The sequence below is a fragment of the Semicossyphus pulcher genome, unplaced genomic scaffold (genome assembly GCF_022749685.1).
Source record: "Semicossyphus pulcher isolate SPU_LCO1_2020_fin unplaced genomic scaffold, fSemPul1.0.p SCAF_2, whole genome shotgun sequence".
In the NCBI taxonomy this organism is placed as follows: domain Eukaryota; kingdom Metazoa; phylum Chordata; class Actinopteri; order Labriformes; family Labridae; genus Semicossyphus; species Semicossyphus pulcher.
In genome coordinates, this window is record NW_027211693.1 from 14,123,914 (window position 1) to 14,349,122 (window position 225,209).

Genomic DNA, 225,209 nt, shown 5'->3' on the forward strand with positions numbered 1-225,209 from the left:
GGCCAAATCCTCTAATGTATCAGTGTCTTTATTCCAGTATTTACACCGAAAACTTGCTCTCTCAGACTGAATAATAAAGTTATCATGTTGGCGAATGTGTCCCCTGTTTTATTAGTGCCACTATATGATCATAGGGCTTAATAAATGAGAGAGGGGTTTATCTGTAATCCAGAGGCAATGATTGTGAGATTACATTGTTTATTCAGTCTTACAGCGCTGGCTTGGATTCTGGTTTTGCAGTGAGAGTGGTTTTTGTAACTGCTTTAAAAAGGAATTTGTTGGGGAAAAGATAAGATATCAGCAGTACTGGAGGGTTTTATTATCAGTTGAATAAAAAGCTAAGCAACTCTATAGAATTACTGCTAGTAGGAGCGATTTCTATATGTGCTGTGAACTTTTAAACCCATACAAGCAATCTTTTACAACTGACTTGTATTATTTAACCCTTTGAGGCAACTTTGCAGGCCTTTACCCTTTATCTTAAGACAAACAAATGCATCTCCAGTTTCTAAATCCTGCTTACACGTTGTCAATACAAAGGCAGATCAGGTGACACTGACATGGATGCAGGTCTCACTGTGCAATGCAAGGTCAGGGCAGCATATATGCGAATCAATCAGAGAGATTAATGAACCACGGGCCTGCTGACGTGACAGATTTGGACACTAGTACTACATCAACATCCTGCGATCACTACCTGTATACACATCCAATCATTTATGGTAAAGATAAATGTATCAGCAACTAAACAACCCACACGACTTTAAACTTTTCAAGGTCTGTAAAATTCAGAGTCGGTGCAAAAAATTGGACTAATTTCTTATACCTTTAATCAAATACAAAGACTAAAGTCTAACCCTGAAATCCTGCTGCTGTTGCTGTTCGTTGATACACGGTGAAACACAGTAACCCTGTCTTTTAGATCTTAGATGTCGATATGTATCAACTACAGATGTTTTTTGCCAATGAAGTTTTGTGGATAACCAAGTTGCCTGTGTCCACTAACGCCGCTTTTTGTGCTGGCAGCGCCCACGATCTCAATTTCAGAGCACTTCTCATTGGCGCTTACTGTTGCTAGGTATCGAGCGTTGCCTGGCACTTCCGCTTCCTTTGTGTGGTTAGTTTTGGTAGCTAAAACACTTAGTTAAAGGTACTGAAGTGATTGTGGTAAAATGGCATTGAATTAAACATGTAGTAGTGTATCGTGCTCAATGTTGACTTTTTTTCCTAACCTGAAATGTGCCTGGTGGACTTTTCTTATTAACCAAAATGTTAAGTCAAATCCACTAGTCTTCTGCTTTCTTGCATTTGATTGACACATTTCTGCATTTCTTAGCTTGTTAGCGCCACCTGTACTTCGAATAGAATAGTGTAAAACCATTGGTAAGATTGTGGGTCCCTCATAAGCTTGTGCACATGGCTTTTGAATTATTCCACCTCTAAAAAAAGGAGGGTGCCACTCACAAAAACATTACCTCTTAGCGCTAAAAACTCAAAAGCTCCACAGGATTCTTTAACCAAGCTCTTAAAGTTCCTGAACGTTGCTCTAAATAATCAGAGCAGAAATTGTAGGGAAATGCCAATGCTGCCAAAAGTTTCACTACAAACATCAGCTTCATCAGAAATGTGTCGTTATATTAAATGTGTTTCTGTGGCCAAGATGTTTTGCACTGAATGTTTCATACTGTAACACACCCAGAAAATTAGTTTACCAGTGTCTTCTGTTCTACACACATATCCAATAGAGAGTTTGATACAGGATGCGATGACCTGATTTGTCAGTCAGGAATAAACGCATTTCTCATTCAGTTATTTCTGAGAGGAAGTGTTCATTCGCTGCTGCATCCTGTAAAACAAATCTCCCGGTGGTTGATTTTCAGTGACAGTTATTTTTTGTTGGAGTGTGTTTGTTTGTTCACAGAGCGGATGTGGCCCCGAGGCAACGGAGGAACAAAACTATCTGAATTGAAGAATTTTACACGGTCTGAGATAAATTAACACCTCTGTGCTTTGTTAGTTTGTTATCAGATGCCGCTGCAGAGCTTTACATGAGAATAATTGAGAGCCAATAAAACAGAGCTTCTGCTTTTGGAATGTTTTATAGCCTGTATCTTATTATCCCCTCTACATTTTATAGTTAACTTTAAAACACAATGCCTGCTGGGAAGTAACCACGTAGATTTGAGTATTCTTATTTATCATTAGCCCCGGAACAAGACGAATGCAAACAGATTTCCAGCTGACCTGGCCATGGTCAGGCGAATCACAACTCTTCATTTTATATGGGGCAGATTGAAGCATTTTGTTTAACAAAAAAGATATATATGTGAACATTCTCAGTGCCCAATCAGACAGAACGTGTTTGGCAGGCTGTAAAAATTTATTTTCTGCTTTGAGTTGAATTTTTTTCAACTCAAGGCGCTCAGAGCATTTCCTTAAAAACACGAGACGCACAGAGCGAAAAAACACAAGGCGGTCTGCAACGCAAAAGCAGCCGCCAAAAAGCTTCACTCTCATTGAAAACAGCTACAAAAAAGCCGCCCCCAGCTGCTAAAACACGTTCATGTAATCTATAAGAAATTGGCGACAAACCAGGTTGCGCCAAACGTCTGTGTATTATGTCAAGCTACGGAAGCCACATGACTCCAGTGTTGGAGCTAGCTACCTAGCCTAGCAACCCACACTATGTCACAAGTTTATTGCTCTGATTGGTTGTAGCTAGTTTGGTCTGCACACAGAAGATCCAACCAGTGGTTCCCAAACATTTTGATGTTCTCGGATGGCGTCCTTTATTAACTGCGTGAGCCTCGAAGCGATACAATATAATAGTTTGTATTGCACGGTGGTGCGCTGGTAAGCACTGTTGCCCACAGCTAGGAGGCTCCTGGTTTGAATCCTGGGGGCCTTTCTGTGTGGAGTTTGCATGTTCTCCCCGTGCATGCGTTGGTTCCCTCCGGCTTCCTCCCACAGTCCACAGACATGCTCGTTAGGTTCATTGCCTGTTGGTGCGAATGTGAAAAGGTTGTCTGTCTCTATGTGTCAGCCCTGTGACTGACCGGTGATCAGTCCAGGGTGTACCCTGCCTCTCGCCCAATGACAGCTGGGATAGGCTGCAACCCCCTGGGACCCTGAAAAGGACAAACAGTATAGATAATGGATGGATGGGTGTCTAGATGGACTTCTTTTCTTCTTTTCTACTTCATGAATCATATCAATTTGTGGAGGACAGGGCGCCCAAATTGGATACAAAGAAGTCCAAACTAGTTCAGTCACATCAATCACAGGGACAATTTTTCCACAGAAACAGCAGATTTGCTGATAATAGTTCTGTTCTGAATTCAGGACTGTAAAAGATTTAGTTTTTTATTGTTGAAATGGTATTTTTTCTCGAGAAAGTATCTGAATTCTCCAACACTACTTGGTGGAATTTTTTTTGTCCTCTTTCACTGAATAATTTCTAATCTTTTCAATATTTCATCTGCTCCCATATATTTCTCAACACCAGCTCTCCTGGCTTAATCTCCCCATCCATTATAATAACAAAACTGATAAAACCTACAGCACTGGATTCATTTTCGCAGACACGTGCGCCAGCAAATATTCCACCAAACTTTCAGCCCTAATAAACCAGCATTACCAGAAATCTCTTCAAAGCGAGCCTGCTGTAGGTGGAACTCACCTCATCATGAGCCCACGTGCGGGTAAACGTGGGGGCTGCATAGGTAATGAGCTGTCGTTTTTGTCTAGGTGCGAGCGCTCGGCTTTGGTGTCCTCATCAAAGACTTTTCCTCCAGGCATGAGGGGAAGTTACATGTTGAAAGCTCTCTGCTCTCAGATTCTCACATTCCCATGCTTAGCATCAGCACATTATCCACGATTTGTCACACTGCTTAAGGACCCAGATGGATTTACAATTCCATGCTCTGGAAATTTTCAACACTGTATTTCTTATCGCTAATTTTACAATATTGCTGTATATGTCTGTATCATCTTGCATGATAAATACAAAGCACCTCAAATACACTACACAGTACATTAAAGCCTTTTACAGCAATGACACAGGTGTTAGTTGTGTGCAATCCAACATAATCACAGAAATGTTTCTATTTAAATTCGACTCTAAACGCTTTTATATAGAGCGTTAGCGCATGAAAAATCGAGCACAATGGATGCAACTGATTATCACATCAGCAGTGAAGAAACAGGATTTTCTGCAGGGTATAAAAGGGTTAAGAAATACCTCTTTGCTGTTGTATGTAACCTAAACTATATAATATTTCAAGTTAAATGTCGTAATGTTGCATAAATCATTATATGTAATTGTTTTAATTCAATAAATGAACACAACAAATTACTCCCTAATCACGTTCAACCTGTTTGATCTCCAATTATAATCATTACAGGCTAAAATTCAACACACTTCATGCATTACAAATACAAAGAGAAATCTTAATGTGTCTTGATAACCAATTATTCAATGAGCAGAATTACAAGTGATACTTTACGATGTGTTTGGTCACTCGGAAGTTATTGCATCCAGGGTGGCAAATTACTGCTCCGTGGTTTTAAGTCACCCACCGGAACAGACGCTTTTCTTCCAGTTTGTCAAATCTGTAAAGCAAAGTAGGGTGTGAAATCCACCGAGAGCTGAATATCATAAAAATTCATTAAAAAAAAAAAAAAGAAGAAAGAAAAATGTGAAATTTTATGTAATAGTCTTGAATAATTCCCTTTGATGGAGACAGAGCAGCACAAACTGGCTTTGCATAGGCCTGTGTTTTCTTTTGTTCTTCAAAGTTCTGATTCAAATGACTTCCAGAAGAGAGAAAGCAATGGTCATTATATTGTGAAAAAAACATACAATTCAGATAGATGAATCGAGTATTTTTAAAGCACTTCAGTTCTTACTGTGCTGAATTTGCAGCGTCATTATCTCTGAAGTGTTCTGACCTTCAAACAAATGTGTCACAGAAAGTGACGCGTGTGTGTAAACATCCATTTATATTTAAAGCTTCAGCTTAGTTACGCAAAGAAATGGACTGAGGAAAATATATAATACAATTTAAAAGATAGAGGGAAATTTAGGACCACTACTACAGTGTAGTAGTACTGTTATACTTACAGTGTACCTTGATCTGGAAAATACCCTATTAATTTACTTGAAAAATAAGAATTCACTTTTCAGCCTTTCTCTCTTATTTTGAAAATGTCATGAATAGCAGGTGTGTCCATCTGCATCAGTTAGCATAATGTTGTCTTTGTTAGATAGAACATCAATACGCATCAATACTCAGAGCTCTCAGTGTCGTGTAAACAGCTTCAGATCTTCAAAGGCTTTTAAACCTTTGTTCAGAGAAGGTTTTTATTTGTTGTTGGTGAACGCTTCTTTAAGAAAAGAGACGTTTGATTATTTGTTTTTGTGAAGTCTAAACAAATTGTTGTGAAGTGTTTCTCATGGATTGTTGCCTTTGATCAAGATTTCAATTCTAAATCAACAAAAAGCCAGAGAGAATCTGAATTTGTTACACTTTTAGAGCTTGAGAAATGTTCACTTAATGTGTTTTATTTATTATTGTCTTTGGTATATTTCTCTCTGTTTCGTACTTTTTACTTTATAGGTGGTCCCTTTGTAAAGCTCTCCGGTCCACTTGAGCTGTGTTTAAATGTACTCATAAACATAAACTCAAACATTTTGGACTTTCTACTCTACTATTATTAACAAAGAAGTGACAGTGGACATGAAACTGCTGATTTTGTAACGTGTAATTTGGAGAGCTCAAATTGTCTAAGCCATTTAGTCATGTAAGCAACAAGAGTCGTATACCAGTGTTAGCGTTGGGGAAAAAAACAGCTTAAGCTGTGCCCATCAGCTATATATGATATTGCCTCTGGGGATACAGGTGTATGCCTTTCGTGACACCGCGTCAAGGAAATATATCTCAAGTAAAATTTTAGAACGGATTGTGAGCTGCATGCAGATGTCTGTTTATAGAGATTAATAAGAAGCTAAATCGGCGTCAGATCACGCTGATTGGAGCCGGGATGGATTACGTTCCGCCTGCTTTTGCTCTCCTCACGGACAGTTTTTCCGGCATACACTGCAGACTGCTAATACATGATTGGTCAATATTACTCGGACCACAAGTTCAAACCGAAACTAGAACACTTGCATTCCCAAAAATCCACGTCCCTGCCTACAGATTCTACGATGTACTACTTTGTAGAATCTGTAAATAGAGATTAGACCTAACCTAACTCCGGAGTACCCACATGCACAGGGAGAACTTGCAAGCTCTTCGAACTAGGAACCTTCGAGTTGTGAAGGCAGCCTGTATTGGCACTAAAATTATATCATTTGAAATCAAATATTATCAAAAGCTCAACTGAAGTATAGACACTCCTGGGTAACAGTGGGTAACTTTGGCATTGCACGCCTAAACGGACAGTGAAACCTACATTTTACATAAATAACTAAATTAAGTTTTGTGACCACAAAATCTACAAAGTACATTTTTACTGAACCAGCTGGTCTGAGGTGGCTGTTTTACCTGAGAGGACCAGGGGAAAGAGATTAAAGTCGAGAGTATCTAGCTTCCGTATCGTGGCGTATTTCCGAGTGAAACAGGACGTGCAGGCGGGACATATCATTAGAGGGATTTGATTTGATCGTTGAGAAGTGGGCGTAGACAGACGTTCTCCACAGCGCAGTAGCTAGCTAACTGACCGAGCGTTCTTGGTGCTCTGCGGCTAAATGTTGCAGATTGATTGGTTGAAATTGGTTGGTCCTAGCTTACGTAGGCACACGTGATATTTTGTTGAAAAAAAAAAAAGATCTGATTTTGATATAAGAACACGAAGAAAGGCCTACATTGTCAAATAGATGCACAATATTACTGGGGATGTGATCTAAAATAATTAAAATGATATGATATGATTATATTTCACCTCGACTTTAAACATTTTGCAGGTCAAATGTTTTCCTGCTTTTTTGATGTGACCATGAAGTAAACTTTCTTGTTTTATCAGAAGGTTACTTGTTTTCCATATATCACAGCAGAATTTAATTTGGGCACACATGGTGAGCCTTGAGGGTTTAAGATAGACTTTTGGGACGCTTTTCTTTCCAGCATAACACCTTGAGAGTTGAGCTGAGAAGACAAGTTTAATTTTATCTAAAGAATCACACCTGCTGCAGCTTCAAGGTAGAGCCAACTTTAATGTGTAACAAACTTATTCTCACTTTCTGTCTCTGTGGCACAGTGCAGGTCTCGGGGCCCACACGTCTCTCTGTTAAAGTTTTTGCCTCATTACAAATTAAACATGTAAACATGATACAAATGGAAACTAAAGTGGTAAAATATAAATTCAGCATGAAAGAGTTTTTGGGGGTGAGTTTAGTAGTCCAGACAGTGTGATAAATCCACAATGAGACTTCAGATTTGCCATGAAATCTTTCCAACACTCGCAATCAAGGCACAATCAGACGCAGTGACACGCACACACCCACAGTGAAACCTACTCCGGAGTGTGACCCTCGAGTGTGAAAGACATCCGGATGGTTTAATTCAGCAATCACCCCCTCCCTGCTCAAACACCTGATTGGGCCCATTTTGTCAGCGCTCGTGTAAAAATCAACCGTTTGGTAAGAAGGGATTACATGCACTTCAGCTCACACTCAAGACAAGAAAAACCCATTATTCTGTGGTTTAACACAAGCCGGTGTGAATGATTAAACCAACCTTTGATTGCTTGTAAACACTTTCCCAACAGCTCGTAGAGAGGCCGCCCTGTTGACTCTTAAAAATCAAGGGGCGGGCGTGATTGGCTGTTTCTAGGACACCAAACTTTCCATACGTGAATCAAGCCTGACGTGATGAGATTTGCGCGGGCTCGGCACTTGAACGCATTGCATCATTCCACACACTATGCACTTCAAAAATACTCGGGATGCATAAGAGAGGGAAATCTAATGAGAAAAGTTGAACAGCCTGGCGGTGGGAAAGGCAGAAGCAGCTTGGAAGGAGATTGGATGCCTGCAGGAGGGCTGATATTGAATGCTCTCACATACACTGGTGATGAAAAACGACATGTTTTCTCTGGTCAACAGCAACTTACACTGTGGAGGTAATCTCTTTTTTCATGTCACCGCCGGGATATTTTACCATCAAAGCCCCGTGGCTGACAGAAAAATCTATTTAACAACGATTTGAATGCAGACTGTCCATCATTAGCTTAAATCGGTGTCCTGAAAGTACCCCTGCGGTTTGGGGTAAACAGTTTCTTCTACTTTCATTCCCTCAATGCAGAGGGAGACATATAACCACTCACAACCCGCTGGAACAATATCCTCTCAAATGTGTGAGCAGAGTTATTTCTCATGAAGCCAGGGTGCTACATGTATTTCGGTAAATACTCACATTTACAACCCAGCTTCAGATGGGATAAAGCAGGAGTATAAGTTTATATTACCTCAAGTCATCCCTGCCTCGACCACACACAGCTTCCTCTCGATCCTCCACCCTGTATGCTGCCTTGGAAAGCATGTTTAAGACGGATGAGAAGGACAAACAAAACCGGGGTAGATACAAAGCATAAAAAGATCGATGGCAGAGCAGAACCTTGAGAGACAGTGTACAAGAAGACATTGTGAGTGTTAAGGTCAATCCTCGTCCACATAACACTTTATGGTGGGGTACTGAATTCTAGTACACATAAAGTCAGATTCATGTTTAATTGCCTTCTATAGAGGAAATTGGTTTTCACAGTCGATTTACACAAAGAAACGTTTGAAACAAAGCAATAACAGACAGTGATATAACAAGAACGAGTGTACCCAGGCTATTTAAGGCAGTCATGGTTCAAGGCACTTGCTTTTGTGAAGATTAGTTTTTTTTGTTGTCTGTGGCCAAAGGCGTGAGGAGGAGGCAGGAGGCCTCTGCTATGGTTAATGCCTTGTGAGTAAGGGCCCAACCAATTGACTCTAGGTTAGCTTTGGCCTTAAGGCTAATTCATAACCAATGAAATGCAGATTAATATAAGTTAGGTAAAAAATGTCAGTATTAGTCATATCAATCAGTTAACATCTCAGTGAACATGATTAAATTATACTGGATTAAATTATCCAGTCTTTGCTCAAGGCTAGCTCATTAGATCGCTAATTAGATAGATACAGTGCTTTCAACAGAATGAGGTTTCTATTTGTGGTGGACACTGAACACACTTGTGTATTTATCAGACTGAAACAGCTAAGAGAGATGTGGAACAAGTCGCTGCTTGTCCACGCACCTCTTCAGTAGACCGAGCGGCGGCGGAATGAAGATGTCGGGAAAAGCCAACAACACTGAGCGAGCTAACAAGCTAGGTGGAGGGGGGAGACACAGCTACCTACTTTTTGTGCTAATATATGAATTAGATTTTTCTAGAATTTCAAAAAAAATGAGCACAGACTTCTTGGACAGTTTGTTAGTACAATCAACAGCAAGTCAAATGTCTGATATCTGGAGCCGTCAAGTTTAATGACTGGAATTAGCTGGGGGGACACCTAGCATACTGCTAGCATCCCCCACCTGTCACTCAACTGGGCCACACCCCTAATTATGCATTATGTGTAGCCACAATATTATTTTAATGTGAAAGTTACATAAACAGTTGTGAGGAAGGCGGAAATGAGCTATAGAGACCAAGTATTTTAATATGGGGCTCTATAGGGATTGACTCGCTTTTGGAGCCTGCCTCAAGTGGCCACTCAAGGAACTGCAGTTTTTGCCACTTCCACATTACAGAGCTCAACACTTATACTGTGCAGCTGAGGATGTGTAGATGTCTAACTGAGGCAACCTGCTGTGAGCCAGGTAACGGTACATCTTCCAGCTGGGAGAGACATGTTAACTGGGATTACTGCTCATGTGGGAATATTAATGGCTCATTAGGCATTAGTAGATGTCTCTGATCAGCATTTACACTGAACCAGTTTCCCCCTTTTAGCTGGAGCATACACAAGAGCTGTAATAGGTGCTGATGTTTAGTCACACAGAAGAAACAGATGATGCTTACCAGGTAGTCTAATCCAATGTAATCAAACCGAGGCAGATAAATTCATGCTGAGTTGTCAAGATATGTCAAATATCAACACGGGCCTGAGGGAGAGGGTGGGCGCTGAAAAAGCATTAGCAATGCTGTAATTGTCTGTAAATGGTCCAAAACACTTAATGATGTGGGAGTGGAATGCATGCTGGCACATATGATAATCCCCTTGTAATGAGAATTCACTAGATATTACTGGCTTTGTTCATGGCCCCGCATCTGAAAGAGCTTAGCCACCAGAACAGTAACAATAAGCCAAAGAGCAGGAGATGGCAGGAGAAAAGTGAAATCACGCATAGTTTGAAATAACTTGGTTCATAAGAAATAAACGTGACATTAGAGAAATGACGTCTTTTTATTTCTCTGCTTTTGGACGATTGAATCAAGATATCTCTGGCAGTAAAGACTTTAATCTCTCAACAAGGTGTATTTAAGTGGTGGGAGAGCGAGAAGAATCAGCTTTGAGCTATTTTAGCAGTTAAAGATTAGGATGCAGACAAACTAAGCCTCACAAATCCCGGGCCTCAGGTGCAACAAAAACAAAATGAAGAATGAGGAGTGGGGATAAACATGTCACAAAAACACAGAGGTTTGGAGTCGGCTTCATATCTCAGATCTTATTCATGAAATTGGCATCAGTGGGGGAAGACAGTATTGAAATCCTTCACTCAAGAAAATATACAGTATTTAAAAATACTGTAATCCAGAAGTCCTCTGTTATATATATGTGTAAATATATATAATTTTACTGTATCAGACATTATTAGATTGCCAATGCAGAAGCTTCAAAGCACAAACAGCATTTCACTGTAGGAGCTGGATGAGGTGGGTTTAGCTTTGCCAGTCAGTCTGACTCACTTCAAATGCTCATTAAAAGGCCATTTTCAGTTGTTATCACTTCCATTTAAATGCTTCAGACAGGGCTAACTGGGAAGAAGGTGCCTTTCATTTATTGATATCATTATTTAACAGGAGGTGACCCAGATACACTCCCACTGCTAGATTCAAGGTCTGATATCTATAGTGTCATGAGACGACTCATAGCAATGTGTTTTCAATTTATAGGCCTGTTTTCCACAATATTTGATATTTTTGGAAACATTTCAAAATGTGTTTCCTCTTTGAACCCTTTTTCAAATGAAACAATCTGAGAAACTTACAGAGAAAATCGCGTTTTTGGAAGAACTACCAACGTACTGACAGAACTAACTTATTTACTATCTAATACACAACATCCCAAACATGATAAGGAGCCCAAGATGTGAAAAAAAAGGTTGGGAAGCACTGATATAATCTTTAACAACACACTGTATTTTACAAGGTTGTCATCTGTTTTCCTATATATATATGGTTATATGGTTTTATGTAAGTATTATAAAATGGAAGCACTCCCATAATGTATGTGTACTTACATTATTGTTGTTTCCACCACTGTCTCCACTGTACATTTAGTTTCACTTTAACTTTTTTAGACACTTGTGAAACATTTGAGTACACTTCATATATTCTGTCAAATTCTTTCTTGTGGAATTAAAGTGAATTAAATCCCACTGTGGTGACAAGTCATGCAACTTTCATCAAACCATCTACATAATGGTCCTGTATTCATTTAAATAGCAATTTGCTGGAAATCCATTAAATAACAGCGAGAGAATAATGACAACTGTGAGAGAGGATAACGACTTCAGATAAATGCAGCAGAAGGACAGAAATTAGTCTTTTGAGTCTTTAATAACGGCTACAGTTAAAACTCAAATGAAAGATTTGAGCCGCGAAATGGTGACAATTATAATTTTCTTAATCGCTAATAAATGAAAGCAATCCAATGTCTTTAAAATGAAACTGGATGAGGAATGAAATCGAAATGTATCCATCAGAGTTTGTCTGGCGTTTCAGGAACATACTATGACCTAAATGTATGCACAAATAGCCCAGAGTTGACATTATACTCTTAATTTCATGTATCTGACAGCTGGTTATCTTATAAAAGCAATGTTATAGATTAAATTTGCCATGAAGAAAATAAATTAGTCTATATTAGCTCCACAATATCGTTTTGAAGTTACATTTTGAATGCTTATACAGGAGCATTTTACATTGTGGTACTGATCCCCACTGAAAATGGGTGCAGCCAGGGTTTTAGAAGTACTGTGGTCCAAACAAAAACAAAAAGCAAAAGACAATCCTTCAAACTAAAACTCCAAAAATAAATCTGTCTAAAACAATCAAACAAACAAAAACAACAATATTTCAAGTTTCGATTCCCAATATTATGGTCTGAATGTATAATCTAATCTGTTTTGAAGCCTCCTCTACACTGTTACATGTAATTGTTGCACTGAACTAGGCCAATATTTAATCAAAACCATGTATTAATCTTCCGTTAAATTGTGTGATAAATGTCTAATATACTATTGGTACACTTTAATTATACTGGCCATTACTATCAAAACGAAACCATTCTAAACAGTTCGCCTTTCGTGGCTGGCTAAAACGTCAACAAAAAGCACGTGTCGCCCTCTGGCTTGCCGTACTTGGCTCCGCCATTGTTTGACAGGTCTGGTTGCTAACCAGGCGCTTTCATGGTTACCCGCTTAACAAGAACAACTGAGAGAGTACTTCCAAGTTTCGTAAGGATTTAAAGGACTAGTTCCACCGACACAGAGAGCATGAAAGAAGACGGACGTCATAAGCAGGTACTTCTACACTTCCTCTTCGCTTTCTTCTTTCACTTTACCGGGCTAACTTCCGACAACGGTAGTTAGCATTAGCTTCTCCCACAGTGTCGACGCTACGGGAAGTGAGGCAGAATATGGAAAAAGTTGACTTTATATTACATATTTATACAACTTAATGAGCGCTTTATGAAGTGTCGTCTGGGTTGTGATGTTCCGACGAAGTAGGTTTAACTGACCCTTTTAAAAAAATACATTGAATTGGCTGATTTTACAACTTATTAATCTGACATTCACTTAATAGAACAGGTTGACAACATTGCATTTAATAGCGTTAGCATTTCCTTTAAACGCGTAAACTAGTCACACTGCTGGTTATTATTGATCTGGATGTGTGCTGTGAAAATATCCCTCTCTATGCCATGTGAATGCCTAATGAAGAGCAAGTTCCTGTAACAGCTAGAACTATGTTTTGGTTTAGAGCAGCTTTCAGAAAGTACAGAGCACAGAGATTAGTTGAATAAACCCACCACTGCAGATTTCATAGCTGCATTTGAAATGTTTGAATATCAAAGAGGCCTCCTGGAGTGAACCCAGAATGGTTATCTACTGTTCAGTAACTTGCATTAAATTAGCCTAATTATCGAACAATATAAATAATAAATAGCGGAGTCAATGTTTTGAAAGACCATCATTTTTGAAGCTGCTGTAATCTTATTAAAGGTTGACATGTTACTTGTGGGTCAAAGGCTGACATCTGGTTACAGTGCTGACCCTCTTCTATCCTTTTCTGTAGTAATCGTGTGGAACTTAAATGGTTCTACTTTGGACCACCAGGAATTCATTGTTGTATATGGCTTGACTTAAAGTAGCGTGGTTGGGCCGCTTGATGCTGAAACGAAAGAAAAAGAATTGCATTGCTTGGCTTGAGTATAAAACTAAAGCACATGCTAAGCACTTTGAGCTAACATTGTTGGCCATCTTTTAGATGTAGTAGCTTCTTCTGCAAAAGTTTCAAACAGTTGAAAATAGCTAGAGGTGATGTCTTTTAATCCCTTTTTGTTCAGCCAACAGTGCAACACCAAAAGATATTGATGCAATGATACAAAACTCACAGTTGAGAAGCTGGAATCAGAGAATATTTTGTCTTTTCTTTTGAAAAATGACCCCAATAGTCTTTTTGCACGCTGTCAACATTTTAATTTTATTTATTTATTTATAATTTTTTCCTGCCCTCTACTTTCTTGTATTGTTTCTCTCTGTTTCTCACTGAGTCCCATATAAATAAAGATGAATTTAGTTAAGTGATTAAATGACGAGCAGATTTGTTTTTAATTAGATAATTAACTAAATCATTAAGTCTTAACAGAGGCTCAAGTTGTAAATAGTTTGTGGCTGTCTTATTTAAAAAAAATGGAGAAGTTATCTCGGTGCAGTTTGAATGTTTAATGAGCGCTGTGTGATTGATATGGAAATAACAAGAATCACTGTTGTGGTATTTATCTAACTGTTCAGAGGACCGGCCTTTGATGAGGGCACAGAGGTTGAGAGCTCGCCTCTGAAAATATGACGGATCATTACCGAAGACACCTCTGCAAATTCATTATTTCCATGAAGCCTCATGATGAGGTTCATTTCTTCGGAGAGATCTGAAGGATTACTGAGTCATTAATGGTAACCTAATGCCAGGGATATGTACGGTGGCCTACAGGTCTGACAATCTAAGTCCAATAATGAGCTAAACCATGTCTTCAAAGGTAAAATCCCAAATCTTTACTGCACATTTTGCTAAGAGAGGCGTTGCTGATGGCAAAGGTTAATCCTCCTATTTATTAAAAATGGAGGATGTCATTTGTTCGGGTCGTTGGTGTCAGAAATAAAACCAGACTCAGGCACAATGTTTGAGATGCTTAAGCTTTGCGGCAACTGCAGAGATTTTTTATCTGCTGCTGAGCTGCCGGCAAATATTCATGACGTTTTATTCTGTTTTTGAAATCTTTTTATTACATCTATATAAAGAAGCGAGGAGGTGTTTTATTTTTATGATTGAGCCATGGATGTACTACCCGATTTCTTCATCAAAATGATGCATGCAGTTGTATAAATCTTTGGTTTAATCCGTAGATCAAGACTTGGCTCAGGGCTCAACGATTATGAAAAAATATCTAATCATTTTGACTTATATTGCAATTTCGATGTGATTTGCGATTTTTAGGGGAATAATAATTTTTACACTATTATACTCATTTTCATTGAGAAACATGTTAAAATTATTATGTTGTCTGTTTTGTGGGGATCTGTTCCAAATGAAGATATTTGATACTTGCGTCTGTGTGCGATGTGTAGCACATATGTGCAGCACAATATTTAATATTGAATTTTACAGGACTTATTGCGAATTCATTAAAATTTAGATTAGTTGTTCAGCCCTACCTTGGCTCCAGTTTGCGGAAAAGAGTAGTCAATTTATGTATAGAAATCTGCAAAAGTTTGATTATAAAAAAGTAACTTTAAAGCAAAAACTGCCAAACATTTGCTGCAGGGCTGCAGAACTGCACAATTACTTTAATTAGTGATTATTCTGCCATATTCCTAATAATAGTACATATTCTCAGAGGCCAGTGATGAGTTAAATTTGATCAATTTGTCCACCAAAAAAGTCCAAAACTTTAAGATATTTATGTTGTTGTCATCTATTACAAAAAAGACAACAAAAAGAGATTAGATTTTTATATTTGAGAGACTATTTTTTTGGGACATTTGTGCTTGAAAAATTACCTAAATGATGAATCAATTACCAAAATAATTTTTCTTTAATTGTCTGTCTATTAACAACTGAATTTATTGGCCAATCATTGTGGCTCTAATTTGCTGCTTCCATAATCTCAGATAGGAAGGTTTGCTGCTTACATATTTTCTCTGGGGTTTTTGTCCCAATTATTACACCATGCATCAAAAAATCAATCAACAGAATGATCCATATTGAATAATCAGGCTGGTCTTCGCTAACTAGCTAACTGTTTATAGTTGCAGCTCTACCTCACATTGTGTGGAACTCTTCAAAATATATAAGAAGTCTAATATTAAGCAGGGTTTAGAGCTCAGACAAAATGTATTGCATCCCCAGCTTCCAAAGTGATGTTTAATTCTGTGACATTCTGGAGTTCACTTCCAGGGAAAGCCTGTCTCTGCTATATTCAAGCTCCTCTTGTATTCTGTTTATGCTGTGAAGGATTAGGTTCAGAAGTTTACCTGCCTCCTTCTACTTGGACCTGATTTATTTAAGCAGTGTTGAGGACCGCACGACGGAGACGTAATAGGGGTGTCAATATTCGTCATGTCAGCAGGTTGTGCTTCATTAATCTGTCTGATTGATCCAGCATCCATGTGGTTGTGTGACCTTGCTTTGCACAAATAAGAACTGCAGCCATGCCAGTGTTACCTGATCTACTGCCTGGTTGATGGATCGGTGCTTGACTTATTGAAGGCTCGGGACAGAGACGAATGGACACCGAAGCCTTGAGTGCTGAGGGGATTCTACATGTGGAACAGAATACAGGGTTATTGTTTTACTTTATGATGTCAGTCATGATAGGGCCAGCAGGATCACGTCACTGTGCTCCGTTACATTGCTTAAAGGGCTGTCCACATCAACAGCAATAACTATACCTAATAGGGATGCACGATATTAGATTTTTTGCCGATATCAGATATGCCGATATTTTACAACTCATTTAGCCGATTACCGGTACCGATATTTTTTTTCCCGCACACCTAATTGCAGAGATCATCAACTCTCTTCTGTATTGGAATTAGCGTACAGTATAATTGTGATAGTCTTATCACATTTGTTACAACGGTCGGGGGGTTTGTATCTATTTCGGACACTTCGAAAAACTTCCACAGAACGGACATTTTGACTTCTAACTCTCTCATGCTGCAGGTAGACACACGTGACATCATCATGCTGCGCTGCGCCGCGCAGGTCTTCTTCGCGCCGGGGACATTGCGCCGAGGTCGGGCATTTAATCAAGTATGCAGCAGCCCATTATTTTATGGGTTAATTATATCGGCGGATATCGGCGTGTTGGCCGATATCCGATAGTTAATTTTTAAGCCGTTATCGGCCAATACCGATAACATGCCGATAATATCGTGCATCCCTAATACCTAACTATAAGAGTGTGATGTGAGTTTACACATTGATGAATAGTATTTTTCTTTTAACAGTGCAGTACAGCAAATACAGGCTGTTCGCAGTTGTATTTAATTTCCACGTCTGTGATTTGAGTGGACCATCAAAAAATGTGTTTCCTTAATTTATTTAGATAACTTAAGAGGCATGCTTTGCATTTTACGTAGTCTGGTGGAGGTCTTCCAGGGCCCATTGGAGAAGCGGATGGCGTCCTTCAAAGGCACAGAGCACAGATCATAATGGCATTATAATAGCATGATAGGACTGAGGGAATCAGTAAATCAGCAAACTGGCCCTTTAAACCGGAGAGAACTGCTGTCTTTCTCCAACTTTTTACTCTCCAATTTCGAGCTCTGTGGGTTTTTTGTCAGGCTGAAATTTTTTGCAGGAATTCCCCAAGTACAATAATATGATATAATGTAATAAAATATAATATAATCTATGGTAATATAATATAATATGATATCAAAATGTGTGGGGGGGGGGGGGGGGGGGGGGGGGTTGGATTGAATTGAATTTCAGGCCCTGCAATATGCTACTGCGGCAAACTGCTCCTGCAATCATCATTTCTGTAAAACAGCATTTGTCTGCACTTCACTTCAGATCTGTCAGTTCAGTTAAATCTGGGTGTTCGGTAAGGTGACCCTGGCTGCTTGGAACAGAACTAAAGCTTGAATGAAATTGCAAAAACCTTACATTTGAAGCAAAACTTCGGCCTTGCATACATATTTTGGTGACTTTCCAGTCTTAAGATTGCCGTTTCATAGTTTGATGTTTTACTGTGAGAAGAGATGGTGGCTGGAGCTGGTGAAAGCATGACTTACACCTGCACCTCAGTCGTCTTTTGTAGTTGTTTCAGGATTAAACGCTTCTCTTATTCAGGAGCAGAGTTGGCTTTGTATAATTACAAGAAAAACTGTATAAAGGAAAATTATTCACATGCTCAGTCAAAAAATTTGGTGTGATTTAAAGTTGACATACACTAATACAGATGCACGGAAAAGTTGTGTGTGTATAAGCACATATTCATTAGTCACTATCTCGTTTATATTGTGGTGGATGGCACATTTATGCTCATGCCTCTAAGGGCTGAGCAGCAGTTGGAGTTATTAATGATATATGTAAAATAACTCTGCCTCCATACGTCCCATATTCATGCACACAAGGAGAATTATGTGTTGTCCCTCTGTAATCCTAAGCCAGTTCATTAAAATGCATTAGCATAACAGCACACCCACCTCCGCCACCATATGGTCAATATTTTTGCGACTTGATATTGCTGTGAGTGGTGGGCAGTCCCGTCTGCTTTCAGAGCCCACATGTACAGTGTTTGTCATGTCCTTGATTATCAGTGTGCAATGTTAGAGCGGCTGAAAGCTTGTGTAGGGATATTAATGTGGTATACAGGTTAAGGAACACAAAGGCCTCGATTGACAGCGGAGTAAAAACAAAACATGTAAATGATGTTTTGAATAGCACATCAATCATTATTAAGGCATTTCGCAGGTGTGCCACAGCACTGGGGGTGCTGCTGTTGTAAAAACCACAACTGAAATTTTTTGTTTATGCTTGGAGAAAAGAGGAGGCTGTATGAATTTTTCCCAGCTGATGTTGATGACTGATAAATACCTGCTTCTCAAGGCCGATATCGAAATGATAACTGACTATTTCAAATTGTAGTAAGTCTTAATGTAGAACGTCTACCTGACCGTTAGAAAGGCTTACTTGTTGTGAGCTAAGATGGAAATTCAAACATTCCTTAGGTCTTGGGACCTTTGAGGAATGTGTAGCGCAAATTTCAAATGATTGTCTTTTTCTGAAGCTGTAAAGAAACTGTGACACTGGCGACATTATGTTGACAGTGCCGTTAACAATGATGTCATTGTGCACCTTTGAGGACATATTATCTGACGGTTTGATTTATTATGTACTCCAGCCTTCAATCCTTTTCTGCACTGTGGTACAGGAAAATTTAAAGTTACATAGGTGGATATCAGACGCCAATACCTATAACCAATATAACTAGGGATGCACGATATTATCGGCACGTTATCGGTATCGGCCAACACGCCGATATCCGCCGATATAATTAACCGATAAAATAATGGGCTGCTGCATACTTGATTAAATGCCCGACCTTGGCGCAATGTCCCCGGAGCAAAGAAGACCTGCGCGGCGCAGCGTGATGACGTCACGTGTGTCTACCTGCAGCATGAGAGAGTTAGAAGCCAAAATGTCCGTGGTGTGGAAGTTTTTCAAAGTGTCCGAAATAGATCGCAAAACTGCTATTTGCAATGACTGCTCAGCTTCGGTGATGCGAGGAGGAGCCAAGGCAAAGTCTTTCAACACTACAAACTTGATTAACCATCTCAAGACCCGTCACCCCGACCGTTGTGAACAAATGTGATAAGAGTATCACCATTATACTGTACGCTAATTCCAATACAGAAGAGAGTTGATGATCTCTGCAATTAGGTGTGCGGGAAAAAAATATCGGTATCAGAAATCGGCTAAATGAGTTGTAAAATATCGGCATATTGGATATCGGCAAAAAATCCAATATCGTGCATCCCTAAATATAACTGATGGCTAACACTGGGCTGATAACTTGTCATCCTGATTTATATCTTGTATCCCTTAAAATGTATCATTAGTTTCAGGCTTACTGTCAGTCTATCGTGTGCTATATAGGAAAGTTTTAATGTTGGATTGTAGCTTCAGACAAAGTAGATCCAGACCTGTGCAAAAAAAACACTAAATCAGGATGTGGTTACATCTCTGAGTACACTAAGTCCAACAAGGAGTTTTTAAGGAGCTGAAGTTGTTAACATGATGTTCAGCACCATTTTTGCTGACATGCTCTTATCCTACAGAAAGTTAATGCCTATATTACATCATCAGCCTAATTAATGCCACCATGTAATTAGCTGCACTCACTGCTCTTAACAACATCACGTAAACAACTTCAGGTCCTTAGAAGCTTTCAAACGACCTCTCAAGGAAGGTTTATATGTGCAAATACATCATTAATAAGTAGGATGTCCCAGTATTATGCGTTGGTCAATAACAAGCACTTACTGACCAAGCAGTGTAGGCCTGTGACATCATCAGCCTGAGTCATCAGCTAACCCACCTTCAGTTATAAGCTGCTGTTTCCTGCTCTAATTATAGTTTTAAAGTAAATCTAAAAGCTTAAAACAGACAAAATTCATCCGTTCTTTTTCAGGCTAATTTTCCTGATGTGTGTTAAATCTCATCCGGATATCACGCTTAATATTTACATATGATTACCCACGTTATTACCATCATTAATGCGAATGTAAACACTTGTCAGTCTGTTTCAGCCCTTTACTGACCCTGAGCTTATTAATATTACTGTCACGTCTCTTGCTTCACTGTTTTTCTGCTTGATTGTTATTCATTTAATCCTGCGTCCTTAATGTCTGTCGTGTGTGGTGTAAAAGTACCCCAGCTCTATTTTGATTTCATCGGCTAAATCTGTCTGACTAGACTCACCTGCCAGAGGCCATCGTACTAAACTTAGCTCGGCGGATGGCACCACGTTGAGAACATTTCCCTTGTTCTGAACCGAATTGTTTTTGTCCCATGTCAGGTGAGGAAAGGTGACGTTTCTCATTATGAGATGTTTTTATCGGCCCTCGAGGGAATTTGGGAGCCGGATAAGACGAGGCAGGTGGAGGGAGGGAGGGTGCCGTGTCAGGGAATCAATAAGCTAAGGTTGTTTTTGGGGTCCGCTCATAGAGTACATACCTGCTGCAAGACAACAAAAGTGAGGGAATAGAATAGTTTAAAACAGTTTGAAGTAATATACTTGAATCAGTACATGGGAAGTATATTTAATTCGTTCAATGTTTTGAGTAGTGCTTACTTCTTTTATTTTACTCCAATGTACTTTCCTTAAAGGGGCCCATACCTTTTCAATGGATATGCTCATATTTTGCATGGGTCTCACATTTTTGTATATCGTTCACAGTGAAAAAGGAATTCAGTGTTTTGCCAGAATGACATATTTAAAAAGGTCGCCTCTGAAATGGGCCGTTCAGAACAGCTGCAGGTTTCTATGTAGAACCTTGCTTTCTCTGAAATCGACCAATCGTCATTCACCGTCATTCACCTCAGGCTGCCTTCTTACACTAGTCGTTGTCAAGATTTCATCTCACCATTCCGATACCTCCTGGTGATTCTGGCACGTACATACAAGGCCGAATAACCGATCCTAGAGCAGCCATGTTTTCTACAACTTTGCAGCGCGGCCGCTCCCCCACGTGGGATCGCCCACGTGGGGGAGGGGCTACGGTCACTCCAAATACTGTCAGCCAATCGTCGCTAAGGTCTAACCTTTGAATGTCAAAACAGCTTGTTCGTTTCAGGAGGAAGGAGAGGCCCCGACAAAATAATTAAATTAAAATATGTGTACAAAAACTAAACAAACTTTACCAACGTGCTTCTAAAACACATTAGAATTATAATCTAAAATATGCCCCCTTTAAACAGAGACCTTTCCCAAGAACACACATTTTTGTGGCTATAGTAACGAAAAACATTCTTTAATCCTGAACACCTGTCTGCACAGAAGATATCATATTTGCCTTCAAACTGTATGACGGAGGCCTTTAATTGCCTTAATTGCATTTAATTATATCTAATTGAATCCTTCTTTAAGTGTCATGTAAAGCTCAATCAACCAGATATGTATTTCATACTAAGCCTCAACGATGCCTTGATTTAAATAAAAAGGAAGGCACCTTTTGACATGAAAATCTGTGGGTGCAGCTTCCCTGTAACTAATTCCAATAATATAGGATAGAGTGTCATATCACTTTGTATAACAACCTTGTAGGTGTGTCGGTTTGTGGCCTCTTTGGAAAGATGTTTGAAAAGATGCAGGTTTCAGGATGCAGCAGGAGAATTTGAAAGGCATGTTATATATACATGCAATGTATAACTGACACGCTAAATGACCCATTGTATAGCCTAAGGATCGGGTTAACTTAATTTCCTATAAATAACACATTACAAGACAAAGAGGAGGAGGAATATGTTTTCTTTTCTGTGGTGATGAAAGGTAATGTAAGCCAGGGAGGGTCTGGATTTTGCTACATCAATCCAACATCACCTGAGTGTAGTCACTCTCACAATTATTCTGATTTCCATGTTATTGTAGCAGAAACCAGGACAAAGCGAGCGTGCAGATGAAGACATTTAGCTGGCATAGTAACTTAATTATAGTAACCTCCCATGTAGAGGTCTCTTGTTACCTTCTGTTCCACTTCACTCAAGCTGCTGTTAAAAATAAATCTATTTCATAAGTTTTAACATCACCTACCTTTCTGGTACGAAAATAAACTAGCTTAAATGACAGTATGGGAGCATACGCTGTACGCTTCCCAGGAGGCTGGAAAAATAGAGCGGCGGTCTCACTCATACTCCAAGTGCCACATGGGATACGCTGAAGGCCTAAATCCTGAATGTAACATAGAAGATGAATGAAAATTTCAACATGACCTTGCAAGGACACACCCAGGGTAAACATTAGCGCACTGGTTTGACTTTCAGGGCATAACACATGCTTGATAGCAGGTTTATTTTCATCATAAACACTGACCTTATATATAAAACCCTATATTTTCCTCAGGCAGACTGAATTGCTACCGAAACCACCTCCCAACAATTTCCTCTATCACCCCTGCGGACGGTCATTTATTCTCTGTGGCTTTCAGCTTGTGGGTAAATCTCCTCGTCTGATCTGAATGGATGCTGATCTAATGTGAATTCCTCAAAAGGTGTGAAGTCAATTAATTTCATACCCCAGTAAGTCTGGAAGCTGCAGTGACATTGACAAGCAGAGGGGCGGTGGATGTACTTTAATATCATCTAGAGCAATAGTGCTGCGCTTGTAACACCAAATCATTGATCAGCCGTTAAACAAGCATTCGTAAGCGGCAACAACAATGTGGGCTGAATTCTGCTTTTCTTTCTTTTGCTCTCTGATCTTCTGAGGATGACATTGCAACAACTTTCACCAATGCTGTGTGTGTTTTTTCCTGGAGATGAAAGCCACGCTTTTTAATCGGGCTGTGCCGATGATTGTTTTTTTAATTTCAGGGATTGAACTAAATCTTCTGTTTTAGGGATGAGCTGTGAGGACTTTGTTTACGCTTTACCCTTGGCTTTCTTGTCCCATGAATGACATCTAAATATTTCAAACTAATGGGGACAGGAATTAGAATTTGCGCTAGATTTCAAAGCCCCTGCAACCCAGGTTTCTCAGGATTTTGCAAGTTGCCATCTGTCCGTCCTACTTTCCTGGTTTTATGTGACTTTGCTTTATTTGTAGGATTACAGAAGGAGTACCATGCAGGAAGAAACTGTTTGTTTACCCATGTTACATCCAGTAAGGGATCTGTTGCAGCCCTGTGGTCAGACGCACACTGGATTTGTCAGTGAATGAATGAACAACTGAAACACAATCCTACACTGGGAGGTTGTGTAAAGAGAGGCCTGGCCCCGTGTCTGTGACTTTTTGATGAAAGATAGCAGCTGATTAGCTGCCAAGACATTTGAAATAACTCTTAAGCCAGGATACAATTCTGACAGAGCTCTCTGTCTGAAGCAGCCAGACATCTGGATTAATGTGTGAAAGGATTTGACCGGTTTTCCTCCCTCAGAGAAGTGCTGGAATCAGACGCAGTTGGACTGAACCTACAATTTTTAACCTCTTCCGGCTTGTGAAAGTTTCACTTGTTCCATCGATATGTTTCATTTGCCAGGTGAATGGAAAATAACTAGCTTTAAAATACAGTATAACGCTGAAATGTTATAATAGACAGAATATTGGTTATGTAATTCTGTCACAAAAGTGAGAATGGCTGCCTTTTATGAGCCTTTAGAAGTGACTGGTTTCCCTGTGATTCATAAGATTAGAGGGGAGGGCCGGGCAAGTCTGTATTCATCTTTCAATACAGTAATTAGACCTAATGAGGGATCACATTCATCTGCTGTGCCAGCATACTGCACATAGAGGCGAGCTGCTGCTGGATCTCATTTCAAGCGCTGACTGTGTTTGTGTTAACTGTTGCCTCTTACTGCTGGTAACCTGTACTTCAGCTTTTCGACAGTTCATGCAAACAGTAAAAGATTTATCACATATTGGAAGTCCCTCTCCTTCAGGTGAACCACAACAATTCCAGAAAAGTTTATATAATTGTATTGTTGTATATAATTGGGGCTGCACGGTGGTGCAGTGGCTAGTGCTGTTGCCTCACAGCTAGAAGGTCACCTGTTCAAACCCTGGTTTGGGCAAGGTGGGCCTTTCTGTGTGTAGCTTGCATGTTCTCCTCGTGTATGCGTGGGTTCCCCCCAGGGTCTCCGGCTTCCTCCCACAGTCCAAAGACATGCTTGTAAGGTTAATTGGTGACTCTAAATTGCCCATAGGTGTGGGTGTGAGTGCGAAAGGTTGTCTTTCTCTATGTGTTAGCCCTGCGATTGAAAGGTGACCAGTCCAGGGTGGACCCCGCCCTTCGCCCAATGACAGCTGGGATAGGCTCCAGCCCCTGCGACCCTGAACAGGATAAGCGGTATAGATAATGGATGGATGGATGGATATACAACAATTGGTCAAGTTAATGGAAATACAATTTTTTGATAAATCTATACATTGAAAATTGTTGAACTTTTTCTGGTTCCAGCTTCCTAAATGTAAGGATTTGCTTCTGTTTTTGGCCATCTATGATAGTCTTTGGGATTTTGACATTTCCATAGTAAACAATGAAATTTGCACATGAAAACCAGATTATTTCCCATCCATTTACCAATGTAGGTAAATGGATGGGAAGAGTCTGTAGGGTTGTTTTTTGTTGGACGAGCCAAACAAAAGAGCCAATTGGACGATGTTGCATTTTTAGACTAATCAGTTCAAAATCATTGTTACTGGCAGATTAATTTGTGTCAATTTAAAAGATAGATTTTTTTTGTTATGTCAGGAAAGATGCAGTTAGTTGTATAAACATGGAAGTCTTTAAAATACATAAATAGAAAGACTAATCAACGGGCAACAGTTTGGACACGACTTCATCACTCACAGAAACCATGTAGAGCCAGTCTGGCATACGAGCCCTCCCGGAACCGACTTACTCTCCTTTCCTCAAAGCTGCAGCTCTCAACATGGTCAGACTTGTAGTGATTTTCACCTCATTTAATACTTGGTGAATTGTGGCGAGTTGGCAGCCATGCTGGTGTTGTAGTGACTTACACTGTGCAAGACAGGATATGTGGTTCACTGAGCCATTTAACACGAAACTAAACGGTGCTCAAAAGGTGATAAAAAAAAAAAAACCTCCCTGTGTAATTCATGGAAGGAGTCAGAGGGGGTTGCCGTTGACTACGGTCAAGGTTTTTCAGATGTTATGCTACAGTTTCCAGTGAAAGGGTTAAGGGCGTTGCTAGTGTTCTCCACAGATCTAGCCTACATGTTAAAGTGTTGTTATTCACGCTATAGCATTTTGGAGATAAAGTAAATAACATTTCATCACTGCTTTAATGGGCAGTATGTTTTATATAATCTTATGTATGTTTGTGCATGGTTCAGTGGCTAATTTTAATTGGCAAACAAAGTAGTTAATGTTACTTTAAATGGGATTCAGACAGTTGGGGAGAGAAGTGCTTAGTAATGTGATCCATGAGCAGGCTTTAAGCACTGTAAAGAGTCTGGATTTCTCCGTGGAAGCGTTCAGTCTTTGTGAGTGGCAGCCATATTTAAGAAATTCAGAAGGCAAATACACCAAAGAGCGGATTTAAAAAGGGGGCTGGATTTGCTGAGAGAAACCAGAAGTGTGTGGTTTCTGTCAAGTAATCGAGCTGCAAAATCCACTCTGATTTTAATATGTACTGCCTGTATGTTGTTCTGTCTCTGAGCCTTAACCTCGGTGTGTTCGCGGCCTCGGTTTACCTGGGAGTCGACTGACAGCTGTTGGAATGAGAATGAGGAGTGACACAGACAATTAAAGGGCGAGATTCAGCCCGGCCTGCCCTTCTGATCAATGCTCTCCTATTTGGAGCTGGCAGGCTCGAGACCAGCACTCTTTTTCCAGACTAATAAAGACGGCACAGAAAAGCAGCTCCTGGGCTGGACTGCCAATACTTTTAACACCCCCATCGATTCTCATTACTGTTAATGCTTTCTTTTCTGGTGGGAGCCGGATACTGAGGAGGGTGAGGGTGGGCATGGGTGCAGTCAGAGATTTGGCGAGGGACAGAGTCAACAAATGATGTTCTTAGGAGGTGTCTCTGTCTTTATTAATGTTACATAAATATTGATCGATATTCCACTCAATGATCAATGATGCAATTTCATCAATACAAACTGAAAACAATGAACCATGATGTCTATATTTTTTCTTTATATTAAAAAGATTTGATTGTTTTTCATGAAGTGCTTTGAAGGGTTCATGGGCCTCGAATATTGGAGGCCCTTAAATTGAATGGAGATCCAAAGATCTGGTGTAATTAAGGATGCACGATATTATCGGCACGTTATCGGTATCAGCCGATATTGGCTTAAAAATGATCGGATATCGGTCAACACGCTGATACAATTAACCGATAAAATAATGGGCTGCTGCATACTTGATTAAATGCCCGACCTCGGCGCATTGTCCCCGGTGCGAAGAAGACCTGCGCGGCGCAGCGTGATGACGTCACGTGTGTCTACCTGCAGCATGAGAGAGTTAGAAGCCAAAATGTCCGTGGTGTGGACGTTTTTCAAAGTGTCTGAAATAGATAGCAAAACTGTTATTTGCAATGACTGCTCAGCTTCGGTGATGCAAGAGGGAGCCAAGGCAAAGTCTTTCAACACTACAAACTTGATTAACCATCTCAAGACCCGTCACCCCGCCCGTTGTAACAAATGTGATAAGAGTATCACCATTATACCGTACGCTAATTCCAATACAGAAGAGAGCTGATGATCTCTGCAATTACGTGTGCGGGAAAAAAATATCGGTATCGATAATCGGCTAAATGAGTTGTAAAATATCGGCATATCAGATATCGGCAAAAAATCCAATATCGTGCATCCCTAGATATAATATAGTTTTGTAATGAAACTTCTAACCATGTTTTTCTTCGACTATATTGAGTAAACGTTGGCATTCAGATGACCACAAGCACCTCTGAAACTTAATAGGAAGCAGGTGAATTTAAAACACAAATTTTGCAATAATCCTCATTAGCTTTGTTCTGAATTGCTGCCCACATCTCCAATTTGTTCAGGTCTACTGTTCTGGCCTTTAATAGCTTGTGTCAACCAGCTGAATGAACAGTCAACCAATTACATCTTTGTAGGCGTCATTAAGAATGGGAATGTCATTTTCTTGCATGGCTCGGGAGAATTTTTACGACAGACAAAAATGGGCCAAATATGGATGAGGTCGCAGCTGGTCAAGTTGTTTTCCTACCTCATACAAAGCTGATAACCCGAAATGAACATATGTCTTTGATAAAGATGAAAAATAATCAGCTGGGCCTTTAAAAGAACACCACAAAGTCTGGTTTCTTTCAACAAAACAAGCACACAAATGCTTCCACTCATTGTTTCATTTGCCAGCTGAATTCCTGACATCCAGAAGGCTGTCCCTTCATCAACACAACATGAATTTTGAATACAGAATTTGATCTGAAAAAGCAGCTTTTATGCTCGTGTGATTGTACAAAGCTCATGTTAGTCTTTGGAGATGCAACCACTGTAACGGGACACAAAGGAGGGAGATGAAAAATACATTGCAGTGTTTTGAATCCTCTAAAAATATCCACTTCCTGCTTATGCAGTAAATAACACTAATTTTAGTGTCCTATAGCGCTGTGCGTTATATTCATTGTTTGGCTCTAATTAGTGAGCTGTCTCGATTGTAATGTATCTTCCGGCTTCTCTTTTCGCTTATCTTAGGACGCTCCTCCGTTCAGTCGTCTGCTGTGGGAGGCTGCCTTTGAGTTTCTCTTCCTCTCTCAAATGTTCTGGGATTACAGAATCATTGTCTGCTCATCATTTCAGCATTCAGTGCTGCATTAGAGGCCCTCACACCAACAATAGCACAATGGGAAAACAAAGCAAGGTGTTGTGTAAGCGTTGGCTCTGTGCCACAGGGTGCAGGTAAAGAAGATGAAATACATACCAACAAGCCCAGGATGAAGGCTGTTAATGCGAACACAGCGCTTTATGTCCTCGTACTCCTCTGAGGTTTGATCGTACAGCCCCAGAAAGTTAATTATGGCGGTAATAACTTTCTCCTCCATCTTCATGCTGGCCAGGTAGGCAGCCAATTAATGCAAGGCAAACAAGGCCCATGCCACAAGGTGTTTTACCTCATATGTGTGCTTGCACATATTTATTGGCCGATGTGTTAAACACTTAATGACTAAACATTGTGTAGTTGGACTGAAAGGGGAATATGCAGATGTTTTGTCAATCCCCCTGTGATAATATCCCCAATTTAGCTGCATCAGTGGACTCATTAAAGTAATTGGAGAAGCATTTGCTTTTCAGCACATTGACATCCGCCCTAAGGTGAGTTGAATCTACGAACGCCTACAGCCTATGCGAGGTGGCTTTGACGCTGGTGTGTCCGTGCAGCTTGGCAATTACACTCGAGCACTAATTGCCCATGGGCTTCTCATGCCACAATGGTTGCTTCCCAAGTCTCTTAATTTGCATCCATGCTTCCTTCACTTGCGTCTTTCACTTGCGTCTTAGTCCCTCCCACCAGAGATGCATGGAGAGACGCGAGGAAACCAAGAGAGGAGAGAGGAAACGAGGGAATGGTTTTTAAGAGACATGAGACGTCCTTTCCGATGAAGCGTCACGTGCTGCGACGTCCGTTTGTGATGATCGCGTCAGCTGATCACCGCTGGATCAGCTGTCAGTCTGCTTTAACAGCTGTTTGTGTCTGCACACATGTGCTCTGTATTAATTCTAATTAAACACACAGTGACAGTGTTTTCTCTCTGTAACCTCTTACCTGTTTAACAAACACCTGCACATGAAGAACAGGCTGCAGTCTGTGTTCCTGCTGCAGAGCTATACGGACATTTCTTACCGGCACTTTGCCTTTATATTATTTGCTCATTATTTACATTTTTGATCACAGATCATCTGATCTGAATTAATTATTTAAAAAGCCCAAATACTGTCTGTTCATGAACTATGAAAATGATTTATTAGTATTTATTATTATATCTAATAAGGGGGCGTGTCAGCCAGTAAAAGACTTCCGTGGAGGCTGCTCTCGTGTATCCTCGCTTATCGCTCCTCGGAACTCCCTCCTCTCTCCTCGCTCCTCGCTCCTCCGAGCAGCGATAATAGCTTTGAGACGGTCCTCAATATGGCGGCTCCGGAACTACTTCCGGTTCGGGCGAGGAGTGAGGAGCGAGGAGCGAGGAGCTATCAAATAAGAGACTTGGGAAGCAGCCAATGTCGAGCTTTGTCTGGCTACTTCCGTCTACTTCCTGAAAGCTCTATATATATGTGTTGGAGTATAAATGTGACTTGGGGCTGTGCTGTAGCATCTAAAACCGAGTATTTAGTATCATAGCTCTAAATCTACCTGAGAAGCATAGTGGTAGAGGCGTACTGAGGTTTTTTCACATTGTGGGCTTCATTTTTATGTTTTTTTATGTGTGTGTTCTGCAGGCTCAAGGATGAAGCCAAAGTGCTGCACAGTCGTCTCTGCCGGAGAACAGTGGCCTGGAGCTAAGGGGAATCTGTTTGCTGAATGTAACAACACACCAGGTACGATCTCAATGTAATGCAAGATCGATGCTGTTCAAATTTTAATAAGACGCTGGTCCTCCGCTGCCTCGTTTATCCTTGTTTTTCCTTTGACCCTTCGGGTTTGATCAATTCGTCTCTAAGGGGATTTTATTGTTATTAATTAAACATTTTCAATTAAGCAGAATTTACTAGCTAACCAATTTAAAATCATTGATTTGCAGTATTTTTCGCCTCCTCTTATTCTCAAATAGTAATTAGCAGATATAACGCCTTCCTGAAGCACAGAGTTAATTAGCCTTGCAACATTAGCAGGAAACCAGTTGTGGGATAACAAGCCCTCAACCCTGCCTGACAGGATTTCCTACACAAACACCTGTCATGCACTTATGGTTTTATGTCTTTATGATCTGTAAAAGATTTGAAGGGGCTCAACGTAAGTCGAGATGTCCTTCGCGAGAGAGGAGTGCTTAAAGTATTTTGCTTTGTTGTCCCACGGGCTCAGGGGGCTGCTCGCCTCTCAGGCTGTTAATAATGGAATCTGCCTTCAGATTTAGCAGCAGATAACAGCAGCGGTACCTCCTCTAATTGCCTAGTTGCCTAAGAACGACTAACTATTTGAGATGTTGGCTGCATGGCAAATGATTTTCCCAGCAAATGAGAGTCCTGCTCGTTCGCCGAAGTGTAACCTCTCTTTTCATTTAGGAATTGAAAGCATATCTCCATAATATTATTGTTACAATTATAACCCTTATTAATAAAAATGCATGGTCAGGATGCTTTAATAACAATCCACACTGAGTAGAGGGACACTTTGGGATTTAAATTACCTTTTCAATAAAGTTGTAACCGAGCAGGCATTACTGTTTTCTTGTGTAGTCAGCACATACAGCCCAGTTTTCTCCAAACCATTTCCACCTGAAGTGCATTCCAGTGCATGTAGTCCATATGGATTTCCTTTGCATATTGATTGTACAGACTGTACTACAGTACATGGGCTGCAGTGCAAATGAGGCCCATATGACATTTAGCTGCATCCTCTGCTCATTTTTCATAGTTTAGCCTTCGAGACTTGTCCAGTAAGCACCACACATTTCTGTTATTTTTCTAATTAATCAATCATGAAACACTTTTTCCTCTGTGTCTGACCATTATCTAACAAAACAAAACCAGGGAGGTTAGCAGAAAGAAAAAATTTTGGAAGCATCGCAGTGTTAATGACCACGCATCGAATGCCAATTGTCGGCTCCTGTTCTCATCCAAAACACAATCAAGCTAATGTTGCAGAGGAGCTGGAGTCAACAATTCTTGCTGTTACCTGTTTCAAGCTGGACTCATTAGTATGAGTTGTTACAATGATTCATAATCGAGCCAAGTGCGAAATTGACAGTGTGAGGCATGAAAAAAGTGACTTTGTATTAAGGAAGAATGTAAATAATGTCTTATATGTTAACCCATAGACTGTTAATAAGAAGTGGACATAGGAACAGTGACATTTTATTTGTTGACTCCCATTTTTAAGCCTAGAATTTGGCGACTTTTGAGCCTTGATCGACTGTATTTGGATGATAAGGTGGAAGCACATTGCTAGAGCCTTTAGCTGACATGTCACTCTGGTAGAGACTTGTCAATCACACGTAACCACACCCTTACGCGTACCCTGCTTTATTATATTACTATATTACTAATATTAGTATTTTACTCTAAATGGGGCCCTTATTTTCAAAAAATGAACATCATGATGTGTTGAAGAAGACTTAAAACCAAGGATTGGGACTGAGGTAATAAATCATCCGCGAGGTAGGGCTGCTTCCATACACTTAGGGGGGAATTCACTAAGAATGAATAGCAGCCACTGATAGCTCCATAAATTGCGCATCATTTGCCCCCGCTATCTGCTCCGTCTCAAGGTCCAATTCACAAAGCAAACTGCACTGATGATATTCAAGTGCAAACACGCCCATAAAGTTTCGCAGTTTGCTCTTGTTTTGTGTCTGAATGTGAAGAGAAGCTGTCTGCACCTCCGCTCTCTGCTGCGCGTTGAGCGCACACTGATCTCAACTCTATGCACAGATCAATAATGAGCAGGGAGAGGAGGGGGGCAGCTCTTTTAACAGTTTATTGTAAAGTCCGGACTGGACAAATGTTTACTAGTTTAACTGTCTGTAACGCAGCTTAATTTTTGTAAATGATTGCACATATATATAATCCCCGTCCTGTGTGATGGCTCCATAGTGTGCGCGTATGCCGGGGTTGAGCCTTGCACAGCCCCGGACAGATTGGTCTCCAGATTATAATAATAATGACAATATATTATTGACAGATTGTTTTTACAGACAGTACTTCCTTTGATCACACAAAAGGAGGAATTGTCTTAATGATCAGTGTAAACTCAGAGCGTGACAGCCCTTATGAGACTGCGCCGCAGTAACCACCAGCTCTCTGCAGACGGTAATATTTTCATTCCATCTGCGTGGTGCTGTTAGCGCTGGCGTTTGTGAATTAAATGCTTTTTGCCACGAGGCTCATTTGCATAGAAAGGGGCGAAATTTGTCCTGAATGTCTGCACTCATTTAAATACGTACCAACAGCACCAGAGCCGACTGACACTGTTGGCTTTGCAGCGCACTTTGGGGTGCATTTAATCCTTTGCGTGTGCTTGGAGAATGAGGCGTCTTTTTGTGTCATTTGCACACGTTTTGCAGGCACAGAAGCTGCGCGATCTTTTCGTGAATTCCCCCCTTAGACTTCTTTTTGCAACCAGCGGAGTCTTCTCTTGTTGACCATTAGGAGAATGCAGGTTCAAGTCACGACTATGCTGGCTACACTTTTGAAATCAAACGGCCATGTCCCCCACCCTGAGTAAAAAATCTTGACCAAATAGAGGAAGAAGCTTCAGTTTCTCGGCCTGCAGCTCAATCACGCCGACTAAGTCCACTTATTCAAAGTCAAGCTCAGTGTTCACAACAGCTTCAGAGTGACTAAGGTTGCTACATATAAGGAAATTGGGATCTACACTGCAGTCCAGTTACTGATCAAGTCCCCATTTAAATTTTGAACATACTAGATTTCAATGCTGTACTCAGTGGACAGTTGAATGTCCTAGTTTGACACCAAACATGGAATCAAATGGATCAAAGCTCCTGTTTTGACTTGTTCACAGAGAAATGTCAGCCATTACACAATCAGAGAATTGCCTCAATTGATGATCAATTATCTCTATCGTCTCTCTTGAATTCATACCAATAAAGCGTATTGACTTGAATTGAATCGTACTGTCACTGCGAGGTGTTTTTGAGTCGTGGTCATCCTGTCTGTGAAAACACCCACTGCATCCAGCTGTGAGATGTGATAAAAGCTTGTCCTGTTCTCTTTTCTGCCATTTGATATTCAAAACACTGATCCTGTTGTGTTAGATTTATGCTGAGAGCAGCTTGCTTGACTCTCAGCACAGCAACTTGACCACACACACACACACTCGCATGATACCAGAGATGCTTGCCGGAGGAATGTTCGTCAAGCTCTTACCGGTTATTACACAGAACAGCTATTTGACATTTGAGAGCAGCCCAGATACCACTGTCTGTCTGAAATGGAGAGGATATTACCTGTTATTCAGTTACTAGTGCAGACGTTTTACAGACCGGGACAAATCACTGTCAATTTCCAATTGAACATACTGATGGAGCCATTTTCAGTCAAGTGCTCTATGCATTTTTGTGCCGCTGTTTTTCGTTTCCCGTCTGTTTTTGAAAGGTCTACACTTTAATACTCGACTGTGAGAGGGTGAAAGCATGCGTATGGCTGTGTAGTGGCGGTGGATCCACCGCTCTGTGCTCCAAAAGCTGAATTTTTTTTCAATAGATGTTTATCAAAATCACATCTGTTTTCTTTTCAACCAAAAAGAGCAACCAAAAAGCCAAGTTGCCTTTTTCTCCTTGAATTTGGAGCCTCATTAACTGCCTTATGGTGTGTTCAGAACAAATGACAAAGCAGCATTTTCATCTTGTCTTACGTGGGAAAAAATATGGAGTATTTTGCAACCTGCAAATATTTGCCCTTAATAGCCACTGGTGGCAACGCTAGTACTAACTTGGCTTTTTAGTAGAGTAGCACTAATGGCTAGAATCAAGTAAAAGATAGTTATATGGAGAACTTCTAGTCGTGGTTTGGCTCACTTTTCGTCAAGCCCTCCTTCTTAGTCTTTTTACAGTAAGGAAGTTGATAGTCTGATTGTCTGTGCCATTAAAATAATCTCAACCCTGATGGGCATTTTTGCAACATGTGCACATTTTTGCGCTATTTTTTTTACGAATTGTTTGCCATCCACATGATGTAAAAAAAAAAAAATGTGATTCATCAGACCAGGCCGCATTCTTCCATTGCTCCATGGTTCAGTTCTGGTGCTCACATGCCCGTTGTAGGCGCTTTTGGTGGTGGTCAGCAGGGGCACTCTGACCAGTCTGCGGCTACGCAGCCCCATACACAACAAACTGAAATGCATGTGTGTTCTAACTTTATATTAGAACCAGGATGAACTTTCTTTTAGCAATTTGAGCAACAGTAGCTCTTCTGTAGGATGGGACCACACGGGCCAGCCTTCGCTCACCACGAGCATCAATGAGCCTTGGCTGCCCATGACTCTGTCGCTGGTTCACCTGTTGTCCTCCACTTTTTGATATTCATGGAGACAGAACTTCTATATGACAAACCAATACTGAAGAACTCTGAGTCCAGTTTTGTACAGACAGTTTTTAAGAAGAGCACATTTCAATGATTGGGGTTCATATTGTTAACCTCTCATCCAAACAGACATGTCATTCACAGCAGCAGACTAATATTAGAGCTCACCTTTTCCCCGCGTGTCAGGCTGTCTGGCTCTGTCTTTCTCACTGACTCACTTCTGATAGAGACACACATACAGCAGACACACAGTCAGTAAATTACCTCCGCTTAGCTCCACCTGTTTTCCACGCTCGGTACTAAACTCTCTTTCACCTTTTTGCCTGCAGAGAGCAGAACAGATGTGATTGCGAATATCTTCTGCACCCTTTTAAACCAACCAATAATCAATTTTTTATGACTGTCACTCAAAAATGACACATAGGCTAGGTTAATGGAACTATTGGCATTGAATCAACTCTCAGCATCATTAAATTGGACCTAAGTGCTGAAGCCAAAACTTTTTTTGTGCACTTGGAGCTGTGTGTTAAGTCAAAATAAGCTTAATCAATTACATCAGTCAGTTTTAACTCCTATTTTTAACATATTTTCATCACCATTACAGCCTGCGGCCGACCTAGTGCCACTCTCTGTTCTGTTTGCAGATATTGTGGGCAAACTCATACGGCCTAAAAAGTACAGTCACCACTTTGTTCAGTGAACTCGTCATGGACTCCTCTAATGTCTTCTTTTTCTCTGGCATTTTCCACAGCAGCAGTTTTCTGATGGCGGTAGCTAATTACAATATCTTCGACTCATCTCTGCCTCCGGCCTCGTGTATTTACAAACCGAAGGCTGGGCGGTTGGATATCTAGTAGGCTGGAACTGCTGTTGGAGCACCTACACACACTCCAGCTCTCTCTTCCACGCCAACACAGAAATGCACATACAGCGGTATTTGGGAAAATTAGCAACACTCTTCCAAAGTTATACTCTGATATTGGTAGATATGATTGGTATGTCCGGTCCTTTTACTGTGAAGTATGGGTAGACGCTTCCTTGACAATAAGTGGAGAAGGAATATGAGGGTTGGTTCCCTTAAGTCTTAGAAACTCCTAGTGATACCTCCAACTGTTTTTGTGATGGGTTTTTGTTCGGGTTAAACTAACTAATACAACATGTTAGGCCTAATTCTTTCCCCGTTTGGGTGTTGGTTTGCTAGACCAGCTTTTCCCTATACTTGTAGTCTTTTCTCTAAGCTAACTAAATGCGGAACACAAGTATGATTGTGGTCTTAATCTATGGGCTGTTGACAGATATGAATTTTAGGAAGCAGGCTCTTTCGTAATACACCAGAGGTTTCATCTACAATGTTAAGTTTAGCACGTAATTTACATACTTGACTCTGACTGGACAGTTATATTCTCCCACTGCCACTCTATTGATGCACAATGAAGTAGTCCACATACATTTTTTCATGTCCCCTGTTCCCCCCATTTCTTTACGGTCTGTTAACATAGAGTTGGAGCTAACAGCTCAGCACCTGAAAGCTGCACTCTCATTTCCCCCGCGAATCAAAAAAGTGCAATTGGTTGTCTGAGCAGTCATGCAAGTCAGAAGAAATTTGCATAAAGTTGAACGCTGCTTAACCTCGCCAAGTCATCCCATTACGAGACTTGAAAGTCTTGAATGGAACTCATACCCCTTTTCCATCTAACATGAGCATGTTAATGTGGGTTTATTAGACCTGGGAAGACCTGCTTATTGATGCCGATTGTCTCTGTTCCCATTGCCAGTGAAGTACACTCCTGTCGGTCTCTTTTCTGCTGCATCACCGTCACAAATGCGTCCAAACAGGGTTAGTAAACAGTGAAGCTGTTCCGGTGGTTAGGTCTTTATTGTATCTATTACTCATTCAGTCTGTGTATCAAACTCGGCGCCGACAAATGTGGAACGATATTCGAGGGCTGCTCGGACAGAGGCATCTAGCTGAGATGACAAGGAGTGGAAAGGGGGCGGAGATTAGCGTGTCGACACAGGTTTTGTGTTCCCATCAATGCCGATCGGAGCCGAGGCGATTATTACCCGGCTCTACTGCAGAGTCATTTGACGGGTCTGAATGCCGATTGTAACTTTTCCCATTAAGCAAAAAAGCCGGGTGTTGGCGGGAAAGTTGCTAAAGATTCTAAGTGAAGTTTCATTCTTAATGAAAGGCAATCTGTTGCACTTGTAGAGATTGGGTTGACATGGGAAGTAACCAATAAAATGATTTTGAATCTGATATAATTTGGTTGATTTCGAGTGTTTTCGACACCTTATTTCCTAATGGTGTTTGTCATTATCTTGTCTTGACAGGCTTTGAGCCTTTACATTTATATTACTTAAGTCAATAGTGTTTAAAAAATGATTGAATCTTATCTTTTATCACAGAAAAAATACCAGCTGCCATTTAAGTAATGTGATAAATAAAATTAGAATAAAATACCCAGGATGAGAAGCACCCTTTGGCAATAGTGCAGCTGTTCTGCCTTTATGACCAGATGTTTCATAAACACAACTTGCAGTAACATCTCAAGGTTGTTTAAAGCATGCAGAAGTTAGATTGTATCATTATTTCCTCTCTCAAACATCCCAGTCACGCCTGTCTGTGTCGATAATTTGGGTAAGAGCAAAATGCGTGTGCATGTTTGAATGGAGTTTAAAAAGTTCATGACACAGATTGAAGTTGAATAACAGAAAAATAAACTGTCACTAGTGTCGTATGAACTCTGATAATGGGTCTGATGTGTAATTTCGGACTGATCCAAATTTGAGCTACTTCTGTTGGATCCCTTAAACACAGTGACACATTAATTTCACTTGGTGACATGTTCATTACTGTGTGAAACGCTCTCTCAAATGAAATATTGGTGCCACCAAATTACGCACCCGTGCAACTAATGGGAAAATGTCAGCAGCTGCCGGAGCAGAAATTAGAGCTCTTTGGGGGTTTTGAGTTTAAACAACTCGATGCTCGGTTTAATTGCCGTGTGCTTTATTATAAAACTGTAAAGTCACTACTTTTAGAAATTGGCTGAGTTTTCAAAGCAGGTATGGAACAAAGGGTGTTTCAGTTAAATCCCACTTTAACTCAAAACCAATGAACCAGATATGCTGCTGCTTGTCCTGTTTTAGATTTTGGTTGTGGGGTTGCGTCCTCGGTTTTTATGATGTTTGACACCAACAAAACTCTGATGATAGTGTAATTAAAGGCTTTATGGCAGTTCCATGCAGCATCTAGAGTAAATAGGCCACAGTGTTATTGTCAGCAAGAAGGAATATAAGTTTATATGTCAAGTTTTCATCATGAGATGTGTCTTAATCGTCCAAATGCTTTCAAATCCAGTTATGTATAAGGCTGCAAAGGGATGCATTGCAGGGATTATTTTCATTATCGAATAATCTGATGACCTTTTGCTCATTTTGTGTCGATCTTGGGCACCCCAGTGGACAAACTGATGCCTCTTATCTCTGCTGATCTTGTCCTGTACATGCATAAGTGGTATTCTGTAACTGAAAAAACCCTTCTGCTGTCGTTAAACAGACAAACGATCACTCGCTGTAAATCTACTCTTAATCGCCTTGTCTGACATCGACCCCTTGGCTGCGGTAACATGCATAAACAGTATCTGTCAATCTTGATGCTGATGGTCTGGTTTGCTTTTGTAGGTCAGGCATCCGTATTAGTGTCAGTCTGTCTCATAACCAACTAAAAACTCCTCACAGGAGCTTTAAATATAGAATACCAAAAAAAAAAACAGTCAGCACAGTATTCAAAGGCCAAAAGTGATGTCTTCAAATTGACCCTTCGTTGGGCCCCTCCCTTGAACTGCCACTGTCCAGTCCTACATTAGCAACCGTAACTAGGCGTGGGAGGCCTGCAAAGCTTTCAGAACAAGGACAAATGCCGAAATGATTCCGACAGCAGATATCCTCAAAGTTCAGGTGTCAGACATGGATTGAAAAATTGTGGAAGACAGTCAGCTGGTCTTCACTTGCGATCCCGTCTGGCCTTTGCTACCACCACGGATGATATGGGCACAGCCTTTATTTTAGCACCCCAGGGTTTGTGCCATTGTCGTGGCAAACTTGTTCAGGATTTTGTTGGGCTTTCCTGTTGTGCCTTCAGGAGATCCAGTGTATGGATCGAGCCGATATGCGTGCAATATCCTGACACGCTTTAAACAAAGTGAAAAAGTATGATAATTTAGTTTAGCTAGCAATGTGCTAAAACATATTAGATAATGAAAGTTATAGGGAGTCTTAACTAAACATTAGACTTACCCTGCTGTGCAAGAACATTGTTGTTCCTGTTCGTGATTGTCCTTTACATGAATTGTCAGGACGTGGGGTGTCTGACTCTTGCATTTGGACCGGTGAGCTTTTGCCTCCATTTTTATGTCCTCTTCGTTCTCAACACTCTGCTGACAAATTATATTCAGGATGTAGCTTTCAGATACGTGTTATCGTCCTCTCTGTCTACTTCTCTCTGACATTTGGGAACTATTTTTCCAGCAATTTGCTATTATTTTCCTTGGAACATCTCTCACTGTTATAGTTGAAAATGGCATATTTACTACATGCCAGTGCGAAAGCTTGAGGCGTAGCAACAGTAACCAAAGGGGGCGGGACTAAGCAAAAGGTCAATTGCTTCTTTTGTCCAACCAACAGTCAAAAAACCTAAAGACCCTTCATAGCTATCATAAATGACAAAGAAAGCTCCTTACATTTAAGAAGCTGAAATCAGTAATTGGTTGACTCTTTGCTTGTTATTTGATAGTTGTCACTGAATAGACACAACCTAAAAAAGTCACAGCATTGTGTACTCGCTATAACGTACACCATCCAGATCATGTTGGAACAGTAATTCTTTGTGCTTCCATTGAGGAGCTTATGAGGGAGCATACAGTTGTAGTGGAGGAAATTGTCATTAGTTCACTCCTCTGGGAAAACCTTCCAGGGAAAAAGAAGGCGGAAGGTCATCACAGTGGCTCTTTTTCTCCCCCCCCCCCTTCACCATGGGAGCGTCACACAGAGCTGCCTCCCCCCGGGTCTCTGTTTCTCTGCTGCTGGTGTAAATTATGGCCCTGGGTATAAATAGGCTGACAGTCTGGCAGGGCCAGGTGGTCTAATCTGCCAGTTCAGTGTCCTGCACCCTGCCTGGCAAGGTGGCAGGGACGCTTGTTTGTCCCCACATTAACATTGGCCTCAGTAGCCACAGATGGGCCAGTTCTTGTATATAGATGAGGCAGTGGAATTTCTCATACATCGGAGGCACCTGATCTCTCAGTAATTGGATGGAATAAAATCAAAATGTGGCTCAAAATCAACAAAATTTTTGTGAAAATAAACGTAAAAATCGCTTCTGGCCTTATTCCCTTTTACACAAAATTGAATTTTAGCTGGATTTTTACCTGTATTCGGTGTGCTGTTGTAGATTATAGAAACTGCATTCCATTATGTCTCCTTGTATCTAATCTCTTCCCACCTGGAAACAGTTTGGCTGCTGAATATTCAGCATAACAAGGTTTTCCCCCTGTGACAGTTTTGGAGCAGCAGCAGCAACAAGCATCATTACTGTGAGGTTCCTCCAACCTGTCTGCCACACTTTTTTTCTTCATGGTGTACAAGCAATCTTGACACTCTTTCTCTTGTTTGTCTGCTACAATGCTTGATCAATACAGAGCTGCTAATTAAGCTAATACTGCTGTGGAAAATTCTTCTCATTACCTGAGTTTTTACAGCACTTTGGTGAAAAACATTCAGCTTTTCGGTGACCACCCGCGTTCAACTTCCTCCTCATTCCGCCTCGTCCCCATGTTGTCTGTCTCCACGTTCCCGTTATCACTCTCCCCCCATCTTCAGTCGCTTCCCATCAGAGGTGCCAACATGTCACCAGCAGCGCTAAACTCTAATAGCTATGTGGACATTTTCTCAGACACCTGCAGCAAACGCGATGCCTGCTGGGCTGCAGGAAGAACAGAGGGAGGTTTATCTGGGATGGCAGGCCTTCCCTCCATCACCATGCCAATAGAGACGGCAGCACAGAGCCTGGCGTTTCACAGCCAGATAAGGCCCCGAGACAAAGAGGCACTGCAGCCAGACCCCTCTCACTACAATGGAGGGGAGGAAAACAAGAGATGTGACTAATGACCCTGGACAGTTTGCTCTAGTTAAATACTGGAGCAAACTGTAAGTAAGTTGTCTTTGTGGCGACTAAAAGTTATATTTAGGTATTCACACAAAAGTTGCTCAACTACATGTATTAGTGTAATGTAAATGGCCTAATACCACTGGTGTTCTTCTCTGTTTACTATTAAATGGTCCCATTATTAAGCACATTTGACATGGCTACTGATCTTGCTTCATAACATGATTGTAGTTCATTCATGTTTTTTATGTTTCAGGGCCTGTGTCCACTAACAGTGTTTTTTGCAGCCAGCGCTAAACGCCGTCAGTGTCAGCTGTTTTTTGTCGTTGAGCTCAAAGTGCTCTCGGTTGAAAATAGTTTAACTTTTGGTACACCGCCGCACTCGTCAATGTCACTTCTCTCTCACTGACCAATCAAAATCAAGAGGGGGCGGGTATCAACTCTGTCAACAACAATGACAGAGGAGAAACTAATCCTTTTGTTTTTTCGAGGGTTCAATTTCGAGGTGTAGAGCTGCTGCTGATGGACACGATTCCTTTCCATTGTTTTTCTGTTTTCTTTGCAAAATTTCCGTAAATAAAAGCAAACTAACAGAGCAATTTAAAACAGACGTAACGATCACTACCAAGGGAAGCGGAAGTGCTGCCAGACAACTTTTGTAACCAAGCAACAGTAAATACGATGAGAAGCGCTCGGCGTTAGTGGACACAGGCCCTATTGATTTATTCTTCATTTTCCCACTGTAAACCCACTAAGGGTTAGCCAACTAAATGAACATCTTTTTGTGTAACTGGTTTGTTAAGCTGAATATTTTTGGTATTTTTTACTGGCTACTTTTGTGAAAGAGATTATCATACCTAAGTTGGATAGATAGACCCAAGGTTGACAATCTGTGAACAGCCCTCATAGGAAGAGATTTATTATTATTATTTTTTACATAATTGCGGTTAGGTAAGGCTAGCCTGTGCCTTTCTAAATCTTCTTTCTGCATTATTTGTAGCACATATGCACTCCACCTCCACAAGCCCTTGTGGGATGAAGTCACAGCCAGAGCTCTGGGCTTTGAAATCAGCTTTTGGTTTGGCTCACCATGGCAGAGGCGAACTTGAATCCCGGTGGAAGAAGATGCCCGGACCTTCCAGTTCGTCACCATGAATATAATGAGTGGATTTACCTCCTTACACTGGGATATGACCAGGAATAATGCAGGGGAGGGACAGGTCTGCATCTGTTTAGTCTTTTACCCCTTTTTCATCCAAAAAAACTCACTGTTCACTTCTGAGTTTGTTGCTTTTTAATGGTTTCAAGACAGCAAGTAATGGTTAACAATTAATGTGTGTGGCCAAGAGTAAAAGTTGCTTATCAGTGCAGAATGTTTTCTGGCCTGAGTTAAGCTTCCCTGATTAGTCCAAGCCTCGTATGAATACTCTTAAATAGCAAACAGTCAATCCATTATAGGTACTTATTGTATTTCATGGTGGCTTCAGACATAATGTTGGCCCATTACTTACTAAGCTTGAATAGAGCAAGCCACTCACTCAGATACCTCAAAGGAAACTCATTTGGCACGGGTCACCTTAAATGACCAAAAGGAAAAAGAGCCATTCGGATTTTATTTATTTATTTGTTTCTTATTTATTGTGTGTGTCGGCGTAAGTGTTTGTGCTTGTCTGGCAAGAAATTAACTTTGTCACAGTGGCCCTAGACAATAGCGGGCAGGAACTGCTGAGCCCGGCGTTGCACTCCGGCAACAGTAAAGTCATTTCGCTCCAGCAGACCACTTAATGGCTTTGGCTGATGCAGAGTTTGGAAATCCATCAGTCAATTGGGCCAGACAGAGAGCAGTCTTCTGAGTGCCAGCATGCTTAGCGTGTGAGGAGGCAGGTAGCAGGACAATGGGGCTGCTCTCATTACGAGTCATTTAAATACATATAATTGCTTTTTCAAACCACACAATGTCAGCCAATAATTGTTAACAGTTTTGATCTAGTATGAGATCGGGCATCACACGCAAATAGATTGACAGAGTCGTATAGTGCTTTTTTGGAGAGTAATACATTTACCTTCAGGACTTTTTTGGTGTAGGGAGAATTGTCTGGCAAGTATTTTCACTCAAACAAAGGCTGAAGTGAAAAATCTGTCAAAGATTCTGTACTATCAGAAACAAGAAAAATGTCAGCGTTGGCTGTTTGTTCAGAGAAGAAAAACAAGTTTCCTGACACAGCAACCGGTTATGTTCTCAGGACCAAAAAAAGAAATTCTTGTACTTTCAAACAGCTAACATCACCGTGACCTGTGTTCACATTCACATCTGAGTGTTTGTTTTTACCCACGTGCTGTTCTTTTCCAAACTTTAACCTTTAAGGGTAGCCACCAATTTAAACATCAAAGTGAGTTTACAGGTTCTCTTTCAACATTTGTTTCGGAATCTCACTATGGGACACGCTTCTTGCGCTGTCCCCAGAAGCAATATTACATTACGCCAGTCAGGCGTGACACGACTCCCAAGAGGAGGGACTTCCTCCTCCTGTAAAAGCCTGATGTAACGTTATCTCTTCAGCCTTAACCCTCTTCTCGCTCCTAGAAACATGTTTCAGGGAACCAGGGTTACCTCCGCAACCTAAAGTTCTTGGGACTACTTCTGAATATGTGCAGAAAGTTGTATATAGCCTTTGTGGCTCCAGAAAAATGAATCAGCCTCAAGTGATGTCACTCGAGTCAGCATTGGTTGGAGCCAAAGAGTACAATTAGATTTTAAGAAATCCAGGGCAATGAAGGTGAAAACAAGTGAACCTACCAGACCTCTGTAGCCCGCTCCCTATATGTCCTCGAGGTTAGCTGCTCAAGGCTACCTCAGCTTCTATTAGCATAACACACTCGAATCTGCGACTGAACTGTCCGAGGTCGCGTTGTGAATAATGTAGCTGCCAGAGTTTGACAAGGAAGAAGAATAAGGGGAATAAAAACACCTGATTCTACTACCCAGATTTGAATCCTCGGACTGTCCATGGTGACTCCGACAGCGTTACAGGAGTGCAATGTTGAATCGATGTAGCTTTATGTGTCTGTATCTCACCGATTTGGATGAAACTTTAATGATGAATTGGCAGTTTTAGATCTTGAAACCACCACTAGGAAGTATTTTCCTGTGGGCACATAATGTGGTACCTCAGGTGTGAATATACAGTAAATCTCAATAAATTACGGTATCACTAAATTAGCTCTTTCTTTGCTTTAAAAGGTTTAACTGTATGTGATTAATAACTCCAACTTTATATATATGTAATTTCCTCCGTCTTCCAGGTGGACAGACCAACTGTGTCTCTCAGCTAACCTCTGTGTTAAGACATTTCATTGTGGACACATTGCCACCAATGAAGCAAATGACCTTAGGTTGCTTAATCAACCGTGATAATGGTGCTGGGCAATATGAAGGAATTGGTATTCAATCTTTCCTGCAACTAATTATTTATACTTTGCTTCAAGCTACGTCTCCATCCGACAGAGCACGGAATGACTACAGCAGAGGGAACGGTGAGAGAGAAGACAGAAGCTGAAAATAACTCAGCCAACAATTTTGTGAAATCTTTTACACTCATTGTAATCAAACTCATCAGACGTAACTTTACAATTCTGATGGTAGGATTACTTTACAAAGGTTAAGAAAGTAGAACCTACAATATCTTACACAAGCAGAAATATTTAGGGCTAAGTTAAGAATGAAAGATTCAATAGATGAAAATTAATTTGGAGCTACTGGATCAACTTGACCCCTTTTTATTTCTGAAGACTCGCAAGTTATTCTAATGTGTTGCAAATGTTATTCCTGTTTTTTAAGTACTGATTTGAAGAATAAAATGAGGGGTGATACGGTATCTGGGTTGCTGGCTAAGGCATCTGTAATGTCTTTTGTGTCTTCTGTTAACATTGACACAGCTTTAATTTAGATTTAGATATTCTGTCAAGACTAAAAACAGCTGAAATGGTTTGATAATTTATCTATTAGACAATTGGTGGTGCAGTGGTTAGCGCTTTCACCTCATAGCTATAAGGTTCCTGGTTCGAATCCCGGTTTGGCCTTCTGTGTGGAGTTTGTATGTTCTCTCTGTGGATGTGTGGGTTCCCTCCGGGTACTCTGGCTCGTTAGGTTCATCGGTGACTCTAAATTGCCCGTAGGTGTGACTGTGAGCGTGATTGTCCCTGTGATTGACTGGCCTCTCAGCCAATGACAGCTGGGATAGGCTCCAGCACCCCTGTTCCCCTGAACAGGATAAGCAGTATAGATAATGGATGGATGAATGAATTAACAGAAAATTAATCAGTTTAAATGTTTGAGTAACTGTTTGCCCGTTCATAAGAAGACCCAAAAGGATTAAAAGAATTAATTGAAAATCAGCAGATTCATTTACAATGTTGAATGTTGAAGCAACAGAGGATTTTATATAGTAGCACGAACTCTTTCCTTAAAAGTCACTCAGTTCATCCTGCATACTAAAAGCCTCTCCGTTCCCAGGTTTAATTGTGTCAGTATGCTGCACAGTTTCTCTTTACTTCTAAGCAGCTCATACCTCTTATCAGCGGCGGCTTCAGTGTTGAGACAAGGTAATTAGCTGTTCAGAGAGAAGTCTGCATTGAGGAGCAGAGCAGACTCATCTGCTTTTCAATCAAAGCCTCTCTGCACTCTGGTCAGGGCCCTGCAGAGAACCCAGTGGAGCAGATAGAAGAGGATGCCTACGCATAACTTGCATAGGGGGGACTAGATAGTGTTATTACTTTATTAGCCTGAGTGACAGACAAATTTGTATTCATTTTAATTGTGGATCCTTGCAAACTTTTAAGATACTCTTAAGCACCAATCAGCGAAGGACTTTGAATGTTCTTTCATGTCTTGGGCTTTCTCTTTATTCTTTATGCAGAGTTTGAAAATATGGAGCAGCGCACACCCAGTCCATATGCTGCCACAGGCAGGAACAAAGAGAGCTGCACACTCAGCGTTAAATGCAAGGCAGGTAAATTAGGACATAGACCATTATACCTATTTTAGCTGACTTTAATGGTAATTAGGAAAAGCATGACAGGGCTAAGAGAAAACTGTTTATGTTTTGAATATTGCATAATGAATTTTACTGCCTGTGGTCACTGATTCACAGCATCCCACCACACTACTTGTTGCAATACAAGGCAACAGCCTCTTCAGTGTTTTGGTTGCCTAAAACTATTAAAATCACGGTCCTCCTGTCTTAAAAAAAGTGACAACTTGTTTATGAATGGTTATCTAAATCCTTAAACCACTCATTTCATATCATGACTGGGGAAAGGATTGTCTGTTATGTATGTAGAATAAAATTCACTCGATTTACAGGTTGGCCTTTTACTTCTGGCGCTCAAGGTTGGAATCCCAAATGCTGCTATAATGTCGCTGGGTTTTGCAAATCATATAAGCATTCGGAATCTGATAATTTCATGTAAGGGCTTCGAGACTGATAAGAAATTGGCGATGTATGTTGAAAAACCTGCGGGACATCAGGCCATAGTTAAAGGTAAAACACGTTTGGTAACTCATTAGGTACAGGCAGCTAATTCACAACAGCTAACATTAGCATTCAACCAATACCCAGCAAACATTACTATTAGCTTGGTGACAAGAATGTGAGAAAGTCTTTTCTATCTTATTGTGTAGCAATTTAAAACGTTAATGTTAGCTAGGAAATGGTTGAATGCTAACATTAACTGTTATCTAACAGTAGCTATTAAAGGTGGGGTATCATGCTAACTTCAAGCTTCATATTTCACTCTGTGATACCTGTGGAGTAGCTTAGCATAATTTACAGTGAACATTTTTTTCCTCACACTGGTGCTCTGTGCAGGCCCTCATACAGCATCTGCCTGAAACGACTCAGTCAGCTCTGTCCCTTTAAGAAACCCCGCCCCTACAAGCCCGCTTTCTTCTGATTGGCCGGCTCTCCGAAGCCTGCAGAGGAAGAAACTGTGTGAATCCTGGCGTTCACAGCAGCCTGTAGACTGAGCTGAGACGCCTGGGGATTACTTGAAAATACTTTTACCTACAGATCTGAAATTTCACGTTTAGTGTGGACATCCGACTTTGTAACATTATATATACTTTATGTCTTAAAATGTGAAACAGCATAATACCCCCTCTTTAAATATGTTGTTCTGTCTTGAAAGGTGGCTGGATATGCCTCTGGATTTTTTGCTATCCATTGTCTGTGATGGCAATTTGTCAAATATCCTATCTTTATACAGTTTGCAAACCTGGAACACAACGATGTGACATTATCACACGGTTAAAGTATAATGTCAGATGATAATAGTAGACTTTATCTCAAAATGAGTTAGCCTTAGCCGACTTCCTCTCGTATTTCCTTCTTGATATTGGTTTAATATTTTAGTACCCATGTTGCAGGTCAAACAGACACATCAGATATAAAGACTGGCAGTCCTGTCAGTAGTAGCAGTATGGCCTCCCTGTCTCATCCTCTCTGCTCTTTGCACATGCTTTGGCCTGCCCTTCTACCTCTCTCCTCTGACTTAAGTGCTTGTGACAGCGAGAGCTGAGCCCCATCTACCCCTTCACATGCAAGACTGCTTTTTCAAACCTTTACTTACCAGGGGTTGGTTGACTCAACACCTTTGCTCTTTTCCAGCAATTCTCTGCTACACATTCACACGGTTGCATGTACTAAATCCAGGAATGTGCCGCGTATTTGGATAAACACTGTTGTTTAGCAGAACCAGACTCTGGGGGATTCAGGCTCTGTTAAATGCCACCATTGTAATGATACTTAAGGCTATAAAAGCCTTGACTTTTACAGGGTGGAGTTAATTAAAGAGACCTTACACACAGCACAGCATTGTTCTTTTTATCGCCTTGTCTAGTTATAAGTCATTTACTCTTAATATTCTCATCAAGCTCAGTCTTTGTCATCACTTTGCCTAATTAACATAATAAACTCATGGCACGCTCTGACATTTATTTTTAGATTTTTCCCGCTCAGTGAAACTAATCCTCACAGCAACTCTTTGGCCATCTAAACACTTGTGGCTGCCTCTTCAGCTCATATTCAATCCTGTTCATTTCCCCACATTTGAAGTGAAATTCTGCAGGGTTTTTTTGTTTGTCTTTTGGCACCACCAAATGATATCCTGGACCGAAGGGAGCTCGCTGTGTCTGTGAGCGAGAGGGAGAAAATGGTTTCCCCAACCTCCTCGCTGGCCACTCATGCAAAGGCAGCACGTGTCTACGGCTGTTAAACAACACACTCTGGATCCCGGCCCACTCGTAAATTACAGAGCGAAAGCTTCTCCTGAGCCTGCCTTTAATGTTGCAGTGCAGTCAGAGCGGTGGTTTCCTATAACCAGCAGCAGTTCTGCAGCTCAGAGACCGGGGCTGTGTTTGGCTGGGTTCATTAGTTTCTTTATTGCCCGTGTTTTGTTACATGTAGACTAATTCTTCCTCACTGTACTCTTGTGTGACTGACTCCAGAGTGCCTCTAAAGTGTTGGTGTTGTACCACAATATAGCATTTATGGCTGCAATCACTGTTTTATAGACCAAATGATTAATTGAGAAATAATCATTAGTTGCAGGCCTAATTGTATCACTTAATTTGTTGTATGCTTAAATGAGAAATACTCAAGGATAAAGAGTAAACTGGGATTGACTCTAGAATCCCTCCTTTTGCGTTGTATGACTCTTGCCAATACATCAAAGCTGTAGGCCTTGTGTACATCTGACCATAAACCTAAGATGCAATTTCTTTTGTTATTTGCGGATGCACACATTTTATTGCTTTCCCCACACTTAGGGGCTTGTTCCCTGTCTTGGGGTGATTGAAAATAGTGCTGTGCTGGTCAGTCCTCTGGCTATGGTGGTAAACGTTGTAGAAAATTGTTTTCCTGCTCAACAATAGAGTCTTTGACACGTCCAAATGAAAGAAGATGCACCCCAATTGTACCGAGTTTCTTTCCTTGATTGTTCGACTTTGTGCCGCCAAAGTCTTTTCAACTTTTGTAACATTTTTTTGTGCTTTTTGCAAAGTTTAATCTCTTGCGTTACTTCGACATGACTAACCAGGCAGCTCATCAGTTGGTAGAAATGTTTTTCGGATGATTTATAGCAAACACGTCTTCTGTTTTTATCACTCACTGCTGCATTGACTTATTGTTATGCTGTTTTTTAAATCAGTTGATGACAATCTACAGCCATTTCTTGCAGAAAAGCACCCCAGGGGGCACAGATGACTGCATTAGAAATGTCTGTCTCTTTGTTTTTTTTAAATATATTTATGCATCGTGGCCTCATATTTCAGAGTATTTGTGCTGCCATCCCTCCAACATGTTGTTTCCCTCGTGTGTAGGATGGCTTGACAGACTGTCATCTCTGCAGCACGTCAGCGGGGGCTCATTAACAAACAAACACTGAACATGATTGTATGTTTGAAATGTCGTGTCGTGCTGTATTTTAAGCATAAACTAGGCATAAAATCTTTATTGTATGTAGTTAAAATATGAGTTATATTGACAGCGTTACATATTGTAATTGCAGGAAGGATGGCGGAAATAAGCACCTCACTATAAATATGACAAAGCTTCTATTCAGTGAGACGATTTTATTCCCATGGCAGATAAGTGAGGTCTGACAGCTGCAAAAAATGTCCTTGGCGTACTTTACATTTGCATTCAACCAGCTGTATAAAGCCATAATACCTAATGGTGGTCTATTGTTGACTCGTGAATGTAGAGAAATACTTAACATACATGTCTTTATGTAGAATTTACTCTCATATTATTTCAATCTTGCCATAAACAAGAGCAGTTATCTGAAACATAAACATACTGTAAGGTAGGGCTGCACAAGAAATCACAATTTCATCTTTATCACAACGTGAGCATTCGCAATAAACACACTGCAAAATGCATAAGAAAAAATATTGTATGTAAACAAAATATATGCTTTCTCAATAAGCATGCAATAATTGTACCTATTGGTAGGAGTCCTTGGGTATAATGGCGGTGCTTTCACACCATTTTAATACAATCAGATGAAGCTCCCTGTCAGCTACTCTCAGATTAATTGGTGTCAGTTTCATGGTGAAAAAAATGCAACTTTTTGGATTCGGGGGGGGGGATACGTTGCACTCTTTTTTTTTTAAGATATTTTTTTTACTTTTGCCCTGAAGGGAGACAGGAAATGAGGGGAGTAGAAAGTGGGGGATGACATGCACCAAATGATCGGCAGAGCGGGAGTCAAACTTGCGACCAGTGCGTCGAGGACTGTAGCCTCTATACATGAATATACGTGGCGTCTGCTCTACCGACTGAGCTAAACCACCACCAGCTGTTTTTGAATTGTTTGTTCTAAGAACATTCTGAGAATGTTACGTGCGATGTTCTGGTAATGTTTTGAGCGGGAAGTTTTTATTTGGTTTCCAGAATGTTCCGTCTAATAGTAGGAGAACGTTCTCTGAAAACATTTTCAGAAAGTCGCAGTGAGAATGTTCTTTTGTTCACAAATCACATTTCTGGAACGTTTTATAAATCACGTTCTGATAGTTGAGGCCGTACTAACATCCTGAAAAGATCCTCAGAATGTTGCAGTTAGCATGTTCTACCTTTGTTTTTCTGTAACATTGAGCAAATGTTTTATGAAAGGCGTTCTGACATCCCAGGCCTCAATAACATCCTGAACATATCTTCAGAATGCAGTTAAAACGTTTTGTCTTAGTTTAAAGAACTTTATTCGAAATGATAAACATCCTTAAAACGTTCTTTGAATATTAGATTAAAACGTTTTCTTTCAAACGTTATCAGAACTTGTAGGTAATGTTAGCCAATGTTATGGGAACGTTCCCTGCTAGCTGGGCGCCCCATGTTGAACTCTTTAATATCTGTTTATTCAAAGCACTTGCAATATTGCAATATTAAACAGCATAATCACACATCACAGTTATTTTCAATCGTGCAGGCCTACTGTAAGAGCTCGGTTGCCAAGGCTTTGTGGGAAGTTAGCTTAGCCTGCCCTTTATCTGTTTACTTACTGGAGTTTTTTTAAAACGTTCATATAAGGAGAATGTTACTGCTAAGAAAGGAAATACTGAAGTTTGACGGGTTGTTTTGTGGTAGACAATTCATTAAACATAAAACAACATTAAAAAATGTGAAAGTTATTCAAATTGTCAGTATACAATGGAGCAGGCAGTGCCACAGTGCTATAAAAGCCATCTTAGTATTGAATTATGTCCGTCTTCTTCTCTGAAAAATATCCACATTTAGTTAAAATGCCACCAGCTTTAGATTTAAAACCCAAAATGTTTTATTAGATGCAAATTATGAGCACATTTCTTTAGGTTAACAAAGGATTTGTAGTAGACAAGTTGTGCTTTTTACCCAAGCTTCATGCGACCATATTTTTATGATTTCAGACACTGTACGAACCCCTGAACCTCCTGCTTTTAGTTGGCCCTGTGTGGGAGATGAGGTGCTTCATCACAGAGATAAGGCTGAGGGACAGCTACAGGAAACGAAAGGTACACCAGAGCTGCTTTTGAAGTACCGATCAGTTCCTGTAAACTTTGTGTGATTTATCCAACACTGCAAATTGTTTCAGAGGGCGATTTGGTTTGTGTCTTTCCCCCGCTGCTCTGGAGACAAAAGATGAATGGACCTATCGGGACTATTATGGGGTATCTTCCTCCTCCATCACTATAGGGGCCGGTTTTACTCTGATAATTCTCTCCTCGCTGAGGGGATCCTCTGATCCCCGCTAGACACAGGTGTCTGGCCTTGTGCGTTCGTCAGGATGACTAATGCACTGAGCCGTGTGTGAGAATACATATGATAATGCATACATACTTACTAACACAAGGCTAAACACATTGTCTGGATGATGTATATCTGTAGGAGGACATGCACAGGAAACATCTAATGGCATTTTGAAGCAGTAAGGCTGACATTGTCTCCCATTTGCTCTATTGAATACCAGTTTAACATGAACAGAGCATGCATACAATACAGCTGTTTTTTATTACGTAGAAACAAGACCAAACCAAACACTTGCCCAGCTAACCCAAGCTAGCTGGCAGGGTTCTTGTACCTTCTTCCTCATGTGGACAAAATAAAGTTGCATATCGTCTGCAAAGAAAATCCACATCTCTTATTATAGCAGCATACGTGGCCTGCATAAAACCGCCTCTCCAACTTTTGTGCCTACTCTTAAGCTTGCATATCAGGAAGCATGCTGGTCTGAATCCTAATCTCAAACACTGATTTCAAAGGCCAGTGTGAGACTTGTCTTCCCAGCTCTTCCGCATCATTCATAATTATTAGTGAACACATTCCCTCCCAACTCGAGCCGCTTCCAAACTGTGGAGGAGAATTTTCCAGCTAAGCGTGTGGAAATGAAAAATGTTGGTAATAACAAATATGATGGGGAACGTGGGCGCCTTAAGAGTGATGAATGCCATTTGTTGTTGCGTACAAAAGACGTTACAAATTTGATTTTTTCACATTGCAAAATTAAAATAGCTCATTATTCTTCTGAATTTTGTGCTAATGTCAGTCTGATGGCCTATTTTTCAGTCCTCACAGTGGGAGTGTGCATTCACTCATCTGCGTTGATTGTGCTAGCGAAAGGTCAGCTGACACTTTCAGCATTTTTACTGGCACTCAGTGTAACAACTCTTATAGGTCCACATGCCTGTCTGTGCAAAGGTAGAATGTGCTTTCATCAGTCATTCTGGTCTTATTTTTTTATAATGGAACTGCTGTACAATAATGCAACCAAACCAGTAAAGTAATAACTGAGTGTGCTGCCATGAATCATCTCTTTCCTACCTTTTTTTTCTTTTTAATTTTTAGGCTTTTTGCCTTTATTATAGAGAACAGCTGAAGAGAGACAGGAAATGTGGGGAGTAGAGAGTGGGGGGTGACATGCACCAAATGATCGGCAGACTGGGAGTCGAACCTGCGATCAGTGCGTCGAGGACTGTAGGCCTCTGTACGTGGGGCGCCCGCTCTTCCAACTGAGCTAAACCAGCGCCCCCTACTTTTCTTGTCTTTTCTTAGCAACTAAACTTTCAACTTGTAATTACTAGGGTTGGGACAAACTAGCGATACTGCAATATATTGTCGTCCTGACTCGTGCAATACAGTTATCGATAGGCTGGCGCCAAATATCCATATTTTACTTAACAAAAATACATTTTGTGATTTTGACTCACCGTGTCACTACTTGATGACTCCTCGCGGTGGCGCTCATGACATGAATGAGGGTAGCATAAAAGGAAATTAATTGGCCGAAGAAGAAGTTGACAGCAGGATGAAAGAAGAAGAAGAAGACATCGGGCGAATATCACACAGTGGTGAAAAGAGATGCGCCAACCACTTTTAAATCCAAAATCCTAATTTGTTTTTACAGTTGTTCTGTTGAACACGAACATTGTTTCATCTCAGTTTGTGTCAAATTCTGTAAAACTGACACCAAATTAATGAATGCATTAATCCTGCACTTTACCTCTGTAGGGGCGTTTTGTATTTGTATCGTGATGTATCATTATATAATTGTCTTGCAATATATCAGTTATCGCAGAGGCGCTGTATCGTGATACCGATATCGTCCCCGAGTAATTACAGATTATGCAAGATGGTTAAAAATGTTTTCCTTATCTGTAGCTTTGTGTTTTGTTGGTTAAAAACTAGCATTTTTTTGCATTTATTTACCTCCATTTTATCCAGATCAGGGTCGGTGCTCTCACTTGTTTTCGATTTTAACAACATTGTCCTAACAGGCCCTTATGTTCTCAAAAGGGGCTGCATATTGATATGTGTTAAAATGTGGGTCTAGTTATGGGAGCGGTGATGTTTGATACTTCTAAAAATCACATACAGCCCTATTTTGAATTATTCATGCTTCAAGAGCCCCTATCTGAACACAAGCCAGTGCTCTAATCATGTTTCTCCCTTTCCCCCAATCCCAAAGCATTGTATTCCACTCTGCATTGTTTCCTATATTGAAACCATGTGGAAAAGAGAAAACAATTGTTCATATACTCCTAAACATTCTCTATGCTCCCAGGGTTAATGTAATGCTATCAAGTTGTCATATTAGGATGTCACGAGAGGTCAGAAATGTTAATCAACTACACCACAGACAAATGCGTGTAAAAACCAGCGAACAATATAGCATATTTAAACTTGGGAAGAACTTGGACTTTGGCAACACCGATGTTTTTCCGTTCTGTTGTCTGTATTCATCACAACAGAAACAGTAACCGTGATAAAACAGAACCCGGGTTGCTGTTGCTCAGGGGGCCATGAAGGTGGTTTTCATGTGTTTGAACCTGCGATTTGCCAGACTTCAAATAAGTAGCAGATGTATGGAAATCTTCAGACTTATCTGATGCTGATAGAGGTGGAATGTGTTGACTACATTGCAGTAACTGTGACTTTCTAAAATTGATAAATAGTGTCATAAAAGTATTTGTTGTTAGGTCCATGTTTTTCTGTTTTTTAGCTACCAGCTACTAACGCTGAAGGCCTTGGCCGCCGACAACAAAGCCTGCAGCCTTACCTGAACCGTGCTGAGCTTGAATCTCCTTCTGTGGCTCTTATCATGCAGTTAGCTTGTCATTGGATTCAGTGCATTTACAGTCACATTTAGACGCAGACAGAAACTAAACCAAATGACTTGAGCAGGGTAATTGTTCATTGTCCATCCATCCATTATCTATACAACTTATCTTGCTCAGGGTCACAAGGGGGCTGCAGCCGATCCCAGCTGTCATTGTGCGAGAGGCGAGGAACACCCTGGACTGATGGCCAGTCGATCACATGGCTAACACATAGAGACAGACAATCTTTCACATTCACAGGCAATTTAAGAGCACATGTACAGGGAGAACATGCAAACTCCACACAGGAAGGCCCCCTATGTCTGAACCGGGATTCGAACAAGGAATCTACTTGATGTGATGCGACAGAGCTAACCACTGCACCACCGGTCCATTACAGTCAAACCCAAATGCTTCACTAACATCTTCGACAGGCTCATATGAGGTAAGACCCGCCCTCTTGAAGCTTGGCAGCCAATCACAAGTGATATATATATGTAATTTTATAGTTGGATGTCCAGACTAAACGTGGGTGAAGTATGTTGGAGTAATCCCCAGGCTTCTCAGCTCAGTCTGCAGGCCGCTGTGAACGCCAGGTTTCACACTGTTTTTTCTACACGCTCCACTTTGTGACGTCACAAAGTGCAGGCTTTGGAGAGCCGGCCAATCAGAAGAAAGCAGGCTTGTAGGGCCCCCTTTAATATATTTATGTAACTTTTAATGCTTCTATTGCCAACAATATAGAGAGGGCAGCAGAGTAATGGTTACGAAAACAACACCAGCCAGACTGCATTTTTTATCAGCATGATTTTTTTATTGGCAATGATTGCGAGCAAAGGTTAAATATCTTAGTCACAATAGATGACACAGATATACAACAGCTGTGCTGAAATCACAAGGTCACAGTTAAGTGTTTCTTTGTCCACTAAGTGTGTCACCCTGATGTTCTACACGCTGCACACTTCTCATCTCTTGTGTCTCTTTATAAGAGCAGTTTGCAGAGACATGCATAGTGTCTTTCAAAGATGCTATTGTGTGTGCCAAGAGGTTATTATGCCTGTCATATACAGTGTGTTAGCAGTAATATACCTACATGTCAGGCATGGATGGGTGATAAAAATCTTATCGCTGCCTGACACGCAAGGAAGTGAATAACAGAGCTGATGCACTAAAATCCTACTAAAGCTGTGACATGAGATACGATGGTGGATGGGTTCTACTTTATGTGACTTGAAGGGTATTTTTATGGCATATGCATTGCTTTTTCATAGTCCATTTAGTGCTAGAAAACAGGGAAAATGTCCTTCATCAATTCCCAAAGCCCAAAGTAATATGTTCAAGTTGCTTAAATGTCCAAACAGCTGTCCAAAATCCCAAAATATACAACATTTACAGTCAGGAAATCCTCACATTTTTGGCATTTGTCCTCCATAAATGTCTTAAACAGTGGGTGCACACTTTTTCAAGTCCCTTAAACTAAAGGTAAAACCCCAGGAATTCAGGATAAATGTCTTCCTTCTGCGTCTTTCAATAGGAAATCAGAAGCGTCTGTCAGCTGAGAGGAGCGAGGCTCGCGCAGCACTGTGACCTTCCGAGTGGCCTGCGAGACTGTTGGCATGGCATGACTGATGCAGATTATCATAGCTGGAGAAAGCCAATTACTCTGGTCATCACGGCACCCTCAGGGCCCCTCTTGGTGGAATGAAATGCATTACAGAATTCTCTGTACATCCTTCTGGCAGCGTTTTTTGTATTTCCTCTACGCTGATCCACCCAGTTTGAGTGTTAATAGCGCAGTCAATGGGACTCTCCCGCGCCTCAGAGCCCTCTCCGGCTCGGATGAGCTCCTGCCTCACAAAGCAGGGAGGTCGTGCCTCTCGGAGAAGCGGATGAATTACATTCTCTTCTGTTTGTCTTCGCTCTCTTTTCAAGACAAAGCCCCTTTATTTCGGCCCTTCTTAACCAGTCTCAGTCCTTGCGTCCTTGAGCGACTACGAAATGAAAAAGTTGGCCTGCAGAATTGTGGCGTAAGACCTCGTGTGGCATTTTTATGAGCTGAACAAACCGAGGATGATCTGACTTTTGTTATTGTCGGTGTTGTTTTCAAAAACAGATTTATTGCAAGACCGAAGAAGCTGAGATCACACACCATGACGCTGCATGACTAGGATGAACAAAGACTGCAGATCAAGCCGAGTCACGGGTAAGAGGCCTGAGTGTGTGTGGCTGCCAGTGAGTAAGCTATATGCATGTGACTTTTCTTCCAGGGCACCGGAGTTTCTCATAAACGCAGGGAGGTTTCATATCACAAAGAGGATTTGATGGTCTTTCCTTCACACACACAAACAGCTCAGTCAGTGCACCTTCGAAAGGTCTTATTTTGTACCCATCTCAGCACATCTTCATCTTCTTACCTGCCTTAACCTTTAAACCTGCCTCACTCTTTCCAGGATTTCAATTATTTTCCTATAATCGTGTTTATTTTTGCCCCGCTCGCCTTGGCTCCTTTTTGTGCAGACATGAAAATCTGCCGCTTCCTCTTAGTTATTAGTGTCGAGGCTTCTGATTCAAAGTGTTAATCTGAGTCAAGCTATTACATGCGATTCATACAGGACTTGGACCTGGAGAGCACACAGTGACACACACACACACACAGACACTACGCTGTGTCAAAAACCACAAGAAGGCTCGTTTTATTCGTGAGCATAGATTTGCAAACAGAACGCTGTCATGTGACGGATGTTTTTATCCACAGAGAATTAGTAGAATACAGGGAATTAGAAGCTCAAGTCAAGGTTTGTGAATGTGCGCTTTAATATTCACAACACGCGCTACAAGACGGCACATTTATTGGGATTTTGGCATAGTTCATCTCGCTAGTGCCTGAGTGAAATTGCAAAAAAAACACACGTGTCCCGGATAGTTATTGGCCACCGATTGCACCAGTTTACTGCCCTCAAACAACATGCTTTAATCTTCTTTTGATATTAGACACTGAATTCACTGGGTAATTTGCTGGCTGTCCAAAAGAAACCGCATCTCCAGTCACATCTAGAGAAAGCTTCATCCCAAAAGGACTTTTTTTATGTTCTCAGAAAAAGAAACACTCGTTTTGCAGCAGAGATATTTACCCTACTTTGACTTAAGTTTGCACAAGATAAGATGGAACTATATCATTTTCCAAAGGACATTTTGGTGCCAAGTTGAATTACTGCGCACGGTCACTGGCAATGGTTCTGCGGATCCGTCAAGCCGATGTACGGAAGCCTTTTTATCGAGAGCGTGTGTCAGACAGAGATAGGAAACCACATGGAGGTTTAGTTCAACAAGTCTGTACTGGTGTAGAAAGCACTCCTATGGTCTTGCATTCATTAATTGAATGTATTCTTTTGCCTTTTGCAATTTTGCAGAACCATTTTAGGTGCCTATAGTTTCTGACATTCATTCCCTTATGAGTAACATAATGGTTTTTATCCATACTAGAGGCTTTGCTTTTAGGATGTTGGCCTGTTGGACGATGGCGGGTCCACCACTTTGTTTTTTGTTTTTTTTTAAGATTTATTTTTAGGCTTTTTGCCTTTATTTTAATAGGACAGCTGAAGAGAGACAGGAAATGTAGGGAGTAGAGAGTTGGAAGACCGAAAGTCGAACCTGCGATCAGTGCTTCGAGGCCTGCAGCCACTGTACATGGAGCACCCTGCTCTAACAACTGCCTAAACCAGCACCACTTTGTTTAAGACGAAATATCTTAACAACTACCGGATGGGTTGCCATGGATTCTGTACAGATAGTAACGGTTAACAGATGATGGATTCTAATGACTTTGATGATTCTGTTTCCTATAAAAATGTTGTGACAACTATTTGATGGACTGCCATGAAATGAGGTACAGACATTCATGCCCCTCCCTCATGATGAATCGTAGTAATGCAGTGACTTTCCATCTTGTACCATCATCATGTGTCATCTGCAGAACTGATTACATTCCCATCACCCTCAGCTAATGTACAGAGATAAGATACTGAACAAGGTAAACATTGTATCTGCTTAACATCAGCATGTTAGCATTGTCATTTAAAGCATTCCAGCAATTGAAGACGTGTGAAGACTGGCTCGCACACCCTCAGTCATGTTATCACATCTCCAGATAAGCTGTTAGTCTGCCTTCAAGTGTTTGCCTTTTACTGCAACTTTATGTAGCTAGCAGGATGCTACACTACTCTAAAAAAGGGTAATAATACTCATTAAATGGACAATAATGTGTTGCATAACTTCCAAAAACTGCGATACAAAGGCTGTTCAACATGCATAACATTCGGCATGACATTACTCCGTCTCTGTGAGCTGTTAATGTATTTTGTCCAAACAATGGGCGCCTACAGTACTCTGTCTGAGCACAGAAACTGAACTGAGTAGGAAACTGACAGATTGCTTAAGCGAGAGGAAAGAGAGGGGGAATGAAAAGCGCCTTTCTTGCTGGGCTTTGGCCGATGAGTGTGTCCTTTCCCATTACTCTCACACAGCGCAATATGCAGGTCAGTCAGGTGATAATGAATGCTCTGTCTGATACTTGGCCTTTCTCCCCCCCCCCTCCCCCTCCTGCTTGTCTGGTCTGCTCTCTCTGTTGTTTCCTCTCTCTTTCTCCACCCTCATACACTGCAGAGTTTTCTACTCTATCTAGTAAATTATTTTCCTCTGGTGGTTTTAATTATCTCGCAATCTCCTCTCCCCGCGTTCGCTGAGCTTCAGTGTGTGAGGCGAGAAAGATGTCAAGTTTTTCGGTTTCTTTCGTCATTAATTAATCTCTGACTGAAGGCCACAGTGTATTCACCGCGGAGCCACAATTTGTCAGGTTTGTGTGAAGAAAAAGAAAAGACACCTTTGTTGGTGGATCATTTTCTCAGTCTCCTCAGTGAACACACGATTGAAAGAACTAATCAAATTCTGAGCACAGCAACCCCCCACTGCACGACTGTCTGCAACAGGAAGGGATGTTATAATGTATTCAGCCATCATTTCCATAAAACAGTAGGCACTAGGTTCAAGGTAAGATATGGTAACATTTCCAGTTAGACATAAAATATGAATAAAAGCAGAAAACCTTCCATTTTATATTTGGTGGAAAACAAAAGACTAAATCCAAGCTACCCAACCATTTCCTATGGTCTGTAATGGGTCTGGAGTTTGTGATGCTTTCCGAATTCAAACTGTTATTTGTCCTCTATTTTTTTGTGGGGGAGTGATCCAATCGATTGGCCACCAATCCCAGTGACTGATCTATCCTCCAAGGTGAAGACTTGGAGAGTATTGGCTTCTTTGCAATGGTGCATATTTCTTTTTTTGAAGTCACAGCAGCCTTAAAGTGTGTTACATCACACAAGCAACAATGCTGCTTGTGATGTTTGCAGCAAACATTCTTCCAATGTCAAAACACGCACAGTATATATCACTCAATAACTCATGGCACACCATCAGAGCAGAAGGATGATGGTTTCTATCGTGTTAAGAGTTTTACAGTTGGGGTTTGTAGCGTTGCTTTTACTACAACATGCTTAGAATACGTCTTGACTGAAGAAAGCTCCATGAAAACATGAATGCAAATATGAGGTTTAAACTAAAACGTGATATCCGGTACCACAAACTCATGACTAATTTTCCCTTCTTGTGTTAGAAATGGGGACGTAGTTTAAGGAGGCTTCTCTACATCAAAGAATCAACACAGCGTCTCTGCTTTCTTAAAGACAATTGAATATTTGAAAGCGAGTATTTTAGCATTTTCTTTGACCCACATTTACAGTCACTGTTTGGTATTAAATGACTAGATGTTTCACTGTAGCAGTCATCAGATGAGAGATGACAAACGCTGCGACTAATACTTGAACCAGAAAAATACTATTATTGGATGTTTTGTAGAAGACTCTCAGGCTGCATGGTTGTACAGGGGTTAGCGCTGTTGTAGAGATAGACCGATATGGTTTTTTCAGGGCCGATACCGATACCGATTATTAGTAGTCAAGGAGGCCGATAACCGATATTTGGAGCCGATATTCATTTGCAGTAAAAGTGAAAATATTGGCGTCAAAACTTTGAATAATACAAACTCCAACACTTAACTTTGTTTAAATGCCTTTAAGCATATGTTTATTAAACAAACAAACAAAAAGCACAGGGAGTTCCCAGGGTCAGCAGCATCTCTTATAAAGTTAATTTACATAAATAAATAAATAAATAACTTCCTGAAGTTTTATAAAGTAAATAAAACAAAGTTAAATAAAATTTGCAAAGAAATGAACTCTTATCGGCCGTCAGATTTAAAAAATTTAAAAATAAAAAAAAGGCCGATGCTGATATGCGTGAAAATGCAGAATATCAGCGCCGATAATCGGTCTATCCCTACGCTGTTGCCTAACCGCTACAAGGTTACTGGGTCGAATCCCGGTTCAGACGAAGTGGGCCTTTCTGTGTGGAGTTTGCATGTTCTCCCCTTGCATGTGGTTCCCTGTAGGTACTTCAGCTTCCTCCGACAGTCCACAGACATGCTGGTTAGGTTAAGTGGTGACTCTAAAATGCCCGTAGGTGTGAGTGTGAAAGGTTGTCTGCCTGTGATTGACTGGGGATCAGTCCAGGGTGTACCCCACCTCTCGCCTAATGACAGCTGGGATCGGCTCCAGCCCCCACGCGAGCCTGAACAGGATAAGCGGTGTAGATAATGGATGCATGGAAGACTCTTTTTTACAATTTGGAGCTGTTTGTATATATCCAGGTGCAGTTGAGCATGTAGCTTAGCAGGTAATGAGCTCGAATAGTTTCCAGGGAATCTAATTTTTCCTCTTTAATTCCTCCAAAGACTCTTTATGCCATCTTTTGTAGGGTCATTTTTTGGTTTGACCCCTCTTTGGGAGGTTGAAGTCCGGCTACAAGACATTTCTTTGTTCTGTTATTGACTTGGATGCAGTGGAGTTTGAAACCTGGGAGAGGCCGATGGCAGATTTGGTGCCAGGACTTCCAACCAGCTTGCTGCACGACACAGCTGCCAACACGCACAGCAGTGCCCCACTTGCTCCCATAAACTGCTTTTGCATGTATCAGAGAGCTTGCAGCATTTTAACACAGTGCACTAATGTTGTAGAACAAACAAACCGGATTTGTCATCACCTCTTCCTGTCGCTATATCAGCAGCGATGCACGAGTGGTGTTTGAGTCAAGTGATTCTCTGGCTGTGAATGATGGCGGAGCAGCGAGGGCTGTTAACAACATTTCAGCAGTGCAGAAGGGTTAACAGTTGTTTTGCGCTCAGTTTGAGACCCATTTCCATCAATATTCATGCTGAGGGGGAATTCTCCAGTTATAGGCCTGTCCTCTTTTCAGAGCTTAATCCGGTTTCCAGAACAGATGCTGCAGTCACCAAGGCGCCAACAGTAACTCCCTCTTCTCAGATCGTCATGAAAACTATGGCAAACATGGTTCTGCATCTCAAAACATGTTGGATCCAGCTCCTTTTTATGGCGCCTTATCACTCCCCCACAACTCATTAAATTCCTCCAGGAAGGAATACACCAGTACGCGAACTGGGACACTGTGAGGCTCATTTAATGATGTGTGACTTAAGCTGGGGAGTCACCTCAACCTTCCCTGTCCAGATGATCATCTGCTAACCATCAGTCAGGGGGCAGGGGTGTGAGGTAAGGAGGGAGGAGGAGAAGAAGGAAGATGTAATTAGAAAGGGAAGGATTAAGGAAGATAGAGGTCAAAGATAACTAGCGAGAAGCAAAAGATGGAGATGTACCCTACATTTCTGTGCTGGCTGTCTTCCTCCATAGAGGGCACTGGAGTTAATGACGTTTTTTACTCGTGCATGGGCTACAAACACTCCGTTCATTGATCTCAAAATGGAAGACACCAAATACCACGGCAGTTCTGCTTTCCACCGAGCAGAACCTTTTTAAGCATCATCTCTCGTACGCTCGGCAGGCCTCCCGGAGCAGCTACCTGAACCCTGTTGTTCGGCTGGAAAGGGCATATTGATACAACGTTCTGCTGCACTCGTACCAAGTGAAAACAGGAGTCTGTGATTCTGCAAATTACTCAATAGAGGCAGACAAAGTGTGCCAACATCTCCCAGGACAAATCGTCATAAATGTTGTGTAAAGGGAAATTGACTGAAACGAATGCTAGTTAAGAGGACGGCTATGCCTCTCAAAGCCCTTGTTAAAATTGTACGATGATAGTTGTCAATGAGGCCCAGCTTCCATTTAAGATGCAGTAACTGAATATGAATTGTTCATAATATGAGGGATTTCTGTGTTGAAGGTATAATAAGGAGGATTTTCCGAGAAAAATAAAATATAGACTTTTACATAAATAATATAATATAAATCATCACTTATGGGCCTCTGTACATGTGTGTTGGTGAGTGTGTGTGCAGACCCTGGTGAGACACTTCCCTCTGCATCTATTTTGCTTTGCACGCGACGTTTTCAGGAGGGGAGCTGTTGTGGTTCCCTGAGCCAATCACAGCGCAAAGGTAACCGACGGTTAGCATGCTAGCGCAACCGTAACCGTGAAGCTGTTGGTGTTAGCTCGGCAGGTTGGGCGAGTGAGAGTGAGCTTCTGGTGACGAAGAGCCCAGAAGGAAGGGCCCAGTTTGAATGTGTTGTTGACAAAATGCAAGGAAAAATTATTATACCTTTAACTCAACAAATGTATTGAGCAGATGAGATCTAAGAGCTCTATACATTTCTGCTCTCGCGTGTGAAACTGAGACGAGCGAGATATGCGCTCATGATTTATGGAGCAGGGTTCCTCAGAGACGTCCTCTCATAAAGAAAGAAATGGTGAAATCTAGCAGCCCCACAATTTCCCCTCACATTCAAGCCGGGCGGATTATTAAACTAAAGACAGCTGTAATGTCACCAAACACGCACGTTCTCATCCGAAACCATAAAAGCAAACGAAGGCTGCTTTCATCTGCTGAGGCGCAGAGTCAAATTAGTGTTTGATTTGAATGTTTTGCTAGACTAAGCAGGCCACTGAAAGAACGGCATTGTTAAAAAAAATCAAGACATCAGTAAAATGTCATTCCCAAGGGACACTGAAATTGAATGAGAGCATGCACTGGCTGTTACTCATTACTACTGGCTGACAGGGGTAATTGAATTCTGCCGAGAAAAATAACTCTGTTTATTTATTATTAAGTCTTTTATGGAGGAAATGTTGACAACCGAAAAACAAGCAATCAATTGGTTGCTTTGTTCTTTGCTTTATATCCTTGAAAGCAGATGGTCAATAAGTTACTCCTGACTGGGTTTTTATCTGCTTTTGGGAAACTGTCTCTTGAATTTGACGTGTTTCTGTCTACGATATGTATTTCTAACAAACTTCAAAGTCCATGTGAGTATAAGCTTGTCCATCGAGTATGTTTCAAAGACTTGGTTGCAGTCCAGCTGTTAGAGGGGAAAAAATGTCCCCTTATTATCCTCTCCGCCCACCATGGAGGTTATTTTTGGTCCAACTGTGATTGTCAGCAGGAGAACAGGAAAACGACTGGCCTGATTGTCATGAAACTTGGTTGACGGGTGACGCACGGGTCGGGTCAAAGAATACCTTTATTCTTAGAGCGGATCCATATCTGACTCGCCAAGGAGCAATGAATACTTTGATATAACTTTTAGCCCAGAGACTAGTTTAGTTGGACATCTTTGACATATTTAACATGCCAGTGTTTCCTGTACAGCATTCTGGCGCAAGATGAATGAAGACTCATAGGGAAAGAAAATAATCCATATAGTTTTGGAGGTGTATCCAGACAGTGGTCCAGCTTGTACATTTGCATGTCATAGGAGACTGGACTAATGGCCTTGGCGGAGGTCTCTAATCTCTGAGTGGCTTTCTTGTTGGGTTGTGTTTCTCACACCTTTCCAAGTATCCTCATTGTAACACAGAAGGGCACTCTGAGAGCGCTGGCCTCCATCAAGGCCAACAGTCCGGCCTCATATCGACTTGGAAAAAACTGCATGTCTGACATACCTCCTGCATTTATGTCTAGAGTGATGCTTAAGGTGGCTGATCTGTTTTAGAGTATGATTAGAGGCAACACCAGTGAAACAAATCAGTCAGTGTTTCTGTTTATTCATGAGTCGCATCTGCTATTAAATGCTTGTTCTTGAGTCAATCCCAATCCACTCCAAAATTTGATTGGTTCTCTTTCTCATCAGTCCACCAATTTTCATGACAATTGTCAGTGCGTTTGTCTGTCATCTTCTCTGCGGAGCTAACAATAACTTTTTGGTGCCTTAAAATTGTTGATTTTCTCCCAGATATGTCTTCAGGACAGTCTACAGTACGTTTTATTTTGAAAGGATAAAAAGTTTGCATGACTAAAACTCAAACAATAAGTCTGCATACAATAAGAAATGTGTCAGAAGAAACAAAGATGCTCCCCCACAGTTGTTTACGAGCTGTCTAGTAGTTTCAGTGGTATCTGCAAAGGGAAGTTGTCAGCTTGTATTACCTTTTAAGTCTGCTTTTCTACCTGTTTGAGATGAATCTTTATATAATTATTATATTTACTGTAAAAAGATCCTTCAACAACGGCTGACTGTAAATATCCATATTGTGTTTTCAGGAAAAAATGAACAAACCCTGCTGTTTTCTGAAAAAGAAACCTGGTTTATTCCTCTAAATCTGCCACTGTGGATGAAAGACGCAGCATCGTAAGTTGCTGTCAAACTGTACTTTGAATCATTCCAACACAGTGTCTGTAGAAAAGTGTATTTCTGTCCCCACAGAGGACTGGAAATAGAGAGCTATTTTGAGTTTTGGAAAAGGGAACAGCACTTTGGCCTTTGAAAAATACTTTTATTTACCTCCCAATATGATTTTGTGACGGCAGACTTATGTTGGGGCAGAGGAGAAAATAATTTGACCCAGCAGATATTTTCCAAACATTGTCCCAGGCCTTTTAACCTGAACTACCTAACCTCAGTTTTAGCTTGTGTTTGTGTGTGTATGTGCACGTTTGAGCGCTTCCCCTGCCTTTTGAGAAACACACAGTTGCCAGTTTATTAGGTACACAGCTTAGACTAAGTTTTTTAATACAGCAGCTTTCATTGAGTCCTCCATTACCTTCATTAGGGCTATATAGTGTTACAGTATAGTTATAATGCCTTTGTTGCAACACTGGGGAAACTAAGAACAGCAGGTGATGCAAACATCACACCTGTGTAGTTCAATGAGAAGACATTATTTTTAGATCATGTTCCTTTACATTGCTTTCTGCTGTTTAAAGTTTTACATTGGTTTTACAATAGTTGAATAATAGTTAAACTTAACAATTAGCGCCACCAGATGATTATGTGGATGCACTCAATGCCTAAATCGTTCAGCAGTGAATGGAAGCATGCATGCTTTGTATTTTCTCTTGCCTATTTTCTGGAAATCTCATCCCAAGTTTATTTCATCCCAAGGTCCATTTAGTGGTTATTCTAGCTCCTTTTACACCGCCAGTTCAAGGCGGGATTTTTACACCTCTGTTACGCCTCGTCCTCTACGTAAAACACACAGAGGCGGAATGGTGGGTGAGAAGTTGTTCCGCTTCTGAGCCGGCATCGGAGGTATTAGCGGAGGCGTAACAGAGGCGAAACAGCATCAGTGTAAATAGCAGAGCCGGCAGGGTGGTACAACACCGTGTGCGTGTATCTGAAGAAAGCACGTTTGTTTAAACCTCGCGAACAGTCCAATGTAAAATAGCAAAGGCTGCATGATGGCGGAGCTTCGTTATGGCGCTGAGGTGGAACCGCAGTGTTAAAATGGCTAGAGATGTAACAGAGGCGAAGCGGCAGGGCGGGACAGTGCCGTGTGTGTGTGTGTGAAGCTTGTGTTTTTTGTTTACATGGTGCAGAACGCTGTGTAAAAACACACACTGGGGCGGCTTTACCGGCATAACAGTGGAGCTTCGTTACAGCGCTGTGGCGGAACCGCAGTGTAAAAAGTGCTTCTGTTGCCTTCCAGCACATCACATGGTCCTCATCAGCACATTAAGTCCTAGATGTGCTCAAAATCAAGACAATTTTGGACATTTACATCCAAACAGAACAGCTTTATGGACATTTTGACAGTTTGACACCTATATCAACACCTTTCTAACAGTGTAATATCCATTAATGTAGAGCTGTTGTTTTAGACTGCATCAGTCGCAGCCAGGTGTCTCTAATAAACAGGTTACTAATCTGCTGCATGCTGACCTATTCACGCTCCTAATAAGAAACAATTACTCAGGAAATTGTTTTCATTTTCTCATGGAAAAACTCTTAAAGCACACTGATTATATCAACCCAAATGAAATGTAAACCCTTCCTGACACACTGTTACTATTAGGATCTGGACTGAGTGTTAACATTGAACACTGCCTCCTCCAGGATCCACTCTAAACCAGACTGCAGGGAGTTCATTAGATCAGGATTAAACGACTCGCCTGACCACTGCAGTGACACATTAGAGATGATTCTCATGCACGTTTTGTTTACATGTCTCCGTACACAGCCTGTGTCTCATTATGAAAGCATAATAGTGTTTGCTCTGCTGTTTTCCTTCTGTAATTAATCTTCTGGCTGCGTGTTGATCAAACCAAATCTGTTCACGCTCTCAGTAAATGTTTTAATGTTTTTATTCCGCACAGCGTGAGTCCGAGATTACACAGATATTTTGGCGTGAATGCTTCTGTTAGAGCAGGAATCCTCGACCATCATCTGTGGAAAACTCCGTGAGGCATGGCTGAATGCAGGTGCTGTTTTCAAGTGGGCAAACAAAAACAGGTCACGTGGTCTTGAGCCCAAAACAGAGACTCCTTCTGCGGCTAAATTAGTAGAATTCCACTTATTTTTAACTAATACCTTAATCACTTAGACTAGTGCTCTCTTATTGTATATTTTCTTTTAATTAGAGAGTGTATCTTTAACCTGGGGAATGGCAGGAATGCCTCTCATCACAGCCTGCCTGCTAAGCATTGCTATTGAACTGATAATCTCTATGCTTCTCCTCCTCCAACTGGCAGGCTACAGAATGACACCATCTTAAAAGCACAGCTGTCAAAAGTTTTGGATAAATTACCTTGCCTTTTTTTGATGTATTTATTGCTTGGCTACACATCAGAAAAAGCCGTAAAAATCTTTCCATAAAGCATGGTTTTTCAGATGATGGTTTATCAGGCGTGGGAAGCGCGTTGAGTGATTCCCCTTGTTCGCTCAGGATGACTTGTCGAAGGGGTGGATCAGCTGAAGCTCCACATAAAAGCGACACCCTCCTTTGACAGTTCACCAGTGTGCTTGGGTCCGCCTTCACACGCAGAATAGGAGCAGGAGTATTGACAGCGGCTGTTTTAGCGCCCACAGACCCAGCCAAAAACAGTTCGCCTGGTAGCTTCGTGCACGCGTAGCGAACTTGCTGCTGTCGCGAACCGCGGGCACGTCGTCGCGAGGGCGGGCTCGCCTGCTGTAGCTAAAAGGTCCCGCTTCTCCTGGCTGCTCTCATTGCAGTCCAGTCTGCCGAGCGGAGCGGACTGACTGAGGGACGAGCCCCGGTGCTCCATTCAAGGATTTTTTTTCTACTTCGTACACTTCGTCCTACAGCAGAGGACCCGAAAGGAACCGTAACTCGCCTTCTGTGGACAATGTTTCTCTTGCAGTACACAGGTACGGGTTTCAAGTTTTATCCCGCACGCGCTCTTCCTTCAAACGGTCTCTTCTTAATAGCAGAAATGTTATTTTTTGTGGTCCACACAGCACGCCGACTGTGCGTACTTGTATTGCTGCAGGCTAGAATCTATCACTGGACCGTAGGGGGTTATGTGGCCACATTTGTATCGCTTATCTCTTCGTTGTTTGATATAAGTTAAACAGCATTATAAGAGATATTCTCGCTGTGTTTGGTCCGTTAATTGTCGGGCGTATACCAGCTGTTGAGACCGCATAAGAGGAGCTGTGCTGCCTGTCTCCACTGTGGTACGGTTGTTTAAACGTATAAGCCTCGGCATTGAGGTGTAACGGTGTGCTTTATAATGATATATGACAGTAATTATATAATTTACGCATTTTACGCTTGTTTATCGGTGTAATATGGAGCAGCAGTTGTTTTTATTTTGACTGACACACGCCTATACTGCAGCTGTTTATGGATGAAGTTTTAGATGTAATCCGCGCTGACGCCGGATCCCTGCTATTCAAATGCATGATTTTCACACGCTGTGCAGCACGGTTTCTGTTATGTTTCGGCAGCATAATCGACATTAGTGAGTCAGAGTATATTCAATAGGCCTATCATGCAGCGGCGTGCGTGTTTATGAGATATAAGTTGTTTCTTTGCTGCGACGTCCAACTATTAATATTTCCGTGTCATTTATTCCCGAGTCGCCGCAACGCATAAACAGCATGGCTTTTAAATGGGACATTTTCTCTGGGTTTACAGGATGTAATTAAGCGGGGATGATGTTTGGACTCTCACATTAACCTGCTTACTCTGCTTTATTCTGGCACTGTGCTCACCAGCCTTCCTCTGTTTATAGTCATGGTAAATTTACCTCAGATGTCCCACTGCTTTCTCTGCTGTCTGTGCATTCACAGCCTGTAACCGCTGCTTTTCTTAAGCTCATAAAAGCAGTGACTTGTCAAAGATTAGTCCCATGGTATTAACTTGCTGTTTGTCATTGCAGCGAGTATACTGGCTAAAAAGCTGTTCTCTTATCCCCCTCTTGTGTGAGAACTTTACAAAACACTGCTTTTTGTAGCCTTTTTAGCATTTAATAACAGAATTTGCCGTTATCTCAAAGAGGAAATGTAATTAATTTTGCGAGGAGGCTAAAAGTTGTTCAGTGCACTAATTAGAATAATTTCACAGTGCATAATTAATCATGTAGTCTGATAAAACCTATAGTTTAGGACAGAAATAGCAGGGGAAAAAAAGCTTGGCTTTTGTCCAGTGCACGAACATGTTTCTTGTCCTTCTCTAATTGTAAGGTTTCACTGTTACGCTGTTGTTGTATCTTGGGCAGAGAGAATAGAACAGTTCCCGTCTCCTCTCTTCCCCTCCTCTCAAGAGGCACAAACATGCTTTGAATCAAATTGAGTGGATGGGGGGGTCGAGTAGCTCCCCATGACCACTGGGAGAGAGAAGGTCCATCAGGCCTTGTGACAGCCATTTACCTCCACGCTGCACTCGTCCTCTCTGATCAATTGGCAGAGCATCCTTAGATTGCCTTTAATGGTGTGAGGGAGGGGGGCACTTTGCTCAGGTCTGTCAGAGAGGAAGATTTAAAGGTTGTGCATAGAGAGCTTGAGAAGGAGCTTAAATATTTCAGCTCTCTTTGGCATAGGATGGGAGTGCTGCAGAAGAAATTAAGACAGAATACAGAGTGGACTTCTGCACAATACTGAGAGATTTGGCAGCTTTGGGAACTCACTTTTTAATTGGTTGGTGCATGACAATTTGTGGTTACTAAGTGGCATTCTCATTGCAGTCGCTGTCGAGAAAAACAAGCAAAAGTGTCAAAGACAAAAAAGGAAAAAGCAGAATACAAAGTAAAAGTTTGAGTCATATGTCACATTTTAGCAAAAACCAGCCAGCTCACTGAGAGCGTAACCAAGTGGAAATGTATTTGGGAGACAGACCCTCAGAATTGGCAGCATCAGAATCACAAGACACCGCAACAAACTCAAGCACTTCACCTGAAAAGAAGAAGCGTTTCGGCTTCTGTCTCATCCATGCTTGGGACAAACTCCCACAGCGATTCAATGACTCAGCCTCCCTATCGGTATTCTGCGCTGCTGCTGTCACCTGACTGCTCAAAGCTGAACTGACAGACACAGAGGAAGCTCTTTAGCTCACTGAAGAGGCAAGTTTTGCACATAAATTCAAATGTGAATTCCACATATACTGTATATCTGTGGCCATCTGTCGGTTGTTAGATAAACCAAGCCAGTCAGCGTGGTCCTGCTCATACTAGCCCCATCGATATGGCAAACGCTAAAGAGAAACACAAGTTCGAACGCTCCCTGTTTCGGGAGAATTTTAGCCTCTCAGTAGTTTTCAGCAACACTGAAGTATGCCTATAGATTAGGGCTGTCTACAACAGTGTTCTGCTGTAGTACAGATGTGCCTTTGGAAAAATGTACCTAACTCGTTTGAGAAAACATCATCAGTGTTTCTGTTAACTTGACGTACATCAAAACCAATCAATCAAATCTAAAACCAGCAGAGTTTAAGATGTTTTTGTCGTTTTCAGATGATTTCTTGCAGCAGATATTTGTACTTGAAATTATAAATGTAAACCATGCAACTCTAAAAGAAACAAAGCCTATGATTTTAGCTAACTTGTTAGCACTTATTCTGCATGCAGTAGATACTAAAATAATTGCCCTACAGGATGAACCTTAAAGACATTTCTTTAAGGCTTTCCATCGAAAGTTCGTCCCCTGGGTCTTTTACTACAGCTCCATAACCGGTGCCAAAGTTAACCCTGAATGTTGTACATAGTTCTGCTAAATGCAGCGATATTGTTTGGCTAGTTAAGAGCTGTGATAAACCCTTATGAGCCCTAAAGTTTCCACTACAACAGCCACTAACAACACCAATGACAGAGGATGATGATGATATACATATATCTAAAGACAGAGATGAGGTCAAGGACAAATGAGTTAAGTCTTTTCTTTGCTAAGTTTTGAGTGAAAATAGGACTGTACTGTGCCATTTGACCACTATCAGTACTCTGTGAGGATGAATTAACTGTTAAGATGAACCAATCTGGTAACAGGTAAAGCTGTAATGTGCTGGTACATGTTGTCGGTGGACCCGCCAAGAACACGAAGGAAGTCCACAGTATCCATATTTGTGGATTACACTGTTTTATACTCAGCTACCCATCACTAAACAAGAGCCATTTATTACCAACACTTTACAAAGCTCCTGTTGGAAAAGAGCTGCGAAGATGCTTCCTCAAATCACTCTTTACAAGATGCTTGGCTGCTTTTGTCTCGTCACTCCCCTTCATGTGGCGCTACCACTCGGCACACCATCTGTCGGGCTGGTGTTTAAGACTGTTGGTGTAATAACTTGATTGTTTCATTGCCTCACCACTCATCCTAAATCTCCGTGGCAGCCTAATGTAGAGTAATGATTGTTTATTCCTGTGTCTAATGCTCACTTGTATGTGCCCTCCAGAAACCCCATTTGACTTGGTCTAATTGTGCAGCTTGTGAATAACAACAACATTAAAGCGAGTCTGAAATCTGTTCAGGTTGAAGAAAAGTATATTAGCTTGTGTGAAAGATCCCTGTGAGGACCAGCAGTGTTGGCAGCGGCAGCCGTTCAACCAGCCATCTGGTATTGAGTAGCTAAGAGAGCTTGGCAGCCTGTAGGCAACCAACTCAGGGGCTGCAACCATATCACTGACAGAGCTCTTCATTTCTAATCACTTTCATGATAAGCAACCACGCAGGGAACTTTGGAAATAGGAGCTAAGGACTCGTGCAACAGCACATTCAGGAGCTGCATGAAGGATGAAGTGAGCCATCAGCCTTATTCTGCATTAGCTGTGTATGAGCGGTGAGTGAGACGGGATTGCGGGCTGCAGTGCTGCCGTGTTAAACCCTGCTGACAGTCCCTTTGAGCCGAGGAGAATACAGAAGCAGTTTGAAGGAGCTGGATTAGGTTTTTCTCCAGGGAGTTGCTGAACAACTTTGCTACATTTTCAGATTTACTCCCAAAAACATCGAAAGAAAACTTCTACATTATCTATCGTACGCTCTGTGTTAGGGTACAGCACAACAACATAAGAGACCTGTTTTACATTGACACTGATGCTTGATGCTCTTAAGCCCCAATTTGTCCAACTTTGTATCCAGTAACTTTTACTGAATCAAATAAGGCCCTTTGTTTAATAGCAGCAAATTATAGTGCCATTAAACCCGTCATAGCGTGTGAGTCACCAGACAGAGAGTTGCTGTGTCATTCCGTAAACCAAAGTTTGCGTCAGTACAAAGTAAAAGAACTTTGTAATTCTGTGGCCACACGTTTCTGTGTCTTGGCAGTCTCCAGAGGGGCTGACTGGTTGCTGGTTTATGTAGGGACAGAGCCACTTACACAGTAGTGATTATGTTGTGTGGTAATCAATGCTTTACAACTTGGACTGAACTTTGTTTTGGATTTTTTTAGAACTCTGTCTTAACTTTGTTAACTCGGGCTGCTTATAAGAAACTGCCAGAGGGGCTGTTTTGTTTCCTTAGTAAGGAATCAATCTGAGCTTCATTATTTTGTGAAGAAATGAACTCTTTTTTGCAACAGCCGAATTGAACTCTTGCGGGCAAAGAATTGCTTTCTTGATTAGCACTTTAGGTGACTTATTTCTTGTGCGTTATCATTAACGTACACTCACAGGCCACTGCTTTAGGTACACCTGAAACATCTAAAGCAAAATACAACAGCACTGCCATGGATTCTGCTTTTATCAAGTTTAGGTTTTGTTGACTTTCGGAAGTCGGAAGTGTGTAAATTAAATTATCTTTATTACTGAGGCCGTAGTTAAAGGTGGTACTGAACTAAATTATATTGAGTTGTGTCTCCCTATTTACATACATGAGGGGGCCAGAGTATTAGAAACACCTCTGAATATAATGCAGCTCAGTACAGCCCCACCACCAATGATGACCTTGACGCTGAAATATCATTGGATTAACACCTCTATGACCGCTTAGAAAAGAGCCTGTACATTGCAGGCAACATGAAAGCAAATCTTATGGCTGAGCTGGTGTATTGGATTACTTTAGATTTCTCAGGTGTACCTAATGAAGTGGCCGGTGAGGGTTGCAACTAGCATTTACCTACTTTTGTAATAAGGGATGCACGATATTATCGGCACGTTATCGGTATCAGCCGATATTGGCTTAAAAATGAACTATCGGATATCAGCCAACACGCCGACCTGCGCGGCGCAGCGTGATGATGTCACGTGTGTCTACCTGCAGCATGAGAGAGTTAGAAGCCAAAATGTCCGTGGTGTGGAAGTTTTTCAAAGTGTCCGAAATAGATAGAAAAACTGCTATTTGCAATGACTGCTCAGCTTCGGTGATGCGAGGAGGAGCCAAGGCAAAGTCTTTCAACACTACAAACTTGATTAACCATCTCAAGACCCGTCACCCCCCGACCGCTGTAACAAATGTGATCAGAGTATCACCATTATACTGTACGCTAATTCCAATACAGAAGAGAGTTGATGATCTCTGCAATTAGGTGTGCGGAAAAAAATATCGGTATCGGTAATCGGCTAAATGAGTTGTAAAATATCGGCATATCGGATATCGGCAAAAAATCCAATATCTTGCATCCCTATTTGTAATGTTAAGTCATGAAAGGGAAAACGGTGGGAATGTCCATTGAAAGAATCCGATGCCACAAGGCAACACCAAGTTTGTTCTCTACTGTTCCAAAATATTCAATTCACTATAACTTAAGATCAAGAAAGCAGCAACTTCTGACATTTAAGATCTTAGATCAATCAACTATTTGGTGTCTTGCCCAAACAATAAATTATCAAGTGAACTGCTGATTTTCTCCAATCCACTAATCCATAATGTGGCTAATCGTTGCAGCTGTCAGGTAGGAAATCTTGACTTTACAAGGCTTAAATTGCCTGTAATTAGATTGTAGGTGTTTGTTTCTTTTGACGTGACTTTTTTATGTTGATGCTACAACAAACGCCAGACTCATCTTGCTGTAATAACTACAACGACTTGCTCAAGTTGTGCCACTCATGTGCCTTGGCATTGACAGGCATATCTGTCAGACCTTTAACAACTAAAAAATTAAAGAGCAACATCCCGGGCAACCTGCTCGACTTGTGCTTATGTTTGTGTTTTAGTAATGAGAGGCACCACAGCTGTCACTTTAATGTGCAGACCTAGGCATAGCTGTATCTTGCTGTCTGTCCCACTTTAGTGTGCTGAGGAGAGGACAACACAATATTGCACCTCCCCGGCAGTGTGGCATTCCCTCGAGAAAGAATGAACCTGAGTTTTTGTTTTTTACACTGGCATTTTTTTCCCCTCACCAGTAGTGCCAAGAGAAGCAATTGGAAGTAGCACAGCACATGGCGTGATGGATCACCAGAGGGATGTGGGACACTACACTACATCTCTGGAGTTACCTGTGTCCACTGCTGCTTCAGGGATTGTATTACAATAAATTTTCTGCCTGAGCATTGGATGATAAATGGAGCCACTAAATCTAACTTTTATTTAGGCGTCGCCTTGCGTATGGGTTTTCTTTTTTAATATCATAAGAATTGGCTATTGCATTTACTGCGGATGTATTTGTGAGGAACCAGAATTTATTACAGGAAACTTCACGACATTTATTACACCTTTGCCGCTGTGCTATGAATATATGGCCGTGCAGAAGCTGACCCTCTCGGTCCGAATCTGTTCGTCCAAACATTGATATGTTGAACATTTCCCCTATAGAGAAAATGGAGAAAGCTGAGACCATGCTTCAGCAGTTTGACCAGAGAACAGGGGTGTCCACAGAGATTGCCTGTCTGGAAGGCAGCCATCGCTCCAGTGTAATAGAGACTGAGAGCCCAGATTTATGTGGCTCTTACTTTGGGAAGAAGGAATGGCTTAAGGGTTGGGTAGAAGGAGCATGAAAACAAAATGGTACCAGAATGGATGGAGAGAATGCAACCATGAATGCATTATTTATAGAGTTGCAGAGGTTCTCTGTATGCTGTCTGTCTTGCGGGGGCATTTTGCCTCTTAGTGAAGGACTGAAAGAAAGTGCTTTCATGGTTTAGTAGGTAGAACATGTCTGCAAGACTAATAAGTTCATAGTCTGAAGCATGTTAAAATTATAGAGTAGCCCTCTGTGGAAAGGAAGTTGGAAGAGATGGACTAACCAAAGAAGTTTCCATTTGCAAAAACATTCTTCATGGTGAATTTTGTTTGGGGTGTTTCTTTCCATTTCACATCAACAAACTCACACTCTTAAGATCCCCACTGTGCAGAACCTTTCATACTGCAGCAGAAAAAACACACTATCTCAATGTCATTGGAACTGCTCTGAAAGGTTTGGTGTTTGAGCTCAAAGGAAGCCCTGTACTTGCGTGTTTACCGCACTGAGCCTGGATAACGTCAACCCCCCGCTGCTGGATAAATGCGAGGCTTTTTTCCGCGCTCGGCACATCTTACTGACCAATATTTGCTTTTTTTTTTGAGGAATGGGAGGTCAGCGTTTACGGGAGGATGATACAACACCAGTGTAACATTTTGACCATGGAATAGGGGTGTAGTTTTCAGTCGGGTTCTTTAAATTATAGCTCCGTCTATTTTGGACCGTTGGAATTCCAGTTGAGGTCAGGCTTTGGGTGAACTTTAGAGCCCTCTCAGTGACATGGTCATGGCAGGTTGAATTGAGGACATCCGCACAGAGGGCTTAAGTTCAAACCCAGACACTTGACTTTCTTGGTCTCACATAGGATGTTATGTCTCGGTGGTATTTTGGTCAATAATAAATTAAAACTCCTATTTTCTTCATTGTAGTCCATATTTACATTCAATTAATTCAATTTATCCCATTTAGTTTGTATTAGTTAGTTAATAGGTCACTTCTATCTGTCTATAGAGACTGTAAAATGTCATCCAAAGCCAACCAATCATAGGCTGCACTCCAGAAAAGTCTATTTTTAATGTGAACAACTTTCCTCCAGCGTGTCTGAATGTTATCGCTTAGTACACCATTAGTCTTGTTTCCTGTAAGAACACCGCAGCATTCTTACTATTCATTAACGCCTGTTTAGGAAAGCACCATTAGTATGAGCGGCTGAAGCTCAAATTACGCCGTCACCCCTCGGGCGAGTGTCGGTGAACTTTTCAGGGAAAATGTAAAACAGGCGCTCGGAGGAAACTGTGAAAGAAACGACGGCTTGAGCCAAGTGATTTTTCACCGCACCTGCGCGGCTGTTATTTGGTTTGCATGCTTCACAGTGAAAGTGTTTTAGCAAACACTGGAAAAGCTGTGAGCAGAGATCACATGGAAATCAGTCAAGTAAACAGTACATTAGCAGCTGGCTCTGGTGTGTTTTGGCTATCCAGGTGTGATGGAGAGATTGGCTCTGCCCTGGTTGCTGCTTGAATTGCGTCAGAGAATATTTACATAAAGATTAGTTTTTTGTAAACTTTGCCCTATGGTGAGCCTTTTCAAATCAATCAAAGCTCAGTGAGCTGCAACGCCAGGCTCCAGTCACAGGAGTAGCAGCCTGTCGCTGTCCAGTTTTTGAGCCTGTATGTGTAAACTATGTATGCTTTTAGATCTTTACTGCAGCTTTATTGGAGTTATACAAACTGTTCCAAAGCTGAGTCATCCTGGTGGATGAGGGGTTTAAGATGTTGCCCATGCTAGCTTTCCCATTTCCTGTCAGATCTCTTCTGTAAACTATCAAAGGGTAAGGGTTTTAAAAATCCAATAAAGAAGAATAAAGAGATAATTTTTCTAGTACACAATATAAGCATTCCTAGAATCTGCTTTCACAATATCTTTGGCACTTCTGCATTGCAGTTTCTTATCTGCCTACATACACGCTGATCTGTTTCATGTGTCTAGTTAGCTCATACTTGCAGATATATTTCAGCCTGGTTCAGTGATCTCTCGATATAAAATCACTGGACTTCACTTGTAAGCCTGAAACTTTCACAGTTTAAGAGAAATAGTCTGTCAGTGGAGTTGTCTTACAGCATCTCAAAAATAAATGAGCAGCGTAAATGTCTCCGAGATCAGTGCCCAGAAATCCATGCCCTCAACCCCCTGCCTCGCATTATTACTCAGCGCTCTCTGCCAGCAAGTTCTTTCAATCAGCGTACATCTATACATCTTGAAATGCTCTTTGAACTGTCCTGTTTGTGCCAGCGAACTAAACTTTTGTTCTTGGCTTCCTATAGACCGTCAAACACGCTGCGCTGCAATCCATCAGTACGGTTATTGAGATGATCCGTCCTCGATGCTGGATGTGGTTCCTTCCTGTGGGCATATGCTGACAACAGCTGACTTAACATCATGGCACTGAACACAGCCATTACAGACAGGGGAGGTAATTGGATTCACAAATCAGCCATGGCTCGGGGTTTATAGTGGCACTGGGCTTTATGGGTCATATTTCAGAGAGCGGTGGGCAGTTTGTCAGAGTGGGGCTTGGTTGTAACGTGAAACTGGTGCAGGAAGGAGAGTCAAGAGGAGAGTCTGAGGTTTCCTTTTGCCTTAGAAAGACTCAAGGAGAGAGAATACACCGCATCCTGTAACCTGTATTTCCCAAACAAGGTCTTGTCAGATATTATAGCCTTAGGTGTAAATTGACAAAAATACTCGCATTGCTTTTCTGTGTTCTTTGGTTGAAATTGTCCTCTTGACTGTCTTGACCTTGCCGTCTTATAACCACTTTCTTTCAGTTTATCGTTCCATTTCAGTGCTTTATGTGGAGCCTGTGCCTCTAAACCATTTATTCTATACATATCCATTTCTTCCTGTTCCTTTTTTTCTCCCTTTGTAGACAAATAAAATTCCCTGAGTCACAGGGAGGTCGATGATAAAGTGTGTGTGTGCGTGTGTGTGTTTTAAGACTGGGTGGGAGGAGAAGTTGAGGAAAATCTTCTTCCTGTCCTCCTCTTCCTTGAGCTGAAACATACTGCAGGTTCTCAGTCATGCTTTCTGTGCTTGTCCAAACGGAAGTCGGGGCGGGGGATCGATATGAAGATTAATCATTGTGTCCGAGCCGAGCACTGCACCAACAATGGGCATTTTTCAGGCCTCTAGTGAGCGTCCTCAGTGCTTCCCCCCGTCTGACGAGCGTTGAGCTTTAGCTTGTTAGTGTGGTCTCTGGACCGAAGCTGTGCTGAGAGAAAATTGGACCAGACTCCAGGGGTAATACGGCGAGGCTCAGCGCTGCTCAGCTCAGCACCACCAAGAGGCTAACCAGGGGTCCCAGAGCATTTTCAGGGCGTAATAGCACCTCTGTGGATATTAAGTATTTGGTTAACTGTCCTCTGAGGTATCACAAGTCGAGGGGTACCCTAGGCTTTAGTGGAAAGGTATGTTTTTCTTTCCCTTAAACATTTCCTTTGCTTGGTCTGCATTGGATCATTTACAGACGACTTTTCATGCAACAGGCTGAAATTATTTCCAGAGCTATAAATTAAAATTTAAACTCATTTATATTGCATTGTGCTCTTTTAGTGTGCTCATCTGCGAGTATTATTTAGGAGGTCTCTGAAAAATACGTTATCAATGCGTTTCTATTGAGGCACATTGATATATTGTCTCTTGAAATATCCAGTATGTCATGCCAGTAAATCAACAGCAGGTGTTGGGTGTAGGCCTGAATTGCCTGAACAGGGGAAAATTGGCCAAAAGGAGGATGATGAATTCCCCTCCTTAAGGCCGCTGGAGAATTTAAGTTTCCTTAGAGTGAAGATGTGTTTAAATCATCACTTTTATTTGATTCTGTCACAGTCAGGTGTCAAGGAATTACGTCAGGGATGATTATGTCAGGGACATTAATCTCAACTCACTCCATCCAGTAAGATTTTCCCCCAAAAGCATTTGGAATTGATTTTCTCGAATTGATCCACTATATCCATTATGTCCTGAGTTAAATGTGTGCTAGTTAGTGCTCTAAGAGTTTGTTAAGTTTGTCGCTAGACATGCTCATGTTAAGAGCTACACTTTCTTTTTTAATTTTTTTCATTTTAAAGATTATTTTTTGGCTTCATTTCGAGAGAGGACAGGGGGTAGTGCCGGAAATGGGGGAAGAGAGAATGGGGGATGACTGGCGGCCAGGGGCCGAGGGAGGGAGTTGAACCCTGGGCTGCCGCATCGAGGACTATAGCCTCTGTATATGGTCGCCAATTTAACCGCTGAGATAAACCGACACCAAGAGCTACACTTTCAAGAGTCAACTTCAGAGAGTATATCATGGACAATGTGCTTATGACACTTAAATAATGTTAAAAAATGACCATGTCAATAAGCTTGAATGAAAAGCCATGAGAAAGGGAAATGGAAAATTTCCAGCGGGCTTTGATTTGATACAAAAAACAACTTTACCCAGAGCGAAGTGCATGTTTGATTCAGAGTAAGTGGTTCAACTGAATGTCGTCACTAATTTGAGTCTATGATTCACAAGTCACTCTTTTCATCCTGATTGGGCTATTCATAAAATGTGTTATGACAATACTTGTGCTGTTCTAAAAGTAGACATCATCCAATTCTTGTCATTATGAAGCTGTGCCAACCAGAAGGATGATTCCGTAGAAAGATCTTTGTGTGGACGGTGTCTGTAATAAGTCATTTTATTTCTAAAGAAGAGCAGCAGTTGAGTGAAAGTGCTAATGAAACTAATGCCAGCTTTGTTAACATCATCAGTGTCAAAGAGGAGCTTGATTCCCTTTGAGAGTCTGACATTGTGCAGTGGTTGTTTCCCTGTTGTGGAACATCATGCCAGTCAACAGAAAAACTGGAACTTGCAGCCACAGCATTAATCTGTACTTGCAAGTTCACACCCGGCCTCATATTTAAATGTTGTTGGAATGAAGCTGTCAGCGCCAGCAATTATGAAAACAGTGTGTGTGACTGTGCGCTCATTCGGAGATTTTGTTTACTGTGTCTGTCTGGAAATGCAAGATGTTGGGATGGAGTGGACTCCCAATCAGCCTCCTCTGCCCCTGTCAATTCAGAGATTTAAAATCCATAGCAACAAAGTCACTATTGCTGTTTGTTTGTTGTTTCGTCATGCATTCATTTAGCAGTTATATTTTGAGTTAATTACTTGATCTATGCAATGTTGGAAAATGATGACGAAGACGCCCACAAGAATTTCCTGCAGGCTAAGTTGGCTACTTTAATAAGTTGGTTTGTTTGACCAACTGTTCAAATCCAATGATACTTGGATTAATGCCAAAACAAGACTAGTAAACCATCCATTATCTATACCACTTATCCTGCAGGGGGGCTGGAGCCTATCCCAGCAGACGGGTCACCAGACAATCACAGGGCTGACGCATTGAGACAGACAACCTTTCACGCTCACATTAACACCTACGGGCAATTTTAGAGTGACCTAACAAGCATGTCTTCGGACTCTGGGAGGAGTACTCACAGGGAACCCACGCAAGGAGAACATCCAAACTCCACAAATAAAGGCCCTCTACATCCGAACCGGGATGTGAAGGCGACCAACCACTGCACCACCATGCAGCCCACCAGATTTCCATAAGTGCGAGGAGCCGGAATTAGAAAATGTTGGAATTTTTGCTCTAATGAGAACAAAAATAGTTTTAGTTGCATATTAGTCTTTAGGGATCAGATTTATTCTGTATCTTCAGTTCTCCGGCAGCGACTATAGTTGTTCTGAAAATGAGGAACATGTTAGATAGCTTCTGTGAAGTTTGGTATATCAGGTGATGGATAACTGAGCGAACTCACATAACACCTCACAGAGTTATTTCATGTTGTAAATAATCAGTCTGACATTGCCATCTTGTTCCTGTCACACGCTTTCTTTCTTGTTTCCTCTCTCATCACATCGGCCATTAATAACAGCTTGACTTCAGTCCCCAGTCTGTCCGCTGTGATGAGTGATGGATGGATGGCAGCGGAGGAGTGGAGCCAGTCTCGGCCAGATCATAGCCCCCGGAGCTGTCCTTTCACATGATCTATGGGGCTTCATTTGTTTGTGCTGTTTTGGTAATTAAACAGGGGAGGCCTACTCAGTGGAGTCAGGCTGTTGGCTTACTTTCTGTCCCCTAATCTTCCCATAAGACTAGATAATTAATGGTGGAATGGCAGGAGAGCCCACAGTCCCTCTGCTAATGGAAGGGATTCATCTTGTTTACTCAACTTACTCCTTGTTTCCTTATTTGGAGCTCGGCCAGGGTGCCGTCGCAGTGGTGATCACAGATACAGAGATTTGGCAACAGTCCAGACGTCTAATGGCAGATGATATCGTGACAAGTCCTGGAGCAGACATGAATATTCTCAGCTTGGATTTATCCCTCATCCTAATTGTCTGACTTCATCATCATTGTTTGTTTTAGCCAAGTATTAAATGGATTACGGGACTGCTGAAAGCTCAAGCATTAGAATCCCACTTAGTCACCACATCATCCATCTCAATTTATGCGAGAAGTACTTACTTAATGTTCTATAACTGTACACGTTAAAGGATATGGCTGGCTGTGTTCCATGCTAATATAATCAAAATTAATCTGATAAGAATACCAAAATAAACAGAACTAGTGTCTCTCTCAACACTCTTTGACGTCCTTGAACTATCTGTGGCACTCAGCCCCAAGCCCACTGGTTTCTACTGAATATGTGTATTTTTAAAAACGGATCAGAGACATGTATGCTTTGATTTTTTTTTTTTTTTAAAGAAGACCACATGATGTCCTTCAACAGCTGGGCACTGCAGTCTTTGGCAACCGTTACTCAAACAGGAGGATTTGTTGGGATTTGTTGGGGACTATTTTCAGCTGTGAATTTGGTGCACGAGTGAGTATTTACTGCAACAGGGCCGTGTTTGTGTGTATGTGTGGGATTAACTCAAAAGAAACTACAGTGCCCGTGCTTATCGTAATGACTAAAAATGTCACCGAGTACAAGTGTGTGGCTCATTGTTGTGCTTTAATAGGTGCGGGCAGGGAGGAATGAGTTACGTCAGGCCTTGGCTATACAGGCAATAAAAGTAGAGCAAAACACGTAGCCAACACTATATTGGCCTATATTAGTTTAATGCCTTTTTATTGTGTATTAATCCCAATATACTGGATTTGTGAGGCTGTTACTGTTGTAGACATTTGAATGACTACAAAATCTGTATTTTCTACAAGAACAGCCTGATATAAATCCCTTAAATTTGATATGTCTGTTAAGGTTCTCAGTCATCCAGGTAATGGTAATTCACCATTAAACCCAAAAGGCAACTTGACTTAACACCTCTTTCAAACCAGCAATCTTCTCTTACTAACAGATGAGAGAGTGAAACGTCTTCAAGAACTTCCAAAGTCAAGTTGCCTTTTGGATTAAGCTTCAAATTCTTACTACACATACATACATATTGAACCTTTGATACCCATTCCCTAGATACATACTTTCCAAGTGGGGTATTGTATAAGTGAAGTATAATTCTGTCACTGCTGGCCGGGCTGATATATCAGATCTATATATATCTGATAAATGTGCCATTGCCAACACATCACAGTTCAGTAATGCTCACCCCGGTATCAGGAGATTCATAAGAAAGTATTTTCCCACTTGTTTGTCCGCTAGAGTTCACTGACATCATGGTTTGTCATCTGATTAATATCACAGTCAGTGTGTAAAAGACAAATCTATATTAAAATGGATTTTGGCCATTGGCCTTTTATATGCTATTGGATTTTTCTCCAACTTCAAATATCAGTATCGCCTTAAAAAATCAAGTATTGGTTTGTCTTCACTCGGTTGGTTTTGGCCTTTTTAAATGGGATTTCTCGACTACATAATGTCACAATACTTTACCTTTAAGAAAACAAACCTAATGTGAGTCTGTACAAACTGTACACGACCATATGATTTATCTTGGTATTCTTCTTTTTGATTGTGGATGCTGATTTTTTTCTGCATTAATTCCCTGTTATTGACAGGTGTCAGGCTGAAGTGGCTTATAGCATAAAATAGTAGCATATGGTATAACTGTCCCTGTGGGCGGCTAGCTGCTCAAATCTCCCCTAGAGCAGTATTGTGACAAAGGCTTTTGATCGTCTGAGCTGTCAGCGTCGGCTTCCTGACCAGACCCTCATTAGCCGAAACCACCACCAAGAGAGCGGGCGCGATGGAGACACCTCCTCAGAAGCACTCCAGAGAAAATGGCCTGCTTACTGCAAATTAATTTAGGAATAAGGGATTCAACATTGTCTGCTGAAGTGGGTTTCTCTGTATGAGTGACACAGCACACACACTCTCATTAATGTGGATCCCAGGGAGAACTTAATCCCCAGGAGCTGCTTAAAGGTAAACAGAGCAGTGTGGGGAAGAGAGATATTCCCATGGTAGACTAGTTGTTTAAGGTTGTGTTAAATTGTATTTGCACACCAAGCTTTGCACACGTCGCCTTCTGTTGACGTCTCCCATCAGGTCCTTGAGTACCATATTCTCTCTCTAACAAAGACAAACAACTGCCAAGATAGCTAGCTCCAAAGCAGTGATTGGCGTGTGAATGATTTCTATATGGGATTGCTGAGACGTGTGGTTGGAGCTGGTAAATGTACAAATGCAGTTGAGTGAAAAACAAGAAGAGGGCATTTAAAGTCTCACTGGAATAGCTGTTTGATATTTCTCTCTCCCAACAGGCATCACGTGGGCCATAACAGTTTCCGCACGTACAATATGCAAACGGAGATTGTAGTTTATTACAGTCATAAAACGATGCCACAAAAGGGGGCTGGTGCCGTAAAATTCCATAATTAAGTTTCACGTTCATTTGCATTGACAATCGTAACTCCTCTGGAGCCGGTCCAGAAACACGCAGCCAAGAACGAACATCTTGTTAAAGTTTAGAGGGCGTTCTCTTCCCCCACTGAGGCCCTTCAGGAACATATTTTCCGCAGTATATCAGATGGAAACCTTAAAGCTTTAATTTTTTTACTCATGATGTATTGGATGATGTGTCAGTCTAAAATTAATCAAAGGAGTTAGTAGCCATGTCAGCAGTTTTTTAAATCATCAGATGCCATTTACATAAAACTAGAGGCTCTGTACCAAGGGAATAAAAGAGAGCAGCTCTCACTTCACATTTGAACATCGTCATGAGTTTACAGCTCATCATGAATAATCCAGAGACGAAGAGGTGTCAAGGCATTCCCGATTAATTAGTGATCTTACCACTGAGGTTTTCAGACCACTGCTAGGGAACTGGGTCTTGTAATGCAGACAGGATTAAAGTTCTGCTGTGGTCCATCATCCAGAAAAAGCACCAGCAGTTTCTTGCTGCTCTGGGACTGAGCCGTTAGAGGGCTTCAAGGTATTTAGAGGTCCGACCATGATTGAGTTTCACAAAGGCCAGTTCTACACAATGAAGAGTCCTTGCTAATCTGTGTATAATTCTTCCACAAATCACTAGTGCATCAGTAGATTATTGTGTCTATCCCTTAAATTCCATTTGTAGTATTTAGTCCTGACATCCAGGTTCTGCCTTCCATTAGCTTTGGACTGTTGCATCTGTTTGGCATGCCTGAGGTGACTCCAATGTTCTGAATCAAATTTAATAAATACCAAATTTGGAAAAACAAGTTTGTTTCCTGCAAACATGCTCAGGAACCTTCGTGTTTATGGAGCAAAGGATTCGTGCACTTCTTTATTCAATACAGCAAATATACCTGGAGCCTGGCCTGTCTGCAATTGGTGGGGTGACATACTGTATAATAAAGTATTAGCGTGACAGTTTGTGGAACTGTTTCGTCTATTTACAGCTTTGGTATTATGAAGTAAATCCTGAGGTAATTCCACGGCTAGTTTAAAGTGCCAGACAAGTTATTAGATGAGATTTGGAGCTTTATCTCCCCCTGTTAGCAATTCCCAAGATTTAACACTCTCAGAATAGGAGAGTATTACTTGGGTCTTGTGATGGCATTTTTCTTTCTTCCTTTCTTCCTTTCCATGTATTTCCAAACGTCACCTTTTTTAAAACTTGCAAACAGGAAGTTAAAAGTAGGGATGCACGATATTGCATTTTTTGCCGATATCCGATATGCCGATATTTTACAACACATTTAGCCGATTACCGATACCAATACCGATATTTTTTCCCCGCACACCTAAATGCAGAGATCATCAACTCTCTTCTGTATTGGAATTAGCGTACAGTATAATGGTGATACTCTTATCACATTTGTTACAACGGTCGGGGTGACGGGTCTTGAGATGGTTAATCAAGTTTGTAGTGTTGAAAGACTTTGCCTTGGCTCCTCCTCGCATCACCGAAGCTGAGCAGTCATTGCAAATAGCAGTTTTGTTATCTATTTCGGACACTTTGAAAAACTTCTACACCACGGACATTTTGGCTTCTAACTCTCTCATGCTGCAGGTAGACACACGTGACGTCATCATGCTGCGCCGCGCAGGTCTTCTTCGCGCCGGGGACATTGCGCCGAGGTCGGGCATTTAATCAAGTATGCAGCAGCCCATTATTTTATTGGTTATTTATATCGGACGATTTCGGCGTGTTGGCTGATATCCAATAGTGCATTTTTAAACCAATATCGGCCGATAACGTGCCGATAATATCGTGCATCCCTAGTTAAAAGTAAGAGGAGTTCGTAAAGTTTGACCCAGGATCCTTTGTACATCAAGACCGTGAAAAGGAACCCAGCTCTGTCCAGACATAATTGGTATTCCAAGGCAGGACAAGCAATGTAGCACTGTTGTATCGTACATTTGTAATATTAAAGAGCGAACCTGATTGAATGTGTTGTTGTTTTCCTCCCATAAACTTCTGATGGAGCTGTACCATTGCTGCCAGATTCCACAATGCATCTTAGTGTAGAGTATGTATAATTCATGAAGTACATGAAGAGCATCAGACACCGGACTTTTCTAAAAAAAAAAGAGAGTACAGGGAGTACAGTGTTCTTGGCATCTGCTTCTCCTGTAAGACAAATGCTCTATTGATTGAGAAGGAGATTGAAATTGATTGTGAAGCCGACTGAAATCACTGAATCACTCCAGTTAAAATGATGCTCTGCTCTCCCATTACAATGATAATGCATTATGCAAAGGGCTATTATTCTGTGCCGAGTCTATTTTTTGCTGAAAACTAACTGGGTACATTTTGGAGATAGTTTTTGAAATTTCTTGTGCACAACAGCAAGAGAGCGCACAAGTTTGTGACGTTCCAACTAAACGAGGCCGAAAGCTGAATTTCTATTTGCCGAGAAACTTTTACGACTTCCCAACATACAGTGGTCTACTAATAAAGTGGTTTTACATTTAGCAAAGGGAGCTGTACATGTGACATAAAGTCGGGTCAAGGAAGTGCTGCACTGTTAACCTGGCCTCGGATATTAGAAAGCTTGCTCCCACCATTGCGTTTGTCCACTGCATTAGATCTCTTAATGGCTGTATGGAAGAAGGACTCTTTATTCATTATGTTGCTCGAATGGCCATTGCTGGGCTTGGTTGCCTCCTCTATAGCCGGATAAGTGTGATCTATGGACTGGCTAATTGCCTCGGTCCTGATCGCCTCCGTGACCAGGCCATTTACTGTCTGGAAAGGTCATTTCCTGTCCTATTTCTGTGGGATCCATCAGGGAGTGCGCCACAGCAGAGAGAAGCGCTGTAGATGATATTATAGGAATATTATTGTTTGCTTTATTTTTCGAATTATCGAAGCAAATCCCCTGAGAGAAAGCGGGAATTTGGGAACAGCTGGGAATGTATCACTGAATTCAAAGAGGTCAGCAGATGTTTATCCGAGCAATCGTTGTGGTACATTTGCTGTTTGAGGTCAGAATGAGAGGAGAAATCGGAAGATAAGCCGAGTAAATGTTCCTTGTGGAGCTGAAGTTTTGGAATTAAAGCAGCAGGGACTCCTTGTAAGTTGTCGTCCATTTTCGTTGACGCAGTTTCATCCCAAAGCTGCTGTCAGAACAAACTGTTTTCGACTGACTCGACAAATGACGTGAATGCAGTGTGGACATATTATTGTTCCCCCTGCAGTTTTGTCCCACTGCTAAATATTTGACAGGACACGAGTTGACTGTGAACTCAATCTAGCTTTATCTAGCTTGTCATTTTGGCAACGACCAATGACGAGGCAGATTTTTCCTCAAAGCTGAGCCTCTGCCATCAAGTTATATCAGCTGGTTTGTTTGTTCTTATTTTGGATCCATTATGGGGTTGGCACAGGAAATACCCTGTTTGACATTTGACCTGGAAGTGGAGGTATTTATAACAGAAACAAACCAATAGCCTCTTTAATTTCCAGCCAATCTTACACTTAAGATATATAATATTCAAAACGAGGTTTTGGCTTCTACACAAAGACACTAGAGTCTTAAATGGGTTCTATTCTGGGGCTTGTTGGCACAGGAGATAAACAGGAAGAGGACACACTTGACAGAGTATAAAGCTGTGATTGAACATCAGTGGGTAGATGGAGAGACAGTTTCTTGAGTAGCAGCCTGCAGATCGTGACAGTATCATGCTATTAATAAGGTAATTGCAGTCCCTTATAAACATGCAGCTTCCTCTTAGTACACCTTTTGCAAGATATACGAAAGCTTTAACTTAAATTGTGATTATAATTCTGTCTGTAACGAGTCAGAACAAAGTGTGACCTCTTCAAATTGCTTCTCCGCACATACGAGAAAGCTATTATTCACACTCAGAGCGAGTTAAAGCGCGTGTCCTGTTCATAGTTCAGTCCCAGTGCACCATGGGGCGCCTGTACTTTGGGCCGATGACAGCGCTGTCAGCCGAACGCTCAGTCTCACTCAGCGGCAGGAGAGGAGGCTGCACCAACGCCTATTTGAAAAGTAGTTAAGCTGAATTCGACGACTGTCAGCACAGAGTGTTGAGTCTCGCTGCCCGGTGTCGAGCTGCCCTCTGTTTCCATTACCCCTCTCTACTTCCGTCACTAATAGGTTTGTGGTCATTTTGAGACTTGGTTTGTTGAGTTTAAAGCCTTGCCGTGCCTATTTCTGTGTCATTGCTGTGTGTGCAATGACATGGCAAAAAAGCAGAGTCACAGGCTCCTGACTTAGATCATGCTCTTTTAGGAGGTAGCACAACTGATGCATGTACTTTACCTTTCTTGCACTGTCATACTCCACTACAAGGCTGGTCTACTACCTGCAACATGCAACAATATATATCTTTTCTCCATTCTGAAAGAGAAGTGTTTGCATGCAGTATTTGTTTGCATTAATCCCGCTACCACAGATCCTGTCAGACTCTTATTTTGAAAGAACAGTTATTGCCCTTCTGTGTGCGCTCCTTTGATTTACTATTCAGAATTCCTGCTTTACTATTCTTCCTACAGTGACATACTTTGCAAGGGAAGTTTGCACAGGAGGTCACATTAAAACGATGATTCACTTTACCCTTTGTCACTATGTTTCTCTCTTTAAATGAGTCAGAGCCGAGCTTTAGCATGCATCAGTGGTAACCCAAGGCGTTTGAATAAATCAAATAAATCATTGTGTTCCTAAGTGGGTGTTTACTTGACTGAGTGCAACCTGTTGTGACCCCAAACGCTCCCAGCCTCCCCGAAGTAAAACAAAGATGTTTTGCACTCTTAGCCGCTCTTTAGCTATTTTCTTTATTTATGCCTTGAATTTTTAGCGTGGCAGCTTCTGGAATTGATTTCTCCCGACTTGTTCCCTGGTCATTACCAGAGGAAGTTTCTCCTGCTTCACTGAGTAATTCCTTCTGGCACACTAAAACCCTCTTTGCCACAAAAACGCGCTCCCTCCCATTTTACAGTGACAAAACAACAAGAGACCTCAAACAATGAGTGCTGACATTTTGTGCCACAGGGTCCATTAGCACTCTCATGTGTGACTAAATATTGTTTTTTGCACACACAGCTCCAAATGTTGGCATGTCTGTACTTAGCGAGGGCAGAAAGGGACACAAAATGTCATTGTGGAACACTTAGTTCTTAAACGTGGCCGCGGCTGTTTCTGTGTTATGTCACTTAAATGAACAGATGTGTCTTGAATGATTGTGTTCATCTGAAGCCATAACAGTGTTGCCAAATATGGAGAGAGAGACCTTTTTATTTATTATATTTGTTCTAATATGACTTTAAAGGGTGTTGCAGGATGAAATATCTGAAGTTTGATTTACATGAGCGTCTACCAGACAGCTCTGATAATATAATGTCGTAAAGAGAGACGTCACTGAAATGCGTCATGGAAAGGGCTTCAGAAGAGTTTTGAGCGCTTGACCCATATTCGAGATTAAAAGTCAGAACAGCCTCGGCTGCGTTGATTTTTAAACATCTTTCTCACTTAAAAGTCCCCCAACTTTTATACAGTGCACAGCTAGATCGCTGGGGCAACCCCCTGAAGAAACCCTGGTTTGTTCCCACTTTTTATTTGTGTAACTCTGAGTATTATGCCTATCAATTAAGACGACATACTCAAACTTCCAAAAGTTGTTATCATACATGTAATAGCACAGTATTTAGTAGTTGTGAGAAGACTAAAAAAATAGAGCATGGAAGAGGAGTTTAGCTCTCACATAAAACAACGCTTTAATTCTGCCTAAATGCTCGATGATCCCCTAAAAAAGCTTCACATAATGCTACGACATTAACTTGGCACGATCGTGCGCCCGCACTGCCTGCGTAAAACAATATACAACAATATACAGTTTGAAGACTAAAAAGTCACAGAAACTCGAGCCAATGAATAGATGACTTTCGCAACTCTTAGTTAGCTCACATTCTCGTCATTTTAGCGAACTTAACAACATCAAACACGCTGAAAATACACTCATGGCCAAAGCCGCCGCTAAGAGAGTGTAACATAAAGATCAGAGCAAAACTAACGTACATATTCATGGACGCACACACGATAAAAAGAGTCCGTCAACGATCACTGATGTCTCCGTAGTAGGTGCAGTAAACAAGTCCGGGCATGTCTCCCTCACTGCCGTGTTTCGCGGGGATGCTGCATTCAGGTGCGCTCAGAAATGTGAGTGATCAGACGTGTCCTTTTGCACAACGTCTCTTCTGTCAAGCGTGAAGAAGCAGATTTTGGCCATTACAATAAGAGTAGGCATGATATCAATTCCACTACAGGGGATTGTTATGCTATCGGATTGGCGTATTGACTGGGGTATTTGCCGATACCGGTTACAGCATTTTAGGAAGAATCGAAGGCCGATATTGATTCTGGTATTAGTATCAGAACAACCAAATAGCAGTTTAATCACTGCCGACTGTGTTTTTAATTCCTGATCCATAAATAAACAACAGCTGAAATAGCAGAGAAATGTTTATAGATGAGTGCAGTTTTTAAATAGACTAGTTTCCTTCCTATTATCACATCTGTGTGCCTCGTCTGTGTCCCTCTCAGAGGCGTAGATCGTGATCGGCATCAGTCTTCAGCTGCCATGTGTAGAATTCAGAGCTCCAACTCCTGGAGAATGACAAGTAGCCATCTGGTAATTCTTCTCCTCAGACCTGTACGGCAGCTACATCCCAAAATAGCATCAAAGGCAAAGACTTGTCTTTTAAAAAATGTGCATCCAGAACGCTGCGATCTCACTTGTGTTGTCATTTAGAGGGTTCGATACATTTCGATAAAGACTCGATCGCACTCGTTCTCATTTCAGAGAGAGGAAACTGCGTGCACGAGACAATAACATCACCTAAGGAGCATTTTTTATAAGCATTAATTGACACACAGGGGAATAAGGCTTCCTATCTGCTCTCGTTAAAACTAAGTGCAGCCTCTTGGATGTCCTGAAGCGTGCTGACGAGGTGTGGGCAGGCTTTTCAAAACCAGACTCCAGCATGGTTCACGAAGACATCAGTGAAGCTGTGTCACAGAATTTGAGTCATAGAAAGGAGGTTTTTTTAATGGTTTTGAGTCAATATAGCCTATTGCATATTTAAATGTTACTATGGCTGCAGGGTTAAGTCTTCTTCTTTATTAAATGTGCTGCAACCTCCCACTCATTTACTCATTTTTGGATTCATCCAACTTGTCTCTTAAGGCTTAATGCTGTTGGGGAAGGTAATTGAAGTAAAGTAAGGACACATTTCCACACATGTGGAAGAAATATACAGTATGTATGCCACCCACATGCCCTAAGGTCCAACATTAAACTTGGGAGAACTTAAAAAAATACAGTATAGCGACACACTCACCTCATGTATAAGTGAGTAAAACATTTGAAGCAGATTATGACAGAAATGCAAAATGAAAGAATGAGGCCTGGTGCTTTGACTCACATTGTATATCGTGCTAATGACTCAGTAATGCTAGCTTTATAGCACCGGATGCTTGTTAAGACTTAAACAATGTAGTCTGAAAATAGATCATTGTCCTTGTGCAACTTTTTCTCCACATTTCTAAGAAGCTTTTTGGACTGGACAGACTGTTTTTGTTTCCCCTTCCTTCCTAAATCTATTTTTTTGTTCAGTCTTTTCTCTTAGATTTTAAATATTAATAAGCCTACATGTCGGATATGTCCTGTACATGCATGCTGTAGTTGTCCATAAAGAAACTGCTGCCACTGAAAACTAAAGCTAGACTCCTGCAATCAAAGCTAAAAGTTTAGGATACATCTCGCTGCTTTAAAAAGCCTCTGTCAGTGATGGCAGCTGCTCATCATAAATCTCCTGCGTCCTCTGTTCCAGTCCATTCCCTCGCAAGGATAAAATATAGGTGGCCTGAAGCAAATTATAGAGCAGTCGGGATTTTAGAACAGGCAGAAAATAAGGCAAAAAAAGTCGATGGCAGCTAAGCACTGGAGTGAAGAGAGAGGCATAATTAAGAGAAGCTTAAATTGAGAAGACAGATGGGAGAGAACAAGAGGTGGCGTCAAATGAAGAAGTGGTTTATAGACAGGCAGACAGTGCCAGAGGATGGTGATATACATGTGAAGCCCTTAAAGAACAGTCGGTTCCCTCTGCGACCCAGTCCCAGTTTAATTAGCAGGAATGACTTGCACCTTTCTCTTAAGGAGCAGCAGTGTTTGCTTTAAATAGCATATGTCATGGGATTGAGAGCTTCTTGGTCAGCCAAAAAAAGTTCACGTTCTCCCTCAGAGACAGACTTCCAGAAGTTTGAGCCACTGAGTGTCAGAAAGTTTTAAAGTTAATCTCCTGATGTGCCCATAATGGACAGACAGTAAAGTCAGCGGTGGAGCCAAGCGTGCTTTAGCGATGACCGTTTCGCAGCCGGTCACGGCCCCGCACAGACGCGCGCAAGCTCTCCCCGCGTGCCATTGTTGAAGCGCGCTGGAGCCAGCGAGCCCCTCATTAGCCATTCCTCTGGAACCCCAAAACACATCGACATAGGCTGGATGTTTTTCTAACAGACTGCAAATAGCTGCACCGACTATTTAAGGGAAGGGCGAGCGTTCACCAAGTCATTATCATAAGAGCGGTGGTGCCAACCATGCTGGATGCCATGCTGTAATAATGATACAGCTAGAGCCCACATAGCCAAGATATCCTTTGTACCGCAGCCTAATTGTTGATATCTTGATCTGACCATACACTGAATGCATTACAGTGTCCTATCTTTCAGAGGGGAGGCCAGATGGTGGGAGCTTAGACTCTCTGGGGCGATGAGGATGGAAGAAAAGAACTGTTCTCCTATAGTTTTCTTTATTGCCTCCCGCCTCAAACTTATTAGTCCAATGTTACAAATGACTCTCAGAGGACATTGAGCATGCATGTATACTCTAACATGACCTTATCAACTGCTGTGTTGTCTTGTTAACACACACACACACACACTTGTTCAGTCGCTACATAGCAAAAAGGGCACAGGCCTTTGACAGCAGGAAGCGGATTAGACGGCAAAACGAAGATTCTTAGTGAGTTTAATGGAACAGAGATGAGTGGATGGGAGATTTAAATAAATTAACCTTCAGTGAATTCCCCGAGGCTCGGAGGAATGACAGAGGGGATCTGAGTGGGAATTTTCTTCACGTCATTGATGTTATGAATAGTCATGACAAGATGATGATGAGCGAGTGCTCTCTGGTGTGCACGTTAACCCGAGTCTGTGTTTGAAGCTCATTGAAAATATCGACCAAATGTAACGTTCTTACGAGCTGAACTCTTCGTGTGTGCCCTGCATTGGTCACAGTCATTTCCAGCTGCATGGCGGCGTGTTGGAAGAGTTTATACCTCATGCAGAGATGGGAAACATTCATAAATGCAGCATGGTAGAATTCAATGCTAGCATCATTTGGAAATGTCATCACAACAAGGGGGAATAGATTAACCTTTACAAAACACCCAACTGTAGGAACACATTTTTTTCTACATGCTTATCATGATATTAACCCTGATTGGGGCCTCTGACATTTAGCTAAAGATGCAAAATGCTGAATATTCTCACTTCTTTATTGATTAGGATGCGAAAGCACTCTGGAACTGCCTAACTGGGGTGCGTATTTGATCAAAACCGGCTCGACAATTTTACTCAGGTTAAGTCTAATTGAGGAAATGTCAGGTGCATTTTATAAGTAACTTAAGTGAATCTAAAGCAGTCTTTAAATGTAAAAATCCTTGTGATACTTTGGTGCTTTCGTGGCTGTGTTGTTTTGGGTGATGATTAGACATCACTGCAGCTTTTGCACTTCATTCCCCTGTGATCCCTGTGCGACTGTTTTACTTGTACTTAGGGGATGTAGCAGGTGCTATCAATTAAATACATTCGAACAATGAGAGTATGAACTGTGGGGGTATTAAAACACCTACTACCAACCAGTGTTGAGCTCTTCTGATAAGGGAAGTAGCAGAAGGGTCTAGGGTGTGCCCTCTAGTTCATCCAATGTACAGTGGGTACATCGTCTACGTCTATAAAGCTCAGATATTTAACAGACAGCTTGTAAAACTTAAGATTACATTTCTGTCTCGTATCAGGTAAAAAACTACAAAGAAGGTTGTCATTAATTTTGTCACATTTTCTTTATAATGAAGACATACACCGATCAGCCAAAACATTATGACCACCTGCCACCCTGACCAGTCTTCAGCTACGCAGCCCCCATACAGTACATACAGTGTGTTCTGAAACCTTTCTATCAGACCAGCATTCACCTTTTCCGCAGTTTGAGCTACAGTGGCTAGCCTCCACTGCCTTGGCCGCCCATGATCCTGTCGCTTGTTCACTGGTTTTCCTTCCTTAGACCACTTTTGTTAGGTACCACTGCACACCGGGAACACCCCACAAGAGCTACTGAGCTTTGGAGATGCTCTGACCCAGTCGTCTAGCCATCACAATTTGGTCCTTGTCAAAGTCGCTCACATCCTTACGCTTACCCATTTTTCCTGCTTCCTTCGAGGACAAGGGGTTCAACCTGCAGCCTAACACATCCCACCCACTGACAGGGGCCATTGTACTGAGATAATCAATGTGTTTCACTTCACCTGTCAGTGGTCATAATGTTACGGCTGATCGGTGTATACCTGCATAGTATCTTCATCACTCAAAATATAACATGAGTGAAAATGACTTTTTCAGTTATGGCAACTAAAAGCTAATGCCTTGTTGGTAGCCTGGCAACCACTATAAAAGTTAGTGTTGTCTCCATCATCGATTAGATTTGCACAATACATGGTGGAAATACTGTAGGGCTGCCCAGTGGTGCAGTGATTAGCTCTGTCACCTCACAGCTAGAAGGTTCCTGGTTCGAATCCCGGGTTGGATGTGGAGTTTGCATGTTCCGGCTTTTCCCCCACAGTCCAAAGACATGCTCGTTAGGTTCATTAGGGATTCTAAATTGCCTGTATGTGTGAATGTGAATGTTAAAGGCTGTCCTGTGATTGACTGGCGATCAGCCCCTGCAACCCTGAACAGGATAAGCGTTATAGATAATGGATGGATAGGTGGATGGTGGAAATAGTTGTAATAGGCTTGTGATACTAGATAGTACAAGCAGTGTATGAAACACATGTTGAACAAACATATAATCTCTTATTGCAGCATTTGTTACTTGTATATTATGGTTTTACAGTCATCTGTCATCGGCCTGTGAGACTTCCTGTTGGCACACTTTGAATGGCGATAGACTCAGAAGCTTTTCAAGTCCATGCTGCCGTCTTCAGTGTCTTTATAAACGTCTCATGAGGTTTTTGTGTGACCTGGCTGAAGTCTGTCGCTCCTGATCAAAACACTACCAGATGGTGCTTGTATCACCAGCAGAAAACTCTTTGTGGTTCACTTCTTTGTAAATAAAACTCAAAGGCCTGGCAGTGAAAACATTTGCAAACTTCCAAGTAAAATTTTCACTACAGCCCAGAATTTTCTTGTGAAACCACCTGGTGTTATCTTTTGATTGTGTTAAAAACGCTTTAGCTCAAGTGCCACGTGGTTACATCCTTAATTTAGAGTGTGAACTCTGGCAAGTGTGAAGGTTTGCTCTTTTCTTCTGCATAAGCAGAACCAAAGGATCCTCTCACGTATGAACTTCCTTTATTGAAATTAGCAAAGCCTGCAGGGTAAAGCAGCTGTAATAAAACAGCCCTGTGTGTCCAGCGATTGTACAAACTGCCCATTGTTTTTAACTGCTCTTTGTCTTTGCTATAAATACACAGGAAGTGAAAAGCTCGGCTAATAGACCTCATGAGAATACTGCAGCTGCTTGGCATGCCTTGCCATCCACCGCTAAGCCGCATCAGTCAGACACCTTGTTTATACATCTGCTAAGGGCACTCAGAAGATGACAGTCGGCTTCCCTTTTTAGGAATGCGGGAGCTCGTGGTCGTCGTCCCCGGGCCAGAACATGTTCTGTTGTTCTGCCGGACACTATGAATAGAGCAATGTCTCATTTTATTGTGGTCACTGATCTGTGTCGCAACTTTTTTAGCGAAGACTTAATGGAGGTCTTGTGACAGCGTTTCATCAGTAACCTTTCAGGGAGACTAAAGGCTAATTTAGGACCCTGTTTGTAGACCTGCCAGCTGCCAGACAACAGGTCCAGAGTTATAGCCCGTGACTGTCACTTTGCTGTGACTTCCAGCAGCCAACTTTCCAGTAATCGCAACGCAGAAAGAATATTGAGTGATATCTAAATGCGACTTGTGACTTGCATTGCTGACATGTTAGTGATGGATAATGTGACCTATTTTAATTCCCATGTAATCCTTTATTAGAAGACTTTAATGCCTTTTCCAGCCCAACCACATGTCGTCCACATGATCTGCCTTCCAGTTGTTACTAATATGTTAACAACATTGGCTCTACCTACTGTAGCAGGGATTGGTGCAAAACAGTTTGTTGACTGATATAAAAATGTTAGTGTGTATATAATGATTATAACTTTAAATTACTTAAATATTATTTGCTGTTTGTCGCCTCTAAATTCCAAAGATTTGCTGTTTTATTGTGTTGTATAGAGTGAATATCTTTTAGTCTTTCAATCTTTCTTGCACAAAACAAGCAATTTAAAAAGTCACTGTGGACTAAGAATTGCGCCGGCCATTAGTCGGACTGCCTCAGTCTGTAATCGCCGTACCAATTACGCATTGTTACTTCAGGAACCTGAAATGTTCTAATGTGATTTCATCTTCACAAAGAATGTGTTTTTGTTCAGGCTGCACGGTGTCACCATGATGATTAACGTCATTGTCTGGTCCCCGTAGACCGTCTGTCTACACTTGAGCTGCTGGTCATCCCTCTGTGCTAATCTGTGATGTCTATTGTTAGTCAGGAAAAGGAGCTGCACTTGAATGAAAAACTTGAATTGTTGGCTTTGTGTTTGTAATGAGACGAGGGCTCTGGTAATTCTTGCTCTCAGCTCTCTTTGCACAGCCAAATCTGAGTAAATCTTGAGTCAATATTTTCCCTTTATAGGCCACAGGGCTGCACGATTATGGCCAAAATGATCATCATGATTTATTAAATTAAATCAACGGAGCTCGGTTTCACTTCACTTCACTTCAATGTGCTACATGTGCATCATTGGTATGTTGGGTGGATAGGGTGTCGTGCTGTACAGCGTCGCTATAAGTGATGTCTGACTTGATGCTTAACAAGGATGGGCAGTGGTGACATTATTCCTCTTGGCCTTCATACACTCATCATACTGCACTTTGTGGTGTTTCTTCAGGTGGTTCAACAAGTTAGTTGTGTAGCTTCTTTTGCGGCGCAGACACAGGTAACATGCACATCACTAACCCCAAATACCTCCAAACAACCGGTGTTTTGGTTTAACGAGTGACTTGTTCTCTTCCTGTTTTAGCAGCGTTCAAAACACATGAGCGTCAGTACACGTTTGCACAACAACACTTCAAAGACGTAACAGATCAGAACATTTTGAGCTCGTACTGAAAAACAACAAAGATGCATTCACAAGGACAGCTACATATTCTCTTCCCATTTTCAACAGCTTCTGCCGCTGACCATAGTCGCCAGTTAACATGGTCACACGCTGAACCGAAACACCCGTCCCTGTTTTTTACTCTTCGACTCTTAACTGTCGCTGCGAGGTAGGCACTCGTGACATGCCAGCTCCCCCAAAAGTGAAGCCAAAACCTCTTGCTCGCCCCCTATGGGAGTGGCTGTTTGTTTGACATGCAGCAGAGTTTTTAAATTTCGCCGCCAATTATTTCAGCCTGTGTGAAGCCCAAAATCTTGATCAGGATTACTATTCGATTAATTGTGCAGCCCTACCTTTAAAAACTAAAAATGTATACTGTATATTCAAGGCCTTTTTCTGTGTGTCTCTTTGTGTCTGGAATGACGAGGCTGTTTGTGTATTTGGACGAATCAAGCGATCACTGTCTGCTTTAAATCACCCAGGCCTAACTCATGGATTTAGTGATAGCTTAGTTGTGTTATTGACTCGTCTTTCTTCTATTATTAAGAGATCATATTCAGCAGGCACTTCTCCACAGTCTCCACACTGTCGATGCACTCCCTGGTTTCACATCTGAAGCAGTTAAATAGTATTTTAATGACCCACTGAGTTCCAGCGCGTGTTCTAATGGTCCTGCCTTTTCCTGCCTCCCACTACCATTAACAGGCCACATTGTTCATGCACCCTCAATGTTACATCAGGTCACTCTCGTTTGTGATATTTCTTGCTTTTTGGGGCCATGGAGCGTAAAGTTTGTCCCTCAGTTCAGCATTTTCCGTTCCTCTCATTTACTCTGCAGCCTCCACCTGTCTCCACCCAGCCTCCTGGTATTTATTTCCCTCTCCCTGGGGAGCTATACTCACTGACATCACTCCTCCCCCGGGCCAGATGTTGAAACTTAAACTTGCCATCCATCAGCCTGCAGACAGACGAGTAGCACAAGCAGACAGGGGCGATGACCCGGCAAAGACATCCTTAATATACAGGTTTACTCTCAGACTGTCTGGTCCTACGCTGTGTTCACACCCTTTCTTCTTACATCATCTTATATTACAGCTGTGGGCCGTGACGGGCCGCTTAGTGGTTCTGAAAGCTCACAACTGTTCTAAAGCTCAAACCCAGAGAAGCGGGCGTCTGATGTGATAAAGTAACAATGTTAGGCTGAACGCTGCTGCATTGAGGCTGAATCTGTAAAATGCTTTTCCCCGCTCTTGCCTGAGAGCTTTAAACTGTAACGCTATCACTCATAGCGCGATAAGGTTGCATTATTCGGATGAAACGCACTTGATGCAGTCAGTCATGTTGCTCTACATCAGTTTTAAATCACATTTATTTGAGTGCAACACATTTCCTCCCCTCTGCACCAGTTGCCTTTTTTTTTTACAACAGTTAGCGGTCTTGTTCTGGTCGATTTAGCATCAGACAAGGTTGTGAATTTTTTTAGACTAACGTTTGGCCTTGATCTTGAACTGGAATAACACCCTAACTGCGAAAACGGAGTGGTATTTCCCTGTCAGTTCTTCAATAAAGTTTCACCCTTTCCATGATTTCTCTTGGCTTTTTGTCATGGGAACACTTCTGACTGATAGGCTGTCTCTTTAAATGTAAACTGCAGCTGTTTATGTGTGACAGAGTTAGCATCTCAAGAGTAATCAATGTATTTTACTCTCCAGAGTATCGTCGGTTATCTTCAAAGAAGTGAGACGGATGGGCGCTGAGCGGCGATCGACAAAGTCCCATCTGCCTACATCTAACAAATCTCTCACACAGCTTTTAATGTACTTTAAAGCTCCTGTGAGGAGTTTTTCACTGGTTATGAAACAGACGGAAATTAATTCTGATTACTTTATATGACCTACAAAAGCAAACCAGACCATCAGCGACAAGATTGATTATTTCTATATAGTTATTTTTAATGCCTGAAACTGCTGGCGGGGGGTAGGTGCCAGACGAAGCGATTAACTGCACGCTGCCTTTGTTTACATTTTCCAGGGTAAATATTTAAAGTGAGTGATACATATGACTGTTAATTAAAACAGAATATGATTTTTTGTTAAAAAACATTACTTAAAAGAGAAATTCGCCCCTGGAAAAAGCCACTGTCAGTCAAAGCTGGTGTTCTCTGTAATCGATAGAAGCAGTAATATGTGAAATTGGCGCCATAGCTATGGGGAAAGTTGTAAACAGCTTGTGGTTTTGCCCATTTTACATTCCTACAACACCCAGCGTGCATTGCGCCCCTCCCTCTTTGAGGAACGGCCCAGCGAGAGACGCTGGAGTGAAGTACTACTGTTTTCCAGTCTAGGACATTGATCGCTGCTGACAATGGCTCAGAGCGGTACAGAATCCGAAATACGATGATAATATACCGATGGATTGTCTAAAAAATCTTCAGGTCTACAGTTACATTTCAAACCTGATGATTTTGAACGAGACATGACATCGGAGGCGGGCGTCCTAGATTGAGGAAGTGTAGTTTAGCGAGCTCCCTGACCTCCGCCAGATGACGCATTTTGCGTTGTCTGGTGGAGGTTTTCCAGGGCTCATTGGAGAAGCGGACAGTGTCCTTCAAAGGCACAGAGTGAAAGTGCATTATTTTCCTACCATAATGGCATTAGCTCCCCATAATAGCATAATTGGACTGAGGTTGGAAATCGGCGACCTGGCCCTTTAAGGATGTACAGGACAAAATCAGCGAATAGGAACGGCTTTGTTCACAGGGGGCGCCAAAATCAACACAAACCGAAAGTTCCTCACTGTAGCTTTAAGGCTTTCTTTTTCAGACTGTTGTGTCTGAGTCTGCACGGCCTTTGCTTCTGCTCTGAGACTGTATGTCCTTTTTATATTTACATGTTTATTCAGTTTCTCTTTGCATGCAAAAAATCCCTGATAACTGAGGACATACGGAAAATACTGTTGTTGCATAAAGGCAGAATAAGCGGGCGTGTGTGTCTGCTGAGGACAGAAAAGGGGACTTTGTTCCAACATCAGAATTTGTGTTTTTTTATACAATTCAATTCAGATTAACTTCAATATATTAAAAACAGGCTTCTTTTTCTTTTTATGGTCTGTTTTCCTTTCTCTATAAAGCTACTGCTAAATCTTTCTCTACAGCAAAGACAAAGTTTAGACAGAAATCTATAATGTCATAAAACCCAGTCCAACAGGGAAAACAAACAAATGCAGCAAACGCAGACTTTTGATAATAGTTTTCCTCCAAAGTGGAGGTGTCAAAACATAGACTAAGAGCATTTGCTTTGTAAAGTAGACTTAAAGAAACGGTAAACACTTCTAATCCGTAATGACACTGTTGATGTTTGGAGCCCTGTCTGGCTTTGATACTAACTGATGAGGGTCCTGTGGACCTCTGATAGAGCCACATTAATGTGGGGCTTCTGATCTGTTCTGTGCAATGGAGGGGAAAACAAATCTGTGCACAAAGAAGTGTCATGAATTTTTCATGAATGGAGACGGATTCTCCCCGGGACTCTGTCTGAATTATAAACAAACACACAACTCTATAAGAGGAGAGAGTAGCAATACATTAAGCAGAAACCATAAGTTAAGTTGTTTATCATTCATTTACAACTCAGGAGCAACCTTCATGTTTTGTCAGTTTGCATTACTGTGGATGTAAATGTTCCTTTTTTCTTGTGTTCATGACCTGACTGTTTATTCTGTTATTGTGAGATCAGAGTGAGCAAAATAGGAAGGCTTCCACTGAACTGTCTGATGAAATGACCTCATTATACAGCATATTTTAGCTCGACTATTTTTATGATGTCGAAATTCTTTTGCATCAGTGTTGAAATGAGGATGAAATTCTGTTTTTGTCCAAGTGCTATTTGAGAATTGTGCTTCTTTACAGCTCACTGCTGTCTTTCAGATCAACAGTCTCTGTGGTATTCTCACCATATTTTACATCTACTTATTTTTATTCTTTGTTTTTGTGATCCTTAGTGTTGACCTTGATTGGAAAAGAAGTAGACTGTGCAGAAGTCAGCGTGTCTGTGTCAGCACAAAATATTGATTCAGAAGGCAGCAAACTACTGTATCATTGTGCGTCTTCTGGGAATTAAACAGAAATATTGTGATACACAAAATAAAATCCTTCACAAAATAATCTTCTGAATACATGCCTGTTAAATCAGTAAGGACACTGCAGTAGCACAGTGCATTTACAACTATTTATTTCTATTTATACAACTATTTAAGGTAAAGACTCCACATTTCAAATATACTGAGTAACTGTTGAGTAGCACAAGGTAAAGTAGTAAATTCTCACCTTTGAGAAGCTAACACCTTTACTTTAAGTTACTTAAAGAATTAAACTACTCCATTCATTATCTATACCGCTTGTTCTGTTCAGGGTCGTGGGGGGCTGGAGCCGATCCCAGCTGTCATTAGGCGAGAGGCGGGGTACACCCTGGGCTGATCGCCAGTCAGTCACAGAGCTGACACATAGAGACAGACAACCTTTCACGCTCACATTCACACCTACGGGCAATTTAGATTCACCATTGAACCTAACGAGCATGTCTTTGGATTGTGGGAGTAAGCTGGAGTACCCGGAGGGAACCCACGAATGCAAGGGGAGAACATACGAACTCCACACAGAAAGGCCCCCCTACATCCAAACCAGGACTCGAACTAGAAACCTTCTAGCTGTGAGGCAACAGCACTAACCACTGCACAGTGGCAGCCCGAATTAAACCACTGGTCCATATTATTCTTTCTAATTTCTTTTAATCAAGTATTCAATTTATCTGCAAATGGTTTCGGTTCTACTTTGATTTCACATATAATTCCTTACAGATGAATTTATGTTGAGGTCTAACAATGCAAGGGCTGAGTATCGAGAAGAATTTTTCAATTCAATTACATTCTGGTCCTGATTCGATTCGATATCGATTTTTGTTTAACCTGGTGCATTATTATGTTACCATTTTTGATGTTTACAATAAGAATTGACCCCAAAGAAGTTACATCATGTACTTAATATTTATCATGACAAACACACAGCAGTCAACACAATATTAACAATTTTATGAATTAGACAGCTTATGAACTTTTTAGTCTGTATATCTGGTTTTGATCAAGCGAACTGGGGTTCAACTTGCACGAGATTTGGCCACGAGATCTCATAGCACGAAGAATAAAACCACACGAGACTAAGAGTTATGGGGAAAGGCATACTGTATAACAACACACCGAAAATACACTCGCTACCAAAGCCGACGCTAACACAGAGTAACAGAAACATCAGTGCAAAACTAACTTACATATTCATGGACGCACACACGATAAAAAGAGTCTGTCGGCAATCACTGGTATCAGGTGCAGCAAACAAGTCCGGGCATGTCTCCCTCACTGTCGTGTTTCGGGAGGATGTGCCGAGTTGTGCTGCATTCAGGAGCGCTCAGAAAAATGATTGATCAGACACGTTTCTACACATATTTTTAAATATCGATCTCGGGATTTATTAATTGATATTGGGTCATTCAAGTACATCGTACATGATGTTCATTGGCGGATGGAGTTGCCTTGTTGTGATAGAGAAGTAGATGTTAAGAGTCCTTAAGGTAATCCATAGTCACTCTAAAGTTATGCTTCAAATTTTAATCTTGACCTCATCATATCGCTCATATCACAGATTTCATTTTTATGGAATATTTAATTCATTTTTATGTAACTGTCTTTTGTTTTAGATTGTATTAAATCCTGGCCCTTTGGAGTATGTTTTCACCCGTATCGTTGTTGTTGAAATAAAAGTGTTTATGAGGCCTTCACTGATGTGTGCCCGAGAGACGCCCACAGCCTTTGGACATTAAAGGCACAGTACCACTTGCTTCCTCTTTTTGATGTTTCACAGTGTTTTTCCCCCTTTGGCCCACAGCCATCACTTTATTTACTCTAATCAGGCTTTCTCTGTTTGTGTCTTCCAGGACTCAACCCTCTACCCTTTGATCCGTCAAGCAACAACGACCCTCTCCAGTTCAACGGCTCCAGCGTGCCGCTTGTGACGGAGTGTCCTCCTCTGGAAAACAGTGCGGAGAACAGCAAGAAGAGGAAGAGAGCCAGCCTGCCTCCAGGTACTGACAACAACTGCCTCACAAGTATTTCACAGCTGCTGCAGGATTACTCAGGGTCTCAAATCCCCGCCGTTTTGCCCTCAGCCATGTCGAATTCGAAATGCAAGAGCTCGTAATGCCCAATAGAAACAGCTTTGATACAACCTTGAGATACCTTTTCCCCTTCCTCTACCAACATGAAATAACTGCGATGGGAATTGCTGCATAATCCTATCTTTGGGTGGCAATATGGTGAAAAAAAGTAGCTTGGTTCAGCCTTTGTTGTTTTAGATTAGCTTGCCATGTCCTGAGGCTCTGCTTGTCTGTCCTGTTTGGAGGTCAGGCAGCTGCAGCAGGAGACTGCTCCGCTGAGATTGTGTGTCTGACTGTCTGTTACTGTGCCAACGCCACCTGCCAATCAAAACTGCATCACACAGACACTGACTGTCACACAGAGATGGACCCACTGAGCGAGGTGTGTTAGCGTGCATGTGTGTTAATGTGAGTTAGTTTGCTCGATAATGTGTCAAATTAAAGAAGGACTTTCTAATGAAAGAAGTGCTGACTAATTAATTGCTTTGTGAGTAATAGAAAGAAGAGCACCCTGAAGACGGAGAGGTGTTGTTCTGTGTTCTCTGCTTTCATGGCAATGCTAATTGGACGGGATTAATACACCACATTAACACAGGCTCAGACAACAATTAATCTCTCCTTCACATCTTCACATGGACGAGTTCACGACTTGATAACGTTTAATTTCATTTAGATTCACTGAACATGTCAGGCCCCTATTTGGATAATGTGTCACGGTTGATTGTCAAACAAATAAACAGCATCTGTACATTTTAATGTCACAAGTTACATATTGTTACCATGTGTAATTGTTACAGTGACAGCTTGTTTTTATAGTCATAATATTATTAGTGTTAAATCCCACTTGTCAAGTAAACTAATGCAGGTTTATTATGGAGTCAAATAATGATCCCTGACCTCCCTCCCACTCTTCTACACCCACCGTGTCTAGCCTCACTGTACATATCATGGCTACTGTAATGTAATGTTACTCCCCTGAGGGCCTGACAACTCCGCACTTCCCGGAGGTCTGAGCGGTCTGAGCTCCTGCGCTGGTTTGAGGAGTGAACACTAACACACCCCTGTTCTCAGAGCCCTCACAGAGTCGGCGAATAATACCGCTAGCTGCACGGCTAACTTAGATGCATAGCTAACGGAAGCTACACTTAGCTCTTGCTCTTACAGGCCTGGAGCACTTCCGTTGTTTTTGACTGCTTCCTCTAAATGGATGGTCGGCGGACAAAAACATGGAGCGAGCTGATTGGCAGGTTAGCTGAGGTGTTTTTACACATTCATAAATTTAAATATGTGCATTCAAAGTTTTTTCACATGCACACAAAACATGAAATACAACTGCGGGCTGTGAAACATTATTCTACAAGCTAAACATCTTTTTGACCTTTATTTGCCTCCATAGTTTATCTTTTCCACTGTCATACTTACAAGACATTAGAAGAGGCGAATATAAAGGCTTTGACAGCAACAGAACTAACAGTGACTGGGGTTATATTTGTGTTTGTGTACACAGATCAAAGCCCATCAGGAAGCCTTAAGATGAAAGCATAAATATAGTCCGTCTGACTGTTGGACAGAACATCACATTTTCATCATCAACACTGAAAGACCGACCACCCCCTGTGTTGGCCATTCTGCACCGAGTTATTTATATCAGATGCAGCGACTAAAAGAACTTTCTTCCTCCACTTGAATAATGCAGGAAGGTGAAATGGCTTTTTGTATAATGTAATGTGCTTTTTTAGTCTTGTAAATGCTGCAGAGATGAGATGTCAGGCCAAATCTTAGAAGTGTTTGTCTTCATCCGGCTTCCAGGACCACCTGTTTGTGTTTCCACTTGTCCCCATCATATGTTTGTCAAAGGCATCTGTGAGTTCGAAGAGAACTCACCACAGTACATGGATATCACAAGTGTGTACTACATTATTCCAATTAGGATGAAGTCTTTAGCTTAGAGCTTCCTTATACTGCTGTGACCTGCACACGGGTTACTTAGCCTCAACTGTGAGACTGAGTGTATGCAGGAGGTCAGTAATCACACTTTTTCTGCTCCCCAAACCTTAATTTAAAAATATAAGTTACTTTTAAAAGTTTAAGAGCGGTAGAACTCATCTTATTCCTGTTAATGTTGGAACGCAGTGGATGAACCAGCTCTGTTTGACTCTTAGTGCAAATGTGAGTGCATTTCACATATAAGCTGTGTCCCAATTGAGGGGCTGCATCCTTCGGAAGACGTATTTGAAGGCTGACAAATACGTCCTCCTTTTCCAGGGCCTTGAAGGATCCATTGGGTGCATCCTTTGTGGCACGACGTATCCCATGATTCATTGCTAGCCAATTCAAACGAGATGGCAGACTCTTAACGAGGAATACACTTTAAAAGTTTTTGGTTTCAACTCAATCGAATAGCGATACAAATGTTAAAAATAATGAAAGGGGCCTTGAAACAGATTATCTTTACAATAATCGGTTAAGTAACATGAGTTATGTTAGCTAGTTAGCCCGCTATCTACCTGTTGCTAGATGACCAGAGTCGCATTTGGAACAGCTGGTGACGCAAACAGGAAATCCTCTGTAGACCAGACCGTCTCATTTCATTTTGGCCTTCGCGGTCTACGCAGGCTACGAATGACCCATCCTCTGTAGACAGAAGGATCGAAGGATGCAGCCCCGAATTGAGACACAGCTACAGTTTAATGTTCAGCAGTAGAGAAGTTTTTTAGAGTTCATGAGGTTACCCTGGTGTGTAATGATCTCTCCTTTCATCCTGCTACTCAGCTGTTAGAGCAACACTTTTCCTGTCAGATGCTTTCCTTTTGAAAATGAGCACATCTAACAAAAAAACATTTAAAAACCTGCAAAACTTCCCAAGTAATCATCTTCCTCCAGGAGAAATCTAGCTGCAAAAATCATGTGTCTTTATTCCACTACCCCAATTACAGGTTTCTAGTTTACATGATGATTAAGAATCCAGGTTGCTGCAAAAAGTGGGCCGTAACCTTTTTCCTTAAGTGCACATAAACAATGATTAATGTCCGCCTGCCTGCTTTACCCCACTGCAGGAATCAGCCTAATGAAGGTCTTGAACAGCCTGACAGCGTCCGTCCGAGCCACCATTGTCTCCGCTCTCTCTGCGACGCCGCACGGACTCATTAGCAGCCATGTTGATTGAGTCTCGTTAAGCGACCCTAATGGATAGATTTTCCTCATTACAATTGCCATTACTCCCGATAATCCATCATCCGTGTGGGCAACCATCCGTCGCAACACGTCCACTTTTCTTACACGTATTTCACTCACCGATTATGAATTTAAGAATCCAACAAACAAGCTGTCGGTTTGATGTGGCCCACGAGGAATCCAACTCATTTCATACTTAATGCCACCCTGCTGACATATTATTTAATAATGATCTTAAAAGCGCCAAAGCCAGACCTAAACAACACGCAGCCAGATACATAACGACGAGCCCCTCACCTCCTGTAAACGGTAACAGGAAGCGTTTGAAGTTGAATTGATATTCTGTTCACTCTGCTGCAAAACAGACACTATTCATGAGAGTCCACTCACTCCACACTCAGGCACACTCGATGTTTTTAGTTAGAAACGGCTTCAGAGAAATTAAATCCATTGGTAATCGTGTCCACTTGGAAGGAAGTTTCAATTTTGTTGTGACTCATCTTTAAAAAATATTACTGCTGCGCTTGGATTGAGTAAGATTGAGGTTAAAATTGAGTATTTCTTTATTACACTACTGTTGTTAATTAGCTGTTCCCTCTTAAAGTTAAAGACGAGGCATTTGGTCTCCATCTTTCCTCTTTATCTTTGTGTTTATGTGCACCCACTGCATGTGAGTCCCTGTCTTTTAACAAACCGTAATAAGTGGTGCCTTGGGGCAGAGGACATGCTGCAAGCATATTCCTTATTCGCTTTATTGTATCAGTTTTAAAACACAGCCAGAGATGGCCATTCCCCCTCAAGTCCCGCTGTGTCTGAGCTGCATGTGGTGAACACAATGAGAGTCTGAAATACTGCTGTTTATTTTTAGTGCTGCAGGATTTCACTACTACCATTGTCAGTTTGGTGGCACCGACACAAGCTGACTTTCAGTGTCTCATTCCTGGTATTTTAATGTTGTACTACTAATAATAATCTGCACCTGTAAAGCAGTTCAATCCTGTACTGTGTTCAGTTAACTGTTTATGTCATGTGCCGTCTTCAGTTTTGGAGATCTCTCTTGTCGTAGCCTACAGTTTAGCCTTTATTACTTTCTCTCCGCTGTTTTGTCTCTTGTTTTCCCCCCTCTGTAAACAGACCGACGTCAAATTTACCAGACTTCTTTCGGCGGATTAATATGATCACAGTTAGTCCTCCGGATTGTGTGATTAAAGCTGAATCCCTAGCAACGGTCTGTTCTTTATAGCAACGGTATGTTATCGAGAAATAGCAGACCTCGGAATGCCATATTAACCAATCAGAATAAAGTATTTAACACAGCTGTCTAATAATTAGTGTTAATCCACAGAACACAATGTGTAAATGCACATACCCGATCACTCAAAGGGCTCTTACACTACATGTCGCATTCACACATACGTATATACACTGACGGAAAAGGCTGCTATGCAAAGTGCCGATCTTCAATCAGTGCCAATCTTCATTCAGCTAACACACATTCATACATTCCTGTGGACTGTAGCTGTCAGGGATTGAACCTCCTACCAATCTGAATGAGAGACAACGGACACCACCACTTAGCCACATTTGCCCCATAACAAATATGTGTTAAATGCATTTCCTTCCTTCAATTTTCAAAGCTGATTTCAAGTGTACTTCAATCGTTCCATTGTCTTGCTAGCAGTCTTCTTCTTTCCTGCCTTTGTTAGCGCAGTACAGAACACTTTTTGCCACCTGTGAAAGAGTAGAAAAGTGTGACAGTGCCTCTCTCCTGTTTTTATTTATCTCCTGCACTCACAAAATAAACAGTGACCCACTCATAGGAAAATGGCTCCATGGTGCTACTTAAGGTCCACAAGTCCACGGGGAACCTTTGAGCCTGACGGTGATTTTTCAGGCCTGGGAGCAAGGGGGTTCCACAGCTGCGGATAGCAAAGGTCCTGTCAACTTTTATAATGAGGTTGGTTTTCACTCAGTGCACACAGCACTGTGCCTGCAGCAGTCTTTAACTAACATCCTACAACCTCTGTGGTCTACTTTAGGTCAATAAGAGTGCAAACATCCCCCCAAAACATCCCTGATTAAATTACTCAAATCGTTTGAGAAATTCTGTCACATTATCTTCAGCTAAAGTGAATTGAGGACATGCATCTGTCATTTAAACTTTTCTACAGTAAAACATATAGACTTCTTCTACTGGAAAGTGTGCAGTAACAACTTTCTCTCTAAGTGAGTTTGTATGAAATACCTCTTCGAAGGAGAACGCCTGGCCTTTTGGATGAATGAGATTCAAGCACCCTTGTAACAAGGTGGTCTGAAAGGAAAAATATTGAGTAATAATTAGCACTGAAGCATAATTTCCAACCTGAGGCCATGTGTACCGATTCATCCAGAGCACTTTCAATGCCAGGATTAAAGAAATGCCCTCACTCATGTTTCCCTGCATGAAAATCAATTAGTTATATTTGATCACAAAGCCCAGTTCACCGTCGTAGTTTGAGCGAATAAAATAGTTGTACACTCACCGATCCAATCTCTTGTGCGTTGACCTTTAGTGGGAGCTAAGAGAGAGGTGTTGAATAAATTGCTATTGATTCTGCAGGGGAAAGGTTAATGTCATTGAGCAAGGGAATATAAAGATGCATGTTGTGCAGGTAGGCAGAAACATTTCACATCCAAACTGAAGGATTATGTCACAACGTGTAGCAGCCAATATTCATTTTGTTACTTATTACTACATCACAGGATTATATGTACAAGTGAGGCCTGCAAAATTTACTTGTTACACATTTGTTCGATTTCCTGCGTGAAGCTTTTACTCCAGGAGTCAAATGTCGGTTCATCTAAAGTGTTTTTGTATAATTGTTTTTTTGCTTTGCTTTTTTAATTTCTTGAGAGTCTGTGTGGACTTGTAAGTTAACAAACCTCACCAGATACCAGGCTGAATTTCCATTGAAGCAATTTTAATGGATTATTAAAGAGGGGGTGTTATGCTGTGTCACATTTTAATGTTACAATGTTGGATGTCCAGACACCGTGGGTGAAGTTTCAAATCTGTCGGTAAAATTATGTTGGAGTAATCCCCCGCTAAAAGAGTTTCAGTCTGCAGGCTGCTGTGAACGCCAGGTTTCAGACAGACTTCTCCAGAAGCTTCACTTTGTGATGTCACAAAGTGGAGGAACTCTATATTTGGGCATCTGCCTGAGACACAGCAGAACTTGCTGCCCGTGGCACGACACGCCCACCTTTCAGCTCAGTCTGCCTCGGAAATTCTTTTCACTCCACCACTCTGCTGAACGGCTCTGCTTGTTGGCTAAGAATGTCTTGGAGACAGTGTTTCTTTGGCTGTGAAGGAAAGACATCAGTGTTTACTTTTCCAAAAGGACAAGAGCGCCAGACATTCATTTCAAGTCGAAAAAGTGATGTTTACTCTCTACTGCCGACGTGTGCCCCTCGGCAGGCTTCGGAGGGGTTGCCAATCAGAAGAAAGTGGCCATGTAGGGGCGGGGTTTCTTAAAGAGACAGAGCTGACCAAGTCAGCCAGAGGCTGTATGAGGGCCTGCACAGAGCACCAGTGTGAGAAAAATTAGCAGTTTTTTTCACTGTAAATTATGCTAAGCTACTCCACAGGTATCACAGAGGTAAATATGAAGCTTTAAATTAGCATAATACCGCCCTTTAAGGCACATTTTGTGTGCATGGATCTGGACAACCTAGAATCTATAGAGAGACCAAATGTAGTGTAAACAGAACTGCATGTATTCTGTATATCCAGGCCTTTCATCTTCATCCTCTGTAGCCTCCATTCAGTCTCACTCATTCCAGTCTGACTTGAGCAATGGCTGAAAATACGCAGCTCTCTCCTTCATGAATGGAGCCAGTCTGATGGAGCAGCAGCGGTATGCCAACGCAGCAGAGCAACTAAGGGTCATGCTGGGGGGAAAAAAACACTGCATTGCAACTCTACGCTGAAAACCCATTGATGATGGATCACTATATATTTATCTTACGATCATCAATGTTGCTGCTGTTTAGAGACTTGTAAAATCCTGTCTGTGAGTATTAGATACTGTTGTGCATTTTATTTGTGTACTATAAGCTGTTAAACATCCTTTACTATAACAGGAACTCTGGATCATAATTAATTGTGATGCTGTCACCTTAAACAACAAGCACCCGCCAACGCAGCTGTTATGTATGCTCCTAATTTGCATGTTTCAGTACCTCTTCTAATGAGGAGCTCATACATGTCAGTAAAGCGTTGTTTTTCCGCTTAACCATTCACAAGTATTAAATAAATAGACATTATGAGCCCTGAAATCTCTAATTTGGATCATGTTTTCATGTCAGTTGTAAAAAAGAGGGTCTGTGTCCGAGGGTTTTGTCACTAAGAGGTCTCTTATGGGAGTTTCCGTCCACACCCCGTCTTTACTCTCCTTATGATGAATGGTTTTCAGTCTGACTGGCGTTTCCTGTGGGGAGCACAAAAAACCGAAACCCCCACTTCAGCAAACTGAATGTGGTTTCATTTTTGAGAAACTTTTGCATAAAAGCTTCCAATCATACATGCACTATTTCTTTTTTTATGGTAATGGATTTTAGGGGGAAAAAATGTAATGTGATGTCATTGACCCACCAATGACAGGCAAAGAGCTGCTGGAAGGTAAATAATGTAATGGGCTACTTAAGCTGTCAGGGACGACGGCCCATTTAGATGTATGGCCGTGTCGTTGTCACAGAGAGGTGTGCGTGTGTGCGCGTCCTGATCGCTGTGAGAGATCTACGGCTGAGGCTGAGGCCACACAGCAGCTCAGAAGATTTAGAGCGGTGCTGATGGATGAGAGACACGGGATGACAGAGAGAGCTTACAAATGAACTCATTAGCTCTCAAACAGGACGGATGCAGACATGCCGGAGGAGTTCAAAGGTTATTCAGTCTGGAAGGAATAACTGCATGCTTGTGGAGCGCTGTATGTCCGTGCAGTACATGTGTTTTAACTGGAGGAGAAAACAGTGATTGAAATGCACGACAAGCTGCGAAGAGGCCCGCCTCCCCTCATTCATCTGGGATTCCTCTGCTTCAGTCAGAACATAACAGTCCACTTGTTTCTACTGCTGCTCGGGGAGAGATAAAGACGACACATCCTTGTGTGTCTGCGCGAGCAATATGTGCTTACAGAGGCATATCTGGCATTTTTGGAGTGTTGAGAACAACGCTTTATACAGTAGGGCAATTGTTTGTCATTTAATATTCATTAGAGGTTATTGTTTGGATTAATGTCTTATAGAATAGTGGAAAGTAGCGAAAATGTTTGTCAGATTTCTTGTTTTGTTCAATTAACGGTCTCAAAACCACAGAGATGTACTTTTTGATAACATGGAAGACTGAAAAAACAAGTCTGGGAGCATTTTTCCTTTTAAGAAAGTGCTTAATTTCGAATTAATTTAATTCAATTTCTAGTAGATAAGTGGAACCATTGGAACTGTAATACTGCAATATCTTATTCATACTAGTTTTTCCTCATCAATAATGATCATACCCATAAAATAAATTGAAAATAGGTTAATCCCTTTCCCTGTTTTCTCCCCTCCCTCATTTTCACTTGCGCTCTTTGGCTCTCGGTCGCTCCTCTTTATGCCGCGCTGGTCCGGGATTTAGTGCCACTTCACCCCATCTTGCAAAGCCCACAAACATGCGAGCTCTAAATAATTCAGGGTGCCAGAAGGCGCTCTGCTCTGCTCTGTCTGTAGACTCACACTGAGGTTAATAGCAGAGCCTCAAGCAAGGCTCAGGCTCTGAAACCATCCACATATTAAATCAGACATCCTCACCTGGCTCTCTGGTTTTGTGCTTCATCAAAGCAAACCAGGACGGGTTGTTTAGCAAGATCTCCCTCCTGTTATTGCCTCTTCACAGCATCAGTGTAGAAAACATAAACAATTCGCTTTAGAGGAGCTTTTCTCTGCTGCCTCGGGGATAAAGACGCCCGAGGAAACTCGAGCCAGATAAATTGTCTTCTAGCTGGTTTTTATTAATGTTCTCGCACCCAGTTTTAGTTATTATCTCTGCTTACTTTGCTAAAGTGATTTCTAATGCGGACATAGCCTGCAGGCGAGAGTTTTAGAAAATGTGGGTGTTGTATCAGCAGCCCTTTAAAAACACATTTTCTCATTATTGTTATTGTGCCTTTTAAATGTGATTCAAAAAATATGTAGTTTACTTGGAAAACATGCTTTATGTGCTTCCACTTTTAACCTGAAAAGAATTTAAGGGTTTAAAATTAAGATAATCCTTTATTGATCCCCAGAGGTAAAGGGTTATCTTACTTTTTAAGTCAATAGTTTAATTTAAGTTTAATTAAGAGAGCTCCAAATGTTCATTTAATCAGCATCTTTCTCTTCATGTCGTGGTACAATCCAGATCTGAACCCCATTGAAAACCTCCTGAATGAGATTAAGAGGAGGATGGATGGTCACAAGCCATCGGACAAAGACGAGCTGCTCCAAGAGCGGCCTCACGTCACCAAACAGCACTGTGACAGGCTGGTGGAGAGCATGCCAAGACGCATGAAAGCTGTGATTAAAAACCAGGTTATTCCATCAAATATTGATTTGTAAACTCTTCCTGAGTTAAAACATCAGTAATATGTTGTCTAAACATGAACATAAACTTGTTTTCTTTGCATTATTCGAGGTCTGAAAAACATCTTTTTTATCATTTTCTGCCTAAAGACCTAAATGAGAATCTTTGATTTGAATTAGGGAGAAATGTTTACAATAAAACTAAAGTTCATTTTACACAAACGCAAAGCTATAAATCGCAGAATCAGAGGACATATTTTTGCAGTGGTCTCTTAATTTTATGGAGAGCTGTATATATATATGTATTTTCTGTGACCTCTGCAGTTCCTATAAAACATTTTCAACAGTAGTTTCTAACGGTATGGGGTCCTTAGTGTAGGTAAGTGTCCATAAACCTGCATTACATCTCTTCATTTGTTTCAGTATTGTGAAAGTGAACACTTCTATATCAGTGATCACTTTGTTTGCGTTGAGAGCATGTGACAATCAATCATCAATCAATCAATCAATCAATTTTTATTTATATAGCGTCAAATCATAACCAATGTTATTTAAGACACTTTACCAAAAGTGCAGGTCTGGACTGTACTCTTTAGTTATACACTGCCTGGCCGTAAAGAAAACACCCAACATGAATCTACCATGAGCAGAACATTTGGCAACAGTGGCAGGAAAACTTCCTTCAAACGGGCAGAAACCTTGAGCAGAACCAGGCTCATGGTGAACAGCCGTCTGCCTTGACTGGATGGGCTGAAAAGTGGGATAGAAAGAGATGCAGGACAGAGACAAACAAGACGAAAAGGCTCTTTAAAGCTGCGAAACGGGCCCGTCATAATATCATAATGGTTAAAGGGAAAAAAAACCCACATAATTGATGGATGGTTTTTGCTCCCAAATCTATACGCATAACCCCCCCAAATTTGAAGCATTATGTAAGTCATACTCGAATGTTATCTCTAAGACTTCCTTTCAGTGGCTTTTGATAATCGCTTATCTATAACTCTGTAAAAGACGGCTGTAATCTACGCCTGCACTTTCTCTGTATCTCAACCCTCCAGCGTCCCCTCCTCACTTCAGCTGAAACAGAATCGGCCTTTTCCTCTTGTCGAGGGCACGTTCTGTAACGGAGAAGGCTGGCCCAAGACTTAAGGGCTCAGAGGGTTCAATTACAAATGTAAAGTCTGTTTTGGAGGTTTTATCTGCAGTGTTTTTCATAAAGCCGCCAGCGACTGTCAGATTTCTTCATGTCTGAGACGTCCCCGAAACACCAGAGAATAACTGCTGTCTCGGATAGGTCGGATTACCTGATGAATTATTCATGGGATCTAGGTGGGCGAGCTTTGTTCCTACCGTAAATGAGGCAAAACTTAGTTTCGACTAACCTCGGGTGTTTTCTGAAGTCATTTTAAACTGTACTAGGAGACTAGTTTGGCCACAATACTTCTTGCCTCTGCTATAATTGGAGATGGAGAGGCTGATATGATGTAACAGGAAAGTACGCAGGATGTGGCATGCCCGGCTCATGCACACAAAGCTTTAGTAGTTTAAGGAAGATGGGACTAAACCACCTGAAGTCCTTTTTTTACCTCTCTTCCTCCTTTGTCTGTGCTCCTTCACATCAGTTACCTCAGCGAGCAGCTGAAGGAATCCCTGTTTTTATTCAGCGCTTTGCTCAAAGCAGCATGTTCATCACAGAGACCCTGCAGCTCTTCTATCAACACCTCTTCCCCCAATCCATCCCTCCCTCCCCCTCCTCTGTCCGTCTGCCTCCTCTCTCAGCCTCCAGCCGGGTTAACTGATCCACACCAGCTGCCTCTCACTGCCTGACATCAGTGTGCTGAACATCTCCTCTGCCTTAGCACTTCTCCGTCACCCTGCCACCTTTTCCCAACAGCCTCGTTTCACTCTGCGCTGTGAGAGCAGAAATAGAAGTACAGAAAAAACAATGTGGAGTCTTAATTAACGCATTTTAAACCATACTTATTTTTATAGGACTATTTTGAGGATTGTGAATTGTGAAACCCCACAAGCTGAAATCAAAGACACTGAAATCATTAAAAGATAATATAAATCGTGATCAGTGGTAAAAATCTAAGACCCATTAACACCTGTAACTTAAAGTGTCTCCATATCTGAATTAAATTATTAAAACTACACTGACTCACTGTATGTTAGGGGGTGGGAATCACAGGGTAGCTCACGATACACAATACGTGGCCCACGATAACGATATTTTCAAGATACAGCGATTCTGCGATAATTGATATATTGCAAGACAATCATATAACGATACATCACGATATCTGATTAACTTCTTCTTCGGCCGATTAATTTCCGCTCACGTTACACGCATTCATGTCATAAGCACCACCATGAGGAGTCATGACGTAGTGATGCAGTGAGTCAAAATCACAGGGAAATCTGTTTAGAGCGCCGTATATTTCTGAATTAATATGTAGATATTTGGCGCCGGCCTATCGATAATTGTATTGCACGAGCCAGGATGACGATATATTGCCATATTGATATTTTGTCCCACCCCTATTGTATATATTTCTCTGTTGGTCAGATCAGAAAACTCACTACAATGCGTCCAGACTTGGCCCTACTCAAATCTTGAGGGTTCTGTTGATGCATCTAATGCCAGAAAAGCAATAGTTTAGCTAGCATTATTATTTAACATCCATAAACAGACAATAATACATAAATTACTTGCTTTTCAGGACAAAATCAGGACTACTGCTGCCCTCTCACCCACGCAGACAAGTCAGTAATAGAAATGATCAGGGATCAGATACTTGCTGCTACATCTCGTTGTGCTTTCTGTTATAATTGTATCTGTTGACATTGGAGCCCTTTGTTAAGGAAGTAAGCTGTCAACAGAAAGAACGACAGCTAGTGCCAGTGTAACCTAACCTTCTGTTGTCTCAGGGGGCAGATTGTGTAGGCAGATGCTACGAGTGGTTTCCTCCACAGACTGCTAACTGACGTTGTTACACTTGGGTGAAGTGAAGTTACATATACAGCAGGGATTGACGTAAGCATTTACACATTCATAGATAGAGTTACAACAGTTTTGTACTACATCATCCTTGCAGCTCACTTGGCATCAGGAGGCCTGTTCAGGTGTACTCATAGCGCGCCACCCGTCATAATTATTGCATGATTGTACCCGCCGATAAACAACCCAGGGAGACATTGTTAATACAATGCTTCTCAGCACAGGATACACATACCAAGACACACAATACGACATGTTAAAGGAATGATGCAGAAAGTTTGATTACATTTTGACAGGCAGGACAAACTAGACTTTTTTATTATGTTCGAGCAAAGTCTCTGAACCCCGAATGTCATGGGAGCGCTGCTCTGTCTGACCGTGGGCTCTGACGCCTTCTGAAGAAACACATCCAGCATGTAAGCAAGCAAGCCAAACTTTATTTATACACCACAGTTCATGTCTGGGGAAATGCAGTATGCCTGAAGAAAAAAAGAAAGAAAACAAGTGCATACACAAACTGTAGATGTGTTTGGCTGTGTGTGCACCGAGGAGGGATGTGTGAAGGAAGCATGCTCGGTTGCTTCAGATCCAGATATTATAGCCGGTATTCTTTTCTTTAAAGCACATTCTTATTCTTTTAAGAGGTAGTTTTAATTGCTATAACTTGTCTGATGCTTTGTCGTGCTTTTGTCTTCCAACGGCTCACTGAAGGTTCCCTCCTTTAGACTCCCTTTTGTTATATATTCAAAGTTATGGTCCATTTTATGACTTTGAAGTAGTCAAATGTTATTTGATGTTTAAGTACTGCTGCTTGGAAGTAATGTCAAAATTCTGTCTGTCTGTGGTCTTCTGATTTGGTCAATTTATAGAATGTCAAAACATATGTATTAATAGGCCTGACAAAACAATTGGAGAAGGTGTAACCAGAACATTTTGCCAGTAAATCCAGCCAAATACACTGATCAGCCATAACATTATGACCACCTGCCTAATATTGTGTAGGTCCCCCTTTTGGCACCAAAACAGCCCTGACCCTTCGAGGCATGGACTCCATTAGACCTCTGAAGGTGTGCCGAGGTATCCGGCACCGAGGCGTTAGCAGCAGATCCTTTAAGTCTGCAAGTTTCAAGGTGGCACCTCCATGGATCGGACTTGTTTGTGCAGCACATCCGACAGATGCGCGATTGAATTGAGATCTGGAGGAGCACTTTTGGTAGGTCCTGACCACTGCAGACCGGGAACACCCCGCAAGAGCTGCGGTTTTGGAGATGCTCTGCCCCAGTCGTCTAGCCATCACAATTTGGCCCTTGTCAAAGTCGCTCACATGCTCACACTTGCCCACTTTTCCTGCTTCCAACACATGAATTTGAGGACAATAAGCTCACTTGCTGCCTAACATATCCCACCCACTGACAGGTGCCATTGTAACGAGAATGTCATTCACTCAACCTGTTGGTGGTCATAATGTTATGGCTGATAGTTGTATATACAAAAGAGACATGATGTATGGAAATTCACACAGCATCTTTAAAAGGTTAGACTCTTGTGTTGTCCAACTGTCTCATTCCTTTCCAATCATTTTATCATCGATCCTGACCCATCATTGACGCACCTTTTCTTTCTCAAAGCCATTTTCTATAAAAGCCACCAGTCTCTGTTTGTCTGCAGTTTAAAAAGCCCGATACATCAGAAGCAAGTCTCTCTGTTTCTTCTCCAGTTCTGCATGCCTCCATGCCTCCATGACACGTAAGAAGGACTGATGTATGTTGTGCAGCCAAAGGCGAGTTATATTCTACGCAAGCCCCGATTCTTCCAATTACTTCAGCTGCTTTGGATGTGGTTGCTGTTTTCGCCTTTGTTGTTTTCTGAGGACATCAGCCTTATGCGAGGGTGGGGCAGCAAGTCAGTGACAGTGTTTCACCTTCATGACAGGGTCTATACTTTGTGCACAGGTTTTGCATAATAGGACTTGAAACAGGGCTTAAATTTTCAGTTGGAAATGGATGACCTAATTACCACAGGCGGCAGTGATGAATCTGGACATAAAGTAGAATAATGGAGAAGTCAATAATGACAGTGTAGCTGTGGGAAGTGTAGACTGGCATCAATAAAAAGAACCATGACACAATCCAAGTGGAGCGTGCCGATTAATTATTCATCACAGCGGTATTTTTAATATCCATTGTGATTGAATTGATGAAATGAGGAATGCAGATGGCTGCTGGTGTGACTACAGCTCACAGACTGTATGGAGGGAACAGGCCTCTGCCTTTTGAAGTGTCACTTCTCATATACTGGCGAGGCCGCCGGGGATTGTAACGTGATGATGTTGGGATCAACACAGCAGAGGCTTTGTTAACAGTCTTTTGACGTCCCCCTGCCTGGCTTGACTCCCCCCTCAGGTGTTTGTGTTGTATAAGGAGTGCTAATAGGTTTAATCTGAAGTCAGCACACTACATTATTAGGGTTGTTAAATTCCAAAGTTTTTCGTAATGGCATTGACCAGAACGCTGTTTAAGCCATTTGTCAAAGCCAATGAGAGGAAAGGGTTTGTTTTTTTTCCCCCACTAACTTTGTTCTCCCTCTTTTGCCAAATTCTATGCACATGTGTTACATGCAGCTTCACACTGCTATGATCAAGGGTTATTAGAGCTTATGATGGGGGCACGCAGTGCAGCTGGTTTTCCTGTTTTGCTCTCTGCAATTATGACAAGTTCTAGTCCCCCCCAAAAATGTAGTGGTTTGTTGCTTTCCTTTTTTTCAATGATATAGATTTACAAGATTTTAGGTTTCTTTGCCATAGATTGGACAAAACAAGAAATTTGTATCAATTGAAACTAGGCAATATTTATTTAATATTTATTTGAGATAAGCTATACTGAAAAAAAGTTGAAAAGAGTTGCTTCCTTACTTTCTAGATGCTTGTATTTATTACTTCTAAATTGAGTTTAATCTCTATTTAAACATTTAAGTGCTATTGAGAGGCTTATTTGGCAATGGCAACCTGGCCAAGGTCATTGTATGAGATGTTGCAGATACCACAAAAGGACCCCCAGCAATACATAAGAGGATATTAAAATCAGTACTAATATACGGTGTAAAGAACAGTATTATAATAGGATTAGAACAACTACAAAAAACAAAGGAGCGAAATAGAATTTGCAATATAACTTGTTTTATTTTTTTTGCCAGGGATAACAAAAAATTTTATATTCCATTTGTAAACTCTTCAAAGTGGCTCAATCAGAAATAATGGCTTTCCCCACCTATGTCGACATCTATTATACACCACAGTTGTATTTCTTGTAATCTAAAGTAATGGTTGCAAGATACACTCTGTAAAATAACCATAGAATGGCTCTTAGAAATTAAGATGCACCAATGCTATGTTAATAAACATGTTGAGCCCTAATGGTACATCCTATCTGAATACAGAGAAAGTCATCATTTGGTCTCACTCCCACTTAAAGCCATATCTGTGGCCAGCAGGTAACCCCTCTTGTGAATGGGAAGTGGCGATATTAAAAGTATAAAGAAAGATTTCTTTGGCTGAAGATGTTTTTTGTCTGTCAAAAGCTCCGTGTGGCTGCCGCTGCAGGTATCTCTCACAGCTTTAGCCAACCATATCACCATTAGAGAAAAGATGGACCATTGAAATAACTGCAATGACCTCCATTCTGAAAGCTTTACTAGAGAAAGCATCAGACCATGATTCATTCATTCAATGCTTCATGACTCTGTGGAGGTCACTGTCTGCTAGAATCTTGGATGTGCTCTTAAAAGCCAGCCCATACTTTTATGTGTCTCCATTAAGCTTCATGAGCAATGATGCAGCTGATGATGACATTTGACAGAAATGTGCCCGTCTACACCCGCAGCCACCGGATTGACCGTAAAAGCATCGTGTCTCGTCGTCCCCTCTCATTTTTTCGTGCCGCTCTTTAAGTGCTATTCATGTCTGTAAGATATTGAATTTCAACACAGCTCAAGCAAGTATCTATTTTACAGCGATACAAAGGCTCAAAACAGTTAGTCAATATTTGGACACATGAGGTAACATTGTTCCACTTGGTAGCTTAGAGAAGAAAAGAGCAACAGGGAACGCTCAGTGCTGTGTCAGGGAGGCTTAATGCGAGTGTAAATAAACAAGTTTGCACAAGGATTAAAGCTGAATGAATTCAACCAGAGCTAAAACAAATCAATTTACACAAAGATTATCACTCTTTCAAACAATAATGACTAACGTTACCTCGTTTCAGCCTCTTAAATGCAATGTTTCGCTACTTTTTTTGGTCACATGTCATTCTGAACTTTGACGTACGTATCTCGGGGTCTTGTTCAAGAGTGAGGGTAAAATTGATCGTGAGATTGACAGACGGATTGGTGCAGTATTGCAGGCATTGTACCGGACCGTCGTGGTGACGAAGGAGCTGACCCGTAAGGTGAAGCTCTCCATTTACCAGGCAATCTACGTTCCAACCCTCACCTATGGTCATGAGCTTTGGGTGGTGACTGAAAGAATGAGATTGTGAATACAAGCGGCCGAAATGAGTTTCTGCAGGGTGGCTGGGCTCAGCCAATAGCAATAGGGTAAGCAGCTCAGGTATCCAGAGGGAGCTTGGAGTAAAGCAGCTACTCCTTCGCATGGAAAGCAGCCAATTGAGGTGGTTCGGGCATCTGATTAGGACGCCTCCTGGGACGCCTCCTGGGACGTCTCCTGGGACGTCTCCTGGGCACACCCAAATGGGAGGAGACCACGGGGTAGACTCAGAGCCCGCTGGAGGGATTATATATTACATCTGGCCTGGGAATGCCTCGGGATCCTCCACGAGGAGCTGGAAGATGTTGCTAGGGAGAGGGAAGTCTTAGCCACGACCTGACCCCCGGATAAGCGTCAGAAAATGGACGGATGGACGGACGGACGGACTTCTGTTTGCAGAAAATATCCAACAAAATCAGCAACAGAGATCAACCCCTCATTTAATCCAATAACATGGTGTGAAACTGTGAGAAAACACTAATCCTCTATGCAACAATAAGATAATGGAGAGATAATGGAGGGAAGCAATGTACCTTGTAGTCCCTTTGGGGGAGAATAAGTGCAGACAGTGTGATGTTGACTCTTATCAAGACAAAAATCACATCAGTATTGTACAGATAGACAGAAAAACAGGAATAATGCATGAGCCTGTTACTGTTTACGGGATTTCAGCTGCTCTAGATGAGAGATGCAGAAGCATGACATTGATTCCTCGGTGGAGATCTGTGAACAGATGTTTGTAAGTGGAAATAATGCATCTTACCTGTCATCCATGTCAGGAAGCTGTGAAACGGGGAAAGTAATCTCTCCATCATTTACACCGTAGTGAATCTGAATCAACTGCATTGTGTTCCGCAGTTCTCTGTTATATTTGATTTAGTTTTTAATATCATATCTAAGTTTGTGAAGTCAGTCTCAACACCCAGCTGGGGCCAAGTGAATAATTGAAGAGTTTTGTAGGTTTTTCATGTCTTCAGCTGTCAGAAACTCCCTCAGATATTGCACTTTCTAGGAAGCGTTTCTGGGAGGCTTACTCTTTTTGAAAACCTGCTGCACCTCCAGCCCTTCTTGTCACAACATTGCACCAACAGTCATTACTCTGACAGTAGACTGAGAGAAAAGCTGCCGGGATTGAAGAGGCGTGGCCAGATAAGAGCCTTGGCAAGTTCACTGAGCTGTTGACATTTCCTCACAGAGACTCCCCTGGTTCTAATTGGCTGCCGCTGATAAGATTCCTGTGTTGTAATTGGCAGCAGCTGATAAGATGCTGTCAGCTGCCGCAGTAGTCAGCAGCATGGTGAGGTGACAACAGCTCAGGAATCGGTGGGCGGACAGGGCTAAATCCGGGGCCTGAACCTTGTTTTCCAGAGATAGTACTCCAGTCAATGGTTGGCATGCTGGCTTTACAAACTTTAAGACCAGGGAAGTACTGCTTAATGGCCCCAAAAACCTGTTTCCTGTAACAGTTTCTCTCTGTGAATGGTGGAGCTCTGCTGATTTTTTTGGGCAATTTTTGAACAGTGTTGGTTATTTTCCAAGAGCATGTCTTGGCTGTGCTCATCTCCTGTCTAAATCAAAACCTTGTGCCAAAATGGACCAAACTGTTAGTGGTTTGACATTGTATGTGACCATGCAGCCGTCAATCCAATTTAATGAACCACGTCCATGTTGGATTCTTAAAATCACAACAGTATTTTCCTGTTTGTTTTGCCAGCAGGGCCAGCAGAAACGAGTATCTGCCAACATATTATAACATGTTATTTCCTTTAATTTCGGGGCTCACCGCATAAGTTGTTATATAATCCCAGAGTATTTGATTAATATTAATAAACAGATATCTGTGTAAGTGCATAACAGTCTAGCTGTAGACTACGCATTGCTGCATCTCAAGTTGTAAGTCGGACTGAAAACGGTGACAATAGCCGATGGAATCCACGGTCGCCACCTGGCAAATACGAGTCCAACATTCAATCTTTTATCTATGTTTCTGGTCTTTACAAACTCCTGGGGGGGGCACTTCAAACAATCAAACACACTCAGACAGAAGAACAAAACACCCAGACACAAACAGAGCAATGTAGTGTATGCAGTACAATGCAATGAGGAATGCAGGGACCTGTACGTCGGGGAAACAAAACAACCCCTCCACGAACGCATGGCCAAGCATAGGAGAGCCGCCTCCTCGGGTCAGGACCCAGCTGTCCACTTACATTAAAAGGACAAAGGGCACTCCTTTGAAGACAGCAAGATTCATATCCTGGGTTTGAAAGAGTTGTCAAGGAGGCCATCTATGTTAAGCTGGAAAAACCATCCCTTAACAGAGGTGGTGGCCTAAGACACCAACTATCACCCACTGACAATGCAGTGTTGGATTCTCTGGCCAAGCAGCTGAGATCACACTCAGGATCATGTGAGCCTAACGACCCATCGACGGCAGAAGGTACTAACGACTCTCAGTGCTACTTGGTGAACAGGTCAGGTCACCGTACAGAGGCTTATATTTCTAGCTCCGTCCAGCAGACCTGAACTGAAGAAGCCTTTCAGATGAGAGGTGAAACATCTTCAAGAACTTCAACCGAGTCCAGTTGCCTTTTGGATTAAGCTTAGAAATAAACAATATGACCATTTAGTTTGATCAGTTTTTTTCTCTGAAAGAAGCTGCCTACTGTGTCTCGAAAAATAGATAAAAAGGGAGATATGGATTAAGTGGAAATAGAAGCTCTCTTTTCCGAGGCCAAACGTGGAAAAAGAGACCTTCAAAGCACTGTGACTTTGGTGACGCACTTATCTTACATGTTGTCTGTGCATGATATAAAGTCACTGAATGTTAGAAGCACTAAGGGATACATGATTAATCAACTACCTTACCTAAGCTAATGCTACATCCATTAGTGTAATTCTCCTGCAATTACCGGCTGCAAGAAAGAAACCCACCTCCAACAGAGTCAACCTGAATACAGTCTTTTGTTAACTTGCATTAAAAGGCATTGTTAGATGTATAGGGCTGAATGGTAGCCATAGTAACAGCCCCCCAATCAGGTCTTGGCTAAGCAGGAGGTCATGAACAGGGAGCAATATTTGTGGTGGCCCATATATGTCATTATAAGGCATATCATATGAAGACCCATTAACTACCTACAGTTTCTTCTTGGTCCTGGGGGTACCAGGCTGGTCATGTAATGAAGATACATTTCTCTGCCGTACCCCAGTTTGGAACTCCAGTAATGTACAGCTGACTCTGCTGAATCCAAGCCACGGGTTTCTGTTGAAATATCAGGCCGTTTGGTCATGTTTCAGGCCAAACTCATAGATATAGCAGATGTTGTCGCTGGCAGAAGTAGCTCGGAGTCTCTTGGGCTTGGGCTGGAACTGCTGAGAAAGATATTTTTGTGCTATTGTGTCCTTAGCCTAGATCTTTGTGTAATTAAAACACTTAAAGCCCCTGCCTTTCTTCTTACCTAACTTCCTGTGTGTCCTCGTTGAACTCCAGGCCATTATTCCTTATTGCTTGCACCATGCACGAGAGCATGCAGGCATGTCGTTTTGATTGATCTTGAGGAAGTGATTATGCTTCTGTTTTTAGTTAATTGGATGCACAAGGCATTTTGCCTGGCGGACAAACTACTTCATGTGATAGCGCTACATTTCCTAGATCCTGTCTAATGGGTTTGTGTGAGTACTAACTGTGGGTGAAGGTATTTGTCTCAGGACTTCAGCATCTAAATCATTGGGAAGACAGAACCAGACGTACCCAGGAGATTGAGTGTGCAGGCCTTTTATGCTGCATGATTACATGTAAGATTGTAATATATATCCCTCATATGATGTCTTAGTCATGCAATGTTAGGTGTGTTTTTGTACATCTTCTTTTGGGTCCTTAGAAGCGAGGTAATCAGAAAGGAAATCAAGCGTTGTTCAAAGCTTGAAAGGTTAACCTTGACGATGGAAATAGTAGTTCGACAAAGAAATTCCTCATCATGGTCCACTTCTCGGTGTTTCCTGCCACATATTATGGCCTTTTTCAGTGAATGGTGTGGTTCAGTTATCAGAGATGTAGTCATAAAATCAAGAATCAATCAACAAATCAACACTGACAACAAATCAGTTGATTTACAAAAAGATTTTGAGTCATTTCTTGTAAAAAAAAGAGTGAAAAAATATCTGATTTCAGCCGCAAAACAAATCACCTATGGGTTAAGGACTGATGGTTGGAGGAAACACGCTATTTGGACGTGTCAACTTGGATTCTTGGAAATTGCAACAGCCATTTTTGTCCTATATTCTGAATGAAAATTATTATTAGTTGCTGCCATACAGAGGTGGTCATTTTTGGGGGTAGCCTCCAGCTGTCTATGGCCCACCACTAACTCCTGCTCAACGACCTTCAGTTGTGTAGAGTTAAGAGTTCTTGTGCAGCTTTGTGAAGCCGAAGGTGTGCGCTAAAGATTAAGGGCACATGACTGTGCAAGACTATGTAAGTCTTAATTGTGAGTGGTTGGTATGAGGGTTTTTAAATGTGTCTACATCCACTAGACTTGAACAATTTTTGACTTTAATGTGATGTAAGATTGTATGCCTCCCAATTAAAAGATATAAAACTGCCAAAGCTTTCAAGGTTATTCAGTGGATCTTCACTTCCTTTTTAAGAGGCTGAATAGCGGGAAAAAAGCAGTGTCAGTCTTCACATATAATTGTTTGCTTTAGGACCTTTCCTGCTGTTTATTAACCATGACCATCAAAGATGTTTTCTCTCCAAGCATGGCATAAGAAACCAGCCATGAGCACTTCCAGCACTGTTTTTCCCTCCACCACAACAAAAGAATGACAGTCCCACAGCTTTCTTCCCAAGCCCTGGTCTCTTGTTACTGACAGTTTAAACTTCAAAGGAGAGAGAAAGCAGATTTAAAGAAGCTCTCAAGCTTGTTTTTTCCTCCTAGAGGGTGTCAAGCTGTCCTTCAGGCATCAATACACACATTCAATTTGTGTCTCTTGTTCTAAACAAGGGTTTGGCTGTGTTGTGACTACTTGTTAAACAGCAAACTCCTAACAGGCTGCAAACTTGACACAGCCTGTCGGGATAATACGGAGTCCTGAAAACACTGAGGAGCTTATACCTGGTAGCTAAAGTTTTACTTGTGCAAGAAGCAAGCAATCTGTTTTAAATCTTATTTCAATATTCACCTCTTAAGATTAGCTCCTTTTACACTGCCAGTTCAAGGCAGGATTATTACACCTCTTCTATGTAAAACGCACGGAGGCGGAATGGTTGGGCGAAGTCGCTCCGCCTCTGAGCCGGCATCGGAGATAGTAACAGAGGCGAAACGGCGTCAGTGTAAACAGCAGAGCCGGTAGGGTGGAACAGCGCTATGTGTGTGTATTTGAAGCATGTGCTGTTTGTTTACACCTCGTACACATTTTCCTTCCTCACTGCTGGAACGCTCTGTAAAAACACACACTGGGGCGGCTTTACGCTGGAGTTGCTTTGTCCAATGTAACATGCTGTGTCTCAATTCGGGGGCTGCATCCTTTGAAGGACGCGGTCTACGGAGGATGCGTCATTCGTAGCCTTTGTAGACCGTTAAGGCCGAACTGAAATGAGACAGTCGGGTCTATGGTGGATTTCCTGTTTGCGTCACCAGCTGTTCCCGCTCTTACCCTTGTGTCACAAAAACGCGGCTCCTGTTGCCTAGCACCATTCGATTGAGTTGAAACCAGAAAGCGTATTCCTGTGCCACGCCATCTCATTTGAATTGGCGCGCAATGAATCCTGGGAAACGTTTGGCCACGAAGGATGCATGCGATGGATCTTTCGTGGCCCGGGAAAAAGAGGACACTTTTGTCGGCTGCATCTGAAGGAGCCTTCGAAATGGGACCGCCTTCGATGCGCCGCTGTGATGCAGCCAGCCGTCAAATACGTCCTCTGAAGGCTGCAGCCCCTGAATTTGGACACAGCTCTTTGTCGTCAGTCAGCTGGTACCTGGTATAGTTTCAGTTTTGTACTGTATCCCTATATTCTTAGAGGTAGTACCCTTTTTATCTTGCATATCCTCACCATATAGAAACAATGAACGTTAAGACCGTCAGCACTGAGGTGGGAATTTAACAGACCCTCAGAGCTCCACGTTTGCTCACTGCAGAGGTTTGCGTCTGTAAATCTTCTGGTTTAAAGCTGTGGATTTGTCTATGACACTCACTTCCTTTCTAAGTCTGCCCTTACCCTTATAGAAGATTTTGCCTTAAAAGCTGGGGATTATCCTTCAAGCTGCTGTTTCCTAACAGTAAGGAAGGAGTACAGGGTCAGCAGCTTATTGCTCGTCGATGCACTGAAGACAAATCAAGACGTGGTTTGGGGTTAGAGGGCAAATGACCTCCTCGGAATGACAGTTAACACCACTATTAAGCTGTTAATGGGCTTGATGCCGAGAGCTGATGTATGCAACCTTTATAATGTGAAAAGGAAATTAGGGGATATGAAAGTTAAACAGCAGAAAAATGGGACCTGTTAGCACTGTTGAATAAAGGTCTCAGCTGGTCACGATGGAGCTCACAGAATCATTACAGGAATTTGTTCTCCGTTTTAAATTTCAAAGTAATTTCATGATGTAATTATGACCTTTTTAATTAAACAGGTTCGGCTAATGAAGGTTAGAATGGAGCAACGCTACAGACGATTGGAAGCTGAGTCTTGCACTAAATCTCAGCTGTGAGAGGCTATCAGCAGGCTAACAGTAAATCCAACACTATCAATCTTATTTCCCTGCTGTACGTTGTTCTGGAGAGCTCTAACCTCTCACATAACTGAGCGCAGACGAGGATTTTTTCGTCTGAGATGTGCTGTGTGCTCGACACCACACGTGGGATCAATTAGACTGCACAGCTGTTCAGTTTCCCATCTGATTTAACCAGCTCCGTACAATAGACTACAGCACACTTTGTATCTGATGCATTGTTTTTCGCCTGAATCTGGGGGCTTTCCTTTTATCCTCCTCGTCCAAGTCGGCGCCTGATCCGTCCTCGGTTGGCAAGAGAGGCTTTCAGAATTATTATTGATCCCCCGTCTTTGCTTTGTGTTGGTTTGGCATCCTGTTTTCTTCATTGGAGTGCATTTCACATTTATTGCTGGGGACTTAGCCAAGCGAGAAAAGGCCCAAGATGACCTGTTGCATGTGCTATTATTGTTAGAATTAGTAACAGTAGTAGACGTTGCACTGCTCTTGTAGTTATTATATAATTGGCAGTGGAATTATTACAGATAAGATAACATGACTGGGGGAAGTCCACTGTAAAAACATAATGTTTTAACGAGTCTGGCTGTTGTTTAAGCCTTACATCCTTTAGGTGCCAAACAGGCCAAAGAATAGAAACTAGGTGGCGTAAAATTAGATTGACACTAAATGTCCACCATTATGGGCCGCTCTATCAGAGTGGTCGAGTCACCTTTCAATCAGAAAGGTTGACGGTTCGGTTCCCGGCTGCTTTATAGTCTACATGTCAAGGTGTCTTTGGGCAAGGCACTGACCCCCCAAATTGCCTGGGGGTGAATGTGTGGGATGATCGGAGATTGGTACTTTCCATAGCAGCCTCTGCTATCAGTGTATGAATGTGTGAATGGTAAATCTGTATGTGAATGGTAAATGGTAAATGGACTGTACTTATATAGCGCTTTTCTAGCCTTTGCGACCACTCAAAGCTGCTTTTACACTACATATCACATTCACCCATTCACACTGCTGCTATGTAAAGTACCCAACTGTCAATCAGATATCACATTCATACCTATCATTCATACATATCATAACATTGGCTATGCCAACGGGAGCAATTTGGGGTTCAGTGTCTTGCCCAAGGACACTTCGACTTGTAGCCTTTGGGAGCTGGGGATCGAACCCCCGACCTTCCGATTGAAAGACGACCGACTCTACCACTGAGCCACAGCCGCCCCGATGAATGTGACCTGTTGTGCAAAACACTTTGAGTGGTCGGAAGAATGCATCTCTTACTCGTGTAGCTGATATAAATTTTACTCTACTACTAATTTTTAGCAGCCTTTTATTATAAGCTCTTAATGTATTTCAGGTATATCCAAACTAACATATACCTGTATCGTCTTAGATCTCTCACTTAAACCTAAACTAGGGACCAACTCATTAGCGGTTCCATGTAGTCTCAATTCGTCTGTAGCTTATCTCTTAAATCAGCCTGAGAGGCCAGACAAGGTGGTATTGAATGCCGTCCTTGTGTTTTGAATGAAGTCCCTGTTGCATTGTTCTGTTTGAGTTGGAAAAGTAATTGTTTTTTGGGCCACTTTATTCTCTTACCTTATTGGATGCACTTACTTTAACCTCTACTTGTTGCATCTGTCTGAGGATATTCTGATTTGTTTGGTGCCCAGAGAACCAGTGCTATGCAGATCAGATGAGTCACATTCTGACGTAATGCATAACAGATGAGAAGGAGTTAAATTGATACAGCTTCTGTATGAACCAAGGTGTCTGGCTTCATTACCTTCCATGTTTCTCTAAATTCAGCACCATCACATTCCAGGTTCAGCATATGGGGTGTAAGTCTAAATAGATTAGCTCATATGAAACTTTGGCACCCTGTGAATTTTTATTAGACATTTTTCTTCCTGCTGTCATATTGCTGCTCAATTATGCGCTTTTGGATTGGATTTTTTCCCAATTACTGCTCATCTGGAATTCAGTTTCATTTTCGTTATCATTAGACATGCTAAAAGTTTGACTAGTTTAAATTGCTTACATGAGAGCAGAATTTGTCCACAGCAAATGTGTTTCAGATGAATATTTGATCGAAGTTCCAAAGAATCTGTTGAAATATTTGGGCCTTGTTTCCTCAGAAATGTTTCCGGCTGTGTCACAACTAATGGGGCAGTTAATCTTAAAGAGTTTACTGTTCACCAATTGTGTGATCATTCTCTGTTTTCAGAAGAAGAACTGAAAAAAGACGAGAAAATTGCTGTAACAGATTTGAGTTCTACCATTTGCGGTCTGACCGGCGGCCCCATTTAGGAGTAGGTGATCTGTGACTGCTCTCTTGTGTATGTGTCGCATTGATCCCTGTCGACCCTGATGATGTGCACCAAAACTGTTTCGCTTTTAAGCCACTGGGCGTCAAACAAACACACGCAGCAACCGACACAGAGCCACTGAGCCCGGTCAACAGGAACAGCGTCAAGTTTCCAAAGTACTCCAAAAATAGAAAGTCTTTTTGGCTGAGCTTCTTTTGTTGCTCACTGAATGGACTCCTGGTGACATGCTGATCATGTTAATCACAGTGTGGATGTGTGGTGGATATAACTCTTTTGTTGTGTTGTGTAGTGGATACGGACCATTCTTTAGGCGACTGTCTTTTAGGAATCAGCATAGCAGTCCTGCAGTTGTAGTGTAACTAAGCATTCATGTTATCTTGCAAGCTGAAATAATCTCTGTGCTACCATTACCCATTAAAATGAGCCAACATAGTCTTATACAGGGCTGCTCTTAAGGGGGGAAAGGGGAAAGCTTTCTGGGGCCCCGCTGCAGCAGCCCTCAGGACCTTAGACAGGCCTTACCTGCCAGGCTAGCTGTGTTGGAGTAAACACACCACACCTGGACCAGTGCATAAATAGGGATGCCAAATAAGGAAGAAGAAGAATACAAGAAAGGTGGCAAGGGCTTTTGACCCAAACAAGGATTTGGCAACCACATGGTTTTTAGTCGGAAAAACAAACTGCAGGAGCTCCTTAACGCGCAACTTATGTCATGTTTGCTGAGCAGCAAGTCAGAGGAAGAATCCCAGGACCCACTGCAGCCTCTGTGGATAATAATGATGTGATGCCTGTGCTTATATTGGCCCGGCCACTGAGTAAGCACGTGTTGATATGAGTAAATCAGATTTGGGGACAACCCATTGACTGGACCTTTCAGGGGCTCTGCCATTTCAGTGGGTGGGCTTGGTCTAAACAGTACACTTAAGCTACACAAGCTCATTCACATGCCTATCTTGAACAACTAAAGGTTTTATAGGAATATGTTTCCTCCTTTTTTTCTTAATTATGTAAAGAAAAACTAATGTTGAGCTTCACTGTGTTGAATCTCATTTCAGACTTGCCTGTGTTATCTAATAGAAGCAATAGGATGCTGTATTGTTCCCTAGTTGTTACAGTAAATGCACATAGGCTTAAGCTGAGCTCATCTTGGTGAAGCAGTTTGTTTTTACACACTTTTCTGTGTGTTACATAAATTCTTGGCTCATGTCCTGCAGCACTGACAGCAAGGTTTTATCTGTTCCTTCTGCAGCCCTCACTTTCAATGATCAAAATGCCAATTACCGCTCTCCTCTTTGGATTGTAGGTCTGGTAATTGAGTCAGTTTTCTCCGCATCTGTACCACAGTATGTGTAAGATTGCATTCTCACACGTTAGTATTTACTGATGTGACAGCTCGGCCATCATAAGAAATATTCCAGATTTGTTGCCGCCGCCGCCGTTGCTCATCTCCCCCCTCCAGTACAGTGGAATAGACGCTGTGAATCATTTTCACATTAAAATGAGAAGCCATTCCTCCTGCGCTGTAATGAGATCCGCTGGACTTTTTTCACGGGGACAGTGTGAACGTGAGGTAGGTGTTTGGAATGAAATGCACATGACAAACATTGCTTGTGGCCTGGACACATATTTTACTTCAGGCTGCATGCAGTTTGATGCTGTGCCTCACTGGTTCATTGTGCAAGTTTGATTTAATCAGCCAGCAAATGACAATAGTTCTATATTACGTAATGCTTCAGTAATTCATTGTGCATGTTTAAATTAATAAGCCGCCAAATCAGAAACAGATGCGTGGACCTATCCCCATCCTTAATGTCTGTTTCACAGATTTCCCATCTGTGTTGCATCTTTCTCCCAGTTGTGACAGAAACACGGGACAATAATCAGCCTCTCTGTAATTGGACAAATTTCCACTGCTGTCCTCGTGGACAGAAGGATGTCAGCCGCCATCTCGCTAAACTTAGCCATTAAAGCAACTTCCTGTCTCCTAGAGCTCGTCATTTCTACGCATTAGTAGCAGCTGTTGTGTTGCATCATTAAGATCAATGCTACAATCAGCGTGCTCGTGCATCCTGTCAGTCATGTAGTCATTTTCCTGCTGGTACTTGTCAGTTGTGTTCTTTAGTTGCAGTATTGATGCTGACATTAGGGAGGTTTTATGAGATGACTCTGTTTTATTCAACCCCAAGGAGAAGAGACCACACATGAAATGTTTTTGAACTGATCGTCCTTCACAGATGGAGCCCAGTTGACATCTGATTTAAGAATTCAAAGATTTTTAGAGCACTTTATGGATTTTTGAGAGGAAGCTTTTGCAGATTCATGGTGTGAAATGAGTTTCAGAGTGGCAGATCAGCTGTTTTCAAGGTCAAGGTTGAACTTAAAATCTCAAGTTTAGATGCTTCTGTTTCGCATAGCTCAATCTGAGCTGCCTTGTCTGAATTTCTCTGCACATTTGTTATTGAAGGTAAACCTGTCAGGAGTCTGATAGATTGGATACAGATGTTGTTATGTATTAATATGATGACAGTACAGATGTTCCAATACCATTTTTTCCTGTCTGATACCTCGACTCAAGTTATTGCTGATACTGAAACCCTTCCGATAACAGTGCAATATAAAAGATATATATATACATTATTATTATTTAAAGATAATACTCACCCTGTTTGAATGTGATGTGGTTGTTATTGTTTTATTACCAACTGTGTTAAATACTTGATTCTGATTGGTTCATCACGGCATTCCGAGGTCTGCTATTTCTCGATAGCAGACCGTTATTATGAGGAACAGACCGTTGCTAGGGATGCGGCTCTAATCACACAGTCCGGAGGACTAACTGTAGTTATATCATTCCGCTGAAAGACGTCCGGTAAATTTGACGTCGGTCTGTTTACAGAGGAAACAAAAGAAAAGAGAAGAAAACAGCGGAGGGAAAGAAATAAAGGTGAAACGATGCAAAAACTGAAGGCTACGAAAGAGAGATCTACAAAACTGAAGACGACACATGACGTAAACATTAAACAGAACACAGTGTGGTCGGGTCCTGCGGTCCTGCTCAGTCTGCCAGGGCTCCATTCCACGATAACCTGCTCACTATACATTATCCCTTACTTCTGACCTGGCTCTGTAAATGAAGGAATTAAGGGGCAGTGAGCCGAAGAGTAAGAGAAACTTTAAACATGAAACCGCTTTCTTTTGTATTTCTACCTGTTTTAATTATCTCAATTTTAATTTAAAAAATTGACTTTAAATGTGTAATTGGAAAATATTGATTCATGACATTTTGCTAAGTATGGCTAATGTTACACCATCTGCTAGCACCGCACTCTTGTTGTTTGCTTTTACCACATGATAATTTACCTTAAATCAGTTATTTTCCTCTATAAAAGTATTAAATATTGGCAGCCATAATATATATATGTAGTATTGTGGGCTTGTGTTTACGAGAAGAACCAAGTCATAATTTTGGGGGCTAATAAATTATGCATTTGCTTGGTGCATGGACTGACATACTTGAAGACACACACCTGGCATTTTAGACGGTATGTGAGGCATTTCCCTTACTGGTTACCGAACCAGTCTAGCAGACAGCAGGGGCCAGGTTTAAGAAGAGTTCCAGCCCTGTTTACATGTTTGAGATCTAAATGGCTAAGTGGTTATTGTTCTGCAGCACTTTAAGTTGAGCCTGTTCAAATCCTAGATGAACTTGGTTTTGTTTATCACCAACCTTGTAGTTATTCTGACCAATAAAAACAGAATCTAAGAGCTGTATGTCAAATTGTCACCCGTGGTGGGCCCAATCGGAAGTTTGATTATTGCCACCTAATCACTGTCATTGCCCACGCACAGCAGTACACGTGAATGCCTCAGTAAGAAGGTGGTTGCATTGTGAAAATGTAAGCAGCTTTATTGATTTCTTCACCGAACACTATAGTTTTATACACATGTGGCACTTTGTAGGCATCCCCTGTTTGTTGCATTATAGATTCCTCAGATTGTATTATTTTGAATACTATGATAGAAGTGATGTGGTGAAGCTGCAGCTCTGCTCCAGATTGCTCTTCTTTTTTCTCTCTTTCACGCGCTTTATCTCCCATACCTCCTCACCCCCAGATATCAGAGTAATCTGTTCTTGTCTGTCACCTCTCTTAGCCTGCCCGATAAGGTAGGAAAGAGTCATGCTCCTGCCCGGGAACGGATGTTCCTCCTTGACGACATTGACACAAACACAAGTGCCTCAGCTCTGTTTGTACAGAAATAGCTCCTGATAAGGCTCTATAGAAATTGTGGTTGTTTACCATAACTAATCTCCCTAGGGAAGTCTTCAGTCAGAGGGAACGCTAAGTCCACTGTGCATCTGTTTATTTTCTCCAGTACTTCCTGTATGAGACTATTAATTAACCGATAATGAAAGCAGTTGGCATGTACGGGGGAGTTATGACTCTGCAGCTCTTGATGTTCACTAGAGTTGCATCAACAGAGTGTTTTTTTCTAAAAGAGGCTTCGTCTGCATTTGGCCATTTCAGACCAAGCACTGAATAACATTTAGGGAATTATAATAGGCATGTAATCGTCACTGATGCAAAATTATCATGACAGAGCTGCTTCAGTTTGTCGCTTCATTATGGCAGCAGTACTGCTCAGACCCTCACAGTTTGGATTTGCGGGCATGGATGCGTATGAGGATGATTGTTATCATGTTTAATGTCAACATTGTAGCAAGAGCAGCTTGGATTTAACCCAGGACTCTGTGCGGTGGTGGGTGGATTCGTGCCCCTGCCTCACCTGCATGTTCACAGATTTAAGGATATGCTAGTGCTGCTGCAGAGGTAAGATTAAAACACTGAAATATGATACCATTTTTACCTATACATGATCACGACTCATAAATATTCCTCATTTTAAGAAAACAGTTCATTGAAAGTATCCACAACATTGCGAACCTACATGCTTGACTTCCTGTTTTAATGATTTGTTGTTATCGCCAGGTGGATGTATGTTCTGCTTTCATTGATCAGGTGTCTCCTCTACATCCATATGTACGTGCAATCTGCTGGTAATGATTGATTAATCAGGTGGGAGAAGTGAGGAATGTAATGGACCATATTCTGATGAGGTCAGATGAGCACTTGAATCAATATTTTCCACCCTGGGAAGCAAGCAGGGTTTTGATGCACTTAAACTCCCAGGACCTGATCATGAGGGTCACATTTAAATGAGCGTGAACACCTGATTGGTCTGTAATACGTGCTGGATATGCATTGCTGTATTAGTATTTTGTTGGAGTCACCTCTGCTGTGGATTGGGTTCAGGTTAGTTTTTCCAATTCCTTTTTGGAGGCCGTAATTTGATTTGACAACCTCCACTGCCACCACTTCACCAACGCCACGGTCACCTGTTAGACACAAAGGCAACATAGATTCACTCCAAGCCATTAAATTGCAAAAGGATTTATTTGCAGTGGATGCTCGGCTCTGCATTCGGCCTCTTTTTCAGCAGGTCTTTAGGGACTCGGTATTATGATCACATTTGTGAAGCAGCCAAGAATTTGAAGAAGAAACCGTCCCATTCAAAGTCTCTGAAAATATTCCTGTTAACTTAGCAGGGTACGTTCTGTTACAAACCAGTAATGCATTACACAGTTGAATGCATTTCCCTCTCCTTCCTGTCTTTTCTCAAAGTTTGAGACCTGGTTGCTCAGTCTTCTTTATCCCTGCCAACACCTAAGATCAGTGGAAAGGTGGGAAACCCAGGTAGGAATGTAATCCTGTGTGAGTTCTGGTGCGACCTGAAGAAAATGAGTTTGTGTGTCATCCTCATCTTCAGTATCCAATCCAATTTATCATACGTGCTTCCTGAGGAAGCGCAGTAGCCCTGACTCACCGCCTGCACTTTGACTTCCCTGCTGGAGCACTGCAGCGACAACCCCGTCGCTGCAGTGCAGGCTGGTGGTGCTCCAATCCCGAGGAGGCAACACCCTTAAACATCAGAAATGATTGGAATGAGGGGAAAGACCTCATCCCCCTCGATCTTGTCGACATCCCTTGCTGCCAATTCTGTCTCCATGTTTATGAATTTCACAACTAGGGAGTGGCCGACAATAGTCAGTGATGAGTGATCTGTGTCCAATATTTCTTGCAGCTTGGAGTCTAAACCCCCAGGCCCCAAACCTCGTCATCCCCTCCAATGACACATTAACAACTGGGAGGCAACCCTTTTCTTTTAGCACTTTAGGAGTCCCACTTTTCAGGATTTCTCTGCCAACGTTCTGCGAATTTATCTGAATATATTGAATTGATTTAAACATAAACAGCAGAGGGAGTTTTTCCCTCTCAGTTTTCTTCCTCTTCCATGACACCAGGCTGTTTTCAGGCCTCTCCTGCATTCTTTACATCCCCACTTTGCGTGTTCTTCTCTGGTTCTAAATGAGATGCCATGTACACTCAGGGCACTCTTCACTGTGCCACCACTGATCACCAGACCCCAACCACTTTTGTCATAATTAACAGATCCAAGAAGCGGAGAGAAGGGCACCCATACATTATTAAACAGACACAGTATGTGTGCATGCTAGGCACATAAGTAATTGAAAATAATATTATAACTTTATGAGTTTATTTCACTTTAATATGTCAGAGATAAAGTGTACAAAATGTCCTGGAAGCAAGGTTTTCTACTGCTGCATACAACCTATCTTTGTGTTCTCTGCTTTCTCTCACATTGTGATGAGTCTGTTTTTTACCACATGACCCTGAAGGAGCCCTTTTGACCCATCGCCCTACTCATACACAAACACACATCCACAGACAGACACACAGACCTGCATTCAGGAGAAGATTAAGGTCAAAGAGGCATCCGCTCTCAGAGAGCAATTGTGCACTGGAGGGTTTTTTTTCCTCCACTCTGTGCTTTCCATGCCTAAGTGTGAACAGTTCACACATCCTCGCAGATGGAAAATGGCAGATCTCTCCTACAACACTGCGTCTCAGACCGGAGAATCAGACAGCAGCCAGCACCAGCATTCAGAGATTCATTTTCCCTTTGTTTAAAGGACATGTACTGAAACATAATTACGCTCATCTGTCTGCTCTGCCGCTCTGTGTTCACATTATATTTATACACTAATTATAGTTTTTTGTTGTAATGACTATCATCAGGTCTCTGTGCTTTATTCATTGCAATGTTCAAAGTTCGAAGTAGCTTCCATTTCCTACATCACCCCTCTTTCTGCCGCTTTGTCTCGTCAGCATCACATCCATTTATTAAAAGCAACCTTTCTCCTCTTATTGTCTCAATGCCCGTCATCTTTTTATCTGCCTCTTGTGTTCGCTCTGCAGGGGCTGTTATAAACCTGTTGTTGGCTGTTAAAACCATGTGCATTTTCGACTAAATAGCCTCCAGCGTCTCTCCGCCTGCTGTTGGGGCTTACGGCCAATGGGCCTTAAAATGACCTAATTTTCTATCTGCCTCCTGGGGGAGCTTTTAGAGAAGCTAAAAGCTGGTCACAGCCTGCAGAGAGCGAGTATCAGTAAGGCTTCGACTCGCGTGGACCTCAGCTTAATCAAAATCACTATCGCTTTAATTGCCATGGGCAATATCCACGCAGAAATGTATCCGGTGATACTGGTGTGGAATTGCACACAGTTGGGTTTTAAAAGCATTTCAATTAGTGTTCATTACTTCTTATTATAGTTGAGGATTGTTGTCCTTGTTGCACTTAAGGTCCCTTTGTGATAACTGGTATTTATGGAGGGGAATCCCTTCTTATTAATACATAATTCATAATATTAAAAAAATAGTAAATTCAAGTTTATAATTTGCTTGTTTAAACATCAAGGAATTAAAGAAAAGGGACAAAAGAAGGTAACCGGATAATATGAATGCATTACTAATGTTATACATGTCATTTTTTCTATGCATCATCACATGGTGATACTTTCACAACAAGTTTTTTTACAACTGTGACCTGCCAGCAACTACTTTAGAAATCCAATAAGAAAAAAAGAGATATAAAGTACACTCGCGGCCAAAGCCGCTGCTTACAGAGTGTAACATCAACATCAGTGCAAAACTAACTTAGATATTCATGGACACACACATGATAAAAAGAGTCTGTCGGCGATCACTGATGTCTCCGTAGTAGGTGCAGTAAACAAGTCCGGGCATGTCTCCCTCACTGCCGTGTTTCGGGAGGATGCTGCATTCAGGTGCGCTCAGAAATGTGAGTGATCAGACACGTGACCTTTTGCACAACGTCTCTTCCGTCAAGCGTGAAGAAGTTGTCTGCTTTATGGCAGTTTTTGGTCACTACTATAAGAGTAGACATAATATCAATCCACTAGAGGGGAGACTTGATGTGACATGATGCAATTAGGTAGAAAAAAACATGTGCCTAATATATCGGTATGGAAATCGGCAAAAGTGTTGGAAGATGTTGGCGTATCAGACATCGGCAAAAAATCCAATATCCCTTTATTGTTGCAGTGGATCTCTGTCACGAGGTCTCTCCACACGATTAGATCTCTAAAGTGATAGTTCAATGTAAACAATTTAACATGCCATATGTATGAGCTCGAGCTAAGTGGAGCCAACAGCTGCAAATAAAATGGCTTAGTTTTTTTTTATGGGCATTGAATTTCTTTTTTTCACTTTGAAATAAACACCTTAATGCTGGGATTGGATTCAGCGTCTTTCACACCATGCAGACAATTGGCTTCAAAACTGCGCTTTTATCCTTGTTTTCAGTCAAAAATCTTTACCACCATCGATTTCCTCATTGGCAGTTTTGTCCCTGCCTTCTATTTCTCCTTTCTAGCAAGGTCAACTTGTATGTTGTGTGTATATTTGTGTTGATTTCTCCAGCAGCTGTTTGCTATTCCTCCCTCAGCTCCAGGTATTGATGTGATGCTGTTGGGTGGTTTCTTAAAAGAGAGCCAAGGCTGACTTCTGCCCTCAAGGTCACTTTTGCCGTACTAGAATCAAAAGCCCTCGGTGATTGACGCACAAAGCTGCGAGTCTGAAAAGGGTAATTGATTCACAAGGAAAGCGTGTGTGCGTGTTGGGAAAACATGGCATAATTGTTGTCAAATGAGAGACAGGAGTTTTGTACGATGAAACGACAGGGTGACAGAAATTGGATGCTCTCGATGAATGGGAGCAGAGCGGCAGACTGATGAACTGAACGTTGTAGGACCCAAACGTAGACTATCTGTCAGCAGGGTCAGAGGGCAGCTGTGGAGGAGTCAGCTTGACCCAGCTCTTACAGTTCACTTGAACTTGACCCGCACGGTCAAACTCACAGGGCTTTGAAGGTGAGCTTTTCAATCGATAAGACCTCTGTCCTCCAGCCAGGAACACAAATTAATTCTGCTTTGATGTCTTTGGAAATACGATTACCTCCCATTGATTTGTATATTCTCTCAAAAATCAGTAGATTAGACGAGAGGACAAATGGACATATGGATTTTTTAAAAGTCATATTTGTCAAAGAGAATTAACATTGCACAGTATTTTAATGGAGGTATTATTTTATTGGGTGGTGCAGTAATGCTGTCACCGCACGATTGCAAGGTTCCTGGTTGGAATCCCCGTTTCAACGTTTGGAGTTCTCAAGTTCTTTTGGCCCAACCTTTTGGCCCACTGATTGCATTTGCAGTATAACAGACTGGGTGTCTGTGGCGACGTTTCTGGAAAAAATCACAAGCAGGGCCCAGTTAGTGACGCGTTTTCCATCACCTAGCAGTGGTTGGTCTGCCAGAGAGGGTAGGCGGAGCTAAGCGGTTGCACTTCGGGTTTCTGTAAGCATTGCGAGGAAACAGTAATCTACTATGGCTGAACAAACAAAGAAAAGGTCGATGACTACAGATACAACTTTAAAAATAAGTGAAAATCCAAAGAAAAGAAACAAATGACGCTCAGATAAAGGGAAACAGTCTGACAAAGGAAAGCGAGGAAAATCAAGAGTTAGAACCATGACAAAGGGAGCCAGCCGCAGACGTCTGGTTAAATTGGGAAGAGTGCTCCATTAATTGCCGATTACCAGCAGTGGGAGGCACTCGAGCACAAAAATTTAAATCTTAGAGATTGTATTTTGAAGCTGTCAGTTCTTTGTGATAGTTTCAAACAAATAGCACACTATCACTGTTCAGAGACGCTCTTTAAGAACCGTTTTCAACATCATTTTTCATTTGATTAAAACAAAAACAAGTAGTTTTATTCAAAGTGAGACAGGAAACGTGGGTAAGAGAGGGAGAGTACATCGCATTAAAGATCAGAAATAGATCAGATTTAGGACCTCAAAAGTACAACCACCAAATCCCTGACTATGTTTAAATCTATGTAAGATATTAACAGCATATTGGTTTTATTTTTATTGGCTCAGCCAGAGTACTCAAGGCTTTCCTCTATGCAAATGTGTGTGCTGTTTAATCAGTACTGCGGCGACTGCAGTTAATGTCCTGTAAACTATATTAAAACTGCTATAAAACAACTCGCCACCATCCCGCTCCTTCTTCATTTTAAGGCCTGGAAAGTGTCCTCAGTTAATAGGGTCGTGTTAGTTAACAAGGCTGTGAAGCCCGCGTCAGCAGCATTATCACAGCGACACACTGACACCGGCGGTTTTATCAGGCCTCTCTGTGGCAGTGACGGCAGACAGCTCCGAAATTAGCGGCTCAGAGAGGGAGGCACAGAGGCAAATAACATTATAACACATCGCCAGCTGTGTCAGAACACGAGGAATACCAATGTGGCGGTTGTTGTGCAGGCAGACACACACATTTGCCCACACAGAGCACCGTGTTAGCTCCACAGTGAGCTCTGCCACAGACCCTGTGAGGTGTGAAGTGTGCGCAGGGTGCAGCGCTTCTCATTATTAACAGTAGTGTTGGCTTTGGCATCAGGCGAGGAGAGGGCAGCTCGGCTCAGCCAGCAGTCACAGCAATTTACAGGTCTGTCACAGAGAGAGGGGTCGACCAGAGGAGAGAATTAAAGAGCATTTAGAGCTGTGAAATAGAGTGCAGATGGGAAGAATGAGCCGCTGGTGGATGTATGATGTGTTCGTGTTGACTTAACTTCAGGGGTTTTTATCATGGGATCTAAATGCTTTATTATGTAACATTTTGGCAGGAAACCACAAGTCTGCGGTTGTGTGTGTAAGATGTGTGTATGTGTATTTTCTGTCCTTAGTTGGAGATTTTTCCAAGGTTTAGTAGCAGAGCGCCTGATAGCATCAGGATTTGTGTGTAGTGCCATGATAATCTAGTTTTACGCTGTATTATTTCTTACTCTTTCCTGCAAATCAAAGCTCTGATCCTTTACTGGAGCCATTTCCTGTTCACTTTCTGTACTGTAGGTACATATGTTGTGCCTATGTGAGCCAGCGTCTACACTTTTCAGTCATTTTCAAGCATTAATATTTGACTCTGAGAACAGGTCACAGACAAGGGGAAATGTCAAGAGGCCAGGCTGTTCAGCCTCGGTGCAGAAAGTGAACAAACAGCAGCATGAGGGTGAATAGATTCTAAATGACAGTGTTGTTTAAATCACTGGTGTCAGAGTGACTGCAGGGTCGCAGCGGCCTCTCCTCTCCTCTCCTCTCCTCTCCTCTCCTCTCCTCTCCTCTCCTCTCCTCTCCTCTCCTCTCCTCTCCTCTCCTCTCCTCTCACACAGAACACAGAATTAAAGAAGCAATTTATAGAGGGGGGGAGGATGGAGAAGCAGTCACAGCACCACGCTATTGAAAATAATCCTCTGCCTCAGTCTTTGCCGTAACATGATTCCTCTTCCGGCATGACCCTGTATCATGATGATTGAGAGGTCACAGGAACGATACTGACTAGGTGTGTGTATCTCTCTCTAAGGTGATTGGATACGTATCTGAACACATTGGCAAATAGGATACTTAAGCAATTGAACACATGAGAGGGAGTGATGTACTGAATATCGGCGCAGCTGTGATTTGGTCGTAATCGCCTCACAACCTCAAGTGTGTTATTGCCTTTATACAACAGTTATACAATTGGCAAATAGAAGTAACAATCAACAACAGATTTTTGCTCCCCCAAAATTGTTCCACAACTTAACTGAAACTGGACTGTTGTTGCCAAGCAACCCAAACATTCTCCTGCCCTCTGTGTCTCCAGGTTACCACAGATCAGCTGTTTTTTTATCATGTACATTTATCTGTTAGTTTTAATGTAATGATAATTTAATCATCAACCAGTGAAATAAGAGTGCGCTGTGTGATTCAGAGCACTCATGGAATGCCTCTTGTCCAATCAGATTACTTGGCCAGAATTAACTGTTAAAAGTCTGATAGATAGATAGAGTCGTTAAAATTGTTTAATTGAGGCATTCATTTTCCATTGTCAATTTAAAAAGGCAAGTCTATAAAAGTGTGATTGCTTGCCTGAAACTTCACAGCACTGGAAGAAAATGGAAGACGTGTGTTTTTTCAGAAATAATTGTGTTTATTACTTTCCCAAAGATGGGACAAAAAAAGACTTCTGACATTATGAAACTCTGTCTCACACACCTTGGCCCATGTGGCCCAGTTATTAAGGGAGGGCAATCCACAAATTTTAGATTTGATAGTTGGCTATTAACCTTATCGACATTGTAAGACATGTTTATTTGTTTTATTTTATTTTAATTGCACGCAACTGTACGCTAACGTTGCTCTCTTAAAAGTAACAGAGAAAGAAAGGCCAGCAAAGCTTCATAACTTTGAGCAATCGACTTCTTCATGGTACATTTACATCAATCCAGGGGTCAACGTATTGATCCTGATTCGTATAGGTCAATCGTTACACCCCTAATACAAGCTCCTCCTCTGTGTCTCTGTTTTCCGCAGAAGGGATCTGCAACATGACGATGGATTCAAACTCAATGACGATGCCCATGTCGGACCCCAACGCCTGGGCGACAGCCATGAACAACCTGGGGATGCCTCCGATGGGAATCACTGGACAGCCGCTCATGCCAGGTAGCACACTGCTTAAAGTACACAACACCAAACACAGACCCACAGATGCCTTTGTGTTGTAAAGTCTTTGTTTTTGGAATGAGGTCTACAGGCATACTTTATTTTCTCCGGGATGTTTTGCTGATTATAGATACAATACTCCTTAAGCTGGTTGTCAAATACAAAGTGTAATTTCTTTGTTTAGACGGTAAATCAATGCTTCCTCTTTCTACAAGCTTTGTTGTCAGGCTTTTATGTATTTGTTTGTCAGTGTAATTATCCTTTCATCTAATTTTACAACACGTTATGAAAATGTACTCACTTCAGAGCTGTAGCTTAAACTCCATTATAATGATTTCATTAATTTTGGTGAAGGGTTGTTATAGCAGCATTCTTTTACTGTATTAATGTGAAGGAGTAGCCTTGGCTTTCTTCTTTACTGTGGGATTGTCGTGTGTGGCTGCATTGGTAAAAATGCTGGAATAAACAGGATGCGCTGAGTCACCAAGTTTGCACGGCTATAATCAGTCTAAGGATGGCACACACAGACAAGCAGGCTCTGTCTGACAGAGGTTTGACTCGGTACAAGATTATATGATTGAAAATGAAGCAGGATTTGTTTTTTTTTTTACCCTTTAAAGCGGCCATATCTTTTAAATGGTTATTCTCATATTGTGCATGGGATTCATTTTTTGGGTGTTTATTGTTCACAGTGAAAATAACTCGTGTTTTTCCAGAATTACATGTTTAAAAAGGTCGCCTCTGAAATGGGCCGTTCAGAACAGCTGCAGGTTTCTACGTAGAACCTTGCTTTCATTGAAATCGACCAATCATCATTCACCTCAGGCTGCCTTCTTGCACCAGCTTGTAGTCAAGTTGTTGTCAAGGTTCAACATAACACTCCGATAACTCCTTGTGATTCTGGCTCGTACGTATAAGGCCAAATAACTGATCATAGAGCAGCCATGTTTTCTACAACTTTGGAGTGACAGTGCGGTGCGGCCGCTCCCCCACGTGGGATCGCACATGTGGGGGAGGGGCTATGCGGTCACTCTAAATACTGTCAGCCAATCGTCGCTAAGGTCTGACCTTTGAATGGCAAAACGGCTTGTTCGTTTCAGGAGGAAGGAGAGGCTCAGAAAAATTATTAAATTATGTAAACAATTTTTAAAATAAAATGTCAATAAAAAATAGAATAATAGAAAATTGATTGCATATCTAAAATATGTCCTCTTTAAGATTTACAAGCATAAACCTTTATTAATTAGTTTTTTAGTTTTATTATCTTTTCTCTTTGTCTAATGATGTATTGATAAAATCCAGACAGTCTCGACTCACTTACAATACCTTTTGTTCCCTAAACACAATTACAAACCGTAACCTTATAATATCAAATATTTTCAGTGGAATAATGTCTGTTATGTCCCTGTCTAATGTTAATACACTCAAGGTTGAGCCTTTTGCTCATATATGACCGCCCTGGCATTTACAGTATTCTCTGGTATTACAAACTGAGTGTCAAGTTAACATTCCTGGGAAAAAGCACGAGCATTACTTAGCAGTGGTTGGTCAGCCGCAGAGAGCAAGCAGAAGCTGTGTACTGTGTTCTCTTCTTTCTGTTGAGTAAAGGGCCTGTGTCCACTCACGGTGGTTTTCTGCGCTGGCACCGTCTTTTCTGTACAAAACTCCCTCAGCTGGTTTTTTGGTGCTGCGCTCTGCCGTCAGACAAGGTTTGTAACCTAGCAACAGTAAGCGTCTGTAAGAAGCGCTCTGATATTGAGGTCGTGGGCACTGCGTTAGCGGACACAGGCCTTAAACGGTTACTAATGTCTGAACAAACAAACGACCACAGATGATGAATTATTAAAATAAAGCGCAAATCAGAAGAAAAAGATCCAATTAAACAAGAAAAACTGTCAAAACAGTCCATCAGCGAGGCTGCAGTTTGGATCTCTGTTACAGCGAGGTCCAAAAACACACATTCAATTACCTCTTATCATCATGGTTGACACAAGAGAACAAAACTACAATATTTGAGATTGGTACTTTCAATCTGTGAACTCCACTTGCATCACTGCATTACAATGAAAGTTAAATATACGAGGCCTTATTTGAACACTTATTTGAACCCTCGAAAAAGATTCAATTTGACGTTCCTTTTCCAACAATTGAGGATTTTAAAACAAGCATATTCATCTTTTTCAAACCTAACATACACATACATATATTCCTTATTGCTGCTCCTCTATTTACACAACAAACAAATGAGAGCTTACCTCAGCACTCCAGTGAAAGAAAGTCTATTGTCAGAGGGTTTTATAGCATATTTTTATTAATGTTCGAGCAGTGAGGGAATGTTTCACTGAAAATCTCATTTGTTTGAATATTCCTCTGGTGCTGTTGAACATCAAGGCGTCATTTGAGCACATCATCGAGCTATTGTATGTATTCTGAAGCAGCACCATTGTTCAGCCTTACGATCACTCTGCTATCTATAACATTAGGTGAGGCGGCACCCTCCCACTCTGCGTCTCTGAAGAGTTATTCTGTCATGTCTTTTCTCTCTCCTCAGTAGAAAGCCTTTCCCTAAAGCCTTTTATAAATCACTTCCCACTTCTTAGCTGAAATGCACTTTCATATTTGAAATATGCCGGGCTTGTGTGCGTGTGTGTGTGTGCAGATGCATGTGTGTGTACACTCTTGATGACGAACAGTCTTCCAAATGCACTCCTCGGGAAATATTAAGGGAAAGACACTCTCATGCTCAGGCCTGGCATATTTCACATATGGAAAACTAAAAGCATCCTGCTGAGGAGAGACAACTCCCTTCTGAACTTTATTTGCAGTGTGTTTCCGAGCAGACTGTATAACTTAAATATAAGGAACAGCACAGGTGTAACTAATAACATTAATAATGGCTCTGTTCCTTTTAAGCGCTTCATTAAGCCGTGCCAGCAGGGATACAGCTACACAGCATCAGAGCCCTGAAACTGGCACACACGAGTGGAATGCAGCAATTAGTGAAGTTATTAGCTGCACCTGTGTTTGGCAAGTCAAAATGTATGCTGTAACAAAGGTCAGTTAAACTGCTCTTATAATTAATCAGTCCCTCTGCCAGCTCTCGCCTGCAGTTATACTTCAAACCAGGTGCAAACACTAGTTGGTTTTGGACTGTGTTTGTGGAAGGGGGAGAAAATGAGAGAGAGACCTTGGACTGTGTGCGAAAGAAAATAACTTTTTGACAGAATTTTGACTTGCAGGAAACAAACAGGTCAGACATACTTTGATAATGATGCCTTAGTTCCATCAAGTCTGCCAGTTAGACCGATGAGCCAGTATCCACAAACCAAGACTCTGCAACTGGCTTACCAAGTGGACTGCAGGCCTTTTTAATGTCTTTGGTGGTTAAAACATAGTTTATGCAGATTTACAAAGGATTGCATTCAAAAGCTAAATGAAAATTATACAATTTGATAAAACATTGCATAAAGAAGCATGATAGATTGAGCCATGGCTGGGTCTGGTGCAGTAATTAGGATATGGCAATGCCTTTCCCAGTGATTTCTGCAATGATTTGTCTTTGTCTCTGGGCTGCATGAAACATGGCTAATGCACATTAAAGCCACTTTGGACCACGTTGGGCTTATTTGCTTAAAAACAGCTAAAGGAAATTTTCCAAACTTTTAAAACATTTTTTGGCAACGTTTTAAAAGTTTGTTTAAAATCGCTCACAGTTCATCGCCAACTACAGCTTTTCTTGATATGACGTGCCCAAAACTCATATCCCTCTACTCCAGGGTCTCCGACAGGTAGCTCGCGGCCTGGATTTTAGTGGCTTGCCAAGAGGTCCACGGGGAGTGGGAAAGCAAGTTTTTATTCACCAATGTGAAGGACAAGTGTGTGCGCCTCATCGGTGGTACCAACGTTTCAGTCGAGAAAGCACGGGGCGCCACCAGCAATTACAGCGATGTAATGCAAGTAGCTCTTGGCCACAATTTTTTCAAAGTAGCTCTCAGATGAAAAAAGGTTGGAAACCCCTGCTCTACACTCATCAGGTGCTTTCACACTAAAGTCCGTTTGTTTGATCCGAATCAAAGACCAAATGTTGCATTTTGCCTCGAGCTCACACGGCAGCTTTTACCAGCGGACTTAAAGTTTAATGCACGAGGAAACTGCTTTCTGATTGGTCCGAATTCCCACTTCCTAAAGTTAACAAAAAGAGAGCGCACACTCCTCTTCCCCTGTTGGACATTTGTTTTTTGAGGGAAAAATCACATTGTCACGGACAGCAATGGAGCAACAGCAGCATATTCCAAAAGTAGCTTTGAGTTATTCTAATTATGTGTTGCAATCAAAGAAGAGCAGTGGAGTATGAGCACATCTCGAGGCATGTAAACAATGCTCAACCACTCGTCTTGCTGCCTGCGTGGCTGTCTCTGCAAGTGACAAGCAGCAATGCGCAGTTTTCTGGTTTGCTTCCTGTATTTGATCCTACTTTAAGTCTGATTTTGTTCTCACCTGAATCGAACCGGACTGTGGTTCATTTGAGTCCCAAGACAAAGGTGTAAAGTGTCCCTTTCCAACATGTGCAACAAGCTCACAGACAGCGGTAGAGGTCAATTTGAAACACACATGGGAAACCCACACAGGACAATTCTATTAATTTGCCTGATTAGAGCTCCTCTGAGTGCTTTGGGCCTTTTAGCTTTAATTGCGCTAGTACATCAGGCATCAGAAGCAGTTTCTGGAGGCTGCTGTAGAGAGGAAACAAGGGAGGAGACAGTGATGGAGAGGGAGGAGACCCGGGTTAATAGGACAGCTGTGTCTCCCCTAGTAGATCACCTGGAGTAACAGCTGGTGTTTCCCTACCTTTTCCTTCTTCTTCCTTCCTTTCCTCCTCTCCTATCCCCCCCTCATTTCCTCCCTCACCAGCCTAAATTACCCCGCATCTCATTTCTATCTTATTACAGCTGAGTCAGCCGCTGTAAGTGAGAGGTGCACCGGAACACACGCTGTTACTTCCTGAGCTCCATCACACACTTGGACTTCTGTGAGTCACACAGGAGTGCTCATCTGGGCTCAAACAGAAGCTGAAGCGACTCCAGCAGTTAATTTTTTAACATATCGATAATTAAGTTGCTAATAGATTCAAAACTTGCTTGTCTCTCCCTGATGAACACTAAAATACTTCTTATATGCAAATTCCAGAAATGCGCTGCTGTGTTATCATCTCTCGACACTCCGAAGTTATTTTACATACATTACTCACGGGCCCATATTTCCCACCCATGCATATTTCACTTCACTCAATCCAACAGAACTTCACTTGTTGAACCCCAGGAGAAATGTGTAAGTGGGAAGAGATCCACTTAAGCACTCTCTCCTTGCTCGCCTCGGTTTCTCGGTTTAACGCAAATAACGGAGGACGGAAAAACACAAGGACAACAACGTATTATTTCATAATTCAGCTTTTATTCAGTTCTGTAGTCGATGTATTTACTGCTAAAAGGGCATCTGTCTGCCTCTTTGTTGCCTTTTATAGTCAATAGAAGAGTTCCCTTATGATATCTCTGTCACATGCTGTTTTTACTGTCGTGCTGCACTTGCTACCGGAGCACCTTGTGCCTCTGAAGTAATCCAGGTGGATTAGTTATTGATTCTTCATCATGACCAAACATCATCTTTGTCTCCCGTTTGTCTCACCTCTAAACAACTGGGGAGAGCGTGCAGCGAGTGTGCTAACGCTTCCGTACGATTGGTTGTAAGTTTCCGTGTAGGTTTAAGTGGCTTTTTTTAATGCATTAGTTTCAAGCTCATTCATTAAAGGAGACTGCCTCGTACCGGACTGTTTTCATTACACTGTAGTTTGCCTCTGTTTCATCCGCTGTGTGAGAATGTGTTTCCCTGCCTCCAGCCAAGTGGAGTTATCCACACAGACAGCTGGATAAACAGACTATTGTGGGCAGAGCATCCAACCCTCAGCAGCGCCACAATGTCCAGTGCATGCGTCGTTTTATTTCTATAGATGGACCGAGCGGAAGTTGTGCGTGTGAGAACGTTATTACTACATGTTTGTATAAGTGAAGTGTTTGGATAGAGAGAGAGATTGGACTCAGGCCATTGACTGCTGTAGATACAGAGTAGTTTGGGGATCCGTATTTCTTTATGTCACACATCATATTGTTGTCCTCTTGGTAATTCCGTCTATTCTGCATACATCTGTTGCATGTCTGTCCATCCAAGAAATTCCACCAAGGTTTTTGTTTCCGTTTTAAGGAGTCTCTCGTCATTTAAATCGAGGACAGAGGGAGTTGTCTCTTGGAGAGGCTGTAAAGCTCCCCTCAAGCAAATAAATATTTGTAAATAAAGTTGACTCAACTTTTATAGCCCAAGGTTTGCAGCAGTTTCTGACTCAGCCCAGGCTGTCCTTTCCAATAAAGGGAAATAAATGGATAAAGAAACCAGGGGCGAATTCAAAAAGAGAACCCACTTCTCCTCAGAGCCATGGGTAGAAAATTAATATAACTAAAGTATAGAGTTGCAAAACTTGGCTGTAATCCAAAGACAACTGTGTTATCCTGTACATAGCTAGTGCTGGACCCAGTACATTGTCTGTTCTTACATGGTGCCAACGTCAAAGTCCAAAGTTCCAAATACACAGGGTCAGGTTTACTATAAAGACAAGAAGAAGTGAAAATGGCCGCCACTCAGGGAGCTCCTCACCCTCCAAGCAGAGGACGATATATAACTGCCATATAACTGGGATGGTAAAGGACCATTTTCTTTGTTAAGAAACAAATGTCACTGCCTGTACCTATGTTATATATCACAGTAGACGCCAGCTCTGTTATGTGACAAGTCACTCAAGCTATGTCTCCGTTGCTTGTAAAATGCGAGCATGCTGTGTGAAATCTCACACTGGGGTAGCAATATGCGACCTTTGTTGGGTTCAATGCAAAGCTTGTATAATAAGGATCTGTATTTAAAGTGTTTCTCTGGAACAAATAAAACCCTAACTATGTGAGTCGAGTAGCTTCAGACTTCAGGAGCTGAATTTAAATATTCTGACCCGCGTGTTTCAGTGGAAGGACAGTGTAGCATATTGTGTCTTCTGCCCTCTTAATAGCTGCTGCAGTTGGAGTTTGCTTTTTATTGGTATGATTGTAGTGTGCATTATCAATATACGTTAAAATAATTTGTGCTTTTCTGCTGACTGTAAGAGTAAGTGGGGAACATAGAAGCAGTCTTTTAAGCCTGTAAAACCCAACGATGTAAATAGTAAGGTGTACCTCTATTTCTTCCTCAGAAAAGAGTTCAAACTGTTAAAAGACCATTGACTTCCAGTGGTAATGGAAAACTCGAAAAGTTGCAGAATTTGACAGCAAGGTTTTTCCTATAGTCAGAAAGTTATGAGGAATGACCCGGGTCCAAGCAGAAAATGGGAATTTGGGGGGATTTTTGGGGGAGTGTTAGATAGAGTCTGAGTCAATGTCAAGTCTGATGTCAAGGGGATGTAGTTACTTTTCAGTGAATGTCACTAAAAGAATCACCAGTCCATGAGGACAAAAAGTCTCTTCAGATACTTGAGTATAAGAAGAAAGTAATAAGTCGTATCCTATGGTTAGCGGGCCCAAAATCCTGCTGAGAAGAGTCCCACATATAGTGCGAACTGTGAGAACGGAGCAGAAACTGCGACAGTAACAGCAGGATTCAACATCTGCTTTCAACATCTGACGGAGGCAGAGAGGCAGAGAGGGGAGATGCCTGTCTAGGAGCATTGACCATGTATTTCCCCAACTTTCATCCGGGCTCTCTTTAACACACCCAGCCTATAAGCAGAACCAGATGGAGAGCTATAGAGTTCCTCCTCCATACTTCTATCAAAATACAGACCTCCCAAGATGGTTTGTATTCCTCAGGACATTTGACAGTATGTATTGTCTCATTGTTCTTGTGCATTTAGCCAACTCATCAGTACATTTGGCTTTGATTGAAAGGCTCCACCATTGATTCCCAGCCATTTTGGCTCCTGAGCCCCTTTTAAAAATTCTTCTTAATGTGTGAAAGCACTTTGCAACAGTTGTTTAGGGACCAGCTCTAATATCACGGGTTATAGCTGTAGTGTGAAGAGGTTCAACCAAAGAGGTGAAGTGAATAACATTGATTATCTAGTTACAAGAGCCCCTGTCAGTGTGTGTGATGTGTTAGGCAGCAGGTGAATCTTTGGCCTTGATGTTGATGTCTTGGAAGCAGGAATAATGGGCAAATACAAGGATGTGAGCGGCTTTGACAAGGGCCAAATTGTGATGTCTAGACGACTGGGTCAGAGTATCTCCAAAACAGCAGCTCTTGTGGGGTGTTCCCAGTCTGCAGAGGTACCTACCAAAAGGTTCCAAGGGAGGTAAACCGATGAAACAGCGACTTGGGCGGACAAGGCTTACTGATGCTCGTGGTGAGCAAAGGCTGGCCCGCGTGGTCTGATCGTACAGAAGAGCTACTGATAGAAAGGTGTCAGAACACAGTGCATTGCAGTTTGTTATGTGTGGATGGACGGGTGCATCGCTTACCTGGGGAAGACATGGAACCAGGATGCACTATAGGAAGAAGGCAAGCCGGTGGAGGCAGTGTGATGCTTTGGACAATGTCCTGCTGGGAAACCTTGGGTCCTGCCATTCATGTGGATGTTACTTTGACAAGTACAACCTACCTAAACAGTGTTGCAGACCAAGTACACCCCTTAATGGAAACAGTATTCCCTAAACTCTTTCAGCAGGATAATGCTCCCTGCCACACTGAAAAAAGATGGTTCAGGAAGGGTTTGAGGAACATGACAACAAGTAAAGGTGATGACTTGTCCAGCACATCCCCCAGATCTCAATCCAATTGAGCATCTGTGGGATGTGCTGGACAAACAAGTCCGATCCATGGAGGCCCCACCTCGCAACTAACAGGACTTAAAGGATCTGCTGCTAACGTCTTGGTGCCAGATACCTCAGCACACCTTCAGAGGTCTAGTGGGGTCCATGCCTCGACGGGTCAGGGCTGTTTTGGCGGCAAAAGGGGGTCCTACACAATATTAGGCAGGCGGTCATAATGTTATGGCTGATTGGTGTAAAAGTCAGGAAAAAATGTATGTGCAACTAAAATATATAATTTAAATAGTTCAGTTGATTTTATTATCATAGGCACTGGCACAGCAATGTCATTGGAACTGCAAAAAACATGAATGCACAAGCACCAGATGCTCGTTTTAGTGTTGGTAGCAAAATGCTAATAAACAAACTTCAATAGAGGCTCTTTTAGAATTTAGCATAGAAAGAAAAAAAATACTGATTAATACAGGTAAGAATGCAGGTTTAAAATACGATACGAAACAAGCAGAAGTGCACAAGCCTTGGGGTGTTCGGTCTGAGGACAATGTTTCTTCTCAACGCTTTACTCTTTTCTTTAATCACCTTGTGATCCAATCCTTTCTCCAAATTACACAACACAACATTAAGAGCATTAAACACCAAACCGCCTCTCAGTGAAGCTTAGTGAAAAGTAGCAGTAATGCTTATTTTCTTTCTCGTAACCATTTTTGTGTTTGTCCGACCTTGAAAGTTAAGTGTGTCTTACCTTACAGATAACCGCACAGCAGCCCCGGTCCCCTACGCAACATCTTCGGCATTTAAAAGAGCTTTACTAATAATAAAGATATGTATTTTATTATTTTTACTCACATTTAGAATCAAAGATGCTCAATGGACAAAAGCAAGATGTGTGGAACTGACTAAAGAAGCTGCTCGGCCACACACACACACACACACACACACACACACACACACACACACTCCAACAAAAGGGAAACATTTAGCTTTAAACATTTACAAGGTTAACAGAATTAATTTTAGATGCACATTCTTATGCATGAACACACACAAACACCCTAGAGAATAGATAAGCAGGCTCGAGGGACAGACAACTCTTGCCTGAATAAACAACCACTCCTTTGTCTGCATCGTCCCACTCGTCCTCATCCCCTCCCCCACGGCCGCCTAAACCCTCCTCTGCTGTACACAAACACACAAACACACAATGGAATATATGAAAACTTACTGTCGTGCCTCATAACATACCATCTAGAAACAACTCCTCATGAATTTAGAGGACCCCTAAAGATATGAATCAGGGTCCTCTCATTGTCGCGCATTAGCTCACCTGAATTAACAGGAAATATATTAGCTGACAGGCGTTCCTTTGCCGCGAGCCTTCTCCAATCCTCGGACTGAACGCCGTGTCCCTTTCTGCTGACTGCTCGGAAATGCACTGGTATGATGCCAGAGGTTTTTGGCTGAGTGTAGGCGGACAGAGTGGATATACTTTGTGTCTGAGGAACAAAAAATAGAGCAGTAGTTATGGGTGTGCAGTAATGGGACTTTCTGACAGTTCTTCCTCTCCATGGCAGATGTATTAGATTGAAGGCAAGATCATTGTGACTATAAAGGCGTCAGAAGATGAGAAGATTTTGCGAGGCAGCATAAGGATACAATTTCTTATTCCGATGGTATAACTTTAATAGACAGTGAGTTGTTTATATGTCATTTCTCTCCTCCAGGTTGCAGTGCAGGAGAAATGTTCCTGCAAGAGAAATTAAGTCTGAGATGTTCTTATGAAAATGCAAAGGAGTGCGACTCCTGGCAGAGATCGAGAGAGGCAGATTTCAGCCACTGGTAGGGTTCCAGGTGGCGTTTCTAGCTCGCCTCATTAGAGAATATTATCCAGCATGCCTCACAGCAACCATCCATGTCCCCCTTCTCCAACCTCCCACCCTCTGCCGACTGCTAGAAGGGACGTTTACCCTGGAAATCGGACACTGGGAGGGAGGAAAGGAGGAAGACATTACTCGCCAGGAGCTGCACGCAATCAACTGCCTCTTTTTCTATTATTTCTCTCTCTCTGCACCTCCTGATTGACAGGCAGCTCCACATGTAATTACTTGAAGGTGAGGCCTCCAGGAAATAGATTGTTTTACATCAAAAGGTGGAGATGATGTAGACGAAATAGAGTTGAAAAGGAAGGAGAAATGTACAATAACCAAGAGGCCAGTTTTTGTGCTCATGCGTGTCCTATGCGAGGACGAGGTGCTGGAAATTCACAAACAGCTCCCTGCTATCATGAGAAACTGGAGCTCATAGACGAGCACGGTAAAGAGGATCAGACAGATGTGTGGCCATGTGTGGGTGGACCCAGCCGCAGGTTTCTTTTTGTTGTTCTCTTTCAAAAGGACCCTCGTGCTCTTTAAATCTCTTGGTGAAGTTTCTACTGAGTCAAAGAGACCTACTCCTCCTCGCTCTCATGAGTAAACCACATATTGGCCAGTAAGCTGTGTCTCAGTTTCAAGCTATGTGCATCGTTTATTACATGAGAGTCTTCTTCCTTTCAAAGACCATGTGTGCCTTTTATTTGAAGACCCGTTAAAGTTCATAATCCTGGTTTGTAGATGAATTTTACTAGGGACGCACCGATGCATCGGCTGAACGTCGGAATCGGCCGATGGTGGCCGTGTTGACATCGGCCCATCAGCTGATAAGGTGGCATGTGCCGATGGCAGTAGCTGATGTTTTAGTGGCGATTCGCCCGTAATTGTTCTTTGGTCTTACCTTTAACGTTACCTTCCAGGCCTGGAAGCAATTCACTTCTTAGCCAGTAGGCTCTCGGTCATGGCGCGGCCGGCGAATGATAAAACTGGTGACGCACAGAATCAAGATGGCGGTTCACAGTAGGTAGTTAAATCCGCTGTAGTTGGAGTTTTGGCTCTGCTTCCTTGGACACACCAGCTCCAGATTCTTCCTGTAAAGAACTGCGTCAGAGAAGTTGTTTTTTGGGTTTTCCAAAGAGTGTTTCTACTCGGTGAGAGGTCTCACTCGGCAGCATGTGGTATCTAAACTGATTACCAGAGTGAGTTGACAGGAGGGCTCACTCTTTGTGGAAATTGGAAGCTTAAAAGAAATGTTTGTACTATGACCAGGTGATTCTAAAAAGGCTTTTCAGGCAGTCATTTTTTTTTCAAGATTATTTTTATGTGAAAGAAGTTTGAATAAAAATATATTTTCTCATGCTTTTCTCAAAGAATTCATGCTTTCTCAAAGAGTGTGATGAAGGCCTGAATGCATTTATTTTCTTTATAATTAAAGTTAATTTTGGCCCCTTATCTAGACGAGGGTATTAATAATTATAAAAGTTACAGTTATTGAAAAAAACATTGGTATCGGCAAAATTGTTGTTTTAAACATCCGTATCGACCCTGATTTTCTCAATCGGAGCATCCCTATATTTTTACACCAAGCTCCTCCTCTGACAAAGCTAAAGGGTTCCACAAATGTTACCAAATTAGACCTGTAACTAATGTTCAAGTACCTCATTACCAATTTGTTCGCCATATTTTTCCTCCATTCATTGTTTAGTCTGAAAATACTACAAAATGCACAATCACAGTTTTCCAGGTAGCTCAGGATGAGCTGTTCAAAACAGAAACATGTTAAGTCTGCTGCTCTATAATGCTAAGAAAACGACCACATGTTAACATTTGAGACGCATTAATCACTTATTTTTCCTTAAATTCTGATGTATCTGTTTCATTGATATTGAAAATGTTCTGTAGATCAAGTAATTGATTTTTTGGACTAATCAGTTCGGCTGATACTTTACAGCTAGCCTCATCCTTGCCCATTTGGTCTATTGTGGAATCTCCCCTTTATTAAACCTCGCTCTTGTTGTCTTATTCATCCCCGGCTGGTTTTTAAATTAACATTCAGCTACTTTACTGGTTGAATAAATTAAACACGAGTAATGGTCTCATAGAACTATTCTGTGTCCAATCGTGCTCTCATTATTTGGTGTGTGCTATCATTCCGAGACTTAATTCACAATAAAGTATCACTCAATTAGAAGATTATAATACTTACAGTACGCCCACAGTGCTCAGGCATTCAAGGCAGAATGTCTTTTCATTGTGAACATGAAATAGTGAAGATCATTTTCTCTTCAGTATTGTTTTTGCTTCAATTTACAGCTTTATCTCACATGACTTTGACACTCAGTCAGTATTTCTAACCTTTAACTGCTTCTCAGCCACACTAGATTATCAACAATGATGGATAAAGTATTCAAAACATTCACTTGAGTCAAAGAAGCAATCACCAAAAAATACAACTCATTTACAAGTAAAAGTTGCGCCATTAACTTGTATTGTAGTACAAAGCTATTATCAATTATATGTACTTAAATCGGGGTGGGACAAAATATCGATACAGCAATATATTGTCGTCAATTATCGATATACTGGCGCCAAAAATTGATATTTTAATTACAAATAAATGTAAATTAAAATAAATAAACAGACAATATAAATATAGCTCTGATAATGTAATATACAGACTGAAAACACGTACATTGTTTCATCTCAGGTTGTGCCAAATTCTATGATTTATGTTCATTATCATGTACAGTGATGTTTGTGCCCCGATGACCTTCTCACCCACTCATCCCTGTAGCATCACAGATTACTGACCTGTGAAAGGAGCTGCCTGACTTCTTGTCCTTTTATATTTATAACAGAGTGACCCAGTGACCAGCAGCAGCCTCTTCTTGTTAACCTTATTCTACCTTCACATGATCGGCTTCAAAAGTAATCTAGCGTGGGATTCAAAACTGTATAATATCTATTGTCGTGCTTCTGTGTGACCGATGCCTGGCTTTATATTGAAGATTTGTTTTCTGTGGCTTTTTCACTGAGAGCTTTTACACTTCAGGAGGAAAGAATGATGTGGTGACAGGAAACAAATGACCCAGGTCAGCGAGGACGTTGCCATTATATTGAATGCACCTTATTGAAGTGGGCTACCAGGAAAAGAGCAATTGTGTCACTTTAACAATTTTCCTAGTGGGGCGCTGGATCCATCCCCTGCATGTTACGGAAATGTTGTTATATTCTTTGCCTATAGGTGGCAGCATCAACAAGCCTACATATGCAGGTTTAAATCCTGCTTTGATGACTTTACTTTCATATTGGTGGCACAAGTTGGCTTTTGTGTAGAATCTGCATCCTGATAGATTTTAATGTGTGAGATTTTGAGTGATTTATGCTCTTTGATCTATTTTTATCTGTTTTTAGACCCATGATAAACACGACTAGGTGAAACCTGGTATACCGCTGGGCTGTGATTGGTTAATGTGCTATATTTTGGCCAAACTATTACACAGTGGTTGTATCTATAATAATTTTGAAAGAGACGACATCAAGCTTATTTGAAGATTAAAATGCCTTTGCAAGAACAAAACCTTCCACTCATATCTCAATATATTTGAGTTGAAAGAAAACGTATTATTTACTCCAACTCAGTGACTTACTCTCTATGAAGTGTTTTGTCAGAATGATTGTTATCATTTATTTGTGGTCATTTAACTCTCTGTTCTTTGCTGATCTGTTGCAACATGGTCTGTTTTTAATTACCTGATCCAACAGTGTGAATCTGGTTTTTTGCCATATGATGTACTGCGACGCAACACTGTGCTACAATGCATTGACTGAGTATGGACTGATTTTTTTTAACATGTATTGGTTGAGGCTGGAGCTAATGTCAGTAAAACCCATTCCTTTAATTGGCTGCAAAAAAAGTATATGTGTACTTTGGAGCTGATAGTCTGATCAAAGCTAACCATATACACATGATGACACTGAGGTGTTTCTGACTGAGATGGGGCCTGTTCTGTAAGTGGGCGAGCACAAGCAGGACCCCACTAGCAGTAGCTTTGACAGCTGCACCAATACTCTTCTATGTAAAGTTACAGTAAGTACCTGACATCAGCGCCAGTTCATTTTGAAAGAGCAACGGCCAATGGGGAAACTCCGATCCTCTACTGACCAATGGTTTTACTTCATAACTGACTCAGTCATTCCCTTTTCACTCAGTTCATTGACAGGCTTTCTTTGTTTGTAGCACAGGTTCTCAGCAAAAAAGGATATATAATACGTCATTGACTTTTGTTGGGCTACTGACTAGGGGTGGGACAAAGTATCGATACGGCAATATATCGTCGCCCTGAGTGCAATACGATTATCAACATGCTGTCGATATTTTAATTTACACTGTGATTTTGACTCACTGCGTTGGTGCTTATGACATGAATGAGGGTAACATGAATGGAACTGAATTGGTTGTGATAGATCATTATATGATTGTCTTGCAGTCTATCAAATATCGTCGAGTCGAGTATCGTGATATTATCATTATCGTGGGCCACGTATCGCATATCTTAACATGAGTTACCCTGCGATTCCCGCCCTTACAACTGACTGTTATGATATAAAATATTAATTGCGTACTGTTAAACTGTAGGACATCCTTCGCTTTGAGAAAATGAGGGTGTAACCATTCTAATTCTCGCAGGGCCCAAAGATACAAGATGCACTTTCCTCTCTATCTAGCAAAACAGTCAAGGCCCCCAGTATAACGCTTTTTCAACGTAAAATGTCCTCTAATGAATATTTAAATAACACAACATACATTTTAATTTGTTAGATAACAGCAAGTCCCTCTCAAAACGACATCAATATGCACATTGGAAGAAGGGCGCCAGTGTGATGTGCATTTTTATCTGCGTCTACTTTCAGTATAATGAGGGTTTTTTTGTAGGAGGGAGGAAATAAATGTACGTTAGCGATGAAACATATCCTCGAGCTACGTTGTGGAAACTGGAGATGAGAGAACTCTAGTGGAGCGGGAAATCCTTGGGAAGAAGTAAATAATCTCCTTTATTACACACAGCTCTGCTACATGCTTGCTTCAGGTCTCTGGCTTTTTAATGGACGAAGATAAATGCATAGGCACAGCCGCACACACACAACCCAACACACACTCCAGAGGGAACACGAGCAACGCTGCAGTGGAATTACGCCACCCATGATGACCTGATGCAACCGGATCGTTTCCTCGATATGAGCTGTGATTTAGTTCGCTTTGCATCGATTTTCAACGTATGAACTCGTAAGCATGTTTCCTAATTTCTACAGTGCCTCCAACAATATTGACTTTATTCTTCGTCTATTTTCCTTCAGTCCTTTCCGATGCTAAGTGTTTGGCATTCATGTTTGCTATGCTCCAGCCTTCCATCTTTCACCTCCTTTCTTATCTTCCTTCCCTCTATCCATCTTCCTTTCCTTCACCGTAACCTGCAGACGTAACCATCCATCGCCTGGCACCTAGGGTACTTCTTATCACCTGTTTCCTCTCGCTCTGACACCTGGTTAGAGACTGATGGTGAGGTCATCAAGAGACATACACTTTCCATCCATTTTCCTTTAATGTTGTTCGCCTGGCACATTTTCCCCCTCTGCGTTTCCTTCTCTCTGTCTGCCCTCTTTTTCTCCCTCCTCATTTCTGTCCTTCAGACGGTTTTTTATCAGTCGAACGTCTTTATTACACCCTCTCTGGCTCCAGGGACCTATTCTGAATCCTCAGAAATGTGCATATTTCTTGATTCTCTTTTACTGAGTATCATTCAATTCATCTATTTTCCCTCTTGCAGTACGTTTAGAGGAAATCACTTACAGGGAAATACAGCACGTATTTCTAGTTAATGGTGTGTTCTGGTAAATATTATTTCTCCTTTACTGGATTTAAATGAAATTGGAGATCAAAGTAGGCAGAGTTGAAATATAACCACACAGCGTTTCCTGAGCTGTTCTCTGTTGGAGGAGAATGTCACTGGGAACTTCTAGTGAGTATTTCTTCACGTGTATAAACAGTCAAATTCTTTTTTTTTAATGAAACACTTACTTAAACTCCATTCTAAAATATTATTCCATCATTCTTAATTCATTATAACAGTGTTTAATGGGATGTTTCTTTACACCAACAGCCTCTAATTGGTTGATTTAGAATGACTTAGCTAGCAAAGTCATCATATAACACCAGGTAGTTAGCATGTGTAAGCTAAAGAAGCAAGGGGCATGTCATTGGCTCTAAGTTCATTAAGATTCCATAAATAGTAATTAAACAACAGTTAGTTCCAACCAAGTAACTGATTGGATAAGAGGCATTCCATGAGTGCTGATATGGACAACATCACTGTGAGCTTTCACTCTATAGCTGTGTCCCCATCCAGGGGCTGCAGCCTGCCAAGGAGGCGGTCCACGGAGGGTGCTCCATTCATAGCCTGCGTAGATAAAGCCGAACTGAAATGAGACGGTCTGGTCTACCCTTGCGTCACCAAACGTTGCTCCTGTTGCCTAGCAACAGGTAGCTAGCAGGCTAACTAGTTAGCATAACTAACGTCGAATAAGTTAACCTATTAAAGATAATTTTTTTAAGGGCCCTTTTGTTTTCATGTGTATCTCTAACTTTTCTATTGAGTTGAAACCAAACACTTTTACATTTTAAAGTATATTCCTCGGCCGCGTAAAAGTCCGCTATTTATTTTGAATTGTCACGCAATGCATCTTGGGATACATTGGGCCCGGGAAACAGAGGACGCATTTGTCGGCCGCATCTGAAGGAGCCTTCGGATTGGGACTGCCTTCGACTGTGACGCAATCGGCCTTCAAATACGGCCTTGGAAGGCTGCAGCCCCTGGATTCGGACACAGCTTGTGCATCACTGTTAATTAACATTACAGCAGACTGTGTATGTCTGCATTGATCAAGCCGGTACCTCTGATAATAATCTTTAGAGTAAGATTATGATTAAGTTAACCCAAACTCTTGTAATTAAAGGAGAAGCAACAGATAATACTCCAACACGGTCAATATTTGTCAATATTTATTTGACAGACAAAACGGAGGACGTAACAATGCCAGTTAAGCTGCCATGGAACTGTGCCAGCAGTGGTTGCTACTAGCAACAGAATGTGTAAGTGAAACCAACAGCAAAGACCACCCAACCTGAATTCAATTGTTATTAAAATGAATGATGAAATACGGTAACATTTCACTGCTGAAAATTGGAAAAGCAAGGTGGAGAAAAAACATGTGGACTGTACGCTACCTGGACGTGTTTATGTTTATAACTACAAGTGTAGTAAATGTTGGGGATGTGCTGGACTCCCCTCATTATGTTTGTATGTTCAGTGTTGTAGGCAAAACTAGAAACAATTGAAGAAACACATCATACTTCAATGCAGCCCAGTTCAACACGCTGCGAAGTACAGCCTCTATAACAAAGCTAGACATCCACAGTGTCAAGCTAAAGTAAGCATTGATCTTTGTAAAGGTAGGATTTGTGGTGGAGCTGTCTCGTATCATTATGTCGCCTGTCCGCATCTGCATTCCATAATTCCAATTTCATCAACTGTGTCTTGCAGTCAGCAATAACACCTTCTGTGATATATTCCCCTGGCTTGTCAGATTGATTTTGTAACATGTCTACTACATTACAGTGTGTGTATATAATCTCCTGTGAAGGATTTGTTTCAGCGAGCAGTGCCTCTGCATGCACGTACGCAGGTACATAAACATTACACACCCTGCGGCATAATTGTCAACTCCGAATCCTCTGCAGGTGACGTTCGGGCGCATGCTGGAGGGCAGTGTCATTTCCATTTCAAAAAGCACCTTCCTGGGATGCATGTGCACATAAAAGCCCGCGTGTATATGGATGCCAGTGCTGCAGCTTTAATCAATATTATAAATAAAGCTTCTGTGTTGTTTGGGTGCAGATCCAACTGTGTGCATTATCTCTAAGGTCATCCTTCAAACAGCAGGAGTGACAAAGAGAGTGGCTCACTAAAAACTTCTTGAAATATGCATGTTGTTTACCAGATGTTTTATTCATGAATGGCTGTGTTTTCCATTATGTGTAGGCTACTTGTGTGTCACTGGTGTTGACAGAGGAATCACTCGGTGAATAAGTAAACAGGGTGAAATGGTACTTAAAAGATTAAGCGAAGTGATACCTGATGAAAGTTTAGCCCTCGGAAACAAGTCTTCACTGTGGGGGTGTTACTTCTTTCCAAGGAAGGATCCGCTGTATGATCTTATTCATATTTCTCTCCTGCTTCCTCCAGATTTCGATCCTAACCTTGGTATGATGGCTGGAATCACCCCCCTGAATCCCCTGATGCCCGGCCTCGGTATGGTGCCAGCAGGCCTCTCCCAGGATATCCCACTTGTCAAGGAGATCATCCACTGCAAGAGCTGCACCCTGTTCCCCCCTAACCCCAGTAAGACATAATATCATGCTAATCCTGCTCTAATCCTTATAAACACGTAACTGTATATGAATGTAGAACCTGCAGGCGAGGGACAAGATTTGTAGTGTCGGAAGGATTCTGGTTTCTGTTTGTAGTAAAGCTGTCGATGTGGAGAGAAAGAAAGTACAGCCATGTAATGAAGACAATTTAGCTTTTAATCTATTTGCATTTACATCACAACATTATGACATCATTACTAAAGTTGCTAGTTGTACGTTGAACATGGACTAGAGGCCTGGATATCAGTTATCTGGATATCTGCTGGCTGCACCAACAGCTGGCGCCCCCAGGAGCTAAATAGTGGTCAGAGTAGCTGGGTTGTCACAGATGTATCCTGCAACCTTCTCCTTTTACCAACATGTCCATGCAATAAAATGAAACCACAATGATCATTCATCCATCCATTATCAGCACCGCTTATCCTGTTAGGGTTCACGATGGGGGCTGGACCCTATCCTAGCTGTCATTGGGCGAGTGGCAGTGAGTTAATCACAGGGCTGACACATAGAGGCAGACAACCTATCACGCCCACCGATTAACCTAACGAGCATGTCTTTGGACTGTGGGAGGAGGTCGGAGTACCTAGCGAGAACTCACGCATGCACAGAGAGAACATGCAAACCCCCCTACCTTCTCGCTATGAGGCGACATCACTAACCGCTGCACCACCATGCAGCCTCTGAAAGGCATCAAATTTAGCCAAATGCTCGTGGAGCTGCCCAGTTGTCATGGAAGGAAATACGCTGTTTAAACTTCGTATTAGCTGGTTATTACGGTCACATGTGTTTTTAGTGCTACAACTTGTTATTTCGAGTGCAAGAGTCTAAAACTTAAGACATTCACAATTGAGTCGTAGACGACCAGAGAACTTTTCTCATTTTAGTTTGGAAAAACTGAAAGATAAACTGATCCTTTTTCAAACGTAGCATTTATTTTCATTTCATGGACGGAACATTTTACACCCAAAATGACTTCCCAATTTTCAGTGAAAAGAAGAAAAAGGTGTGGATTTTGAGAGTTTTACAAAGATTGTGTTCCCTATTCCAATATAAGATGCAAAGAGGTGATAATCTGTGTTGTTCCTCTTCCTGCAAAAACCTTTCCTTGTTTGCCATAAAGCCCATATACATCATCAATCCACAGTGGAAGTTTTCAGGGCAAGTCACTTTGTGTTATCTGACTGTAGGTTCGCTGCACACGCTGTTGTTTATATTTATCTCACCTCCAACATCCAATTATCCAGTTTTAGACAAGACTTAGTGGGGGGCGCTTTGATTGATCCCACCTTCACTTTTCAGATTTCACGCTGCAGAAAAGTTTCTGCCTGGGGACTTTATGCACACAAGTCTCTCATGTCATCTTCAAGGTGGAATAAAACAGATGCTTCTCATCGTGGCAGCATTCAGGAGTTTACGATCCTCTTACAAAAACAAATTCACACTCTTGCATTCTCTTAGACAAATATGATTCTTTTACCACACCTCTAAAACTGCTCAGAAGTTATTCCTAGCTGTGGTGTGCAGTGGGGCTCAGTATAAACCATCACTGTCACAATATGGTGCGGAGGGAAAAGCTGATTAAAAGTTGAACTTCAGCTAGGAAAATCTTTCCAGCCAGGCGTCAATATAAGGAAATGAACTAGGTAGGCTGTGCACATATAAACCCTGAGGCTGTGTGAGGGATCAGCTTGTCAGATTTTACCCTCCAACTTTAGAGCCTGTCACAATCACTCTGTGGCACAAGCACAACTCTTTTCTGGCTTCTATGCGGCCTAGTATATCACACATGGTTTGGAATATCTACATCGCTGCTTAATGCCACATCTTTGACGATCTGTGCCTCTAAATGTGAAGCGGTTTCAATCTTCAGTGATGTATCGTGACAATAGTGGAACTCCCAACTTAATACTTTACTTTCTACTTTCTCTACCCTGTCCCAGTTACTCCTCACTCGATTTTTGATCCCAGTCTCTTCTCGAGATCTTCTTGCCTGTCACATTTTTCAGTGTCACAAAAACCCAATAATCTCTGAGCCAAGTATTTTGAACAGGCAGACATCTGAGGAAAACTGCTGTGGTTTGATTCTTCTTATTAAAGTCAAGTAACTCTGCAAGCTTCAGCTCCACTTCGTACACTTAAGCCACTAAACCCTGAGAGTTGTGTTAAGGCCGGCGGCTCCTTGAAGAGAAATTGGGCCCAGGTGAGGGACTCAAAAAGCAATTGAAAGACTAGTATGGATTGGTGTGACAGTGGTTGTTACGTCTGGTTATGATGTACATGGACAGCATCTCTATGTGAAGCAGAAGACAAGAGTTGTGAAGTGAAGATGGAGCAGGACATTTTGCCTTCAGCTCCCTTTTCTGCACCATTTCACCCACCACTCAGCCTACCCAAACGACTGAGATCAGGGTCGCAAGAAGCCAAAAATTCCTCAGGGACAGAATGAGGAGCTTGGACTACCAGGAGGAGTGTTGGAGTAGAGCTGCTGCCTCTTGGTGTTGAAGGGAGCAAGGATCAAGCATCTCCTCGGGATGCCTCCTGGACAGCTCTTAGTGGAGATATTGCAGGCACGTCCAGCTTGAAGAAGGGCTCAGGCGGACTCAGAAAATGCTGTTGGAATTATATGTCCATCTAGACTGAAAATGCCTCAGGATCCCCAATCAAGGAGCTGGAGGACATGGCTGGAAAGAAGGGTGTCTGGAATATGTCTGGGAACCTCTGAACTTATTGTAACCTGGAGCCGAAGAAAGCAAAGGATTGATGGATAGAATATCTTTACTTGGTATTGACACCAATGGAACAAAGCCCATACAATTACTTCTTCAAAAAGGCACCCGCCAAATTCTTCTTTTTGCTTTTCATTGTGAGAAAATATATAGACGATACAAGTGAAACACAAAACATGGTGTTTTAGGAAAATAAAGACGGTTACAAAGTGATCAGACGGTACCAAAGAAGAAGAAAACGATGGCTCTGAGAAAGTAGAGAGTGAAAGAGAGGGCTTCTGAGTGTGAATGCATGTCTAATAATGTGTGGGTGTATGTCCATGTTGTGGTGAGGAAGGTGATTCGTAATGGGGGTGGGTAAGGTTGGCGTTGGGGTTGCAGGGTGGGGGGTTTAGGAGCCGTACTAGGAGTTACTGACCGGACCTACACTGCCGATGATATTAGGTCATGGTGGTGTTTATGTGGTTTATGTAATCTTTTTTGCTGGCAGAGCCCCAACTGTTAGGAGGGGGCCTGCCTATGTGAGCCAATGTAGAGTGTGTACCAGTGGATGGAAGACCACCAGACCCAGAGAGGGAGTCCCCCTCTCACAGATTTGATCATGTCTTTCCCTTGTAATTATGATATAATTATTATATAGTTATTATTATTTATATGTTGTTGTCCTCTAATCCCTCCCTCCTAAACATATCATTCTAATGTTTGTCCTCAGCCCTTCTAAGGGCCTGTGTCCACTAACAGCGTTTTTTGCGCTGGCACCGCCTATTTTCTGTACAATCCAATACAGTTCAGGTTTTTCAGCACTCAGCTGTGCTCACAGCGCTCTCAGTCGAAAATAGTTAAACTTTTAGAACCGCCTCACTCGTCAATGTCACTTTTCCCTCACCGACAAATCAAAATCAAGAAAGGGCGGGACTTCAGATGTCATATTTGGCAACAACAATGGCGGAGGAAAGTTAATCCTTTTGTTTTATCAAGGGTACAATTTATTTTTCTAGTGCTAATGCTAACGGCAGGACTTGATGAGTTAACGATCACTACCGAGGGAAGTGGAAGTCCCGCCAGACAACGTTGGTAACCTAGCAACATTAAGCGCCGAAATTGAGGTCATGGGCGCTGCCAGCGTAAAAAGGGCCGTTAGTGGACACAGGCCCTAAGTGAGGCAATCGAGGTAACAGTCTGTGGTCGGGGTGCAATCCATTGGAGTGGACCAAACTGTCTCACTAAAGATGAAACTTCTTTTGAAATGTCTGGAAAGTTGCAAGTTATTGGTTTTATCAGGTTCAAAGTCAAATACGTGAGTCTCGCTTTAGCATCTGTTTTACTAAAGCTGTGTCACCTCTCTAGAGGGCAGAAGTGAGAAGAGGATGAGAGAAGAACATTAATGATGGAGGAAAATCATTATTTCATACTGCATGCTGTCAAAAGTGCTTTTGGATGCAAAAAAAATCCTAGAGGAAAGAAGTGTAAAATGATATGAAATCTCTGCCTAGTGTTCAGGGCTGCAACTTAAGGTTATTTTCAGTATTGATTAATGTAAGTTGTGTTTCTTTATACAGAAATAAAGCTTTATTATACAGCCCCAATGCTCTGAACTAGAGATGTATTCAGGGTGTTTTCAGGGTTATACAGTATGCAGGGAACAGAGGAAAACAAGTTTGACGTTGGCTGCAGTCAGGCTTTTAGCAAATATCACAGGCAACGCTCTGGCATCGAGGCGCCAAGGTTGCATATGGTGTCCATCACAAGTAGGCATCACCCTCAAGCTGCACACACTGAACCTGACACCACGTGCATCACCCCCTTTCATTGACCTGTAACTGAGCAGAAACAACCCTGCAGCTCTCCCTCAGCTCTCATGCACTCTCCCTCATCTTCTATCTTCTCAGTCTGCATAACCTTTACCGTCAATGTGCATCCTCGTCAAGCTAGTGTTGCTTTCTTCTTCTTTTTCTTCCTCAGTCCCTCCTCGCCCCTTTCATCTTCTCACCGCTGCCCCTTTCCACTCACCTTTGTAGTGCTGAAGTGCTGTGCTCTCCAGATGGTATTCAGGTATCTCTCTCAGTATTTGGACTTCTGGCCTTATTTTGACAATCGTATTTCAAATCAAACTCTGGTTAGATAAAACAGTATTTTGAGCTCTGAGGATAACGGTAGTGTGTCCCAGTGTTACATATGCACATTAATTCACACCAGTTTAAATAGCAAAAGATGACAAGATACATTAAAGGTCCTTTTAGTTTGTTACCTTTCTCTCACTGCAGGTATAGATGTGTATAGGGCTGCCCTTAAATAAAGAAATCATTGGTGGACTTGGACCGCTAACCAAGATGCTAATAATAAACTGACAACGTGACTTACAGTAACATAAAGTCCTAGTATATTAAATGTGCTGAATAGTGTGTTCCTCCATGTAGTATATCTAATTTATTCACATGTGACGGGAACGAACTAAGCATGTTTACTCGCGTGTGTGTAAATGCAGTTTATCTTCTGAATTACAGTCCTTTGAGAGCTGAAGCCTCCGCCCCGTGGCATCCCCTCGGACCATAAAGAGGTGTTTAACCAGTCAGGATGATGGATGGTGAAGACCTGTGTTAGTATAACAGACCGGCGGGTGGCAGCTTGCCTGTGGGGCGGGGCTGGACAGAGAGGCTGTACAGAGGCCTCCATGTTTAACCAAGTAACATGTTAGATTAAAAGCTCATGAACGACATTAGACAGCCCATGATTCAGACCGCTGCTATAAGGAACAGACCGTTGCTAGGGATGCGGCTCTGGCCACACAATCCAATATGTAATCATATCAATCCGCCAAAAGAAGTCCGGTAAATTTGACGTAGGTCTGTCTACAGAGGGACAAAAGAAAAGAGACAAAACAGCAGAGTAAAAGCAATAAAGGTTAAACAATGCAAAAACTGAAGGCTACAACAGAGAGATCTACAAAACTGAAGACAGCACTTAAACAGAACACAGCACAGGATACAGCCGTGTTTATGGAAAAGAAAATGTCATCAGACTCTGACAATGACGAGACAGAAAACCTCATTTAGGTGCTGCGCTGATTCATGCGGTCCAGTTCAACTTGTCTTACTTCACCATCAGTGTAAATGTTTCCATTTAATGTGAGTAAACAGCTAGGTTAGCTCATTTAATGTGAGTAATAACAGCTAGGTTAGCTCGTTTAATGTGAGTAAAAACAGCTAGGTTAGCTCGTTTAATGTGAGTAAAAACAGCTAGGTTAGCTCACTTTAATGTGAGTAATAACAGCTAGGTTAGCTCGTTTAATGTGAGTAATAACAGCTGGGCTAGCTCGTTTAATGTGAGTAATAACAGCTAGGTTAGCACATTTAATGTGAGTAAAAACAGCTAGGTTAGCTCGTTTAATGTGAGTAATAACAGCTAGGTTAGCTCGTTTAATGTGAGTAATAACAGCTAGGTTAGCTCGTTTAATGTGAGTAATAACAGCTAGGTTAGCTCGTTTAATGTGAGTAATAACAGCTGGGCTAGCTCGTTTTAATGTGAGTAATAACAGCTAGGTTAGCTCGTTTAATGTGAGTAAAAACAGCTAGGTTAGCTCGTTTAATGTGAGTAATAACAGCTAGGTTAGCTCGTTTAATGTGAGTAATAACAGCTAGGTTAGCTCGTTTAATGTGAGTAATAACAGCTAGGTTAGCTCATTTTAATGTGAGTAATAACAACTAGGTTAGCTCGTTTAATGTGAGTAATAACAGCTAGGTTAGTTCGTTTAATGTGAGTAAAAACAGCTAGGTTAGCTCGTTTAATGTGAGTAAAAACAGCTAGGTTAGCTCATTTTAATGTGAGTAATAACAGCTAGGTTAGCTCGTTTAATGTGAGTAATAACAGCTAGGTTAGCTCGTTTAATGTGAGTAATAACAGCTGGGCTAGCTCGTTTTAATGTGAGTAATAACAGCTAGGTTAGCTCGTTTAATGTGAGTAAAAACAGCTAGGTTAGCTCGTTTAATGTGAGTAATAACAGCTAGGTTAGCTCGTTTTAATGTGAGTAATAACAGCTAGGTCAGCTAGAGTTAACCGTTGCTATGGATGCAGATCTCACTGTGAGTATAACAGACAGATTTTTAAACTGAAAAATAATCATTTTTAAATCAATAAAATAATTTCCAAATCAATATATTGTGTCAAATAATTGATTTCTTCGTAAATAGCAGTGTTATAATATTTGGGATAATTTATAGTGAGCAGGTTGTTATCGCAGAGGTCCTGCTCATCCTGGCAAAGTTCCATTCCGCTATAACAACCTGCTCACTGTACATTATCTTACTTATATACTGACAATTTAAAACGTTACAAATTTTTCTCAACCTGTCAATATCTGGTCTTTCTTTCTACACTTGACCCATTTATCAAATTATCTCACTTAAAGTGTCTCGCAATTACTTAAAGAGACACACGCATAAAGTTCGAATTTGGTCAAAAATCAGCCTGGCTGCAGCACCCACATGTTGTGTCAAAAGCTGCTCCCACTGTCCTCTCTGCTTCAGGTTCACCTGCTCTCATTTGCATAAGTAATGCAATCACTTGGACAAACTCTTTCATATGTTTCATAAGTTATTTCATGTATTTATTGTAATTCAGTCAGGAATAGTTCATTTGAATCATAGTGTATGAGCATATTGTCTTTGCATAAAATGCTAATGTGCTGAACAGTAGCACAGCAGTTATCTGAGAAGACAGCAAAATGATGTCACTCCTGCTAACTCTTGTTACTCACGAACAAATTACCCAACTGGAGCCAAATATACCAAAAACTTTCTCTTACAAAATTAAACATTTTTTATTTAATATACAACATGACACCTTGTTTTTCTACTGCACTGCACCTGTCCTCATTGCTCACCGTCCCCACCATCACCCACTCATGCACCGAAAAGGTCAGATAATTTGGGACTCTTTGTAGCATCTGCCAACAAAGCCTTTTCTTGCTATCCTAAGCTTTTTCTGCACTCACCTTTTCTTTTTTCTTTTTTTTTCTCTCCATCTCAACTGAAAACTAGTTTAATCCGCCAGCTCTGGAGGTCAGAGACTGAAATGTCAGTCAATATTTTGCTTTACCAGGCACATTTAAAGGGAAGAGGAGGGAGGGGAGGGAGGGGAAGAAGTGGTGGCTTCTTTGTGAAAAAGTTAAAAGAAAGGGACAGCGCTGGCTCGGACTCTGCAAAGTTTTTGTTGCAACTCTTCAGAGTGCTGCGTTAAAGTGCAAGGAGCTCTGACAGCAGAGGGATTATAAGCTGATAGAAAGCTAGAAGAAAACTCTTTTAGTATGTCACTTCTTAACATCCCATAAATATCTTTTGGTTTTGTAAAATATATCCCAGTAGGTTGGTTTATTATTATTATTATACTATTTTGAAGCGTCTTTAGAAGGAGCCCTCACGACAGGAACTGAATGTGAAGCAGTGAAAGCTCCTCAGTAATGATTATCTGCCTCCCAAAATAACTGAGCTCCTGAGTCAGTCCTGTAGAATTAGACTAACCACGCTGCTGAGAAACCTCAAGTCAGCCGTTTGTATCATGATCTCTGATTTTTCACTACTCAAAAGCCTGCACTACAGTTGTTTAAAGGGGTTGGAGTGAAGATGGAGCCTGACATATTGAGCCCAAGTTCTAAATGTATAGTTCTAATTAAGAGAATGTATGTCTTGTCCTTACAGACCTAAGTTGTGATGTCAGATGGTGCGTCTGTTTTTGGGGGCAAGAAGTGAAACCGAGCTGTCACATTGCATGGACTCTACTTTCTTGAACAGTTTAACAGTAATACACAACAGACCTTCCTGTAAAGTACAAGTAATTATTGTGAAGCTTTCTAACAACCTTTGGAGAGGGTTTCTCTGTTTGACAGAGAGGGAATGTTTGGTCTTTGATCACACATAAATGAGTTCTGTTGCTGCCTGAGTTACTCCACCCGGTGCTGATCAAACAGGCCCTCATGCTACACCTCAGGTATCAAACCGAGTTCAGCCTCAGTTCTTTTTCAGAGCATCGATATCTGTAAGAGCAAAAACAGTGAGTAACAATGACGGCGAGGCTTTTCCGGCTGACATCCGGACATGCAGCATCCTCAGCGTTCCGCTGATTAGCCGGGTTCACTCCTTGCAGACCCGGCTAATCACATTCATCATGGATGAGAAGCCTGATCTATTGGAGATTAGAACAGTCAACACTCATCTGTGTTGAAGAAGTGATTTCTGCAATGCAGGAGACCTTCCACATGAGAGCATTTGCAATCGCTTTGTGGCCAAAAGGATTTAATATTCATGCACGGGACGGTTTGATATGAATGTTTATCCTGCAAATAAAAGATGTGAGCATTGTGCTCCAAGTTATCATTATTCATGCATTAGGCTTTATCATTTTTTAGGTCATTAGCACCATATTGTAACATTTTACTAAATTGAATTTTGCAGCATCAAGCTCAAGCGTCAAGAAATGATTCAGACCTTTATTATTGTCAGTGTAATTGTGGAGTTTGACCTCAGATACTTTGTGAGATTTATTTGTCACATCTTCCCTCTGGATGTATTTGCTTTTGTTTTTGTCCCTCATTATGTATGGATTGGATGCTTTATCATGGAGGTCTCCTTCCCTTTCCTCCTTCAGAATCTCTCCTTAAATGTTTTTGATGGATGTACATATTTAAACTGAGTCTGTTTCTTCTTGTATGGGTGACTTTCACATCCATCATATTCTTGTTACTATACTTCTTACTTGTATGCATGTTTGATAGATTGATGCACCTGCTATGCAGTATAAACTTCCAGGCTTTATTATTTCTTTAACTCGTTGGTATCAGTGCGATTCAAATTCTAGCATTTGTGGAAAGAAACATAAATATAGCTGCTTTTTTTCCTCTTAGGTAGAATATTATTGCTCTTATTGGATTTCATTTTATTACCTGCACATAAAGGCGAGCATATGTACAGTTGACAGTTTTATCATTCAGGGTACTCCTATATGTGCAGTCTCAACGCGCCTCGTGATTGTTTGCACATGTGTGACCAGGTTTTCTCTCTGTTTCTCCACTTCGAACAGACCTCCCCCCTCCAGCCACGAGAGATCGCCCTCCAGGGTGTAAGACGGTGTTCGTCGGCGGTCTGCCGGAGAACGCCACCGAGCAGCTCATCATGGAGGTGTTCGGACAGTGCGGCGACATCACCGCCATACGCAAGAGCAAGAAGAACTTCTGCCATATCAGATTTGCCGAGGAGTTTACTGTGGACAAGGCTCTCTTTCTGTCGGGTAAGATTTCATTACCCGCAATCGCTCTCAAAGTTTGAGTTATGGGGGCCATTAGAAGCCACATGATAGGGTAGGTAGTATAAGCTTAGGGTTAAGGTTACCTCCTACCCTAACCTTAGGCCGTCATCTTCCATGCTCTCTCTTCTCTCCTCTCTTCCCTCATGAAAGTGAGGGAGTAGGGGGAGGGAGACCATCCAGGCACCTCACCCTGGCTTCTTTTCTAACACATCTCTCTCTACAATTTCTTCTCTCTTTCTTTCTCTTTTTCCCTTCTGTATTTAATTCAAAACATTATTGTAGTAATCGACGTTGTCAATACCTGGAGCTCGCATGACAGAGCCAGGGTCTGTAGAAGTTGGCAATGCCGCTCGGTTTTCAGTGGCTACCAGGGGTTTTCTTCACTGAGCACTTATCCTTATCATCAGGGCACAAGTATCTTGTGTTTAATTCAAAATCGATGTATAAGAGCCTTTGGAGTTCAAGAGAAAATACATCAAAACATCTGCTTCTTTAGGGCTTAAAAAGTTGAAAGTGAAAGCTGCAGATTTCTCAGTTGGGACAAATTATTTAACAATCTGCACATTAAATTCATAAACTTCAGGGTTCATTGTAAATTTTGAATTAACTCAATCAATGTTGCCATCTTTTGACAGAAAACATGCTTAATCCTCTTCCAAGAAACCCTGGCCACGGCTCCATGGGAACTGCCAACGAAAAAATGTAATTGCTCATAAACAAAGCTGCAATAATAAAGCCTGTAGGCTAAACCACAAACATAAAGAATCAGTCATTTATTCATGAGACTCTTATTTATATGTTAAGAAGATCATTAAAAGAACATTCAGTAATGGGGGAAAAATGCGTGCAGAACCAGTAGCCTCTCCCTCTTTACCACTTCATTAGGCTAACTTATAGAAAGGGCTGCTTGTACGCTCACAGGTTGAAATTAATGAGAGTTTCACTACAAGATATAAATGACCATTATGTACAAACAGAAGCAGCTTCAGTAACCATGTGAAACAAGCTTCTTATCTGGAGCCCAGGCCTGTTACGTCTCTCCTATATTCTCCTTTAAAAAACCCATTTAACTTAGCAGCCGCTTCAGTAGCATCCCCAGCGTTATTAAGCGTGTGTTCATGCATGTGCAAATGTGTGCGTTTGTGTGAGCATGAGAGATCCTCCTATTCGGTCTTGCCTCCATCCCTACACTGAGATGTGAGAGCTGAGGCCAATATATTAGACAGATGACAGAGCTGTGTAGTTTTCCCATAAATAATACCTCACCCACCCCCACACTCACATAACCGTACATACACACCCTGTGCAGAACAACACAGCCGCCGATGACGCACACACCAGCAGCCGCAGAGATATCCTCGTATGAAATATGGAAGAACAGTTGTAGATTTTGAGAACAGACTGAAGCAGAAACCCTGCAACTCTTGCTCATTTCTTTTCCTGTTTGCGCTGGCATCCAGCACTACCTCCTGCGATGAGTGTGTTCAGCTTCATGGGCATCATTACTATGTCCAGCTAGAGACGCACTCAATATGTGTACCCGAGCACTTGCACTTATCGTTTTGAACCAATTAAATCACCAAATGGGTATGATTTCACTCCAGATCCACAACCAGCCATTAGAGGAAATTGAGTAAGGAGGGAGAGCTCGAGGATAAGAGGGAAGTAGTGTAGAGAAGAGGGGGTAATGAGGGGTATTGTTGTCTTTTAGTACCCACTAGAGAAGTAATTGGGCTCTGTAAGACTCTCTAGTGTATTGACAAAATGATGCAGGCGGTCTGGACTCCACTAAACTGTACTGCTACTGTACATTCTCTCATAAGAAGGGATGCAACAAGTACAGTAGGTAATGATGAGGACAACGATTGAGGTGGGCAACAGTTGGCTTGTTTAGTGCTTTGTGGTGTTAATTTTAGCAGCTGCTTTAGATTTAGTCTTAGTCTTTACACTAAAATGCTGATTAGTTTGAGTCATATTTTAGTCATTTTTACTTTTTATAATTTTAGTCCAGTTTTATTCGACAAAAACTATAATTTTAGTCCAGTTTTAGTCAATAAAGTCATAAATTTTTTTTTTTTTTTAATGTTTTCTCTCTTTAAAATAGTTAATTTAGCCTGATACAGGTTCAGTCTGGAGTAACGCGCCTTACTTTCATTAATTATTTTCTGAAAATGTTCTCCACAGGTAATTAAGACCCTCAGCTGAGGATATACTGTACATATGTAAACTTTTGGAATGTAACGTTACACATGTAAAGCCACAGAACGAAGCCGTGTAGTTGCAGCAGCACATGCTGCACATTCCTCTCTTGCCTTATTTGCAGCAGCGGTGCTGGTTTTTACCAGAACAACTTTTATATATTCATCATCGCTTCTCATTTAAACAGTCTGACTGAAGCAGACAGCCGATGATCACTCCTTTTTGTGTGGAAAAAGCGTCAAATGATGCGTCAAGTGAGCGCGCACAGAGCCTGAAGCAGAAAGCCTGAGTTAACAGAGAAAGTTCATAACCGCCTTCGTCATAGTAGCTGTTATCTCAAACTGGTGCTTGAGGCTTTGTTGTGCAAGCTTACATAAATAAAGCCTGGATATGTTGAACTTGCTTCATTGTACAGCCCTCCAATTTGCGTGGATGCAGTCATGTTGTTGCCATGGGGGGTCTGCACACGCCCCTCAACCAATTCAGCTAGTTGCAGGAATTCATTGCTCGTATTTTGACAGACAGTGCGGGAAAATATCATATCATAGATTTTAAATGTCTGACAGCCCACCACTGACACTTGAAATGTCTCATCAGAGTTTTTATTATCAACGATCTATTTTTAGCTCGTCAACGTCCCGTCTTCGCCATGAAAAAATTATCATTGACGAACATTTATCGTCGTAATTTTCCTCAGCGAAATTAACACTGATTGAGAGTGAGTCACAGGCGGAAACAACCCTACAACATATACAGGAAAGTTAATGCAGAGCTTGTCTCCTGCTCCTAATTTCCCATTTTGCTATTAAGTTCACAAATCAAATCAAGCTCACTCCTCCAGGCTTGCTTTTCATTTGCATAAAACAGATGCGTGACGTCCCATTAAATTATTCTGTTTAAAGTTTGTTTTTTTAATTTGATAAGCAATCTAAAAGGTGTAATACTTCCATTATTTGATGGAGTATTTTTGCAAAATCACTGATAAATTTGCGCTGTTTAAGAAAAGAGCCGTTACAGATGTGATTCAGAAGTGTGGAGTTGACAGCTGTCAAGAATTAGAGGCACTGGAGCATTTCAGTGCTGAAGTGGCTCAAGGTGGAACAACAAAACCGTGAAATCCCCAGTCTGAATCTGACTTGTGAGCTTTGTCACATGTCGCCCTCTTCCCCCTCTCTCTCTCTCTCCCTTTGTTTCATGTTGCTCTCTACAGTCAAATATTTACTAATAAGACTAAGAGGCTACAGCCATGAAGCGGCTATGCAGGGCTGCACTTAGGCACAGCTGTGGATTAAGCTAAATGCTAACATCAGTATGCAAAGACAGTAGGATTCATCCTCTGTGGATCCTGAATGTCTGTAGAACATTTCATGACAATAAATCCAAAAGTTGAACTTGGAGGAGTTCAAGTATCTTGTTCACGAGTGAGGGTAAAATGGATCGTGAGATTGACAGACGGATCGGTGCAGCTATGGCAGTAATGGGGGCGTTGTACCGGACTGTCGCGGTGAAAAAGGAGCTGAGCCTGAAGGCAAAGCTTTTGATTGACCAGTCGACCTACGTTCCAACCCTCACCTATGGTCACGAGCTTTGGGTAGTGACCAAAAATATGAGGTCGCAGAGGAAATGAGTTTCCTCCACAGGGTGGCTGGGCCCTGCCTTAGAGATAGGGTAAGGAGCTCAGGATAGAACCGCTACTCCTTCGCATCTCAAGGAGCCAGTGGAGGTGGTTCCGGCAGCTGATTAGGATGCTTCCTGTGCATCTCCCTTTGGAGGTTTTCCTGGCACGTCGAACTGGGGGGAGATCCCAGGGCAGACCCAGAGCTCGCGGGAGGGATTATATATCCTGTCTGGCCTGGGAACGCTTCGGGATCCCCCAGGAGGAGCTGGAAAATGTTGCTGGGGAGACAGACATCTGGGTCAACTTGGAAGAGCGGAAGATGATGGATGGATGGATGGATGGAAACCCAAAAGTTATTGAGATTACAATATTAATCAAACTAGTGGATCAAAAGACTGACGCCATACAATGAAAAGAAAATTGTATTAAAGAAAAGGTATCATTAAGGGACATTTACAGCCTGCAAAATCACAGCACACTGTGAAATTAAAATACAAATGTCTGAGCAGACAGATTGCTTCATTTAAATTAAAGTCCCCTGCTTCTCCCTTATTATTTTACACTTTTATCTTCCATAGGTTATCGTATCCGCTTGGGCTCCAGCACAGACAAAAAAGACACGGGCCGTCTCCACGTGGACTTCGCCCAGGCCAGGGACGACCTCTACGAGTGGGAGTGTCACCAGCGCATGTTGGCCCGAGAGGAGAGGCATCGACGCAAAATGGAAGAGGATCGCCTACGACCGCCCTCGCCTCCTCCCATCGTCCATTACTCCGAACACGAGTGCAGCCAACTGGGGGACAAGATCAAAGGTAAGTAGAGATGGCAAAATATAAATATGTGCCGGATATAAAAGCGCAAACAGAAAAATGGAGCTCGATAAACTCATTCATCTCATGTGGAAAAAAGTATTTGCTATAATCATCCCAAGGACATTCACAAAAACAAATTCAAATTGTCTCAGAGAAGCAAACACAAGTTGAATTGGAAGTATTTATGCAACTACAAACAGACAGGGTGGGGAATAAGGTAAAAGAGTAAGTGCTGCTCCTGCTTGTCTGTCTGTGTGCGTGCAGGGGACACCCAATACATCCAAGGCATTATGGGAATGGTCTTAAACTGCAGCTGGTAAAACTGACAAAGCCGTTCTCTAATGTTCCAACAAATTCAGGGATTTGTTTTCAAGAGACGTTACACAAAAGCTGTTAAACACGGTATATCAGTTTACTCGTCCCTCAGCACATGCTCCCCCTCGCTCTCTTATCTTGTCCTTTCTCCTCCACTCTGCCTCGCCTGCTTTCTTTTCTGCTCAACCTCTCCATTTCCCCCCCCTCTTCCCCGCTTTCCCTCAGGTTTCTGGCTGAATAAACTTGTTTGACTAATGAGCAATGACACTTCCAGGTCTCAGTCACTGTTGCCCGTTAACAAAATGGCTGTGACTTTCTGCCTCTTCACCATCTGCTTGGGTCTTTCTCAGTTCTCGCTTCCTTGGCCCGGGTGTAAAGAATGAACGCAGTGATGTTGTAGCCAAGGACTTGTTTCTAATTACTCTGGGCTGCTGTTGTAAAAACACACATCCTGGCTATTTGCTGCAAATTTAGGTTCACTCAACCCAGAATCTTCCATCCAGAGGGAAAGGGAGTTTAGCCCTTTTCATGACATTGCATGCTTCGCGTCAGGGTCCTGCTCACCCTACGGGGTTCCGTTCTGCGATAACAACCTGCTCACTATACATTATCCCGCTTATTACACGACTATTTACTTGGAAAGCAATTATTTGACACAAAATATTGATTTGGATAATAATAATTTTAGAAACTTAAAAATGATTATATTTCTGTTTTCCATTTAAAAATACTCTGTTACACTCATAGTGAGAGCTGCGTCCATAGCAACGGTTAACTCTGTGGCCTCCCTAAAATAAGCTAATCTAGCCGTTATTACTCACATTAAAATGAGCTAAGCTAGCTCTTAATACCCACATTAAAATGAGCTAACCTAGCTGTTTTACTCACATTAAAATGAGCTAACCTAGCTGTTAATACCCACATTGAAATGAGCTAAGCTAGCTGTTATTACTCACATTAAAATTAGCTAACCTAGCCGTTATTACTCACATTACAATGAGCTCAGCTAGCAGTTATTACTCACATTAAAATTAGCTCAGCTAGCTGTTATTACTCACATTAAAATGAGCTAACCTAGCTGTTTTTACCCACATTGAAATGAGCTAAGCTAGCTGTTATTACTCACATTAAAATGAGCTAACCTAGCTGTCTTTACCCACATTGAAATGAGCTAAGCTAGCTGTTATTACTCACATTAAAATGAGCTAACATAGCTGTTTTTACCCACATTGAAATGAGCTAAGCTAGCTGTTATTACTCACATTAAAATGAGCTAACATAGCTGTTTTTACCCACATTGAAATGAGCTAAGCTAGCTGTTATTACTCACATTAAAATGAGCTAACATAGCTGTTTTTACCCACATTGAAATGAGCTAAGCTAGCTGTTATTACTCACATTAAAATGAGCTAACATAGCTGTTTTTACCCACATTGAAATGAGCTAAGCTAGCTGTTATTACTCACATTAAAATGAGCTAACCTAGCTGTCTTTACCCACATTGAAATGAGCTAAGCTAGTTGTTTTTACCCACATTAAAATGAGCTAAGCTAGCTGTTATTACTTGCATTAAAATGAGCTAAGCTAGCTGTTATTACTTGCATGAAAATGAGCTAAGCTAGCTGTTTTTAATGCATTAAATGAGCTAACCTAGCTGTTAATACCCACATTAAAATGAGCTAAGCTAGCTGTTTTTACCCACATTAAAATGAGCTAACCTAGCTGTTTTTACCCACATTAAAATGAGCTAACCTAGCTGTTTTTACCCACATTAAAATGAGCTAAGCTAGCTGTTTTTACCCACCTTAAAATGGGCTAACCTTGCTGTTTTTACCCACATTAAAATGGGCTAAGCTAGCTGTTAATACCCGCATTAAAATGAGCTAAGCTAGCTGTTAATACCTGCATTAAAATGAGTAAGCTAGCTGTTTTTACTCACATTAAATGGAAACATTTCCACTGATGGTGAAGTAAGACACAGTAAACGGGACCACAGGAATCAGCGCAGCACACGATTGCTGTTTTCTGTCTCATCACTGTCAGTCTGATGACATTTTCTTTTCCATTCACCATCTTTAAACACCTGCATATCTCATACTGTGTTCTGTTCAATGTTTACTTCATTTCATGTAATTAACCAATCAGAATCAAGTATTAAACACAGCCGTGTAATTCATTCGTATACTCCACACCAAATGTCCTCTTGATGACGAGAACTCCTTACCTAGGCCACCTCTGAATTCTTCTTTCTTTATGTCTCTGAGATGTTCTTGAAGTCTGTGAAGCTTTTCTTTGCTGCCAAGCTAATGACAGTCTGTCATATATACAGTCTTCTTATATCCTTTCATCCAATGTATTTTTGTTCTGCTCTCCTTGTTCTCTTTAGCTTACTGTTATTTTTAGTCTTTTCTCAGTGTCACCTTGCTCAAATTAACCCTGACTTAACTGTGTCTACTTTTCACTCCACAAAATAATAATTTGCAATTCATGTTGCTATATTTATTTACTTTATTTTAAGTTACCTGTCATTATACTTTTCTAAATATGTCATATAACAGAAACTTTATTTTGGCAAAGTTTTGACTTCTTTTATGGCTTCCCAGACACTGCTTTCACCACCTTTACCGTCCTTGGATAGCACAGGATTGATGTATTTTTGCTTGTATAGAAACTGACTCTCCCTTTCTCTGTGCCCACACCTCTTGGCCAGACGACGGCAAGTTTCCCGAAGCGGTGCGTGTGCTCCTGACCTGGTTGGAACGAGGCGAAGTGAACCGCAGGAACGCCAACAACTTCTACTCCATGATCCAGTCGTCTAACGGTCACATCCGCCGGCTGACAGGCGAGAAGAGTCAACACGAGAAGGAGATGGAGGAGGCCAAAGACAAGTTCAAGACCGCCCTGGCCGGCATACTGGGTCAATGTGAGTCTTATGTTCTTCATCACACACACTACAGACCTGAATGTGAACAGTTTATACTGGATATAATTTCGTTTAAAGATCAAAGATAAGTTCAGGATCACTCAAACTGAGCGAGAGAGGGTAACTTGTTTTAAAATCACTACTAGAGGATGTTTTTTTGTTCTTTTTTTGTGCAGTATGTGTGCAGGAGGAGGATAGGAAGGAATAAAAACCATGGTGTAAGTTACAGAATATAAAGGTACAGTAGGTTGCAGGGCGATATACAGTTCACGATTAAAGACAAAATACCGGTCAAGACTTTTGTGCCTGAAGATGCTGAAAACAGGTAAGTATAACACGATGCACAGAGCATGTGCACTCAGTATTTTAAATCAGGAAGAACAAAACATAGTGAATACAAGGGTTATTCATTTAAATAGCATCATAGAAGCCATCATGTTTGTTTTTGGGAGGATGGCTTAAAGGTAAGTTTGTTATTTCTCCCTACAGTGTTGTCATTTATTCCTCTAAGATAGGAGCATCTTAAACATTAAAAGAAAATCATGCCAGAGACTGCAGTGGGATATTATTCAGACGAAAATAGTAAGTTGCCTAACACATTCATCGCATGAATACACTGGAGGGCAGACATGTACAGTAAATGCATGCTTTAAGATGAAGAACAGCCAAAGGCGAAACAGCTCCTACCCACCTTTTGACAGCTTCATCTGTGCTGCCCGAAGCACTTTGTCTCCACATAGACAATGCAAACATCCTTCAACACAAAGTGGAGACCGTGGTTTCTGCTTCGTTTATTGTTAAATAAGTAAATATAACATAGAGAAGACGTACAAGGTGTACGTGGGCGGGTATGTGTTTGTATATGCAACAGAGAGAGGGAGAGTTGCTGTCCTTGTGTTAGCCATGCGCCATCATTTCAGCACATGCAAACACTTTCCTATTTATGACTTTGTCTTCCTTGTGCTGCATTGCTGATCATATTAATGATGCAACACAGAGACTGGACTCGTGAAGAGGATTTACATGGGGACTACACCCTGTCCATGCCTCATAGATTCAGCCTGTCTAAGCTTTCCATCCGCACAGGGCTGATGTTATATGTCGCCTTTAAGGTCAGTTCACCCAGCTCACAAAAAAAGTATCTCGCCTATAGATGGATAGATGGATAGACTTGCATACAAGCTCAAAGGCCTGAAGGTCTGTCTGTGCCCTTTCCTCCCTTCTCTGACTTCACCATCGATCTGCTCCATCAAATTACAGGGTGCTGGGAAGAGGCTATTGATCCCTGCACTGCTCTGTCTCTCACCACTCTGCAAACACATACACACTTAGCTGGTGGTCATATTGAGTCCACCCCTGTGTTCATTAGGACCTCTGGGATACACAGACCACCCATACGCTCCTGCATGACCACCCACATGTCAACATATGGAGAGGTTTGAGGGGGGGAATGACTCTATCAATACACTGCAGTGAAGGTGAAATCTGACACAGACTTTACAGACACAGATCAGCTGTCAGTATAGACATCACATGTAGGAACTGTTGACACCTCAGAGTTAAAGGTCTGACTGAGACTCCTTGAAGAAGCTCGCTCAGATTAATACAGTGTTAGGTTTCTTGACAGTCATTTTAAACGAGGAGAGAAATCTACATTAGGAAAGGAAAGCAGGAACGCTGTGCTACTTTTAACAAGGTGTCCTTGGGCAAGTTTCCCACTGCTGCTGTGAAGCTTCACTGTGGTCAACAGTGGCACACTTCAAGTAGGTTATTTTTGGAAGCTGCCAGTTGCTTAGCAAAATATCCCTTGTTAAACCAATATTAAACAAGACAAAGATGCAGCCGTGCTGGCAGCTCTTTGAGCCTGTTCTTACTGTACACACGGCACATGTTAGCATGTTAATATTTGCTTTAGAAGAACACTCACGGCTGATGGTAATTATTTTCTAGGTATTTGCTAATGCAATTAAGCATGAAGAAGAAGAAGAAGAAGACATGCTTTATTAATTAAATGTCTTCACTCTGTTATTACAAACACGCTACACAAACATAGGCTCGAAATACACACATGCACAAGCAGGACTTTATGGACGTGCATTAATGGAGAGATGTCAGAGTGAGGGGGCTGCACATTGACATGCACATGGGGGGCTCGGTGCCTTGCTCAAGGGCAGCTCGAGTGCCCAGGAAAGGAACACTGGCGCCCCTCCAGCTACCAGCCCCGATTCCATGCTTGGTCCGTACCAGGACTTGAACTGGCCAACCTCAGGTACCAAAGAAAGCTTGGTAAATACAAATAATATGATAGGAGGTTGGTAGGTAATACTCTTTATCCTGAGTGTTACGTCAGGCCTAGGGGAAACTGGAGCGCACAGTGCACAACGTGACCCCCAGTGGCTTATAATTCTATCTCTTTCCAACAGTCAGTTATAAGTGAAGAAGCCTTTCGGATGAGAGGTGAAACGTCTTCAAGAGCTTCAACTAAGTCCAGTTGCCTCTGTATTAAGCTTAGAATTACCATGACCTGGATGACTGAGAACCTTCACTGACGTGACCCCCTGTCCTTTCCTCACTCCCACAGAAGACAGTCAAACGAATATGCAGTCCACAGTCTCTGACTTATTTTCACAAAGTCGAAAAACTTCAGGGAGAGCAGTGCCAAAAAACAAACAGAGCATCTTTACCAATAACCCAAACTGTCTTACCTCAATAATGAAAAAGACAAGAAATACAAATTTCTTATCTAACTCCCTAACAGAAAAAACAGGAGGAAAAGGATGGATCAAAAGAAAACACTACTCTGCTCTACCACTACTAGGACTGCGTTTCAGATTTCAAATGTATTTACGGTGTTTACAAGATTTATTGAATTTCGCACACGCTATCATCCACTTCTCTCGAAGACGCTGAAACACTACGGTGGGGTTGGGAGTGAAGGAAGAAGGCAGGGCGAAGTCTACTTCTGCAACAGCCACCTGCAACACAGCAGCGAGAGAGAAACACACAGAGACAACAGCACCTACCCCAGGCAGGGAGGCAGAACAGCATCACACAGATGAATAAAACATGAACTAGACCCATAATATGACTCATAACATGAGACTGACATGTATTACATTTCAAGGCAATCCATGTAAAAGTTATCAAGACATTTTACAAGAAGCCATCATGTCAATTTCACGCTTGTGTTGGAGAAAGACTTCATTAGTATCCATCCTCTTAAGACCATTTATGTCTGTGCAAAGTTTCATGGCAGTCGAGCCACTAGATGAGAGATATTCCTGTCCAGACAAGTGTCAATCCCTCCCGCTAAAAAAGTCAGTATCAGCAGAGCTGCAGTGTTAAAGGGCTTTATTCTAAATGAACCAGTGTGTGCTATATAATGTATGTGTGTTGGAAAATGTATGACTAATTTAAGTTTTGCGTGTGGGACCAAACATGCACGAGATGATGCTCTGGCATCAGCAGGTAAGTAGATCACACGCTTGCACACGCACATATAAACGCACAAACACCATACACGTGCACACACAAACACAGACACACACACATGCACACACAGATCTTTACATCCCTAGTTGACAACACTTTCTCACTCCTCTGCTCCTTCCCACCTGCCCTCTGTCTTTCTCTCTCTCTCTGTCTCTGGATGGTCTCTGGTCCTTCCCTGCATCCCGCCACAGTTGAACAGATTGTGTCTGTATTCCAAGCCGCTTCCAAACAAAAGGCATGGGACCATTTCTCCAAAGCTCAGCGCAAGAACCTGGACATGTGGCGCAAACAAGCAGAGGTTAGTACACTTTGATTTCATCCTGTTGTTCACATGATTTATGGACAATTAGACTTACACCGTTTTGTTCCCCACATGTTTCCCTTTTTAATCATCGTAAAGTTATTTATTTTTCTATTGATAGTTAGAATGCTTACATAATGAAGCTGAAACTTTAACAAATGAAGAAAAAAATCACAAGTGAACAGATCAGACTCCCTGCAACAGTAAGTAAATGAATCCAGGCTGCAGCACAGGTGCGTGCTTTCTCCAGCCAGTGTGAGACACACACAAACACCCAGGTCCAAACCTCTCCCCCTCTCCCTCCTTCCCTCCGTCCAACAATGCCCTCCCCCCTTGAATTGATCCAAGCTGCTGGGTGAGTTTTCCATCTCTAAGGGTGTCCAGGACACAGGTAAATGTAAACAAGCCTTCTCCCCTCTGCACCGACAAAATTGAAGATTTGAAGTGGATGTGTGAGGAGGAACATCTTGAGACATAAAAGCGTATTCATTGCTCACCATTTTTTCCTCTTTGCAACGTGAAGTATTAGTTAACATGATGATGGGTCCTTTGTAATGGAGGGTCTTGAGTGTGGTGCAGTCCTGGGTCTAATGGACCATATAAGATCATATCCAGTTGGTAAGTTTCTTTGAGCCTCAGTATGAAAAACAGATTAAAGGCACAATTTATAGTCTTATTCAGACATGCACTCATGCAACTATAGCCACAGAATCTCACAGCAGAGGCAGCAAGCAACTTGTTCAAAACTTCTTGTTGAAGGTAGGTGTTGCAAAATGTTCAGATTTGCTGCAGAATCATGAAGATAATGAAATGAATAATCTGAGTCTGTGCCCGTCTTTTCAGCTGCTGCTTTTTATAGCTTGTGTCGAGGTCTTTTAGCACATACTTGATGACTTAGCAGGAAGCTGGATGATGCATGTTTATAAGCAATGCTTGAGTACATCCGGGGTTGTATGACATCAGTTAAGACCGCTTTTGCATATTTGTTCTCCCTCGCTCTGACCTCAAGGGTCTCTCAAGGATCCATTCATCCGGGACTCGCGCTCCCTATATGTACGCTGCAGCAGGAAGTATTAAACTCTATTATGTGAAGAAGAGAGTTTTCATCAGGCCTTAGGGATCTGTCCATTCTTTCTCAGCCTTCTTTTATACTGTGTTGTATACACAGAGCATACGCCAGGGAGTACAACATGAGCATAGATGCAAGTGAAAGAGACCCCTGTGGGTGGATTCTTCACTGCAGGATATGTGCTCATTCAGAAAACAGTCTTTTAAATGACATCTTTCATTTGTAGTTTTTCCCTCTTGCAGCGACTTTATTTGCTGTGAGAATAGACTTTATTGACTTTCAGAATGACACCACATACACTGTGTTTTGTGTATTATATATATTTATATAACAATGTCTGTGTGTCTCACTTTGAGAAACAAACAGACAGATGAAGTCGCTTGGGCTCAAAGCTCTTGTTGCAGCATTTTCCAGTCTGTTTAAGCAGGTTTATGCACAGTGAGGAATCGCATGCTGAACTGGCGAAAATGAAACTATCTTAAAAGGTTTTAAAGTGGTAATCTCGAAGATCTCAGTTCAGTTCTCTTTGGCGGCAACTGTGGCGATAAATGGTAATTGCGGAGCACACTTCCCAGATATCCAAACAGTGTTGCATGTGTGACGTCAACAGTTGGCTCCGGTTGTAACTCTTGATTTTCCTCGCTGACGGTCGCTTTCAGCTTTGGATTTTCACTTATTTTTGAAGTTGTATCTGTAGTCATCGATCTTTTCTTTGTTTGTTCAGCCATAGTAGATTACTGTTTACTCGCAACACTTGCAGAGACCGGAAAAGCAGCCGCTTAGCTCCGCCTACCCTCTCTGACAGACCAACCACTGCTGGCTGATGGAAAACACTTCACTAACTGCGCGCTGATTTTTTCTGCGAAAGTCGCCACAGACACCCAGTCGATAATTCTGCAAATGCAAAGGCTTTCATCAGTGGGCCATAGGCTCAATCACCATTGTGTTACCTCATTCAGCGATAGATAGAGACTTAACAGACATTTATTTAAATGAAAATCTTCCAGATTATCACTTTAAAATTAATATTACTCTGGTTAAGACACATTTTTGCCACCCAGCTACCCTAATCAACATTTCTATTTAACACTGGATCCAATGATTAAAGTGAAACTGGTACAGAAAACTAGTGCATCTCAGTTAGCCATCCCCCTCAGCTTTACGATGCGCTTTCCAGCTCAGTGTTGTGCTTTTACAGATGCAACTTCTCTCTCCTCCCCAGCATCACTTCCAGCAGGAGCAACAGCAGGCAGCTGTTTTTACTGAAACTGCTCTGAAAGCCAACGATCGTCCACACGCTCAGCACGAAACACAGTTAGTTGGGAGCAATTGGCAAGTAAAGAAGCAGATATTTTTCTCAGAGGTCGAAAGGAAAAATAGCTGAAAAAGAGTAAATATTGGACCTGCATTCATCAGGTGGCAAGAAACATGACCCCAAATAAACTGTACAGACTTTGGGATATGTAACTGTTTATATCAATGTTTTATTTACAGCTTGTGTCTGATTCCTCCACTGTGAGTAGCCAAAGATCTGTCACTGCAGGTTTAGAGTTTCATTATTTAACTCACAGGTAGTTTGCTACACCAAACAGAAACAGCTCTGATTCTGCATTTCTTACCATGACTTATTATGATGTTTGGCTAACCTGACAGCAAACAGTTGCCTGCTTACACATCAAACAGTCCTTTTTTTTGGGTCATGTTTCTGGCAACTTGATGCAGACTTTGCCAGAAATCTTTGCTTTGATCACCATCAGCTACTGAGTAAATATTTGGGAGTCTCGGCTTGAATATCATCACCGATGACTTGTTTGCTTCAGCTCTTCTCACTTCTCGCTGGGCTGCTGAAGCACACCGAGCCGGCCTTTGCTGGATACTGTTGCCTTTGGGTTGTACTGTACAGACTGTGGGTGTAATTAGAGCTATGAGGTAAAACTACACATTCTGTGTGTGAGTCAGAGAACCAAAATAATGACCTAAAAGTGTCAAAAAGTTGCACAGGTGGGTGGTAATGTCAGACACTTTCAGCACAGGTGGTAATTATTTCAGTGATTTGATTTAAAATCTTAAGGCAGGTTTATTTTCACCATATAGGCCTGTGTGGCGCAGGCAGCTTCTAACCACAGAGCATAAGTAAGGAAGTGAAATGGCTCCGGGGTTGTTTATCATCAAATAGGCAGCCACTCTTCGTCATTGTAAATTCAGTATGATTCTTTAGCCTGGAGGTGAAATATGGAGGAGCGAGCGGCGGTGTTGAGTAGCTGCAGCTCCCAGGCAGAATCAAACAACAGCTGCCTCCCTCTATCAGTGTTTTTATGTGATGTGTGCGCGCGTGTGTATGCGGTGGATGTATGTGTGGATGCAGTGCGCCATACACACCAGATGGTTGTGTGTCTGCGTGTGCTCGTGTTGTGTAGAGTACCTGTTTGACCTCTGCCATAGGCTCGGGCTGATAATGTCAGCTGACAGATGGTTGTAAGTTTAGTTACTCTGAGGCTGCTGTTTGCTCCCTTTACCTTTTTTTAGGAGTTTTTTTTTTACCCTGTTGTCGTAAATTAGTCATAGTAGTCACTGTGGTTGTCACTACACATGTTCCTGTGTGTTTTAATAGTTTAAATCGTAAAGTCAGAACACTTTCCATCTGTTCAACATGTGTTCTTTTACGCTGTTAATGTGTGATTTTATTACATCTAGCGTGAAGGCCAGATAACCTTGTGGGAAGTAAATAATATGTTAGGTGACTGAAGATGAGGAAAGTGATATTTTCTTTTAATTAAAATCTGCTTTCAACACATTTTGTGATTAATAGAAAAACGAAGTAGTCCGTCCACCCCTAACCTGTTCGGGGTCGCAGGGGGGTCATTGGGCGAGAGGCGGGGTACACCCTGGACTGATCAGCAGTCAATCACAGGGATGACACATAGAGACAGACAACCTTCCACGCTCACACCTACAGGCAATTATAGATCTACATATTAAGCTAACAAGCATGTCTTTGGACTGTGGGAGGAAGCCGGAGCACCCAGAGAGAACTCCACACATGCACGGAGAGAACATGCAAACTCCACACAGAAAGGTCCACTTCGTCTGAAACAGGATTTGAACGAGGAACCATCCAGCTGTGAGGCGACAGTGCTAACCACTGCACCACCGTGCCCCTTAATAGTCCAAATGAGCCAAGTTGAAGTGTCAGAGTCTAAAGATGATAGCGATCACTTCCTTCTGCTGGGTAAAATCTGCAACCATTGATTATTCTAACAATAAATCAGTTTAACCAATCGATTGTTTGTTTGGTCTTAAAGTTGGCAAAAAAATTTCATCAGTGCTTCCCAAGGCCGAAGATGAGTTCATGAAATGTCTCGTTTCTCTCGTTATCAGAGTAGTAGTAGTAGACAGCTTATCAAATAATCATTGCAGGAAGCGCTGGTTTAGCTAAGTGGTTAAATTCTGTGTCCCATGTACAGAGGGGACAGTCCTCAGTGCGGCATCCCCGGGTTCGACTCTCTCAATAAAGGCGTGAAAAGGCCGAAAAATAACTGTTGGGGGGGGAAAAAATCATCGGGGCTCTAGATTTGATCTCACTGTAAAGCCTTATTTTAGCAGTGATTGTAGCTCAGCACTTAGCATTATCATTCGCAATAAAATGATAACTCTGTATAACTAATCATCTTTTAATAAACTGTTACAGAGAAATCCATAGCGTTATATATAGCCTTTGTTTAGACGTGGTCTCATTCTCAGCAGAGACCTGCTTAGACGGTCATGAAGTGTGTTATAAAGCTTTTGTTCCACTAATACTCGAAAAATCTATCTCTCTTAATTTCCTCGTCTTTATGTTTTGCCCACGTCTATAAGCCGAGCATGTTTACCCGTATGTCTGACCCTGACCCAAAGGATGGTCGTCTACTAAAGACGTGTTTACTTTCGACCCTCTTACGTATAGAAATCTTTTCACTCTTTGTCTCTTTACAGCATATACCGCTGGACTCTCTATTCTCCTGTTCCATTAGCATTAAACCTCTTCCTTTGCATGGAAACACTGTGTGCTGCTGCAGCTCCGACATCACAATAGGGAATGAAAGCTGAATGGATTTCACAGACAAATGCACGCACAGATACTGGTTTGGTCAAAGCATGGACCTAATGTGTAGCGTGTGTAATGTTTCTGGAGGTTTTTGTTTGTTGGTCTTGCTTTTCTCCCGAGACACACCTGGAAGGTTTGGTCTATTCAGTGTGTTGACCTTAATCTTTAAACCTTTTAGAAACCTGCTTGTGGTTACGGGTCTGCAGATGGATGTAGTCATTAGAGATTCAGTCTGTGAGGCTGAAGTAAAGCAGACACGGTCTGCTTTTACACCTGTGGGTTTCTGTGTGAGCAAAACACATGGATGTAAAGCAACTGTAAGCACTAAGGCACATTTCATGCTTTGTCAGGCTTAATCAGTGTCTTCTGAAGTTATAGTGACAGGAGCTGTGGTTGCCACTGTGTGTTTCAGCTACACGAATGTGCTGTTTTCTCAAAGTAACAAGAACGGCAACTAAAAAAAAAAGTGTGTAGTCTGGCTATATTTGTGCTACCATCTGCCTTCTCGCTGTGCCAGAGGAGGAGTTCAGCCCCAGCTCTGAGACCGAACTCTCCATCTTTATTCATCTACACTCCTTTGTTCTGTACTGATCTGCTCCTCTCAGCTAATGCTTAACATTTACAGTGAAATCAAAGAGATGCCTCACTGATGATCCCAATCCCAATAGCACCTGCATAAGCATGCATCCCCCATGAGTCTTTGCAGATCTGACCCGCCCCTCTTTTTGCTCGTGTTTTGCAGGAGATCCGAAACATGCACAACGAGCAGCTGATGGGCATCAGGCGAGAGGAGGAGATGGAGATGTCTGACGATGACATGGAGGACACTCCTGACAGCAAAGACTCAGAGGACTCAGGTATTCATGCCCATACATGTACACGCAATTCACACTTCCGTCAACATGACAGGCCATACAGTGATCAAGGCCTCCAGAGGACGAGCACAGAGAGCGTTCAAATCACAGAGGGAGACAGCTGACAGTAACTAACCACCTGACAACTCCACATGAATAGGAAACACATGCAAAGTACACAAACATGCTGACACCAAACATGCTTCACTGAGTGGATGTTCAACATAACTACTTAATGACATCTACCCTGGTGAATGTATACCTACGTGTGTGTATGTGTGTCTGCACCTGGCAGCTGCCATCTTATTTCCCATCCGGGTGCCACTGAAGTGCCATTATCTTCTGTTTTCCCCCTAAAGGAATGTTTTTGTGTTTGCTGAAGCAACAAAAGCTAACAGTGCCGCTAATCTCACCACCCACATTAGATTACCCATAAGTCTTGAGTTGTCGCCATACTATAAAAAGCTACCTATAGAATCTACTCAATAAAATTGACTTTATTGGATTGAGTAAATTGTACCCTATGTTTTGAGTGAACCTAAATTTAACAACTGTGATACACTAAAGTAAATTAGTCACCGATGAACCTGACAGGCATGTCTTTGGACTGTTGGTGGAAGCCCGAGTACCCGGAGGGAACCCACACAGGGAGAACATGCAAACTCCATACAGAAAGGCCCAATTAACAACATTAGCCTGCTTGTGTTAATTTACTTCCTAATATTTAGGAAAGTCAGCCAGTGCAACCGCCAAGAGAGGGCTACAAGTTTACATTTCTTGTTATATACAGACACGCCGACTACAAGTCGTCTGGTATATCTAACTAATAAATGTATAAAAACTATGGATTCACGATATTATCAGCACGATCTCGGTATCGGCCGATATTGGCTTAAAAAAATCAGATATCGGCCAACACGCCGATATCCACCATAATTAACCGATAAAATAATTGGCTGCTGCATACTTGATTAAATGCCCGACCTCGGCGCAATGTCCCCGGCGCGAAGAAGACCTCCGCGGCGCGGCGTGATGACGTCACGTGTGTCTACCTGCAGCATGAGAGAGTTAGAAGCCAAAATGTCCGTGGTGTGGAAGTTTTTCAAAGTGTCCGAAATAGATTTGCAATGACTGCTCAGCTTCGGTGATGCGAGGAGGAGCCAAGGCAAAGTCTTTCAACACTACAAACTTGATTAACCATCTCAAGACCCGTCACCCCGACCGTTGTAACAAATGTGATCAGAGTATCACCATTATACTGTACGCTAATTCCAATACAGAAGAGAGTTGATGATCTCTGCAATTAGGTGTGCTGGAAAAAAATATCGGTATCGGTAATCGGCTAAATGAGTTGTAAAATATCGGCATATTGGATATCGGCAAAAAATCCAATATCGTGCATCCCTAATAAAAACTTTTATTCATTCTGATACACAGCAAAATGTTAAACAGGAATCTTTTATTTGACCCCGATTAATCCAACCCCGACCTGCTGCCAAGAGCAAATGTTGCAGCACAGGCCTAAAATCTTTGGGTAGTTTTTATTATGTTATTTTGGGTTGCAATTGTCACTGTTGAAAATTAGGTAATGCAGGTAAGCTTTACTCAATTAATTCACTTGCTTCACTTTTAGTATAATTTACACAATTTGCATGGATTTTATTCACGACCCTTAAAAATCCTTTATTACAGTGCAGGGCTCTAACCGTGACCAGCACATGTAAGCTCGTCTCTCAGCCTGTTTTGCTCACTTCACGTTCTCTTCCTTCCTGCTTTTTAATCGTTCTGATCTCTGCCACTCGCTAATATGACAGCTTCTCTAATCAGCATGCAAATGTATGTAAATACAGGCGTCAGCTCAGCCCCCCCTTCTCTTTGGCAACCTTGCTATTTAGCTATCAGTAATTAGCTGTTGCTGTCAAAGACCTGTCATTCCGCTCTGTGCTGCAGGGTCGACCGAGGTGACAGGTGTTAATGTGACACTTCTCGGTGTGTGTGTTAACAGGCTGACTGTTACACCCTCTTTACTCGCTAACCTTTAAGCTACAGGGCATATTTACGCGTCGACTGTTCCTCCTGAAAACACTTGTGTTATGACTGCAGCCTCTTAAAAGAGTAGATCCACGTCTGACTCATGTACAGAAAAGAAAGCAAAAGAATGGCATGACTGTATGTCTGTAGATGTGCGTGTGCATGCAGGCTCAAGGATGTCTGCAGGTCGATAGCGCTACCTGTTATGTAACAGAGGGGGGAATTGCTCCGAATCTGGCCATGTGGTTAACATCTCCTCGCACCAAGCTGATGAGGCTCTCAGATCAATATTCCTCTCACCTCAAACCTTCATTTTGCTGGGAGAGAAGTGCACGCAAACGCAGCATGGACTCACACTCACACCCAGCAAGAGTTCATTAACACAGCCAATGGTCCTTCATGATAGACTGCAGGCTGCACTCATGAACGCCCACACAAAAACTAACCAGACAGGCATTCATGCACACACACACACACACAGACTCGCACAGGATGGGGCTTATCTCCCCCGTCCAGTCAGTGTATTGCACTTTCCCCAAAGAGCTTCCCCTCCAGGCCCGCAGGAGGAGAGCAGAGCTGATAATACCGGACACGTCCGGAGCTGAGCGGGTCTCTTACTGTAATAACTCCCACTGTCTCCTCTCTCTGCTCGATAGGTCAGGTCAGATGTCCAGTGGAGAGCTATCGGATGAAACTCTGTGGGATTATCACAGCTTTCAGGCGTCTGTGTTAATAAACCGAAGGTGTCTGATTATCAGACATGGATTAAATATCCAAAAAGGTGCAAGGATCTCTTAAAGGCCCTGATCTTTATAATCAGCTTCTTGATATAAGTGGAGATCTGATATGAACACAATATTTAAAACTGTTTTGTTTACACATGAGACATTTCTGTATTTTTGTTTCATGTCATTTGTTTATATAAACCTTGAGGAGTGCGTGTGCTTTCGCCAGAGAAGGTTAATTTGTGTAAATCTGTGCACCCTTCAAGATGGAGCAACATTTCAATCAGTGTTGACTTTTATGGGTTGTTTTGCTTATGTTCCTGCCAGGCCACTGTTAATAGAGTTCTGCTATGATCAACAGTAATTCTTATTTCCACTTGATTTGGAGAAACCCAGTTTTGTTTGTCATTTTGACTCTAAAACCTGTTAAAAATACTGATATGTAGTAAAAGCCGGTCAGAGTCTGGTTGCAAAGATGCTTTATTGCTGAATTTGTGGACAAGAAATGTCGCCAAAGTTGCCAAATGAATCCAGATTTGACTCGATAAAGCAAAAGTCAATTGATTTAAATTGTGTTTTCAGTTAAACTCTTCCTTTCAAAAAACTTAAGATTGGTGATCAGGCAGTCGATGAAAGAAAAATGAAAAGAGCTTTTATATTAGGAACCAGGAGCACCAGAAGTGGCTCCTTACTCCTTTTATCAATCAAATAAGAACAGGACATGTCCTAATGAAGCTGATGAGAGGAGTTTTTAAGTGTTTAACTCGTCATAAAGTACAGTTAAAGTGATAATCTCCAAGATTTTCATTTAAATAAATGTCTGTTAAGTCTATTGCCGAAAGATGGCCTATGGCCCACTGATGAAAGCCTTTGCATTTGCAGTATTACAGACTGGGTGTCTGTGGCAACTTTCACGGAAAAAATTACAAGCGGCGCCCAGTTAGTGATGCGTTTTCCATCAGCCAGCTGTGGTGGTCTGCCAGAGAGGGTAGGCGGAGCTAAGCGGCTGCTTTTCCGGTCTCTGCAAGTGAGAAAAAGAAACAAATTCGACGGTCAGATGAAGGCAAACAGTCTAAAAAGGAAAGCGAGGAAAATCAAAGGTTACAACCGGAGCCAACCGTCACACATGCGACACTGTCTGGATATCTGGGAAGTATACTCCTGCAATCATGGTTTATCCCCATAGGTGCCACCAAGAGAAGGAAAGTGAGATCTTCGAGATTACAACTTTAAGAATATTTTTCATATATCTACTTCAAGACAAGTTTTCCTGCTATAACAGGCAGAGATATATGTATCAGCAGATATCTACCAAGAGGACATTATGCAAATTTCCAGCTGCTTGAAACACAAAATTGCAAAAGTAAAATTGAGCTCTTCTCTTTCGCCATGACGCTTTGAATTTTAAGAAGCTCACCAACCTTCAATATCACTCTATATTACTTTGCCTGCTCTCACTCAAACGAACAACGAGCGATCCAATCAGGATTTGAAATGTCACAATGTAACAAATATACATTTCAATGAATAAAAATATTGAAGTTTGAATATGTTTCCGTGAAAAGAGACGGATCAGCGATAACTCCAGGAAGACAGCTCAGAAGCCACACAGTGAAAGTGACACTGAGCTGGATGAAAGCATGCAGGGATGAGGTGTAAATTGAACCACCATGCACTGTTATACATAATAATCACCATGTTAAATACTGCTGCTCTTTATGTTTGAACCTGCAGCTGTTTCCCAAGCAGAAGCCTTAAAGGAGGAGAACGACTCCCTGCGCTGTCAGCTGGACGCCTACAGGAACGAGGTGGAGCTGCTCAAACAGGAACAGGGCAAGAACCAACCAATGAGGAGCGAGGAGGACAACACGCACTCTCAGCAGCTCAGCTTCCTGCAGCAGGCTCTGCAGGGCATGCAGAAGGTAGCACTTATTTTATATGCATACACGCAGAAGCATACAGGCACTCTTTACCTGACAAAAAGTTTAATCTCCTTTCGTTACCGTTCTGCTTCAGGTTCTTTTTAAAGACGAGGTCGATCAGGTTAACCCATTGAATTTTCCACTCCGACTGTCTTTTATTCATGACCGAGCACTCTCAAAGAGTGCTATGTGGGAGAAAGGAGAGTACAGCTGTCTGGAGCAGCTGTTAGTCTCTTTCTGAAGTGCTGCTGAAAAATAATATTTTCAGGTTTACTCTAGTTAAAGGATGGCTTATTCGCTGTTCAAATAGGTTTTCCTTGGGGTTTGAGGCATGTGCGCACATGTTCTTCTTGGAACAAATCCAAGGCTGTTAAAACTAGTTCAGACCGATTTATTCTCAGAAAGATGATGAAAGTGTTGGATTTCTTTTCTTTCTCTGAAAATGTGTCTTACATATCACACAGTACGCTTATTTCTACATGTGGTTGGACAGCATCTTCAAACAGTTTGATCTATTGATGATATTATATTAAAATACAGCGTATCAGACTTTCCCAGCTAGAATTTTTTTGCTCTAAGAACGTTCTGAGAATGTTACGTGCCATGTTTTTAATAGCAGGAGAACGTTCTCTGAAAACAACTTCAGAAAGTTGCAGTGAGAATGTTCAAATCACATTTCAGGAACGTTTTATAAATCACGTTCTGATAGTTCAGGCCTCAATAACATCCTGAACATATCTTCAGAATGTTGCAGTTAAAACGTTTCGTCTTAGTTTAAGTTTTAACGTTACAAGAACTTAATTTGAAATGATAAACATCCTTAAAATGTTTTTTGAATATTAAATTAAAGCCTTTTCTTTCAAACGTAATTAGAACTTGTAGGTAATGTTAGCCAATGTTAGAGGAACGTTCCCTGCTAGCTGGGTTCTCAGGGATAGAACGATAAAGTCCTAATTTCAGTTGCTATCCTTAGATTCCTAGATTTATCAAAATGGAAACACACTCCAAGACATATTTGAAAGTAACACTACAATACTAAATCATATCTGCAAACAATTACTTCAGGAAGCAGCTAAGGGAAGGTAGACGCCATCATAACCACCCGAAAATAAATGACTGCATGAAGATGAGTTCAAGATGCAAATATCAATAAATTGTAAATCATTTATATTGCATGTGTGCAACAACATGTCTGCGTAATCGGTAGTATATGCAAACACATGGATGTATGGGGGCTGCATGGTGGTGTAGTGGTTCGCGCTGTTTCCTCAGAGCTAGAAGGTTCCTAGTTTGAATCCCAGCTCGGACAAAGTGGATCTTTCCGTGTAGAGTTTGCATGTTCTCCCCGTGCATGCGTGGGTTCCCTCCGGGTACTCCGGCTTCCCCCTCCCAAGACATGCTCGTTAGATTATTTGCCTGTAGGTGTGAGTGTGAGCATGAAAGGTCTCTGTGTCAGCCCTGTGATTGACCGATGATCAGTCCAGGGTGTACCCCGCCTCTCACCCAATGACAGCATCCCTGAATAGGATAATGAGAATGGACGGGTGGATGAACGTATGGGTGACACTCAAATTGTGATCATTAATGATAAATCACAGGAAAAGAATACATGTTGTTGTTTTCATCAACCATCCATAATATCGTACACAAGTTGCAGCCCTAATAACATTAACTTCAACAATTGTTCCAAGACTACTGGGAGAGCTCTCACTGCTGTTCAAGTCTGTGGATTTCAGCAACTTAGTTTTCTTAACTACGAAACCTTTCGGCTGCAGGATGACCTTACTGACCGAAACTGTTTCATGTACTTTTAAAACACCAAAGAACTATTTAATTGACTCATTCTGGCATTTATCAAGTGTCCTCACTAAGCGGGTTGTCACAGGTAATGGAAATTATGATCGATTCATGTTTAGAAGAAGAGAATCCATTAAGGCCCTGCTGTTCATTTCTGCTTGCGGAGAGTAATTACCTCTCCCGCGTACGTCTCGTGATGTGTTTATGAAAAGATGAGGTGAGTGGATTAAATGAATTGTGAGACACTGAAATCGGATACCTCCCCTCGCCAGGGTCCGCATGTTGCAGCACGCAGACACAGAAAATTACAATGAAATATTATCAGCATGTAGCGGCAACCTGTTCTCTCCTTTGTGAATTAGAGCGCACGTCATACAGAAGCGCTTAATGTGCAGCTTTGCCTGTCTGAGAGGACCCCCCTCTTGCGTCTCGCGGACCCTGTATTTGTTGAAATTACCTCAGCAGGAGGCGAATCTTTTTACCTGAGATAACAGAGAACTTCAGAGGACAAATTGAAGATAAATACCGTTGTGAGCTATCAAAGCTTTCTCTTCGTTTGTCACCCAAATGAGTGTTTCCTCTTTATGTAATTTGTCTGTTTTTGAGTGTTTAAAAGAAGAGAGTTTCGCAAATTACTCCTCGTGGACACATGCAACAGAATAATAAAAGACAGAACATAACAAAACTATTGTTTCCTCTTTGAAAAATGTTTATTGGAGATATAATTCACATCAGTATCTAATTGCTTTCTTGTATTGAGCTGAAGTCCTAATTACCAGTGTGGGGATTACATGCTAAATATTAATAAAACAAATATCTGATTGTTTCTGCTCTGAGTACAAGGGTTTGTACCGTCACGGTTTGTTAGTTTCCAGTAGCTTTAATGCCTTTTTTTTTTTTTCCCTTTTCTCTGCAGCAACTGTTAAAAATGAGGGAAGATTTAAAACAGAGAGAGGCAGACCTGGAGAAGAGTTTGGAGGACAAACAGCAGCTGAAAAGCCAAGTCCAGACCCTGAAGGAAGGACTCCAGAACCTGCAGAACACACAGGCTATGCAGGTTAGTGGAAACAGACTTCTTTGTTGGCAGTTATTAAAGAAAGGGGGAGAATCTGAAAGTTTCTGTGGTGTATTTATATTAAAAAAAAAGTTGCTTTCTTAGTTTGAAAGTGAACACTACCATCTAATTTGCATTTTAATAAGAAAAGAATTAGAAGATGCGTTCCAACGTATGAAAGATATTGAAGAAATAAATCATAAATAAATAAAAAGACGAGTATGATCGTTGCGATGTGTAGTTTTGGGGTCGAGGAAATGACTCAGCAGTTTGAACCAGTTTGAAACGTGTTCATAAGCTTATCAAATATCGCAAAGAAGCTATTTTGGGTGCATGCGTGTGATATCGACACTGCAGGGGGAGAGCCGACCACAGTGAGACCGACAAGTCCTGACTTCAATCAGCGTTCTGGTGTTCCCATTTTCATCACAGGGAGCTTAATTCATTCTTTTTCAACATATTATAATCCACTCTTTAATTCCTAATTTCCCCTTCAAAAAAAAAACGTTAATAGTGGAGCTTTCAAGTTTAAGTAGCTCAGTAAAATGATCAAGTTTATGGTCCTCCTTCATTCAGCCTTCAGAAGCGGTAATGAACCTCTTAGTAAACATATTAAGCCAATGATAATTTGAAGGACTATTTGTGGAGAAACTTTGAAGGACGGTTAAAAACTGTGAGAAAAAGTTTGTTCAACACACAGAAGGCAAATCCTCAAAGAGCTCGTATCCTCAAAGTCACAGTCCCATGATATCACAGTCTCATTCTCACATAACTGTGTGTTGGCTTTCTCATACTAATTATACAGCCGTATTTTTTGTGCTGAAACAATTAGTCAGTTGGCAGAAAACAACGAATCTGTTTAGTAATTTTGTAAGAAAAATGCAAAACGTTTTCAAGCTTTTAAATGTGTTATTTAGTGTTTTTTATCATAAATGAGACTAAACTTCTCTTCAGGGCATTTTTCTACATTTCCCCAACAGAATGCTTTTATTTTGAAAATAATATGCAGATAAGTCAACAATGGAATAATCACAGGTTTCGCTCTCATACCTTCATACTTCTTTATTGTCCACGACACGGCCTGAAGCCTGTTGCACTACAATGTTGTAACTTATTAGTTTAGCCCATGTTGAGACTAACTTGCATGTTACAACCTATTAGTTCTAAAGTATGACTAACTCCCCCACTGTGATCAAACTAAGATACATTTACTCGGGACAAGAGTTGAAAATTAGCAAAAGCTATAAACTCTCTGTGCAACACATCCGTTTCGTGCTCTGTACTGGAACTATGTTAAATTGCATCGTCCCTATCAAATAAAGCAAATTCATTTGCAATTTCACGTTGTGTGTCCAACAGCCTGCTGCTCTGAGGAACTTTGATTTTGGCGCCCGCTGTGGACACAGCCGTACCTCTGATTGTACATGTTTAAATGGTGGTTGGAGATACTTATCCTGCTTTCTTTAACAGTCATATGTGTCACTCACTTGAAATTTTTGCCCTGGAAAATGTAAACAAAGGCAGCGTGCAGTTAATCGCTTTGTCTGACACCTAAAATAACTACATAGAAAAGATCAATCTTGTCATTGATGGTCTAGTTTGCTTTTGTAGCTCATATTGAGTCATCAGTTTTTACCAGCAGACCAAAAGCTTTGATGCGCGAGGAAACTGCTCTCTGATTGGTCCGAATTCCCACGTTGGAAAACTCCCTGAAGCAAACAAAGAGAGAGAACAAGAAGAGAGAACATCATGGACTTTATTTGCTGTGTACCCATAGTTCTATTTCCTCGTTGCTCCCCCACGTCATGTCCTCTACTCATCCTGCCGCCTGGCTGTCTCTGCAGGTGTTTAACGACCCACAATGCACTGTTTTTTGGTCCAACTTTAAGTCCAATTATGTTCTCACTTGAATTGAAACTGACCGTGTTTCATTTGGAAACGGACCGAGTCCCATCTTTCCTGACGGACCATGGTCCAGTGGTTTGGTCCGCACCAGAGTTCAAATGCGTGTTCTCACCTGTCCAAACGAAACCGAGCTTTCGGAGTGAAGTCCAAAAGTCCGGACCAAAGCTGTCAGGTCTGAAAGATCCCTAACTTGCGTCTTACAACCCATTTTTTCTGAATTGTTACTCCCCCACATAGATCAAACGACAGCTACATTTGACATTATTGGTTCAACAGCCTTCATGGAGATTCCTTTCACAAACTATCAAAAGCTAATTAAAAACATGCAGTTACAAAATAACGCATATACCTGCACATTTTTAAAGTGACATCCTCTTTTAAAATAAAAAAAAACACAAGCTATAAACCTTTTCCTCACATCCTCTACCGGACAGGATGTTATGCTGTCCACTCCTCTGTAACTGCATGTTCTCGCTGCAACCACATCACAAGGAAACAGAAGAAATCCATTCATCGTCTAACTAGAAACACATTGAGCGTGTTGCACCGCAGTCAAATTGTTTCCTTGTTTGTCTGCAGCTGAGATTTTATGTGACATAAACCACCGGCAAACCCACATCCTCTCATTCCTGCACATATGTTGGGCTGCATTCACACAGAGAAGTCGGGGTTTGAATGGAGAGACGTGCTCACATTCCTATTAGTATAACACAGTAATAACCACAGCTGATGCTGTCATACATCATGAGGCAATGCCACTCCTGCTACATTATTTTTCCATCACAGCATCACATTGTTATTTGACCGAGCGTGCAAACTAAACTTACATCTCATATTGATTATGGGCAAGCTGTTTCACCATAAGACACCTTGATCTCATTAAACAGATCATCTGTCCATCGTCATTTTTCTCTCTTTCACACGTCATGTTTACTAATGTTTCAGGTGTTGTCCCGTAATCCCAGTATTCCAGCGCTAATGTTTGTTAATGATCCTTCTGGCTCGCTATAATGAGAGGAAGAGCTGTCATTAAAAAGAGCTGCAGGTTCAATCGCCTATTAAATTGGATAATAACACAAACGAGAGGCTTTCGATCCTGCGTCGTCTGTTTGCTCTGACTGCTGGTTTCATATATACCGCAGAGGTGAATAAGTAATTGAAAACGCGTGTGTCGTCTTTTCAGATCTACCGGAGTGACAGAGCTGTCAATAGCGCGTTAATGGCGATGACTTTGATTAGAAATGTGTCCCCGCGACTGGGAGCCCTGGGAAAAAATGCTAATTAAAATCCTGCATGTGGGCAAACATGAATCATGAGAGGCAGTCTCATTAAAGGAGGAAAGAGGAATCAATGCTCGGGTGCACGTTTCTCTGAAGATTAGCCGTCGTTGTGGGTGATTTTTCATGTTGAGGACTTCCCTTTGTGCCATCAGTTCTCCTTCATTGGTCCACTCACCGATCCCGCTGTCACAGAGCTGTCGTCACACGTTACAGGATGACACCAGCGCAGGTCGTTGAGGCTATTAACCTTCTTATTTACAATATGATCACAACAAAGGCCTTAATCAGGTGCTTTCAATATATATTTTAGTCCTGGCGCTAATGATTGTTTTCGTTACTGATTGATCTGTTGATTAATTTTCTCAGGGTCGCTGTTTAGAAATGTTTTTAAGTCTGAAGCTCAAACTAGAATAACTGTGATGACAATAGCAGGTTATTGTCTCAGACTTTCAAAAGCTCTCTTTAGAGCCAAAGGAAACTTTTAAACCACTGAAAGGTACTCTGCTTTAACCCTAAACAAGACTAGGTGAAACCTAGAATGTGGCTGACCGCATCAGGTCAATGTGCGCTTTTAGGACTGTCCTTATGAGGCCGATGACAACATGTTTGAAAGCAGGCGCGTGCCGCGGACTTAGGTGAAGACAGCGGACGAGGAACCCCGCCTACTCCCTGAACAAAGTATCAGAGCCGTATAGGCAGAGCGTCGCGTCAGTGGAGGTCCAATATGCTCCATGATCTGCTATTGCGATGTCGTAACTCTCTCTCTCTACGGCTGTGAAAGTACCGTCACCGTCAGTCAGTCAGTCACATACAGACCCATGTGTAGGGCAGGCCCCGGCAGTCAGTCAAAAATGCTAGAAAGTATAGATAAATCAGACTTCACGGCAATCAGCTTTGTTTCTCAATTCAGACCTTAATTCAGTTCAGACTGTCTGCACTGTTTCTGTCAAGAGATCAGATCAGATTTGTGTGTCCAGACGTCACCAACCTGCCTGCGTGTGCTGCACAGTGTTCATTTCATTAACGAAAATTGTGACAAAAAATGTTCGTCAAAATCATTTTTCCATGACAAACTAAAAATAGATTTACAATTATAAAAACTGCTGACACATATGTTTTGATTTTGTTAACAAGACAAGACGGGACTAAAATGTTAGTGGCGGGCTGTCGGACTCAAAATCCATGATCATTTAAAACCTCAAGCACCAGTTAGAGATAACAGGTATCACTATGGTGGTGAACTTTCTCTGTTAACTCTTTCTGCTTCAGACTCACAGAAAAGGGGCGTTTTACGTTATGTGACGCTTCTTCTGCACAACAAGGGGCAACCACCGGCTGTCTGCTTCAGTCAGACTGTTTAACTGAGAAGATGATGAACACAATCTTTAAATGCTGTGTCCTCATTGTTCTTTTACTGAACGGATGATCTGCTGAAATTTAAAGTGTTAATTTTACTTGAAGCAAACAGATAAAAACAGAAGAGGGAGACTGGAGGGGGGTCATATTTTCTCAAGAGAGAAATCGTTTTGACTAAAATGTGATGACTAAAAATAAACTAAAACTATAAAGGGGTAAAATTCACTAAAATGTAACTAAAAGCTACTAAGCATTTTCATCTGAAGACTAAATCTAAAATAGCACAAAATTAACACTGCTGCTGCAGGGGTAAAGACATATTCGCCAGTAAATACACGTGCTGGTTACTCTGTTTCCAACATGAAAGCATGACAAATGTAGATCCATCTTCTTGACTAGACAGTTTGAAATCTGATTTTGGAGGCCAGAGTATCTGGACTGAAAGCCATCATCCATCATCGAGACCAGTTATGGAAAAATAGCTTCTCATGTGTTATTTGCTCTACTTTCAAAGTCAGATTTGGATCCTATCTAGATATGCCAGAATGGATTTGGGCTTGAAGTCTGAATAAGGCTGTAGTTTCCCAAAATCCACAGTGTCAAGTTGTACAGTCAATGTGTAACGTTAAAAAATCAGAGAGAAGCATTTAAAAAGCTGGAACCAGACACAGTTTACAGTTTAAAGCTCCTGTGAGGAGTTTTTCGCTGGTTATGAAACAGACTGACATTAATTCTCATTACTCTATATGACCTCCAAAAGCAAACCAGACCATCAGCGACAAGATTGATTATTTCTGTACAGTTATTTTAAATGCCTGAAACTGCAGGCGGGTGGTAGGTGTCAGACGAAGCGATTAGCTGCCTTTGTTTACATTTTCCAGGGCAAAAATTCAAAGTGAGTGATACATATGACTGTTTAAGAAAGCAGGATGAGATTTGTTGTTAAAAACCACCACTTAATGCATGTACAGGACAAAATCAGCAAAGAGATTAGAGGTACGGCTTTGTCCACAGGGGGCGCCACAATCAACACAAACCCAAAGTTCCTCACAGGAGCTTTAATGAAGAAATGTAATGTAATCCATTGAGTCCAAACCAGTGGTTCTTGTGCTGTAACCAGAAGTATGTGAAACAATTATTGAGAAGCTTATTTGAACAAACAAAAATGATTTTTTTCTCATATATTTATTGTCACAATAAGCTCCGATAGCTACACAAGGAAAAGGCGGTGTTTCCCACAGACCAGACCTTTTTTACACATGGTGCTTCAATCATAAAGAAAAATAGTATAGACACAGCTTATCTCTTAAGCAGACGAGTGAAATACACAAAGTTATGGATAGTAAATATTTCATTACACCAAGGGAAATCTGCACAAAGGCAAGTTGAAAAAAGAGACATTAAACATTTACAACTCTCGGATCACAAAGTGTTATATGGATTCACATGCGCGGACACGAATGTCTCCACAGACAGTGTGCTATAGCGAACGTTTCATTACAGCCATCCTAGAAGAGGAGGAGCAGTGAAGGGGTTCTCAAGCCCACTGCATAGGGCCAAAATAACTGAGTCAATTGAGGTCATTGTCTCTATAATAACACAGTCTGGAGTTTGTTTGTTCCAAATCAGCACATTTCTTGACATTATTCTAAAAATAAACCCTGCTTGTAGTTGTCTGTTTCTGCACACCATGCTGTGCGCGACCACACTCCCCGGTCTGTCTACATTAGCACTTAGCCTGTTGCTCTGCTGCTTCTCCTCATATGTTTCTAATGTGCCGCAGCTGGAGATGTCCAAGCAGGATGACAGAGGCAGCGAGGAGAGCGCTAATCAAGCCAGTGTAAGTAGGAAGAAAAGAAAAGCCTCCCCGCTCTTCTCCACATATTGTTCTGTGTCCTCATTTCTCCCGCTCTTCTTCTTGCGCCTCTGACTTTCCTCTCTAACCTCTTCCAGTGACATGACAGATCATTACAGGCCAATCCAATTCACTGCCACCGCATTTGTCATTGAGTAAATCACCCCAGACACAACTAGGCTAGGAAATAAAGGCAATCACAAACTCACAATGGCTCGCACATGTGCGTATGTCTACACACCCACGCACACCCTGACACACACTCGCCGGGCGTAATGGATAGATTAAAAACAGAGAAAGGCCACCAGGCATCCCACACCATAAGAGGAAATAGTACACACAATACGATGTAGGACGACAAACAGACAAAAACTCTTCTGTTCCTCCTCTGCCATTTTTCTGCCACCTGTCAGAGATGTGAAACAAACAGCTTGATCATTTCCCTTCCACTTCTCTTCCTCTCTCTCTCTCTATTTGTTCTTCCTACACTCTCTTGTTGTGTGTGTGTTTGTGTGTGTGTGTGTGTGTGTGTGTGTGTTATTCATTTCATTCCTTATCAGAAATATAGCTGCTGGCTGAAAATTCTCCCTCGCCTCATTATCCTCAACCTCATTGTCTCAATGCATGAATGTGTTGGTGGTGAAACTTCCTGATGTGTTTGTTTTTATTCATGTTTGGCTTTTTTCTGCGCGTCATGCACCAGCTTAACTCTTAGTTTGTTTACGTCTCATCAAAAGTTCTCACTGGTAGCACATGCATTTTATGTCACTGATTTTGGATGTTTTTTTGTGTGTGTAGGAAGCCACCGTGTCGACAGTGGTCTCCTGCAGTCAGGAGAAAGAAGGTCCGACGGAGAAGAGTCCACCGAGTCCCGTCCACTCCGAGAGGGAAGCTCTGCTCGTTGGTACGCTAACCTGATCCGACTTCTACATTGACACTTTTTATTTGTATTTTAACACTGCTTCATAGCACCAGGAAGTACACACAAGCAAGCACTCTTGTGTTGTTATGCATTTCTATGGATACATGTGTTTTAGATTTCCCCCCATCTGTGTGTCAGTTGGTTCGTAATAATTGTGTAATTGCACATTTCTTTGGGAATACACGGCTCTGGAAAAAACTCAGAGGCCACTGTAAAGAATATGTTTTTCTCTGGTCCTGCTATGTATAGGTTTGTGTTTGAGTAAAATGAAATTTTGTTTTATTGTAAACAACATTTCTCGCTACTTCCAAATTAAATTCATTTAGGTCTTTATTTGCAGAAAATGGCGACTGGTTAAGATAACCAAAAGATGCTTTTCAAAGCTCAAATAATGCAAAGTTCATCAACAATACTGATGTTTTAACTCAGGAAGAGTTCAGAAATCAATATTTGGTGGAACAACCTGGTTAACAATTACAGCTTTCGTGCATGTCGTCACGCTGCTGCTGGGTGACAGTAGGCCGCTCTTGGAGCAGCTCGTCATGTGACCATCCATCATCCACTTGATCACATTCAGGAGGTTTTTAATGGGGTTCACATCTGGATTGGATGTACCATGACATGTAGAGAGAGATGCTGATTCGAGGAAAATTTGGGTGTGGTCTCTTATTGTTTTCCAAAGCTGTATACCACAAAACTACAGGAAGACTATTTGAATCAAGTAAAAGAAAAACACTAAAAGCACCTTTAAAGCATCACTATGGTATGAAGTACATGTCTAAATGTCTAAATGGAAGTGTTAATAACTGTCACACCTCTGTACGAGCCACCTCTCAGCTGCACCACACATCCTCCCTCATCCTCGTTCAGACAGCAAACCACTCCAATGTCTGAGCCCCCCAGTCTGCAGCGATCCTCTATTCTTCTTATGTAGCTTCATTTTAAATTACAAGCTTATCATGGAAAGTTCTACAACTAGTATAATCAGACGTCGAAACTGATGTTGCTCTAACATTATTTCTCTAAATCTAAGTCTGTGAAGAGATGTTACAATCAGACCTCACTAAAATCAGCTTGACATCAGTCTCCACTCTGCATTCATGGTGCTGCACTTGCACAGAAGGTTTCTCTTGCAGAGAGTGAAATAAAAAGGCCCCAAGCCTCCTCATTTTAAACACACAGAGGCCTGAAGGTGGGTCTTGCGTAACTACTTGCGTCAAAGACTGGTTGAAATGGAACTTTATTACTTAAGGTTACTGTATATTGTGCTTTTATGGTGCACATCCCTGAGATAATAAAAGAACCATGAAGAAGTTGTCACAAAACAAACAAAGTAATCCAGCACAGGGTTATAGGTTTGTTTCCTGGGCTGCAGGCACTGTGCTTGATGGGTATTTGAAGGGGCCATGATGGTTCAATATTCACAGAAAGATGGGAAAGTGGAGTCAGAAGGGGCCTGCAGCTCAGTTTTGCCCAGGGCGCTCTAGCAGGTAACTACTAGCAGGTGTGAATGCAGCAAAAACTCAAGCAAGCATTCATGTGTTGCCTTTTAATACAGTATAAAGCACAAAGGTGAAAAGAAAGAAACACTCAAACCTGAGGGGAACAGACGCAGAGCTGATGCATTTTAAGCTTTAATCTCATCCCTGAGAAGAAGCTACACATTTGCATGAGAGTTAAAAGCATAAACTAGGTGCATAAAATAGGCTAAAGTCTGTGCTTGTGTCAAAATGTGTTTGTGTAAAATTGGAGTTTCTGGAAGCGTGTAAACGTTTGTTAATAATCATCTTTTGAGACATTTTGTTAATGACTCTGAGTCTTACGTACGAGTTCTGACACTCACTCGTATCTGCACATGCACTGAGTGGGCGAATGTTGTCACAGCAAACGTCTGCACTGTCAGTTGGAGACGTTCATTGGCCCTTAAAGGCAAATAAACACAGACAGCCAAACCGCTCCAGTGGGCGATTTTTTTGCAAATATATCAACAGCATCAAATACTCGGTGTTGTATCTCACTGCTCCACGAGACTCGGCCTCTCATTCGTTGCCAGTGGAGCAGCTCCTGGCTAGCATGATGCTTGTGTTCAAGCCGACCGACCTCCTGCAGATGGTAAAAAAATGAAGTGTAAGTGTTGTAACTACTCCTAGTAGAAGGAGTGATAGTAGAAGAATTATAGTGGTATTTGTGACTTCAACTCAGGTCTCTTGATGCTCCTAAGGTAGTTAGCAAGCCGAGGTGAAATAATCTCTCTCCTGTCCCTGTGAGCTGAGAGCAGATGGTTTGTTTGAGCAGGGTTTTGACGAGAGGCAACAGCATCAAAAGCTGTCATTAAACTCTCCCTCTAATCTGGAGCCGCAATATACAAGAGCCTCTTAACAGCGCTGGGACTCGGGGAGAAGCCACTCCAAGCTCGCGCTAGACTCAGTTAGAGGGAGGAGAAGAGGAACATCCTCTGGCGCAGTTTGTCAGTGTTTGACAGGTGACAGAAACAGTCTGTGTGTTAACTTCATCTTTGCATGACTTGTTTCTTCTACCTCAGGGATCATCTCGACGTTCCTGCACGTCCACCCGTTTGGAGCAAGCATCGAGTACATCTGTTCCTACCTGCAGCGTTTGGACACAAAGGTAACAGACACAAAACTTCCACTGTGTAGTATCAGTATCAGTTTAGATCTCATGCAGCCGTACACACGCCGTGTCAGTCCCCCCACAGGGCTGACATATGGGCTGGTTGTACGCCAGGGTCCTGCTGTGAATCCAAGACAATGATCCTCGATGCTTTTACAGCCCTTTCCCTCGCAATTGATGCTTTTGGACGAGACATCTGTAGGGGTAGCCAAGTATTAAAAGGAAAAGTTTTAGTTAACGTTCTCTGTCAAAATGTCAGATTTGCAACAGAGGAGCAAGATAAAACTTTAGTGATTAAGCTTCCTTTTACAGGAGAGGCCTGGCTAGGGATGGATTCAGCAAAATCCAGTTTCTCTAAGCTCTCACAGCAACTGTATCGTTAAACCTTTTATGTCTCCTCCTTGTCTCGTGGATTGACACGCATCACAGGGGGCATATTATTAGATTAGAGCAGAGTAGATAATTAGCATTAATTTAGTCAGTTCGGTTAAAATGAAACGTTTTATTTGCTGTTAGTGGCTCGTAAAGTTCAGTGGAGGTACAGCCATTAATTGAACATTGATTAGGCTGTGACCAAAACTGTCAATCTTCTGAGCCAAGAAAAGATGTTTTAAAGTTGATTTAAAACTTGATCTGAAATCTTTTGATGCTTCTGAACCCCCTGTGAACGTCCCTCGACTTGCAGTGCAGCATGGGAAACATTTACAGAGATGAAACAAACAAACAGCATAAGAAACATTTTCAAAACTCTAAATATATGTTTGCTTCAAAAACTTTAAAGGAGGGGCTTTTATGCTACTTTCAAGCTTCATATTTCACTCTGTAATACCTGTGGAGTAGCTTGGCATAATTTTCAGTTAAAAAAACTTGGTGTTTTTCTCACACTGGTGCTCTGTGCAGGCCCTCATACAGCCTCTGCCTGAAACCACTCAGTCAGCTCTGTCCCTTTAAGAAACCCCGCCCCTACAAGCCCACTTTCTTCTGATTGGCCATCTCTCCGAAGCCTGCTGAGGCTGCACTTTGTGACGTCACAAAGTGCAGCGTGTAGAAAAAGTTGTGTGAAACCTGGTGTTCACAGCAGCCTGCAGATTGAGCTGAGAAGCCTGGGGATTACTCCAACATACTTCCACCTACAGATTTGAAACTTCAATCCTATATTGTAACATTATAAGTCTTAAAATGTGAAACAGCATTACACCCCCTCTTTAAATTTTCAAAGCTATATATCTGTCCATATCCTGCTTGTGTTATGATTTCCCTTGATGCTCGGACATATTAAAACTAGAGCCTTGATTCTGACACTTACCACCAAACATCCCTCGTGCATCCGCAAATCACAGCCAGTTCATCCCCATCTTTCAGCCGAGGCATTTCAGACATATTATCCCTCTTCACCGCCACTTACACGAGGATTTCAAAATGCCAACTTTCAATGTCACCCCCAAAAAGGTAACTCTGAGATTTATGGGCATTTCTGCTCTCCGCCCCGACAAGAAGACCTTCAGAAAAAAAGGCAGGTGTCGCCGCTCCCTTTACAGTCGCAATCAAGGACCAAACAGAAGACACATTAAACATCGGGGCTGTAACCGTCAGATTTTAGGATCAAGAATTTATAAAACTTTGTCTCCATTTCCAAAGTTGCCCAAAGAAATATCTAGAACTTTTGAATATGCTCATCACCACCATGACTCATCCTCACACATGCAAAGAATAGAGTGTGACTGTATTTTCTCATGCCTTTTGGGTCTTTTGTCTTGTGTGTTTATGTGTACGTGAGCAAACGCCCACACTTGTTTGTCTGTGTGTGCGTATGAGTTTGAATGCGCTGTGTGTTGCTCCCACATCGAGTCTCTCGGCTACACACATCAAGCAGCCCACAGAGTTTTTGTCAATAACACTGACTAGACTCCCCAACAACAAGAAGCAATCCTCTCTGCTTATCTGGAGGCTCCACGCACAGCTCCATTGTCTGTAATGACACACCAGTCCTATCTCCATCACGGACCTTAATGCGTCCTGACATCAACACAGGGCCTGAACAATCCACTTATTAATGCAAGACACCGTCGACAACAGCTTGTACAGTGGATTTTGGCAGTGTCACCGCAGAATTTCAATCGACTCATGATCCTCGGCCCACCCGAGTTGTGTGAGCCAATTTGCGCTTAGTCAGGTGGCCGCTCTGCCGTCACACTCTCGCTTTAGATTTCTACTGACTCTGTGATTCTTTTTGATGATGTTGAAGAAGGGGCCTTTTTTAATGCCAAAGAGATGACTAAACATATTTCACAGCAACATACTGTCCTTACTATTTTGTGTAAATACTTTTTAAAGAAAGAGCAAATGTGCAAAGCTTCTGGAAAAAAGAACACTTCTATTTTAACACACAACATTACCTGCCGGCAGCTCTCAGTGTGGTTAAAGTGTTTAAAATCGTTTAGCACTAATATACAGTTTTATATTCCTTTGGTTAATCCAATTTGGGTCAAATATGGTCTATTTAAAGAGGGGGTATTATGCTGTTTCACTTTTTAAGACATATATATAATGTTACAATGTTGGATGTCCACACTAAACGTGGGTGAAGTTTCAAATCTGTAGGTAAAAGTATGTTGAAGTAATCCCCAGGCTTCTCAGCTCAGTCTGCAGGCTGCTGTAAACACCAGGTTTCACACAGTTTCTTCTATACGCTGCACTTTGTGACATCACAAAGCAGGCTTCGGAGAGCTGGCCAATCAGAAGAAACTGGGCTTGTAGGGGCGGGGTTTCTTAAAGGGACAGAGCTGACTGAGTGGTTTCAGGCAGAGGCTGTATGAGGGCCTGCACAGAGCACCAGTGTGAGAAGAGTCTTTTTTTTTTAACTGTAAATTATGCTCAGCTACTCCACAGGTATCACAGAGTGAAATATGAAGCTTGAAAGTAGCATTAAATGAATTGTGTTGTTTGGATTGTGCAGGTGTCACTCCTTTCATCCAAAATTGCATTTGTGTCTTGGAAAGAAGAGAGTGCTTTATGTTGTTTGCAAACTTCACTTTTTGATATTTATCCCTCCCTAACATTGGCCAAGTCTCAGTCACAGATGAAATGATAAAACAGCAGAGTTTTGAAGCTCCTGCTTTGTGCAGGTCCGATAAAACAGACAGCCAGTCAACAGACTGTTTTATTTGAAGCTTTTGTATTGATCGCCCAAAGCCACAAAAAGTGTGCAGTAGCTGGAGTTATAGATCAGGCGTTAAGTTGTTCTCGGTGTGGAAGATGGCCTTGAAAGATTCACATCTTAAGACCCATTTTTCCCAACACTCAATATTCTTGGACAGTTTGTGTAACAACATTAATATTTTAAAGAACTGTTTCATTTTTGAGAAGTCGAGATAAAAATCAGTTTTAAGTACGGATTCTCTGTAAAAAGTATATCGACTCTAAAGATTGTAGAATGTGACATGCATGGAGTACAAGTGACATAGCACAATGATCTAATGCTCTTTCTATCCTCTCGATATAAAATAACTACTCATAAATGAAATAATGACAACACATGGAACAGTAGCAACATAAAGGCAGCAAAATAATATCTGAAGTCCTCAGGAGGTGAGTACTGCAGCTGATGTACCCATACAGAGAAGGCTATGTCACCCACAGTGAGGGGGTAAGATTTGGGCACCAGTGGAAGAGCTATCAAGAGTATGCCACACTTCATTTAGGATCATATCAGGTTAAATTGATACAAGCAGAAGCCTGACCATGCAGAGCTTAAAATCAGTTAAATCTTTATCAATGAAAATCAGCCAGTCAAGGACAGTGAGGCCCTGTGTAATGTGGTCGCTCCTCTTGGAGCGTGAAGAAGTTCAGTGTCAGGGCTCTTAACAAGCTGTATTTAATATTATTTTTCCTGTGAGACCAGAATAAATCACATTATTATAATTGGGCCTTGAGGAGATAAAAGCATGAATGACCTTCTCTGGATCTCTAAATAGAAGACCTGATCTTAATAATGTGTCATAGCTGAATATAACACAATTGCTCTATGATGATAATATAGGCGGCTCTGAATAAGAAATTAAATCAAGATGTGATGATTTGTTGACATTCTACCTGAACTAGACACAAGATAACTGACAACACTGGGGCTGTAAAGAGAAGTCACGAAGATATCTGAATGACGACTGAAAATGTTCGCCTATCAAGATTAAAAAAGTGTGACATCATCCTAGAAACATCTGTAATAGGCTTATCTGGTACATAGAGGTGTTATTCACACAACAGGGGAAGTCAGTTTTGTGTTTGGGAATAATTCATCCCAATGGTGGCAATATGACTAGGAAATTAAAGGGGACCCAAGATAGACCCTTGTGGAACTCCTTTGGATAGTAAAGCAGTAGAAAAGACTTCGCCTATGTACAAAATATAATCCTGTGCCACAACAGGAAGCACAGGAAGTTTTCTGAAACCTTGATGCTGATATCACGGCCCCAGGCCTTCCCTGTAGCTCACCTTGTTGAGCATATGTCCCACGTGTCAAGGCCTAGTCCTTACTGCAGCGGCTTGAGTACAATTCGAAACCAACAGTGTTTGCTACACATAATTCCCTCTCTCTCTCCCTTCTACCTTTTATGTCTTTTATGGGTTATTGATAAAGCAGAAACGCTTAAAAAAAAATCTTCAACATCTATATATATCATGGTCCATTCTGACATACTGTAGACCAGAGCAGTGTGTTTTTATTTGGTTGCCATTTTATACAAAATCAATCAGGACAAGATTGCTTTTTACTCGGTGTTACGACTTTGTTTAGTGCCTCCTAATCCATGTGGACTTCCCTTTATTCATCGTCTAACCTTGGTGTGATATGTGTGTGTCTGCAGATTAACCCCAGTGAGGTGGAGGCTCTACTTTCTCGGCTGCCGTGCACCTTCAGACAGGAGCTGACCGGTGTCGGAGCCAGTCTGGAGAAACGCTGGAACTTCTGCGGCTTCCAGGGCATCAAAAGCACGTAGGCTCTGCTGGTGACACTTCTGGGACATGGAAGACAGGACAGCCAGACAAGGCTCAACATGAGGGACACTGCAGAGATGCGAAGGTCACAGAATGAAGCCTCCAAATATCAAAGACTGTGGACTGTACCTGACTGTACGAGGACACTGTACACTCTGTGTCGGGGGCAGAGATGTGAAAACGCAGCATTTCCATTGTTACGGGAATGTTGACACCAAATCACGGCGACAGTCTTCATGAGCTTGAACTCTTCGTGAGTTTCTCAACGTCTGCAAAGTAATTTAGATCTAACGACTCTCTGGGAGTCGCAGAAGTGCGCCGATTCCTTCAGTCACTGGATAATAATGTAGTTATCGCCCACCTGGGCAGGGCATTGTACTTTCTGAGCCTGCAGTTGGCTCTGTATGGTGTCAGTGTGGGCCAGGACGACAGGGCTAACCAAAGGAGGCTAATCAGGGTCTAACTGAACACTTGAAACCTCCGAACCCTTGGGCCTCCCTCTGTTCTCTTTTTGCTGTTCCTGGTTTGTAACATAGATCAAAAATGGATATATTTCTTCATTTTCTGTAAAGGCTGTTAACAGTTGCATAGAATCATTTGTTGTAATACACTGTAAATGCTTGGATGATATTTTTGATTATAAAAACAACTTTTGAGTATATAAAAACTTTGAGTTTATTTTAATATACCTTTTTATATACGTGTTGTGTACTTTAAAATCAGGGCTTCAAGGTTGTTTTTTCAAAACGTATATGAGGGCATTTGTGTCTTTCCAAAGCCAATTAAGCCCGGCTCTCAGCCTGGCTTAAGGCATAACACTGCAGCATCACACTTAACTTTGAAACACACCGAAGGGATCATGTTAATGATGTTTAATTGGTGAGGCAGTCGGTGTGTGCGCTGTTACTAGCATACAGCGTACACAAGATGTTTGTGTGCTACTTGCCTGGATCCATATATTAAGTGGTTACACAACACTCTACAGAGGGGAGTTTTCTCCTCCATCTTCCCCAGATAGAGAGCCCTCGCCGCCAGGACTGAAGGTTCCTCCCAAAAGCCCAGTCAAGCATCCTTAATGTGCCTCCACTGGGCTATTTGGCGGCGTGCGTTCTCCCCCCCTTCGCTCTGAGAAACAAAGGTTTATTATTACACATGATTTGCTCTCATCGGCTTCCTCCGTCTCCTACAGGCACTGCATTTGAAAAATTAGCGTTCGTGCTCTTGTCAGCGTACCAGTCCTTGTAACTGAATTAATAATGGAGAATGAGTGTGTTTTGCCTACAAGCTCCTACAAGGCTTTCCTTCCTCGTGCGTGTATCCATTATTAACATCATAGGTTGGAAGAGGAAAGAGCGTTTCATGGGTAGAAAGTAAACTATCTGTCGTGGGAGTGGAGTTGTTTGCATGTTAAATACAGTATGTAACCTCCAACCCACCGAGGTTGTAGGCTTCTGTCAAGCATGATTAGAAAAGAGAGTAAACGCTGGTGCATGATTTCTTAATATGCAGTCACAGCAGTTTCTAAGAGAAAGATCAGGCACGCCTCTCTCTTCTTCGGAGACATTTTCCACTTATTTGTTACTGATAGAAGAGAAAGTGCAGATCCATACTGCTTCAGCTTCTCCCTGCTTGATGGTGCACATGGGACTGTGAGCGATGCAGCCTGTTCAGAGTAATGCGTGACTACACTTTCTCTCCACACTGTAAGACTTGATCTCAGCCGAACATCCCTGATGACAACTCTAGCCTCCCCTCTCCCACTCGTTAGGTTTCCTGCTCGCATTCCCTGACATAAACAAAACACTAATACGGTGCATTCTTTTCTTTCAGACGCTGCTTTCTGTCTAGCATTTCCTCCCAGTTGAGTTGCCGTTCCTATGTGTTGATTGACTGGAGGCGCTCGCAATTCATGTCTTTCACAGCTGTTGGAATGTGAGCGAGCGTGCTCGTGATTGTGCATCAGGTTCTCGGGCATCGCACGAGGAGGCAAACACGGACTAATTAAATGCAGCAGCAGTCCCCTTGTGAATGCCGCTCTCCATTCACCGTTGTCTTCTCGTTGCCGCGACGCAGCGAGGAGCCTACTCGTTAATTCAATTCAAGGTGTATGCAAGAGGAAGCTAATCAAAGGTGTGATTTACTTCGCCGGCGGTGACGCTCCCGCCCTGTAAAGATGTTTGAACATGTCCTTGGGCGTCTCCTGATGTTAAGCTTTAGCAAATCCAGAGCTTGAATTTTAAATTTTAAGGGCATTAATGTCCTCCTTGGTGGATTTTTTTTGTTCCTTGATCCATTTATACACACTCGGATCACGTCCAAGAGAGGTGTAATTGGACACGAGGAGATAACCAGGTTCTTTTGGGTGATATCATGATGATGGAGATACCCTTAATTACCTCTTCCTCTCATGTTGCCTCCTGAAGGCCTCCTCATCTGCTTCATTACGATTATGGCCTCCCCTGAGCGCGCAGGTGAGAGGGTGCTGCCTGTGTGTACAGCAGATGTGGTTTGAAATAAGATAAGAGGTTTGCAGTGGGAGAGTTCGGACACTCGGAGCAGATAAGTCACTAAATATCTACAGATCTTAAGTAGATGGAAGCTCTTTGAAATGACGTGGTGAGTCAACAGCTCCTCCTGTTGAGCACAACAGCAGCTACACCTCACAGTATAATGTTTCCTCCAGCACCGGGGGTGATTTGCATTGACAGCGGGTGCATGGCCACAGAGCTGGGGGACATGTGCGTGAAGGTTTCTTTCTTAGTAAAAGCTCAGCAGCCCTCATTAATTTATGTTTGCATAAAAGCTCCTTAAATTGACTCTATTTCCAGGGTGCCAGCGCTGCAGCGCAGAGATGCAGTACATCTCGAGGAACGCTCGCCTGCAGCCATTTGGAATGACATCTTAGAAACCAAAAACTATGGAAATATTAAAAGTAGAACTAAAGGAGATTTTCAGTTTGGCAGGTAGCAAATCATGTTTTGTACAATGTTTTTTGTTTACTGTGTTTCAGTATGCTGGGAGAATTGCGTGCACTTTTAGCCTGAATGAATGGCAAGTGTTGGAATAATTGCTTTACACTGCTCTCTAGGGTGTCTGGGCGCAGGATATTAAGCTGCGGGTTTCAGTGGAGTGTGACACACAATGCATCTCACTGTTTCTATAAAATCTCTGCCTCTCTCCTTCTCTCTCCCTCCGATACATAGATCATCATACAAAGTAGGAACGCACAGCAGTGGATGCCCAGAAGGTATTTGCACCCACTAAGCTGCCACAACTAACAGGTGAGAGGAAGGTTACAGAGCGGAAACATTAGAGGGGGAAGTGTCTGGGAAAAGTCTTCTAAAAAATCTGTTTAATACTGTTCACTTGTAGGGAAAATGTCTAGGCCGAAGATCCTCCTGCCAAAAGCTCCAACAGTGATATTTCAGGCCCATTACTTGGTGAAAGCAGTGAGCCCGATCACTGCGTTTGATCTGAAATGCCAGCTCGGTGCGGATCATCCCAGGTTAGACGGGATAGTGAAACTCTCTGCTAATGAGCGATGGCCACTCCTCATGCTCTTATGAATCGAGTGACCTTTACCAAAGAAGAATCCTGCACCGACAGCAATTACCTTCTCCGTGGAAAAACTTATTTGAGGAAAGTTTATTTTTAGATGTGATGAGAAGGGGATTGGTTGGCTTCACTTCCTCTGCTACATAACTTCCTTTCATTTTAAATATTTATTATGTTTGGCAGCGGAGTTAGCAAAGCGTCCCCATGTGGTGCTTTCAGTTAAATGGTTGAAGGATTTTCATTAAGTTTTGTTTAACTGCAAACACCTGAAGGCCTGCAGGGACGCCCGGCACCTGAGAAGGTCGGATAGGGGTACTGTGTGCCTGAGCACCAAGGGACATTCAAACCAAGTTTGTGTTCATGAAGTAAATACAGCAAGTAATAGCAGTAGGCGATGCAGGTAAAATCCTGTTTCACAATTTTTATCATAATAGAGCACAAAACAGGTTGGAATTTCTTTTTCTTGCCACATTAAATACCTTAGAAGTCATATAAAACTCTGTATTGTTATAATTCAGTCATAGCCTCTGTATTGTAAGTATGCCCACAATGGCCCAATGCAACATGAGATTAAAAAAGGAGGTTATTATGATGTGTGAAAATCTCTGATGGCAGAAAAAATTCCTCATCGCCTCACACAATATAACGTCCTTAAATCAAGTCATTTTCTCAATAAGCTACTGAGCAAGTTCTTTATTTACAGACTTAAAGTCAAGGGTCAAAACCACGACTTACATGAAGCTTGTGTAGGAAGAGAAGTTCATGCAGTGAGTTGGGGTCCAATGAAAACACTTCCTGGAGACATGGGGCAGAATGCGAGATGCGCTCACTGGACCTGGACCCCGAGTCAGTCTGAGGGGCTGAATCTGATGAATAGCCGGATGTTGAGGTGAGACAGGTGAGGAGCATCAAGGCAGCACTGACATGACAGCTTCTCTTTTTGCTGTTTCATTTCACTTAACTTATCATTATCATAACTGTGTTTTACTAAACTCTATAACCCTTATACTAATAGTAGTTAGTCTTTCTAGCCCTTGACTGCTTTTTAACACTCGGTCTACCAGGAGCTGCAACTACTAGAATGACCATAGCAGTCATTTTGACTGCTCAGACATTATTTGCATATAATTTGGATAATCAATATAAAGATCTAAGAATAAATTGATGGAATAGGTAAAAAACACATCAGGACACAAAATGAAAATTATAATGAATGAGGTTTTTTATTTATTTAATTGACACCAACATAACTTCTCTGAAATTAAACATGCAAACTCAAACTGGATCCTTTTTTTTTGTTGTGAAATAAAAGCAAATTTATCCTGCCTTCAAAACAGGTTGGGGTCATCATAAGACCAATGTTGCCATGGCAATGCAACAAATTGTTATGTTTCACCATAAAACAGAAACTTGATTACCCATCAGCAGAACTTCACTGAATTTGTACGATGAGTGTCCTGTCGTCAGACATGTACATAGTCACAGGACACTGTAGAAATTATTAACATTCCCAAATGCTGTGATAGCTGCCAGCCAGCCGATGCCAAGTTGTTTTGCTTATAGCTCAAAATCACTCACAGTCAACACAGGTTACCTGTACCTGTGACACCCCTTGTAAAAAGCATGCAGTCAATTTGACTGCTATGGTCATTCGAGGTAGTAATTCTCAGATCTCTTTTGTGTTTTGAAATTTTAATGATAAAACAATGTTAGAATAAAATATAAACACATTTAGGAAAAGTCAGGGTCCTATTGGTACATAGGTTTTATTTAAACAAAGTTATGATGTTTTACATTTTGAAAGCAGTCAAAATGACTGCCTTGGTAGTTTGAGTGTTAAAATGTATTAAGGTCCCTAAGTGACCCTCAAATGTTTGAATGTACGGCTTATGTGGGAAAGGATGAATTTTATCATCATCATTACACTGGACCTCACAAGTTTACAAAGTTGCATCACCACTTCTATTTAACTTGTGTCTTTTTGTGGGCACAGCACTTTGCCTGTAACTCCCTCTCTGCGGCCATTTTCCTCTTAACATCACACTCAGGGTAGGAAGGCTCCATGCTGTTATATTGTTGTACCACAGTGTTCCAGGTTTCAGGTTGTATAAAATGGTCATCATTTCACTGCCTCTCGATTGATAAGCGGCTAAAAAGACGATGAAATCAAGCCATTTTTGAAGCTAAAACAACATGACCCGTTAGCTAACTTGAAACAACAGCTAATGTTAGCATTCGGCCACAGAATAGCTAATGTAACAGTTAGCTAGCAAGTGGCTGAAACTTAAAACTGTCATTTGGTAGTGGTACATGATACAACAGGAAAGGCATTAATTCCTAGCTAACATAATGTTTGAATTAACTTCCTAGCTAACGTAGTGTTAGCTTAAAAAAATTGAATGCTAACAGTATCTGTTGTCTAGCTAATGTGTTTAAATATGTTGTATTAGCTTAAAAACTTGCTATCTATTGTCTTTTCAGTTACTCATTATTCAGAAAGTGGTGAAATGCTAACAATTTGTCAGATACTCTAAATGAATATGACTTAAAACCAAAGGGAAATGTCCGCCATGTGACGATGGCGAATGGTTAACATCAGCTAGTACTCTGAATGAATTATAAGTAATATATGGAGTAAAGTTTCATGATAATATTAAGAGCTGTAGACTGCCGTCACCCCGGATGAACCACAGAGTTGAGTGTCAGTGTCATTAAAACGACATCAGTCTTCACTTAATGTCTTTTGATTTCCTGCTGCACAGCTTGATCAGGATCCCAGGGACACATTGTATCAAAATCCACAGTGACAGCCCCCGAGCTTTCACTCAACGCATGACCGACCTCTTATTAAACCTGATTGATTGTCAAGTCGTGAGCTATGGTCCCCGAGTTGCTGTCAGGGATTTTGTAGCTCCTCTGATGAGGCAGCAGCATCTCAGACAGGAAGTAGAAAGATATATCGAAACCACTGAAACACTCTGTTTACACAATCATGCATATTTTATGGGACAGGAAGCTGATTCAAGGGAAATTCTTAGTTTTCAAGATAAGGTGTGACTGTGACACACAGTATAATCTTCCAATCGAAATTAATCATCAACAACTTAAGATGTAAATATTTTTCTGTGTGAGAAAAGAAACATCTTTGGGTTGACAAAACAAGCTATTTAAATATATCAGCATGGGGCAATTTTTATTTCTAGGTACTTTCACACATTTTAATGATAAAAATAACTGTTAGTTGTAGCCCTAATGATAAGTCGGTGTTGTTTCTTCAGTTTACAGTTTGGCTCACTTTCAGCCTGTCTTGCAACCAGTGCTCATTCTCCAGTGAAGTGATGACTTTTGCAACCTCCTCTGAGCTGTGTTCTTGTGTTAGGTTCGTTTTATACGGAAGCCATAAGCGGACATGCATCCATACATTCAATTTACTCCATATTCCCGTGATAATAAGTAATTTCCGGTTGTTTTCGAGAGATCTCGACTCATACACCTCATTATCTTGAGATAACTAGCTTGTTTTCTTACGCAATAACAGGATAATTTTCTGGCGAAAACAAAACAACAGGCTGGTCACTGATAGCATGCTGCCATTGCCCACACTAATGAGGTGAGTTAGGCCTGTTTCTGTGTGTGTCTTATGCTTGTGCAACTCTGGGGATATGAGTTATCACAGGAAAACGAAGTAAATAAAATGTATGGATGCATGTCCGCCTAGGGCTTCCGTAGTTTCAGACTCAAAAATTTAACAAAAAAAACATTGGAAATTACTGGACTATGGTTTAAATATGCAAATAAATTGATAAACGAAGATGAAAAGAAAGGTAAATAAATGAAATTGAACTCTGCAGCAGCACCAGACTCAATAACTGTCTCAGTTTCACTTTAGTGGCTCAGTCGGTTTTGAACGTCCTCCTTGATTACAAATGTCACAAATTCAGACACACGACCTCCTGCGTGATTAAGGTGAGCGCCTCCATGTGAGAGATCTATTCTATGTCAGTTTCCTTGCAAACCCAGAGCCTGCAACATGTGACCCTGTCTCTTCAGCTGCATTATGTGAATACGAAACCTGCATTCTAATAAATGCCAAGTAATTACAATGTGCAATGCTACTGACTGATTTATGAATATTAATGGGATTTAACAACTCTCCACAAAGAAACAAACAAGCTGTGCTCTGCATTTATCAGCTGGAACATTTACAGTGTCATCAAGGGAGAAAGGATTTACAGAGAGCAGCGAGCTTTACTCTGAAAAACACAGATTTTGGCAGTGAAACTGCTGACAGCCCTCACAATACACTGTAAAGCTACTGTATATTTTGACCTTAAAAAACAATCAGGGTCCTTTTTTCAAGGCTCATCATTTAGCACCTATATTCATCACTACCATATAAGAGGCAGAGAAACAAATTAAGCAGCCTTGTCAGTCCATAAGGAGTGGAAATGTTCAACTTAAGCAAAGTTCACTGCATGGTGAAGGACTGGATGAAGACATTATATGAGGCTGAGGTGGACTTTAAGATATTCAAGATGTAGAGGTGAAAGGACGGACACAAACGCACAAGTCGACATTGTATAAATCATGTTAGATCCACTTGTAGTGAATGCACAGATAGCTCTTTATCAGAACATATCCATCAAAGACAACACAGCCCGTCTTTAACTTCATTTAATCATTCCTAAAAAGTCATTTAAAAGCTTGTGGACACTTATGTAATTTGAATGATAAGGATAAGCCCTCATCCCCTCATCCTAACACTTTTAATTAACCTACCACATGACCCTGAGAGGACTCTGCAACCCAAGCAGCATTGCCACCTTCGACAGACCCAGCTTCCCTTCATGGGTGCTTCATCAAGTTAGATCCACGACACCTCAAGGAGGCTCAACAGTTAGATCCAGTGTCCCAGAACCACCTCCCTCCAAATGCCTCTAAATGTCTCTTATATTGAAACTCTTTCCAAGTTAGTTCACACAATGCTGATTCAGCCAATCACGGCCGGGTTAATCCCTATGGCGGCCCTATGGGGCTAACAGCTATCCTCAATTGACCAAACAAAATCACATGAAACACCTTAAAAAAGTCAAAACCATGGGATTTATTAAAGGGCAAGTAAACAACCAAATCGTTAACTGAAGACCAACAAAACACAGCCACACAAAATCAGAACCAAAGCTGTCCCCACTCCGAGGCCAGGTGCACATAATTACCAATCAGATTCACCTGCAGTGGTTGAGACAACAGAAGGGGAAACGGGACAAATAGTGCAGGGAACACATACAGCCATAACTCACTGTAAACAGGAGTTTTCCAATCTGGTTTTCCAATCTGGTTTTCCTGGCGACAGTCCAGCACTGGCAGTGTGGCACACTGATTAATTGAAGTGGGGAGCAACAGTAGCGGTGGAGTAGGATGAAGCAACTTAGAGTTTGGCGAAGCCTATGGCAGAGAAATCTAGGTGGAGTTCAAGAAAAGTTTCTGATGTGTCCAAAAGCAATTGAAACATGTAGCTTTGTTAAAGAGCGCAGATAGATGTCAAGGAAGGACATTTTTTTAAGCTTGCATTCAGATTGTTTGTGTAATTACTCTCACTGCCAGGAGGGGGAGACAAAAGTCCCGCACAACAGATTTAAAACTTCCTTTACGTTACATCTTTAGGCCTTTTACTTTCATATTAAGTCAACAGTCAGTGAAAATAAGTGATTCGCCTGTTTTGAACATCACTCCCTGCTGTATTTTTAAGTCTGAAAGACCTGGACTGAACTCTGGCCCGGAGCTTATCATAAAAGTCCCTGGAGGTTGATAGTGGAGTCCAGATTCAGAGCATCGATTGCAGAAGTTCTGCAAATTTCCCAGCTCAGTAAAGTGAGACCCTGTCGATGATTTTCTTCAACATTTTATGTACTGCTTTTTCTGTCTGTCAGCGGTGCAGAGGAGGCCGCCGGCGAGATTACATCACTGTATTAAGTCATAGAGAGCTCAGATAGTGCAGGAAAAATACAGAGGCAGAGGCGAAAAACTGTTGAAACTCTCTTTTTATTTGCTGACAGCCACAGTAAGTATGTATGAACTGTTGGATACAACTCAATTAGTCCTGTTTCGCTTATCAAATGATGGAGTGAAGCCTGCACTCGGCTGCATGCATTATCATATGGATAAGAGTTTTTCTTGTCAATGCATCTTTGACTTTTTATTTTATCAGCGCGAAAGTAAAGTCACAAACTCAGCAGATTTTTCTCAATGGTTTAATATTGAATACTTGATTTGAAAAGCCAGCTGCTTCCTGAAGCGAATTTGGTGCATACACACATGTTCGCCCTCTGCAGAGGTGGGACAGAAGCCATGGAGTCCTGCAGTAATTATATCTAAAACCCTGGAAATCAGTAAGCATTTTCGCACCTCTGGTTCCCTCATCTCAAAGTCTACAGGTTTGTTGTGTTGGCTTTAATTGGATACATGAGATAAGGGTATAGTTAACACATGGCTTGAGACACTTTTATGTTTTGCTTTACATTATTAAACATATCAGGATCTGCCTCAATTGTGAATTTTAACATTTCTGTGTGTCTTAAAAAGGTTTTTGCTATAAAGTGCTTAAATGTGTCTCCAGATGTTGCAGGAGTCATTAAATGCATCACGGTGATTCAAGTTGAAAACTTGGTGCTGGTAACGAAGAAGTTGTGCAATTCATTGTGTAATTCCTCTATGGCCTAACATTAATTTTCTACTTCTGGCTATGAAATGCACGATTAATTTGTTAGGGTTATCTTACTGAACACAATGTTTAAGTATTCTAAATACAGTATGGCACAGAGCCCATTTTCTACAATAATAAAAGCCCAATGGAAAAATCTTAAGAGAACCAGGGAGTTTTCTTATTCGACATCCCAGCAGCACTCAACTATTCATGTAGACAGAGGTCTGAACAGATGCTCTGCTGCCACTCTCAGTGATGTTTCCTCATGATAAGAGCTATCAGATATCTCTATTTCCATCCTCTGAATAGATGGAACTCAGATTGTAAGAGAGTGTGTCTGTGGGGTTTTACTGTTTCTTCAGTCAGCTCTTTGTGTTAAGAAATGCAGTTGATCTCATTCTTAGATCATCCTTTACGCTTTGCCCAATAACCCTTCCCTGAGCTCCTCCTGTAAAAGAGAAATCAATCATTCCAGAAAGGAAGAATAAGTTGGCTCAACCAATATAAAATAATTTGGCTTTAAAGATGGAGAAAGAAGGAAGTGAGTCTGTTTATCAGTGTTGTTTCGCCCAATTTATGATCAGGTTTTTAATGACAGTTTAATAGCTCTCTGCGCCCTGTTGTCTCTTGATGTTTTCTTGTCTTTATGTATTTTAATGTTTGTTCTACCTGGTCCTGTGTGCCAATGATTTCTATGTTTGTACCCCGCTGCAAAAACAATTTCCCTTGGCAGACAATAAAATCAAAGCTGGAAGTTGAAATCAAAGCTGCTCAGGAGATCTTTAAAAAAGTAATCACTTTACCTTTAAGGTCATCTCTATTTACAGATTCTACAGAATAGTCTACAGAGTAGAACCAACTGGCTAGGAGTAGAACCTGTAGGCAGGGACGTGGTTTCCCGAGAAGGCGAGCGTTCTTGTTTCCGTTTGAACTTGTAGTCCGAGTAATATTGACCAATCACGTACCAGCAGGCTGCAGCATATGCAAGAGAAACAATCCATCAAGTGAGGAAAAGCAGGTGGAATGTAATCCGCCGTAATGCCGCCCCGCCTCCAATCAGCGTGATCTGACGACGATTTAACTTCTAATGAATGTCTATAAATAGATGTGCATGTAAATTCAGTTTACAATCCGTTCTAGATCTACATTTTTACTTGAGATTAATTCCCTTGACGCGGTATGACGAAAGCCGTTCAGCGTTCAGATTTCCCGCCTTCCTCGAATGCATCAGATCGATCGGACCTCCGTTCAACAAATGAGCATTTTAAAAGTTTTCTTCTCCTCTTGAGGGACAGACCTGACAAAGCTTGAATTTTTACTTCTTGCAAATCTGCATCATGATGTTGAAATTTCGGCAATGGTAAGACCCATTAATAACAAGTAAATCACAGGAAAACGGTTTCTCTTCCTGTAACAATGCAGCACCAGGAAAAGCAAGTCTTGACGGGAAGTCGTTTATCACTTCCTGCCCAGCACGTTCACCAGTGTCCCCGGAGGCTATAAAGTCTCAGAGTATAGCCGATGGGATCCGAGATTGCCTCTTAGCAAACTTGCAACATAACACTTTGGTGTCACTATCAGGCCGGTGTTGATTCAAGGCCTGTTACTCTTGAACCCTGAAACTTTTTTTATTGCCACTTGTGACCAGAAATTCATGTGCACAATTCTAGTAGGTCTAACTCTGTCTAGCACCAAACTCACTTTACCAACCGAATGTCATATGCCTATCATCCCTAATCTTCTTTCACACACATCTCTTTGATACAGCAGACAATATATAACAAACAAACACACATAGGAAGGGGTTTTTCCTTACATTGATCAGTCTTATTTAACATTACCTTTCAACATGAACAAAGTAATACAATGGTGAACACATGAGACACATTTCTTCAATGGTTAGGAATCAATTCTCAGCAAAAGCATGATCATATTGACAAACACATGGTCATAGATAAAAAGTCATGTTGATCACAGGAATTTCTCTCACAGATGCTTTCAGAAAACTTAATACATAGGCTACTCCATCATATTCCACTCAGCAATGTTTGGTATTATTTGTTTTAAAACAACAGCATGGTGGACAGAATGAACATGTTTCAGTCGCATTTACGCTATTCTTATGAGACAGGTTAAAACACATATTGTTCAGAACTGATTGCCCCAGTAACGCAGGTTCAAATACACATTTGATGACAAACGGAAAAATGTGTATGTTCTTTAGAGAGAACATGATTCACTTAGGTGGTACATCCCAAATTGTGCTTACACTTCTGTGAGCCAAACTTTCAGAGATCTATGGGGTGTATGGAAGGTGACAATAATGTTAATTCATTTTTCAATTAAATTATGAAGAGAAAAGGTAAATCTAAGCAGCAGCTAGGTGGGAACTTTTTGGCACTGAAGCAGCTGCTGCAGGGTCGCCTCAGGGATGAACTTCCCCCAGAACTCCAGATGCACTCTGTGAGACAAAAACCGAGCGCTCTGTGCCTTCACTGCTGCCGCACATCTACCTGTATATTTCAGATTACTTTATTGTTCCTGTGGTGAGAACCCTGGGAGCTAGCATCATAATTGGTCTCGCTCATGAATCACAATGCAAGCATTTTAAAAGTTTCTTATAGTGAGTGAAGACCAGCACTTCAATTCTTTCTCCAAATGGTGAGAAGTTGCTGAATGTGTAAACAAGCCCCACTTTACCCGTGTGCTGTTTACTAAGCTGCATTCTTTCTCTCTTGCTGTTTAGTTGCAGATGTATTGTTG

The 225,209-nt window shown here is 41.7% G+C and overlaps 1 protein-coding gene across 2 annotated transcripts; it reads left to right on the forward strand.

Moving 5' to 3' along the window:
• The first annotated feature begins 12,757 nt into the window (after positions 1-12,757).
• enox2 (ecto-NOX disulfide-thiol exchanger 2) lies at positions 12,758-212,329 on the forward strand. 2 transcript variants are annotated; one of them, XM_069669557.1, is made up of 17 exons: positions 12,758-12,779; positions 29,657-29,755; positions 56,327-56,416; positions 103,275-103,421; positions 142,690-142,821; positions 161,845-162,000; positions 171,827-172,033; positions 176,447-176,680; positions 179,706-179,918; positions 183,602-183,708; positions 189,607-189,721; positions 194,209-194,396; positions 197,110-197,250; positions 203,572-203,628; positions 204,442-204,547; positions 207,108-207,193; positions 212,059-212,329. In XM_069669557.1, exons 3-17 carry the CDS (start codon positions 56,374-56,376, stop codon positions 212,188-212,190), a joined length of 2,064 nt encoding a protein of 687 aa, XP_069525658.1. In that variant the 5' UTR covers positions 12,758-12,779; positions 29,657-29,755; positions 56,327-56,373; the 3' UTR covers positions 212,191-212,329. The 2 variants fall into 2 exon arrangements, with proteins under 2 accessions (XP_069525658.1, XP_069525659.1); XM_069669558.1 differs by lacking the exons at positions 12,758-12,779; positions 29,657-29,755; positions 56,327-56,416 and adding an exon at positions 67,780-67,901.
• The last annotated feature ends 12,880 nt before the right edge of the window (positions 212,330-225,209 follow it).

Bases quoted from the DNA above. Each gene is read 5' to 3' on its own strand.
- enox2 (XM_069669557.1), top strand. From the start codon at position 56,374: ATGACTAGGATGAACAAAGACTGCAGATCAAGCCGAGTCACGG. The intron at 142,822-161,844 runs GTAGCACACTGC...TGCTTCCTCCAG, and splicing joins TGGACAGCCGCTCATGCCAG to ATTTCGATCCTAACCTTGGT. The intron at 172,034-176,446 runs GTAAGATTTCAT...TATCTTCCATAG, and splicing joins CAAGGCTCTCTTTCTGTCGG to GTTATCGTATCCGCTTGGGC.